We start from the raw sequence: 288,050 nt of genomic DNA on the forward strand, positions 1-288,050 counted from the left end.
TAGCTGAAAGGTCAAGGTCAGACTTGGAGGTCAAAGGCCAACAGGGCTTTTTTCCTGCCCGGTCTGTAACTCGACAATCCTTAAAGGGATTTTAATATTACTTGGCATTAGTGTTCCACATAATAAGATGCACGTCATATGCAACACCCAGACCCTTATCTCAAAGGTCAAGGTCACACTTGGACATCAAAGATCAATAGGGATTTTTTCCTGTATGGTCAATAACTCTGTCTTCCATGAATGGATTTTAATATTACTTGGCCCAAATGTTTTCAATAATGAGACTTGTCTTACACAGTACCGTCATCCCTCACTCAAAGGTCGAGGTCACAGTTGGAGGTCGAAGGTCAGTAGTTCTTTTTCTTTCTGGTCCATAAGGCTGTCATCCATTTACGGGTTTTAATATTATTTGACACAAATTTTCCACATAATGAGAAAGTGTGTCGTATGTGATACCCGGACCCCTAGCTCAAAGGTCAAGTTCACATTTGTAGGTCAAAAGTCAACATTGATCTTTTCCTGTCCAGGCTGTAAAATATTTTAGTAAGGTCATATGTCATATGGACCCAATTTAAAAAATGTTGGTGTATTTTCTACAGAATTATTTCCTTTTAATATGATGATTTCTTATATTTTTCCACCAGTTTTAAAACAAAATGCTATTGGTCAAAATTGAAATTAGGATTTTTTTTTATTTCACAGAAGTTATATACAATCAACAACTGTAGAATTTTGTTTATGCAACTTTTAATCCAAATGTGTTATAATGTATATGTCTAGTACAATAGTGTTTATACACCATTGTGAAATATAAAATCATTATGTAATACTGCGATAGAGAAAATTAGGGGACATTGTATTGCATGGCAATACTTCATTCACTTATTTTTAGCTCACCTGATCCAAAGGCTCATGGTGAGCTTTTCTGACCGGTCAATGTCCGTCGTCCGTTGTCAGTCGTCCGGCGTGTGTCCGTCAACATTTTCTAAAAAAAATCTTCTTCTTGAAAACCATTGGGCAGAATTACACCAAACTTCACAGGAGTGATCCTTCGGTGGCCCCCTTTCAAAATTATTCAAAGAATTGAATTCCATGCAGAACTCTGGTTGCCATGGCAACCGAAAGGAAAAACTTAAAAAAAATTCTTGTCCAAAACCGCAGGGCCTAGGGCTTTGATATCTGGTGTGTAGCATCATCTAGTGGTCCTCTACCAAGGTTTTCCAAATTATCCCCCTAGGGTCAAATATGGCCCCGCCCCGGGGGTCACATGGTTTATATAGACTTATATAGGGAAAACTTTGAAAATCTTCTTGTACAAAACCACATGGCCTAGGGCTTTGATATTTGGTATGTAGCATCATCTAGTGGTCCTCTACCAAGATTGTTCAAGTTATCCCCCTAGGGTCAAATATGGCCAAAGATTTCAAAGTAATCCCAAAAGAAGTTAACAATAGCAATAGAATGATGATACAAATTAAAAAAAAAAAAAAACTATAAAAATAACAAAATCCGCTAGTAAATTAGAATCGCTCTTGAAAAAAGTACCAAATAATACTGGTGCTCAGCGAATGAATACAGAGGCTTAGGCAATTAAGCAGTACAAATTAATGACACATGATAAAATTAAGGTGAAGAATTCTAGAAGACTGTGTATTTCATTCTTATCCTTTCCTACTTATCTTGTTCAAACTATGATGTATGTATTTAATCTGTACATGTATTACTGGGAATAAAATATGTTTAAACTAAAAAATTAAGGCTTAGGCAAGTTAAGCAGTCCAAATTAATGACACTCGAAAACATTAAGCTGCTTAATGATAACCTGAGAAAAAAGAAAAAAAGATGAGAAAGTGTTTTAAAATAACTTAAATTTTCAAAATGCAAAGCATGATGCATATTTTGTAATACCACCCATATTGAAGGCAATATTACACGAAAATGAGGTGGTGCCAGTGTTTACAGAGCGTGTTTTCATCATTTGATAGAAAGATTAACCCAGGAAGAGAAAGAAAGCCACCAAGCCCGCAACCCAAAACAAATAGATGACAAACACACAAAAATACTGTCTCATAACAAAGATTATGGAAGGGCATGGACTTAAAGCACTGTAAAGTATCCAAAGTTTACACATTTCAAAATTCCGAAGGTAGTCAGTCGCCTGTTGATAGAATTGTTATTACCGGTTAGATTGTAGGGAACAACAGAAAAGCGAACAAGCCGGCCGAAGAATCTAATTGCGATTTTGTTCTTAGATATTTAGTAAACTATAACTATACCCAAACTATACCCAATATAATCATGAATAATTGGCACTCAAACCAAACAGCTGCCAAATTACAAACAAATATTGTACAACTTAATTATTGTATGTGCATCTGTATTTGATAAAACTGCATGTAAATGTTTTAAGTTTCTTTCAGGTCCAATACCACTGGCAATGTCCACAAAATTTCTCCCCTTTCAACAGTTAAATGAAAAAGAATTACTATAATCACTCGCTATAAATTTTCAATAAAATCGCAACAGATCGTTCACATCATTGTGGGCAGTTTTCAGTAAAGCATTCAATATGAAAATGAAACCTTGACTACAGATATCGGTATATTTCTACGCATATGATAAATACCTTGTAACGCATGAGTTCAAGAACAATTCATTGACAATGCAGGACTTATTTAATATGAATCTTATACACGTCCATGATCAACTGGAAGGGAAAACTCTGTTTATTTGTGTGACACTTTCTGAAGTTTCAACAGAAATTGGTGATTGCTTTTGAATACGGTAACATAACGACGGTACTTAACACACTTACTGATAAAATCTAAGAGGTATTATCTCTTCAATATATAAACTATTGACTACTTACAGATAAAGACTCGTAAACTCCCTTGAAGGGTAAAAATAAATGAAAATAACAGCGGTGTGTAAACCCAGATACTGTGTATGTCATATAATCACATCGCTATTTCCGTTTTGGTTGTTCACTGTTTCTACACTGTGGAATTCGCCGCAGACTTTGTCGCCTTCTTAGGCACACACAGGACTGAGATAGATGGGAAAATGTCCAAGACTGCATCAAAAGTTCCAGTAAGTTTAACTAAAGATGGCGACCGGACAAAGTACAGAAAGGTTTTGACACAATATGCATTTGGATTAGTAGAGAAACAAATTTTTCAGTCTGCGGAAGAAGATGCTGATACGTACACTGCTGAGGACTTCCGTCACACTGTCACAACAGATACATGCTTTTCAACAACAGTACCTACTCCCATGCGACAGGTGGACAAAATCGTACTATCTGGATGGCATTGTTGATGAAAACCAAGAACTTGAGGTGACAACCAGTATAAATCATATGGGCAATATCCCCACTCGCGTCAAACACTCTGAAAGACCAAAATAGTTTAAGCAATTTCCGATTAAATTTTCATCGCTGCCCACGCTTTACATGCTATAGGTTTAATTGCGATTATTTCATGAATTGGCCATAAATTCAAATAAATCTTACATGTATTGAAAGGGGTTTCAGTTCCTCATTGATTTATGCCAAAATTATCAAATAATATCCAAAATTACGAATTTTCTGGTGATTGAAACCTACATAATGCACTGTATGCGATTAACGTTTACTATGTCTACAGTAGACTACACGTCAATATGCGCAAGCGATAAAACCAATAACTTTACATGACTGTGTACAGTGATTTATCTTCCATTATTTTGGTCCTTCAGAGTTTTGATGTTTAGATTGCCCGTCACAAATATCAAACAATCTGAACGTTGAATTATTTTGACTAAAAATAATCCATGCAACATAATTTGAACACAAGTTATACACACAAGTTTCAAAATTGGTACCCCTGTCTGCAATATTTTGTCCGCCATTGCAGTAACTGTTGTCACCTGATCAGGGTACTCTTTATTTGAAAACCAATAGGCGGTATAGAATCGTTATTTATTGACATTTTCTGAGAACTTGAACTTTCTAAGGTATGTTTTTTATGAATTTTATTGAAAATGGTTATGTTTATGATTAAAATAAATTCATAAATAGGTGATATTTTGATCTTGATTTTCAAAAATAACCACATGCTCTGAACTGTTGCAAGATGTCATCAGTTTCTCACGAGAGACTGTGCGAAATGTTGTGGTAAGATACTGGTTAGTTAACCAAATGGGGTTCCATCATAACTTAATGGACACGACCATCAGAAAATAAAAACAGCGTCAGTTAAGTTCTGGAGGAATCCCATTTGGTTAACTAACCAGTATCTAACCACAACATTTCGCATTGTAATATCACAAAAGGAATGTCAATCGATTTTCTTAATTTTTTTGAGATAGGGAAAAATGTGGTCTTGTTCTGTACCCGTGTGAGGTCGCACCGTTCCGTCCTGACCAAAATCTGGGTAAAAAATGTGTATCTTATACTCGTACATTGACTGTAATGCAATGACCAAGCACATTAGGGGAAGATCCCTATTGATTTTAGAGTCAGTTGCTTAAGGGTCAAGGTCACAGGGACAGTGTAACATGCATGTTGTACTACAGAAAAGTGGTCTCAATATTTCCCTATGACCAGTAATAAAGTTACAATATAAGCTATTTGTAGTTACAACAAAGAGAAGTAATTCTAGACTAGGGACCAAGTTCTTGCACTTGACACTGTGTCCTGAACATCAAAATCCCTCCATGCATGAAGAAGAAATGCTCCGGATAAATCATTCTTGTATCTGACCTTTGGCCTTTAAGTGTGACCTTCAGACCTTAGACCTAGGAACCTGGTTCTTGCGCATGACACTCCTTCTCATGGTGGTGAACATTTGTGCCAAGGTACATCAAAATCCCTCCATGCATGAAGAAGAAATGCTCCGTACAATATCATTATTGAATTTGACCATTGACCGCTAAGTGTGAGCTTTACCTTAGACCTAGGGACCTGGTTCTTGCGCACGACAGTCCATTACATGATGTTGAACATTTGTACCAAGTTACATCAGAATCCTTTTATGGATGAAGAAGATAGGTTCCGACAAAGTTTGTGGACACCATACCTGCCCGCCAGGGGCATTCCCATAATACATCACGTTTTTCAAACAGACGTATTAAAAATACCTGGGATAAAACTACAGAAGCCCGTTAGTGACAACTTTTTGCAGGAGCCTTGTAATTAGTAGAAAAACCTTGTTAACACTATAGATGCCACATTTTGTACATTATATAGTGACGGTCAGAATATTTGTCTTGATAGAATCTAGGTCAAGTTTGAAACTTGGTCATATGAGGTCCAGGATCTTAAGTCACTTAGAAAAGTCTTGTTAATACTCCGTGATATGGGTCATCAGTTTTAATCAGGTGAGCATAGTGGTGCCTTATTGGTTATCTTGTTCCTTTTTTTCTGAGACACAGTCAGCAACAGGAGGTAAGTTGATTACTGGTACCTCAGTCAGACCTCTTATTGTGACTGGTATCTGTTTGACATTTACCTCCCAGGAAATTTCATTACTGAGAAACTTGGTGATAATTGGAACAATAAAGTTAATTGCACTGTATAAAATTCCATTATCTCCTTGTTTTCCTAGAACAGTGAGATAAATTAGAGAAATGTGTTTTATCTAAAAACTCTGGGAAGCAAGTGTGCAACAGTATGCAAAAGTGTAGTTTTAATATTAGATATCCGTAATAAATTGTACACTTTGGTTAAAACTATTATATGCATTTCCATTTGAATGGAATGTACCACTTATTGAAAACTTGTCAAACAGGAAAACTTGTTGAACAGGTTATTTACTTAAAAATGAGGAAGTTTAATTTTAAAATTTAGATTCAAGTTTAGTTTATAAGATTATGCTAAGTTTTAATTAGGTCAGAGGTATATGGATTATGAGAACATAACCTTAGATAGGTAACTAGCTCTGGTATTTATATTATTATATATGCCAGGAGATCTGTACCAGGAACATATGTATTTTATAGTGAGAAAATTTCCCAAGGACCTACCTGTGATGTTATTCTATGATTTACAGCTGAAAATTCAACAGATTTTCCAGAAATGCTAAATAGGAAAATATTTCATGGTGTTGTGAATGGTTACTGTGGGAGTATTGAAGTTGTTTAGGATTCTGTGGTAATTGAGAAGGGGAAAAACAACAAGGAATTGGTGAGTAGTTTTTATTTCCAAATTTCATACTGGTGTAGAAGCAGTGACCTGGTGTTTCTTGTCCTTGCTGATCATGGAGTCATTCCTTGTTAATTAGCACCTAAAATGCCACATCAAGAAAAAAAAAGATGCCCGAGTCAGGTGTCGAACCCAGGCCACAGCAGCAACAAAAACTTTCCTGCCTTCTTTACCAATACATCACAGTTTACCTCGAGCAATGTTATAGCATTACAAACGCTTTTCAATTTTCAATGTAAAATTTAGTAAAACCTATAGTCTGTCAGTATAAATATACTAAGTATACTACATATATATTAAGTTTCAAAGCTTTCTTAAGAAATATAGCATTAATTTCCTGAGTTAAACTAGAAATTTTCTCACGTTTTTTTCGTTGTCGCACAATTTGGAGGCCAGAGCCTTTAACTTTAAGAAGATATGTACTGTGAAATAATTCAAATCTGTTGGCATGAAATTTCATGGTTATGGTCATGGAGGTATACATTTGAAAGATAAAATTTAGTTTATTCATTTGTTTGGATTTGGTATCATGGATTGACATAACCACAAAATGCAGGAAAATTAGTCCCCTACAAATAATCATGATTTCTCGGCATACCTTTTTTTAGCTCACCAGAGCACAAAGTGCTCAGGGTGAGCTATTGTGATCACTCACCGTCCGGCGTCCGTCCGTCGTCCGTCCGTCCATCGTCCGTCCGTCCGTCCACACTTTCCTTTAAACAACATCTCCTCCTAAACCAACAGGCCAATTTTGATGAAACTTCACAGGGATGTTCCTTGGATGGTCTTCTCTAAAAATTGTTCAAAGAATTGAATTCCATGCAGAACTCTGGTTGCCATGGCAACCGAAAGGAAAAACTTTAAAAATCTTCTTCTAAAAAACCAGAAGACCTAGAGCTTAGATATTTGGTGTGAAGCATTGCCTAGTGGACCTCTACCAAATTTGTTCAAATCATGACCCCGGGGTCAAAATTGACCCCGCCCCAGGGGTCACTTGATTTTACATAGAAAAATCTTAAAAAATCTTCTTCTCGAAAACCAGAAGCCCTAGACCTTAGATATTTGACGTGTAGCATTGCCTAGTGGACCTCTACTAAAGTTGTTCAAATCATGACCCCGGGGTCAAAATTGACCCCGCCCCAGGGGTCACTTGATTTTACATAGGAAAATCTTCAAAAAATTTCTAAAAATAAAGCAGAAGGCCTAGGTCTTAGATATTTCACATGTAGCATTGCCTAGTGGACCTCTACAAAATTTATTCAAATCAGACCCCCGGTATCCAAACTGACCCCGCCCCAGGGGTCACTTGATTTTACATAGGAAAACCTTAAAAAATCTTCTTCTCAAAAAGCAGAAGCCCTAGAGCTTAGATATTTGACATGTAGCATTGCCTAGTGGACCTCTACTAAAGTTATTCAAATCATGACCCCCGGGGTCAAAATTGACCCAGCCCTAGGGGTCGCTTGATTTTATATATGAAAATCTTCAAAAATTTTCTTAAAATAAACCAGAAGGCCTAGAGCTTAGATATTTCACATGTAGCATTGCCTAGTGGACCTCTACAACATTTATTCAAATCATGACCCCAGGATCAAAATTGACCCCGCCCCAGGGGTCACTTGATTTTACATAGGAAAATCTTAAAAAAATTTCTAAAAATAAACCAGAAGGCCTAGATCTTAGATATTTGACATGTAGCATTGCCTAGTAGACCTCTACAAAATTTCTTCAAATCATGACCCCCGGGGTCAAATTGGCCCCGCCCCATGGGGTTACTTGATTGTACATAGAAAAATCTTCAATATTTTCTAAAAATAAACCAGAAGGCCTAGAGCTTAGATATTCGACATGTAGCATTGCCTAGTGGACCTCTACAAAATTTGTTCAAATCTTGACCCCCTAGGGTCAAATTGACCCAACCCCAGGGGTTACTTTATTGTACATAGGGAAATCTTCATAATTTGCTTAAAATAAACCAGAAGGCCTAGATCTTAGATATTCGATATGTAACATTGCCTAGTCGACTTCTACAAACTTTGTTCAAATCATGACCCCTGGGGTAAAATTGGCCCCACCCCAGGGGTTACTTGATTGTACATCAGAAAATTTTCCAAAAAATTTCTAAAAATCATCAGTTTGACATTTGAAACATATTACTCTGGTGAGCGATCCAGGGTCATCATGACCCTCTTGTCTATCTTGTAGTCATCAACACTTTTACAAAACAATACCATTTCTGAAACATGCATACTTTGATTAGATCTCCAGTTACTATGCCACCCTTCAATGCAGGAGGGGTATATTGTTTTGCAGATGTCGGTGTATGTAGACCAATCTGTTTCCCGATGATACCTCAAGAACACTTAGGCCTAGGATCATGAAAGTTGATAGCAAGCTTGTTCATGACCAGCAGATGACCCATATTGATTTTGAGATTAGTAGGTCAAAGGTCAAGGTTACAGTGACCCGGAACAGTTAAACAGTTACCGGATGATAACTCAAGAACCCTTGGGCCTAGGATCATGAAAGTTTAAAAGATAGGTAAAGCATGACCAGCAGATGATCCCTATTGATTTTGAGACCAGTAGGTCAAAGGTCAAGGTCACAGTAACCCGGAACAAACTGTTTCTGGACAAAAACTTGAGAACGCTTGGGCCTATGATCATGAAAGTTGATAGAGAAGTTGGTCATGACCAGCAGAAGACCCCTATTGATTTTGAGGTCAGTAAGTCAAAGGTCAAAGTGACCCGGAACAGTTAAACGGTTTATAGATGATAACTTAAGAACACATGGGCCTAGGATCATAAAAGTTGATAGAGAGGTTAGTCATGACCAGCAGATGACCCCTATTGATTTTTAGGTCAGTAGGGCAAAGGTCAAGGTCACTGTGACCCGGAACAGTTAAATGGTTCCAGACAATAACTTGAGAATGCATGGGCCTAGGACCACGAAACTTAATAGGGAGGTTGATCATGACCAGCAGACATCCCCTATAGATTTTGAGGTCAATAGGTCAAAGGTCACATTGACACAGAACAGTAGAACTTTTGTGTACAGTGACCAAATCGTTTCTGTTCCTTGTGCAATTAATACTGAATGCATCAAGGGGGGCATTTGTGTTCTTCGAGCTCTTGTTTATGATGTCCTTTTGACATTCATTATAAGTGAATTGATGTTAATGATTTGGCACTTTCAGGCTTCCATAGGAATTATCATTTATCAACATTTCTGGTCATCAGGTGGACAGTTTATAAATATTTCTTGTTTTGTAATTTTGTGTTCAAGGTGAGCTATTTTGGTCATTGACAACAACATTTGCCTTTATAATGATTTGCCTTGTAAAAGGAATGACATGATTTTATTTCTTGTCCTTGCTGATGATGGTGGAGTCATTCCGTGTTAATTAGCACCTAAAATGCCACATCAAGAAAAAAAAAAGATGCCCCAGCAAGGTTTGTTTTACCAAAAGGGGATGGGGCCCAGGGTTAAGAGTAGAGGCCACAGTTGTGACCAAATCTTTATGAAACTTTCTCAGAATGTTTGTCTTGATGATCACTAGGCCAAGTTTGAAACTGGGTCATGTGGGGTCAAAAACCCGGTCAAATCAAAGGAAAAGCTTGTTATCACTGAGACCACATTTATGACCATATCTTCAAGAAACTTTGTCAGAATGTTTTATCTTGATAATCTTTAGGCTAAGTTCGAAATTTGGTCATGTGGGGTCAAAAACTATGCCAGGTTAGAATGTTTGTCTTGATGTTTGTATCTTAATCAGGTAGAGTCAAAAACTTAAGTTACCTGACCAAATCAAAGGAAAAGTTTGTAAAGGCCACATTTATGACCCTATCTTCATGAAACTTGGTCAGAATGTTTATCTTAATGATCTCTAGGTCAAGATCAAAACTGGGTCAGGTGGGATCAAAAACTAGGTCACTAGGCTAGTCCTAAGGAAAATGTAGAGGCCCCATTTGAAACTCCTGAGAATTGGTCAGAATGTTTTTTTGTGAGCTATATTACTCAGGTGAGCGATCCAAGCTTATCATGACCCTCTTGTTCATGCTTGTATTTACTGGTACTTTATATTATTTCATGCATGTATTTAATATTTTATTTTATAATTTCAGATTATGATAGTAATGGCATCATTATAATTATGCCCATACTGACTAGTGAGATATATTGCTTTTGTCTTCTCTATCTGTCCCTCAGTCTGTGAATCGCCACAAGTTGTGTAAATAAGCTGGTCCGATTTAGATAAAACTTCACAGCTATATTTGGTATGAAAAGTAGTGGTAAATAATTTTTTTAATCCCCTGCTACAAGTGGTGGGGGTTATAGCAATGGTCTCCATCCGTCTGTAACAATTATGTCCGTTCTATATAACTTAAACCCTTTGAAAGATTTTCATGAAACTTAGGTCAAAATGATCACCTCATCAAGACAATGTGCAGAACCTCATCAAGCTGATTTGCAGAAATCACGAGTCGGCCATGTTGACTCAAGGTCAAGGTCACAACTCAAGGTCAAAGGTTTGAGCCTTACATTTTGTATCCACTCTGTATCTCCTAAACCCCTTGAAGGATTTTTGGTCAAATGATCATCTTATCAAGATGATGTGCAGAACTCATGAGTCAGCCATGTCGGCTCAAGGTCAAGGTCACAACTCAAGGTCAAAGGTTGGAACCTTCCATTTTGTGTTCACTCTGTATCCCCTAAACCCCTTAAAGGAGTTTCATGAAACTTGGGCCAAATGATCATCTCATCAAGATGATGTGCAGAACTCATGAGTCAGCCATGTCGGCTCAAGGTCAAGGTCACAACTCAAGGTCAAAGGTTTGAGCCTTCCATTTTGTGTCCGCTCTGTATCTCCTAAACCCCTTGAGGGATTTTGATATGACCTTAATTATATTAATTCATAAGTTTGAGATATTCAATAACCGATCTACTTGCCCGAGTTTCATTGATGAATTGTATACTCATTATTCTTTTTATATTAAACTTATTTCTACGATCTCTCAGCATATGGCTTGGAACAATTTCATTGATGTTGTCATATACTGCGGTATGAACTATAAATTAAAGATATACTTAACAGTGTCAGTGCTTCCACCCAATACCGTCAACCCTTTCACTGTCCATAACCGGGGCGGGGGATATCCTTTCCGCAGCCTTAACGTACTAAAACATATAAGCGTCTGATGGCCCTTTCACACTTCCGTAGAAACAACATTTATTACACGAAACTTATTTTGAAAATATTTCTGAAATGTCTCGGTCTGCAGCTCTCAAATACGGTAATATGTTACATCTGAGGCATAAACTGACACTCTCAGACAACATCAAAAATGACATTTTGAGCAATTTGATGAGGTTCCAAAATTATCAATGTACCCTTGGTCCGTTACGGACCCCTGTGGGATTTGTGTTTATCCAGAGCTCATATATTTTTCCATAGATTAAAAGCTGACATGCTGTACTAAAGCCCAGGTAATTTCAATTCATATTCAATTCATAATAAAGTGCTGAAAATTGGCTCCCTAATAGCAAAAAAAAAAAAAAAAAAAAAGAAGTCAACGCGCATACATTTAGACGGGGTGACCCCTGCGTGTGACCCCTGACTATCTATGAATCAAAATGCGGGTTTCGTTTTCAAGTTTAGCATTTCTACTTTCATTTTATTTACTTCCGGAAATAGCTGAAGGTCGAGTGACGTCATTTTCTGTGTTGTCAAAAACATATATATGCCTGGCGAGATTGCATAAATATGTGCTGGCCGTCCTAAGGTTATTAGAGAAATCATTTTTTATCTAAAAATCAGTGCTTTTTCGACATTTTTTAACATGTCTGTACGAAAACTGACGTTTGAGACAAAAATGGCTAAACTAAAATGCATTTTAGGAAATCTGTATATCCTTTCCGCAGCCTTAACGTACTAAAACATATTAGCGTCTGATGGCCCTTTCACGCTTCCATAGAAACAACATTTATTACACGAAACTTATTTTGAAAATATTTCTGAAATGTCTCGGTCTGCAGCTCTCAAATACGGTAATATCTTACATCTGAGGCATAAACTGACACTCTCAGACAACATCAAAAATGACATTTTGAGCAATTTGATTAGGTTCCAAAATTATCAATGTACCCTTGGTCCGTTACGGACCCCTGTGGGATTTGTGTTTATCCAGAGCTCAAATATTTTTCCATAGATTAAAAGCTGACATGCTGTACTAAAGCCCAGTTAATTTCAATTCATAATAAAGTGCTGAAAATTGGCTTCCCAATAGAAAAAAAAAAAAAAAGAAGTCAACGCGCATACATTTAGACGGTGTGACCCCTGGGCGTGACCCCTGACTATCTACGAATCAAAATGCGGCTTTCGTTTTCAAGTTTAGAATTTCTACTTTCATTTTATTTACTTCCGGAAATAGCTGGAGGTCGAGTGACGTCATTTTCTGTGTTGTCAAAAACATATATATGCCTGGCGAGATTGCATAAATATGTGCTGGCCGTCCTAAGGTTATAGCTGTCTTTCAGACTGCCTTGTTTTGGTATGTTCTGATTGGGATTGTTGATTTCAAAGCCATGGCCTCTTTGAAAGTTTTTTATGAATAAAATTTATCTTGGCTACTACTCTTATACTATTAATGAGATTTTAATGAAAATTTATAGGAATGGTTGATACCAAGGGTAGTTGCTCATATTGGACTGTCTATCTGTCCGTCCATACAGCCCACATTAATGACCCAATTTAGTTCATACTCACACTCAACAATCCATGTGGCAAGACACACAGACTAGCCTATATATGGATGACATTGACCTTCATCTGTCTGTACCAGCCAGATTGCCTACAGCCCACTTCGTTCATACTAACACTAACAGTTGATGTGACAAGACCTACAAACTCACCTACATATAAATAACCTTGACCCTTATATGACCTTCAAATTTAAAATCTTAATAAACAACAATTTTGGTCCTACAGCCCATATAAATGACAGCATACTAGGTCCTGGTCAAAGGTCATGTATGTAAAATTTCATGTCTATATATTTCTAACCTCACTATTTACCTCAGTGAGATAATGTACAGAGTGCCGGTCTCATTGATGCAGGGTCAAGGTCATACTTAGAGGTCAAAGATCAGATAGACAATATATATGGGGTAATACAGATTGTTCCTTGTGCCTTGTATTAGAGTTCCTACAAACACTTTGGAGGAGACATATGGTTTTGTTTATGTATAAACATTTTAATTCTAACAAAGAGTCATAAACATTACAACAAATGAAGAGATATTGGCATTGTAAAGATATATTTTAACAAGCCCGAAGACATGCAACACATTTATATCTTTTTTATATGGGAGTGTATGATAAAATTCGTTTAAAATCATAGATAATCAAAGATAATTGGTAGAGGAAGCTGCCAGCTTATCGCTGGCAATGTTTACGTATCAAATTAGAACCATCAAAGTCAGGATAAACAACATGCTTACAGATAGATATCACATTTTACCTGGGGGGAAACCTACTACTTTTTTTTGCATCAACACTTGTTATGTAAGATGTATAAAAAATGGTTTCCAGCTTATGAAAAATACACTGAATGACAGAATTATTGAGTAGCGTGGGTACTATAAGTGATTGTGAACACTTTGATCATCCTTTCAATCTGCAAAAATATTTTTCTTGAAACAGCTCCTTGTATTACATACTCTACTCTAAAATATGTTTGCTGGGCTAAGATTGCTGTATTTGAAATTAGAAGAAAATAATTGCAATAAATGGAGAACTCGTTAAACATAAATAATGATTTTATGTATAATAGCACTTTCGTATGTATAATTTTTTTCGCAGTGACTATTGTAAAAATAAGTAAGATTCTTTCTAATTACATGCTGTTTAAAGAGTCCACCAAATCAAAAACATTAGAATATGCAAATAATACTGGTATTTGAACAAATGTATTGCTACATTTTTATTCAACTGATTTTGAGTAGTTCCCAACTAAAATCAGCAAGAACAGCAGTAGTTTTACAAATTAAGCTAGATAATAAATCTCCACCCTTGCCAAAACTCACTAATTCCCTGCCACTATGTAATAAATGAGGTAAAAAATATGTTGGTAAAACAAGATTATTATTTTAATTAAAAGATATTTCAGCATTAATGTGGAAGATTAGAAACCAAGGCGCTTTGTTGGTACAAAAAATGGTATGATAGAAATTTGGCAGCGGTATTTATGGGAACCGAATGCCAAATCACAGTTTTTTCGGCAGTGATTAGGTATAGAACAATTCCTATCACTATTTAACTTTGTTCTTTTTATGATTTATTACAGTGTGAGACTGTTAAGAAGGTATAATAAATGAAGAACTCTGTGAAAGGAAATCTATGTGTGGAGATTCACTGCTAGATACTGGATTGTTTTATAGGATTTTATGAAGGTAAGATTCATTGATAGCTGGCTGATTGTAATGATAAGTATTCTCAGTGCTTGACATGAAAATCAGAACAACTTGTCCTTGAATTTTATTAAGAGATTTTCTACTCATCTAAGCCTCTTTTTTGGCAAACTGCTAGGTTTCTCCAGACTGTAGTGAAACTGATACAGTTGAACTTCAATGGCTCGAACTCGGATCTTTCGAACACCTGGGATCGCTCGAACACTTCGTCTGGTCCCGAATTTATTCCTTTTTTATTCTAAATAGTTCTACCTCAGATCGCTCCAACTTCGAAAATTCGAACTCTCGAACTCATTTGGTGGTCCCCTTGGCTTAATTACAGTGATAATTACACCTATTCAGTCGAACAGACAATTTGTCGCCGGAATGGCTTGTGTTTACAAAGTTTTTCACACCTCTGCCTGACATTCTCCAAGCTTCCCCTTTAACCGGCGCGTGCGAAATTTTCATGCGCTTATGTAATTAGCATCGGTATACGACAAACAAATTAAACAAAGTGACTTTCGTTCACTGCAATGCTTTAATGGGCTTTGATTTATAGGAATAAAATTATTTAAAATAATTGAGCAGTGTCTGTCTTTATTTTTTTTTTCTGCATAAAATCTGGAGATCTGATGTTAACTTTCATACTACTTTGGGATGGCTGAACAACTTAATAATTTTAAAGGACCCGGAAACGGGGGGATAGCTAAGTCGGCTACTGGAAAGCAATATATTTGATAATATTTGTACTGAACTATGATTCATAAAGGTTTGTTATTCATGTCTTTCTATTTGATGCTGTCTTCACCGAAATTCTTATAATTATATTAGTGTTTTATCTGTGTTTTATTTTCGTATCTATGTCAAGTTTGAAAATAAATAATAAAGCATATTTCAGCGTTCATTTTTTATTTATGATCATATCATACACACATTTAGGTACAATATGACAATATATTACGATGTAAGGTTTGTAACACACCATGCCCTCGAATTCCCAAATTCAAAATGGCCGCCATTTGGATGGCTCGAACAACGGAAAACTCGAACTAATTTCCACGGGACCCTCGAGTTCGAGCCATCGAAGTTCGACTGTACTTGGTCATTTTCATTTTAATAGGTCAATACAACCTTTGGCTTAGATCTGTTTATAGAGAATTTCAGTTGACATGGACAGTTGACCACATGTAAAAGGTCAGGGTAAGAAGTTTACATAAAAAAATCAAATGAAGAGTATTTCATAACTGCTTTACTCCATGTGGGAAGGTTCTGTGAATAAATTTGCACAAATGTATTACACCAAGACAATGTATTACTGCTTCTTTGAACCATGCTTTGAACATGCATGTTGAAATTAAAGGTTGAAATAGGTACTATATGACTATTGTGTCTGTTCTATGTTGTTTTGACCACATGACAAATATTTTGGTTACTTGGCATAAAAGCTCCCATGCATTACTAGATGTGCAGAGCAAAATCGATAATCATTTTGATTCAAGGTAAAGATCATAAAAGTCTTGTAGATAGAATAACCCTTACATTGTACAACTATTTTGCTACAGAGTGCAACATTTAGGCATGTAGGGTCATACCTAAAGGTCAAAGATCGGATGGACATTTTGTATTGGGTCATACATATTGTATCTTTTAATTGAGTGAATTGCAGTTTTTGGAGAGACATGGTTTCTTATTTTAAACACAATGATCTAGTTGTAACTGTTGCAGGTATAATAGACAGCCAGATGAATAAATGTGAGATTCCAGAACCTTCTTCTCCAGTGGTTTGTGCACCAGTGTACTTCAGTGACCCTGAGGACAGAGGTCATGACCTTACAGCCAGTTCACTGAGGTAAGTTCTTTTGTCTGTGTTCAGACTGTATGTTTTGTTCATAGGAGATAACTACTGCGACTATTCAAATTTTATATAATTATGTCCCTTTTCTTCTCAAAACAGATAATCAGAGCCAAGAAAGAATGGTCAGAATATATAAAAGAGTACTGATTGAAAAAAAAATAAAAGAATATTGTCTAGTTGGTAGCCAGACTATAAGTTCTCCTTCAAGATAGGATATGTCTTTATGGCAGTAAGTTTATCCAGGAAATGTTATATTTTGTGGTTTTGCCATGAAAGGAGCATAGATATACTTATTGACTAAAATTATGGTCACATGCTCTGGAGCTGATGTGGCTGTTACACAAATTGTAACATTTAAGACAACGGAATTAGTTTGGACCACAGTACCACTGGGACATAGTAATTGGACATAATTTGGGTTTTGAAATATTGCATAGAAATTTGTCTGCGAAGGGAAAAAAAAAACATTATCAGGCAATAGGTTCAGGATGAGCTATAAGTATAGTTGGATACTCCAGCAACTGTTATTTCCTTTGGACAGACTTACTATACTGAACCTGATGCAAGTTTTAAGAAAATCTGGAGCATCAAAATTTACCTCATCATGACGCTATACAGAGCGCACAACTTAGGTCACTAGGTCCATTATCTACGTCACACTTTGGGGTCAGAGGTCAGGTAACTTATATATGTTGCTCTGTATCTTCATAATGACTGGAAGGATTTTTCGTTAAATTAGCATCAGCTCTTAACCTTATCTATTTGACAAACAGAGCACACAATCCAGGTCACTAGGTCTAAGGTCAAGGTCACAGAGGTCAAAGATCAGTTAGTATAGATATGTGCCCACTTTGTATCTTACAACCACTGGAAGGATTTTCATAAAACTAACATCAATTATTAACCTCATCAAGACAACATGCAGAGTGCAGCCTATATCACTAGGTTCAAGGTCAAGGGTACAAGTGAAGGTTAACAGTCATGGTCACAATGTTTTACTTTCCTTATATCAACGTGATGTATGTGGGTATTAATCACCATTTGGGATAGCTCCAATAATAATAATAATAACTGTTATTATCATTTTATTATTATATACATAAGAGCTGCCAGGACTAAGAAATGAAAATAACTTTCTGCAGTATCTCCTCATGGACTTGCAGATAGATTTTTACCAAACTTGGTCAGTTATTATGCATCCTTGCAGAAGCTTCTTACAGTATATATCTTAACTGGAAGCCATTTGATTAACACTGAGAGAAGTCTATACATAAAAGGCTCGGTGGAGCTAAAAATAGAAAGTCCATTATATAGCTATTTATTTAACGCAGGTGTCCGTCTGACCTTCTGTCTCTACATCCATCTGTCCATCTGCTCTGTAACTTTTGAACCCCTTAAAGAATTTTGAAGAAACATGACACAAATGTTAACTACATCAAGACGACATGCAGAGTGCATGTTTTGGATGGCTCTCTTCAAGGTCAAGGTCACACATAGGGGTCCAAGGTCATATGACTTTGTTTCGTGTCCGCTTTGTTACTCATGAACCCCTTGAAAGAATTACATAAAACTTGGCACAAATGTTCACCACATCGAGACGACGTGCAGGGCTTATGTTTCGGATGGCTTACTTCAAGGTCAAAGTCACACTTACGGGTCAAAGGTCATATAAAGGATTTCGAAGAAACTTGACACAAATGTTCACCACATTGAGAGGACATGCAGAGCACATGTTTTGGATGGCTCACTTCAAGGTCAGGGTCAAACTTAGGGGTCAAAGGTCATATGACTTTGTTTTGTGTCTGCTCTGTAACTTTTGAACTGCTTGAAGGATTTAAAAGAAACTAGGCACAAATGTTCACCACATTTAGATGACATGCAGAGCGCATGTTTCGTATGGCTGGCTTCAAGGTTAAGGTCACACTTAGGGGTCAAACTTCATATCTATGGATTATGGATGGATATTGAAGTATCTCAAACATTTACGATGACTAGACGTGTTGCATACAACACCTTCAACCCTAACTCACCCTTGGAAGTCATTATTCATTTTTCTTGTCCAGTCTATATCTTAAACTCCTGATGAAGATCTTTTGAAGACAGAAACTAGTAGAGTTTAGTGACAATAAAATCTATAAAACATTTGTGTACACACAACTTATATTTTTGTATACATTGATGGATATTCAATTAACTTGGCACAAACATTTACATAAATAATGACCATATGTCAAATTGAATACTTAGACCCCTATATCAAAGGCCTTACATACCCTGGTAAATAAAGGTTAAAGATGTTATGTAGGGTCATTCAGCCTATAACTTTTAAATACATAGAAGGATATTCAAATAACTTGGTACAATTTTTCGCCATATTAACCATAGGGATTTTAGGTGTGATCATTTACTGGTACTGGTGATAAACTCGGACAGAAAATGAGTTTTTTTTACCTGTACCGGAGGGAGGCATATAGTTTTGGAACCGTCTGTCGGTCTGTCCGCAATTTTCGTGTCCGGTCCATATCTTTGTCATCCATGGATGGATTTTCAAATAACTTGGCATGAATGTGTACCACAGTAAGACGACATGTCGCGCGCAAGACCCAGGTCCATAGCTTAAAGGTCAAGGTCACACTTAGACGTTAAAGGTCATTTTTCATGATAGTGCATTGATGGGCGTGTCCGGTCCATATCTTTGTCATCCATGGATGGATTTTCAAGTAACTACGCATAAATGTGTGGCACAGTAAGACGACATGTCGCGCGTAAGACCCAGGTCCGTAGCTCAAAAGTCTAGGTCACACTTAGACGTTAAAGGTCATATTTCATGATAGTGCAATGATGGGCGTGTCCGTTCCATATCTTTGTCATTCATGCATGGATATTAAAATAACTACGCATGAATGTGTGGCACAGTAAGACAACGTGTCGCATGTAAGACTCAGGTCCGTAGGTCAAAGGTCCTAAACTCTAACATCGGCCATAACTATTCATTCAAAGTGCCATCGGGGGGCATGTGTCATCCTATGGAGACAGCTCGTTATTTCTGCAAATTGTTATCAATAGTTGGTATCAAAATAAAGCTTTAATAGCTCTTACCGAATAATTGACATGATTTAAATCTATATTTAGCAAGCAAACTCGCAAGAAGTGAGGCCCTGAAAGGGGTATGTAAAATGGGGACTGTACTAATGTTGACTGATGATAAATTCAACTGCTTTGTCATTTAAAAAAAAAAATTCTCCATTATAGTATTATATTGAAATCTTCCTAAAAGTGATGCAACAGTCATTCCCGATCAAAAAATGAAAAGTGACCCAATGTCAGGCCTTCATATATTGACAGTGAGCATGTGCAATAAAAAATATCCTCTCTCCCAGTATTTTTGTGTAAATATTTTTTAAACAGACAAATGTAAGTTATTTATTTATACAGAATATTTACCAGTTTTATTTTTGTTTACACCAGTTGGTGTTGTAAGTGGTTGCTATTAGATGGCATGTTCAATTATATAAAAAAACCAATTGCAGTTGAATTATTTTGATTTTGTTTGTTTTGGGTTTAATGCCGTTTTTCGACAGTATTTCAATCATGTAATGGCGGGCAGTTAACCTAACCAGTGTTCCTGGATTCAGTACCAGTACAAACCTGTTCTCCGCAAGTAACTGCCAACTTCCCCACATGAATCAGAGGTGGAGGACTAATGATTTCAGACACAATGTCGTTTATCAAATAGTCACGGAGAACATATGCCCCGCCTGAGGATCGACCTCGCGACCCCGCGATCCATAGACCAACGCTCTTATCATTTTGAAGGTGGTCGACTTTATCACCTGTTGGAGTTTATCATCAGTACCAGTACTGATATTCATAAATTTTTCTTTTTCAGTCTCTAAAGTTGAGAATATGTGTTCAATTGTTGGGAGTGCCATTACAGGAATCTTTACTTTTTGTCACACAAGTTTTCCCTTAGTGTCTCTAGGTAACATTGAGTTCAGTCAAGGTCGCATATACACAGTGTAGATATAGCCCAAAGTGCCAAAACATGTCCTAAAGCCCTGCCCCCACCATTTGTGCTGCTTACAAATATTTGTGGACAGTTGGCAGACATGTTGCCTAAGTTTCCCTATAAATTTATCTTAACTGATGGAAACTTTCAAGTAATGAGCTTTCTTAAATATAGATTAAATAAGATTTCTGCATTATAGTAAATGCATTATTTTATCTTTACATCAAAATTACACTTGTCTAACCTTAACATAGTGAAACATGATTACAGGTGTAGATTTGTTGTTGTGCCAGGGGTATGTAAAATTTGTACTTGGTTAGCACAGTAATATTGTGCAAAACAAAGCAAAGTCATAGAGCTACATCTGGATCATTAGAAATACATTATTGTAACATAAATAGGTAAGATGGTAACAAGGGCACATAGTAATATGCAGTAACACATGTTAAATAAGTTGGAAAGAACCTGTCTTATCCCACAATGTTGAGATCAAATGAACACTTCTGTTAAAAGGAGTTGTTGGCCTTTTGAATAATGATGTGAGAATATGGTGTTGTTTCTAAACCACATCTGTAATGGCTTGTTTCATTTGAATTTCTTCAACATTAAAGGGACTGGTCTCCAGATTGTTTGACAACATATTTAAAAAAAAAAATTCAGATATCTTGAAATAAATGCTATATTTCTTAAGAAGACTTTAAAACTTAATTACTGACAAACTATATGTTATAAAAACACATGAAAATTAGTTATTTTTACTACTTTTTACGATAAAATCGAAAAGCGTTTGTAACTGCCTTGATTATAGGACGTATTGAACACTAAATCCTCCATAGCGTTATTGATAACGACAGCGGAAAAATTCTTCATTGCCATGCCAGTCTAGGTTTGATTCCCGACGTGGTCATCTTTTTTCCTTGATCTGGAATTTTTAAAAAAGTTTAGAAACAAAAACTCATATTCTAATGTTCATAATATGACCAAACTTCAATTTGAGAGAAAGATTTTTAGCCAAATCTGGAGGTCAGTGCCTTTAAAATCATACTGACACCTCCTGCATATTTAGAATTTCATTTATCTTGGCACAGGTAGTTGTAATAACATGTATGTGTGAGATGTAGAGAATCTTCAAGGTTGAAGTTGGGATTGGCCAAAAGGACTTGACTATTGCACTTATTGAAGTACAGGTGTCATTCAATGGTATCAGTTTGAACAATTTTAACATCATCAGCACTTACACACATACAAACATGTTGTCTTTTTTAACCACTAAATTGATATGGTATGTTTTGAACCTTCTTTCTCTAAAGGGCTAGAAGTAACTTTTTTTTTTTTTTAAACACAGGTCTTATTTTGATGTCAATATTGTTAAATTTCAGAAGTCAAGTATTTTATTGCAAGTTATTGCTATGTGCATTCCTCTTTATTATATACTAATTTATAAGCTCTGGTAAGTTTCAGTGGAATCTGAAACATTACAAGCTATTGTGACCGCTTGATGTCCGTTGTCCGTAGTGCGTCATCCGTCGTCAGTCGTCTGTCGTGCGTCGTGTGTCCGTCAACAATTTCTAAAAAAATCTTCTTCTTGAAAACCATTGGGCATAATTACACCAAACTTCACAGGAATGATCCTTGGATGGCCCCCTTTCAAAATTTTTCAAAGAATTGAATTCCATGCAGAACTCTGGTTGCCATGGCAACAGAAAGGAAAATTTTAAAAAAAAATCTTCTTGTCCAAAACCACAGAGTCTAGGGCTTTGATATCTGGTGTGTAGCATCATCTAGTGGCCGTCTACCAAAATTGTTCAAATTATATATCCTAGGGTCAAATATGGCCCCGCCCTGGGGGTCACATGGTTTATATAGACTTATATAGGGAAAACTTTGAAAATCTTCTTGTACAAAACCACATGGCCTAGGGCTTTGATATTTGGTGTGTAGCATCATCTAGTGGTCCTCTACCAAGATTGTTCAAATTATCCCCCTAGGGTCAAATATGGCCCCACCCCGGGGGTCACATGGTTTATATAGACTTACATAGGGAAAACTTGAAAATCTTCTTGTACAAAACCACATGGCCTAGGGCTTTGATATTTGGTATGTAGCATCATTAACGGTCCTCTACCAAGATTGTTCAAATTATCCCCCAAGAATCAACTATGGCCCCGCCCTGGGGGTCCCAAGTTTTACATAGACTTATATAGGAAAAAAAAGTTTAAAAATCTTCTTGTCTGAAACTACAACACTTAGACCTTTGATATTTTGTTTGTAGCATTGTCTTATGGTTCTCAACCAAAATTGTTCAAATTGTACCCCTTGGGTGAAAAGAGGCCCTGCCCTGGGGGTCCCAAATTTTATATAGACTTATATAAGAAAAAGCTTTAAAAATCTTCTTGTCTGAAACCATACGACCTAGGCTTTTGATATTTGGTAGGATGCATTGTCTAGTAGTCCTCTACCAAAATTGTTCAAAATATGTCCCTGTGGTTAAAAGAGACCCTGCGCTTGGGTCACTTAGTTATTATGTGAGTTATATAGGAAAAATACTTAAAAAATCATCTGATCCTATTTTCAAGACAGTTTAATTATAATTACCTGGTGATGTCACTTGACTGTGAACTTGACCTACTGACCTACTTTCTTGTTTTTTAAGATACAGCCTTGAAATTTTGATGACATACACAGTTTTGCACACCAATCATAAAACTGAATTTCATTGACCATGAATGTGACCTGCTGACTTTCTTAATATTTTATCATCAGTTTGACATTTGAAACATGTAGCTCATATTACTCAGGTGAGCGATCCAGGGTCATCATGACCCTCTTGTTACATATTGACATTTAAATTTCATATTGGGTGTGTGACATCATTTGTGATGTCAGTTTCAAGTATGTTGACACATTTAAAAGTTCTTTATAGATAATATTTTCAGTTTTACTCAGGCGTAAGAACAAATTTATACAATTTATATTATAATTATAAGTATAGATGCTAATGTAATAAAAAGATTATTAGGTTTGCATTGAGAAATGTGCACGTTATAGATAGAGTTTATGAAGTGAATTCTTCGTGAAAAGAAACTGATAGGAAGTGACAGACCGAGGTTTCTTTTTCTCGAAGAATTCTTATCGTGGACTCTATCTAACATAGTGTGAAATCTATGTTTGACCAATCAGAATTGCAAAGTCAGTTGTGTCGGATTCTCCGCCTACCTTAGACTAACAAAAATGTGTTGGCTTCCTTTGAAATACAATGAAGGGGCAGTCATTGGTACGCATGCGCATTCAGTTGACGCTCTTCAGCGTGTAGAGCTGTTCTTGGTACAGTCACATTGGTCTTAAGGAATAAGAAGCCACATTTTTAGCTCGACTATTCGAAGAATAGTCTAGCTATTCTACTCACCCTGGCGTCGGCGTCGGCATCACACCTTGGTTAAGTTTTTGCATGCAAGTACATACAGCCATCAATTAAAGGCATATAGCTTTGAAACTTATTTTATCTTTTTCTAGGTCAATTACCAACCTCTCTGGGTCAAGTCCCATAACTCTGACATGTTTTTTGAGCAAATTATGCCCCCTTTTGGACTTTGAAAATTTTGGTTAAAGTTTTACATGCAAGTTACTATCTCCAAAACTAATGCAGATATTGATTTGAAACTTCACATGTGTCTTCGGGGTTAGTAGCAAGTCCCATAACTCTGACCTTCATTTTGGCCAAATTATGCCCCCTTTTGGACTTAACAAATTCTGGTTAAAGTTTTCCGTGCAAGTACATACAGCTATTACTAAAAGGCATATAGATTTTAAACTTATTTTTTTCTTTTTCTAGATCAATTACTAACCTCACTGGATCAAGTCCCATAACTCTTACATGTATTTTGAGCAAATTATTCCCCTTTTTGGACTTAGAAAATCCTGGTTAAAGTTTTGCGTGCAATTACATATAGCAATTACTAAAAGGCATATAGATTTGAAACTTTTTTTTTCTTTTTCTAGATCAATTACCAACCTCACTGGGTCAAGTTCCGTAACTCTGGCATGTATTTTGGGCAAATTATGTCCCCTTTTGGACTTTGAAAATTCTGGTTAAAGTTTTACATGCGAGTTTCTATCTCCAAAACTAATGCAGATATTGAAATAAAACTTCACATGTGCCTTCGGGGTTATAAAACTAGTTGATAGCAGCAAGTCCCATAACTGATATGCATTTTGGTCAAATTATGCCCCCTTTTGAACTTAAAACTCTTTTAATATTTAACCTTTTTGGGTAATATTTTCCTGCTTCTGGGACAATATTTCGAATAGTCGAGCTTGGCTGTCTTACGGACAGCTCTTGTTAAAAAAATAGATCGCTCTGATTAGTCAAAATAGTATGTTGCACATTATGGAATAATATTGCCACTGTAGAACTCATTCATATTTCTCGATACAAATCTAATAGCCAATAAGTGGACCGTATTGTAAATTGGCTCAACCAAATATGTTATCCACTATAAATAAAGCCGTTATTCTACTGGTATCGGACGGTATCTGAACAGTACCGGTATCCGAATTCTCATAATTTCTCCTTTCATGTAACCCTTCATAAAGGGAGTACTATATGTTTTGGAAGGCTGTTTCACAAGCAAGCATCGAGCGAAATTTCTTTCATCAATGACAAGTGTTTACAGAGAAATTCTACCTTCTTTATAAAGCAATCAACTTTCTGTTTTGTTTACATCTGAGGGATTCCACATGACACGCATGCGCGGAAGACAAACCCATGTTTGTCCAATTGCAGGGAGGTAAATCCTGAGCTTATGATTTGCACTCCGTTGTAGAACTACTCTCCCTTTATAATTAGATAAAATATTAAGGAAATTATATTGCTATTGCATCACATGGGTATTCAGTAACAAGGTAGAGTGCTCGTTTCAGTTGTGAGTGGTCGTGTGTTCGAATCCCAGCCTCTGCTTAAACTTTTAAAAAAAAATTATTACTTTTTTTAAATCTATATAACACAGGACTTAAAAGCAATATAGAACTCCCGATATACCGGGGGAACAATGTATACAGTAATCAAATAAACTACTGTTTACAAGCTAGACAAATACACGATGTGAAAGATGCTTGTCAGAAGTGTTCCATAATATGATTGTACAGGTGCTGTACGGTACCGTACGAAACGGAACGGAATACAGCCACACCCTGTACGATTTATGGGAAAAAGTAGTAAAGGTTAATTACATAATTTAAAATCAAAATTACAAAAGATTTTCAGTCAAAACAATTTTAAAGCAGCTTAAAAAAACATTTATCAGAAACTGGTACTGTAGATAAACCAATTAACGTTAATTAGACTGCCCTTTCGGAGCCCCTGTTTTTGGACGCATGCACAGATAAGGCCGATATTGTTTACATCCTTGCAAAAAGTAATTTGTAGATTACTTTTGTAAACAATTTGTATTTAAAAATAAATATAATGAAAACTCATTTTTTATCGGAAACTGGTCTGAAACCAGTATGTCTTTAAAAATACTGGAGGTATTGTTTTGAAATTTAGGATAAGCTCAGAGCAATATGTTACAAATAAAATTTCAAACATTTAAAGAAAATCAAACTTTGCCATCATATAAATTTACTCATTTTACGGCTTCAGTTCTTTTTTGAAGAGTAAAAAAAAAAATACCCTAAAATGTACATGCAGGAAGAAAAATACATCAGATACATAATATCATCCTGGTCATATGCTGTTGAAAAATTGCTGTTATTTGGGTGATATTTTAACATTTCCTGGTGAAAAATCAAAATCTGCATCTCAAAAAATCTTATAGATTTTATTCACTTGTTTTCTAAAAACATGACTTTTCTGTGTATTTTTGTGACTTACAGAAATGGGATGTGGTAGCAAAATGACTTGATATAATTTGCTATCATGGAAATGTTTGGTATGTTGTTTAAAACGTGTTGTTCTAATTGTATGCCGAATTTCAACAACATATTTTCAGTAAAATTTAAGATTTTGGCTAAAATAGCAAGAGTGGATTAGCTTTTTTGTCCAGTATATAAGAACCTTTTAATTATAATGAATGTGTTTATAGCAGAATAACTCAATATTCTTGATGTTTAATAAATTTCTGAAGACTTGTCATCTCAGTCTGTTTGTTGGTGTTCTTACATGGAAAGCAGTTTGCAAAGGGAAGTAAATTGTTACCAGATAATTTTAGTTTTAACATGGTTGTCTCCCTTAACAAATATACTACTGTATACTATAGTAAATATCTTATTATTGAATTACATCAGATTGTAATTATTTGTAGATAGTATATTGCTACTATAGATAGCACACTGTTATGTACAACTGTAGTAAAAATCTTTTAGAAAACATTTTCCAGAGGAAATTTCCAGAATAGTTAATTAGTTGGCAATGGGATTAAATAAATAATGCATCTCTCTGACTTATTTATTGAAATTTATTTCGACATTTACTTCTGGTTCTTGGATGCTATTGATTCTTTAATTTGACACTGAAAAAAAAAAACATCTACACATTTTTGCCCATCAATTTCCCCCAATTTTTATGTAAATATACAGGTTACTATGGTAACTGATGGCTCCATTGATAAGCCTCCCAGCATGCAACAGTCAAAATTATCTCCACCTAACTTGTTTACCCTGACAAATCTGACTTTCTTTCTTCATGTGGTGTGAATTTATATTTTCTGTGCTTAAACCAGGGAATTACAATTGGAATTTGACATTTTTGAGTTGGTATAAAAGTTTTACCTTTTGTTTGTAGTTCTGTTTCATTGAGACTGTCATATTTTAGGTGTTTAGGGTTTGAATTCAGTCTTCTCAATGTTTTGTGTTTTTCAGAAGTGGTTTCTCACATTTGGTTTCTCTTTTTCCTATCTTGACACAATGTCATGTTGTATTTTGTCATATAGACACAGTAGTCAGATATGGAATATGGACCCTATCTGGTAGGGTACTGTCTGCTTTAGTGGGCCAGATTTGGAGGTAGATGGCAGAGTATTGTTTAAGGCTTTAGCTTACTTTGTCATGTTTGTTTTCTTCTTGTTTTCTGTACTTCATTATGGTTTGAACAAATTGCCAGCACTTGGCTACATAACTTGTTAGTAGGTTTAAATGCCAGAAAAGATCTCATGTTTGTTTTAATTACTTACTGAAAACTCATTTCGTATATCATGAAAGTCTGCGGTTATGCCAGGTTTCAGTATTTTGGAAAGCTATCTCACTGCAATTTAAACTTTTAGAAGAGAAACATAGATTTTCTTCAGATTGAAATAATCTCGCTAAATGCTGGCATCTTACCTAAACAAGATCATGTACTTAAGTCATATGAATGAGGATGTTTTGTAAAAGTTAAAGTAAGTACATTAAATTAAAAACTCAATTGGAAAGAAAAGGGAGATTTTATTGTATAAAAACTAGTTTTTGATTTTTATGATCAAAACCTTTCAGATATAACTGTCTTGATTTGAGAGTTTTTATTCCCAGCAGAGACCTGCTGTCTAGACTAACCCCATAAAAAATACAATTTATTAGGCAACTTCTTTTTTTTTTATATCTGTTTTTGATTTGATGCTTGCATGTTACAGTTTAATCTCCCTTAGTTATACCAATTTTTCTGGGAAAGCACCATGTGGGGCTGATTGTAATAGCTTTCTATTTTATTTCTGATGTTTTATTGATGCAGAAATTCTGTAATATTACATGAATTGTTGAGAACTGTAGGAAAATATCAAAATATGTACTTTTCACTAGTAAGAAAAACTATAAAATGGGTAAAATTCCATTTAAACATTTTGTTACATGCAAGTTCAAAATATCTTGTTGATGAATGGTTCCATCTTCTACCTCTTCACTCATGCTGTTCAACATGTGAAACTTTAATATAGATTTAAAATGTAGGGCTTTCTGACAAGTAAATCAACTTTTGTTTTAACAACCTTGGAGCCTAGTGGTAGAGCGCCTACTTTCAGTGCAGGAGTTCATAGGTTTGCTCTTTGGTAGTATCATACATGGTACTGTAAGCTTCCTCACTTGGTGCTCAACATGAAAGATGATTGTACTAGGACTGGTAAACCCGGTGTCAGTATACTGTAAGTAGAAATATTTGTGGGCTTCAAATTTTTGCGATATTCGCGGTGATCGGCAGTCAGCGAATTTATAATTACTGCGATTATTTCTGCAAAAATTTCTACTTATATGTCATATTTTCGCACAAATGCGAAAGATCTCAGTGTAGTCCGTAAAAGTATGCATGATACATTTATACATTTGCACATTCATTTTCCTTCGTTTATATAATGAATTAGTCTGGCTACCGACTAGATAATCTTTTTTTTTAGAAAAAATGATGCTTTTATATATTCTGACTTCATCAGTCTTGGCTCTGATTATCTAGTATGTTCTGAGAAGGGAAGGGACATAATTCTACAAAATTTGAATAGCCTCAGGAGTTATCTCCTATGAACAAAACATACGGTCTGAACACAGACTAATAATGAATATAAACAACTTGTTAGTTATTGTAATTTGTTAAATTATTGAAAAAACAAACATAAACAATTGTTGTTTCACTTCATGTCTTACCAAAACACTTGCAAAACATGCAAAAATAAAGAGTGTCAAACACAGCTTTCTTTCTAACAGCTGTGAAAGCATTTGCTATTCAGATACAATTTCTATTGTTGATTTAATTGGTTTTCAATTCAGTCCTTTTATAAACTGCCCAGGCATTTTTGTATGCATGTTTTTTGAATATGCTGACATTTGTTGACTATAATCAATACTCCTTTCACTGTTTGTATGTAGGTGGTAATTGAAACACAATTGTTATGTCTGTAAACAAAAGCGTATTTTGTTTACTATTTATCGTTATGTACCTATGACTAATTCTTGACATAGTCATGATTTGTCTCTATTTTATATCTTGAAGTTGCCTTCCTTGAGTGGATATTTTGCCCTGTGCGAATTTATGATTTAAAACCTATGTCTCCTCGAATTCAAAATTGCGCAAAAATATCTACGATGCCGAAAATGGACTGTTCCGTGAAAATTTGTCTCCGCGTATTCATATACACTTACAGTAATATGATTGTGTGGGGTATCATGTCACATGTCTATGGTGTGACTGAGTGGATATCATGTCACATGTCTATTACAGTCTATGGTGTGATTGAGCGAAGTATCATGTCACATGTCTGTAATGTGACTGAGTGGGGTATCATGACACATGTCTATGGTGTGACTATTAAGGCTGAGCATTGTGCTCACAGCATCATTTAATACTTGTTCAGTGCAGATCATGCTTGGAACACATCTTGGGATAGAGAAGTTCACATTCAATATTGATGTATTTTCTGTCAGTCCTTGTGGTTGAACATTGTTGCAGCGATCAGTGAATTATGTCAGAGTTTTACAAGCTCATCTCACAGTGTGAGTTCAAGGTCCTTCTCATTGTGAATGCAACATACTAATGTAACTCTATGAAAAAATTTATTTAAGGCTTTCAGACATCCCAACTTTTTCTGAATGCCAAGTGGGAGTTTTTGCTTTCCAAAGTGGGAGATTGAGGTGTTCAAGTGGGAGATTTTATACCGCGGTAATTATGTTAATGATAACGAAGCTTTTAACAAATCTAATGATAATATAAACTTATTTGCCGTTATAAAATCGCTAGTCTTAAAAAAAATTCACTTTTCTATATCTTATTATTCATGCATTTTTAATGTTTTGGAACAATAATACATGAAGCCTTCTTTGCAAAATTAAATAGTTATGGCACTTTAAGCACTATGTCTAAATTCAAAACTCCACTGAGAATTAAACCTGCACTTTAATTTCTTTTGTTGGAAAGAAGACTCCCCAGGTGAATTTTACATGACAAACAGTGCAGCTGTTAGAACTGTAAAAACAAAATGTATATAGCCAAAAGAATAAAAGTTCAAGCAACAGAAAATTTACTGTTTGATTCTCATCCCTGTGTACCAGTATTTAAAACCCCTCGCTCAAATACTTTTATTGATCAAAATCCTGTTATCCAAAATTGAATGTCCGGGTATTGTTACACTTTCATAGACATTTGCCTAAATCTCCAGTTAAAAGGATGTGTTTGACAAATTGTCATGATGCAAAGACAGTTTAACAGCATTTGATAGTAAGTGATATCAAAATTTACCATGACATTTCCTCTTATCAAAATGATTTTAAGAGAAATGTTTTTTAAAACCCAGCAGGTTGACTCGGCGACCATCTACTTTCGATTTCAAAAACTTACAGAAAAAGGTAAAGCCGGTATAATTTCTAATTTAAATTTGATTGAATTTAATTAGATATCTAATGTCTGGATTTTAATTACAATTGTGACACATTAATCAACACCTGGCTTTGTTAAATTGTGAAATAAACAATAATCAGCAAGGGTAGAATAAGGTGCGAAAATATCCGAAAGCTGTTGTTTATAGACTCGTCAGTAGTGATACAGTATCAGATAGGTGCTAAGAAGTGGATTATTTCATTATTTTTTTTGTTTTGTTGTTGTTTTTTAATCGGGAGATTGAGACTTCTGATCGGGGTGATTGGGTTTTACAACCAGAATCGGGAGAATCCCGATCGGATCGGGAGAGTTGGGATGTCTGGGCTTTGGAAATTTACATTTTGACATTGGAGTATTTTAATGTAACAGTTACTGTTTGTGGTAGATTTTTACGCAGTGAGTCTTTTGCTGAAGTACCCAGTGTTGTGACATGGTTAAAGTTTACTGGTAGTTTATTCTGGTCAAGTCTCTGCCTTGTTGATGATAAATTGCTGACACATTCTAATTTTTAGGATCAGTGTTTTTTCTATGTTGTTATGTTGACAATAACATGTGCTTGTTTAATGAAGGATTAATTAATAGATAAAGCTATCAGATATTCCTGTTGATTCCCAGATGCTGTGTCAGGCATGCAATGGTATGCATGCATGTACTTCTGCTTCATTGATTGATAACTGAGACCAGAGAGAAATATTGCTGATGCAGAATCAAATAAAACCAATGCATCACATTCAGCTGCTAAAAGCTTCTCTATCAACCAAAATAGATTTTAACCTTTACCCTGCTAAATTTCTAAAATGAAGTGGTCCATCATTCACTTTGGGCAATACCATTTATTAAATGAAGGGATGTTCACTGAAAATTTACTGACTGAATAGCAAACAGTGCAGACCATGATCCGTGCAGGCTGATCTTGGTCTGCACTGGTCGCAAAGGCAAAACCACTTGCGGCCAGCAGGCTAGCAGTTAATATTGATGATATATATATTCTGATGGTTTGTAATGAAGCAAGTTCTTGGTTCTAAGTTAAACATATAATATTTCTGATGATATTTGATCAATATTGAACATAAAATATACATTTTGTAGATCCCTGTTTCAGTAAAGTAACAGTCTGAGCAGCCTTCCATAAAAATCTGCTATACCAAGCTTGTTCAATATACAGATGTATATCTAGCAATCAGTTTGTGACCAGTATAGTCGCAAACGAGTTCACTTCCATGAGGGGTAGGTGGTCTACGAATGTGCACATCGCAAACTATATATCAAAATGTTTGTAAGAGTCTTAAGTTTCCAAAACTAGTTGATGCCAGAATGCAAGTGGTGGGCAAAGTGCTCAAATTCAAGATGGCCGCCAATATGGCTGCCGAAAATTAAAAATCATACAAAACATATTGACTGGACAATATATTTCAAATTTAAAGGCATCGTCCTGTCTTATACTAGTTTCTGTTGCAGAATAGATTAAAACATAGTTTATTTCATCTTTAACTAAATTGAAATATATTCTTACAAAATATGATGGATTTTGCATGCAAAATGATCAGAAAAAATCGTTGTTTTACATACATTATTTTAAAAATTCTACCACTTTTAATTGCTTGGTTATATTTTACAAGTTTTATGCTTTATTATGTTCAGAATTTCATAAACTATATCATAAGTATTTGACATGACAACTTTTAATTAAATCATTATCTGTTAATCCAACAATCAAGGGTTAAGCATAGTGGGTTGGGTAAATCTATGTACACTTACATATAATATGTGTAGTACTTTAAAAATTCATATTAGGTAAAGGTGCAGGTTTTTTACTGTGCATTTTTTTTTCTTTACGGAACAAATACGTGAATAATGAATAAAATGTGGCATATATACCGACAAAAATAAGACATAATTGGTGTGGGTAATCAGTAAATGATGAAAATATATCATTTTCACATTATGACAACACGGTTCGATCTTGAAGTAAACATATGTTTGCTAAAAGTAATTAAAACAGACTGAAATGTAAATTCGAAGATTAAAACAGCATTTAATGGAATATTTCTTTAGCAATTACATAAAATACTGATTTAAACTTATGAACAGCTTGCTAGTCATTTTCTTGTAAAAAGAGAATGTAAAAATGATTCTTCGACATTTTATGTTCAGTTGTAAGCTTATGAGGTATGATAATATCAGTAAAATATGCTCTGCAATGACATCTTTTTAAGATTTGAATAAATAACCTTTAGAATGTTATTAAATTCTTTAAAAAACAACAACAACAACAAAACAACATACATTGAACACATATTGATTGATACAAACTGACACAATATGATTTAAGTAATCTACATGTAAGTCATGGTTTTGAAATAGCAACATCTTAATTTCATTTATTTGTTATTTAAGAAAGCATTTGTTTTCTCATACTTTGTAGTATGGGGTAATTATAGCAGAACAAAATTTAGAAAAACTTAAATTGAAGAAGGTCTTTGAGAACATATGCATGAAGCTATCTAGGTACTTTTTAATGGGGTATCATTGTTTACGTCAAATACGCACAACTCATACATAAAATGTATTTGCGATTTAAAGTTTACTTGTAAGATGTAAGTTGTTTCTGTAGAAATAAAATGCTTGCTTATATCTATAGAAATGAGTTCATCTTTGGGATCGAACCTTATGGGTGGCGCGAGGGATCATACCACTTACCCGAATACAAATGAAATGAGTTCATCTTTGGTATCGCATCACGCGAATATTCAGAGAGGCCAATCCCCCGCCTCCCTTATGTCTGATCCAGCAATGCATACATCTTCGAACCTTACAGGTGGCGCGAGGGATCATACCCCTTACCCGAATACAAATGAAATGAGTTCATCATTGGTATCGCATCATGCGAATGTTCAGAGGGGCAAAGCCCCCGCCTCCCGTATGTCTGGTCCAGCAATACATACATCTTCGAACCTTACGGGTGGCACGAGTGATCATTCCCCTTATCCAAATACAAATGAAAAGAGTTCATCTTTGGTATCGCATCACGCGAATATCATGAGGGGCCGAGCCCCCGCCTCTCATATGTCTGAACCGACGGGTCAATCAGCATCGAACCTCTATGATGGCAAAGTGTGCCAGACTCCTGCTGCATATAAACCAGTTCTGACTATGGCATCAAGAGGTCCTGGGGGACAAGTACCTCCGTTGGTACAAATGCGCCCACATCGGTTTCCGTGCCAAGTATTATTAGTAGTGGCACCGGAGGACAAGTACTCTTTCGTGTGGTTCCGGGGAACGTGCTCGGCAACAGGGTACAATTGTACTAGCATCCAAGTATATGCCGCTATATCCTATGAGTGGGGTACTTGACCCTCATCATGGTACAGTTGTACCAGTTTTGGGTACGGTACACAATCTCAGGCTGAAATGTGGAATAGGCTGTGTCCGCCCGACATAAAACAGTCCACTTTGGTACAACCACCCAGTTATAAGGGAGAAGCAGGACTGCAGGGCCCTACAACTGGCTCAGATGTGCCAGGAACTGTGCCCGCACTACATCCTACAGGGGGCCCTTGGGATCAATCCTGACGGGGCCAGAATGCTATTGCTAGACCACCCTACCATATGGGTAGCACAGGCGATCACCCCCTATTGACACAAATGTACCCGCAACAGTTTATGCACGAAAACCCACAAGTGTCACTTGGAAAAATATCCGTCCCCCTGATCAAAACGCTCTGGTTCGACCACCCTAACCTATGGTTGACACAGTGGTTCAGGCCCCTAGAATTAGTACAGATGTGTCGGCTATGGCTCCTGTACCACATCTCACCGGTGGAACAAACGGTGGTTCTAACCTTTCCACATGGAGCTAGTGACCATGTTGTTGCACAAACACCCTACCCTATGAGTGGCACACTTAGTACAAATACACAAGCTCCCTCTCGCGTAGCGCATCCCAGGGGTGGTCATTTGTGTCAACCCCTGGCACCCGGAATGGGTTTCGTTGGGGTTCAATCCATTCCAACCAGTATAGCTTGGTCCAGGCTGGCCTCGATCCCAAATACTACAGTTGCTGCACTGCCATCTTACCATACGACTGCATCCTTTGCGCAAATGTCCGCCAATATATCTTTAGTGGCCTCGGCACCATACACTATGGCTGCTTCAATGCCACCTGATGCCGTGGCTACTCCCATGATCGGCACCCCACCTTATGCAAATATGCATGCTAGGGCACCATTCCAAGTGCCTGCCACAAGGTAACAGATCTTACCTAGGGTAAATGGGTAGATTGCGGCTCAGGTCATGTACCCTTGGGGAGGTTCTTGTCTGTTATATTCGTGGCTCCAGTCAATTTACCAACCAATGGATCCACCTTGAACCATGAAACCTGGGCCCCCCATCCCCAGTAATTCTGGTTTGCAAGACTATAATAGCTCGGGTGTGCGGTTTATGAACCAAAATGGGGTTGCCCTCGCACAGCCTTCTGCAAGACCAAAAGAAAATTCCAAAAAGAGACTTTAAACTGCCAAAACTGCCACCATTGGATGGCACCTCGTGTTGGCGAACCTTCCGTCATAAGTTTGAAACATATGCACGTTATAATAAGTGGGGGAAGAACAGAGCAAATATCATATAGAATTGAACTTTTCCGGAAAGGCGGGGGAGTTTTTCTCAAACTCAATCAGACGTAGGCATAACATCTCCTATGCAGAACTAATTATAGAATTGGAACGGATTTTTGAGGTTTTAACATCCCCACCCCTCCTCTCCCCACTGAAAGATATCTAGTCCAACTTCAGTCTGCTACACAATGCCCGGCTGACAGCCTTGACGACTGGTCAGATAGGGTGTTAGAATTGGCTGCTGAGGCATTTCCATCTGTTGACCAGGCATTGACAGAATCACAGGCTGTAACTGTTTTTGTTATGGAATGCGGGACGTAAGTGCAGCTGAACATGTCATCCATCTCAAACTAAATTCGGTAGGCTTGTGCTTAGAACGTGCTAACGAATTACAACAGTGCCATAATGCATTACAGGGCAGTCTGTCTCCGCATAAGGAATGTCCAAATATTCAGGCTACTAGGGAGTCAATTCCCAGACGTTCAGAGAGGCTTGCCTCCAGTACAGACTCAGGTAGTTCAAGTCCGACTATTAGTTTTAAAGTTGCTCCAACCCCAACGCAACATACCCTCTCAGAGTTACTAAACAGTATGATTAAAGTCCTGGAGACCGCTAGCAAAAGCCATCTCAATACCAAGGAAACGCTACTAAGTAGCGGACAGATTTGTTGAAAGCTATGTCTGAGCTTACCCCCAAAGTTGATCAATCATTGTCTCCCTCTCCGAATAGTCCCGGAAGAAATAAGTCTCGGGAAAACAGTCCGGGTAGATCAGGCAGTCCTAGTGGGGGAGGCTGCTTTAATTGGGGGGGGGGAAATCATTGGCTGAAGGATTGTACTTTGCCTAGATCTCCAGGGAGATGCTTTAATTGTCAGGGAGATCACATGAGAAGAGATTGCCCTGAACTGAAGGAGCAGAGTGATTCTCCGTCTGACCGGAGCGTCACTTTTCAAGAGTAAGCAATATTTCAAATAAGGTAGGGTTTCCTCCGTGATGATAACGGTAGGAGTCTTAGTTTTTATTCTTATATTTTGATGTACACAGGGGAGTACCCTTGTAAATTTTACATGATGTAGGTGAAATTTTACAACCGATCAATGTATTTGGTGTAGATGAAAGATTCATTAATTAGATATTTGTATATGAATATTTACATTTATAACCTATAACTGGTATGGATGTATATACCTATGTTCTGTTTCGTTTATTTTATAAATATCAAAAAAAAATATTACAGTTTACTCTATAAATCACAATGCAATTAAGTAATCAACATATGTAAGACTGTTATAACGCAAAGAAATCAAAAAGCTATATCAGAGTCTTCAAAGGTGTTGCTGCCGGTATAAAATATAAGTCATAGCAAGAACATTGCGGCAGCCATGTTGGTGGCCATTTTTTCAATAAATTTGATACGTTTCGTTTAAATATATATATCGTATTTTATACATTGTTTTGATAATGAAACTATAGTAGGATGTATACATAAGTGAAGATGATTATCAATTTATTTTTTTTATTTTACCTGTTATTAGATATATTCTATATTGAATTACCCCACCCACTTAAATATATATATTATTAATAATTTGAATGTATCCTTAACAAAATAATAATGTTATTACAATTTATTATTACTTGTTCAACACGGGATTGCATTGTGTAAGGAATAACAGTAAAGAAAGGAATACAAACAAAGTATATTGACCGTATGTTCAGGAAAATAGTATTCATCACAGTTTAGTCCATATAAAATTGGTATAAAATGTGTCAAAAAGTTGTATTTCATATCGATAAATGCATATAATTTTGCAGATTTATAACTTTCACATTTTTATGATAACTACAAATTAATTTACAACAGTTAAATTCTTTTATTTTGCAATTTTATGCATTGGGTATCATTTTCATGTATCAGCGGCCATGTTGGCGGCCATCTTGAATTTGAGGACTTTGGCCAGTGACTAGAAACTGGCATCAGGCAGTTCTGAAAACAACATATTCTGATGAATATTTTGGTATGCAGAAATTGATGTGCGCATTCATAGACCACCTACTACCAGTTTTAAGCTACTTATTTGGCCATATTTGCAGCATGACAGGTTCATCACTAGGGAACAGATGCTGTTGATAACTAAGAAATGAGGCATAATGAGAAGGATATTATACACTGGAGGTTTGATTGTAGGCTTGTTTTTCTAGCTCACACATACAGGACAAGTACATACACAACAAGTACATACAGGGCAATTACATACACAACAAGTACATACAGGGCAAGTACATACACAACAAGTACATACAGGGCAAGTACATACACAACAAGTACATACAGGGCAAGTACATACACAACAAGTACATACAGGGCAAGTACATACACAACAAGTACATACACAACAAGTACATACAGGGCAAGTACATACACAACAAATACATACAGGGCAATTACATACACAACAAGTACATACAGGGCAAGTACATACACAACAAGTACATACACAACAAGTACATACAGGGCAAGTACATACACAACAAGTACATACACAGCAAGTACATACAGGGTAAGTACATACACAACAAGTACATACACAACAAGTACATACACAACAAGTACATACAGGGCAATTACATACACAACAAGTACATACAGGGCAAGTACATACACAACAAGTACATACAGGACAAGTACATACACAGCAAGTCGTACAGGGCAAGAACATACACAGCAAGTACATACAGGACAAGTACATACACAACAAGTACATTCAGGGCAAGTACATACACGACAAGTACATACAGGGCAACTCACATTCAGGGCAAGTACATACACGACAAGTACATACAGGGCAACTCACATTCAGGGCAAGTACATACACGACAAGTACATACAGGGCAACTCGCATTCAGGGCAAGTACATACATGATAACTCGCATTCAGGGCAAGTACATACACGACAAGTACATACAGGGCAACTCGCATTCAGGGCAAGTACATACACGACAAGTACATACAGGGCAACTCGCATTCAGGGCAAGTACATACACGACAAGTACATACAGGGCAACTCGCATTCAGGGCAAGTACATACACGACAAGTACATACAGGGCAACTCGCATTCAGGGCAAGTACATACACGACAAGTACATACAGGGCAACTCGCATTCAGGGCAAGTACATACACGACAAGTACATACAGGCAACTCGCATTCAGGGCAAGTACATACACGACAAGTACATACAGGGCAACTCCATACATGCCATAATTTTTCCGGACCTTTCCGGGATTCTGAGTTAAAATTTCCGGGATTTTTACCCTTTGTCCGGGACATACACAGTGACATTAGTATTTGTCTGTTTCATCATAAATATCATAAAATTATATGCAGTTTCCGGAGATAAACATTGTTCCCTCACTTAGGAATAATTTGTTGCAAATGTCGTCTAGCTTTCTAAGGGAGGTAAATAGGGTAATTTACGTCTATAGTTCGGCACGTGAATTGGTTGCGTTCTCGAGGTGAACTGAATTGGGAGACTTGCTATATACAAAGAATTAACCTGGTCATCGTGATTTAGAATCCAGCTTAATTGGTATCTTTTTAAAGCTTAAAAGTTTACCTAATCATTAATAAAATGGAATCCGCAAAGGAATGAAATAAATCTTGTAGATAAAATCGATATAAAATATTTCGGGTTGGGTCAATTTTCAAGGATCGGCCAGCAAAGGCATTCAATAGTCAAAAGTTTAATTTAGAAGATTACAACCTTTTAAAATAATTATCGTTTAATTGACCGTTATCAGCCATTTCTTCCAATCAAGGCTACATGTATATAGCTTCACTGCCTACGTGCTAACAACAACGAGATTTTCGGCTATTGTTCCTAATATTAAATTATCATAAAACTGTTACTGATTGCATAATTTTGTCAATTCATAATCAGGGTCATCAAAATAGCTGACTGTAAATTAATCTGGGTCATCAAAAGATCGCAGTGCGCAATATGAGTGGTGATTGGAGCTAGCTTAATCAGCATGTGTCCCGCTCGAGGGCATGAAACTGATTATCGGATAATAAGGAATAAACAATGTGTCACCGGTGACTGTTTATTGTGTTTTATTCATGTAAAATTCAACAATTTATAGGCCAAAAAAAACTAGTTTTTTGGGGGGCTATTTTAGTTTTTCTGTATTTTTAATTTTACGGGACATTTCAACACTGTCTGGGACAGTGACAAGGGAATCCTGGTTCTCTGGGTTCAATGTATACCAGTGTAAATGAGCTTTCCTCTGTCTTCACAAGGGAAACCTTATGTATACCAGTGTGCCCGCCCGCTTAGCTCAGTAGGGAGAGCGTTGGTCTACAGATTGCGGGGTCGCGGGTTCGATCCCCGGGCGGGGCGTATGTTCTCGATGACGATTTGATAGAAGACATTGTGTCTGAAATCATTCGTCCTCCACCTCTGATAATTCATGTGGAGAAGTTGGCAGTTACTTGCGGAGAACAGGTTTGTACTGGTACAGAATCCAGGAACACTGGTTAGGTTAACTGCCCGCCGTTACATGACTGAAATACTTTTGAAAAACGGCGTTAAACCCAAAACAAACAAACAAATTATGTATACCAGTGTAAATGAGCTTTCCTCTGTCTTCACAAGGGAAACCTGGTTCCCTGGTTCAGTGTATACCAGTGTAAATGAGCTTTCCTCTGTCTTCACAAGGGAAACCTGGTTCCCTGGTTCAGTGTATAACAGTGTAAACGAGCTTTCCTCTGTCTTCACAAGGGAATCCTGGTTCTCTGGGTTCAGTGTATACCAGTGTAAATGAGCTTTCTTCTGTCTTCACAAGGGAAATGTGGTTCTCTGGGTTCACTGTATACCAGTGTAAATGAGCTATCCTCTGTCTTCGCAAGGGAAACCTGTTTCCCTGGGTTCAATATATACCAGTGTAAATGAGTTTTCCTCTGTCTTCAGAAGGGAAACCTGGTTCCCTGGTTCAGTGTATACCAGTGTAAATGAGCTTTCCTCTGTCTTCACAAGGGAAACCTGGTTCCCTGGGTTCAGTGTATACCAGTGTAAATGAGCTTTCCTCTGTCTTCACAATGGAAACCTGGTTTCCTGGGTTCAGTGTAAACCAGTGTAAATGAACTTTCCTCTGTCTTCAGAAGGGAAACCTTATGTATACCAGTGTAAATGAGCTTTCCACTGTCTTCACAAGGGAAACCTGGTTCCCTGGGTTCAGTGTATACCAGTGTAAATGAGCTTTCCTCTGTCTTCACAAGGAAAGCCTGGTCCCCTGGGTTCAGTGTATACCAGTGTAAATGAGCTATCTTCTGTCTTCACAAGGGAAACCTGGTTCCCTGGGTTCTGTGTATACCAGTGTAAATTAGCTTTCCTCTGTCTTCACAAGGGAAACCTGGTTCCCTGGGTTCAGTGTATACCAGTGTAAATGAACTTTCCTCTGTCTTCAGAAGGGAAACCTTATGTATACCAGTGTAAATGAGCTTTCCACTGTCTTCACAAGGGAAACCTGGTTCCCTGGGTTCAGTGTATACCAGTGTAAATGAGCTTTCCTCTGTCTTCACAAGGAAAGCCTGGTCCCCTGGGTTCAGTGTATACCAGTGTAAATGAGCTATCTTCTGTCTTCACAAGGGAAACCTGGTTCCCTGGGTTCTGTGTATACCAGTGTAAATTAGCTTTCCTCTGTCTTCACAAGGGAAACCTGGTTCCCTGGGTTCAGTGTAAACCAGTGTAAATGAACTTTCCTCTGTCTTCACAAGGGAAACCTGGTTCCCTGGGTTCAGTGTAAACCAGTGTAAATGAACTTTCCTCTGTCTTCACAAGGAAAGCCTGGTTCCCTGGGTTCAATGTATACCAAGGTAAACAAACTTTCCTCTATCTTCACAAGGGAAACCTGGTTCCCTTGGTTCGGAAACCTGGTTCCCTTGGTTCAGTGAATACCAGTTCTGTTTTCACAGTGTATACAAGTGTAAATGAACTTTCCTCTGTCTTCAGAAGGGAAACCTTATGTATACCAGTGTAAATGAGCTTTCCACTGTCTTCACAAGGGAAACCTGGTTCCCTGGGTTCAGTGTATACCAGTGTAAATGAGCTTTCCTCTGTCTTCACAAGGGAAACCTGGTTCCCTGGGTTCAGTGTATACCAGTGTAAATGAGCTACCCTCTGTCTTCGCAAGGGAAACCTGTTTCCCTGGGTTCAATATATACCAGTGTAAATGAGTTTTCCTCTGTCTTCAGAAGGGAAACCTGGTTCCCTGGTTCAGTGTATACCAGTGTAAATGAGCTTTCCTCTGTCTTCACAAGGAACTGTTCCCTGGTCAGTGTATACCAGTGAATGACTTCCTCTCTTCCAGGAACGTTCCCTGGGTTCAGTGTATACCAGTGTAAATGAACTTTCCTCTGTTTTCAGAAGGGAAACCTTATGTATACCAGTGTAAATGAGCTTTCCACTGTCTTCACAAGGGAAACCTGGTTCCCTGGGTTCAGTGTATACCAGTGTAAATGAGCTTTCCTCTGTCTTCACAAGGAAAGCCTGGTCCCCTGGGTTCAGTGTATACCAGTGTAAATGAGCTACCCTCTGTCTTCACAAGGGAAACCTGGTTCCCTGGGTTCTGTGTATACCAGTGTAAATTAGCTTTCCTCTGTCTTCACAAGGGAAACCTGGTTCCCTGGGTTCAGTGTATACCTGTAAATGACTTTCCTCTGTTTCGAAGGAAACCTTATGTATACAGTGTAAATGAGCTTTCCACTGTCTTACAAGGAAACTGGTTCCTGGTTCAGTGTTACAGTGTAAATGAATTCCTCTGTCTCACAGAAACTGTCCTGGGTTCAGTGTATACCAGTGTAAAGCTACCTCTGTCTCACAGGAACTGTTCCTGGGTCGTGATACATGTAAATACTTACCTGTCTTCACAAGGGAACCTGTCCTGGTCAGTGTATACCATGTAATGATTTCTTTTCCCATGTATTTCCCTGTCTTCACAGGAAAGCTGTTCCTGGTTCATGTATCCAAGGTAAACGAACTTTCCTCTATCTTCACTAGGGAAACCTGGTTCCCTTGGTTCAGTGAATACCAGTTCTGTTTTTACAGTGTATTCCAGTGTAAATGAACTTTCCTCTGTCTTCAGAAGGGAAACCTTATGTATACCAGTGTAAATGAGCTTTCCACTGTCTTCACAAGGGAAACCTGGTTCCCTGGCTTCAGTGTATACCAGTGTAAATGAGCTTTCCTCTGTCTTCACAAGGAAAGCCTGGTCCCCTGGGTTCAGTGTATACCAGTGTAAACGAACTTTCCTCTGTCTTCACAAGGGAAACCTGGTTCCCCTGGTTCAGTGAATACCAGTTCTGTTTTTACCAGTGTTCCCTGGGTTAAAGATGAGATTCCCTCTGAACTAGTTATTTTAACAGGCTCATTTAATTGAAGAGATTATTAAATATTTCTTGAAGAATTCTGTCTATAAAGCTGCCAGTGTTTTGTGTTGTCTGGGAAGCAGGTGAATTGGCAGAGATTAATTGATATGACTGATATATTTAGATTTTTATCCTCTTTAAGAATGAATCACTTTCTTATGTTTATATAAGAGGAAATCACCCAGTTTCTCAGAGCCTGTCTTTGTTTGGTGTTAGGGACATGGACAGGTGCATTAATCCTTTGATCTGTTTGATAAAAGTTCATATATTTAAATGAAAAGAGAGAACTAGGAAAATATGCAGTCACTCAGTTCTAACAAACAACAAGCAATGTGTATGCAAATATCCATCATAATTTCACTGAGATGTGTCTGCTAAATATTTAATATTTATAAAGAATGATTAAATTTGGCAAAAAAGCATTGCAGTAATTATTTGATGATCAAATAAATTTTATTTTAATATTTCATAATGAGAGTGATAAATTAAGGTAAATGGTTTATTATGATATTATGTTTTGCAGCCTCATTTGCATATCTCTCTAATATAATTACACCTTTAAAACAACAGCGATTTAAATGATGGGGCTATATACGGTATAAGGAAATTTTCCCATATAAGCACGTCCCCTTTTCCTATATATCATAGTAATAATATTATTGTACCCCCCGACAACAAAGTTGTAAGGGGGGGTATACTGGTTTCAGGTTGTCTGTCTGTCTGTCTGTCCGTCTGTCCGTAGACGCAATCTTGTGCGCACCATCTCTCCTTATCCCCTTGACAGAATTTAATGAAACTTCACACAAGTGATCAGTACCAACAGTAGTTGTGCATGGGGCATGTTAGGTTCTTTTAGAAAAAAAATTTGCAGAGTTATGGGACTTTGTTTTTTTGTTACTATACTATATACATAGACACAATCTTGTGCGCACCATCTCTCCTCATCCCCTTGACACAATTTAATGAAACTTCACACAAGTGATCAGTACCAACAGTAGTTGTGCATGGGGCATGTTAGGTTCTTTTAGAAAAAAAATTTGCAGAGTTATGGGACTTTGTTTTTTTGTTACTATACTATATACATAGACACAATCTTGTGCGCACCATCTCTCCTCATCCCCTTGACACAATTTAATGAAACTTCACACAAGTGATCAGTACCAACAGTAGTTGTGCATGGGGCATGTTAGGTTCTTTTAGAAAAAAAATTTGCAGAGTTATGGGACTTTGTTTTTTTGTTACTATACTGTATACATAGACACAATCTTGTGCACACCATCTCTCCTCATCCCCTTGACACAATTTAATGAAACTTCACACAAGTGATCAGTAACAACAGTAGTTGTGCATGGGGCATGTTAGGTTCTTTCAGAAAAAAAATTTGCAGAGTTATGGGACTTTGTTTTTTTTTGTTACTATACTATATACATAGACACAATCTTGTGCGCACCATATCTCCTCATCCCCTTGACACAATTTAATGAAACTTCACACAAGTGATCAGTACCAACAGTAGTTGTGCATGGTGCATGTTACATTCTTTTAGATAAATATTCTGCATAGTTATGGGACTTTGTTTTTTGTTACTATACTGTATACATACATTCTATATACATACAGTCCACATAATTATGCAATCTTGTGTGCGTCAAATTGCAATGTACTGTGTCAGTGCATGCGGGGGGTACATTCATCACCTTTAGTGATAGCTCTAGTTTTTTCAGTCATGGCGTACGTCATAAGTGAATTTCAGCATTATTTTGGTAAAAATTGTTAACACTCAGTAAAAAATAATAATTATATAAATTGGGCCCCTAAATTAAACAAAGTGCAGTGCCCCTGAGATGTTTATTGCAGGGAGTGGAGGGGATGGTGCTTGTGAAGTGGGCAACAGTAACTGCAGAATAAAATAAACCAATTAAATCAAAAATCGAAATGTTTGGCTGGCTTAATGGGTAAGATGCCATCTGCTGGACCTAGATCCTGTGGGATTCAACCCAGACTGACTGTGTCTCCATATAAATAAAAACCGTTAGGTCTAAGGTCAAAAATTGAGTTAGTCACAAAACTAAAACTCGTAATTGGTTGATTGTCAGCTTAATTTTCAAATGGACCAATGGCAAGACTGCATTTCGAGACTGGTCTTCAAACTCAATTTTATAATCCTAGAAACTCAGGATTTCTCAGACAAAATTCAAATCAACTTTAAGTATGCTTTTATCATCTTGTGTAATTGTTTTAAAATTCAGTTTTATGGAGAAATAAGGTGAAATTTATCAGTGTTCAATCAGAAGTTAAAGAATATGTAAATGTTGTGAAGTGTAATAATAGACTTAGAGAGCCTGTAAATGCTGAGATATTTCTACAGATTATTTGGCACCATGCTATCTTTGTGAATATTTTCTCTGATTTCTGTGATATGCAGACCTCATACTGCAGCAAGGCTGAGCATATTAGATCTATAGGTTTCCAGAAGACACTGATAATAGGCAAGGCTTAATATATTAGATCTATACTGCTACTGGGCAAGTTTGAGCATTTTAGAGATGTAGGTTCTCACAATCTTCATTCTGTAAGTAATTTCAAGTAAATGATATGCTTTTAAGATGTTTGTTACTCAGTTGTCCTGTGTCCACCTTGCACAACAATAGACAACAGTTTAAGTATTAATACATTTCTAGACAAGTCTTCATTGAACTTGCACAGAATCGTATATACAAGATCTTGGTCAGGTTCAGTAATTGCAAGATTGCACCAGTAATACCAGAGTGATGGCTCTTGATTAGTACAGAATAGTCGTATTGTTGACACATAGGGTCCACATTTCTTAAGCAGTCTTCATTAAACCTACATAGAATGTTTATGATAGCAGAGTCGAGCTATATTTAATGGGCTATTTTTCACCAAAGTTATGGGCCTTGAATTAGTAAGAATTGCCTCGGGTATTTCCAGCTTTATTTCTTGAGCAGTCTTCATGAAACTTAACATAAAATGCAAATAGCAACAAGATCTCTATGAATTTTGATAATGATCCAGTTACACAAGAGTTACTGCTCTTGAACTAGTCATAATTGTCACATCAAAATGGTATTAGAGGAATGGCTTTGCTTTGTAAAAATTGCTGTATTTTCTTTTTGTAGAATCCATAACTACACTAGAATTCCATGTGAGCAATTTTTTCTGCTGCTATGCGAAATATTTAAATTTGTTTCAGGTATTTCATTTATCTCATCTATCTCTCTATGGGGTTATTTATTGTCAAGTTAGTTGTTCTAAACTTCTAGAATCATGTATAACATTGCGGAATCTCCATGTGCATGTGTACATCCTTAGTTAAGTAGTGGATGTGTTTTTTCCCTTGACCTGATTAGAAAAACTTTTTGTTCACAGTATGGGGTGTAATGGTAACGACCAGTCTTCAAAATTTTATTCAGATTTTACTATAATGATGAGTAAGAAGATGATATGAAAATTTTACTGCTAAAACTGAAACATAAAGCAGCAGTACAGCTGTTTAATTACCTGAGGATTCGTGTGGTTTTGCTGTCTCTAGGTAAAGTTTGATCACAATCTGACAATTACCTCTTGTTGATAGAAAAGGATGCTTTTTAGTTCGACTTTTCGAAGCAAAAATGGAGCTAAAGCACTCGCCCCGGTGTTGGCGTCGCTGTTGATTAAAGTTTTTTATAAAGTCAAATATCTTTGTTACTTGTATCAGAGCTATTGACTTGAAACTTAAAATAATTATTTACTATCAAAGTCTACATCAGGAGAAACAATCCCCATAACTCTGAATTGAATTTTGATGGAGTTATGCCCCTTTTTTACTTAGAATTTTTGGTTAAAGTTTTTGATAAAGTCAAATATCTCTGGTACTATCAAAGCTATTGACCTAAAACTTAAAATAGTTATTTACTATCAAAGACTGCACCAGGAGAAACAAACCCCGTAACTCTGATTTGAATTTGACAGAGTTATGCCCCTTTTAAACTTAGAATTTTTGGGTAAAGTTTTTGATGAAGTCAAATATCTCTGTTATTACCAAGCTATTGACATGAAACTTAAAATAATTATTTACTATCAAAGTCTACCCCAGGAGAAACAAACCCCATAACTCCGATTTGAATTTTGACAGAGTTATGTCCCTGTTCAACTTTGATTTTTTGGTTAAAGTTTTATAAAGTTTTTACTGGCAAAGTTCTAATTCAGAGTCAAGCAATGAGAAAAGTCAAGCGTGCTGTCTTGCGGCTTTCATTTTGCAGTGCAAAAGGTACGGTAATATACCATATTTTTCCTAAATGATATTGACTACTATCTTGCTTCATAATACCTATGAAACATTTGTATTTTCGTATTTTTGATTTCATGGTTCCATCTTTTCATGAAAATAATTACCAATGAACAAACACAAAAATTTGAAATCCACAAATTTCCCTGAAAATAGCCGAACCCCAAAATTTCATGCCAACAAAAGTAAATGATTTCACAGTACATGGTGACTGGAAAGTAACTGATGGAAAGTAACAGAATAAGTCAGTTGTAGACTACAATACTTTATAACAGCAGAATTTTGAAATTTTGACAGTTAAGGAACATCATTTAGATTCCTATACTTTTTGATATTTTAGACATTTTTAATAACTGGCCGTTTACCAAAACTTCCATTAACGTTCCTTTTATAGCCTTAGATGGCCGCATCACCATTATAAAGTGTGATTTTGGAGTAATACCATGACCAGATTCTTATTGTGAAGATGTTATTGTTTACCAACCCTGCTCTAAGACAGAGAAGAAAAATAAATATCTATAGTGGGATGGATTTTATTTAGTGATGGTGTGCCAAAATTATAAGCTACTGTACAGTCCTTTAAACAAGCCAAAATAAAACTAACATTTTATGGTTTTGGATTAAATTGTCAAAAATCAGACAATAATTGTTATATAGTATAATACTGTCTTTCATTTCCAAAGTAAGAAACGAGAATGATTGATGAAGTACTAGTTAAGTAGTATGCACGGTATCACATTGTCCTAAGGTGTTTCTGTTAAATTATTTACAAGTTTCCTTGGGCAGAGTTTCAAATTATATTCATTTATTTGTGTGCTCTTCCAACAAAAGTTTCTGGCTAGTTAGTGTGTTTGGTAATTGGGAACCAATGCAGTTTTTCATTTGGCCTTGTTCTGCTTGTGTGTTCATTAGTCAAAGCCGACTGTTGGTAGACATAAGATAGGGAAAATTGTTTAATTGTTTTTTGATGGAATATACTGTAACTGGTATGGTATTACACATTGGATATCACCTACTGACACAAGCTGTTTTTGAAGAAGTTTCGCTTTCGGAATTATCTCTTATGGGCTGAATAAGAAAAAAACAACAAAACTTTTGTTGTTGTTTGTTGCAGATGTGGTTTGATCCGTATTTGCTTTGGTACATTAGATTATTGGTGATCATTTTCAAGTGGTTAAATATTGATTGTTTCATATTTTTTACCATTACTACAATTTTTGTTTATTAGAACAATTCTCAATTCACTGGTTTTTGCATGGAAGGTATGATATATACATACTCTATCTGTTCCATCAAGTGCAGAAAAAACGAGAACATAGAAACATAGAAACAGTTGGTAGCTAAGGAAAAAGCATGTTATGATTCTTACAGGAGTCTGAAGCAGTGGGACATTGTTCATCATTTACATGATTGAACATAAATAGGAGATAATTGTTACTGATGTGTCTACTGATTGTGAACTAGATCAATATAGACAAAGTTTTGTCAGTTACTGATGCATCTTGGGAAAGTGCTTAAAGAGTTCTGAACGGACAGGAAACTTAGTGCTGGAATTTTATTTGAAGGATTATAACAGCCTGAACTGATTTGTTTTATAGGAAATAAAATGTTTGAATGAATTTTGAAATAAATATTCAAATTCAGAAATATGCAAATTCTTATACTGACAAAAACACAAAAATCTGTTAGCAGAAGACAACACTTTTGACGATTCGGGGAAGAAACCTGTCAGATCCAGATGCCAGTGTATACTGGGCATTCCATAATATCGACTGAAACAGTAACTTGGATTTGATCGGATTTAATATTGTGAATAAATAAAAGAATCGTAAGTGTTGTAAAAGAAAATGTTTTGAAGACTTTTCGGAAAAGCAAGTATCTGGACGGAGAAGCAAGTATCTGGACGGATGAGTGAGAGTGTATACATTAGTAAGGAAAAACTGAACGCTATTTTATATAAGATAAAGTATAAGAAGATGGCGAGCTCACCTCGTTTGGATGGAGTGATGTCCTCCAGTATGTCGGCAGCATCTCCGCGTGTTGAAACTGTGATGTCGTCCAGTATGTCTGCAGCGATGGATAAACATAAAATTGCAGACCAGCGGAGATTGTGGGAAGATGACCTTGGTACTGTTAACGTGCCTTCCTTATATAACCGCATGAACTTTGCCACCGTGCCAAGAAAATCTGCAAACAAGAAAACATGGTAAGTGTGTATGACACCATTTGTATTAATTTCTTGTCTCACAGTGTTGTATAAGGGGATAGAGAGTGCATGTTTTAAAACTTTTCCACATAAAACTACATGATCACAAATGCAGGCATTCTCAAGATGATGAAGGACATTCATTTTATACAAAGGGCACTGTGACTTTGCTCATTGGTCTCCAGCCCACATAAAACTACATGATCACAAGTGCAAGCATTCTATATATTTAAGCTAGCCATGTAACATATACAAGGCATTCTTGTCAGTTTTTATTCTTGTCAGTTTTCTGGATAAATTGTGTTATGCCATCATTTTCAGTCAATAAAATGTACAGAACTACCTTTAAGTGACATACCTCCAGATCAACATGAAAAATTTCAAAAGTTGTGAAACATGATGTCAAGCAAAATACAATTGAAAGAGGACAAAATAACACGTTATGATTATTAGCACTAATTCTTTGACTGACAAGGAAAATGATAAGAATACAAATATGATAGATTTCTACTCTCTGTATAGGGACTTCCCTAACACTGAATTCAAATCCTTTGCCCCCGAGGCACACTGCTGTTGGTTTGTTGCCCCCGAGGGGAGGCACACTACTGTTGGTTTGTTGCCCCCTGAGGCACTGCTGTTGGTTTGTTGCTCCCCGAGGCACACTGCTGTTGGTTTGTTGCCCCCCGAGGCACACTGCTGTTAGTTTGTTGCCCCGGAGGGGAGGCACACTACTGTTGGTTTATTGCCCCCGAGGCACACTGCTGTTGGTTTGTAACCACAATTGGGAAGTCATCCGGCTGGCTTATGGAAGATCAGCAGCTCTGCACAGGTGCCCACCTGTGCCTGATTCAGTGATCGAAGGGGCATATAGAAGTTTGATCATACTGAAACTATGTCATAAAGGGAGGTCGGTGTGACATTATACCCAATGAAACAGACAAAAAAAAAATACAATGTCTTATTACTTTGTGAGTATCCTATTCTGCTGTATCACTCATGTGTTCATTTTTACTAACCTTTAGCCTGCCAAGTTACTGAAATCATTCAATTTGGGCAATACCGTTTATTATTTGAAGGGGTGTTCACTGAAAATTTACTGGCTGAATAGGGAACACTGCACGTCCATGCTGGCTGATCTTGGTCTGCACTGGTCGCATAGGCAGAATCACTTGCTGCCAGCAGGCTAAAGTTAAAAGGACTTGAATAAATCTGGGTTTAGATGTTGACAAGATGATTGCTCTTGGAATGAGGACCCCTTATGCAAGACTGGTATTTCATACCAATCTTTTGATCAAGAATTCTGAAAATGTCTTTTACTCCCACTTTATACAACTGGCAATGATAGCATGATAAGAAATTCTTGATGAAATATGTAATATGAATTTCAGAAATTCAAGAAATTGGCCTCTGAACCTGTATTTCTGTAGTTCTGATACTTGTTGAGTAGTGCATGTTTATACAAGCTATGACTCACCTGAGGAAAGATAAGAAAGTAACTGGTGCTGATAAGCTCAGCCAGGTGAATCATGTAATTAGCTGGCAGAGAAGAACAGTGCTTTCAGTAATTCCTCAGGTGAGTATTTAGATAAATAAACAGTTTTTCACAGTGTGTATCACTGAGAAATGTACTAATGACATCATTTAGACAAATTTCTGGAAATATGTTTATTCCAGAATATTTTCAGAGGAGTATTTCCATTTGGCTTTCATCTTGGAAATATGTCACTTATTTTGTGTTTGTTTGATTTAAGTTAATATTGTTTTTTTTCGTCAGTGTTTCAGATATGTAATGGATTTTTTTACCTGCATTTTGTATCACCTTTGCAAAAATAGAACCTGGTCAACTATGGTCACTTTATCTGATAATGACTACAGAATCTTTTAATTTTGCTTTAAGTCATTTCTTTTATATATTCTGACTGATGAGAAAAAATGGAAATAATCATACAAAATTTTACTAGCCTCAGGAATGATCTCTTATGAATGACACACAGACTAATGGTTTACTGTATTTGAACATTTTCAAACCGTAGTTTACCCATGGTCAGAAATAGTTTTGTTATTTGATCTCCATCAAGTCATGCATCAAACTCGAAACTCCTTTCATAACCTGAGGTTCAAACTTGAAACCCCCATGATAACCTGGGGATAAAAACTCCCAACACCTTGATAACATGAGGTTTAAACTTGAAACCCCAGTGATAACCTGGGGATAAAAACTCCCAACACCTTGATAACATGAGGTTCAAACTTGAAACCCCAGTGATAACCTGGGGATAAAAACTCCCAACACCTTGATAACATGAGGTTCAAACTTGAAACTCCCAACACCTTGATAACATGAGGTTTAAACTTGAAACCCCAGTGATAACCTGGGGATAAAAACTCCCAACACCTTGATAACATGAGGTTCAAATTTGAAACCCCAGTGATAACCTGGGGATAAAAACTCCCAACACCTTGATAACATGAGGTTCAAATTTGAAACCCCAATGATAACCTGGGGATAAAAACTCCCATCACCTGATAACATGAGGTTCAAATTTGAACCCGTGATACTGGGATAAAACTCCCAACACCTTGATAACATGAGGGTCAAATTTGAAACCCCAGTGATAACCTGGGGATAAAAACTCCCAACACCTTGATAACATGAGGTCAAATTTGAAACCCCAGTGATAACCTGGGGATAAAAACTCCCAACACCTTGATAACCTGAGGTTCAAACTTGAAACCCCAGTGATACCTGGGGATAAAACTCCAACCTGATAACTGAGCTTCAACTTGAAACACTATGTAACTGGGATAAAAACTCCCAACCTGATACCTTGTTCAACTGAAACGCTGATAACCTGGTAAACTCAACACTAACTGAGTCAAATTGAAACACTCATGATAACCTGGGGATAGAACTCCCAACACCTTAATAACCTTAGGTTCAAACTTGAAACCCCAGTGATAACCTGGGGATAAAAACTCCCAACACCTTGATAACATGAGGTTCAAACTTGAAACACTCATGATAACCTGGGGATAAAAACTCCCAACATCTTGATAACATGAGGTTCAAACTTGAAACACTCATGATAACCTGGGGATAAAAACTCCCAACACCTTGATAACCTTAGGTTCAAACTTGAAACATTCACGATAACCTGGGGATAAAAACTCCCAACACCTTGATAACATGAGGTTCAAACTTGAAACCCCAGTGATAACCTGGGGATAAAACTCCCAACACCTTGATAACCTGAGGTTCAAACTTGAAACACTCATGATAACCTGGGGATAAAAACTCCCAACACCTTGATAACATGAGGTCAAACTTGAAACCCCAGTGATAACCTGGGGATAAAAACTCCCAACACCTTGATAACCTGAGGTTCAAACTTGAAACACTCATGATAACCTGGGGATAAAACTCCCAACACCTTGATAACCTTAGGTTCAAACTTGGAAAACCCCATGATAACCTGGGGATAAAACTCCCAACACCTTGATAACATGAGGTTCAAACTTGAAACCCCCATGATAACCTGAGGATAAAAACTTTCAACACCTTGATAACCTGAGGTTCAAACTCGCAACCTGCTAGATAACCCTGGATTGAATCTTGCAACCCCCTTTATAACTTGGTGATGAAACTGGCAACCCACTGATACTCTATTGTACTGATCTGTTAGAGCTGCCTTTCACTTGGTTTCGAGTGTTTGTCCACATGTACAAAGCTGGCAATACAAAATCTCAGAGGGGCTTTTTGTCTGAAGATTTCATTAATTATGTATGTGATATTATTTATCGTTAATAATCGTTAATATGGGATCGTTTCAGTATGCAGTAAATTAAAGAGGTGCAACTCTTGCAAACATTATTGAAGCAACAATTGTAGGAGTTGTCTCTCTCTTATACACAGATGGATCCTGTCGGTATACATAACTCATATGACATTTGAATAATATCTTCTAAAACAGGAATCCTATATATCTCATGCTGGCTTCTGCAGAAAATTTGGTCCAACTGTTAAAAGTATTAAATATTGTTCTTAAAAGTATTAAATAGTGTTGCGACTGTCAGAATTTCAAGAGTTTTTTTTTTCTTTCTCCCAATAAATCATTTTATAGCCTACCTCAGACTGCAGAGACATTTTATACTAAAGTCAAGTAAAGATTTATTAGTGCTGGCTAGACAAAGCTACTGTTCAAGAATTCTTTGTGGCAGTTTTTCTCGACTGTATCCCTCATACTTCAGTCTTTCTGAGATATTGAGATTGATTTATGCAAAACTTTCTGTAATGTGGCTGATTTGTATTATTCAAATGAAAAAAAGAGAGGTAAAAGGCAGCTCTTGCAAATTATGTGTGACTACTGTAAATTATTTTATTTCACTGGCATATAATTTTTTGTGGTTTGGTTGGCCTATTTGGTCCATCCATGATTTGGTATTGTCAAAGGGAGACAAATCTCAGAAGATTGCTGTTATTGCTGATCTCCCATTAATTGTCACTTTGTTGTGAATGGCTAAATTTAGACTGGTGTCAGATATAATTGCACTGTGTTGTGTCCAGTTTTATCCTTTTGTGTGCAAAATTGCCAACATTTATATGTAAACATGGAATATGGACGAAGTTAAACATCCTAGACCTGGTCATGTTCATGTACGGAACAGGTATATAACTTTTATAGATCTGTTTAAAAAAGTTGTTAGAAAGATTTGAACTGTTTGTTTACATGGATGACAAGTATCGTAAACTTTATTGACATATTTTATATGCCATGTAAACTTGTTTTAGGTAATGTATAAAGTTATTGTTACTTTGTGTTATGATTAGGATTAAATGGTTTCTTTTCTTTAGGTGCTATACAGCATTTATTTTGTGTGAATCACCCCCAGGCACTTAGATATATCACTGACCCATCTGCACTTATATCATCTTGCTGTATTTAGTGAATTAAGATAAACATCTTAAATAGTTGTTGATAAGTCAACATGTTTTAATGATTTTGCCCATTGGGCAAGTTTCTTGGTTTTAGTTTAGCAGGGGCGTCGGAAGTGGGGCCGCAGGGGCCCCAATAATTTGCCCAAAAACGATTTTTTGTAAATTCATAAGTTGGAGTCGCAGGTCCGCGGACCCAATATTTTGTATAGTATATTAAATTTTGCTTCGCGTTAAACAATACACGCTGTCCAGATTAGTGTGTTACCGTGGTGACGGTGACACGATCGGGGGTGTTAATTGGAGTCATACACACGTGTCCGTGATTGGACTTAATTACGCATGAACAAATCAGCATGTTTTTAATTGGCATGTCTTTAGTCAATATAACGTTTAAGCTATACCTAGCCGCAAAGATCTAAGGTATTAACTTATAAAATTCAGAAAAATAATTATCATGTTTTTATTTAATGAAAGAGGTAAGTGTTAAGATTTATCATACCGCTAAGATGTAAGGAATTAATTACATAAATTGGTTTTACTCAAAAAATGATATTTCAAACAAAAATAAGAAATGAATGTAACATGAATGATTATTGTTCAATACATTAAATACAAAAAAAAAACATACATGCATTCTTTGTATTGCGTTATACATTATTAATTAAAAGAGTTTATTAAGCTTTATTTTGCTTATAGTCATGTAAATAGTAAGAAAATACTGGAGACTTGAGATGCGATTCAGTACCCTTAAATGCATCAGAACTCGCCATTTATGATCCTGTTTTAAAAAAAATTTCAGGGGGAGGTCCTTACCCCCCTTACGGGAGGGGGATGCCCCCTCCCGTACCTACCACCCCCCTCGTCCTCGCGGCCCCAATATCAAACACCTTCCGACGCCCCTGTTTAGCCAATACCAAAAAAAAAATATCATATTTCTTTGAGTAGTTTGAAATAACTGACCATTAACACTTTATTATGCTTTCTGAGTGCATAATTATTGACTGAAGTTGTTTAAATCCGGTTGTCAGCTAAAATTTTATAATTTTAGCGTAAGTTTAAATTTGTTGAAAGTATAAATTTGTTGAGCATAGCCGAGAGAATAATATGTACATAAGGATTATTGTATATATTTGTCTATTTTGTGCATTGACAAAATACAGGTTTGTAAAATTATCATTACCTGCCATTGCCTACCAAGATAGATTGGGGAAGCTACATGTCATTTTAAAACTTATCGTTTGGTTCAGGTTGTTGAAATATCTTAGTATCAACTGAATGCAAATATAAAATCACAAACAAATATTTAAAAAGTGGTTCTGATTTTAGCGACAATAACCAATGAATTGCTAGTGATGTGTTAATTATAATCACAAAGTTGACAAAACATGAATAAAAAGTCTTATCACAGTGACCCATAACACACCCTATAAACGACTGTATTCCCCCACTTCCTCTTGCGAGTGATCAAAACAATAAACAGACATGAAAAAGGTAAAAATTGTCTTCAAATTCATTATTTGACTTAACACTGTATGTGTATTTAAGTTAAACGATAAGTCTAACATAAATATGTGTATTTGGTGATGTAATAGATGAAACTGACAGGTAATGTTTAAAAAAATGTTGACTGATCACACTCATTGCATGAAAATTCACTCGACCAAGTCAAGAAACTGATGAATATCACGCCAAATTGATTTGTAATCCAATTATCCATGATGCTTTCTGTAATAAGTAGGCATACTTCATAAATATATGTAAATAAAATGTTTCGTTTCTGTTGCGCTTTTGAATGAAATTAATTTTCATCTAGTCGGTGAAAAACATTTACTGTATGCCGACTTGCCAATTTTGATATTTGATCTGAATGCGTATTTGCGGGCGATACTGTATTCCATCTTGCGAGTACAATAGGCGATTTATGTCCTTAAAAGGCGTAAATGAAATAAAAAAATATGCATACAAAATTGTTTCTTTTATCAGTCGTCATGTTTATAATGTCATTTAATGTGGAACCCCCATGCGATGCTTGTACTAATCCATTGTGGGTGGAGGTGGAGTGTCTGTGACTTGTTATCCTACTTAATTATACAATTAATTGAATGCTTCAGCGTCGTTTACATGCAAGTGTTCAGTGTTGGTTTTACTCACATATACTATCATAAAATACGAATTAGAAACTGAATGTATACACAGGGTCCCTATTATGTCTTGCAAGAAATTAATCGTCGATTCTCTATGGAAATCACACGAAGAAATGTTACCTTACGATTTCAACATATCGATGAGATGAGACAGGAGAGGGCTATAGGTTGACCCCCGTCTGTCTGTACGTCTGCAACAAAATGATCCTCTGATTTAAAAAACTAGATGCCTACTGGCAACATGTCGAGCCCGCCAGCTGTCAGAAGGACTGTGAGTTGCACAAGACACTCTCTGTCTCAAAAATGACGTAAGTTGTACCTCCTCTTTGTTTCAGTATGATCGGCAAATTCCAACATTTATATCGAAAGCTGCATGTTATTTTGTAAGTATAAATGTATGAGAAATGATTATCAAATCACAGTGGGTAGTCGTGGGTAGGCATTAGACATATTGCCATATTTATGACCGATACAGAGTTAACAGGCTTTTCCTTTGATTTTATCTGGTGACCTAGTTTTTGACCCCACTTGACTCAGATTTAAAGTCGCCTATAGATTATCAAGATTAATATTAGGTCTCATTACGATATTGTCATACATGTGACCTCTAGAGTGTTCACTTGCTTTTCCTTTGATTTGACTTGGTGTCCAAGTTTTTGACCCATCTGACCCAGATTTGAACTCGACCTAAATATCACCAAAAACACATTTTGAAAAATGTTTCATTAATAAATGGTCATAAATGTGGTCTCTAGAGTGTTAACTTGGTTTTCCTTTGATTTGACCTGGTGACCTAGTTTTTGAACCCAGATGACCCAATGTCGAACTAGTCCAAGATTTTATTGAGGGTAATACTCAGACTAAGTTACATTTAGATTGGACCAAACTGTGATCTTTAGACTGTTAACAACATTTTGCTTTGATTTGACCTAGTGACCTAGTTTTTGAGCTCAGATGATCCAATATCAAACTCGTCCAAGATGCTATTGAGGGTAACATTCTGACTAAGTTTCATTAAGATTGGACAAAAAGTATGACCTCTCAGCGTTAACAGTCAAATTGTTGGCAACGGACGACAATGACGGACACAGGGTAATCACAAAAGCTCACCTTGAACCTTGCTCAGGTGAGGTAATAAACCCTCATTTTTCCTCTAATGGAACTTCTGCTTGTAAAATGGGGACTTATTTCATTCGCAGAATGTATTTTCAGTAAAATGAGACAAGTTTCATATTAAAGTTCATGTGTTTATGGCAAATACAGTGCAACCTCTACAGAGCGGCCCTCTGTACAGCAAAAACCTCTTCACAACAGCATCATCAAAATTTCCCATAGCTGAAATTTAACCTCTGTAGAGTAACAACCTCTCGACAGAGGACAATATCTGCATCTCCCAAAGACAAAACTAAAATAGAGCTGTTTACTGCGCGACGCTGCCAAGCAAGCGATCCACAAAGGATTAGTGGGTTCAATCTGGCGCCGTTTCACTCCAAATCACCCTGTTTACTCTTAATATTTTCACACCTTATTAATTGCAGTCGCGATTTTATATTGGTTTCAATGGTTTGAAATTCTAGAAAATATAGTATTGTATGCGACACATCGTCGCATTACGGTCTCATTATAGTGAACATTTGTGCCAAGTTATTTCAAAATCCGTTAATGCATAAAGAAGTTATGGCACTGATATGAAAAACAGACCATGTTTCACCTTTAAGTGTCACTTTAAAAAGAAAAAAGAAAATAATAAGATGGGCATTAACTACATATGACCGAGGTTTGTATGTAAATTTTGAGAGAGGTAGGTGCAATAGCATCGAAGTAATTGCATGACAAAATATATGAGGACACATATAAAAACAGACCGAACAGACAGACCGCATGGTGACTGCTTTATACCACCCTCCTTCAAACATTGTTTGCGGGTTCTAAATATGAAGAAATACTACAGGAGCATAGGACATAGGAAACGCCGATATTTTATAAAGAAGTCACTCACAAACAGGCATACAGTCTTTTTACCAAACTCGCAAGCACTTGTACAGTAATTAAGCAAGCGTCCATACAGTCAGGAAATAACACCGACTCTTCTTTAATTTACGGTTATAAACAAATTGGAAAATTTATCAATGATTTTATTTTATTTTACTAAACCAGTATTGTTTCTTTATCCACGAAACAGTGCAATTTACATGTAAGTCATTCTTCGAGCAAGAAAATAAGTACTTTTGACGCCGACATTGTACAATTTCTGGACAAAATAAGTGATCAATCGAGTTTTTTTTACTATAATTCTACCTGTCATCAGACTAACACATTATATACAGAAACAAATCATGTTTAGCTCCCAATAAAATGTAAATATATATACCTTCAAAGCAAATCAGTTACTTTAAAATGCTGTTTTTCAACTTTTAGCTGTCAGTTTATTGTTTTGATCACTCGCAAGAGGAAGAGGGGGAATACAGTCGTTTATAGGGTGTGCATAAATAAGCTTACTTTAGTGTTATATAGAACAACTAGAGCAGAACATATAGATCTGTTTATGTCCCTCTTTCGAAGGAGTGGTATATTGTTTTGCAGATGTCGGTAGGTCGGTCTGTATGTAGACCAATCCGTTTCCAGATAATAACTCAAGAACACTTGGGCCTAGGACCATGAAAGTTGATAGGGAGGTTGGTCATAACCAGCAGATGATTCCTATTGGTTTTGAGGTCAGTAGGTCCAAGGTCAAGGTCACAGTGACCTGGAACAGTTAAATGGTTTCTGGATGATTACTCAAGAACGCTTGGGCCTAGGATCATGAAAGTTGATAGGGAGGTTAGTCATGACCAGCAGATGACCCCTATTGATTTTGAGGTCAGTATGTTAAAGTTCAAGGTCACAGTGACCCGGAACAGTTAAACGGTTTCCGGATGATAACTCTAGAATGCTTGGGCCTAGGATCATGAATTTTGATAGGGAGTTTAGTCATGAGCAGCAGATGGCCCCTATTGATTTTGAGGTCAGTAGGTCAAAGGTCAAGGTTACAGTGACTCGGAACAGTTAAATGATTTCTGGATGATAACTCAAGAATGCTTTGGCCTAGGATCACAGAAGTTGATAGGGAGGTTTATCATGACCAGCAGATGACCCCTATTGATTTTGAGGTCAGTAGGTCAAAGGTCAAGGTCACAGTCACCCAGAACAGTTAAACCATTTCTTGACGATAACTTGAGAATGTTTGGACCTAGGATCACAAAGCTTGATTTGGAAGTTGATCATATCAGCAGATAACCCCTATTGATTTTGAGGTCAGTAGCTCAAAGGTCGTTACAGTAACCCGGAACAGTTAAACGGTTTGCAGACGATAACTGAAGAACGCTTGGGCCTAGGATCATGAAAATTAATAGGGAGGTTGGTCATGACCAGCAGATGACCCCTATTGATTTTGAGACCAGAGGTCAAGGTCACAGTGACCCAGAACAGTTAAACCGTTTCTGGACGATAACTTGAAAATGAAAGGAATATGACAACTCCAAACTCAGTATTCCAGATCGAACTATGCATCACAGTATGTAGCTCATCCATTGTTTAGTTAAATCCATACATTACGGTCTCAGCTGCCTCTGTGGCACAAGTCTGATCCTGAACACTGTTAGCCAAAATGGTGACCTTTGAGGCATACTTGTAGAAAAAATGGCCTTTCCTGGGTATTAATTGTGAACAAAATCAATCAGAGAAGTACTGTAATTATTATAGTGCTGAAAATCTGGGGGGTGGGGGGGGGGGGGGGTGATGAACTTATTTTGGAAATTATTTTTTTTTTCTAAAAAAGAATTACAATTTAACCTTAGCTCTATCATTAAATCCAAAAGGTTAGCTGGTGATATGTCTTCTATATCTGATTTTCTTCAACATTAATACAAAATCTTAGCATTTTTATCTTATTTTGGATATGATTTGTATATCAGACATATATCTGATTTTCTTCATTATTAGCATTTTGGTCTTACTTTGGATATGATTGATATACATTCATGTATCATTAAATATGATCGGGCTATACTCAGTAATCACAGAAACACTGCTGCTGAGGTCTGTTACATTTTGAGGAGCATTTATTCCATGACATCTTCTTACATTGCTTGTTTTTATGCAAGGTGAACATTATCTCAGTATGGTGAAGCTTTTATCATACTTGTACTGAAATATTCTGTCTAAGTGATCCATAATCTTGCCACAAAGTCTTGTCAACTTATCTGATTTGTCCTCTACTTGACTGTTTCATTGTGAAAAGTTTTATTGATTTCTAGTTCTGTATGGAGCAAGGACAAAGAACAGCTGATGGTCCTCACTGAATTTATCATATTAAATAACAATTGGATGAAAAATATTGAAATCATTGACAGTGCAAAAAAAAAAAGAAATTTGAAAATGACAGGAAGCCTGTTAAGGAATAGAATATTCGTCATCTACAGTTTACTTAATTATAGTGAACACATTAAGGGTGATTGTTTCAGTGAACGATGTTAAGGGAGCCTGTTTTATAGTGAACACATTATGGGGGATGGTTTCAGTGAAAACATAAAGGGAGTGTTCTTGAAAATGTTTATTTGATTGATCATAAAGGGAGTGTTTCAGTGAACACATGAAGGGAGATTGTTTCAGTGAAATTATTAAAGGGGATTGTTTCAGTGAACACATTAAGGGAGCCTGTTTTATAGTGAACACATTATCGGGATGGTTTCAATGAACACATGAAGGGAGTGTTTCAGTCAACACATGAAGAGGAGGGGTTGTTTTAGTATAACACTAATGGGGGTTGTTTTAGATTAAGGGAGATTGTTTTTGTTACCACATTAAGGGAATTAAGTCCATTCTGAAGGGAAAGTATGATACAACAAAAACAAATAACAACAACAACAAGGTAGCTTAAATGTCATCAAAAAATTGAAATGTCAAATACAAAACTAGCATCAATCTCTTAATGTCATTAATAATTGACATGTTTTGACAGAGGTTAAATATACCACCGTAAACCAAAAACAATGCAAATGACCCAATTCATATGTCTTGTTCTCCGTCTTTCTCCACATATCATATATACAATAGCTGCACAATTATCCTTGTCACATTTGTTGTGGCTAAGTTTTCCGGTCATTAAATTTACATAATTATGCGACTGTACACAACATTTTATTGTCACCATCGGCCTTACTTGTCAATAAGGTTTTTATTGAGTCATTCGTGTCAATACAAACATGCTATAGATAGGGAGGATTAGTCTTGTATGCTGATCAAATATCTTTCAATACGATGTAACAGTCAGATTGATTGCTGTTCATGTTTAATCTGAACAGCATCAATACCTCTCCACATTTCCTTATTTGTCAATTTACCGCTGTAAGATGTGTTTTATATACACTAAGGAGGTGGATGTTATTCTGGCGCGTGTTTTTATTCCGTTCTAGATCTGTTTTTTCAGCTGTATATTTTAGTTACGTTGAAATTCTTACTGAGTTTTTCTTTTCACAAGACTGCGCCTTTCGATGCGGTGAGTTTGACTGTGTATCTTTAACTATTTATCCAAGTTCCCTTGAGTGCTAATGACAAGTGTTAGTTAAATAAAGTGGCAGTCGAAAACCTTGAGGACTTGCATATTGCGTGCTAGAGAATCATAATGATATAATATTATGCGGCAATTAAGCTGTGCAATGCCTGATTGTTATGGCATTTACTTGAATGCAGATTGGATAATTGAAGAATAAACCGTCTAATGATTCCGGCATTTTCTACAATACCCTATTTGTGATATGTTACTGTCTGTGTACACACCAGTTTGAAAATAGGAATTTTAGATGTTTTGGGATTACAGCATATAAGAAAGATGCAGAGGGCTTCAACAGGCAATAAGCTGGATAGTAAACTGCCGAGTTTTCATTCATTCAACGATACACTATGCAGGTAGTTATCTCCCCTTCTCTTATTGTCATGACTTTACATATAATTATTGTAGTAAAATATCTTTAATATGATGATATTGTATTTCACAAAAGTTTTTACTTCAGTTTTAGTTGTTGTAGATAAGTATTATGAGGACCAACTGCAAAAAGAGGTAAATGGAAATGCAATGGTTGTAGACTTAAAGAGTTGCAGTAGATGAACTGGTGTTTAACATTTGGACTTGGGTTACATTTTGTCCAGCATGAACAGAATTTCCTCTCAGTAACAGTGGATGGTCATTGGGTGTTACACTGGACATCTTCATGATATTCTCAATGTTACAATTGACATATTCATAGTATTTTGAATGTTACACTTGACATCTTCACGATATTCTCAATGTTACGCTGGACATATTTATGATATTTTGAATGTTACACTCGACATCTTCATGATATTCTCAATGTTACGCTGGACATATTTATGATATTTTGAATGTTACACTCGACATCTTCATGATATTCTCAATGTTATGCTGGACATATTTATGATATTCTAAATGTTACACTTGACATCTTCATAATATTCTCAATGTTACGCTGGACATATTCATGATATTCTGAATGTTATGCTGGACATATTTATGATATTCTAAATGTTACACTCGACATCTTCATGATATTCTCAATGTTACGCTGGACATATTCATGATATTCTAAATGTTACCCTGGACATCTTCTTGATATTCTGAATGTTAAACTCGACATCTTCATGATATTCTGAATGTTAAGCTGGACATATTCATGATACTCTAAATGTTACCCTGGACACCTTCTTGATATTCTGAATGTTAAACTCGACATCTTCACGATATTCTAAATGTTATGCTGGACATATTCATGATATTCTGAATGTTACGCTGGACATATTCATGATATTCTGAATGTTACTCTTGACATCTTCATGATATTTGCAGTGGACATACACTGAACTGAATTATAAACAGTGGACTAAGGGGAGGTATTGATTGCAATGGATGGCTTTAGTCACAATGGATGACATAAGAGGAATGAGTTACAATGGACACTGACTGAGTTAGCGAATTACAGTGGACTTAGACAGAGGTACGATATTCATTATATTGTTTAAGTATTGCAGACTGGGTTACTGTGAAAACAGACTGAGTTACAGTGGACTTCTGCTGAGGGGGGTAATGGACAGACTGTAACATCAGTAGACTTAGGCTGAGTGACAATTTACGTATACCATTACTGAATTTAGATATGTTTCCAACCAGACTGAATTACAGTGAAATGCAGACTGAATAATAAAGGACTCTGGGCATAAACTGGGAGACTGGATTACATTTGATGCACCAGACAATGCCACAACCAATGTAGACACAGTTACAATACAGGTAGTCTAAGTTACAACGTACTTGCTAGAAACTGAAATTGGATGTAAACCACTTGAAGTGAATAGAAAACTCCATGACAAAATGCAGTGAGAACAGGAGGGGAATAATTGATACTCATGCAAAATTCAGAGACAGCTGACATAATAAATTCGAAATTCTACTTGTCTGGTACCTTAATTGTTTTAAAGTTGTTTAGTGCTTGTGTTCATTATTAAGAAAACCAGCTAGAGGATTTTCAAGTATAACATGTACAGTTTTAAGTGCCTTGAAAGTTTACCTTGATTATTACATTATCATGAAATGGAAAACATATGTTTAACATTCATTCTTCATTAAATGTCCATTATTGTATTGTTTACAACGTTTTATGACAATCTGTACATATATTAATGTATTATTTCTATAATGAATTATAGTTTAATTTTACTCATACTTCAAGATTTTGCTTATAACACAGTAGCTTACAAGTATTTATTGCCATTCTACAGTGTATGCTTGGAAATATCTTGCAAAATTGAATTTTAATAGATATAAAATATCATATTTTATTGCCCCGTTTTCTACCTGATTATCACGAAACCTGGTCAGAATGTTTCTTTGTAAAATCTAAGTCGAAAGTGAAACTGGGTCATCTTGGATGAAAGAAAGAGGTCACTAGGTCAGATCCTAAAAAAGAACACCCTAGTGAACACTCAAGACTATTTCGCACGATAAATCTGGTCAGAATGTTTGTATGTACGAAATATTGTTTCAGATTTAAAACTGTGTCATCAATGGTAAAAAGATTTGGTCACTATAGTTAAATTATATAAACCTTTTTAACCCCATAAAGGCCCCATTTTCTTTTTGAGATACATGAAATATGGTCAGAATGTTTATGAAATCTATGACAGTACCTTAGTATATAAACTAGGTCACTAGGTCACATCATCATAAAGCATAATAAACTCTCTAGAAATTCATTTTTACAAGATCTTTCTCAAAACTTCTCTTGTTCCTGTAGTCATACAAGTGAACCAGGCCATCTTGGCTGTCTAATGTTCATTAATTAACGGCATGTTCTAATCTCTGGCCTGGCCTGGCCCGGCCTGGCCTGGCCCGATGAGCCCAATTTTCGACTAGGCCGGGCCAGGCCAGGCCAGGCCAGGCCAGGCCAGATTTTATTGTACATAGAGAAATGAATGGCATAAAATCTAAATATACAATTACAGTAGCAGGCAGTATTAACCTGCATTGTTTACTTGCTGCAGGTCAAACAAAATGAGAAACCAATCCTCTGGAGAATCATTAATTAGCCGTCATTCATCTTATTTGAAATACAGATTTGCACTGAAGAAAATGGTGTAACTAAATGATAAATACCCATTTTTTCTGTGATTAAATTATTTAAAGTCAACTTTAACATTTGGTTTTAAAACTAATGGCTAATTTCATTGATAAGTTTACCTGCTGCAATATAACTGAATATTTGCATGCAGTGAATGCATCTCTTTGGGAATTGAACTTACAGGTTGTGTCCCTACTATCCTTAGCTGACCTCTTAACTGTTCAGATGAACTTTTAATGTGTGTTTGGTTTAATTAAGCTGATGTTCAATTTATGGAAGAGTAATGAAAATAATATTCATCGTGGGACCTCTAACTCATTGTCAGGGTGTTGGCATTTCAAATTGTTGATATTTTTCTTGCACAAAAAATGATGGTGCATTGTGTTAATGTTATTTCTATTTAACGCTAAAAGATGCTCTTGAGCCTGTTTCACAAAACTGTAGGATTTTTTTCACATACTTAGATCAATATAAAACAGTCTTACAAAAATATTCAGTATTTGTATAACCTAAACTCCAAAATTTATTTATCGCTTCCCTGCATCATACTATCCCAGATCCTAGAACGGAGATAGCATTATTTTATAAATTGAAAGTTGTTGTCCGTTAAGATTGACAGGTGCTTCTCATTAATGTTCGCCAATATTTTCGGGCGTTTTCTTTATTTTACACCATATTTGTAACCTGAAAATACCTAAATTGACCAAAATAACATGCATAGTTTACCAATGGCACAGTGGCGTAGTGATAAGTTCTCCGACTTTCACGCATGTTACCGTGGGTTCGATTTCAATTCAGATTGTTTTCATTAAATCAATATAATGTCATTTTATTGATACTGTTTTTATTCTTACAACAATTTATGGTACTAACTTGTATGTAGAAGAATGTCAAATACTTGTGTATTTCTTTCAATAAATGAACAATAAATCACGATAAGTGACAATTTTCCTGCATTCTAAGTTTACAGATGAAATTAAAAAAAAAAAAAAGATAATGAAAATGGTCAAACAGGTGTCTCGAACTCACAGTCCCGAGATTGGTAGCTGAACGTTTTGTCAGCACAACTATATCTGCATGTACGTCCTGGCGGTAAAGAAATGTTTATATTTTATTTGGTTTTCAATATTTATATTTTTATTTATGTTTGGGCACCGAAAATTTATTTACGGAAGCATACGGAATATTCTTGAGTGGGAGTTCAATAATTTCGGACACTACTAAATAATCCTCAATACTATTATAGACAAAATAATAATAATTAGTTAGGTTATTCAACTGCGGGAAAACCAAGCCACCAGTCAAGAGTCAATTGAGGTGGAGATCCCCTGATAATAGTCGTAACAATTAATCAGGCATCACCTTTAAATTAGACTTAATAGTTATGTTAGCTACAGGCTTATTCCCAGATGTATAATTTTACAGAGTGGGAATTCAAAATGTATTTATATAATGTCTGAAATATCCAAACTTATTCCTCAATTAATAAGTTCCAAAAGTCAGATTTTAAAGATGCTATAGAAATCACTTTCACCTTATACAAAATTGAAATCTATGGCCTGGCCTGGCCTGGCCTGACCCGGCCCAGTCGAAAAATGGCCTCATCGGGCCAGGCCAGGCCAGGCCAGGCCGGGCCAGGCCAGGCCAGAGATTAGAACATGCCTTAATTAACACAGTATAGCCAGTGAAAATTGACATCCATTTTAACATGTAACCATGTCGCTCTTAATTAAGAGTGTTTGCATTAATGAAAATGATAACTTTTATCTAAAACTCTGTTACATGTATTGTTCACTGAACTGAAAATAAAATGTTCATTGAATCAAAAGCGCAATATGTTATTTTCATCAATATGCGGGTCCACGATTTATCATTACCAGCTAGGTGAGTCAACCAGCGGAGGATGACTCAAAAAAAGCAAATCAATAGAAAAGATATTTCCTGCCTGGTATAAAACTTGTTGAATTATTCTATTTTATGTGAGAGAAAGCTCTTAGATTATCAGCTTGCTTGTCTCAATCTGTCAATAATTAAATATTTGACATGGGCTTTTATTACTGGAAATTGAATTGTGATTGGAATATAAATGTATGATATGAAACATGCTGCTAGTAGTGATTGAATCATGTGAAAATCACCATGTATATGAAGCACATCTAAATAAAAGGTCTGAAAGTGAAATAATATGTAGATGAAATGCAGGGTGGCTTTAAAGCAAATTTAAGGACATTGAATTTTGAATTATTATTGTAGCTGTTGTATTTTATAAATTCCTTTAAGTTGATGATTAATATGACAGCTTTTAAGCTCATGAGCTATTAGTATAGTTGGTTGGTCCATCGTCCTGTGTGTGTCCTTTGTCATCATACGTTACCATCTCTGAAAGTACTGACAAAAATTGCACCAAGCGCTGTCAGTAATATTCTGGCTTCGGCCTGTCTTAAGTATATGCAAAAATGTAGAATTATGGCCCTTTCTTAATTTCACAAAATAGCCCATAGTGAAAAAATTTGGTGTGTTCAACTCCTCATACACAGTGGAAATAAGCTGACTACAAACTGGACAGGATATATTGCCAGTGTATAACTAGTGTATTGTCAATATCTGCTCTGAGTAAATTTATATCCAATGTACTGTCAGACAGATAGAAAATCCATACCACTGTGAGGTCAGATGCTACTTTTTAAAAAAAAACATCTTGTCGATTATATTCAGTGTGTTGCCATTTTGTAACCAGAAGTTGACAATACGCTGACTCAAGTGCCAGTTTATTGCCAGAAATGGAAATTGTTGTGCCAGTATCATACCATATTGTTGCCAGTTTGTTGTCAGTGAGGCCATCCAATAGCCAGTCTGTTTTACAGCTTCCGGCAAGTGTGTTGCCATTGTCATGCCAGAAGCAAGTTTTGTAAGGGAATGTTTTAAAGTATTTGTGAGTCATACCAAAATGGAAATCAAATGAAGTGACACCTTTTGGGCCAATCAGGTTGAATAGACTTTGATCTTGTACCTCCTCGTTTTTGTTGTTTTCAGATGTAATGCTGACTGGACTTTTTCACTTTTATTGAAACAAATTATGTCACTTTATTCATAATAAGTGTCAAAACAAGCCCACAAAAACATTTCATTACCTGTAAAAATGTTGGACTCAGTTTACAGTCGATTATTCAGTTTGCACAGTCATATTATTATTGTTGGAAAAAAAGATATGGGAAAAAAAATAACATTCAGTAATGGCTTTTATAGTGGAAATGAAGTTTGTCATTCATGTTACACTGACACTTTCTGAAAAGGTTGACACATGATTACAGGGCAATTTTTATTGTATTTATATGTGTTAGACAGTTAAAGGTTGCCTTTATCTTAGACATGGTCTGAGAAGCAGTGGGAAGTAATGGAGACTTGAGATACCATATATTTAATAGCATATGAGCCGTGTCATGAGAAAATCAACATAGTGGGTATGCGACCAGCATGGATCCAGACCAGCCTGCGCATCCGCGCAGTCTGGTCAGGCTCCATGCTGTTCGCTTTTAAAGCCTACTGGAATTGGAGAAACTGTTAGCGAACTGCGCGGATGCGCAGGCTGGTCTGGATCCTTGCTGGTCGCAAACCCACTATGTTGGTTTTCTCATGGCACGGCTCATATATTTGTTAAAAGAATGTACATGATGTATGATACATCACACCATTCAGTTACAGAATGAAAACATTACAGATCATAATATATATGTATGTATGGTTACATCACTTTTATTTTGACTTTTCGGAGATAATAATCCTCTAGGCCTCGGTGCTGTCAGCGTCACACCTTGGTTAAAAGTTTGCATTTAAGCTCATATCCCAGTAACTGCATGTATAATTTGTTTGAAACATCAGATGGTGCTCCCAGCCATCAAACCTAACTCTAGTGATCACTGAATCAAAATTGACTGTTTGTTTACAGTGATCACAAAACCTATCGTTATTGATAGATAAATGTCTTGTCACATATAAATAAGCAATAAAGAAGTTAGATGTAAAAATTGATTTTGTTACATTAAAAATCATTGTTCTAAAGGCTTTGATTTCATTTAGAGATGTCCCAGTGCCAGTTTTAGTTGCTGTTTTAGTTTGACACTATTAATATTAAGCCTGGGTGAAGAAAGCCAGAGGGGACAAAATCAGGTATGCTGAATCTCAGTAACAACCAGTCATAAAATGTACTTGCATCACCAAGTAAGGTTACCCTTACGAAAATGAAATATGGAAACAAGCTGGCATTAAGCTGCAAGGTAACTGTCAATGATCTGGTAACAGTCTGTCAAAAAAAAAAAGTAACTGGAAATAATCTGACTCCTACAGGGGAACAAACTTTCAAGAAAAAAAGTCCAGCTGAAAATAACATGGACACTATTTCCATATTGTTACCAGTTTCTGGGAATAACCTGCAAACTATATGACAATAAACTGGCTCATAACAATCAGCATGTAAGCACACTGACAATATTGTCAGCTTGTTTCCAGTGTCTGGAAGAAATCTGGCAGGAAAATGGCAAGAAACTGGAAATAAAAAACATAATTCCTATAATCAAATTGATATGGCAACACACTGGAATTGTAAACAAGAGCTGTTGGAGGACAGCAAATTATGCCTCAACAGCCTTGTCAATTGAATGAAGACAAAAGTCGGAAAAGGGGAATAATCTTGTAAAAATGCAAAACAGGATTATGGAACCTGCACAGTGCATATCAGCTTATGAAAGTGGACAAGTGTGTGAAGTTTCAATCCATTACCGTTAGTGAGTACTGAGATACCAGCTTACATACAAAAACTTAAGCAAAAAATGCTACATTGTATGTGGAAAAAGGGGCATAATTTTGAGAAAAAAAGATATGGGACCTGCTTAGTGCATGTCAGATTATGACTGAACAAGCGTGTAATTAGTTTCAATCCATTCCCATAAGTGAGTACTGAGATACCAGCTTATATACAAAACCTTAACCTTGTAAGTCGAAAAAAGGCCATAATTTTGTAAAAAAAAAAAACAACATACGGGCATGTCCAATAACTCTACTATTCTTTGAATAGTCGAGATAAAAATTACATAAGTGAAAATATTGTATGGATTTTCTGTCTGTCTGACAGTACAGTGGAAATAAATTTACTCAGAGCAGATTCTGACAATGCACTGGCTACACACTAGCAATACACTGACCCATCTTAGCAATTTTCACAGCAAAACAAATATTACATTTTCATCATTTTACAGTTATTTGTTTTAATTGTAACACAGATTCTGTCCGCAACAAGTATTTTTGCTAAACAGTAAAGAAATTTTAAAAGTCATGTATTTTCGCTACCCCGTAAAATTAAACTTGCAAATTTACCATAATCCCGGTCAAAGTTCCTTTGGTTTCAATATTATATTATTGATAAATCTTAATTGGTATTAAAATTGAGTCACAAGCAAATGAAGGTTTTAAGTCACATTAAAATTCATATTAAACATTAATAAAGATAAATAGAAAAAAATATATACTGACACTAAACTGGAAACAAACTTCCCATACACTGACAATGCTATGACAATACAATGGTAATAAAGACAATTTTCCTAGGGGGAAATAAATAAGATTATTACACTGAGTAGCAAGCGATATATTGGGATACTAGTCCATATTTAGCTCAGTAGGTAGAGTGTCGATCTACGGATCACGGGGTCGTGAGTTCGATCTTCAGACGGGGTTTATGTTCTCCGTGACTATTTGATAAACAACATTGTGTCTGAAATCATTAGTCCTCCACCTCTGATTCATGTGGGGAAGTTGGCAGTTACTTGCGGAGAACAGGTTTGTACTGGTACAGAATCCAGGAACACTGGTTAGGTTAACTGCCCCCTGTAACATGACTGAAATACTGTTGAAAAACAGCGTTAAACCCAAAACAAACAAACAAAACTAGTCCATCTGCCACACTTATGTATAAGTGCTCATAACTTTGTACTGCATAAAGGAATTTAGTTAAAACTTTAAATAATGATTCCAGTTTGCTAAAGTGTTTCTCTTGTCCATGTAAGAGAGCCTGGCTTGTTGTGACTGACTATACACTGACAATACAATGTCAACACACTGGCAATATGCCAGTGTGTTGTCAGAAAAATATTTCCAGTTGACTGGCTGTGCACTGACAATACAAGGACAACAAACTGGAAAGTCCAAAAAACCGCTTGTTGTCAGTTGTGTATCCAGTGTGTTGCCAGATTGACACTGCATACCAGTCTGTTGCGAGTTTGTTGTCAGTGTTTTATTTCCAGATACCTCTATATAATTTAGCTCCTTCAAATAATTTTATATGAAAAATCAAGGAAATTTTGTTAAAATGGCATTACAAACATCACTGACAACAAACTGTATATAAACTGACAGCAGACTGGAAGTTAAATTTTACAGCTGGTTTTCAGGTCTGGAAATAAACTGACAAGTACATGGACACATGATGGTTATTCAGTGGCAACACACTGGGTCAGTTTATTGTCAGCTCTGGAAATAGGCTGGCAAGTAACTGGATTTTAGAGTATTATTCACTGGAAACACACTGGACATAAACTGACCATACACTGACAAAAGGGAAGGTTTTTCATAAGGGTACTTTTGATGGAGTTTAATAAATATTATGGCCCTTTTTTACACAGAAAAGTGTCAAGAAATATCTCCGCAACAGCTATATGTGTTGGACTGAAACTTCACACAATTCTACACAATCCACTACCAAGTTAAATTACTCTTGGTAGACATCAGTTCATATAATGGCCTTATTACTATCTCAGTAACTACTTCTAATCTTTCTTATCAAACATACTTACATAGCCAAGTTGGAGAACTCTTGGTTGTAATTAATTCAAATTACAACCCTTATTTAACATAGAGAAAAAATTGTTTGAAGTTTTTCATGTTAATAAAATCTGGAAAGTAGATCCCTCGGAAGCACCGAGAACAAGGCAAATAGTGAAAATTGCAGACTCGGGTTTTATTGAGTCTAACATTGATACAACCCGCTCACTAAGCTCAGTAGGGAGAGGGCAGATCTACAGAGTGCGGGTTCATGAGTTCAATCCCTGGGCGAGGCGTATGTTCTCGGTGATGATTTGATAAAAGACTTTGTGTCTGACATCATTCGTCCTCCACTTCTGATCCATGTGGGGAAGTTGGCATTACTAGCGGAGAACAGGTTTGTACTGGTACAGGTAACAGTTATGTAACTGACTGTAACGGAGGTCTGAGACAGGACTAACTTTGTGCTAAAAGTTACAGTAAAATCAAAGTATTCTCTCTTGTAAAATCCATCTGCTTCCTGATTCTTGCAATTATATGTTTTTTTGTCCCTTGTGGAAGTTTCAAGCTGTCTCATGTACATTCTTTAATCAATTTAATGCAGCTGTTGTATTCAACTTGTTATTGATTGGAAAACCTTTTGGTACCTGAATGTCAGATGCTGCCTACATATTTCCTTATATGCTCATATACCGTCTAGTCACTTAGTTTGAAATTATGTAATTGGTTCCTGACATGGAGAAAAATCATTTGGAAGCAAGGCTAGATTTTAGACAGATTAAAAATGTTAACATGGAACCAGCCGGGCACCAGTATGCTGCATGTATAGCCGGGCACCAGTATGGAGCACATACCTGAAATAATGTTCAAACAAACAAATGCTGTTATTGTGTGAAGATGCCTTAAAATTCAACAACTATTAATAATAACAAGAGCTGTCAGTGGACAGCACGCTCGACTATTCTCAGTGCTTGTTAGTATAATATAAGCAATGAGTAAAACTTTAACATTACAATAAGCATATTCTAAGTCGAAAAGGGGCCATAATTCAGTCAAAATGCTTGATAGAGTTGCCTCCTCCTTTTTACAGACTGGGGTCATGATGGTAAACAAGTATGCAAAATTCATTATGAAAGCAATATCTCAATGGACTTTGAAAATATTTGGGGTGATACTCAAACTTTAACATTTATTCTAAGTCGAAAAGGGGCCATAATTCAGTCAAAATGCTTGATAGAGTTGCTTCCTCCTTTTTACAGACTGGGGTCATGATGGTAAACAAGTATGCAAAATATGAAAGCATATCTCAATGGATTTTGAAAATATTTGGGGTGATACTCAAACTTTAACATTTGTGTGACGCTCACGCTAATGCCGGGGCGAGTAGGATAGCTCCCCTATTCTTCGAATAGTCGAGCTAAAAACTAGTTTTCTATTTCTTCTTGAAAAGTTTTGTGGTATCTTAAAATCAATGATCACAACCTGGAAAAAATACAATATTAAATGTTTGCTGATTTCATAAATTTAATATCTTAATGAAGATTATTTTGTAAATAATGTTAAGCTTGAATTGTTTTCATACTGTACCTGGTTGACATATAGCTTATGTTTTGAATTATCACAATTTGAAAGGTTAATAGGGACTTCCAGTTTGTGTTCATGATGTTGTGGGAGTCAGTGGCTTGCTGTGATCTAGAGTGGTGACAGGTTTTTATAGCTTGGCAAACAGCTGTCAAACATAACTTGATCAACTGATAAAATCATGCTTCAGCTGATTGCTAAAATTCATTAAGTGGACGTAATTGAAAGTGAACAAAACTCATAATTGTTACTGAAAAAATAATTTAAAATGTGGGGAAAAATGTTGAAAAATATTTGTAGAATTTAAAAAAAAGTAAAATGTGTATCGATATGTGAAAAACAGTGAAAAATATTACTTACCGCAGCGCAACGTTTTACAATCAACTTTACATCTTACAAGAACAAAAGTGAAGTAAAACGTGAAATACCTGGCTGAAAAATACAGACATATTTGATCTTGACCTTTTGCTTCAAATGTATTAAATAAAGTTTAAAACCAGTGTTTTAGCACATTTAATAAAGATGCCACATTTAAGCATCTTTAAAGCAACTACAGCTGGTTAATTTAGATGTTAGACCCTTTAATACTTGAGAAAGTGCTTCACCAGTGACATTTTCTAATTTGCTCACCACAGGAGGTGGATGAACATTTCTTATGGCAGGTTCTGAAAACATATAGAACACTGAGATGAGAAGTTATGAATAGGTTTCTTATTGGGAAGGACTGAAGAAAAACAGATATGTTAGTTCCTGTATTTTTTTAAGCTTTTGCATTAAGCTCTTAGGCTCCACCAAATATTTACATTTAGATTTTAATCTTGGATATTTTATTAGTGTACAATGTATGATTGGTGACATTTTAATTTGTGTGATGGGACTTTGTATGTAAGATTGCTGAAAACAGTTGTTTCTATTATATCTGTTCACATCACCGTACACTGTGATAAAGTAACGGAAACTGAAAGTTACGCAGGCGGAAAATAGAAAATAATGTAAGGCTTGCAGGGTATTGGTTTGTCGATTTTTTTCGGACAAAAATTCTGAAACTTGGGAGGATATCAGTGAAAATAATGTGAAAATAATTGACAAAATGGATTTCATAAATATGATTTTGTTTTGTTAATAATGGATAAAGAAATCTTTTCAAAGATATTATCGTGTACTTTTACATTTACAATATTATTTATGATTACTGAGAAGATGTGATTTTTGTGAGAGTTGGGTAATAAATTCTCTTTGTAAAAGCAGTTTTCCGCATGATTTGGGACAGTTATTACTTATTTAAAAATATACTTTGTTCATTACTGGCAGATTGCAGTTTAATTGAATGTGAACAGAAGAGAAAATGATTTAAGAGGTTTGAAAAACACTAAAATAATCGAGAAAACAAAGATTGTTTTCTAAATGAAGAAAAGAAATAATTTTTCATAATTGAAGCTTTAATATTGCATTACAGCATGGAAGCAAGGAATAATGAAAAAGTAATTTTAGGAGAACAAGGTATAATAGTCTAAAAGTCTGTGTTTGTAATTGCAAAAGTGTATTTATGTGGTAGACATAATAAGGAGTTTCTAGCTGGTTATATACGAGTCAAAATATTGCACTTGGATATTTTGTTGTGAATGGTGCTAGATTCTGTAATTTCATGTGCTCGGATATCTCGTGCCATCAACTCGATGAGGCTCTGGAAGAAGAAGAAAATGTCCCAGACATACTGCAGGTATATTTGTGTATATTTGCTGATTTTTGTGGGGGTAGTAGAAGAATGAAGAGAGAATATAGTTAAAGAATTAAATATAAGCTAGAAATATCTTACTAAAGCAACATGACTATATTAAAAGCTTCCTGAGTTAAAGCTCAGTCAATTGGGGTCGTGGGTTCGAGCCCCACTGGGTCACGACCATGACTTCTCATACGACACCAGTACTGGTTTTTCCAGGAAGCGGACTTGAGAGTGGTTCCAATAAGCTTGAAGCTTTCATCACAATCAAACTAAAACAAGTTAGTAAAAACTAAAGCAATATATCGTCATCTCAGTGCAAGAAGTGGATAACTGCATTGACTTAAAGAAGCACTTATTCACTTTTTGCACTAAGGTGACGATATAGTGGGTAATATCCTATCAATGAGAATTGCTTATTGGCTAAACTCAGGAGAGTACTTACAAACACTTTTGTTTCTCCATGACTCGTATATTCATTTGTTTCAGAAAGAATCGCTAACAATTTTCAATGTTAATTAATTGTAACTTATGTGGCAAAATTTTGATGAAAAGTGTCATAGAGTAGTATTCTGGCATACAAAGTCTGTCGAAAATATTTCATTTTTCAGTCTGATGAAAGTGTTTAATCATTGTTTTGTAGTGTTTTTTAACAAAATGTCATATTTAAACTGTGGTAGAAAAATAGCAATTGCTGAATGTAAACCTGTTTAAATACTTTAAAAATAGTAATCAACTTACAAAAGGCACAAACATCTGTGTTACCACCATTTTTTTTTCCTCGGCTGAAAGTATTTTGTGGTTGTTTTGATATGAGTGTTGTATTATTTAACAAAATGTCATATTAAGTTAAAATGTGGTAGAAAAAATGCAGTTGTAGGATGAAAATCCTGTTAATCGTCTAAACTGAGCTTAAAAACATCCACAATCATTTGGCTTATCATAATATTTTGTAAGAACTGAAGTCAATTATAAAAGTTTGGTCAGTCAAAGGCCATAACTCTAATCACTTACAATGTGTTCAAAGCTAAAACACTAAAACACGATGTAATTTCCGATTGATAATGCACACGGACTGGTATATCTGCATGTAGACTTCGATCTTTTTGGTTTTGTGTCAAAGCATCAAATTGCATGGCATCATAATTATAAAAATTTACATATTTTAGTTTTACATCTGCATTTTGATCCACTTATATTAATTTGAAATGCATAATTTACAAATTTGATTACATCTTTCCCCAAGTGACTTAAATTTTCAACTAATGAAGTCAAGGGAAGAGTTCAGTTATAGTTAGATATTTTGCTATATTTAAAGTTCAGGCTCAAAATTTTTAGACTATTGCTGGGTGAAAAAATACGAATAAACCAAGGAAAAAGGTGCTTGTTTCTGCTAATCCAAGTGTCACCCTACCCTAAAAGTTTTATTGTAAAAAAAAGTAAAGTTGAACTGACTGAGCTTGTCAGATGCTTGAAACTAAATAGATCAAAGGGTCAATAAGTTAAACAAGTTTTAGAAATTATTTTTATATGCCCAGAGGGATGTATTATGTTATGAAGCCTGTGCCCGTCTGTCTGTTAGCAATTTGAAGGATTTCGAAGGAACTTGATACAAATGTTCACCACATCGAAACGAGGTGCAGAGCGCATGGTTCGGATGGCTGGCTTCAAGGTCAAGGTCACACTTAGGGGTTAAAGGCCGTATGACTTTGTTTCGAGTCCGCTATGTAACTCTTGAACTGCTTGAAGGATTTTAAAGAAACTTGGCACAAATGTTTAAGGTCAAGTTCACACTTAGGGGTCAAAGGTAATATGACTTTCTTTCTTGTGTATATTGCTCTGCATTGCAGTGCTCTTGATTTTATTTGGCAGATCCTTTTTTGTTCACTTACAATAATTTTTTATTGAATTACTTCTCTTTTATGTTACTATTTATTAGGGATGAGAACGAATACTGAAATCGATATTCGAATATTTGGAATGCCATATTCGAATATATTCGAATTTACGGTTTATTTCAATGGAAGCTTTAAATTCTTATTAAGTAACTGGCACAGTCATACACAATATATTCCGTTGTTTAAAACATGAATCATCATACGTAATAAGGCCTAAAAAATCCCTTCGGGAGTAGATTGCCCCGCTTGGCGGAGCTCTTGTTTGTCTTATGAAATGCATGGCTACTTCATCTGTCACATCCAGTACAGAACAGGATACAATAAAGAGATGAATTCTTAAAATTACTCACTCTGGAATAATCATATTTCATAGATGGTAATTAAGATTTGAATAAACAGCTTGCATAGGGACTGGAGCAAACTGTTCAGAGATGCACAAATATCAAATGTGCATATAAATTTATTTAATTTTGTTATTTAATACCATATCATAGTTAATTCAAATGTGTTTGTTTCTTATCTCAGAAATCTGAATACGTTGATGTTTTTCATAAAACATGAAATCACCCAGTCCATTTATTTTATGAAAGGATATTGTGCATGATTGCACTGTATGACATCTGGTGGCGGTTTTTGTTTCCATACTGTTACCAGTGGGTCAATAGAAATGTTAAAATTTTAATCCGTTTGGAATGGTTAAGATTATCTTGGGCTTTTCCTTTGATCTGGGATTATTTAAATAAATGGAATTGGTTAGATTAACTGGATTTACATTTTTCTTTGTTTACTTTTGTTAGTGTTGTAAATATTTTTCATGACCCAGTTATTTGATAACTCAGAACAAAGGCCTCATCCTGGTAGGAGCCTTACAGGACGTGATGTTGGTGTAAGCAACATGACCGCTGACCCGAGTAGTAACTTGTGGGTTCATGTCTGTTCAGAGGCAGAATTTTACTTTGCTGTTGCAAACCCTTTAAGAAGTATTTTCACGGAATTATTAGGTTCTAACAAAATTTTTACGGAAAGGTTTATGCAATTAAAGTGTAACATATAGCATTCGTGAAAGAAAGCATTTCTTCATACTAAGATTGGTCTTTATTACATCTTGAGTATTTAATAAACCATATTTTTAAAAAAGGATGTATAACAAGACAGTTTAATGCAGCACCCTGCAAATAGCATCATGTTTAATACTGTTTTAGGTCTAAGATTATCCAAGCTCTAATGTTAATGCATGTGAAGCATCTTGCTTGAAGATGAAAAAATAAAATGCATGGATTATCTGTGCATTAAGATATTACGGTACTGAGAATACTCCTGGAGAATGGTGCACAAACATTTTCATCTTTGAAAGTAACTTTTTGTCTGATTTTGATTGAAATGTATGTAGCATTAAAGTTCCATAATGCTTTAAAAATTGATGTGAGAAGTAGGAAGTCAGCTTAGTCCAAATACTGAATATACATAATTATTGGACATGAATTTACACCAATACTCAAGGGAGGTAATCAAAACAGTGAATTTAGTAATGCTTCCTGCTATGTTAACCAGTAAGCAAAGTTTTGAAAAGTAAATGAGAAAACAGTTATCGAAAGTAAGATTATATTAGGGATTAGTATATTTTATGTAAATTCTTAATAAAAAATTGTTGCAAACACATTTTGATATGGACATTAAAATTATGCTCATTTACTAATTATTTTCAATAATGGTAGAGCCAGCCAAGCCTTATTATCTTGAAATTGGAGATAGATGGACATTTTGTGAAGCTATTATTGAGAAATTATTAACTTCTACCCAGTTCTGCTTTTGAGACCTGTGAGTGCAGATCAAGATGAGCCTGCAGCCTGTTGGTCTGCACTGTTTGCTGTTTAGTCAGTAAATTTTCAGTGAACAACCCTTTGAATAATAAATGGTACTGCCCAAACCATAGGCCCCATCTAACGGTATCCTTATGGTATAGCATTATAAAGTAAGAAAAGAAAAGGTAGGACACTTCCGAAACACCAGATCTGGTTTGAAGCTAATATAGAACGGACGGTTCAAACGATACACTTAATTAATTGATATTACTGTAATAAACCTACGGCATAAGTTTAACCTTTATCACTAGTGTATTTTTAAAGAAATCAGCGATTTTCCACGAACTTCAGATTTCTACATCTTCCCTGCTTGTATACATCCGGTTTGCAAGGGAGTGAATTTGTAGTCCTTATTGCGGTGGTCAAAAATAAACCTTCGATATCGAAGGTATAAAATTTCGTGAAAATAAATTGAAAAATTTATATTCTGTACCGGCTTGGCCCGATATAATAATGTTGTGGCCACGCTTAGCAGCGCTCCTTAGTTCGTCTAACTGAATTGACATTTTTGTTTTTTATTGTTTGCTGCTATTTTTTTCATTCAGTTCTATTGAAGTAATGATGATGAAGGTATATAGCCGAGGTATATCGATTTTTCCCGGTATCTGTCAAACTATACCTATTAACCAATGAAATCGCTCAGGATATTCGCACCGTAGATCCGGAAACAGCAGAGCAAAGCAAATGTTGGACTCGATTCAAAATGTAAAACATGGATTTTATAGCTATAATAGGACTTATTTGAACATTTTTTGTTGTATATTTGTTAAAATTAATATTTCCAACTAATGTTTAAATTTTATTCTATTGAAATCGATCATATATTAGTGAATAAGAGAATATGGGTATTCGGAAGTGTCCTACCTTTTCTTTTTTCTTACTATATAAATGCTATACCATAAGGATATCGTTAGATGGGGCCTGTGGCCCAAACTGAATGATGGACCAGTCAGTTTTAGAAATTTAGAAGGGTAAAGGTTCAGAACTGTTTGTTACATCAAGAGCTGACATTTTGGTGTAGATTCACAAGTCAGACCTTAGGATTGCGTGTTTATAATTGCAGAGGTTAGGAGTTTGACCCACGGCTGAGGCAAATGTTTTGTATGATGAAGACAGTGTGTCTGAATTCATTTAAACTCCATCTCTGATCATTCATGTTAAGAAGTTGTCAGTTAATTAAGTCAATACTGGTACAGAAAGGAACAACAGTTAGGTTAACAAAACTGTGACAGTTGAATATTGTTATATTATTTTATATTTTAATAATTGGAATATGAATTGAAATTGATAATTATATAGTAACATGATTGTGTAATAAGAGGTCATCAAAGAAAGCTGAGCAGACCTTAGTTAATCAGAAATTATCAGAACTAATAGACCATTTCACGGCAAGCGTCTAAGTATTGGAAAAGTCTTGATCGGTAGACGCATTCTAAGCGAGAATTCTCGAGACGCAACGAGATTTGAAAAACTGGGGGCTCTTCAGTTATTTATCGATTTTTGCAACAAAGTTTCCTGATGTATAAATCGGTGAAAAAGGTTTTCACTTCAGTGGTTTTTTGATTCGGCTGATATTGACATAGGAAAACTGAGTAAAAATATGGTTATGATTTTGTCAGCATTTGACCGTATTCATATCGAACACTCAGATAAAACCTTCCACCGTTTTTATCAGTATGTGTATTTCTTTTTTTTATCAAATTTGAATAACGTGAATATTATGCAAAAATTTAGAACCCGTGTCACCGCTAAGAGTCTGTTTTAAAGAAGCACTAACAAAAGGCAAAAAAAAAAAAAAAGGCCAAAAAAAGCCCCAAAAACAATGGACTTTCGCGTTTAAACAATTATACGCTTACTTCATTTTCTTATTTTAATCATTATATTTAATTGCTTTTTGTTTCATACATAAAATAATACAAGCGTATCATTTTTACACAGAACAAAATGAAACAACAACAACAACAAAAAAAAAAAACAATTGGGTCAGGCTACAAGTTATTTCAAATGATCGGTATATAAGTCCTTCCCACAATTTAACATTCATCTTTTTAAATGAACATTTTAAACCATTGTTAACAAATACGTGCAATTCAGATTTTAAAATAATTCCAGTTTTGAAACTTCAAATACAAATGACTCTTAAAATTAGTCTTTGTTTCATTCATCCAGTCAAAAATTACCCCCGCCCGGAACACTGGTTGGATCGTTCGCCCGTCAGTCGAGCGATCACATGTTTAGTGTCTGGTACGGCCACTCTATCCGTAAATATTATTTATCAATGGGACAAGTTTAAGTTACTGTGGAAATAGTTTAATGCTTGCAAACAAATAAATAAATAACATGTTGAAGAAAACGGTTGTATAACCCTAAACAAACAATAATTATTCCCTTATAAGTTGGTCGAAATATGCACAATCAAAACGACACGAAGTTAATGTCAGACGTAAAAATTTACGGACATGAAATAAATAGATTATTGTACTTATCCATTTGATGTCCATTATTTGTGTTGGGTTTACGCCGTTTCTCAACAACCTTGTCACGGCGATTTGCTTACACAACCTGTTTTTATACTTTCTAACCAGTAGGTACTCTCCGTAAGAAATTTACATCTTTCCTACTTCATGCAGTGCTGTAGGAAGTCGGGCCCGAACTAACATCTCCAGATTCCGGAGAAAACTGCATTTAGTTATTTATGAAACAGCTGAAACGGGCTTAAACTTCATACGAACAAAAAAAAACCCAAAAAAAACCCACTATTTAATAACGCTACAAGCCGTAAAATAAAGGCTGCAAATAAATTAATAAATTCCACAAACAGACAATATGAACTTAGTTGGAAAATGCGGGAAAAAGACATGTTTAAAGTTCCTTAAACTACCTAATTTTCTTAGCACTGTAGCGGGAAAATGAACCCGGTAGTCAAGGAGTTTTGTTATCTTATTCTGTTCAAAAACATCTCGGGATCATTTTCAGAAAATTTCTAAAAATCTATGGAAGAGAGAACGAGCAGTAAAATGTGTAATAAAAAGTGTCATTTTTTCATTACGCTTTTTTGTGTGTCCAACATGCATTCAGGCATACAAGTGTGACAATAAAAATCGGAAAGAAATCGGAGAATTGCTAACAAAGTCGAAGTACGCTTAAAATGAAATTTTTGTTGTTGTTTGTATTTTTCCCTAAATCTCGCGTGAAAAGGATGGTAGGGGAAAATTGAAGACATTACAGCGAAAACAAAGTTGGAGACCCCGCATTTTATCTCTCATTTTACAGTAAAATAAATTTGTATTATGAGCTTAGTTTTTTTTTAATTCTATGGAATGGTTTTTACACATTACTTAGTCATTCCGTTCGAAAATGATAATTTCGTAGAAAGATTTTGGCATAGTCTTTGCATAAAGTCCTTCGGCGAATAGTCGGAGTACATATTTGAAAATTACATTACCGTATAGATTTCAACGGTCCTGTTATAATAAATGAAATGAATTTCTTTTTGATTGAAATGGGCGCCCGAAACTAAATTAATCGCTGTAAAAACTGCAACGTCAAAACTATTTAGGCTAAAACGTGATTTTTCGACGCCATTTGTGTAAAAAGTGTGCATTTGACCTTTTCAATAATTGTACATAGGGTGAAGATCAGCTTTTGCTCTTAATTAAACAAGTTATTAAGGACGCAACTTGTGTTTGAAATTCCCGCTCATTACACCTGTCAATAAACTACACACGCAGTGGTTGGTCAGCTATCGTAAGACATTGAAGTAAAGCGTTCAGCTATACAGACTATTTCGTTGTTTATTCTCAACGTAGTTCGATCCAAAAATGAAGAAAACTGTCTCAAACTTAACACGCTGTACATAACCTATCTATCTATCTATCTATCTCTATCTATCTCTTAGCCCCCAGTTTTTGTCTTATCGTTTAATCACGTTAATTCACGGATTAACGGTAATCAGTTTGCGCATGCGCATATACTTCGTGAAATGGTCTATTGATAAGGGCTCTAGACTGGACCTACTAGGGAGTTTTTGGTAGATGAAAGAATATAGCATGTATGTGTTAGGTAAGATTGTCTGCCAACTGGAAAGAAGGAAAAGAGCGGGGAAAATCCCTGAGTGAGTGCTTAGTGGGTGAGATGACTGATAGGCCATTATGGATGCTGATTGGATGAGAAGAGATATGATGGCAGTAAAGAGGTGTGGCATGTTGGAATTAGGGGAGAGAGGGCCGAGGAATGGGAGATCAGTGAGTTAGGTTTTGAGAGAGTTTAAAGTTAGGTTTTGAAAGACAGAAGTTAAGTTTTGATAGATTGAGAGTTATTTAGGAATATACTGTAAGAAATTAATGAAGTGGTTAAATGAACAAGAAATAGAAAGATTGATAATAATATATTGTATTTTGGAATATAATTTATGAACATTAGTAAGAATCAAAATAAATAGAAATTGGAGTTTATACGAGCTTGTGTATTATTTATTAATATTAATTCCCCGAAACAAAGATAATTAATAACAAAGTTTACAAACACCTGACTGGTATACTTTAGAAAAACATTAAACAGACAAAACATTACCCACAACAACTGGTCTTAATTTCAACGGGTTAACATTTCAATAAAAACCATGGCATTTTTAAAATTCCCTTTTTCATGTAATAACAGTCCATAAGTAAGATGTTTTTCAATAAATCTTTCCTTGAAACTCTGAAATGGAACCACAGACTGGAGATATCAGGCACCCCTGATGTTTTGAATACAAACAAAAATCAAGGAAAAGTGAAATAGGTGTATATTAATTGATAAGGATCTGGTGTTTGAAGTTTGATGGGAATCAGCTGACTGCCATTGATCACAAAGTTTGATAGCAGTCAGCCTCATTATACCTGCCTTTGATTGCCGCATTATACCTTAATTGATTTGTATTGTAAGTTGGATAATGTTGGTGCCCTAAATGTTTATGCTGCTGTGAAAAATATGGCTCAAACAGGCTGCTTCAAATGATGAATTTTAAGTCATTTTAAAAAGCAAAAGTTTACTTTTTCACATATTTTTAGCTCACCTGAGCACAAAGTGCTCGGGGTGAGCTATTGTGATCGCTCACCGTCCGGCGTCCGTCCGTCCGTCCGTCCGTCGTCCGTCCGTCGTCCGTCCGTCCGTCCGTCCACACTTTCCTTTAAACAACATCTCCTCATAAACCACTAAGCCAATTTCATCCAAACTTCACAGGAATGTTCCTTGGGTGAAGCTCTACAAAAATTGTTCAAAGAATTGAATTCCATGCAGAACTCTGGTTGCCATGGCAACCGAAAGGAAAAACTTCAAAAATCTTCTTCTCAAAAACCAGAAGCCCTAGAGCTTAGATATTTGGTGTGAAGCATTGCCTAGTGGACCTCTACCAAGTTTGTTCAAATCATGACCCCGGGGTCAAAATTCACCCCGCCCCAGGGGTCACTTGATTTTACATAGGAAAATCTTAAAAAATCTTCTTCTCAAAAACCAGAAGCCCTAGAGCTTAGATATTTCACATATAGCATTGCTTAGTGGACCTCTACAAAAGGGTTGTTCAAGTCATGAACCCTGGGGTCAAAAATTGACCCCGCCCCAGGGGTCACCTTGATTTTACATAGGAAAATCTTCAAAAATTTTTCTAAAAATAAACCAGAAGGCCTAGAGCTTCGATATTTGACATGTAGCATTGCCTAGTGGACCTCTACAAAATTTGTTCAAATCATGACCCCCGGGGTCAAATTGACCCCGCCCCAGGGGTCACTTGATTTTACATAGGAAAATCTTCAAAAAATTTCTAAAAATAAACCAGAAGGCCTAGAGCTTCGATATTTCACATGTAGCATTGCCTAGTGGACCTCTACAAAATTTGTTCAAATCATGACCCCTGGGGTCAAAATTGACCCCGCCCCAGGTCACTTGATTTTACATAGGAAAATCTTCAAAAATTTTCAGAAAATAAACCAGAAAGCCTATATCTTAGATATTTCACATGTAGCATTGCCTAGTAGACTTCTACAAAATTTTGTTCAAATCATGACCCCTGGGGTCAAATTGACCCCGCCCCAGGGTTACTTGATTGTACATCGGAAAATCTTCCAAAAAAATATTTTGAAATAATTTCACACAAATGGTTCTTGTGTGAACCTCAGCCAAGATTGTTCAAATTATTTTGATTCCTCAAAAAACATGGCGGACAGAGAGCGTGGTCTATTTTCCCTATATGTCTATAGTGGAAACTTTAAAAATCTTCTTGTATGAAACTGTTGACCGGTTTTTAAAATAATTTCACCCAAATGGTCCTTGTGTGACCGTCTACCAAGATTATTCAGTTTTTTCCGATTTGTCAAAAAACATGGCTGTCAGTGGTCATTTTTACTTTTAGTATATAATGGAAATTTTAAAAATCTATTGATAAAATAGCTGGCTTGATTTTGAAATAATTTCACATAAATGGTCCTTGTGTGACTCTCTACCTTTACTGTTCAAATTATTTTGATTCGTCAAAAAACATGGCCACTAGAGGACATGGTCACTTTTTCCCTATATGTATATAGTGGAAACTTTAAAATCTTCTTGTATGAAACTACTGACCCGATTTTAAAATTATTTCACACAAATGGTCCTTGGGTGACCGTTCTACCAAAACTGTTCAATTTTTTCTGATTCGTCAAAAAACATGGCCGCTAAGGTCAGTGGTCATTTTTCCCTATATGTATATAATGGAAACTTTAAAAATCTTCTTGTATGAAACTGCTGGCCTGATTTTAAATAATTTCACACAAATGGCCCTTGTGCGACCCTCTACCAAGAATATGATTTATTAGCAACTCTGTTTTACTTTAATTTCCCTGACTACATGTAATTGATAGATGCCAAGTGAGTTAATATAGGCACAAAAGTCTGCAAATGTGTTAGAGGTCACAGTTTTCAATGGATCTTTAAACTTTTTGATGTCTTTTTGTCATTGCATTTTATTTCTTCTATTTTTTTTTCAGAGGGCATTCTGTTATACAAGGAGTTCTATAATAATATGAAATTATGCGTACTTGAGATTTCGTAGTGTACCAGGTGAAGTGCCATGGGTGACATGTTAAAACTATTGATGTCCACTTTTTCTTTTTATGACTGAGAATTTGAAGCAATAACTTTTTGCTTCTTTTATTTTACAACATAGTAATCTTTTAAAAATGTATCACAATTAAAGTGCTATCACTGTCACCCATGTATGAGAAAACCTCTTCCTGGAATTTAACTGCCTGGCTGATCACAGTGTCTGCTTTTATTTCCTTTTCAGATACTACTTTAACTATCTATAAATATTTTAGAAGATTAAAGAATAGAAATGATAATGATAATTAATTAGATATTTAAATTTTTAGAAGATTAAAGAATAGAAGTGCTAATGATAATTAATTAGATATTTAAATAATTAAAATAATGTGGGGAAGTTGGCAGTTACTTGCGGAGAACAGGTTAGTACTGGTATAAGAATCCAGGAACACTGTTAGTTAACTGACCGCTGTTACATAACTGAAATACTGTTGAAAAACGGCGTTAAACCCAAAACAAATAAATTAAAATAATATAAATACATATGTAAATCAGTCAAAAGTTTATTTGTTTTTGCAATTATATCTAGTTTATTTTTATTATGATTCCATTAAATACCATATTTTTCTTTTTTCTTTTCTAGGCTTACATGAATTATATCAAGGATTATATTCCAACAAACAATAAACTATAAATATTTGTGTTATTGATAGTGACAAGTGAAAAACTTGTGGATTAATAGTGGTGGCATAACAATAGTGTGGATTTAGTGTGGATTTTATAGTCATGACTGGATTTTGTAGTGATACACTAGTAGGAGATGCCTAGGGGGAAGAAACTGGAGAAGAGCACGGGCAAGGAAGGCAGTGATTCGGAAAATGATGAGAAAAATGGGCGCCTGTTAACTCAGATGGGGGTGGAGCCCGCCCCATTAGTCCTTTATTTGATAAAAGGATCATCTGAGTGCATTGATAATGACTGGAATTTTTGATTGATATTGAGATTGATAATGAGCTGGAATTTTTGATTGATAATGAGACTTGTACTGAGCCTGAAATTCTGATTGATAATGAGACTTGTAACTGAGCCTGAAATTCTGATTGAATGAGACTTGTTCTGAGCCTGAAATTTGTTCACTAAATAGAGTTGAAAATGTGGATCAAATTTTACTAGATCCTGTCATTTGACAGTAGAAAATGTTGCATCAGTGAATAAAAATGAAACTCTGTATTATGCTCATGCTGTTAAATCTATGAATGAAAGTAGTAGGTCAGTAATATTTGGTTCTTACCATCAAGGTGATGTCAGATTTCTGTTGATTCAAGAGGAAGTCAGTGTACTATTAATGCATTGTGTGCTTTAATTTATGCACAGTATTCTAATTTTTCATCAAGAGAGTTATTAGATGATGTGCTTAATACAGGTGATCAGATATATAAAAGTGTTTTAAACACCTTGAAACGTCTTGAAAATTTAGACACAGATTGCTGGTCTAGACGAAATTCCAGATAAAGTAAACGTTCTATCAAGGCTTGTTTGGGGTTGAAAAGGCAGACATTATATCAGAGATTGCTGTTGAACAGTTCGGCAGTTCTGCTTTACCTTTTTTAAACACCAGTCTTTACATACAGCATTTCAAAATGTACAACATGTTTTGGTGATGATTGGAGCAATTTGTTCAGCAGTTTTTGTCAAAGATGACTTGTTCTGGCTTTTTGATTCTCATTCACATGGTAAAGATGGGTTGTCTAGTCCTGATGGTAAATGTATGTTGATGTCATTTATCTGCCTGGATGATCTTGTTACCTTTATGTATGCTATGTATAGTAGCATGAAGATTGATCTGTCTTGTCAGTATGAAATTTTGCCATTGCGATTAGCTGTCTCGGGTGGGGAAAGTAGTAATGCCTCAGATCTATTAGCAAAATACTTTGAAGATCAAGAGATAAAAAGAGATCATAAAATGAGTAAGCAAAAAGCAGTCTTATGCAGAACTCGGGGAACAAGAAGATTGGATTGTTGTAAGACATAAAAAGAAAGATAGGAAAGAGTACTTTAAGAAATTTAAACAAGCTAAAAGAACTAATCCAGAGTTTAAAGAAAAAGAAAGAGAAATCCAAGCAGCTTCAAAAAGAAAAGCTAGAACTGAAACACAGTTCAAAGATAAGGAAAAAGACATGCAGAAAATTTCAAAACAAAAAGCAAGATCCGACATAGATTTCAGAAGTAAAGAAAAAGAAATGCAAAAAACTTCAAAACAAAAAGCAAGATCTGACATAGATTTCATAAGTAAAGAAAAAGAAATGCAGAAAACTTCAAAACAGAAAGCAAGAGCTTTAGGTTACGCAAACAAAGAAAGAGAATCAAAACAAAAAGCTAGAGTTGATGTAGAGTTCAAAAATAAGGAAAAAGCAATACAGAAAACTTCAAAGCAAAAAGCTAGAGTTGATGTAGAGTTCAAAAATAAGGAAAAAGCAATACAGAAAACTTCAAAACAGAAAGCAAGAGCTTTAGGTTACGCAAACAAAGAAAGAGAATCAAAACAAAAAAGCAGAGTTGATGTAGAGTTCAAAAATAAGGAAAAAGCAATGCAGAAAACTTCAAAGCAAAAAGCTAGAGTTGATGTAGAGTTCAAAAATAAGGAAAAAGCAATGCAGAAAACTTCAAAGCAAAAAGCTAGAGCTGATGATGAGTTCAAAAATAAGGAAAAAGCAATGCAGAAAACTTCAAAGCAAAAAGCTAGAGCTGATGTAGAGTTCAAAAATAAGGAAAAAGCAATACAGAAAACTTCAAAACAAAAAGCAAGAGCTGATGAAGAGTTCAGAAGTAAGGAAATCCTTGTTCAGAGAGCCTCAAAAAGAAGTGCTAGAATGAAACCTTATGTGCTAGAAAAAGAAAGGATAACAAAACTAATATCTCGTTCACATGCTAGGACAAAAGAAAGATACTTACTTAATGATAAACCAGAAAGCTGAAAAGCGAAAGAAGCCTGATTTTAGGCAAACTGAGAACATTGCTGCTAACGAACAAAGCAAGGAAAGTGACATTGACAGTTGCATCTCACTATTCATGAAAGCATAAAAGTTGGACCTCAGTTTATCTGCACTTGTTGTAAGCAGACCTGGTTTAACAAAGTGTTTGCAATATTAGCAGCATTAAACGGTTATGATTCACAGCTTTTGACTGGACATTGTCTATTGATGGTTTTAGAGATGGATATGTACAACTTGTAAAACCAGTCTTTTAAAAAAAAAGTTCCAAAGTTATCTGTAAAGAATGGTATGAGTTGGCCTGAAAAACCGAATGAGCTTCATTTGCATCCATTGGAAGAAAGATTAATTTCTTTACGTATACCATTCATGCAGATCAAGAGTTGCCAAGGGGTCGTCAGTATTCTGTGAAAGGGAATGTTGTCAATGTTCCTGTTGATATTCAACCTGTTGTAAATGCACTTCCAAGACCATTTGATGAAAATGTAACAGTAGCTGTTAAATTGAAAAAGAAATTGTCATACAAATCCTGGGGCGTTTTCAGAGAATGTGCGGCCATTACGTGTTTTAGTAGCATTGCACTGGCTTAAGAGAAATAGTGACTTCTACAAAAACTCAACAGTGCTAATAGATGAAGAATGGGCTGCACATGTAACAAAAGACTGCGAAGATACAGTGCAAGAATTTTTTTCATCTGATATTACAACACCTGACAGTTTTACAAAAAAAGACAAAAATGTTATGTCTGCTTTTCAAGGTGAAAGTCTAGAAAATTCAACTTATGATTCAGATGCAGAAAGAAACACACAAGAAAATGTAGGAAACATAGACACTCTTCTTGATGATTGCAGATATTGAGAATAGAAACAATACATTTACCTTTGCTCCAGGAGAAGGTCAGCGACCTCTTAGTATATATCAAGATACAGATTCAGAATTTTTATGTTTCCCAACCATATTTTGTGGACAAAGGAGAACTGACAATGCAAAGATTAATCCCTGTAAGCTATAGTGATATTGCTAAATGGGAACTGAGAAGCAGTGATAGACGAGCAGCCAATAGTGTACCAAATATATTTTTTAAATTGAAAAAAAATCAAATGAAGCAACTAAATGACAAAGTTAATCTTGCTGTTAGAAGAGGTAATTTTTGAAAAAAAAATTGACAGCAGTTCAGGCTAGAAATTCAGACACATGGATGACAGGGTACAAAAAGATCAAGGATATTACATTTTCAAACAGCTTAAAATTCTCCATCATATTTAGAAACAAGAAAAAAAGATATCTTTGCAATGATACGACAACTCGGTTTGCCAACTTGGGTTTTCATGTCACTTTCATCTGCAGATACAAGATGGTCAGATTTATTGAATATGTTATCAAATCTTAATGATGGCATTGAATATTCTGAAGAGCAGATAAACAGCTTGACGTGGGAACAGAAAATAAAGCTGATTCAAAAAGACCCTGTAACATGTTCTCGATATTTTGAGCATAGGGTTCAGCAATTTATAAAAATTGTTTTGAAAAGTTCTCACAATTGCCTTGGTTGTATGACAGACTATTTCTATCGAGTTGAATTTCAACAGAGAGGTTCTCCACAATTCATATGATAGCTTGGGTGGAAGATGCTCCCAAATATAACAGTAGTTCCAATGAAGAAATAACTGCATATGTTGACAAGTATTTGAAATGCTGTTCAGATGAAATACACTTACAAGATTTGATTCAGTTACAAATTCATAAACATTCAAGGACCTGTCACAAAAAGGAGGATAAAATTTGTCGATTTGGTTACCCTTCCACCATTAAATCAGACAATGGTTCTAGAGCCACTTGAGTCAGATGTTGACAAGTACAAGAAAATGTACAAAAGGTACAAAAGAAAATGAATTCTGAAAAGATGGGTTTAGATATGTCGTATGAACAGTTTTTAACTGAATTTTTGGAAATGACAGAGGAAGACTATATTAAGTGCATACGAAGTTCTTTAAAAGCATCTAAAGTATTTCTAGAAAGGACACCTAAAGATATTCGTGTAAATTTGTACAACGAGGCAGTCTTAAGAGCCTGGAAAGCAAATATTGATATTCAGTTTGTATTAGACCCATATGCTTGTGCAATGTAAAATTGTATCTTATATTAGTAAATCACAGAGGGAATGAGTACATTATTGCATGCTGCTGCAAAGGAGGCCAGAAATGGAAATTTAGATATAAAGAGACAGGTTCGACACATTGGAATGTATTTTCAAATAGTGTTTGAGGTTAGTGCCCAAGAAGCAGCTTACTTAGTACTTCAAATGCCTTTGACTAGGAGCACAAGAGATGTAGTATTTATTAACACGTCACAACCAAACCAGCGAATACAGGTTCTCAAGACAAAAGTGTATTGGACAACTGCCAGATTCTTCAACAGATATTGTAGCTGACAACATCATCAGAAGGTATCAAGAAGACCAACGTGTCGCGAAAACTGGTGTCTTGCGATTATGTATCACAGTTAGAAGTTGTCCCATCCAAATGATGATGATACTCCTCCTACTGACCAAGATGTGAATGACGATGATAACATGGTTGAACATGAAGTATTCAATGATGACCAAACTCTCTTGGTACTGAAAAATGTATCAAAATTAGAAAGAGACAAAACCACAAAGTTTATACGTTATGTTCGATTTAATCTCAAATCAGATGAAGATAATCATTTTCGAGAAAAACTTCTTTTGTTTCTGCCATGGAGAAATGAAATGACAGATTTGGGCAGCTAACTATGAAACTTATAAGGAGCATTATGAAGCAAAAAAGCATCAAATTGACAGCAAGTGCAAAATGTATGAACACCATGTTGAGGAGCTAGAAATGGCTCGGGGAAACTGCAGAAAATGACTTTGATGCGTATGATGAAATAGCCCCAGAAACACAACAAGTTGAAGCAGAAACAGCTGAGGAAGAGTCAGTTGAATCTGAGACATTTGTTTATTTCAATCCTGATAGAGCTAATGAGCAGAGAGAATATGATATTGGTATTGAACTAGGAAGCTGTGCTTCATCTGCTACAATTGATGTAAATGAAAATGTGATGCCAGATGAACACTACAGAGAACTTTTGAGATGTTTGAATAAAACAAAGACACTTCTTCACCATGTTATACATTGGGTAAAAACAAAGATGTGCCATTGTATGCTTTTTGACTGGAGGAGCAGGTGTTGTAAAAGTGTAGTAATAAAGGCTTTGTATCAGACCTTGTACAGATATTTTAATCTCAGAGAAGGTGAAAATGCAGATGAGAAAAGGGTACTGTTGTGTGCGTATACTGGTAAAGCAGCTTACAACATCAATGGTTCAACAATATCGACAGCTTTCCATCAAAAATTTAAGCAAAAGGAACAAACTTTAAATTGTGACAAGCTCAACACATTTAGGTCAAAGTATAGAAACCTTTCAGTTGTCATTATAGATGAGATATCAATGGTTGCAATTCAATGCTAAGTTTATTGACCAAAGACTTCAAGAACTGACTGGCACAAGAATACCTTTTGGTGGTAAAAGCATCATAGCTGTAGGTGACTTGTACCAGTTAAAGCCAGTTGCAGGATCTTGGATATTTCAAGACCTTACACATGATGCATCTGCTTTAGCAACTAATTTCTGGCAAGATCACTTTTCCATGTTTGAGTTGACTGAGATCATGCGACAAAGAATGACAATGAATTTGCAGAGCTGTTAAAACAGGTTACGTCACAATAAAATGACAGACCATGACAAAGAACAGATCCAACAATGTCAGGTTGATCCAAACTCGGTAACATACCCACAGAATGCACCCCATATATTTGCAGAAAATTGCTTTATGCAAGCATTTAATGACAAAATCATCAAAAACATTAATTCTCAAAAAGTTGAAATTTCTTGTCATGACTCAGTTGTAGGAGCAAACATACACAGGATAGACAAAATGATATTTTGAAAAGATTACCAAGAGATGCCTGTAGTACGATGGGTTTGCACTACTCTTTTATAGTAGTGGTTGGCATGATATATGACTTGACTGTTAATATTGATACAGAAGATGGCTAACTAATGGTGCCTCTTGTGTAGTTAAATATATAGAATACAAGCAAGCTGAAACAAATAGACCCAGTATTATATGGTAAACTTTGACAACAAACGAATAGGCAATGAAAGACGAAAAAAATATCACAATAGAGGTTTTTATCATCACTTAATTGATGACAGTTGGACTCCCATATTTGACATAGAGCCGAACATTTCCACTGAGACAAACACAATTCAGAGAATACAGTTTCCATTACAACCGTCTGCAGGTAAAACTGTTCACAGAGCTCAGGGAACCACTCTTGACCAAGTTGTTATAGATTTGTCACAACGTAAACCAAGAAAAATCCACATTCCATTATGTAGCTTTAAGCAGAGTGAGATCTATTAAAAATCTCCATATTTTGAACTTCAATGAACAGGCATTGTCTTTGGATGAACGTGTAGAAGTAGAAATGGAAGACTTTATTCTAAAGCAAATCTTCAACTCTGTTATGTCCCACTTGACACAGTCAATTCTGATCAACATTTAAAATAGTCTATAACAATTGTAGATCATTGCACAGACATTTTGAAGATGTAGCAGTAGAGCAGAATATCATGTCGACACATGTGAATTGGACTTGCTGAAACAAGATTAGTCCGAAGAGATGAAAATTCAGACTATTCAATAAATGGGTTTCAGCTAATAAGAAATGACCAAAACCAAACAAAACAGAACATCAGACCGTCTCATGGTTTAGCCTTGTATGTTAAAAATGATATCACAGTTTCTAAATGCCATTGCTATAGTACAACGAATTTTGAGTGGATAGTCGTAGATGTAAAACATATGCTAATGCAAATGCAAATTGTGATGCTGTACAAATCACCCGGTCTTTCTTTTCATAGTCTTGTTTTTAACTATTGAAAAACAGCTTTTGAGCACCTTGACTCAGATAAACCATTAGTTATCATGGAGATTTCAATATAGATTTTTTCACAAAATGACAGTCTGAAACGATTTATGATCGAAAGATTATGTTGCCAACAAATGATCATGAACCACAACCGATCACGGGTCAACAATAGATCTGGTATTTGCAATTTTAGTGGCAGTGTTGGAACTGAGAAACATACTGGTCAGATCACAAACTTGTTTACTTTTATACATAACAGTTTTTGCATTATCATTGGAACTAGTCACAAAACTGAATTAAAATCACTTAACAATTTCACCCTCCTGGTATGATGAATGCCAACCTCTCCATATAGAGGTTGGGATTCATAGTGGTTTAACTTTGTTTTAGGGTGGCCACTTGTTACATTTTTTTTGCAATATAATTATATGTCTTTGGTCTTATTATAAACATTTTGACAAAGTTTTCCATTTTTTTAAGTTTTAGATAATTTTTATTGCTGTTGTATTTGTCTTAAGTGTAAAACAGCTTTGATGTAATATCTAAGTTTTAAACATACTTGAAATGATAGCAGAGGAACTTTTAAGTTGTTGCATATAGCATAGTAAAGGTTATTATTATAGTAAAATGCATGTGTTTTATGTAATTACATTCTTTTGTATTTGAAAACGTGGTAGGAATTACTCACCTTTGTGTATTTAGTTACTACTTTTCATATGAAATACTAGATACAATCATAGAAATTTTGCTTAGCATGTGGTCGTGTTGATCAAATGTTTTCAGATTCTCGACACATCTTTGGCATCATGGGATGACCTCACATAAGCTCTTAATTTTGTACTTCTGCTTGTGAATCACATAACATTTTGCTAACAATTTTACATCTAAACTGGCTGAAAAAAAACATACTTTTTTCTTGTATAACTTAACAGTTAGCCCAATACCTGTTCTCCGATTTACCAGTCTAGTATGGTAAACCTGTCAACCTGAGTTGCTGAGATTCGTTCGTCTGAAATGGCTTTGAAATGTATAGTTTTGCCTTATTGAATTTCCAAATTTCTCTAAGAGGGTCCCGAACCCCACCTGTACTTTCACTCCAATTATGCAGACAAACAAGTAGGGTGTATGCCCACATTTTAACCTGATTTGCTCAGATTTTTTTGTCGGAGATGGCTTTAATGCACCATTTCATCTTGTATAATTTCACGGTGAGGACCCCGAACCCCTATCTCTATTTCTGCGCGGGTAATGTGTATATTTCAACCCGATTCTGTTGGATTTTTTTGGTCAAAAATGTGTTAAATTAAAATGCACCATTTTGTCTTTTATATTTTGAAAGTTTCCTGGGGAGGATCTCGAAAACCCATTTTTACCTGTATTCAAATTATGCAGTCGAATAGTGCATACTTTTTAACCTTATTTGCTCATACTTTTTTTAAGATGGCTTAAAATGCACAGCTTTGTCTTGTATAATTTCTAAATTTCTCACCCAACTCTCGACGTGTACTCCAATTATGCTGGCTAGTAGTTTGTACATTTTACTCTGATGTGCTCAGATTTTTGTCTAAATTGCTTAAAATGCACAGCTTTGTATTGTATAGTGTCAAAAATTTTCAAGGAGGACCACCCCAGATCTCAGCTTGTACTCCAATTTATTGCAGGCAAGTTGTATGTGTGTTTTGTTCAGATTTTTTTTATCTGAAATAACTTAAAATGCACCATTTTGACTTGTAGAATTCCAAATTTTTTCTCAGGATTGGCCCCTGTAACCATGCCTTAATATATGTCACAACTCCATTATGCTTTTTATAGTGAAGAAAAAATGTTCAAATTAATTAATGACTTGTACAGTCGTAGTTTGTACCTATGCCAATATATGCAACACTCTTTCCAGAAAAAATTCTGCCTCGGTGTTTTTTTCAGTTCCGGTTACGGCAATGATTTTAAATCTTTTTTGAGTACACTTCATTAATAATAATTTAGAATCATGTATATATCAAATTTTCTGTTGTCCCCTTTCATGTTTTGTTGTTAGTTATGTTTAATAGTTTTAAAAATGTTTTTGTTGTTAGTTGCTTTTATCATATTAAGACACTGACTTTATATTATTGCTCAAATGTTCATATTAATAACAGACAACCCAGCTGCAATAAGAATGAATAGGTGTATGGAAAAAATATAGATTTTAATCAGTCTGCTTCTGTTACAAAATTTCTTGGCTGCTGCACTTGTTTACGGTAGTTCTGCACATTTGATAAACTGGAAGTTATAGCATAACAACTAAAATGTAGAATAAAGCCTGGATCATTTATGAATTAATAGCATTCTGTGACTAAATTTATTTCAATGGCACTGTTACTATCTTTCTAAAGTTGAAATATGATATTAAAACATCTGAAACATTTAATAATTCAAAATTAAAATTAACATGAATGTGCGGTTCACTTTAATCATGGTCATATATCTCAAAAATAAGCACATGGACCTATACATTTTATTTCACCACATTATAGATCATATTTTTATAACAGAAGTTTCATTAAAATCTACATTGTAGAAAAATTTCTATTCGTGAAAATGTTATGAAAGTTAAGATTTTCCTGTAGACACCATTATGAAAAATTTGTTGGTCAATCCGAATGTGCAGAACTACCTTAGAAATATTATTATTGTCATAAAAACTTGTCATGCTGTCTTAGAACATACAATTAAATACATAATACAACTTTTGTCAAACAATGCTAATATTAAGTAAAATACTAACATTCAACAATGGTTTAGAACCTTCATTTTATAGAAACATAATGACAAGCCATCACAAAAACATTAAAAGTGAGATACACAAAAATTGTTGTTATTATTAAGTTAAATGTGTTTAACTGGTCATCTACAAACAGTAACTAGTATATGATAAAATTTAATGTCTTTGGTATGTAGCATCATGTAGTGGGCCCAACTAAACTCAGGTGAGCGATATAGGGCCATCATGGCCCTCTTGTTTAGGATTGGCGAAGTTTCTGAAAACTAAATTTTGCTTAAATACTAATTTGATGCAAATCATAAATGACTTTCAAAATTCAGACAGAGTGAAGGGAGGTAATCAGAAAATATTAATTAGATTAATTTCAACTGCATGAAATTCAGATCATTTCAAACCTGGAATTCAGCTGAAAACTCAGTGCTAGGGTAAGCTGTCACACTAATATAAATGACACCTGTCTGTAACAAAGTAACTGACCATGCCATCACAGTCTTAGCCCTGGCGGTAAGTTAAATTGCTGTAGCCCTGCTCATTCTGCATGACTGTTATAAGATGGGAACCAGTTTTAACCCTGCCCTCAAAGCAGAGTTAGTAGATTCCATTCGACATGAGTTACTTGTAACCCTAGTCCTTCAGTGAAAATACAAGGGCACACTGGCCATAGCTTTATCAGATCAAGTGGTTCCAACGTTGTTTGAGCGGTGAATTTTACGCCGATCAGATGGAGAAATATGGCCGATACTACAAATTTCCGGTATTGTAAGCATGATTTAAAGTAATTTCTACCCGTTAAATAACGAATCAAATGAAACCGATGGGTGCACCTGGAGCGCAAATGTGTCTATATTTTAGCACATGTGTCTATTTAGCTGAGGTTTGTGCCGTTTATTCAAACACTTCTGTACAGTCCGGCGGGGGAAGAAGATTTTTGACAGTTTTTGACAATATCGCCTCGAATATAGTGTTTATCGGAAGCAAGTAACTGTTAAAACACTTTTTATGTAAAGGACTACCTCTTAAAACAAAGCGTGTGTATTTTCATAGAATTATTCAGGGTTGTTTCTGAACAATCGCCCGTAAACCTAATGCAACGCCGTTTCGAGTGGGTCGCTATGCAACGCAATCAAGTGGATACCGTTCTGTGTCTTACTTGCGAAGTCTTATCCGTCTTAAAAACAGTCATTAAAGCCTAACAATGATTAAATTTAGTGACTTTTATATCATTATAATGATCCCGTCGTTTCTAATATCTTGTACTGATTATATTAATACATTTTAATGCTCGCTTAACATTTAACATATTTTTGCGGACTTGTCAAAAACATCAACACAAAAACATAAAGCAAGGGTGAACATCGAACAATATCATTAAGTAAGTAATAGTAATAGTTCGTAAAAAACAAGAACCAGTTCAAGGACATTTATCTCCTCCACGAATGGTACTGAACAGCATGCCAAAAGCGGGTGGACTCTTTATGAGGATTGTTCAAATATGAATGCATCTGAGCACATAAAATGTATCCTTGACAGATTTCAATGAAAATTTTAATTGATCCCCTGGAAGTATTCACCTTCAACAGATTTGCAAAATTTCAGTCTTCTAATCAAATCCTTGAAGCCTTTTTCGTAGTGTTTTCTAGGTATACTATGAAGACACTGGAATATTGCAGAACCGAGGTGTTTGCGCTGCACAAAGTTTCGACCAGAAAGGTATTTTTGCGCCTTGGGAACAAAAAGAAGTCACACGGGGCAGGGACAGGCGAATAAGGAGGGTGATGAAGGAAGCACAACAACCTTTTCCTGCTTCAGAAAGTCTTGTAAAATAGACGCCTTGTGCGATGACGCGTTTTCATGTAGCAATCTGACATTAGCCAAACCAGTTGCGGGTCTTCGAGTTTTGAAATATTTCTTTAGTTTTCGAAGAACTTTAGTCTTGTTAAACATCGAATTTACGGATTTGCATTTAGGTACAGCAACCTGAATGACAGGACCCCGAGTTGTGAAGAATATGGCATACATTACCTTCTTGACACTCATGGTCCGCTTTGCAATGCATGATCTTTTGCCAGACTTTGTTGCCCATACTTTGTTCTGAATCTTTCGTTCGGGCTCAAAAAAGTGAACCAATGTCTCGTCACCAGTGACAACATTTGCGAAAGATCGTGCATTGTAATTTGGAAACTGTTTAAGCAACAAGTTTGCGCATTGCACGTGTGCCTTTTTCTGCTCATCTGCCAACAGATGGGGAATCCATCTAGCACAGATCTTTCTCATTTTCAAATTACGTTTCAGAATTGTATGAGCTGCTCTTATGAGATGCCAACCATACTAGCTATTTGTCTAGCGGTGTATCTTGCATCAGTAGCAACTGTTTCTTTCACTCTAGCAACCATCTTGGCAGACGTTGCTGTTTTCGGTTGACGGCCATGTGGTTCATCTTCTGTTGAAACTAACCAACATTTAAATTTCTTAAACAAACGGATAACTGTCGAAAAATATATTTCATTATGCCCATAAACAGAACATATATCATCAAGAATGTCTTTACACCCTATGCCAAGAACACAACGGTTCTTAATACAGGACCGTACGGCGTACGCTGACCTTCTTCCAACAATTTTTGTATTAGTATACACGAGTAGGCAATGTTAGCGAGCGATAGACACAGCTAAAGTGAACGGATTTTAATAGGTGTGGTATCAATGTATAAATGAACAAATAAAATACAGACACCAATGAAAGAAAATAAACGGACTAGCAATACTAAGAGAGACGTGTTACACTTGTACTATTTAACTGTTTCCAACAAAACTGTTTTTTTCATTGGTGTCTGTATTTCATTTGTATTTTGATTTTTAAACGGCGACCGTAGAGTTTTATTACATCGTTTCTGTTTTATGGAGGACAAATAAAATCTTGCCTTTTCCCTGGCCAATTTTAACGGTCTTTGTGATTTATCTCTCTGAAAATAAATGAACGTTTCACCAGGAATATGAATGAAAATATATACAAACAACTGATCAATACTTTAATCATGGACCAAACATTATTTATTTTGTATGAACAGCTTAAATGCACAACAAATCAGTAATAAAATCGCAATGTATTGGTTTTAAGGGACTAAAAGTAACCAACTGTAACTATACTGATTTAAAGAGTTTGGCGTGCTGTTCAGTACCATTGGTGGAGGAGAAAAATATCCGTGAACTGGTTCTTATTTTTACGAACTAATACTATTATTTACTTAATGATATTGTTCGATGTTCATCCTTGCTTTATGTTTATGTGTTGATGTTTTTTGACAATGTCCGCAAAAATATGTTGAATGTTAAGCGAGCATAAAAATGTAAAAGTACAATATATTAGAAATGGCGGGATCAATATGATGATATAAAACTATCCAAATTAATTTATTCATTGTTAGGCTTTGAAAATAATGACTTTTTTCAAGACGGATAAGACTTCGCAAGTAAGACACAGAACGGTATCCACTTGATTGCGTTGCATAGCGACCCACTCGAAACGGCGTTGCATTAGGTTTTCGGCTGATTGTTCAGAAACAACCCTGAATAATTCTATGAAAATACATACACTTTGTTTTAAGAGGTAGCCCTTTACATAAAAAGTGTTTTAAAAGTTACTTGCTCCCGAAAAACACTAAATTTGAGGCGATATTGTCAAAAACTGTCAAAAATCTTCTTCCCCCGCCGGACTGTACAGAAGTGTTTGAATAAACGGCACAAATCTCAGCTAAATAGACACACGTGCTAAAATATAGACACATTTGTGCTCCAGGTGCACCCATCGTTTTCATTTGATTCGTTATTTAACGGGTAGAAATTCCTTTAAATCATATTTACAATTCCGGAAAATTGTAGTATCGGCCATATTTCTCCATCTGATCGGCGTAAAGTTCACCGTTCAAACAACGTTGGAACCACTTGATCTGATAAAGCTATGGCCAGTGTGAAGGGAGGTAACACATTTATTTAACATCCACAATTGCCTGTCTTGATTGAATAAAAACATTAAACTATATTGAATCTTAGCTAGATAGATAGATAACTTTTAATTCCTCCAATACTGAAGAGCACAACATATGTACATGAAACAAATAGGATCATATATGTACAGACACAGAACAACAAATACATTAAGACATGATATGACAATCACCATTAAGACCATTATAGAATGCTACATCACAATAAGATGTTTTACATACCATTAATGACCAAGTGACCTAACACGTATGTAAAAAGTGTCGAGTTAAAGTTATATTTTTGACATCAATACTTACATATGATATTTTGTTTCAGAAGACAAATAAACTAAGATCATATCAGACACATCTGGCGTAAGAACATTACAGGTATCCTATCACAGCTGCCTTTACATACTAGAGTCGATACAGTAATTTGATACTCTATATGATACAATATTACTTACAAAAACTGATACAATATTACTTACAAGCATACACAGCAATACATACAGTAATTATTCACTAGCCAACCTATCTGAGACTTGGAACGAAACCGAAAGTCAAGTCAAAATTTAATTGACCGAGAGATGTAATTTTATACTGTTTACACTGAGAAAAAAAAGAAAATAAAACAACAACAATGAACTAAGACTTTTACCAAAATCTTCACTCGAAACGAAAAAGTAAGAATATGGAAAAGTCTTTTACATAATTCTACTTACTGCATGTTCTTAAAATGTTTTTTTTTTTGTTCATATGGAGAACTAGCATTGTAAGAATACTAAATATTATACGACCTTTGATAGGTGATGAACAGTCGTTCGCACAATAAAGCAATCGTTAATACAGTTCCTTAAGCAACCATGTATAAAATCATTTATCAAATTTAAATGTCTATTTCATCATACGTAACAGGAGTTTGGCAGCATTATAATACTTTAAGCTGTACCCGTCTGATTCAGCGGACATTTTGATATAAAACCAGCATTGTTCCTTAGGACGCAATGAAAATGTTTGTGCAAATTTTGCGACACCTTGTTGCGTTATGACAGTATCCCAGAGTTCCAATTGAAAGGGGCTGTTCTTTGCACAGTAGCAAATTAAATGTACTGTGAGGTCTTCTGTTAGATATCCACACTTGTGACATTTCTGAGCAAACGGTCTAGAGAAGTATTTTCCAATTAAGTCCATAAGAAAGGTACACATAAACAATAACTTAGGATTCCTTTTAGCAATCAACCACAACATACACGGGCGTTCAAACATTATCAACCATTGGCAAGTAATATCAGAAATACTGTCCTGGATATGCGTTACTCGTTGAGCAGTTTCAAATCGTAATACAGCATTTTCAAAATAGTTTTCCAAGAGTATTTGGAAGGGAAACAAGATGATCTCATATATTCTTCCAGGAAACTCTCTAAACCATACTTTTGAAGAAGTCTGTATGCCTCTGGGATGAAACCGTGTCTTTGTGTATCAAAATTTACAAATCTTATCAATCTTTGCATGAAAATCTGTTTGGCTAAATACCTGCTCGGGAGATTGCACAGTAGACCGAGAAACTGGAGCTTTTTATAATCAACAGTAGTCTCAATAGGGTTCAAGTTTATGGCACTTAAGCAAAATTCAGTATTAGTATTTGGTCTAAGTCGTTGCATTGAATTCACACAAAATCTGTGAGCTCTCTCCAAAGATAACATGTCAGTTACTGAATATGTATTCCACAGTTCGCATCCATATAGAGCCTTTGGTAGAACGACTGAATTATATATGGTTCTTAAAGTAATAGGGTTTATGGATAGGGTATTAACTCCATCATTTGAAACACTTAAGTAGGTTCCTCTAATCTTCACACATGCCTGGTTAATAGATGTTTTTGATGACATGAATTTGTCGCATATAACACCGAGATGAGTATAGTGTTCAGCTTCTGGAATTTGTTCACTTCCGAGCATAAATCTTCTAGCTGTAACAGAATTAGTATTTTCGTTAAAGACAATAACTGCACACTTGCTGGCATTATAACAAAAGCGCCACCGTTTCGAATATCTGTCACATATACTCAACATTTCATCCAGTCCTTGCTTCGAGAAAGATATTAAAACCATGTCATCTGCCACTGTGGGTGAACAGACATTCATGCCATGTATACACATTCCATTACCACTGCTTTCGAGTTGTTGTATGAGTTCATCAATGAAGATTAAATAGAGCAGTGGCGAACTTTTTCCACCTTGAGGCGTGCCTTGTAACACTTGAAATTTGTTTGATAATAGACCATTGTATCTTACGCGGATGGATGCATTTTTGTAAAGTTCTTTAGGGTTGTATGGTCTATATTTAACTGTATTAATTTGTAAAATAGTCCCTCATGCCATACATTGTCAAATGCCTTCCTTCCATCAAGGTAACATACATAAAGCTGTGAAGAATTTTCTCTAGAAAAATAGACACATTCACGCAACACAAAAGAAGTCATCATGCAGCCTAATTTTTCTTGAAAGCCGCCTTGTTGTATACTTAATTGATCAGTTAACATGTCTTTACATCTTGACAAAAGCACCATTTCAAATACTTTCAGTATTACAGATGATAAAGTTATAGCACGATAGTTGTTCGGGTCATCTTTCCTCTTTTTACCTCCTTTATGTAATGTAATAATTATTCCTTTTTTTAAACTATCTGGAATGTATCCATGCCGCAGCATGTACGTAAAAACATTGGCTAAAATACCAGAAACTATACTATTTGCACATATCAGATATTCATATGTAACACCGTCTTCTCCACCTGCTTTACCAGTTGGTAACGTCTTAATTATATCCTCGACGACTTCCGGTAAGACACTTACGTGACGGTCTGTTCTTAAACGACTGAAAGTTTCATTCACGCTATCCATAACAGTTTCTTTCCATACCTCATCAAACGTTTCGGAATCCAAGGGAGAATATAGAGACTTAAAATAAATGCCCCACTGTTTTGTTTAACTCTTTTCGATCTCGAATAACTTCATTTTGAAATTTTATACCGGAACCCATTTTTGACCGAGATTTTCTTTTCCTCGAATTAATCATTTTCCAAAACTGTACCGAATCGACTTCAGCCGTTTTATCTAGTTCTTCATCCTGTAAGGCCAAGAAATTATAAACCTGACTTCTATGCATTTGTCTGAATATGCGCTTTGCAGTCTTATAATTAGCATAACTAATATTTGTTTCATCACGCGGCCTTCCTTCACGACACCATGCGTTACGTAAAGACACCATTTTCTTGTGATAGTTAGATAACTCTTCAGTCCAGTAAGGTTTCAGAAATGATTTAAACTTTTTAATTGGGAGAACAGCTTTTGCACTGTTCAATAATTTTACCGTGATTGTAGAAATTGCATTGTCAATTTCGCTCTTCCCTAAACATTGCCATTCAATGTTTGTCAATTCATTGTCGCACAGTAGCATATTCTGATACTGCTCCAAATCATTATAAGTTGCCCTTTTCCAATTAATGTTAACATAAGTATTTGAATTACTGCAAAAAATAGGCTCAATAAATAGCTGTATGGATAATAAAATAGGCCTGTGCCTCGAGACATTTAAACAATGGTCATCCACAATTTCGCAACTTAAAATCAAGTCTAACATTTCTACAGGTAAACAAATGTGATCAATCAATGATTTAAAGGGATTGTCATATGAAACATATGAATATCTAGCACCAATACATGAAGTCATAGTATTGACCGCTTTTAAGTCACAATCCAATAAAAAGTTTATCAAGAGCATATCCCCATTACTAAGGCAATCATTGTCACATTTTGAGTTAAATATGATGTCCAGCATTCAGTAATAGATGCATTTAAGTAGATCAAGAGTTATATGTGTACACTTCACACAAGTAAAATAAATTACATTATGTCATATAATCATTGTATGTCCTTGAAAGATTATGTTATATATAAGGCATTAAAAACAGTGATATCCTGTTTAAGTTGCTCAGGTTGGATTCTGGTTGTATTGTTGACATGTTCTGGTATATATATTGGATTGAAATAAAACATTTATGGGTAAGTGAACATTTGATGGATTTTCACAAAACTTTGTACAATATTGATCATGAGTTCAAGTTTCTTAAATTTAAAACAAAGTTTTCTTCATTTTAAATTCTCCTCTCACTTCATTTAGAGTGAAAAATCACTTTCAATTTGCAAGTGTATGATTTTACTCTTGGTTGTTTTTTACAGACTTGTCTCATATACTTTATATTTATCCTTTAGGGAAAATTGTTAGACAGAAATTATCCATTAGGATGAAACTGTCAGATTTTCATGGGACAGTTTAAATTAGTTTATGAGAAAAAGAAGGAGGGGTTGAAGTGATAAGGCTGACATTATCAGCATGTCATGTTGAGAACCTGCTGCTGTTCTAATGTTACATTATATAAGATAATGCTCAAATTGTGATCTTTTGCAGAAAATTGCTGTGAAATCAAATATGAATGCAGGGTTGAAACTTGGAAACATTGTCAGTAATCATATCATTACATTTTTCAAGTCATGATTCTGAAAACTGATATAGAAAAACTTTTTTTATATTTTGACTACTATTCATTTTCTGGAGATAAGGTTTTGTGGTTCTTTAGTGTGGAGATAATAAGTTGCAGACAATAAAGGAGTGTTGTATTAAAGTGGAGAGTTTCCCAGAGGTGGCATATTCTGAGAAATGCTTGGTTGCTCTAAGAAAATTATCGGTTGTGTAAGATTTTCCAGATGTTTTGTAAATATGATTTTTTTAGTAGTTTCAAGTCCATTTCCCATGATTACAAGTGCACTGTGAAATTATTTATGTTAACCTGTCTGGCGTTTGAAGTGAAGGAAGGATGAAAGAAGCATAACAACTGCTTGCTCCTTCTCTTTGACAGAATTATGGTGATGTAAATACTTGTTTATGGAGTAAAGAATAAAATTATCTTGAACCAAAGTTACTCTGTCATTAAAGAATACTTATAAAAATGTAAAAGAATCAGGGTAAATGAGCTGTCATCAGTAAGATATTCATCTTTTGAGAAAAAAGGCACATTAAAGAGAAGTGTTTTCAGTGTTTTATTTTTTTTCTGTCATTCAATGAAGTCTTGTCATTTTGTTTGCTTTTACTCTTCAGACTTTGAATAGTTCAGTTTATTGATGACAGCGTTCCTGTAACAAGCTATATTACAATCAGCCATGCTACCTGCCTTTCTCCTCTCCTCTTAGTTGTCTTGCTCACTTGCTATAGCTAGCTCCTCCTTGTCATTAAAATAATTAACTTTTTACTTGTTTCTGCATTCTATATATCTGACACAACCAGTCTTCTGGTGACAGAATTTTTCTAACAGAGATTTCTGACTATAGTTCTATGTGTTAAATATCACCTCATTGTTATTACATAAAGTTCCCTAAGTAATTCCTTACTTACTAATTTGTTCTCTATATCTGGTGACAGCTGATTTTCTTCCATACTAGTTACAAATGTATTTCGGTCAGTGTTACATTTCTTTCATTACTTTTTCTTGGTATTTCATGACCTAGCTAATGTCTTTCCTTACTTGTTGGCATTTCAGCCTGTGTATTAGTACACCTAGCTTGTTTTACTTGTTGGTATTTCAGTCTATGTTACATCTAGCTTATTCCTTTCCCTACAGTTGCTTGTATTTTATTATCTGTATCATCTGTCCTGGCTTCAGATCCCCTTTCCTTACTTGCTGATATTTTGGTCCATGTACACTATTAGTTCCTTTAGCTCATTTCCCCAACTTGTTCATACTTTTTTACCAGTATCAGCTGACCTAGCTGAGTTTCTTCCTTTCTTTCTAGTATTTGAGTCCCTGTACTAGTTCATCTAGCTCAGTTTCCTTACTTGTTTTTGGTATTTCAGTCTATGTATTAGCTCACTTAGCTGACTTTCCTTCCTTTCTCGACATTGGTATTTTATTCTCTACATGTATATCAGCTGACCTAGTCACTTAATCCCTTCCTTACTTCTTTATGTAGGTGTTGTGTTCTCCAAAATAGCTGACTTAGTGACTCCTTTACTTTGTTATTGATATTTTGATCTTTCAAGTCACTGAACTGACTGATTCTCTGTCATATAAATTTTGTTGTTGGTATTTTGTTCCATATATCAGCTGACCTACTAGTTTCTTTCTTGTTTACTCAGTCATGTTTAATTTAGATCCTGCTTATAAATTCTGTGAATTTGTTTGTGTGATTGTCTTTTACATTTGAAAAACAAATGTAATGAAGTATTAGTGGTCAGGAAGAGTGTTTGTGTTTGTGGTACAAGAAGTTTAAATGAATTATCTCTCAGTAATGCTTAATAACACTTTGCTCAGCCACCCAAAATGACCAGACAATATATCAGCCGAGCTGGTCTTGATTTTACTGATAGTTGTGAAAGTCAGAGGTCAGACAAAAATGATATATACAATGGTATGTAATTGAGAAAGTTGCAAAAATAGATAATTTTCGATGTTGTTGAATAGATCATCTTCAACGTGTAAAATGGTGCCAGACTGACAGAAGTGTTGCTGTCTGATTTTTCTCTCGATTTCCAGAATTTGGCACAAAGTTGTACTCTTCTTGCTATAGAGCCCTCTTTCATTTCATAAATATATAGATATTTACATTACAAATATTTTCATTTGTGGAATGTGATTCAAACCATAAGGCTGAAGTACATTTTCAGCAAATTATTTCATCAAGGAAGTTTTTTTTTCAGGAGTAAAGCATATCTTGATATATATAACAAGATGTATCTACGTGATTTTTAGACTTGGGTCACTGTTTGAAAAGAAAGTTGGACATTTCGTTTATTGTTCAAAGGTGAATAAAAGGAAAAATGGCCTTATGAATAATATATCTGAAAGCGTCATCAGGGATGTAACATTCATTGAACATTCATGTTTTATTGCTGTGGACATGCTTTTAATGTGTTATGTTGTGTTGTTTAAGGTACCTGGTTCACCACACGTATGCGGCTAACACATTTAACAACACAAAGATGGAGGACATTGGTGACGCGTTCCATTCGATGAACCATGCGGAACGCATGATGAAAAAGATGGAAGAATATGTGAGAAAACATTCTCTGTGTGATGTTGTATTAGTTGCCGGGCAACGACGTATTCCTGCTCACAGACTAGTGCTCAGTGCTGCATCGGACTACTTTGCAGCAATGTTTACAAATGATGTGCGTGAAGCGTCAATGGAAGAAGTGAAAATAAAAGAAGTAGATCCTGATGCATTAGCTGCTGTTGTTAACTTTGCTTACACAGGTGAGGTTTATATATATTTCACATTCTAAAGAAATGTTTTTCTGTTTAGTCTGTGGACGACAGATGAACTTTAAAATCTGTATTTTGATCAGACTGAGTAGTTTATTTTGTTATAAGAAACATGTAAATAGTGGCATACTTCGCTTATACAGGTGAACTAAGCAGCAAATTTCTATTTTTCTAATGTAGCCCTAAACCAAACTCTGGCAGTCTTTACTCTGTGAGAGTGTTTTTGGCTGATAAAACTAGTATCAGTCAGTTTTCTGGCAGTTGATAATACCAAGTTCCATTTCACCTTGCTGGCAGCTAACACTGTCTGTAACTAAATCACTGCTGTTTGACACATCACTTCACCTTTCAGTTCGTCCGTAAACTGTCATATTTGTACTTTTGTTCAGTTATTCATTATTTTGAAATTTTTTGTCAGTGAAGTTAATTTATTGCAAAAAAAGGAAAAGAAAACATAGGAAGTTGTTAGGTAGAAATTGATTTGGCTGAATCACTTTGCAGTTACTAAGGACTGTCCTATTCTAAATATGCAATAAGGGATGGGTGTTTTGTTACTTTAGGGGCTCACATTACATCCTTAGTGAACAAATGCGGTATATGTACGTGCACAAATATATTGTAAGTCTAGGTATTTGTAAATAAGATTTAAGTAAGGGTGTGTTCACAAGTGGCAATATGAAAAAGTATATTTGGGCACCTTACAAGTAGAATAGATAACTTTATTATGAGAAAATGGTTTTGCAAAGGGTATTGGATGTATACTCTGTCTTGGAGCAGTATTTCTTTGTACAAAATTTGATTTTAATATTTGATGAAGTGCCCTATTTGTTGGTGGTACAATGACGCAAGTGCGTTAACAGGTGTTGATGAGGGGAAACTTTAATAATGTTACCAGTTGTATATAGAGTAATTTTACCAGCTTTTCTCTCGAAATTGGTTCAGAACGCTTTATTGGTTACAAAATATTTTTGTTAGGAGAGAATAGAATATTTCTAGAAGTTGTTTTGATACAAATTAAAGGGGATTTGTTTGATAATGAGTTATTTGCAGGCTGATGGGGACACAGCATTCCATTTTTTTGCCGTCAAAAATTTTTTTTTGGGGGGGGGGGGGGGGGGGGTTAGTGTTTGAAATTAAGCTAAAATGCAGTTCAAATTTAAAGAATGATGATATATTAGACATTTTGATTAATGAATTTGTACTTGTGCATTTTTGCTTTTCCTCCATGAAAAGCCATATTGTAACATTTTTCACTGCTTTATGATGAATAAGTCTGCTGCAAAATGAAACTGTATGATTGTGTAAGTCAACTGCTGTACTTTTAAATTAGAGGTAATTGTACAGTGCATACATGCTTGGAGTAATGTCTACTGCACCTTAAAGCTAATTGTGGCATTTTGCCATGCATTATGGAATAGGTTTCTGTTGTACCCTGTATTTGGACATTTTCACTGAGTTATCATGTATTTGTCCCTTCCTGAACGTTTTAGTTAATTGGAGTATATTTTATTGCATTGTCATGAGTAAGTCCAAGAAATTCAGGGCTTTATTATTTACGGCATTATGATAAATAGGTATGTCCCAATAATATCAAAATAATTTAGGAATTTTTCACTACATCCTGGTGAATATATCTATCCCTTTAACTTCCAGGTATTTGGGGCATTTTCAATTAATTGTGAGACACTAGTTTAGGGACATTTTATTACATTATGATGAAATAGTGTCTGTCCCAAGTGTATAGTGGACGCAACTTGACCCCGATGGTTGACCTTTGTATAATAATACATAATGAGGCATAACCTATTATTGAAAAGGTGTGTACGTAAAACGCTGTATACAAACTCATCCCATTTAAATATACACAGCCTACCTAACCACCCCTTATTTCTACAATGAAATAATCGATATGAATAATCAGCCTAAGGTCAACCATCGCGCTCAAGTTGCGACTACTATAAGATGCTTAGGACATTTTCACTACAATACATGCAGAATGAATACCATAGATACCTGTGCATAATGCGCATTTGTGTAGAATATGCACCCCCAATTTTTTGGTCAATTTTATAGCAGATTGAAAACGAAAGTAGGGTTTACTTTGATATCAGTAATAAAGATGTGATCAAAAAGATCGGTAATTATCAGCAATTAGTGGCTTGTCAGTTTTGTTGCTCACAGTTTGATCTCTGTGTATAATACAGACCCACGATTTGGGGGGTGGTCCCTGGGATCAAAAAAATTGTACATTAAACTGCCTGGTTTTCTAAATGAATCTGTTTTTGTTGTTCCACATTCTCATCCACATCAAGAGCATTAAACAATTCAGTGAAAGCTCTAGTTGCCTCAGACATGTCCTATATCAATAATGGTACTTTAAAATAGTGGAACACATTTTCTCCTCTGTTAGCTCTTGTTTATTTTCAGAATATCCAAGCATTGTTTTTTCATGAAAATGAGCCTTATGTATAATGTTCAAGCAGACAGTTTGCAGTTCAAATGGGGAATATTAATTTTTTTAATTAGATACTTTTAATGAACTAATGATATTCCTTTGTAATGTGCACTGTGTATAAAGGAGTCTTGGGAATATTTAAGGTTTTTCTGTTGTGTATCTGAACATTATATTGCAATAACTAGATGGAAAATGTAAATAGTAATAGTTAAGGAGTACATGGTTTATTCCCAAATGGTCATATTTATTTCATGTCATCAGCAAACTTGTATGCATCATGCATTTTTCATGAGTTTGACTAGAAGAGAAAAAAAAGTGGCCACTAAACAATGGAATAACAGACTTTCAATTAATTTAAAAGAGATCAATACTCAATAGTGGGACAATAGACTTCATTCAGATGTGAATCACGTGTACCAGCTCTTGCCTGGTAGCTGTCTGGATCTGTGACATGAGGGTTTTGTACTAGGATATTAAATAATAGGTTTACTGTCAATTATGAAATGAAATGCAGTACCTGAAAATAGAAAAAATGAAATAATTACAAAAAGCTTTTCCACTGATGGCCCATGTCTTGAATTGATCAAATAGAATATGATATGTTTTAGTGGCATGACTGACATTTAATTTCAATTAACAATCATCATCAAAAGGTTTTCATTACTGTTTCCATTAACAGTTGAAAACTGAACACCTTGTGCTTGATGTTTTATGCATTTTAATTTTCTCATCAAGGTAAGAGCAGTGCTGATAAAGCAAAATTTAACACAACAGTCAAACTTGTGAAAGAACACCATTTTTGATTAAAAAACTAGAGGTATCACAACTAAGACCCACATATAAGACACACATATAAGTCACTGGTCCATAGTTTGTGCAATTGACCTGTTGTGTATAATAGATTATCATACTTCCTGAAAACTGAGAAAAAAAGCTTTAAAATTTGTTCCTGATGTCAGGTTACAAAACACCTAATTGAATGGCTGACCAGCCAGTAGTCAAAATTGCTAGCCCTCAGTCTGACCAAGGGTTAATAGTTTTGGTTATTGACCAGCACGTCCTTCTGTAAACCAATCAGTAGTAAAAACTATTAGCTGTTACTGCCAATTTCAGAATAGCTCGCCATTTCAGTGTTTGCATCATACACTTGTAGTCACTGACTGATACCGATTTTCTTATCGTGAGTGGCTAATTTTGTAACCGTCATTTACATTAACTCCGCCCAAGTCGCGAGTCAAGTTATTTGGGTTTTCCCATTAATTTGTCTTAACACATAAATTGTCAGTCATACAATGTAATATTTATGGTTTTTAAAACTTGATGATATTACAGTTTAAGCCGTATCTCAGAATCAGTTTCAAATCAAACATTTTTTACAATCTGTGACTGATTACAATTACGTAAAACTGTCCCGATTAGTGTCGCATTACCTAAAAGTACTTAATTTTTCTGTCACCGATGATAACAATCATTAATCCATTATAGCCTCACTACAAAATGCAAATTAAGTCAGCGCATAAAGTTTATACATGTAAAATTACACATGTGTTTTTACCACTTGGTCAGAGATCTAAGTTTACAATATAAAATCATAGCCCGATTGGCATCACTTTTTATGTCAAAAAAGTAAAATATTTAATTTAAACATAAACTCCCTGTTTAAATACGTTACTTAAGCTATAAAGGCAATAAACAGTTCTGTGAGATTATGATTCTACCAAATATTGGCTTGAATTAACTGAAATATAGCCGTGGTACATGGGAAGAACCTCTGCAAGAAACGTCCAAATTTCTCAGATAAAGAGATATGATCGGTAGCAAAGCTCGAACCCATGCCCTCCCCACCCACCCAATTGACCAAATCAGAGATTACAGTGATTTCAAGTTAGCGACTAACCACTTGACTACGGGGATAGTCACATGATGGATGGATACTACAATTCCTTCTTAGAAATCACACGGGCACATTATTGAAATTTAAAGCAGAAGTCGCATTGACTTAGGGCGCGAGTTAAACTAACAGCTTATTTTACATCTATTTTTCTTTTTGACTAAAATGTTCATGAAAACACATACTACATGGTTTCTGTATGCAGTAAAAATTTTAAACGGATTTCTATGAAAACTGTATAATTTTGATATGGAAGACTTTTCCAACGAAATTTCAATCGATGACAATCCTTTGTTTTAATTTTTACACATCACGCGTATATATACAGAACTTAAGTGTCTCAAAAGTGGACTTGTTTGAGAAAAATATCGTTAAAAGTATTCTATCTTTAATTTCATTTAAAATTGTGATAGTAAAATTTTGAATTGAAAAAGACTTTATTCACCGTTAATTCCCTGTCAAAAATACTAGAATTTTAAAAACGACCGTACCATTTGAAAATATGCAGTTAATCAGAGTCACATGTGCTTTTGAAAGTTTAAAATCATAACTATAGTTTTTCCTATCATATCTTGTCCAACTTCGACAATTCAAGGCTTGGCGTCGAACTTGAAAAATCGACTACATGTAGCATTTAGACACCAGACCCAGATAGACGCATAATTATACTAGTAGTGACCTCATCACATTGGGATTTTTTCCCACATTCGGATTACATCTCTTCATATGTAGCTTTTTTACCATGTAGGAAAGGAAATACGTATTAGTTTTAAAAAAATAATTGAGCCGCACCATGAGAAAACCAAAAAAAGTGCGTTTGCGACCAGCATGAATCCAGATAACCTGCGCAAACGGGGCACTCTGCTCATGATTCTTACTGTTCGCTAATAGTTACTCTAATTGCAATTGGCGTTGAAAGCAAACAGTATAGATCCTGACCAGACTACAGACGCACTATGTTGGTATTCTCGTGTCGCGGCTCATATTTTTTGTGTAAGTAAATGTGTCCGTTGTCATTTTTAACAATGAGATTTAATAATGAAAAGGTTCTTCCCTGACATTTTTAAATTTTACGGATTGTATATATTTCAATATAAATTAACGGATATCTAAGCTTGTGAAATGTAATATTTAAATTTTCTACGTCGGTGTTTTTTGGGAGTGACTGATGAGCCCTGTTAGGCTAAGTTTCGTAATTGTATATTCAAAACAGTCTTGATTTGCTGGGCCTTTTTTGTGTTTCATGGTTCTCAACAACATGTATTAAAAAAGAACATATTATATTTTTCCAGAATACTTGCACAAAAATGAACTTCCTTTTTAAAAACTATACTGTTATCTTCGTTCAAATTAATTAGATATTGAAATTTATCATCTAAACTAACTTTAGAGCCCTTTAGAAACACTAAAGGGTCCCCGGACCCCCCACAGTCACCACTCTTGCGAGTTGGCTCGACTTTCACTCACCTTTATGAAACAAAGGGAATCTTTCCTACCATTAGCAATTTATTTAAAGGTACTCTTTATGGGTTGGATATTGAAAGTATTCTTAAAAACCAGGTGGTTGAAAGAATCAGTCAAAAAATTTACCTTGCTAATTGCAACCTGTTTTGAAAGTAAACAGTTCGATTGTAAAAGGTAAACCTGCACATTATCAAAGTTTAAAATTAAAGTCATTTTTACAAATTTTGAAGTGTCTTTTTAAAAGAACTGGGAAAACAAATGATGAATTGTTTATGTTGGACTATATAAGGAGAGTTGTCAATTCTACAATTTCGAACTTGAACTGTGCTTATCATTATTATACATTTGGAATGAACATTAAAATGTTACACATGATTAGTTTAAAAGACACTAGACTAGTTTTTAAAGACAAAAATTTTTAAAAAAACTTTGTTTTTTGAAAAAGTGACACGCTACAGGTATAATTGTAAAGAAAAAATGTTAAAGATAATACACAATACGAACTGTCCCTATCAATACACACGGGGTACCCTCCGAATGTTTTTGGTTTGAAAGAATCGAACTAAGAAATAATAAGTTTGTTGATTTTTTTTAGAGTACATCAGTGTCAATCCTCAGACAGTTCAAAATTTTAATTTAAAAAATTTTAAGTGTATATGCTGTGGCGTGTCATGCACAGTATGTATCATTATGCGGGATTATTTGAAATAAATTCCCGCAATTTTTTACTTTTGTCCCAAACCCGGGAGAAAAAAAAAACATTGCTCCAACCAACCCTTTACATCTTTTTTTTTTTGTACTTTTTAAACCACTGCGATCAATAAAATACACTTTTGGGCGAGCAAACTACACCATGACCCCTCCACTGATAACTAAGTGACAGCTCGTCATTTACACAGTTTTGAGTAAACGCCCATTCGGCGAGTTTTTTCTGAAATTGGCAGAAGTTTACGTCTGAAAAAAAAAATATAGTACATTTGGACCGTATGGGTAAGAAAAATACAGCTTTACGTCTCCTTTGTCATTTTTAATTTGTTTGAGAACAATGTATCAGACTGAAAGCTATTGAAAGCACCCTTTGTACATCATCTTTCATCAATTGACCCTTTAAAAAAAAAAATTGCTTTAAAAAATTTCGTTTAAAAAATGAAAATAATCCAATTTTTTTTGTTTAAATGTTATTTCATAACTTGAATAAAAATTTTTTCACCGAAATCTTGCATACTTTTTTCACATAACTGAATAGTCCTAGAAGTTTTATCTGTCACTGGCTTCATTTTTCCCCAAGTAGGACAAAATTTTTTTTGGATAAATATTCCCTTTTTCAGCATAAAAAAAAAGTATGAAATTAACCCTTTATTAATTGAGGACCCAGTATTAATTTTTTCAACTGAAGTGATATCAATGCAAACCATCCTAATATTTTACAAAAAAAGAAAAAAGGGAAAACTCCGGGTCCCAACACGACAAAAACGAAAAGTGCGGGCTCGGTTTGATTGACCTGTTCATGAGGGTTTTGTGGAAAGGGATGCTACCGTCCACGCCCCTACCCCGGGTTGAGCAAATCAACTTTTACACATCTAAAATACAAAAAGAAATTTAAGACATTCGCAATGTATTCAAACGGCGGTGAATAAAAAGACCTTTTGACATGATTCCATCATTACCTCTTTTAAACTGCCCGGAAGCCAATTATTAACAAAAAAATAATACCTGTGAAATTTTGTCCCGCAAAATACAGTCCTGGGTTTTAGTTGAATTTCCTGGGTTAAAATCATTTCCTACCAAAAAGTTTTGTATTATTTGGGGGTCTGTGCTATTTATTTAAAGAAGAAAGAAAAAAAGAAGACGTGGGGAAAAACTGCCAGGAAGCCAATTATTAAAAAAAAAAATATTACCGTGAAAGTTTTTCACCGCAAAATACAGATCCGGTTTGAGTTTAATTTCCGGGGTTAAAAAACATTTGCTACCAAAATGTTGTATTTTTTGGTGTCTTGCTATTTGGGATAAAACCCCTTTTTTTTGTGTATTAAAACCGAGAAGCCCCGGGATTTTTTGTGACCGAGACCGAAGGCCCAAAATAACCAAAAAAAAATTTACAAAAACTTACAAAAACTCATAAACGAATGACAAAAAATGTTGGTAACCTCCATATATGTCAAAATTTAAAAAATTTTGAGTGTTAGGTTTTTTTTTTTTCAGCGACAAAAAACATATAAATTTCTAAATTTTTTTCATATTAATAGGTTTTTGTTTTTAACAAATAAAAAAATTTTTGGGGTGACAGTATAAAACTTTTTTGTTCTGTTTTATCATATACTTATTGCTAAAAAAGAATTTGTTTTCATTTAAAAATAATGATAACTACACACCCATATGGCGGAAAATTCAGTCTTATTTTTTTTCTAGGGGTTTTTGACGTCAATTCCGGGGGTCCGTCGCCCCGTTGTCGTCTGTCTCTGTCTCCGCGTCGTCAAAAATTTGCTTTTAGCATAGAGGCGATTTTTCAATTTAAACTTCAGAATATTGGTCAAAAAGAAAACCTTGAGAAAACTAGGCCGAGTTCGAAATGGGGCATCTCGGGCAAAAAATAGGTCACAGGTCAAAAACAAAGAAAAACCTTCTGATCATAGAGGCTGTATTTTTCTTAATCTTCATGAATTTTGGGGCAGAATGAAAACCTTGATGAAATCTAAGCGAGTTTTGAAAAAGGGGCATCTCGGGTCAAAACTAGGGCATAGGCAAATCAAAAAAACCTTGGTATGCGATAGAGGGGGTATTTTTTTAATTAATCTTTATGAATATTGGTCAGAATGATAACCTTGATGAAATCTAGGCCGAGTTCGAAAATGGGTCATCTCGGGTCAAAAACTAGGTCACTAGGTCAAATCAAAGAAAAACCTTGTGTATGCGATAGAGGCTGTATTTTTCAATTTTTCTTCATGAATATTGGTCAGAATGATAACCTTGATGAAATCTAGGCCGAGTTCGAAAATGGGTCATCTCGGATCAAAAACTAGGTCACTAGGTCAAATTAAAGAAAAACCTTGTGTATGCGATAGAGGCTGTATTTTTCAATTGATCTTCATGAATTTTGGTCAGAATGATTGCCTTGATGAAATCTAGGCCGAGTTCGAAAATGGGTCATCTCGGGTCAAAAACTAGGTCACTAGGTCAAATCAAAGAAAAACCTTGTGTATGCGATAGAGGTGGTATTTTTCAATTGATCTTCATGAATTTTGGTCAGAATGATTATTTTGATAAAATCTAGGCCGAGTTCGAAAATGGGTCATCTGGGTTCAAAAACTAGGTCACTAGGTCATATCACGTAAAAACCTTGTGTATGCGATAGAGGCTGTATTTTTCAATTGATCTTCATGAATTTTGGTCAGAATGATTGCCTTGATGAAATTTAGACCAAGTTCGAAAATGGGTCATCTCGGGTCAAAAACTAGGTCACTAGGTCAAATCAAAGAAAAACCTTGTGTATGCAATAGAGGCTGTATTTTTCAACTGATCTTCATGAAATTTAGCCAGAATGATTACCTTGATAAAATCTAGGCTGATTTCGAAAATGGGTCATCTGGGATCAAAAACTAGGTCACTAGGTCAAATCGAAGAAAAACATTGTGTATGCAATAGAGGATGTATTTTTCAATTGATCTTCATGAAATTTGATCAGAGTGATTGCCTTGATGAAAACTAGGTCGGTTTTGAATATGGGTTATCTGAGGTCAAAAACTAGGTCACTAGGTCAAATTAAAGAAAAATCTTGTGTATGAGATAGAGACTGTTTTTTTCAGTTGATATTTATGAAATTTGGTCAGGTTGATTGCCTAAATGAAATCTAGGTCGAATTTGAATATGGGTCATCTGAGGTCAAAAACTAGGTCACTTGGTCAAATCAAAGAAAAAACTTCTGTATGTGATAGAGGCTGTATTTTTCAGTTGATCTTCATGAATTTTGGTCAGAATGATTGCCTTGATAAAATCTAGGTCGAGTTTGAACATGGGTCATCTAGGGTCAAAAACTAGGTCATATATAAGAAAATGCTTGTTTTATCGCAAGAGACCAATTTTTTGGTCCAATCTTAATGAAAATTGGTCAGAATATTTGTTTCCATGAAATCACTAGGTCAAACATGTTTTACACTGTTATGGAGTGTTTCTTAGGTGAGCGACCTAGGGCCATCTTGGCCCTCTTGTTTTATTGAATGACAAACATTTTTATACCATTACAGTATCCAAACTTGATTAAGCTATACAAGTTTGGCTCAACTTGCATTTCTCAATAATTTTTACTAGATGCTGTTTTTAATTTTCTTGTATCTGAAATCAAAGGTGAAATTGTCTCTATCTACTGGTGGTATACATGCTTGATAAAATGTACCATACTATGGGGTTTTGCAAGACAGAGAAAAATTTACTGCACTATTCATCTTCAAATGGTGTCAAAGTCACTGGGCAGGGTTACAGAAACATTGATGTTGTACACTCGAGATAAGATGTTTCATGTGTCCAAGATAAGATATCGTGCGCACAAGATAAGATGTTGAGCGCTTGAAATAAGATGTTGTGCGCTTGAGATAATTTGTCGTGGGCTTAAGATAAGATGTAGAGCCCTCTCAAGATGTCAATTACGCTCAAGATAAGATGTTGTGTGCTTGAGATAAGATGTGTTTAGGTACTCTAGATATGATATCATGTGCACGAGATAATTTAATATTAAAAAAACACAACAATAAATGCATATCCTAAACATACCACCGTAAGAGATATCATGTGGTGTGGGAGATATATTGATCTACTGCTATCTGTGTGTGTGTCCATGTGTGTGTGTGTGTGTCTGTCACAAATCTTGTCTGCGCTCTAAGTTGAACAGTTCTCATCCAATCTTCACTAAACTTTAACAAAATGTGTTTACCAGTAAGTCCACGGCCAAGTTCGATAACAAGACAAATCGCCCCAGGCACTTCAGAATTATGGCCCTTGAATTACCAAAAGTTGGCCTTTTTACTCTTGTCTGCACTCTAAGTTGAACAGTTCTCATCCGATCTTCACCAGACTTTTACAAAATATGTTTACCAATAAGTCCTCAGCCAAGTTCGATAACGAATCAAATGGTCCCAGGCATTTCAGAATTATGACCCTTGAAATACTGAAAATCGCTCTGTACACACTTTTCCGCATTCTAGGTCGAACATTTCTCATCCAATCTTCACCAAACTTGAACAAAATGGGTTTGCCAGTAAGTCCTTGGCCAGGTTCAATAACTAGCCAAATCGGCACAGGCACTTTAGAATTATGGCTCTTGAATTACGGAAGATCACTCTGTACACAGATGTCAGTGATACATATTGGTGCATGATTGACTCAGATACATATCTTACTAAGGCCTATTTCATAGTGTTTTTGGAGATAATTTTAATAAGATTGAAATAAATGTTTCTCAAAGCTGCAGTTTCTTAACTGGTAGGGGACTCTGTACTTCCTTTGCTTACTTTAAATTTCTTGTCCCAACATGACTTCCTACTTTTGATACACAGAAGTATCAATGGTCTGGAAGTTTTGGAAGCCTGAGAGCCATAGATTATGTTTTTACATGGTTTAAGTTTTATTGTTCCATTATTAATATATTAAAGCACATGTTCAGAGCTCCAGTAAAATGATAGTTGTCTTTAATGACCTTCCGGGCATGTATTCTACATGATTTCCAGATGTAATTGTGTCTTAAAACCAGCAATTTGAGATATTGATGGGATATAATCTTAGGTATTTTATGTGAAAACTTCTGTTTCTGGTTAAAGTTCAAATACTAGCTGCCATAATCCACAAAACATAAAATGGGATTCATTGATGCTACAGTATCATTTGGAACAATCATTTTTCCGTTATTTGATTACTTATAATTTGTCTATATGTCTTACAGTAAGGAAGCCTGTACTTAGGGTAATACCGCCAAATACAAGTACAGGCAAGGCTAACAAAAAGAAATGAAAATGACAATTCCTTCTTTTTTCACAATCCAAAATTGTAAAGTTTGAAATTTGTTTCTATTTCTGTTATATAGATTCCAGTAAAATGTATCAATATTTCATCGTCTGAAAGGACACCTGAAATATGATCTCAAGTGAAAATATACATGACAAAAAGGCAATTGACTTTCTAAATGAGAATTTGCCTGAAGCAGTAAGAAAATTGTTCATAGTTTCTCGACAGCTCCCAATATTACATATTAATATTTATCAGACAGCTCACAAAGCAGTTCATAGTCTGTGAATTTATGATTGCAAAAAGCACCTACTGGCAATAGAAAATTCCCGGAGACTCAGAGAACTAAGTAATTTCAAGCTCTCACCTTTTAACGGATAATTAAGCCAATTTCTTGCAGAGGGTCTCACAACCCTCCTACTTCATTACTTACAGCTGGTTTGGGATGAAGAGAAAAAAATCTGAATAAAAAATGGATGAATTTTATCAGTATGTTTTTATGACTAAAAGCATATGTTAGTTTATAGCATGATGTGAGCACAAGTTTCAAGGTTATAGAACATGTACCTGTATCAAAGACATTTGTTTGAAATATGTAGAGATAGCTGGAGGTTTTTCGGAGTTACCTTAGTACTGCCATATACCAGGATTTTCCCCAGAAGATGAAAATATGCTGCAATCATAAACTCATGAAAAACTGTTATTAGTATGGCACAAAGCAAAATTGAGCAGATCAAAGAAAAGCATTTTAAAGTCTGGTCTAACACAGTTCCTAGATGATGTTACTGTAATTAAAGCAGTTATGTTTTGGCATAATAATTTCTTTTGTTCTTATTGTAAGTCTTTCCCTTTTCCCTTTTCAGGCTCAATAGAACTCCGGGAAGACACAGTCGAGAATCTGCTGTCAACAGCATGTATGTTACAACTGTCGGAAGTGGTTGAGGCATGCTGTAACTTTCTCATGAAACAACTTCATCCATCAAACTGTATCGGTATTCGACAGTTTGCTGATGCTCAGGGATGCTCCGACCTTTACAAAGTTGCCAATAACTATGTAATGGTAAGTTTTACCAACAACTGACTGGCAACATGCTTGCCTTCAGTAGTTTCATTAAAATTATTCTGTTATCCAAAAAAGAATGTTTTAATTACAGTGTTGAAAAGCATTTCTTTTGAAAGATTTTCAAATCATAGATTCAGATCAATCAAGTAATCTGAAATCTTCAATTTAATGAATAGGGCAAAATATTCCAATTCTCTACTTATGTCAAAACATAATTATAAAAATTTGATGGTGTTTGATAGTCGCTCAGTATAATACCCAAATAACAAATAGTAAATGAGTTAGATTAGTTTGTTTTTTTCAGGCAGTTGTTCAAACTTGGGCAGTGTCATAATATCTTAAAGTATGATATCACAGAAAGGAGATTATGTCGAATTATTCATGGTCTCATTTGCATATGTTATTTATGAAGCATATTTTAATCAAATGCAATAGGGACTTTTATGTAAACAAGTGTAAGTTTTGAAGTGACCTCGAATCAAAGGATCATATTTTATCACTTTCACTTGATATGACACAATACATTGATATGTTTGTGTAGGGCTTAAAATAAAGTTATTTGGTTGTTAGTAACTTACAAAATAATATCTTGATAAATACTCAAGACCAGCTTAGCGTGTGAACAGTTATGATGATACACAAAGATACTTTTTATTTATTTATTTTTTTTTTTCACCACCAAATTTCAAGAGGTAATGTCTCAGCTTTGAAACCCAGGAAAAATCTTCTCGTGGCCTAATATTGATTTATTAAACTTTTACTCCTCGTTTTCATGTTGAATTTTTGCGTACATGTATTTTATAACATCTATTTATTGTACTAGAAGTAAAAAAAAATCATGTGTTATCAAAAAAGGAATAAATTACTTTGTCTGTATTGAAGGATGTGGTGTTACATGTATAAGATTTTTCAGTAGTAATTTCAAATTGATGATATTTGTTTAGGAAAGGTTTGGAGAAGTGATGAACACCCAAGAATTTCTCATCCTGCCTCCCGATGAGGTTGCCAAGCTTCTAGCCAGTGACGATCTCAATATCCAGAGCGAGGAGATAATTTACTCAGCGTTAGTCATGTGGATCAACCATGATATCAACAATCGCAAGAAATACCTCGCTAAACTTATGTCGCATATCAGACTTCCACTCATGTCTCCACAGGTAAGCACAATGTTTCCAGCCAGTCATTTTGTAAGCTAGCCAACCAATTCATCCATTCTTAACCATTAGCTTGCTGGCGGCATGTGTAGGCTGATCATCATCCGTGCTGTTTTGCTATTCAGTCAGTAAATTTTCAGTGAACACCCTTTCAAATAATAAATGGCACTTAGTGATAACCGCTACTCTGCAAGATTTTGACAATTTCTTCACATGTTCACATGTTACAAGATGTGGAGTACAAGATTAACTTACAGTGCACGCATTTATACAATTGCTAACATTAGGAAGTCATAGGAAGAAATATATTTTATTGCACAATTTTTATGGCTATTTGTTTGATAAAAGCATTTGATTTACTGACCTAGAGCCATTTTAATTATATCAGAAAGTTCCACTAAGAATTTCCATTTTTAGCTCGACTATTCGAAGAATAGTCTAGCTATTCTACTCACCCTGGCGTCGGCGTCAGCGTCGGCGTCGGCGTCACACCTTGGTTAAGTTTTTGCATGCAAGTACATACAGCCATCAATTAAAGGCATATAGCTTTGAAACTTATTTTTTCTTTTTCTAGGTCAATTACCAACCTCTCTGGGTCAAGTCCCATAACTCTGACATGTATTTGGAGCAAATTATGCCCCCTTTTGGACTTAGAAAATTTTGGTTAAAGTTTTACATGCAAGTTACTATCTCCAAAACTAATGCAGATATTGAATTGAAACTTCACATGTGTCTTCGGGGTTATAAAACTAGTTGATAGCAGCAAGTCCCATAACTCTGACCTTCATTTTGGCCAAATTATGCCCCCTTTTGGACTTAGAAAATTCTGGTTAAAGTTTTGCGTGCAAGTACATACAGCTATTTCTAAAAGGCATACAGATTTGAAACTTAATTTTTCTTTTTCTAGATCAATTACCAACCTCACTGGGTCAAGTCCCATAACTCTGACTTGTATTTTGAGCAAATTATGCCCCCTTTTAGACTTAGAAAATTTTGGTTAATGTTTTACATACAAGTTATTATCTCCAAAACTAATGCAGATATTGAATTGAAACTTCACATGTGCCTTCGGGGTTATAAAACTAGTTGATAGCAGCAAGTCCTATAACTCTGACCTTCATTTTGGCCAAATTATGCCCCCTTGTGGACTTAGAAAATTCTGGTTAAAGTTTTGCGTGCAAGTACATACAGCTATTTCTAAAAGGCATACAGATTTGAAACTTAATTTTTCTTTTTCTAGATCAATTACCAACCTCACTGGGTCAAGTCCCATAACTCTGACATGTATTTTGAGCAAATTATGCCCCCTTTTAGACTTAGAAAATTTTGGTTAATGTTTTACATGCAAGTTATTATCTCCAAAACTAATGCAGATATTGAATTGAAACTTCACATGTGTCTTCGGGGTTATAAAACTAGTTGATAGCAGCAAGTCCCATAACTCTGACCTTCATTTTGGCCAAATTATGCCCCCTTTTGGACTTAGCAAATTCTGGTTAAAGTTTTGCGTGCAAGTACATACAGCTATTACTAAAAGGCATATAGATTTGAAACTTATTTTTTCTTTTTCTAGATCAATTACTATCCTCACTGGATCAAGTCCCATAACTCTGGCATGTATTTTGAGCAAATTATGCCCCTTTTTGGACTTAGAAAATTCTGGTTAAAGTTTTACATGCAAGTTTCTATCTCCAAAACTAATGCAGATATTGAATTGAAACTTCACATGTGCCTTCGGGGTTATAAAACTAGTTGATAGCAGCAAGTCCCATAACTGATATGCATTTTGGTCAAATTATTCCCCCTTTTGAACTTAAAACTCTTTGATATTTAACCTTTTTGGGTAATATTTTCCTGCTTCTGGGACAATATTTCGAATAGTCGAGCTTGGCTGTCTTACGGACAGCTCTTGTTTATGTTGTGGATGAAAATGAACTACCTTGGTATTCCTTGTCTCTAAAGGTTCAAGTTTAATTTTTAGTTTAGAAAAAGTGTTATTTTATGAAAAGTATATAATGCATTGTTATATTATGTTACCAATGATAATATAAAAGAAATGTCTTAAGTTGCACTTTGAAAAGCCATTTCATTATTCTGTTTAAGGGTGTAAATTTCACAGCTTTAATCAGAAAATCAGTTTTATTGACCATAAAAGCATAAGGTCAGTAAGTAAAGGCTTGTTAACGCTTGCCTTTCAGTTTCTTTCAAATATCAGATGACTGAATGCCACAGTAAAATAATTACCATGTAACTGTACGTCTTGTTAGTTTTTGCTATGGATCCATAGAAGGTTTATATCTGGTGACTACCACTCATATAAATGAAACCCAGCAAACTTACACACTCTCTTATACTTTTGTATAAATACATGTGGGAAAGTTGAAGACAGTTAGAATCTGTAACATTTTGTTAATGGTATCATATTTAAAAAAATTGCATTAAAGGCATCAGAATTTGAAGAACTCTTTTCTTAGTCCATGAAACATCTCACTTTCCCTAAGATTGCGCAAATACTTCCATCATTACAGTTTTTTTCTCTCCAAAGAATAAAAAAAAAAAAATTGTTCAGTTTGTTGGCCTCTTTCAGCCCACATAATCCCTTCCTGCTCATTACTCAGTATAAATCTGTCAATAATCAGACTGGAAGCTGGTAATCTGAATTTTCCTTTTCTGTAAAATGTCATTCACAGGAAGCCCTCTTAATTCTGAAATCAGAATCAGGGTCTATCAACAATTTGTGTACAATTTTGTTCAGGCTCCAAGCAACACACTGTTAATACTTAAAAAGAAAGTTCATTATCATTGTCTTTCTACAACATTGTATATTAATAATGTCAAAATAACAGTGGTTGTGTCATAGCCTAGTGGTGAAAAGCCACTGTTTACATATCATTTGCCCTTATGTGATCTGTCACTTGAGGGCTTGTTGAAGGTCATTTATGATGTTGCTGATTTGTACCTAAAATGAGAGTCTTCCCTCACCATTAACAATGGTCGTTGCCATATGACCTGGATCTTCTCTCCACCATTGAAGCTGATTATGACCATACAACCTTGGTCTTCCCTCCACCATTAAAGCTGGTAGTTGCCATATGACTTGGGTCTTCCCTCCACCATTAAAGCTGGTAGTTGCCATATGACTTGGGTCTTCCCTCCACCATTAAAGCTGGTAGTTGCCATATGACTTGGGTCTTCCCTCCACCATTAAAGCTGGTAGTTGCCATATGAGCTTTGTTTTCCATCAACTATTAAAGCTGCTAGTTGCCATATGACATAGGTCCTCCCTCCACCATTGAAGCTGGTAGTAGCCATAATTTATGATTTTGGTCTTCTCTCCACCATTAAAGCTGTTAGTGGCCATATGACCATGGGCTTTCCTTTACCATCAAAGCTGGTCACCGTATGACCTTGGTCTTCCCTCTACCATTAAAGCTGGTTGTTGCCATATCATACAGTCATATTGTTTGATATTTTTCCTTTCTTTTCTTGTAAGCTTTGATATATAATGCCAGAACCACTTTTAATGGGCAAATCATAAACAGAACATGCTGATTCATTAATATTTGATGAGACAGGTGCTATTTTGGATTAATTCTATGAGTATTTTGTCTTCAGCTAATTGAAAACGCTATAAATAATCTTATGTTTTTGTCATTAAGTTATAATATAATTGTAGAAATATCAGAACATTATGTGACTTCAGAGCAGTATCTTACAGATCTTCAGTCAACTTAGAATATTTTAAAGAAATTTTTATCCACACCACCTGTACTATTCAGTGTCCCAATTGCTTATGAAATTGGAAGTAGACTTTTCTCTGAAATTGCAACTTGTTTAAATATTAAATCACCACTCAGTGTAGGTCAGACCCAATATGTTTTGTTCAAAGATCTGGAGATAACTCCTGAGGCTGTTCAAAATTTGTACGATTATGTCCCTTTTCTTCTCCAAACAAAGATAACCAGAGCCAAGAAAGATCAAGTCAGAATATATAAGTGAAATGGTAAAGAGAATAAAAAAAATATTATTTAGTTGGTAGCAAGATTACTGTCCAGTTTTTGTGAAATAAAGTCAGTTAATGAAAAAGTCTGTCTCAGTATTAACTCTTTAAGACCTGCCAGCTTAGCTCAGATCTAAGGATTGCAGAGTTTGATCCTAGGCATATCTCCATGAAGATTTGATAAAAGACAGTGTGTCTGAAATCATATTAACCCTTAGCCTGCTGCAGGCGAATTTAACAGCCTTTGCAAACAGCTTGGAACCAGATCAGACGCCGATTAAAATCGGCGTCTGATCAGGTTCCAAGCTGTTTGCTACTCTGACAATATTTCTTCCAGTTTTGGAGCAAATTGAATGAACTTTACAATTTTAGCAGACGACATTTCCAGCAGACGACAGTTTATCTAGCATGCTAAAGGTTAACTGTCTGTTGCTGTGTAAGTGAAAAAAATGTTGGAAAAAAACATGGTGAAACCTAGAATAAACAAACAAATTAGCTCTTAAAATCAATGGTCAGATATTCCTATATTGATTTTGCTTCATCTGTCAGCCAGGATGGACAGGCTGCTGCTGTTAATAGAATTTAGACAAACTTAGTGGGAAGGTTCATTGCAAAATGAGGTTATAGATGTCTGCAGTAATTCTGGTTGACTGAATTTTTGTAGATTTTGATTTTAAAAATAGAAACTTAAATAGATTTGATTTTAACTGCATAGTTGTTTTGCTTTCTTAATAGTTCTGAAGGTTTTCATCAGATCACTTCAAATTAAAACTGAAAAACTCTCTCTATCTTGAAAGAAGGAACTGACAAGATTTTTTCTGGTGAAATTCATATGGCAGAATCTCTTTTGCAGAATAATGACAAATATTTCTTGTCTATATGATTCTGATTTAATGACAAGACTAAACATAATGGTTGGATGAGTACTGAATACATAGCATATAAAAAACAACAACTAGGTGTCTGTTAGGTCTCGCATCATCAGCTCAAGATTTATGATTCATTACAAACTAGAATATATAGGAGACCTTCCTAGGAGATTTCTTAATATTCTGTGATTATAGACAAACTGACAGTGCAGTGAGAAACTGTATCTTGTAACATATCTATCATTCTCCCTTGATAGACCTATAATAAAAAGCACCCTGCTACTACTAACCAGTTGTTATTGTGAGGAAATGAGATTTCCTCAAATTAATTGACAGAAAGCATTGTTTTAATGTGATCAAGAGGAAATTTTCAGGGCTGGATCAATAGTAATGGGATAATGCCCTGGTGATATAGCCATATATTGCCCGAAATCTCTGCTTATTGTGTCTCCCATGAGGCCATGTTGCTTTCTTACACTAAATAGTTCCAAATATGTAAGAAATATACAGAAAATTTCATTATTGTTTGTCAAATTTTCATAATAAAATGCATATAATTCTCACTTCAATACCAGTGTAGTGGATAAATTGCAGAGATGTGATGTTGGACTGGAATTGTTTCATTTCATTTTATGCCCTTATATGTGCAGTGGAGTAGTTATATCCCTTTCACCATCCAGATTTTTCCTTCTTTCAAAATCTTTAGCATACATAGAGGATATTCGTTTGTTTCAGCATAAGATTGAAATGTCTTCATGAGTGAGTACCAGATGCAATATTTTCACGATCCATGAGTGAAATTGTAAGATATGGTGTTCATGTGTGAAAGATACTTTTGATCATAGTAGATGTAAAACAAACAAATCTTCTTCTGACTAAATTTACTAAATTTTATAGTTTCTTACCAGTGAAAAAAATATTTGATATTTTTCGCTGTGAAAATACCAGATATATTTCACTCTAGCTTTTTGATAATATTTTGATAATTCACTGAAAAAACATGTAATATAATTATGTGTAAACTTAGTGTTTAAGACCTTTCAAAAGTATGTAATATATACAATTTCTAAGATACTATTTAACTTACTAAATTTCTATAAAACGTTACATGCCACAGAATATCTTCATGATATCAGGAACCAGTATAATAGTTATTATTTATCTGACTTTGAAAAATGTGTATCAAGGTCATATTGTATCAAACAAAACAATAGCAAGTCTCTCTCTGTTTGTTACAATATGTGACATATAAAATTCCTCTTTTTGGTCAAGTATGTTTTTCCTGTTGTTGAGATAGGTCATTAAAAGTATGGCGTGAAATTTGTTGTATTTGTTTACAATGTAAGGATCACATGAGAAAAAAGGGTATAGTGTTACTGAAAGGTCTCGGATTTCTAAGTTGTTTATGTTTTTCCACTATTATAACCGATATATATTTATGACTTCAAGCATAACAATTAAATTTTTAGTACATGATACTTTTTGTAAACAGCATCTTATACACAATTTATCCTTTAACTGGCACAGAAACAGAAAGCAGCCAAAACTTCCTTTTTGTATTAATGTGCATTACAAGAGTTGTTGATGTAAGATGTGTTCACTGGTTTACTGAAAGTCCATTATACATTTGACTCCCAGTGTTAATATAAGTACAGTGCTATTGGTAAACAAGGTGGTAAGTCTGGAACTGTATAATTATTATAATTAAATGTAAAAGTTCAACAAGAGTCAGAATGAACTGACATTTAATATATCCTACATTTTCTGTTTAACAGTTTATCGCAGACCATGTTGAGACAAATCCCCTGTTCAAAGACAACAAAGACTGTCAGGGCCTGATAATGGAGGCCTTAAAGTACCATTTACTACCCGAGAGACGATCATCATTCCAGAGTCCAAGGACCAAACCCCGCAAATCCACCGTCGGGATGATGTTTGCTGTTGGTGGTATGGATAGTAATAAAGGTTAGTCATAAGAAAGTCAGTATTGAAATAGTGTGACTCATTATGTATATATTTTTAATGTTTTTATGTAACAATGTGACTGGTGGAGTCAGTATTTGTAGTGTGTTGTATCAGTTATGACATTACTTGACAATAACATTCATTCGGTGTTAATGTAATAAGGTGATTAATTTGCATTGTTTCTTACATCAATATTGTAAAATTGTGCATATTCTCAGCTGCAGAACTTGTGTATACAAACCTAAAACATCAGTGAAGCTTTAGTGATTGGGAGAACAGAAGCCAAAATAAGGATATAGTCATCATGAGAATTATCGCACCCTTCAGAAAATGTAAACATTTAAAAAAACGGCAAAGCCAAAGACATTTTGTAATGTTACAGTCATTGTAACACTGCCTTACGACTATTAGGAGATGTGACATCAATATCATTTCTATGAAATTAATTCCCTCTGTATTGTTGGTTAAATGTATTCTTCTTAGAATGCTGAAGACTGAAGTTGGAAAGTGGCCTAGCACATTGTTAATGTCAGATGTTAAGGAAAGAAGTGGAATATTCACAATGGCTGAATGACTAGTGTCTTTTATAGGGCAACATCTTTAAGGCATCTTCAGTGTAATAAGAAACATGTATAGACTAGTTTAACGTGTTAAATATGTTTTCATATATAGGTAGTGCTCTTATTTTCACTAATGATTTTTTTGATACAGGGCCATCAACAATTGAGAAATATGATTTACGGACCAATACTTGGACACAGGTAGCTAACATGAATGGTCGACGACTTCAGTTTGGTGTGGCGGTACTTGAGAACAAACTGTTTATCGTTGGAGGCCGAGAGGGACTGAAGACCTTAAACACTGTAGAATGTTATGATCTGAGAAAGAAAACATGGACTCTCATGCCGCCTATGTCAACACACAGACATGGATTGGGTAATTTATTTTTTCTTTAAAATAGAAATCAGTCAATAGTAATTAGAGATAATTTCAGTGATTTTCTGTCCACAGAACATTATTTTCTCAGATTATAGTAGTGCAGTACAAAGACTGTGGATTAAATCTTGTAAACAGCTAAAACAGCGGTTCCCTGGAAATGTTGGAAGACAATAATGCATTTTATTTATAGTCTGTTATAGAGATAAACAGCATTTATTCTAGTATGTGTTTTGTCTGCGTTTATCAAATTAGAATGAGAACATTGTTTGACAGTTTATTTGCTGTGGAAATTGTTTCACTGAAAATTGTGAAGAATGATTAAGGCGAATGCGGTAGATAAATAATGACTGCTGGGAAGAAAGTATATTGGCATTCAAAACATTCTGTTTACCAGAATTTAATGTAATATACTGTTTTAACTAATTATTGAATATGAAGTTTAATACAGTAGTATTTATTTAATCTGACATTCATTGTTTAACTATGATTGTAATATTGTACACAATGTGAGATGAATTTTGTATATCATCTGAAACAAATGAAGTGGATACCTAACTTGAGAAAATCAAGATCAGTTTGAACAAATCAGGCTTGATACGGAAAAACAGGACCAGATAGGGATCTAAGCATTTTGGTTGGTTCAATTAAGGGGGTCAGTATGGAGCTGTATAAAACAAATATCATGAATCAAATTATTTCATATTGGCTTTATTATTTGTTTTCTGGCAGTCATATTGGCCTTAGGTCAGAACACATAATGAGGTCTGTGTGAAATCATTTGATTAATAACACATTGTTCAGTAAATTGATATCAGCATGCTGTCATGTAAATCATTACATTTTGTGATGTCTTTTTGCTCATATGTATTATGTGATGGCAGGTGCATCTGTCTGTCCGTCTGTCTGTCCATCATATTTTGTGTCCGCAGCATAACTCAATAATCATTCACGGTATCAACTTTAAACTTGGCGTAATAGAAGGTGGCAATGAGATAATATGCAGAGCGCATGAAGCAGGTTGGTAGGTCAAAGTTCAAGGTCACTAATGGAGCTCAAAATTCAAATTCTCTTATTTCGTGTCAGGAGGATAACTTAAGAACTATTTAAGGTATTAATATCAAACTTGGCATATTGATAGGTGGTGATGAAATAATGTGCAGAGGGCATGAATCGGGTTGGTAGGTCAAAGGTCAAAGTCACAAATGGAGCTCAAAGTTCAAGTTTGTCCTTCATATTTTGTGTGAGGAGTATAACTTAAAACCATTGAAGGTAATGACTTCAAGCATGGAAGTAGGTGCTAATGAGACAATGTGCAAAATATGTGAACTGGGTCTGTAGGTGAAAGGTTAAGGTCACAGCAAGGTCAAATCTATCTGTCATATTTTGTGTCCATTCAAGGTATTAACTTCAGACTCTTTCAATTTTACTGCTTCCAGGGATCGCATTTAGCAGTCGCCAACTCGCAAAATTCGAGTAAGAATAAAAAAATGCAAGTAGGAAATCATGGCACTCGATTATTTTCGTGATCATGTTCGAAAATCGACAAATCCATTGCTCTTCAAAAACTTCTTCAGGGTAGTTACCGATGATCATATGACCACTTGTAGATGCATGTCGCTTTATACAAATGTAATTATCGGATATCTAAGTAAGCGTCTAGACTATATTTGTTTTAATTTTGGTCAGTAATTCACAACTGCGAAAATGGAAAGAAAATAACAAGTTTCTTTGTGCGAAAAGGCCCGTGGAGACCGAAAATGCTAGCAACACCATGGGCAGTGACCTGAAATAACCTTAAACTTCCAAGTCTAGCCAAAAATCCAAAGAATCTTTGAGTACACTGACTCTTTCTTCCGAAACCAGAAAGTCCCGGCCTGATCCAACCGTGAAAAACTGGGAAATGGAGCTGAACATAAAACTTCTATATGAAACCAAACAACTTAATAGATAGGAGCATAGGAAATGAGTGTCTGAATTGGGATAAATTTAAACTGTGCTATTCTCATTTCTATGGCTTAATTGAAAACTACCTCATTTTAATAAATTACAAACTTTTTTTCATTTAGCCCAAATGAGCTTAAAGTTCTAGAGCATTTTGCAAAAATCACTCATATTTTTTTTACAGAAGACTATTTCAGTGTAAATAAAATAAATATATATGATATATTCTAGGTGTTGGAGTGTTGGAGGGCCCTATGTATGCAGTCGGGGGCCACGATGGTTGGTCATACCTGAACACTGTAGAGAGGTGGGACCCGCAGGCTAAACAGTGGAGTTATGTGGCCCCTATGTCAACACCAAGAAGTACAGTGGGAGTGGCTGTTCTGTTTGGAAAGTAGGTGAAATAGTAAAGTGGTTAGGTGAAAAAACTCTTTGAATATCGGTGTTTGATTGTATCTAACAAGGTTATTCAGGTTTATAATAAAATCCTACTTTCTGCAGATATTTTTAGCTCACCAGAGCCAAAGGCTCAGGGTGAGCGATTAGGATGGGTCACTGTCCGGCATCCGTCGTCCGTCCGTAAACTTTTTACTTTAAATGACATCTCCTCATAAACCGCTAGGCCAATTTCATCCAAACTTCACAGGAATGTTCCTTGGGTGAAGCTCTACAAAAATTGTTCAAAGAATTGAATTCCATGCAGAACTCGAAAAACTTTAAAAAATCTTCTTCTCAAAAACCAGAAGCCCTAGAGCTTAGATATTTGGTGTGAAGCATTGCCTAGTGGACCTCTACCAAGTTTGTTCAAATCATGACCCCCGGGGTCAAAATTGATCCCGCCCCAGGGGTCACTTGATTTTACATAGGAAAATCTTTAAAAATCTTCTTCTCAAAAACCAGAAACCCTAGAGCTTAGATATTTGTCATGTAGCATTGCCTAATGGACCTCTACTAAAGTTGTTCAAATCATGACCCCGGGGTCAAAATTGTCCCCGCCCCAGGGGTCACTTGATTTTACATAGGAAAATCTTCAAAAAATTTCTAAAAATAAACCAGAAGGCCTAGAGCTTAGATATTTGACATGTAGCATTGCCTAGTGGACCTCTACAAAATTTGTTCAAATCATGACCCCCGGGGTCAAAATTGACCCCGCCCCAAGGGTCACTTGATTTTACATAGGAAAATCTTCAAAAATTTTCTAAAAATAAACCAGAAGGCCTAGATCTTAGATATTTGACATGTAGCATTGCCTAGTAGACTTCTACAAAATTTGTTCAAATCATGACCCCCGGGGTCAAAATTGACCCTGCCCCATGGGGTTTCTTGATTGTACATAGAAAAATCTTCAAAATTTTCTAAAAATAAACCAGAAGGTTGGAGCTTAGATATTTGACATGTAGCATTGCCTAGTGGACTTCTACAAAATTTGTTCAAAGCATGACCCCTCCCCAGGGGTCACTTGATTTTACATAGGAAAATCTTCAAAAAAATTCTAAAAATAAACCAGAAGGCCTAGAGCTTAGATATTTCACATGAAGCATTGCCTAATGGACCTCTACTAAAGTTATCCAAATCATGACCCCGCCCCAGGGGTCACTTGATTTTAACATAGGAAAATCTCCAAAAAAATTCTAAAAATAAACCAGAAGGCCTAGAGCTTAGATATTTGACATGTAGCATTGCCTAGTGGACCTCTACAAAATTTGTTCAAATCATGAGCCCGGGGTCAAAATTGACCCTGCCCCAGGGGTCACTTGATTTTACATAGGAAAATCTTCAAAAATTTTCTAAAGATAAACCAGAAGGCCTAGATCTTAGATATTTGACATGTGGCATTTCCTAGTAGACTTCTACAAAATTTGTTCAGATCATGACCCCCAGGGTCAAATTGACCCTGCCCCATGGGTTACTTGATTGTACATAGAAAAATCTTCAAAATTTTCTAAAAAAAAAACAGAAGGCCTAGAGCTTAGATATTTGACATGAAGCATTGCCTAGGGGACCTCTACAAAAGTTGTTCAAATCTTGACCCCCAGGGTCAAATTGACCCAGCCCCATGGGTTACTTGGTTGTGCATAGGGAAATCTTCATAAATTTGCTAAAAATAAACCAGAAGGCCTAGATCTTAGATATTTGATATGTAACATTGCCTAGTAGACTGCTACAAACTTTGTCCAAATCATGACCCTTGGGGTAAAAGTGCCCCCACCCCCCCACACCCACACCCCCTCAGGGGTTACTTGATTGTATATAGGAAAATCTTCCAAAAAATTTCTAAAAATCATCATTTTGACATTTGAAACATGTAGCTCATATAACTCTGGTGAGCGATCCAGGGTCATCATGACCCTCTTGTTTGTTTTTAATGTTCACATAATTACGCTAAATTAAAGGCATAAGCTAGATTGTCTGTATAAGAGATGGGCGAAATTTTTCCCAATATTAGAATTTCTTCAAACTTTCCAAAAATGCCATTTCCAAGGGCAGATAACTCTTTTTCAGAAGTCACTGTGTATGTCCCGGGCAAAGGGTAAAAATCCCGGATATTTTAACTCAGAATCCCGGCAATGTCCTAAAAAATTACGGCATGTATGAAGAAACAAACTATTAATTTCTATATCTTATTTGTAAAGTCGTTTGGTGGAGCTTATGGCTTTTTTGATAGAGGGTGAGTCAGGAGACAGTTAGACAATCGTTAAATGATGATTGTGTTGCAAACAGCTGCTAGATTGTTTCTGTCCAAAAACTTTGCAAGATAAATGGCCTGTACTTAGACAAATTTAAACCCGTCCCAAGAAATTTAAGAGTTATGGCATGTGAAAGTAGAAATTCTTGAGTGTCTAGCCTGCAGATGTAAATACCGTATGTTACAAAACATATTATGACAGAAGCTGTTTGTTTCAGTAACTTTGTCAATGCAAAAATGTAACAAGTTTTCCTAAAATATGTGTTTTGAAGGACATAGCATGATAATGTGAATACAGATGATTTCCATGTTGAGTAGGAGCGAAATCTTAGTTTTAGATAATGAACATTCAAAGTTAATGTATCTTGTAAGGCTGTTTTGAACAAAGGAATAATTCTAACACTTTTAAAATTTTCTTCTATATAAACAAAGAAGGATTTTACTGTGTATTATCAATTTAAACACATTTCGCAAAATGACCTACTTTTGGCTATTCCAGTTTACTTCGTCCATTTACGCCTAAAAAAGGATCCCAGATTAGTTTCCCTTCCTGGTGTAATTTGAACATGTTAGAATGGTAATAGATTTTAGTTTGGCATGCTTTGTTGGCAAGTAAAACACTGTTTTGAGTTCATATGCGTAGTAATCTAATCATGAAGACTGAATCTATTTCCCAAGTATGTTGTGATAATTTTAGAAAGGTTTGAGACTTAGTTAAACTGCTCTGTCACATTTTATGTCCTTAATGACAATTTCTAACACTTGATCTGCCACAGACTCATTAAAAGTAAAATATGAAATACATTATCATAATTATGCATTAGGTTATAGTGAGATTAATGGTACTCTGATACATGAAACAGAGTGTTTATAAACACATATATATGGGGCCTCTGTGGCCAAGTGGTTAAGGTCGCTGACTTCAAATCACTTGCCCCTCATGGATGTGGGTTCGAGCCTCACTTGGGGTGTTGAATTCTTCATGTGAGGATGCCATCCAGCTGGCTTACGGAAGGTTGGTGGTTCTACCCAGGTGCCCACATGTGATGGTAATAATGCACGGAGGGGCACCTTGGGTCTTCCTCCACCATAAAAGCTGGAATTTTATGACCTATAATTGTGTTGGTGCGATGTTAAACCCAACAAAATAGATAAATAAATACACATTATGTATGTGTATAAATACAGTGACACCATTACAGTACAATTTTCAGGCATGGTAAAACATTGCAATTAGTCTGAAGCCTGCTGGGAAGAGTTAATTAGCAGTTAATACCTGCTGATAGAAGTGAAACATGCTTTTAACCGTCTATCTGCACTGTTCACCGTGGTTAGATGATGGGGGTAATTAACTGAAAGTTCTCCATTACTGTGATAAAATTGTTGTGCAATAGACATAAAAATCTACAGTCTATTGTGGTGCTGCCAAAACTTTTTAATTAATACTCTTTCCTGCCTTTTATATTCAGGTTTTGCAGGAATTGTCTGTGATGTTTTTATTTGTTTGTTTCGAGAACAAACTTTTCGTTAATGCAATTTGGCTGATGAGTTAGTCGCTTGGGAAAATATTTGTTAGAAATTTCGCAGAGAAATAATTTTCAGGCAGATTTGACACGTAGTGTTCAATAGAATAGCATGATATCAAAAATAATTGTTTCTCTTTAAATGTTGATGGTGAAATAAAACCTTTTATGAGAGGCTTTTCTGTAATGGGTACAAGTTTCCTCTTACATCAGCATTGAACATTTGTCTTGAACTGAGAAAAGCAGTTTTAGATATCGCTTTGTCTCAATTTCATTAAGTTTGTTTTACTATAAAGAAGATAACAACTGTTGTCAGTATGGCTAATTTTTGTAGGATATTGTATATTTACATTTATACTTGGAGCTTGTCTGTTACTCAGTGGAAAGACAACAGACTAAAAACCAATCTCCTACTCTCAGTTTTAAATGTGCTGTTTTAAATGCTTTACAGCTTACTTGTAAAATGCACAAGGATAGTTTATCTTCTGTGTAATATATTGTTCTCCACAATCTAAAATGACTACCATTCTTCTAAAAGTGTGGCCTAGCCTGTATAACTGGTGTAGACTATAAAGTTAACAATTTACCTTGCAGGCTGTATGCTGTGGGAGGCAGAGATGGTTCATCTTGTCTCAAGTCTGTTGAGTGTTTTGATCCTCACACTAATAAATGGATGCCATGTACACCAATGTCTAAAAGACGTGGAGGTGTGGGTGTTACTACATGTAATGGGTTCCTGTATGCAGTAGGGGGCCATGAAGCCCCAGCGACCAATCCTACATGTTGTAGATTTGACTGTGCTGAAAGGTTAGTAATCTTACTATGTTTATTTATTATGCAAACTGTTACTGTGAACTCCCTATTAAACATAGGGTACTAACTTTTGTGGATTTCATATTTGCTTCATTCCTCAAAATAAAATTCAAACAATAGTATGAAATTTTGATCTTTTAATCCATAAAATGTGGAATCCAAAAATTGATGTCCCCCAAATATTGTCATTTTAGCCGAAACCACAAAATTTTATTCCCATGGAATAAAATGATTTCAAACTTAGTGGAGGGGCCTCTTTGGTCTATGTGGGTTTGAGTTCTGCTCAGGTTGTGATGTGAGGAAATCTTTCAGCTGGCTTGCAGGTCAGAGGTTCTACCCAGGTGCTGGCATGTGCCTGGAGGGGACTTTGGTGTCTTCCAACAAAATATAGAGCAGAAATTCATCATCTTACCAAAATTTAAACTCGGCAAAACACGATTAACTTCTGCTGAACCAAATAACAAAATAGCATTGTTCTCCCTTGTATTTGCCAATAGATCATTCTTAATTAAATAAAACTTCAAGAAGCTTTTAAACAATTAAATGTTTACTTATCATGATTAGCTTATCCTTGAATCCATTGATTGTGCTCTAGAGAACACTATCTGATAGCTAATGCACAATCTCTTCATTTCAGAAACAACAATTCAAAATTTGTTATTGAAGCATTTTCAAAGAATTCCAAAGATGCATACTTGTAAAGTTAACACATATCTAAACGTTCTGATGTATCTTGTGAATTTAATATCCTCTCACCATTGAAGTATCAAAGAAATGTAATGAGAACTTTGTTTTGTGAAAGATATTAGGCAAAGTGTTTTTATCACTTATCTGCACTGATAACTGTTGTTCATAGTGATAAAGTGCTAAAGTAGGCACTGGAATAGGTATGTTCACAAAGGAATCCAGTGTATTCAAATCTGAAGGATTTATTGATGAAATTGATAGAGGAAATGTTTGTACTTCAAGTTTGCTTTGAACACTGTAGTTAGCTGAATAATGCAGATCTGGGAGAAAAACAAAACTGACTCTAATTTGCCGTCACTGTTAGAAAATGCTGAAACAAGTAGTCAGGTCTTTGGAAATCGTATATTTATACATCTTAATAATGCCACTGACATTTTATGACTCAGATTTAAATGGTTATGCCCCTAAGAGAAAAAGCAGGGTATATTGTTTTGTTCATGTTCTTCTGTCAGTTGGTAGACTATAAGTATCTTGCATGCCTGCCTGTGTATTAAAGACAAGGTTTTCCCTATCCAACGGACTTTGGAATGAAAAACAGAATGGTAACAAGATTTTTTATCCATGCTGTCTGGAGGTTTGAGAAAACAGCTGTCATTTACAGATAGACATGTAAGATCATTTTTCTTGCCTTTCATGTTCGATCACAATAACAAATAATTAGATTTGGGTATTTCCTGGTAGAGTCTATGATGTCATATTAGTGTAAGTATTATGTGACATCACTGAAGTGCACACTTATTTAGACAAGTTTTTATGCCCCCAAAGGGAGGCATATTAGTTTTCAACTGTCCGTCCGTTCATTAGTTCGTTCGTTCGTCACAATGTTAACTTTTTGCATGAAGGCACTTTACTCGTGAACCACTGCACCTAGGACCTTCAAACTTCACATGCTGATAGTTCTTATTGAGTACACGACCCCTACTGACTTTGGGGTCACCAGGTCAAAGGTCAAGGCGCTGCGGGGACATTTGTCACCATTAGTGACAGCTCTTGTTTCCTTATAAAGACAAGTATATCTGTCCTAGGCAAATGTATATTTTCCCTGTTAGGCAGGCATGGGATATTATATGCCTGCCTGTATAAGACAGGCTTTTCCCTACCTGAGGGATAGTGTGGAATGAAAAGTCAAGTGTGAGTTGAGTATGACCCCTATTATTTTGGAGTAAGTATGTCAGAGAATAGTAATCTTGAGGCTGAAAATTGTTTCTGACCAGTAACTGGAGAACACTGAACTTCATAGGATGATTGCCTGTGGTCAGTAGTAGAGCTCTGTTGTTTTAGGGGTCTGTACATCAATTGTCAAGGAAAGAACATAGTAGCCTCAAAGCTGAAATCTGTACCTTAACAGTAACTGGAAAATTCATGGACCTACAACATACAAACTTAATAGGATGGCTCTGTTTGTTTGTGTAGTCATTAGGTGAAAGGTCAAGGTCACAATTTACTTGAGACTGAGGATTACAGATCGTGTTAAATCTATCAGGTCATAGTAGGGGCATTTGTTTTTCAAAAAGCTCTTAATAAAGAACATGTTGCTACAAACTTAGGATTTCAAAACTGTGTTGAGAAACAATCATCTGATTTGTAGCAGATTCTTAATTCTGTACTTCTTGTTTCAGAAGTTACCATTCCTCTGTTCCATTTTGAACAAAGAGTTTAATTTTTGTTTTCAGATATGACCCTAAAACTGACCAGTGGACCATGATATCACCCATAAGTGCCCCAAGAGATGCTGTGGGTATGTGTCTGTTAGGGGACAGACTCTACGCTGTAGGAGGGTATGACGGACAACATTACTTGAAAGACGTGGAAGCGTATGATCCTATAAATAACGAATGGACCAAGGTACTGTATATATTGTACAGTGGTAGTGTTATATTTTATAAGCAGTTGTAATTCTAAAACTGCTGGCATTTTGATATCATATCACAATAGAAATCATATAGTTCATGGAATAATCCTTACCCGAATTTCTATTGGAGTTGTATACTGGGTCATTAATCTGTTGGGAACAAAATGCTGTAGGAACTGATTGTCCTTATTTACTTGGTTTCAATTCTAGGTATGAAATGGCAAGCAAATACACTTCCTGTGAACTTTATACTTGAAATTTGAAATCCTCAGATTTACTGGATATGTCCCAAAGACACAGCCATATTCACCGAAACCACATAATTTTATGACAGTCAAATAAAATGAGTTCACACTGAGTACTGCTGTTTTTATATATGATTAACTCTGTGTGTTTTTTTTCATGTATTTTCAGGCAGCTCCGTTGAGTACAGGGAGAGCAGGTGCTTACGTAGTACATGTGCCGCACAGTTGACAAAAACCACGCTGGTCACTCTCGTCTCTGAGGAAGTGGCCATCCGGATTCTTCAAACGTAAATCCAAATTGAATTCCAGTCCCTCAACTACCTGGATATAGACTTGTAATCAGATGTAATCAACGTACATCCACCACTAACACATTGTATTTGTTCAGAATATTAACCAGTCAGTGAAATATTTTTCTCAGAATGTGTACCAGTCTGTGAATATTTTTACACTTTGAAGCATTCTGTTTATTTTCTGACTGTTTTTAGCTCACCTGTCACAAAGTGACAAGGTGAGCTTTTGTGATCGTGCGGTGTCCGTCGTCCGTCCGTGCGTCCGTAAACTTTTGCTTGTGACCACTCTAGAGGTCACATTTTTCATGGGATCTTTATGAAAGTTGGTCAGAATGTTCATCTTGATGATATCTAGGTCAAGTTCGAAACTGGGTCACGTGCCATCAAAAACTAGGTCAGTAGGTCTAAAAATAGAAAAACCTTGTGACCTCTCTAGAGGCCATATATTTCACAAGATCTTCATGAAAATTGGTCAGAATGTTCACCTTGATGATATCTAGGTCAAGTTCGAAACTGGGTCACGTGGGGTCAAAAACTAGGTCAGTAGGTCTAAAAATAGAAAAACCTTGTGACCTCTCTAGAGGCCATATTTTTCATGAGATCTTCATGAATATTGGTCAGAATGTTTATCTTGATGATATCTAGGTCAGGTTCGAAACTGGGTCACGTAGGGTCAAAAACTAGGTCATTAGGTCTAAAAATAGAAAAACCTTGTGACCTCTCTAGAGGCCATATTTCTCAATGCATCTTCATGAAAATTGGTCAGAATGTTCATCTAGATGATATCTAGGTCAAGTTCGAAACTGGGTCACGTGGGGTTAAAAACTAGGTCAGTAGATCTAAAAATAGAAAAACCTTGTGACCTCTCTAGAGGCCATATTTTTCATGAGATCTTCATGAATATTGGTCAGAATGTTCACCTTGATGATATCTAGGTCAAGTTCGAAACTGGGTCATGTGGGGTCAAAAACTAGGTCAGTAGATCTAAAAATAGAAAAACCTTGTGACCTCTCTAGTGGCCATATTTCTCAATGGATCTTCATGAAAATTGGTGAGAATGTTCACCTTGATGATATCTAGGTCAAGTTCGAAACTGGGTCATGTGCGGTCAAAAACTAGGTCAGTAGGTCTAAAAATAGGAAAACCTTGTGACCTCTCTAGAGGCGATATTTTTCAGTGGATCTTCATGAAAATTGGTCAGAATGTTTACCTTGAAGATATCTAGGTCAAGTTCGAAACTGGTTCACGTGGGGTTAAAAACTAGGTCAGTAGATCTAAAAATAGAAAAACCTTGTGACCTCTCTAGAGGCCATATTTTTCATGAGATCTTCATGAATATTGGTCAGAATGTTCATCTTGATGATATCTAAGTCAGATTCAAAACTGGGTCACGTGGGGTCAAAAACTAGGTCAGTAGGTCTAAAAATAGAAAAAACCTTGTGACCTCTCTAGAGGCCATATTTCTCAATGGATCTTCATGAAAATTGGTGAGAATGTTCAGCTTGATGATATTTAGGTCAGGTTCGTAACTGGGTCATGTGCGGTCAAAAACTAGGTCAGTAGGTCGAAAAATAGAAGAACCTTGTGACCTCTCTAGAGGCCATATTTTTCACGAGATCTTCATGAAAATTGGTGAGAATGTTCACCTTGATGATATCTAGGTCAAGTTTAAAAGTGGGTCACGTGCCTTCAAAAACTAGGTCATTAGGTCAAATAATAGAAAAACCTTGTGACCTCTCTAGAGGCCATGTTTTTCAATGGATCTTCATGAAAATTGGTCAGAATTTTTTATCTTGATGATATCTAGGTCACATGTGCTCAAAAACTAGGTCACTATGTCAAATAATAGAAATAACGATGTCATACTCAGTTGAACACTGGGTCATGTGGAGATAGGTGAGCGATTCAGGACCATCATGGTCCTCTTGTTTGTCGGTAACAGCAGATATTGACAGTATGTGCTAGGAAGTACAAAGATGTTATGTGCAATCAAACTTTTCAATTTGAGGAGAAGGCAGAAAGAATCCAGTATGTCTTTCTTGACTGAGGTGAAAAATTCGAGATGTTTTTTCACTAGGTTTTGTGCTGATCAAGAAAAGATATAGACATTGTTTGAAGAGTCAGCTTGCAGTACATTGATATTGCTTTGTTCAGCTGAGAATTTGACATTTATATGAACGAGATGATTGTCAGAGTAAGAATGTATTTGTGATTTTAGAGAGAAAATGAGAGTTAATAGTAAAAGTTGCAATAAGTTGCAATATATTTTATATTTGTGACAACTTGCCATGTTATAGATGCTGGGTAAAGGGAGGTAAATCATCTTAGCACAAGATTACCGCAACTGTGATTTCTGTAATGAACTGAACTTTACAATTTTATAGTTGTTGTGTGAAAAAAAATTGAGAAAGTGTTCAGTAAGTGATCAGTATATGGTTGAATCCATAAAGTGGATTCATTGATTGTGTTTATTTATGAAAGAATATGCCATGTTTAAAGTAGTATAACATATTCAAATTGATTTAAGATGTTCTAACCTGAATGGAAGGTATATTTCTCTCATTTTGATAATCGTTTTGCATTTGTAAATTTTGAGTAGAACAAATTTAAATCTAGAATTTGTGTAGAAATAAGACCAGGGCTTGGCAAATTGTTTCAGAGCAATGTGTCCTGCAGGACAAACTACTCAGAATTTTCACTCATTCTGCCGAAACTTGTACTCGTACTGTAATTCACTAAGGAAAAATTATTTTATGAAAAACTATAGTGTCTTATTTTAAAGTCTGGTGATAACAGTACATACAAGAATCTTGTTTTGGACTATGTAGTGTCTAGCAAAAACAATCATAATGGTATACTGTAATAGAATAGGACGTATTCAAGAGTTGTGAACAATAAATTAGGGCATGTTTTCTATTTTTAGATACTTCAGCTTCAGGTCGGTTTTCATTAAATGTATTATCTTTTGGTCAAAATTGCTTTTGTCCTGCAGGGCGAGAACTACAACAAGTTCCATTAGCTTGGAGCCAATTTCTACTCAAGGACAAGTGGAATCGTCAAGCTCTGATGACCAAAGTCTCTGTTCACATTTATTATTTAAAGTGCAATTTACATGAAGGGTTTTCTTACAGTTTGACAGGCTTTGTTAGTAGGGGACCAAAAATAACATTTAAATGCCTTTTTGACTTTGTATTCTTCTTCATTTACCATTGAAAATATTTTTCTGATTAACAATGCCCTGCACCTTTGGATTGATAGAACTGCTGCAGTGAAAGACTGTCTACCTTTACAATATGAATAAAATTTGCATTTTTTCTATTTTATGTCCAAAGTAAAATATAAAATACAAATTTTTGATGCATTTGGATATATATACTTTGTTCCTAATTAATTTTGTTGGAAGTTTTTTAATGCTGTTTACCTTTTGTGTATACTTAGCTTTTTTTGAAATTAATTATTCAAAGGAAACAGTTATCTTTGATGTGTAAAAACTGGATAGTGTAACATATGATAATGTTTTATGGCTTTTTTTTTTTGCATAGTACCCTGTATTCTTTGATGGAGAATGATTGTTTGACAGGGATAATCTGAAAGTTTATTGGAAGATTGAATTGGTGAATATTCTGACCTATTGTCAGCAGTGATACTGGAGACCAAAAATGTTGATACCTTTTTGCAGTCTGTATATTGAAAAGAATTCAGCATGCATGTGAGATATGGTTCATGTTGTTTAAAATCACAGCCGCACAATATCAGAAAAAGTTAGTATAGTTTTAAAATGTTCTGTTTCCAATTAGTATAGAACTTTATGAGGGCATTTTATTTTCATGTTGTTTGAAGCCAATGGTTGTAAATATAACTTCTTCCAGTATGTATTGTACCTTTTCTGTATGTCTTACATTATTATGCTATGTTTCGTATGATAAAATTATGTCACACTTTAGTACAAGTACATCATATTTTGCATCTTCATGTCATGTCATACATTATTACCATTGTATCATATATTGCATGATGATGCCATGTCACAAACTATTACTGATACGACATTGTGTATTATTATACTTATTTCTTTTCATAATGACAAACAATTTACTCAGATAGAGAATTTCCATTAGATTATACTATCAAAAGCATCACTTTGTAAATGAATGACAGAATTGGGTATACTAGAGACATGATAAAAACATTGAATTTTATGAAGGTGCCTATTCTGCAGATCAGATATTACTATATCCATACAGAGATCAGAGATACAAGGAACTAACAACAGTTCATGTTCATAACCTTACATATATCAGAGTGACTCTAAATCATACATTACATCATGATGTCATATCTTGTTAAATCTCTACACATCATATCTTACAATATTGAAATGTTACATATATTTTCTAACATCATTTCTGAACAACGAATTTATCTACTTATAAAATGTCTCAAATTCTTTTGTACAAAGTTCTCTATTTTGTAAACAATTTCTGTTGAAAAGTGTTATGAAATATAAACAGATGTAACTTTGTGATGAATGAAATTGTCATATCAAGTAGTATCATTTGTGATTCTTATTCTAGAACTTTAGTAATGGAGCCATAACGAGACATAACTTGAGAAAACAAGAAAGTCAGCTTTCAGATTGTCTTCCATATTGTTAACCCTGTGTTGCTAAGCATGTCAAACAGTTAATATGTTGATGAAATATTCGACTAGATCTTTAGAATACCAGAGTCTTTCCCTCCCCTACTAGACATACATACATTTCAGAAAAAGAGTCCCATAGATGTAATAATACATAGCAAATGATATTTTTATATGTAATTTGTCCCTCCTCTTTATGTTTGAGTCTGATACTTGACTGTAAGGGTGCAAACAGTAAACTTGGGATAGATTTGCAGTAGGTTCTCAAAAGAAGTCTGAAGATCATTGAAAGGCAAAAAGTTGAAATGAAAGTCTTCCAACACTTGAGATGCTGAATGTTGTAGTGCCTTTTTATGTATATCTTACAAGCTGCCATGGTTACAGGTTTTATCTTACCAGTTGCCATGGCTGTAGTTTTTGTCTTATTACTTGTCATGGTTACTGGTTTTGTTAACCTGTTGTCATGGTAACAGGTTGTGTCTTACAAGTTGCCATGGTTACAGGTTTTGTCTTGATTAAAAGTTTGTCTTACCAGCTGCCCTGATCACAGGCTTTATCTTACAGTAACTCATGGTATAATACTGATTTCATCTTACCAATTGCCAATTTGCCATAGTTACAAATTTTATCTAATAGTAGCAATTGTACCCAACTGCTATGGTTACATATTTTGTCTAACAAGTTAACATGGCTACATTTTGTAATGTCAGTTGCCATGGTTACAGATTTTGTCTAACAAGTTACCATGGTTACAGATTTTGTCTTACTAGTAGCCATGGTTACAAGTTTGTCTTACCAGTTCAGTAAATAATAGTTTGATAATATTCTGTACATGTTCTGCTAAAATGCTGTTTTGTGTTTTAAATGATGCTGTGTGTTTCCCATTATAGTAACATATATCTAACCTTCAAAGAGAAATGGAAGCTTTACAACTGACTGGATCACTCAGCTAGTGGGTACAGCCAAAAGCACATAGTGACTTTCAGCAAGGATGTCTATATGCTAGAAAAGAATACTAACTGTTTCAGATATTTGCAACCCTTTCTACATGTAACCTTCAAGTTGTTGGATTCAGTAATAAAACAGTTGTTGCCTTTTACATTTGGTCAGTATGAGGATATATCAACCTGGGGATGTGTTACACCCTTTGTCAATATAACTTTTCCCAGGTTGATAAATCCACTTGTTGACCTTGCTGAAAAGCAAGAATTGTTTAGTGTTTGAATAATAGATGTCTGGAAAAAATTATACTAGGTATCAAATATCTAGGTATTCTTTTAGCAGAGAATTTTTTTTTATTATTGTGCTGTTCAAACAGGATAAGTTTATCTTTATATTTGTTCACATTTTATATCAACTAAAATTTCAGTAAGAAAAATAAGACAAACAAACATTTAACATTGAGAAAAATTTACTTGCTGCATCATTTCTTTATAACCGCTTTGGTATTGAACCTCCACACATATTTTCAGGGCTACATTTCATCATCTCTATTTATTTAATATGTATATCTTGTTACAGTGCGACAATATATCTTGTTATTATGTGACACTTTATCTTGTTATTGTGTGACCAATATATTTTGTTACACTATGACAATATGTCTTGTTGCATTATGACACTATCTTGTTACTGTGTGACAATATATCTTGTTACTGTGTGACAACTGAAAATGTGATTAACTGAAATTTTCATTAACAAATCTTACTTTGTTTTAGTAACTTCCTGCCAGTTTGTTCTGTATAAATGTGTAAATTCCCTAGTCACTATTTTAAACATCTACAGTCAAAACTGTCTTATATAAGTGCTGTCATTTTTCTAATTTATCCCAAATAAAAAATCTTTTTTATGTAAATTAAGTGGGTTGTGTATGTTTGTTTTGTAATGTTAACACATATAAAGTTCTTTTTATTTGCCAAGAATGAAGGTCCAGTTTTGTATGAAATGATTTTTGCATAATCACCCGCCATTTGTAAAAATGTGCTATATGTAAGTTCTCTTTTTGTGTTCCAAAGTTCTTTACATCTTTGATGATATGTATATAAAGCAAACTAGAAAATGAAAAATAAAAATAAAACCATTGAGAATGTGTTTTTTATGCTTTTCACATACAATAAGAATGTGTTCTTCCCCATAGAAGGCAGAGGGATATAGTTTGTGTCTTTCTGTCTTTCTGAAACCATATCTCAGACGTTGTTGGAAGGATTTCAATAAAACATGGTAGAAATGTTAACTGATATACGGCAGTGCAGCTCTGCAAGTTTCATTTAGATTAGTTGAGGAAGACAAGATTTATGGCCCATTGCAATTATATATTTAATGCATATATAGTGTTTTTATTCGATTTATATTATATATTTATATTATACAGAAATAGTCAATTTTCTGTCTGTCCAGAGTTATATCTCAAACATGGTTGGAAGGATTTCAATGGAACATAATACATGTAGAAATATTAGATGCTATGGGGCAATGCGGCCCTGCAAGTTTAATTGAGATTGGATGAGGAAGACAAGATTTGTGGCCCTTTGCAGTTATATAATCTAAAATTATTAACTGGGATAAGAGTCCTGTGTGTAGGTACTTTACACCTTGCATGCTAAAGAACCAGGAAATCATCTGTAATTGGAGCGTCTTCTGTATCTTGCACTATCCTCCTACTAATATCACTAAGTTGTTTGGAGGAGTCCCATATGGATTACCAGTGGCGACAATAAATAAGCATACAAAGACGCTGTGAATAAATGTCATTGAAATTATGGGTAACAGACTGCAGGATGGTAGCCTTGTTTGTTTTAACACCATCTACTTTGAAGAAAGTATTAAAAATTTCATAGAAAAAAAGGTGGATCACAGTCTTATATTTATTGCTGGGTTTGTCTGTCTGTGCCCTGAAGTACTTAAAATTGTCCATTTTTTCTACAATTTTCAAGGGATTTGGCTAAAGCAGAACTTTATAAAGTGAACTTGAGCATGTTGTCTGGACATAGATGTACTTTGTCAAGTTTAGGAGGAACATTTATATATATGGTTCTTTGAAATTTTACAAAATGCAGGCTCTCCAGCCGTTCCTAGTTTTTCATTTTTCCTAGTTTTTTTTTCTAAAATGCTCCTAGTATTCCTAGTCTTTCATTTGTAGCATTATGTCTGAAAGTTTTGATTTTGTGTTTTAAATGTGTTTTGAAGATTTTCTTGCAAAAAACAATGTAGAGATGTTCAGCTGACTTGCCTGTGCTACTGGCAGTAGTGGTTTGGTGTCACTGATACATTTCATTTGGACTATGCTTAAGTGATGCCAAACAGGAACTGCAGAAGCAAATTTACAGTCAACTGAACACTTGTATGTATGGTAATTGGATAGAAAAAAGAACAGAAGCAAGGTAACACTTTATCTGTAATTAAAACCTCCTAGTTTTTGTCTCAGTATTCCTAGGTTTTCCTAGTTTTCTGTGTGAAAAATTCCTAGTTTTTAATCCCCCGCCACGAATGGTGGGGGTTATAGGAATGGTCTCTGGCCGTCCGTCCTTCCGTCCGTAACACTTTTGTCCGTTCCATATCTACTAAACCCCTAGAAGGATTTTCATGAAACTTTAGTCAAATGATCACCTCATCAAGACGATGTGCAGAACTCATAAGTCAGCTCAAGGTCAAGGTCACAACTCAAGGTCAAGGTTTAAGCTTTCCGTTTCGTGTCCTCTCTGTATCCCGTAAACCCCTTGAAGGAATTTTATAAAACTTTAGTCAAATGATCACCTCATCAAGACAATGTGCAGTACTTATGAGTCAGTCATGCCGGCTCAAGGTCAAGGTCACAACTTAGGGTCTAATAGGCCTAGAACTGGAAGGTGAAACCCTCCCCCCCTCTAGGGATTTTTGTAGACCCCATTATTTTTGAAGCCCCTTGTATGTAGATCATATTTCTGAATTCTGCCATCTGGCAAGCGGGTTCTCTATGAGTTACAGCCTGTTACTTACGTTACCTTAACAATTATATAATAAATGATAAAACTGGAATATGGGGATTTATATGGCAGAAACAACCAAAATCATCAGCAAATGGGTTTAGTAATATGCAGAATAGGATGTTGTCAATGTTCCGGCTTAGTTTTGTTCTCTAAATTGATCAATTCATTTTGTAATTTATGTTACCATTCTGTTTTATAAAAATACTCATATCAATTAATTCAATAGGTTTAATTATCAGAAAATATCAGATATGTCTAAAGTATAGTATTTTCAGATACACATTACATTAGTATTTAAGAATTTTTCGTTCAACAGTTTTCAGAACAAGTATGTTACCATTATTATATACGTTACTAAAATTCACGATATATTATTTTCATTTCTCAGTCAATATATTGTTTTTGTAATCCTAATAATGATGTTCAAACTTAGATAATGCGAGTATCTTATCAAGTTCAAACTAGTTTGATATAAAAATACATATAGCCCAGCACTGACATTGTAACCTACGTTACGATACGTTACTGGATGTGTATTTTAGTAATTGAAAAATACATGCTTACAATCGCTTATCTGTTTAACCAAATAAATTCACATAAATCAAATTTGTGAAACAATTAAGTTGCGGGGTTCAGTCACCTAAGTCATCATAGTCACTGTCTATTTCGTATATGGTGTCAACTATATTGGTCATATCTACTTCTTCATAGTCATCATCAGAGTCACATGTTGCTGATGCATCACAAATAATTTCAGCTAGTTACTGAAGTACTATATTATCGGTACACCAGTCATATTCCAACAAATTTTCTGATCCAAAATTCTATCCACTTTCATCTACTTGAATTAATTCACACGTGTTTAGTGCATTCTATGACAATTGGCACTGTGGAAATAGACCAATGTCCATACCATTATATGTACTCGGGACATTGCCAGCATGTGCTTGATACTTTGCGAGAAACATGTCATACATAAGTTTGTTGATGCTATTGTATTCTTCAATCCATAGATTGCACAGGCAATATTTTCGATGCTGTTAAAGTGGTCATCAGATCAGTGATGTTTTGTAATGTTGCAACATACACCTGGTTTTTCTCTACTGATTTGAGTGGTTACTTTCCCTGTGCGAACAAAAGCACCGGTTATGTCGACCAGTCAGATGGTGTATTGCAGGCAAAATTGAGCAGATTCTTTCTCCTTTGCTTATTTAGATGTTGTGAGCATTTAAATGGCATCTCTTATTGCCTGGTCTAGTGTAAAATAAAACAGTACTTTGTGTTTTTGAAGATATCACCAATAACACAAATGCATCTGTATCTGGGGATCTAACTTTGATTGAGCTTGAACTTTGTTCCCATCTTCACTTGTGAGTAAATAACACTTTTCACCATTGACAAAATACAGTTGTCTTCTCTTCATCTTTGGTGCATAGGAATCGCATTTTCAATGTTCGAAAATTTGATTGATCACTGTGTTTTATTTTCACTATTTGACATGAATGCTTTTTTATCACGAGGACTGTGTCGGTTACAAAATCGACTCAAGTTGTCTTAGGTAGTTGACTGAACACAACTTCGGCTATGTCTTGGAATGTTGCAGGGATGGTTACTAAGCTTTGCAGCAGGGTGTTACTGTCAATCAACAAAACAATGTCATCATTTTGGACGGCTGTAGCCTCTACATAGTGAAGTAGTTTTGACTTGTCTGTTTTCTTTGGCATTCCAGTCGCAGTAGCTATAATGGCCAGGTGACAGATCCTACAGGAAAAAAGTGTCAATTCTAAATCTATGTTGTGCTGAACAGCCAAAAGTACCAACTGTTCATATACGTTACGTTCTGCTCTTACCTGTAGTATTTTGTTTTGAGAATTGATTACTTTCCTTTTAACTTCAGCCGTGGAAAATGTTATAAGTTTTCTTCTCTTAATGTGGTCTTGGAAAGGAACTGAATTTTCAATCAGTCTTCTTTTGATAATCCATCCATTGTCTTTACACCTATTTGAGTTGAAGGTAATGAGCGACTTCTGCTTTTGCAGGAATACCAGACGGCACACAGTAAATTTCATCTTTGTTGGGTTTTTTTCAGCCTGGAATGGGTTTGTGAAGGATTCTATGCCATTATAACCCCGTTAACTTCCTCTCCACTCTATCTGAGCAGGTTATACTTCTTTGTGATTGTACATGTCTTTTCTATATATGTCTGCATTCGTAAGTGTTGCCTCAACATACCTTGCTCTGTAATGACGAATCACGCACCAGTAGAAATATGCAGCATAGTTTCTACTGAAACCAAGTATGTCAACCTCAGACTTTTCATGTCTGTTAATTGTCTGCTCTGTAGTAATATCTACAACATTTCTCAGTGCCGGTACAGAAGACCTAGATATACGAAAATCATTACTTTGGAGTAGCTCCTCTGCACCTGGATCAATATTCATCAATGTCAACAGGTAAACGAGGAGGTAGCGAGCAAGATTATTGTGGTCAAATGCGAAGAACAAAGAGCACAGTTTGTACAGAGATGCTATATGTAACTCAAGAGAATTAATGCATTGATGGGCAACAATATCATATGAAGTAGGTCTACATGCATTGACCAAAATTGAGCAGTTTGGCCAATTTTTACCTTTTCTGATTTCTGATTTGAACTGCTCATGTCTGTTGAAATACTCTTCAAAGTCAGGAGAGTTACTATTTCAAACACATTTTCTTTGCATGGACTTTCAGTCTGTTTCTGTTATATTAGTGCCTTCCGCAATGCTTTCCTTACGAGGTTTTGTTCCTTCAGACTTGCATAGAAGCAAACACTTAGGAGCTTCCATTACAGTCCTGTGTTCATTAAGGGTATGGTTGCAGCGTTTACCTGGTAATACTTTATCAAGTGAACCACAAGAATAAATTCCTGATTCTATTACAAGTTCTGCAAGACCATTGCCCTTCATCAATTTTCCTATAGGCCCAAATATAGAGCAGATTGTGTGAAACACACCTATTCTAACAATTATGTTATCAAATCCATCTTTAGACTGCAGAACCAAAGAATATACATTCTTAGCAACAGCCGAGTCACATGTCACTATACTATATTTCTAACCAACTTCATTACTTGCATCTACTGATGTATTTAACATATGCTGGACTGTAGCATTATCATTGATTGAATAATTCGAAGGTGCCATATATATGAAGCAAGTTGGAGCACCCACTCTTTGCAAATCAGTTCACACATTTATTTATTTATTTCATTTTATTTCATTTCATCTCATTTCATTTTCAGCTCAATGAAATCAGTTTCATTTCACATGAAAAATGATTTTTTGTTAATCTTGATAGTAACTTCAGTTTGAAGCAAATTATATACAATTTATCTAATGTTGTATACAATTTATCAATCTATGTGTAATTTTCGTTACACAGATTTATGATTTGTGATATATTTATGTTTTAATATATATAATACATATTTATGAAATTTGTACATGTTACATATCTGTTTAAAAAAATATTTTACCACATCCCAAATAGTTTTCGACTTTTTAAAACAAATAATTATTATACATTTGAAACTCATATTGTCAACATTATATTATTTTTATCTTCTTTAGTGTACATTACCGCTTACTTTTTCTTAATAATTAGAAATATTTTACAACCAGTATAATAATTGCAAGTTCTTAGCTGTTATAACCACAGCTTCTTTTTATAACACTTTTGACATAGACACTTAAAATAATGGGGATGGGGGGTTATTGTCAGCTCAAGGTCTATAAGGTTTGAGCCTTCCATTTTGTGTCCGCTCTGTATCTCCTAAACCCCTTGAAGGATTATCATCAAACTTGGGGTCAAATGATCACCTCATCAAGGCAATGTGCAGGACACATGAATCAGCCATGTTGGCTCAAGGTCAAGGTCACAACTCAGGGTCAAAGGTTTGAGCCTTCCATTTTGTGTCCACTCTGTATATCACCTAAATCCCTTAAAACATTTTCATCAAACTTGGGCTAAGTGATCACCTCATCAAAAACTCATGAGTCAGTCATGTCAACTCAAGGTCAAGGTCACAATTCAAGGTCAAAGGTTTGAGCTCTGTATCTCCTAAACCCCTTGAAGGATTTTATCAAACTTGGGGTCAAATGATCACCTCATCAAGGCAATGTGCAGAACTCATGAATCAGCCATGTTGGCTCAAGGTCAAGGTCACAACTCAGGGTCAAAGGTTTGTGCGTTCCATTTTGTGTCTGCTCTGTATCTCCTTATCCCCATGAAGGATTCATATGAAATCTGGGTCGAATGATCACCTATCCAAGACGATGTGCAGCACTCATGAGTCAGCCATGCCAGCTCAAGGTCAAGGTCACAACTTAGATTCAAAGGTTTGAGTCTTCCATTTTGTGTCCACTCTGTATCTCCTAATTTTTTAAACCCCTTAAAAAATTTTCATCAAACTTTGGCCAAGTGATCACCTCATCAAGAGCTCATGAGTCAGCCATGTCAACTCAAGGTCAAGGTCACAACTCAAGGTCAAAGGTTTGAGCTTTGTAGATTCAAAGGTTTGAGCCTTCCATTCTGTGTCCATTCTGTATCTCCTAAACCCCTTAAAAAAATTTCATCAAACTTGGGCCAAGTGATCACCTCATCAAGAACTCATGAGTCAGCCATGTCAACTCAAGGTCAAGGTCACTCATGAGTCAGCCATGCAGGCTCAAGATCAAGGTCACAGCTTAGATTCAAAGGTTTGAGCCTTCCATTTTGTGTCCGCTCTGTATCTCCTAAACCCCTTGAAGGATTTTCATCAAACTTGGGTCAAATGATCACCTCATCAAGGCAATGTGCAGAACCCATGAATCAGCCATGTTGGCTCAAGGTCAAGGTCATAACTCGGGGTCAAAGGTTGAAGCATTCCATTTTGTGTCTGCTCTATATCTCCTTATCCCCATGAAGGATTCATATGAAACCTGGGTCAAATGATCACCTATCCAAGATGTTGTGCAGAACTTATGAGTCAGTCATGCCGGCTCAAGGTCAAGGTCACAACTTAGGGTCTAAAGTTTGAGCCTTCCATTTTGTGTCCACTCTGTATCTCCTAAACCCCTTGAAGGATTTTCATCAAACTTGGGTCAAATGATCACCTCATCAAGAATTCATGAGTCAGCAATGTCAATTCAAGGTCAATGTCACAACTCAGGGTCAAAGGTTTGAGCGTTCCATTTTGTGTCCGCTCTGTATCTCCTTATCCCAATGAAGGATTCATATAAAATCTGGATCAAATGATCACCTATCCAAGACGATGTGCAGCACTCATGAGTCAGCCATGCAGGCTCAAGGTCAAGGTCACAACTTAGATTCAAATGTTTGAGCCTTCCATTTTGTGTCCACTCTGTATCTCCTAAACCCCTTAAAAAATTTTCATCAAACTTGGGCCAAGTGATCCCCTCATCAAGAACTCATGAGTCAGTCATGTCAACTCAAGGTCAAAGTCACAACTCAAGGTCAAAGGTTTGAGCTCTGTATCTCCTATACCACATGAAGGATTTTCATGAATCTTGGGTCAAATGATCATCTCATCAAGATGATGTGCAGAATTCATGAGTCAGCCATGTCAGTTCAAGGTCAAGGTCACAGCTCAAGGTCAAAGGTTTACCCTATCAATATCCATAACAGTGGCGGGCGATTTAGCTGCCTTTCAGACTGCCTTGTTTCAAATGTATTGCTGGAGAGCCTGAAAATGCTGTGTAATGCTCAATACTAATGACAGATTTATCTTGGTTGCTTCTCTTTCAATTATAAAGTTTTCTGACCACTATAAATTGAAGCTGCATATATTGTCAGGACATACATGTTCTATTCTAATTAAATGACTAATGGCCCTTTTGGTGATTACCATAATGCATTGCCTTTGAGCAATCAAAGCTGTTTCAATTAACTTCTCTAACATTCTTCATACACACATACATCTTAGGATAGCTATATACTGAACAAGTAAGAACCATAACTGTATGTCTTTTGAGTAATTATTTATTATCTCACCCTGTATACATATTTTTAGAGACATATATCAATTAAGCCTGTCTTAACCAACTTAATAAAGGTTGTTGATGAAAGCAAATTACTTCTAAAGGCCGTCATAGTTATAAATAGAAAAATCTAAGGGTAACATTTGCTTGTTACTTAAAAAGTGATACTAAAGGTAATGGGAAAAACAAACGAGCAACTATTGATAAAAAAATAACAAAGTTTATTATGAAAAGTAACAATTCAAATACCTTGAAAATGCTAACTTAGCCATAAAGTCCAATTTAATATGCAAGAATAGTCCAAATCCTGTCCTGGTAAAATTTAAATCCTATCAGTGATAATTCCAATTCATCTAAAGAATATAAATCTTCACCTCAAAAGCAACTGTTTGAATATTAATCCACAATGTTAAAACTGGTAATATTTTGTTACTGAGAAATACAGGAAAGTTTTTCAATTTGATCTTAAAGGTTCTTTCATGTCTAATCAGACAGCTTCCTATTTAAAGCATCGTAGAATGTTTCAGCACTTTCGTGAATAACAAAGAAATTAGAAAGAAGATCTAGAAAAATCCAGGATAACTCAGACTTTAAAATAATGTAAACACTCTGTTTATCAGTATTTGTGATAGAACATTCTGGAACACCATAGAATGTAAATAACTTACTGACACACATGATGTCTCAAAACTAGGCCAGGCTTTACAGTAAACAATGAGTCATCAATATAAAATGCTAATAAAGTAAAGCATTAGGGGGAATGGCATGCACATTATTATTAAATTAAACATTAAACAACTTTTCTTGAACTGCTTCTTAGGACTTTACCAAACTTGGTCTGTAACATCTCACTTAGGTAACGGTATAGTGTTAAAATAGAAAGAAATGTTTAAACAACTTCTCCGGTGAACTTTATGATAGATTTTTACCAAATGTCATCTGTACCATCCTTGTATGGACATCTCTTAGGCTTGTTCAAATGACTGTACTTGCATTAACATTTTTTTGAGGCTGCTTAAATGATGGCTCCATCAACATATATTGTTTGTAGCATCCTTGTATAGATTGCTCTAAAGTTTGTTGTTCTTGAAAAAAATGGTTCTGTTTGACCCTTTTTGAATGACTTCTTCTCTTGAACCACTTTATAGATTTTCATCAAACTTGGTCTCTGTAGCATGTTTTTCTGAAGAGCATGCCCTGGACTTTCTAACACTGAAATCTGCAACCCATTATTTCCCTTATATAATCTGCCCTTCATTTGTTTAATTTGAATTGTTATTTAGAAGTAATGTCGTTTAATATGACAAAGTGAGCCAAGAACTTTCGAGAGCCTAATATGGACTCATATTCGTCTGACACTCTAGAAAAAAAAGTTTTTAAGTAAGTACTATATTTCGCCCCCAGCAACTCGTACCAAACAATATGGCGGCGGTTGTCAGATTTTTGTTGATGAAATATTAAAAACAGTTTATTTCTGCTGTCTGATACACGCTTTTGCTGAATCACTTGTCTTACAAAGAGACGAAAAAGGTAAGATCTTAAACTCCATTTAAATCCATAGTATTATCTCGTTTGCTTGTTTTACAACCATCAAAATCCAGGTGCTCGTTTTCCGTCATATAAATTCGCGATTATATATATCGCATCTACGTCCTCTACAGATTTCTGTACAGTCAATACTGATTATATGTTTAACTTAGTATTATGATATGTGATTTTTCTTTTGTTTCCATCCGTTGTTTAGTGCACTCAAGAGTCTCACGATGGCATTTACAGTACTCTGTTACAGAAATCTGTAAAAATTATCTAATAATTTCCAAAATTATGAATTTTCTCGTGATTTTAACCAAAGTATGTAATTACATGATTAATGTTTACTGCGTCTTCACACGTAACATAGCAATATGCGTGAGCAATAAAAACCAGTAACTTTACATGAAGTTGTACTGTGATTTATCCTCCATTATTTTGGTCCTTCAAAGTTTTGACGGTAAGATTGCTTGTCACAAATATAAATCAGTCTGACCTGAAAATAAACCTTGAAGTAGAAACTACTGAGGTCAGTGTCGGCTGCATGTTTCATAACTGTTCTTCTGATGATCATAGTGGAAAAGTTAAATGTTGATATGTAGGCTTTATCATTTAAAATGTGGCATCTACATCAATGTGCAAACTTTGTAATTCTGTCACTCATGACTATTATATGATGCCTTTCAAGAACAAATATGTATATAGTGCGTTTAAATCGACCTGGTGGGGCGTAGTTTCAGTCCATTCTTGTGCAGGGTATGTAGTATATTCGGCAAATTGATTTCATATTCATTGATCATCTACCGTACATTGTACCGTATTTTGGTGTGTATAGGTCGCGGTAATGTATAGTCCGCATCTAATTTTTGCTCTGGAAATGGTCGGAAAATTTAAGTTCTAGCGTATTAGTCGCAGTTAAGTTTCGTAATTTTTCTCCAGCAATGTTTAATATTTACCGGCAAAAAAGTTATGGCGGCGGCCATATTGATGCCGCGGACTGAATTATTATCAGAACCTGATTGGTGGAAATCGGACAGTGTTATTTTCGATCCCAACCGTTTCGTACCAACAGTAGTATCGGTAACAGACCCCTTACAGAAGAAAAAGGCCTGCTGCGTACTCTTGCTGTGTACATACAGCGTATATGATGCGTACATGATGTGTACTGAAATCAATAGTACGCAGGATATACACCGCACATACACCGATAGTACGTTTGTAGTACACTTTTGACATGCAAATGAGCTCTGCCGCGTACTACTTGCTGCGTACATGCTGTGGACTACATAGTACACAGGATGTACGCTGGAGGAATTTAGTATGCGGGAAATAGTACGCAGCATGTACGCGGCACATACACTTTTCACATGCAAATGAGCCTGCGGTGTACTACCCCTGCGGCGTACATGCTGTGTACTCCTGCGGCGTACATGCTGTGTACTTCTGGCCCGAGTCCTGCGGCGTACATGCTGTGTACTCCTGCTGCATACATGCTGTGTACTCTTGTGGCGAAACTGCTGTGATAATGTAAATTCCTTACCCCACCAACTTTCGTATGCAAATGCTGATCATTTGGACAGAAAAAAACAGAAAAAAGATAAGTGACATGCATCAATAAGTATTTACCCTTACCAAAATAATGTAGATTGATGTTATCAAATAAATTAGTATGCTTTTCTCCATCCACATTTCAATGAAATAAATCAATTTTTGTAGCATGTAATTTGGTAAACATTTGAAGAAAATGGCGTAACTGCATCAAGGGGAAACAACTTTAATGCAACTAAATATAAATTAAGTGTTATGATTTATTATAGATGATGTGTGCGTAGTATGTATTTATTTTGATTAAAATCCATCTGAGAACAATCTAGGACTGGAATCATATAAGCATTTATACACTTTTACGTCCGTAAAAAGTAGCGCACCAAAAAATTTTGGATTGATTTTTTCCAATGGTGCGAGCGCAATTAGCCAAAAACGTTCTGAAAATATACGAGCAGCAAATCCGATGAACAACTTTTTAATTTGGTGAGGCCTTAATGAGTTAACATAATGAGCATTAAAGCCTTTATAAAACATGATAGAATGGTGTTTTGCTTAAGAGTATTCAAATAACAGTGAGAGCTATTAATTGTTCTGATTCGGGCGCTGTTGAGGCATTATCTTGGTAATTATTTCATGTATTACAAAATGTAATGCAACAAAGTTCAAATAAGGCTTTACAATTATCCAATTTAGAAAGCTCCAGGATTAATTCAAAATGAAAAAGAATATATTTTTACACTGCATGCAAGGTGCAGCTCAGAAATCACTAAGATGTAAGCTTCACAAATGAACATTGCAAATAGTTTGGCAAATTTTCATTGTTCAGAATACCAGTAATCTGAACTATTCTATGCTATTAAGATAAAAGTTACACGGAAATCAAGTTCTTGCTTCCAAAAAAAAAAAATGTACAAATCCTTCCTGCATGAAGTGTACTTCAGACTTTTACCTAAAAAAATTCAAAGTATAAACACCAAAAGAAAATGAACAAGTCCCTCCCGCATATATGAAGTTTACTTCAGACTTTAACTTATAAAAAAAACTAAGTATAGATGCCAAAAGAAATTGTACAAGTCTTTCCCGCGTATATGAAGTGTACTGCACAAATTTCAAAGTATCTGCGGTGTACATGCAGTGTACTATTTTCTTGTACAAGTCCCTCCTGCGTACATGCAGTGTACTCCTTAAATTTTCAGAGTCTGTGCTGCGTACTTGAAGTGTACTAGTGACCTCCTGCGTACATGCTGTGTACTCGTCGAAATAGTATGCGGCATGTACGCGGCATGCGGTGTATGTAAAATGTACTCCTCTGGCGTACTACTGTGTTTGCGGCATATACACAGCAAATACCCAGCATGTACGCCACAGAGGCTTGCTTCTGTAAGGGACTACATCAAAGAAAAGCGGCTTTTTGACACTAATTGGCAGCAGACGGTTTGCGTTTACATTCTGTAATTATGCAAGTTTAAATGTGAATTGTTTGCACAGCAATTATAACACCTTTCCGCGTCATGTAATTAACCGCGTTCTTTTGATTCTGAGATTAACAAAATATCTCTTTTTGGATTTTTTTCTTTTATTTAAAAATCAAAAGTAAAAAATTATCTTTTAAGTTTTTTAATACGCTAAGAATTAGTATAAACAATGTTTGGAATGGATGACGGATCTGTCCAGACTTTATCCAACCCGGAGTACATGTCAGTGGCGTCCAGTAAAACGAAAGTAGAAACAAACGTAATTGAAATTGCAAAAACATCTTTGAATTAAAGTAATTCGTAATTTTAATAGTCTGTATGGGTTATTTACGATATATTTTATTGAAAGTAACCGCTATTGGTTGAAAGGCCGCCGATATTGATATTTTTTATCCATTTTGTTCGTTTGTGACAGATGCACGTAATTTTGCGAGAGCTACGGTCAGAAAATTGGCCCGAAAAAAAACTCTGCTGGCAATGTTCTGTCGTATAGGTCGCAGGAACTTTTTCAGGCAGCAAAATGGGTAGAAAAAGTGCGACCTATACACACCAAAATACGGTAACCAATGTAGCGTTAAACTTTAGTCTTTAGTTACGGAATTGAATTAAACAGTTATGTTGCTTTACCTATTTTGTTTGTTTTTTGAAATTACCACTTTTTGCATAAGTCCCGCCAGGTCGAATAAAATGCACAATAGAAAACAAACAGAAAGCTTAGTAAGAAATAGTTACAGACATGGCTGTGCAATAGAAACAAATGAAAAATAGAAAAGTTTGCCAGTTACTGTACCACTCAGTGACGTACTGTACCTGTGGTCCCTCTGGGTTGCATGTACTAACAGGGACAAGTTTCTGCATGCATGGCAAAAAAAAATCTTATTATAATTATATGAGATACAGCATCTGAGAAAAATCCTCCTCAGAGTAACCAAGTTGACAACTTCCTCTCAAAGGATGTTAAAGAGGGAGCATCAGAGATGGTGGCTGGCAGAGAGTTTCTTGTTGGTATTGTGTGTAAAAGCAGCTCCAAACACATTTTTTGATAGTTTTTTTCTCACTGAACATGTGCATTCTTTTTGAGTCAGTATTTAGAAACATTTGTCTGTTGGGGATCAATTAATTCATGCAACTTATACTTCAAAATAGTTTCTATCACTTGAGGTCCTAATAATGATACATTAAATGGTTCCTTTCAGTTGAGATCCTAATAATGATGCAATAATGATATGCCTTTTATTTTCAGTTTAACCACTAAATATGGGTAGTAAAGAGTTGCAGCCAAGCCTCCGTGATGAGAGGAGAACTTTCCGCTATGGAACAAACCGCATGGTTGAGATAAGTTTGCGACATGAGCTAGATGATATGGCCAAAAAATCATTGGATGAAATTATAGTGAAAAAAGAATTAGAACAGCTAAGACCTATTGATAATGAAGAATTTACATCTAGGTAAATAAAGTCATATATTTAAGCTGTCAGGGAATTTTTACTTTGTTTCTTTATAAATTTTGCAATTACAGTATTGTTTAAAGTCCGAAGCTTATCTTGAAATATCTCCCAAAGATCATGATGCTGGTTTATCAATGTTGTGAAATGTATATTGATGTGAAATATACATTTTTATTAACAGGATAACATATATATATAATCTGAATTTCAGGAGATTGAGACCAGCATTTGCTCCAAGAAGATTAAGAAAGAAGATGAAATTACAGCCTGTGTTCCATGATGAACTGTTAAAACTAAAACCTAAGGTTAGCATGTAAATGTATTTACACCCATCATATTTGTTATTTACAGTCTATTTATTAGCTTTTATATTGACTTATGTATTTTTTTTAAAGTTCAACTTTATCATTTGTGATATGCATAGTCCTAGTAACAGTAAAATCAATTATCTTCCTGGGGAAGAAATTTTTGTGGATTCTAAAGTTTCTTTTACCTATAAAATACAATTACTGTATAATACTTTATATTATCTTAAAAACATGACACGTCAGTTCCTACAAATTAACAAGTTGTGTCTAGATTCTGAGATTTTATACTGATGAAAATAAATGATTTCACAATAATTATGGTTTACAATGTAAGGGTTTTTTTTTTAATTCTAATTATGGTAAAGACCATATTTAAGGGGAGGCTTTTTTTGTCATGGTGCAATATTCCCTGTGTTCGCCATTAAATAAATCATATTTAGAAATACTGGTAAACTTGAAAGTCTTTGCTTGAATTAGTTCCGTAAAGGGAAAATCTAAACTAATATAACAATCAAATGAATTATTTGAAACTGTGCTGGTGAAATTGCCAGTTTTGGAATATAAATATTGGCAAAACTTTGTAGCATCAAATTCAGTTCTCTCCTTTCCTTGAGCAATGCTCTATATATACATTTGTCAGGACTTTTCTTTGAAGCAATGTTCCATATATACATGTGTTAGATTTTCTCTGTAAAAAATGCTCCATATACATCAGTTGTTCTTCTAAAAATGCTTATGTGTCACGGCTTTTGCTCTGAAACAATGGTACATTTACATGTTTCAGAACGTTTTCTCTAAAAAATGCTACATATAGATGTGTCAGGACCACTCATCTGAAGCAATACTACATATATACATGTGTCAGGATTTTACATTTGAAACACCCTTCATATTCATGTGTCAAGACGTTCCCTCTGAAACAGTGTTTCTTGCAAAACAATGCTCAATATACAGTATGTCTGGACTTTTCACATGAAACAATGCTATATATAAATGTGTTAGGACTTTTCCTGTGAAACAATGCTTCATGTTAATGTTCAAGGACTTTTGCTCTGAAACAGTGCTTCATATACATTTGTAAGGACTTTCCTGCCAAAGATTTATCATGATTTTTTTTTGAAACTGTTACAATACTTCATATACATTTGTCTAGACATTTTAGTATGCGTTAGGGTGAATTAATTTGAGAAAGCAGGTTTTTTTATAGTGGGTATATTGTTGCAATTCTAGGCACCACAGTTTATGCTGATACCAAATATTCCACCATACAATCCCCTTGATAAGTTTGGAATGCCGAAAGAGTTTTCAGATGACAAGATCCGAACCTACCCGTATGCCAGAGAAAATACCATCACCACTGAAGGTTTTATTTGATAAATTCTTTGATACTTTAACCATTTGTAGTACATTCTGTGACTTTGCACTATAATTCTTTGATGTCAGTGTTTGATAGTGACTGAAATTCATAGAATGTTTCATTTCAACAGTGAATGAAAAATCAGTACTTAACATTGTAACAATTTAGAAAAATATATGTACATGTATTGCATTTTTTTTTATGCCCCCAAAGGTGGGCATATTAAAATCGCACTGTCCGTCTGTCCGTCCGTGTGTCCGGTATTCTTGTCCGGGCTGTAACTCTTCCATTCATAAAGGGATTTTGAAATAACTTGGCATAAATGTTCACCATAATGAGACGAAGTGTCATGCGCAAGACCCAGACCCCTAGCTCCAAGGTCAAGGTCACAGAGGTCAAACTCTGCCATCCATGAAGGGATTTTGAAAGAACATGGCTTAAATGTTTACCATAATAAGACGACGTGTCATGCGCAAGACCCAGACCCCTAACTCAAAGGTCAAGGTCACACAAGTCAAAGGTTAACAGGGTATGTTTTGTGTCCGGTCCATAACTCTGCCATTCATTAAGGCATTTTGAAATTACTTGGCATAAATGTTAACCATAATGAGACGACATGTCATGATTAAGACCCAGACCCCTAGCTCCAAGGTCAAGGTCACGCTTAGAGGTCAAAGGTTAACATGGTCTGTTTCTTGTCTGGTCCATAACTCTGCCATTGATGAAGGGATTTTGAAATTACTAGGCACAAATGTTCCCTATAATGAGATTAGGTGTCATGTGCAAGACTCAGACCCCTAGCTCTAAGGTCAAGGTCACACTTACAAGTCAAAGGTGTTTCTTGTCTGGTCCATAACTCTGCCATTTATCAAGGGATTTGAAAATAATTTGACACAAATGTTAAGCATATTGAGAAGATGTGTCACACTTATGACCGAGGCCTCTTAGGTCAAGGCCACAAAATGATATGTGATTTTTTGCGAATACAACTGTGGCATTCTTGGGCCTACTTCGGGGGCTTTTGTCACCAATAGTGACAGCTCTTGTTGTTATACAGGTACTCATATTCTTAAAAGAAATGTAGTTTGAATGTGACTAAAAGGAAATGTTAAAATAGTTAAACAATGCATTAAAGTAAAATGTTTTATATATATTCTACAGTGATGCAGAAGGTGAAGATCTCTTCCATGGGCGTGTTGCCTGTTAGAAAGAGGTATTAGATTTTGTTTCACAATACAAAATTGAATTTGGGGACCTGTCTAATAGGGCAGCTTTACCATTGTTGAGTTTTTATTAGATTGTGCTCAAAACCATCCATTGAGATGGTGGGATTTTCAGACTGGATTTAACTTTGGGAGACTTGTCTTCAAGTTCAGTTATTTATGTAAGCAGGTATCTCAGTAACCACATGAGGCACGGATTAAAACTTCACACACTTCTGTAATGAATTAATTTGCAGTGCACAGATTCCATTACTCTATTGTGCTTTTTTTACAAAATGATGTCTCTTGTTCTACTTAGCAATGTTTAGTTAATTTTTTATATGTAAATTGGTTATCTCAAAACCTTTCTCAACTTTAATGCTCATTCAAATAATTTCCTTTAGTAACATATCTCTGTTTTCGTAATTTCAGTACTGATATATCTGGTTTGAAAGTGATCATGGAGGGACAGCCTGTGACACAGTGCAGAGATGTTGAATTTGATGAAATGCAGGAGGTATAGTTTTACTTAATGTCTCTTAAATTTACCTGATGCTGATTTGTTTCAAACTATTTGCAAGGAAGTTATCCAGTGTGCTTACAGAGTGTTATATTGGTTTAACTCAGTTACTTGCACTTGTCAGAAAGGGTAAACAAGTCTAGATACTTCTACCTCCAACATAACTAGAATTTTTCCAAATGACATATGCTGCCAGTTGGACTTTTGAAACCAACCCCCCCACCCCCAACCCCCTTCCCGAAAAAAAAAACAACTTCATTTCATGAGATCAGAACATTGTGCTTATATTGGCAGTACATGTTACTGAATGGCCCTGTTAAACAGGACTTTCTAGTTATTTATATTTTTTAGATGTGCAATTTTTGCCTTTTCTTATAATCTCTTACAATGATGGTATTTTTCTAGTAATTAGTATACACAATTAGATTCTAATTTCAGAATCACAAATGAAGGAGATAGATTTAATAAAGTTGCAGTTTAACTGATATATAAATGGAGTATTGCAATTTGCTAAAATATAATTCCATGCTTTTAGGCAAACCAGATTGCAGAAGAGAGAGCAGAAACTCCCGGTACACCAGATGAAATGGACATTGAGCCAGAGCTTACTGACAGACCAGAGACACCAAAGAAGAAACCAGCGATCATAGGTTCAGAGGGGACATCGGTTAAAGTGTCTCTAGCTGTACGACCACCTGCCCAACCTCATCCTTCAACACTGAAGAGAAAGTATAGGCGAGGTAAAGGTCATTGGTATCAGAGTAATCAAAGTAACTCTGTTAAAGTGAATATATATTTTGTAGCAGTAATTTTTAACTGAAACTGTGTCTGTATTACCGGTATCTCTCGTAAAGTAAAAACAGCTGATATATATTTGTCTCCACAAGTAACTGACAACACAGGTAGAGAGAACTGACCCCTTGCATATTGTCTTATGTCAAACTGTCACAGTACGAATTTGCTTGGTCATTGGAATAAGGGTTTTCAGACTAATGTATTTGAAGTGTTATGAGATCTTTTTGAATCAAAAGTAATTGTATTGAAGTGTAGAAAGTATTATTCCATATTACTCGACATAAAATAAGAACATGTACCATTCTTTGTATTTTATTTATCTCATTGTTATACTGTTAAATGTTTTAAGATCATATAACACATTATGACGAACAAATGACTTAAAATACTTGATTTCTAACTTAATATATTCTACATCTGCTAAGGTAAATGCATCAATAGATCTGAGAAAACATTGAAAAGTTAAGTTGGCATGTTTTTGGGCCGCCTATCTTCAAGCGAGAGGAGACCAGGCGCAAGCTTTAGACACACGCGATGCGATACCCCTAAAAACCGCAGACGGCACCCAGCACAACGGACCAAAACCCGAATGTTCCAGCAGACCCAGCTCCCCCGGGCTCCGCCCAAAACGATGCCACGAAGCAAGTCAAGAGCTGCTACCAAACACTCAGTGCTAGAAAGCTGTCTGATATATGTCTGTGCTAAAACAAGAACGACAATATTGGCATTATTGTCCACGAAAACGGCACGCGTTAAATATTCATGAGACAGCCCAATTCTTCAGCTAGTAAAACTAAAATACGGCTGACCGGCCTACCACACAAAACAGCGACTGATGAAACCCCGACACCTTCACCTTGCAAGAAGCAACGCAACATAGGCACCACACAACATTATATGAAAGCATTACAGACAACGGAATGCAACCAGGGCCTCCCATACCATTGTGATGCATTACAGACACTTCATATCGCAAGAAACAACGCAACATGGGCTTTAAACCAACACTATAGGAAGCACTACGGACAAGGGAATGCAACTTGGGCCTCACCAGTACCATAGTGATATTCAGACACAACCTAGGTTTCGCCAATACTGTAATTATTCACTATAAAGCTTCACTACGCAAAAAAGCAAAGCAACCTAGGCATCACCAGAACCTATAGTGGTGCACTACAACCACCTCACAAGCAAGCAATGCAACGCAAGCAATCTAGGACTCGCCAGTACTATAAGGACGAAATCCTAGTGACCCGAAGCAACTTCAGGTTTCAACCACCTTAAATGCAAGGTGCATCTTTGCAATGAACAACCTTTGGTGCACTGTTTAAGACAATAATGCCCTTGTGATAGGCCCGAAAAAGGGCAAACATAGTTTCATCAAACTGATGGACGGTGTCCAAACTGACAGACGCCCAACGCTTATTACACTGAACTGTTCCGAATAAAATTCATCACACCAAACGCATAGATATATCTCTAGTTCGGCCATCAACCGTATAAATCGCCACAAAACAAACCCCCAACCGGTTATTGTTTAGCAATCTAATTAACTCGATCTCTCGCCTGATCCCCTCAATTCAACATTATTTGAGCGACAGTCCATAACTTTTTAAGGTATAATTACCGATTCATAAAATTACATAACACAAAAATAACTGCCGTGAGCCTTATCTTTTATCAGAAGCTAAGATTTTAATGAAAATACCTAAGCTAAAGTAATACACAAGTTCATTAATTTCTTTTCCTATATATTCTTTTACAGAAAATGTCTTAAACATTAATTTAAATTTCCGATATCCTAAAAAAGCACACAGTTCCAGTTAAAACATTCTAACGAATGCTGTTATTTATCAACACAATACACCTGAATTCCATAATGGGGAACTATCCAAATTTAATTCAAAAGGAAGTATCTACGGTACTTTGAATTTCCCTTCGCTTGGCTTCTATCACAAACATTCATTCGTAACTTCTTGAGTAGATTATAATTGGGATATCGGAGACTTCACAGTGAAACGTTGCACTAACAGCTCACTGACATCTTAAATAAATGCCATATAAGAAATGGGTACCCTGAAAGTATAATACAAAAGCAGCAAATCTGACACAAATTTCTCCAAAATGTCAGGTCTTTCACCAAAAACTAAGTTAACCATAAAAATTATTTGCATAGGAACTTTGGGGGTTTGGGCGGGAGGGTAAGTTTATCTTTACTGAACGACTGTAGAAGAACAGTAGATTCTGTCAGTCAGTGTATAATAACGGTCTATTCGCCCTTTCAGACGCAATGTGAGAAATCTGCACGGGCTTTTGCTTTATATCGAACAACTGGCTGTGTTCTCGGCTCGCTGAACATGCACATCAGTACTGTATTGATAAAACGAGAACCAGTTCAACTGAATAATAAAGGCCGATTAATCCCGAATCCTTAGCAACTAACAAACATTTTAATCTCGAGGAATAAATGAAATTATTTTAAAAAAATAATTTTTATATTATTCTATATTACTCGAAAAAAAAATAAAACATGTACCATTCTTTGAAATTTTATTTATCTCATTGTTATACTGTTAATTTTTAAGATCATATAACACATTATGACGAACAAATGACTTAAAATACTTGATTTCTAACTTAATAATTCTACATCTGCTAAGGTAAATCATCAATAGATCTGGAAAACATTGAAAAGTTAAGTTGGCATGTTTTTTGGCCGCTCTATCTTCAAGCGAGGGGAGACCAGGCGCAAGCATGAGACAACACGCGATGCGATGACCCCAAAAACCGCAGACGGCACCCAGCAAAACGGCCCACACCCGAATGTATGACAGCAGACCTCAGCTCACCACGGCTCCGCACCAAAACGATGCCACGAAGCAAGTCAAGAGCTGCTACCAAACACTCGGTGCTAGAAAGCTGTTTAACAAACACCATGCGTCCCGTCTCCTCTCGATTAATTGATTTTTTTCCGCCACAATAAATTTTGCAAAAATTTATCCCCAAAAATCAACACAAAGAAAAATTAGACATTTACAATTTTCTATTAAAGCATCTCTGTGACCGCGGCAAATCTCAAGAAAAATGCAATGAATCCGCGCGAAAGAAATTATAGCGAACGCATAAAATATAGGTAAACATTCAATCCACCGGCCACCAATCCTGGAGTCGAAAATATCATGCGGTTTTAAACCGAAAGATACTGTAATATTTCTAATACGAATGATCATTACGTACAGGACAAACTAATTAAGCTATTGATGCACTTATCCCTAATAGCATAAATCTGAACCACATTTTACCGGAAAAAAGGGTTTCTGTGGCATAACACATTATTGGTGATTTGGTTTAACCGTAAAAATCTTGGGGAAACTAGATCTTAACAAAATAATTCGATGTCAGGTTATTTGTGACGTCAGAAAATTCTGAATCACAGTAAGTAGTCATGAAAATTATTTTTTTTATTTGCCTGTATACATGGTAAAAGTACATACATGTTTTTAAATCACCAAAAATTTGTAATTTCGGATATTGCTTAATATTTTACCTAAATCAATAAAGAATTGTTTTCAACATTTGGCACACACAAGTTTTATTTGAATTTGTGTCCAAATTGTGAAATAATTGTCATTAATTTAAACCCCTAGTATGGGAAAGCGTCGGTAGCGATGAATATTTTTCTCAGAAATTGCTTGAACTATTTGGTCTTTTGAATGTTTGCTCGGGGATATTTCCCATAAGAAAATAGAATCTTAATTTTCATAGAATCGCGTTAAATTAACTGAAATATGGGAGCTCACTGGTTTCGTTTTGTATTTTCAACAAAATAAAATCCTTTTCTGATTTGTCTTAGAATCTGTTAAACGATAACCAAATACGTCCGTAAAGACAGGTCAGCCTCTTCTCTAAATACTGGATCCCACCGACGCTTGAATTTTACCCGTACACTTAATTAATCTGAATAGGTGGGATGCCAAAAGGCTAATGTGAAAACAACTGTAAACATCCTTTTTTCGTAGTTATAATAAATCTGCATAAAACGGTTTTTTATCTACCGCCGCAAGAATGAATTTGATTCCGTATGACAACCCTGTAATAGATTACTTAAAACACTCTCATATAAAACTAATGAAAAATAATGCTCGTAAGTTGATTTAAAATTTGATGAGGACCCTTTCACTAAACCATACGTCTGAATAAACTGATGACTATTCACTAAGTATAGTCTTACTCTACCGGTTATAGGCTAATTGTCGAAATATTTCAAATGCTTTTAAAAGCAGTGCTACACATTATCAGAGAATCGGGAGAGATTTCCGACCAATAAAATAAAATGTGTATTTTATACTTCTTTGTTCTAAATAAAGAATGTCTTGAACTTTTCAATTCGAAGGCGATCGAAGCAGGCCATTTCAAATGCATTAAAACGACCAGGCACGTGATTGGTTTTGAATAAAAGATTATATGAAGGCCACCAAACATAATCGCCACTGAAATTGATTTCTTTATTCGACAAGTCGTATCCCAGATAAATGGGAATAATATAATAGTTCTAGAACAAATTTTATCGGAAGTTGCCACATTTATGCCACGTGTCAGGCAACGTTGCCCTGACACCAATGACCCTTTTAAACCAAAAACCTTCACCCCAAGCTTTGCAGAAAAAAACAACTGTTTACCCTGATTGGTAATCCAAAAATAGTCCTGAAAAAACGGGTATACCGACTGTAATATCGCAAGAATCCTAGTATTGTTAAATCTAAACAAATCTCAACCCTTATGTGGTGATAGGGTTCTAAATCCAACAGAATGAGTCGGATGAAGCAGAGACGAAACAATCCACATACATCTGCAGTCCTGAATAAAAATTATTCTGTGAAACAATCGATGTTGGTTTTTTTTTTTTTTTTTTTTTTTTTTTTTTTTTTTTTTTTTTTTTTTTTTTTTTCAATTTACTTTCTGAAGTGTAGTGGTCAGAATTCGGACCACCATCTGAAGGTCTACAAATCAAGCTCTGAACCCCAAAATTTCCATCATTATTGCCTTTGTTCTTTCGGTTGGGCCAACTGCTATCAAATCCTTAAAATACTTTTAAAGCGCAAAACCACCTCCAGTAAATCGTCTAGATAGTTCTGCTGTTTGGGCCCGATTTCATGTTTGATTTCAACACAAAATTCTTAAATGCCCACCACGACCTAGTAACCTTTTTTTTTTTTTAACCACGGGAAAATTCATGAAAATCATTCTTAAATTACAAATAATATACAGCCCTGATGGATAATTAAGGCCTTCCTAAAATAAATGAGTTTTACAGCTTCATATGTAAAACTTATTCAATCAATCTCTTATCATCATAAAAAGCATAGCATAGAATGACTACTTTACACTGAAGAAACCAAATGTGTTCGAATTTAATCTTTTAAAACACTAATTTCTGTACATATTTATTACATTGATTAGATATAGTATTAAGTCATTAAACACCTTGTTTTGGCCTAATCTATGTCACCGTCACTGTTACTAAATACTTGTATATTTCAATCTTTTCATGCAAATCAAAGTAAAACTACCGTCATGGAAATACAAAAGAATACAGGTATTTTGTGGCGTATCTTAAATCCTAGCAAATTTTTCAATGGTATCGATTCCTCCAAAGGAAGTGTTGATCAAATAAAAAATTTCTGTGTCAGTCCAGTGTTTGTGTTAGCAAGAAGACTATTAAACGTACTAAACGGTATGCGTTTTTCGTTTTTTTATGACACGTCCCTTGACCTAGATCTTGACCTATTTTAGAAATTTAACAGCTTTTATTTTAGGGCGAATAGTCTACTTTGACCGGTGAATTTGCTAAGTTAACTATATCGATATTTTTTTTTTTTTTGAGCTCTGAGACGAAATTTCATTTGAACTTCATCTCCGGCGCGACCCCAATCTTTACCCCTAAAATGTCTCTGAAATGTTCTACTTGCAAATTATCCCGGATGTGGGTTTTGATACTTCACTGAAAAGTTATACTGACTGCAGGGCACTCCCGAATGTGGAGCGAAGTATGTGCTATATATAGAATATTTGAATATTAACGGAGTAATTGCACATGCAGTGCGTGTACTCGCCCGAACCTTTCCGCTGCGTCATTAACCTGCACACTCGCCACCACAAGTCTGTTATGTTTTTTAAAACCGGAATTTGGGCGATATCACCCGACGCAAACTGAAACTGCCCACCTGCACACGCCATGCTAAAACTTGTACATGTAACAAAGCATTTCTGAACTTTATCACTGATTGGTTAGATATGTCGCTGCATAAATAATGAACGCTTTCGACCACTGCATATAGAATTAATCTTGCCCGAGTGTTTTCAGCCTCGGTAGACAGTCTAAAATGTCTTTCTTACAAAAAACGTTTTGATAACTAAATGCCCCCTTTGACCGGCAATAATGCCAAATTGATATATTCATCTCTGAAATCTGTTTTAAGGGAGGAAAGCAGATGTGCCGCCAGTAAGACACTGGTAAGACTAACAGAAGGTATTATTTAATTTGCGCATCTTCCCACAGACTGTAACTTTTTGTTCAATATTAGACATGCTGACCATACAGACGAGCCTAGTATAAATGACCTATACACTTACATCGCCACACCCTCCTTGAAATTTTACCTCTAACCATGACATAGTCTTGTGAAATACCCGAACCATGTAAAAATACTTAAAAATCAATAATATTATTAATACACCCACCAGCATGATTTTGTAACTGTCTGTTTCTTCCTTCTCGATATCGTTTGCACAATTACCGGTCCCTCATGCTCCAAGGTCATGTGGAGGTATCTGATTCTGCACCTCGTTCCTGGCCGGCCTATTGTTTCTCTCCTCTCGTCCTATGGTGATATTCCTGTTGTTGACGATTTTGCTCTTACATTTTGCCTGTGACCTTCGTCCTTCCTTTTCCCCGGGCCCTTTGTCGTTTAGGTCTAACACGTTCATGCGGCATCTCAATTTAAGATTACTTTAAGTTTATCTTTACTGAACGACATGTAGAAGAACAGTAGATTCTGTCAGTCAGTGTATAATAACGGTCTATTCGCCCTTTCAGACGCAATGTGAGAAATCTGCACGGGCTTTTTGCTTTTATATCGAACAACTGGCTGTGTCCTCGGCTCGCTGACATGCACACATACTGTATTGATAAAACGAGAACCAGTTCAACTGAATAAAAAAGGGCCGATTAATCCCGAATCCTTAGCAACAACAAACATTTTAAGTCTCGAGGAAAAAATGAAATTATTTTAAAGAAATAATTATATTTTTTTATCTTACAGAAGGAGCCACGGAGTATGGCCTCCTCATTGAAGAGTACAGAGATTTTATTACCTGGTAAAGAAGTGTATCGTAAATATGATACAGCTATCGAGGATTTAGACGGTGATCTGGAGAATGTTCAGACTGCCATGGGAACACAGGACCAGAAGGAAGTTCAAATACCGACTGCGGGCGAGGATGGCAGGAAGAGCGGTGCTATGTCAGAAGCTGTACGTACATTCTTTTGAAGCGTAAAGACAGTTCTGTCAAATTATAACATTGTTAAATATTAATTTTTTTTTATGTATCAAAAATAATAAGCAAATTTAAAGCTTGATTTGAATAAAACTTGAAACGTACTAAGACCTTACTTCAGGTTCTCCCCTGTCCTCAGACAGCTTTATTCAAAGCATCATAGAAGGTTCCAGCACTTTCATGTATCACCAAGAATAAAAAAAAGATTCTTGAAAAAATCCAGAATAATCCAGACTTTAAGATAATATAAACATCTTGTTGATAATTCCTTCTAGAAAACCACAGAATACAAGATGCCTCAAAACTAGGAGAGGTTTTACAGTAAACAAAGAGTCATCAATATAAAAAAATTGATAAAATAAAGCATAATGGTGAATGACATATACATAACAGTATACTGTGATAACTGAACAAAAATAGAGTACCTTTTGAGGTATAAGTTTAAATTTCAGACTTAAAACATTGATGAATACAGCCCCTGTATGTTTGTATAACATGGAGTGTAAAACAAATGATTGCCTAGCACTTGACTGTGAATATGTGAAGCAAGAAATGTTTTAAACTTAAATATTATTTGGAAAAAATATCATATGATTTGGTACAGGCACAGTCAGTGGTTGATATGTTAGAGGAAGCAAGGAAAATTGTCTCCCCTGGAGCAGAACCAGTTCATAAGATGAGAAAATCTCCACGGAAACGAGAGGTGAAGAAAGATGCAAAGAAAGCTAAAGGTTTGTACTTCTCTATCTTCATTGAATCAGTTAGTACTCCAATGGTAAGAGCATTGCAGATTTCTCAGAATACTGTTGTTGTTCTTTGAAAACCTTGTATGTTTGTTTTGACACAGACATTTTCATTTATTCAACACAGGTACTTTGTTTTACAATCTGCAAAAAACTAGAACCAATAACCAACGGGAAAGTTGCAATTTAATAACATGAAAATATATCAGATTTTCATTTTCTCATATCTTGTTTTGAAACTACATAGAAAGGAAATTGCTTACTTATTTCTTTGCTTTTCATGAAAAGTGACCATAACTGACAGTTAAGGTATTTGAGGAACATTAACGATATGGAGTTAGTAGCCCATTTACTAACAAAAGAAAATAAGAAAAGAAATACCACTGTAATACTCAGTCACTTGTCATCTTACAAACTGGTACTTTTGTTTAGGTCCATTTTTATTCTTTTATTCACCCGAAAGTATGTATTATGTTATACCCCTGGTGTCTGTCCTTTAGCAATTTCGTGTCTGCAATTTTGTGTCTGCTCTGTAACTCTTGAACCCCTTGAAGGATTTCAAAGAAACTTGACACAGATGTTCACCACACCGAGACAACGTGCAGAGCGCATGTTTTGGATGTCTTGCTTCAAGGTCAAGGTCACATTTAGGGGTCAAAGGTCATATCAGTTTGTCTTGTGTCCGCTCTGTAACTCTTGAACTGCTTGAAGGATTTCAAAGAAGCTTGACACAAATGTTTACCACACTGAGACAACGTGCAGAGCGCATGTTTCGGATGACTCGCTTTAAGGTCAAGGTCACACTTAGGGGTCAAAGGTCATATATGACTTTGCTTTGTGTATATTGCTCTGCATTGCAGTGCTCTTGTTTTTATTAGGCAGATCCCTTTTTTGTTCACTTACAATAAAATCTTTTTGAATTACTTCCCTTCTTTGTTACTATAATTAGCTTATTTTGAAACTTTTTTATTATTGGCTGTAGGGAGAAACCAAAACCATTTTTCTGTGGTACAACATAAGTGGTACCTCCAGTTTTTAGCTCGACTTTTTGGAGAAAAAGTAGAGCTATTGCACTCACCCCGGTGTCGGCATCGGCATCGCTGTTGGTTAAAGTTTTTTATAAAGTCAAACATCTCTGTTACTATCAAAGCTATTGACTTGAAACTTAAAATAGTTATTTACTATCAAAGTCTACACCAGGAGAAATAATCCCCATAAGTCTGATTTGAATTTTAACAGAGTTATGCCCCTTTTTAACTTAGAATTTTTGGTTAAAGTTTTTGATTAAGTCAATATCTCTGTTACTATCAAAGCTATTGACTTGAAACTTAAATTAGTTATCTACTATCAAACTCTACACCAGGAGAAACAATCCCTATAACTCTGATTTGAATTTTGATGGAGTGATGCTCCTTTTTGATTTAGAATTTTTTGTTAAAGTTTCTGATAAAGTCAGATATCTCTGTTACTATCAAAGCTATTGACTTGAAACTTAAAACAGTTATTAACTATCATAGTGAAAACTTGGAGAAACAATCCCCATAACTTTGCTTTGAATGTTGTCAGAGTTATGCCCCTTTTTAACTTAGAGTGTTTGTTTAAAAATTTATAAAGGTTTACTGGCAAAGCTCTAATTTTGAGTCAAGCACTGAGAAAAGTTGAGCACGCTGTCTTATGGACAGCTCTTGTTAGGTGTTTTTTTGACATACCTGTACCTGGTAAGGATTTTTTGTGGACTTAGAATTTTTTTTTTGAATTTCTTCCCTTTGTTGTTCCTGTCATTTGGGCTTCAACAGTCAAGTTCTTTCAATTTTGCTCCCATCCTCTGATGTAACCGTTCGGGCGTATATTGCCCCACTTGGCGGCGCTCTTGTTCTTGAATACTATAGATTAGTAAGAAGACCAAGTACCATAAGTTTTCTTGCCTTTTGCCTTGTGCCAAATACTTACAAATGAGCATTGGCATCCACACCAAGTGCTTTTGTTTTGAAATCAGTGTAGTCATAATGTACAGAACTGAAGCCTAGCATCTGTGCAGTTAGTGTATAAGTTATACATTACAGGTATAGCAAGAAATCAAGCCTTGCAAACTTGTTCCGCTTTGAATATACATAAAATGTTAACACTACACTGTACTTTGTCTGTTGTTGCTATATAAAGTGATTACAAATGTTGCAGGAGAGAAGGGCAAAGGGAAGAAAGATGAAGAAGGGAAGGAAGGAGGTCAGCGGACAGAGAGGACCGTAGATGAAATTATAGCATCATTGCGGAGTCAGTCAAGAACGGGACAGTATGTACAGTTTGTTTGTGTCTATTTTCTGTTGTGTCTAGGTAACTTTCTCAAAGATTTGATGATCATCTAAATATGAAATGTTTCTTGCAAATAAATTTAACTTGAAACATTGAACTGCCACAGTTCTTTCTTTTTGAAATGCTGTATTTCAACTGTTCTTCTTATGGTTGATTCTATTTTTGAAATGTATAAGAAACTCTTGACAGTTTATAAACTGTATGCAATTTCTTTGCTATTTGATAAAGTTTGACATTATGAACCACTAAGTCTGAGCAAACATTGTTGCTTTCATTAACAAAAAACCAAAACAAACTAACTGCTTGACTGTTTATTCAATTTGATGTTTTTTATTACAGTGCACAGCAGTAAGTAATGTCACACAAACATTTTTACATTGCATGATACATATTTTTATCCTGGCCATTGCCACATATGGTATCAAGAGAAAATCCAACCCACCCACCATACTAAATGCCCCAACTCACCATACACAGTTCTCCCTTCCTAACGTAAAAAGTACACCCACAAAGATTTTCCTTGTTAATCTTAAAGGAAGTAGACAGAATGTTCCCTTCATTCACCAACAATTTGTGCTAAATTTTAAATAATTAATTGCATTTATGTGTAACAGAGAATGCTTGTTTGGTACTTTAAAAACATTTTATCCATAATTCTAACACGACCAGCAAATAACCTACATACATGTAGAGCAAAATCTATCTCAGGTTATTCTGCAATAACCCACGCACGTGCAATGATGTCATCTGATCCAGGTGCGTAGCATGGTTGTAAAAAGTAGTTAACATTTTTTCTAACAGTGTTGATACTAGTATGTCGTGTTAGAATCAAAATAACAAGTTCCCAGGTGTGATTTATTGTAGAATAACCCGAGTTTTTTGTTCTTATGCAAAACAATATATCACTCGGGCTTCATGATTTATTTTTACGCATAAGAACTCGAAACAAGGGTAATTCTACAATAAACCATGATTGGGAACTTATTATTTTTTAAATGTAGTTGAACTTTGTTTGCTCGAACTCGGACCGGCAAAATTTGTGTAAGTTATCAATAGTTTGAGCCATCAAACAAAATGCTGTATATAGCGATTTTTCCTGGATCTGATGATGAGTTTGAGCGAAAGAAGGTGTTCAAATTATCTGAGTTAGAGCAGACAAAGTTTGACTGTAATTGAAAGCTCAGTGAAGATATTGGGCTGTCTGTGCTTTAAAATTAACAGAGGAAAATCTTTTTTTTGCACATCATGTTCACAGAATAGATAGGGCAGTGTATTTGATTTTTTTATGGTCACTAAGATATATAACCAGCAACAACATTATTATGTACAAATTATTCAATTGAATCATGAAAATTAATTAGCATTATGATAGAAGCCAAGTTCAAAGTATGAATCAAGTTGTTGACAGTTATTATCCTTCTTTCTCATTACATTTTACTTCCAATAACTTGAAAATAATTAAATGCTTTGAGTCCAAGGGATACAAAATTGCCAGTATCAATTTAGCCAGCCCTAACATTGCCAACATAACATAAAAATAATAAGTTCTATTGATATTATGGCCTTGTCAGAGGAAACATACAATAATAAATGCTGAATTTAAAAACAACGTAATCACAACGATTTGATGTGAAAAGTAATAACATAATTGCAAAATCTATAGCTAAACAGCTTTAAAGATCATTATTTAGGTCAATAAAAGCTGCTCATTAACCTTTCTCCCCAATAGTTAATCTCCCCTTATCAGTCTAATTTAATAACGAGAAACCAATATTTTTTAGAAGCTACGGGGAAGACAAGGCAACTAGGCGTGCTAAATTATAATATAACCAACATTGATGCCGATGTGCGAAAGTTTCCTTGTCGAGTAAGCAGAAGAACAAAATAGATTAATAAACACAGGACAGTGTCTGCTCGAGAGATTCACTTTTCGGGGAAAAGGTAGTAATATCTTACGTTAGTTACACCTTCTCTGGAGAATGGTAGAGTAATATCTTACGGACCACATGAGCTTTCCGGAGATGCGAGTCATCAATGCTCGGGGTCGAGGGTGTTTCACTTATTAAGCATTTTGCTTAAATGGTAGTTATACCTTACGTTATTACACCCAATGCCTAGGGTAGTTTCTAGGGGTTCATATTATCAACTACAGAGATTGAAAAAATGTACTTCATTATAATGGCTTTAGTTAAAACACAATAAAAATGCTAGAATTTGATACATAGTGTCAATTCTGAAATTTGATTCCGTGACTATTTGTAAAATTAACAGAAACAAAATCTAATAGCTTAACTACATAAGGATTGGGTTCAATTCAAATTTATATAAGACAGCTGTTTTAAGTCCTGCTGGCTTCTTTGAAATATTACGAACCACCTGTCAACTGTATGAGAAAGTCCCTATTTGGAACTCAAGTAAAAATGTTTTGGAAGCACAATGGTTCAAGTTTGACTAGTTTTAGTGAACATAAATAATTATAAACTTGTGTAGATTTTTTGGAAGCAGTTTTGTGAGAATAATGATTGCCATCAAGATTATATAAAAACAACGTTAAGGAAGCTAGTACTTGTTAGTTAGTTAGTTACACTCTTTTTCTGGAGAATGGTAGGGTATATATCTTACGTTAGTTACACTCTTTCTCTGGAGAATGGTAGGGTATATATCTTACGTTAGTTACACTCTTTCTCTGGAGAATGGTAGGGTATATATCTTACGTTAGTTACACTCTTTCTCTGGAGAATGGTAGGGTATATATCTTACGTTAGTTACACTTTCTCTGGAGAATGGTAGGGTATATATCTTACGTTAGTTACACTTTCTCTGGAGAATGGTAGGGTATATATCTTACGTTAGTTACACCTTCTCTGGGGAAAAGGTAGGATATAATCTTACTTAGTTACACTTTCTCTGGGGAATGGTAGGGTTATATCTACGTTAGTTACACTCTTTTTTTGGAGAATTTTACACTCTTTCTCTGGAAATGGGAGGTATATACTTACGTTAGTTACACTCTTTCTCTGGAGAATGGTAGGGTATATATCTTACGTTAGTTAAACTCTTTCTCTGGAGAATGGTAGGGTATATATCTTACGTTAGTTACACTTTCTCTGGAGAATGGTAGAGTATATATCTTACGTGTGTTTCATTTATTTCAACTACAGAGATTTGTAGAAAAAATGTACTTCATTTAAAAATGTTTAGACATTTGGAATGAAGGCCAATATTTTTTCAAGTGTTGTCTAAGAATTTGATACCTGAGTGCTCAGATTGTTTTAAAATTTGATTTCACTTACTTTTTTTAAGATTTTGAACAGAACAAAATACAACATAGACTTTTAAACTACATACATGGATTGCTATGAATTCAGAACTTTATATAAACAGCTGTTTTAATAGTAAATGTTGAGTTTTATATTTCTTCTTTTTGAAATATTATTTTTCTTTGAGCAGCCTGTAAACTGTATGTGGAAAGTAATATTTTGTTGATAGTGTCAGAGTTAAAGGAATCTGTTTTGGAAGAAATATGTTTCTTAAAGAGATTAGAAACCAGTATTTTTAGTGATCTGATTCAGATTATAAATTGTGGTAGTTTTAGGAAAAAGCAGTTTTGTGAGAATAATTGAAACCATCACAGTTATAACATGTTTACTGTCTTTCCTTTTAACTGCATGCATGTTAAACCCTATTGTTTTCTTAAGATATTATTTATTAGAGTCAATCTTAGTTACAAATGTAATTGCTTCATTGGCAAAAAATATTTATCTAAAATTTTTGATGACACACAGTGGCCTACAGTGATGCCTTAAGAGAAATATAATGATAGAATATTTAGGGACATTTCTTTCAATTTTTTAAAAAAAAAGAAAAATATTTTAAATAGTATCATTGATCAGTGAAAGTTAAAAAGATTTATATATGATGCCAATATAATTATGCAGGCTTTATTTTAGTACCACACAGATACTTGTTATTGCTTAATTGCTTATTTTTAAAGCATAAATGAAATGTTTCCACAGTGTATAGATTTTCATTGCTGACTGTTTGTGTTGTATTTCAGGCAGTCTGAGGCTGATCGTAAGATTGCAGAGATCATGGAAAGGGTCATGTCAAGGTCAAGTGGGGCCAGTAAGTTTTCTATGTTGTTGTACATTAGTTATATGAAGAAAAGTTAGTGTAAGGAGCAATCATAATTGAAGTCATTATTTTAGGGAACCAGCACGGTCTCTGAAGTTTTGCACAGTTTTTTTCACCCATCTAATTGGGAATGGTTCTCAGTCCAAAATGTTGGCCAGATATGATGACATGGCAAAAATTGAAGAGTTTGTCTACATAATGTGACCAGCATGATGTATTCAATTGTAATTACGTCTTAGACTTTTTTGTCTGCAATTACCTTTTCACCTTCTGAATTAGGGATTTTCAGAACTGGAGCTGAAAAACTCTTTCTGCAGCTTGGAATGTGGCCATTTGCAAGACAGCATTATGAAGGAAAAAATGCCCTGCTTTGTCAGACCAGAAATTTTAATAACACAATTGTTATGACCAAAACATTTATTATGAAAATATTCCTATAAATATTTTGAAAAATATGGCTAACAATTTGATTCAGTATTTTGCCTAGGTTTTGTATGACAATCAAATATTCAAACCTGTGACAAATATATATATGAGATAGCAATTACTGAGAATAGGAAAATGATGTCCTCGTCACTTCCCACTGGGGAAGACGTATTGTTTTTGCCTTGTCCATCTGTCCATTCATCCATCACAATTCATTTCTGATCAGATAACTGGAGAACAATTTCACCTTGAACCTTCAAACGTCATAGGATAGGGCTTTTAGAGTAGATGACCCATAATGGGGCCTGAACATGGAAATCCGTTTCCATTCAATTACTGCTTGAGAACCACTTGACCCGGAATGTTGAAACTTCATACAATGAATGAACATGCAAAGTAGATGACCCTAATGAATTCTGGATCACATGATCAAAGGTCAAGGTCACAGGGGCCAGAACATGGAAAACCATTTTTGATCAATAACTGGAGAACCATTTGACCCAGAATGTTGAAACTTCATAGTGTGATAGGGCTTACAGAGTAGATGACCCCTATTGTTTTTTGGATCACACTATCAAAGGTGAATGTCACAGGGTCCTGAACATGGAAAACTGTTTCCAATTAATTACTTGAGAACCACTTGACTCAAAATGTTGAAACTTTATAGGATGGTTGGACATACAGAGTAGATGAGACCTATTGATCTAGGAGCCATTCTTTTAGAGGTCAAGGTCACAGGGGCCAGAACATGGAAAAACCATTTCTGATCCATAACTCAAGAACCACTTGACTCAGAATGTTGAAACTTCTTGGGATGATTTGAAATGCAAAGTAGATGATCCCAATTGCATTTCAGTCGCTAACCATTGGTGTCTTTTAGACTTTTGCTCTTGTCCCTTATTGATTTCTGGCCTATAACTACTATGCTTAGGGGGAGACATGTGCTTTTCTAGAAAAGCACCTTCCAGTTACAAGATATTATTATGTTTTATTTTCATGACAAGAACATGTCAGTCTTGTTATAAACATAGTCATTATGAACCTTTCAAATTGTCATTATGCAGTATAACCTGAGCTTTTCACACTACATTTTTTTTCTCCAAATTTCAGCCGGTGAGGAAAATTTAGAGGAAAGACCAGGTATGAAAAATTTGCTAAATATTTCTTTTGTCTGATCTCAGTTTTTTGTTTGCAGTATTGGGAGGAAGTGAACATTATATTATTATATATATATATGTTAACTGCACTTTATTTTATGCTTAATTTGGCACATTTATCACAAATTTTAAAATACACCATTTTGTTAAACTTGGCAAATATATATTCAAATTGATGTGATCTTTAACAAAGGTTCATTCCCACTTTCATATTTGCAGATGGACTATTATTTTTAGACACAGTTTCAGTATCTTTTACAGATAGAAAGGTTTACAGATATTGTTTGACCCATCTGAATGCTGTTAAATATTTCTTGTTCCTTCAATTTAAATGAAATATGTTCTGATCGACACCTTACAAACGCATGATGTTTTGTACATGAGTTAACGTCCTTTTCCTCAGTAAGTGGAGCCAAAGTGTCATGAGAATTTTCTCTTGGTATGCTCTCTATTTTGTTTTGATAGTCTAGGAATATCTGGCTTGACTGGAGGGTAATTGTTTAGGAGGTGGCAGGACTCTGCTGAGTAACTGCCAAAACTGTCATCCAAGCCAGATATTTCCACCTGTATCTGCAACTAGTGAGAGTCCTTTCTTTGTTTACTGTATTTAATATTCTGTATGAAAGAAATCATGTCTGAAGTATTTCATCCTATAATTTATGTGTGGAAGTTGTACATGTAGAGAACAAGGAAGTATGGTATGAAACACAAGTAGGTTATCAGACCACCTGTATATAGGTGTAATATTGTCACAGAACTGTATTATGTTTGATAATGTTCTAATTTACAGGCTTACTGCAGTTCCGGGGTAAACTTATATTTTAGATTCAAGCCAGACACACTGTTAAAATGTCCAATTTTAGGTCTAATATGAATCTTTCTCATCTGACAGATTTTTCTTACCTTTACGTAGTCTGGTATTCTTGAAATTTTGTAAAACCAGAAAATATTTATAGTGGTAATAGTAAGGTAAAAATTCAGTTTTAAGTTGAAGTTCTCATCTAGAGTAAATTTATTTCCTTCTCAAAATATGAAACATTTGACATTTTTAAGTAGTTTCTGTAAAATCAGACAGTTTAAAAATTTTGTGCATTTGTATCTTTATACTGAATTAAGAAAATCTACAACCTAGACCTATATAATGCACTCTTATATTATATCTGGTTTTACAACAATTTCATGGTACAATATTTACATGGTATCACAAGTTTTAGATATTTTGTTTACTGTTTTTCACATTTGTAGTAGTTGCAAGTGAGATTTTAGCTACTGTAAATTCAGTTGAAACTCTTTTATCTCGAACATTCTATCTATCTCAAAATTTTTCAACTCCAAGAAAAATTCTTTGTTAACCCTTCCCTTACAGAAGCAAGCCTCTGTGGCGTACATGCTGGGTATTTGCTGTGTATATGCCGCAAACACAGTAGTACGCCAGAGGAGTACATTTTACATACACCGCATGCCGCGTACATGCCGCAAACTATTTCGACGAGTACACAGCATGTACGCAGGAGGTCACTAGTACACTTCAAGTACGCAGCACAGACTCTGAAAATTTAAGGAGTACACTGCATGTACGCAGGAGGGACTTGTACAAGAAAATAGTACACTGCATGTACACCGCAGATACTTTGAAATTTGTGCAGTACACTTCATATACGCGGGAAAGACTTGTACAATTTCTTTTGGCATCTATACTTAGTTTTTTTTATAAGTTAAAGTCTGAAGTAAACTTCATATATGCGGGAGGGACTTGTTCATTTTCTTTGGTGTTTATACTTTGAATTTTTTTAGGTAAAAGTCTGAAGTACACTTCATGCAGGAAGGATTTGTACATTTTTTTTTTTTTGGAAGCAAGAACTTGATTTCGTTGTAACTTTTATCTTAATAGCATAGAATAGTTCAGATTACTGGTATTCTGAACAATGAAAATTTGCCAAACTATTTGCAATGTTCATTTGTGAAGCTTTACATCTTAGTGATTTCTGAGCTGCACCTTGCATGCAGTGTAAAAATATATTCTTTTTCATTTGAATTAATCCTGGAGCTTTCTAAATTGGATAATTGTAAAGCCTTATTTGAACTTTGTTGCATTACATTTTGTAATACTGAAATAATTACCAAGATAATGCCTCAACAGCGCCCGAATCAGAACAATTAATAGCTCTCACTGTTATTTGAATACTCTTAAGCAAACACCATTTATCATGTTTTATAAAGGCTTTAATGCTCATTATGTTAACTCATTAAGGCCTCACCAAATTAAAAAGTTGTTCATCGGATTTGCTGCTCGTATATTTTCAGAACGTTTTTGGCTAATTGCGCTCGCACATTGGAAAAAATCAATCCAAAATTTTTTGGTGCGCTACTTTTTCGACGTAAAAGTGTATAAATGCTTATATGATTCCAGTCCTAGATTGTTCTCAGATGGATTTTAATCAAAATAATACATACTACGCACACATCATCTATAATAAATCATAACACTTAATTTATATTTAGTTGCATTAAGTTGTTTTCCCCTTGATGCAGTTACGCCATTTTCTTCAAATGTTTACCAAATTACATGCTACAAAAATTGATTTATTTCATTGAAATGTGGATGGAGAAAAGCATACTAATTTATTTGATAACATCAATCTACATTATTTTGGTAAGGGTAAATACTTATTGATGCATGTCACTTATCTTTTTTCTGTTTTTTTCTGTCCAAATGATCAGCATTTGCATACGAAAGTTGGTGGGGTAAGGAATTTACATTATCACAGCAGTTTCGCCACAAGAGTACACAGCATGTATGCAGCAGGAGTACACAGCATGTACGCCGCAGGACTCGGGCCAGGAGTACACAGCATGTACGCGCAGGAGTACACAGCATGTACGCCGCAGGGTTAGTACACCGCAGGTCATTTGCATTGTGAAAAGTGTATGTGCCGCGTACATGCTGCGTACTATTTCCCGCATACTAAATTCCTCCAGCGTACATCCTGTGTACTATGTAGTCCACAGCATGTACGCAGCAAGTAGTACGCGGCAGAGCTCATTTGCATGTCAAAAGTGTACTACAAACGTACTATCGGTGTATGTGCGGTGTATATCCTGCGTACTATTGATTTCAGTACACATCATGTACGCATCATATACGCTGTATGTACACAGCAAGAGTACGCAGCAGGCCTTTTTCTTCTGTAAGGGTTTCCCACATGGATACGTTTATCACCGTATCTATCGATTACCGAACAGAAACGTATTGACCCGAGTCTATCGGTTCCCCGATAGAAACGTATTATACCGATTAACGGCCATTTGAACAGAATCGTTTTATCCCGTGTCTCATAATCAATCGCTTTATTTCGTTCTTTTCCTAAAGAAACAAATTCCGGATGTTTACTAACTCAAAATTATGGATTTCGTCATCATTATTTACGTACAAGATCATGTGGTACTATTTAAATTTATCGAGTACATTGCAAAGAAAGACACGGGGTTTTTTCTACATGTGCACGACGCTACGTCATGGAAAATTACTGAGAAAACTGCTTGCAACTGCCGGTTCGAGGGCTTTCCTCGTTCTAAAAATAACAACCATTTAACATCAAAGTATTTTTAAATGTGTTAGGTCATGAAGGTCAGCGTGATACATGCGATTTCCCCTAAACAACAATTTTGTGTATACGATGGCTTGGAATTTATGGCCTTACATAACGGGAAGTGTTAATCAAAACGAAGGACCGCGGCTTTCAAATTATTTTATGACACCCCAAGAGTTAATTGCTGCGGAAGTCACCCGTGATGTACCGACGTTTGATCATCAAAATATTACGTAATATTATCTTAAAATTTTTAATTTTTAGCACAAGAATACTGTAGTCGGTTACGAGTCTCGATCTCAGCGATCTTTTTTGCACTTTCAGAAATTTATGATCCGTTATTTTTGTAGTGTTATTCAGTTTGATGGTTGTTTTTTATATAATACTTACCGATTCGATTCGGAAGATAAGTCAATTAACTATAAATCAAACTTTCAAACATCAAATGAAATTGTATATGAATTTCAATGTGAAAGTAATCCAAAACAGAATTTATGCCTAAAAATATATATTCCCGTACTTTAACACTTTATATCTTCGAAACTCAAAGAGAAACTACAATAAATTTTGTATCATCGGAAAGAGAATTTAAATTGCTACAAACTTTATATTGACAAAAATAATGTCAAACATACAGAAAATATTAAAATAATGACATTTTTAACATAAGTGTGTGTAATCACAAAATAATGCCAACACCTCTGTTCAGATAAGACAGTCACCTTTATCAGCCATATACCGATTATTGATTATTGATTATCACTTATCAGTGTTATGTAAAAGAGGTTACTTTGGCTTCTGTTCTGTGTGGTAAAGGGTTAATGTATGGCTTTTTCATTCAGTTTAAGTTAAATTTGACATTCTGAGACTTTAGTTGTGCCAATGTAAGTTGTCCCTTCATCCAAACTTCTGTGTAATTGCATCTTGATTTTTTAACAAATTTCAGGTTTTATTTACAGTAAAGTGGCAATATTCTTTGGCCATTATATTATTATTTATCCTGTCACTTGCAGTATTTTCAACCCGATATCAGGGTGCCATATATCTTTCTTGATATACCGTCAGTTGATCATGTGACCAGTGATATACGGTCAGTTGATCATGTGACCTTATGATCGATATTGTTGTCATAAGAAATTTTGCGACGAAACCATCATCATTGTGTTGGAAATGTCCGAACTAAGAAAATGAGTGGTCAAATAATGAGTTTTTATTCAAAAACGAAGAAGTTATTGCGATTTTGCCGGTAATCACGTCATTATATATGTGACGTCATTACAAATATGACGTCATTAAAGCGGTTGTCGCACACTTATTTTTGTAAAATAAATTGCCAAATATCGGAAAATGAAGTAATGACAAGATAAATAGAATAATAGGTTAGTGCCTAAGATGGAGAAAGTTTATCTGGCTCGGCTCCAGACGTTATCAGGTTCGCCTTCGGCTCACCCGATAACCTCCTCCACCTCGCCAGGTAAACTTTTTCATCTACAGCACTAACCTATTATTCTCTATTTATTTAACAAAAAAATTGTTCCATAAATAAAGAAATTCTGAAAATGTATATAAAATGTTAATGCCATATATTTGTAAATAGATATGAGGCACGCTGTGACAACATTTTAGGCCAAAACACCATCAGAATTAACAATTTAAGTTGATTTTCGGTAACCTGAAGGAAAATACTTGACCTCTAGAAATAAGAGATACAGAGTTTCAACTGCAGTCACATGAGGTGGGCATGACTTGTCAAGGATAATCTCATTTATCTCACTTTCTCCAAGTTTGCATGAGATAGCTAGTTTCAAGTGATTTTATACAGGAAGTACAAGTCAAGTCCACTTCTATTTAGTGTTTAGGAAAAATCACAGATAAATGCTAAAGAGGATTTTTTTACATATCATATTTTAGGTTGGGTGGGAAATTCATTACATGTTACACAGTAATAGATCATAACAGTCTTCAATCAGTCCTGGAATAATATTTCAAGATGTATCATTTTACCTTACAAGAAATGTAACAGATATTGAAGTTTACTGCTGAAAAACTTTGCTAGCTCCCTGTGTATGATAATATATACAAGCCATACAGTTTAACCTGTATTAGCAGTTACCTGTATTAGGGAGCTTTCCCTCTTTTAGCGACATAAAGGACAGGACGTGTGAAGTAACCACCACCATTTTATGCCTATGTCTGTTGCTTTTATAAAAGGAAGCAAGATGATTTTGTACAGAATTTGAATCTTTGAAAGAATATTGTTAAATGCAAGCTGAGCACAGGGTGTCAAAAATAGTAAGTGTGTAAGCACATTATTTTATCTAAGGCATTGGAAGGTTTTGATCAGAGCTTACTAGGCTTACAGAATTTAGTTTTTGATTCACATTGTTCATGTAACAAGGTTTTCACCTTTTGTTTTTCCTCATTGAGATGAAAGTATAATGACGTTCTAAAGATTGTTTATGGGTGAGAACTGGAAGGTTAAAGTGAGCTTTTAGTATAGGTGTTTGTTTCAGCGTCTGTCATCAACAGTTACACTAGTTAACATATTAAAGGTCACTGTTTAAATCCATTCTTGATGACTCACACCTTTTTTTAAGGTTTGTTTATGTAACTGACCAATCGGAACTGACAAAGCCTTACTTTAATATTTCCAGTAATTTCCCTTTTTGAATTGGTGGTCTTTGACCTTATGACATCTAGGGCAAGATCAAAATTTGATCACCTGGGACCTAAAACTAAATCACTAGGTCAGCTCATAGGAAAAACAGAGGCCATATTTTGCATCTAATCTAAATGACACTTTGTCAGAATTTTTGTCTTTATGAAATCTAGGTCAAGTTTAAACACTGGGTCATCTGGGATCATCGCATGGTCACTAGGTCATGTCATTGAAAGACCTTGATATTATTTCATAGGCCATATTTTCGGGCTGATCACATGAATATTGATCAGTATGTTTATCTTTATGAAATCCAAGTCACATTTGATCTGGGAAATGAGTCCAAAAAAAATCTTACCAGGTCAAATAATAGAATAACACTGTAAACACACTTTAGATACCATATTTTACTTGATCTTCTTGAAACTTGGTCAGAATATTTGTATTAATGAAATCAAGGTCAAATTTGAGACTGGATCATTTCAGATAAAAAAAACTAGGTCACTAGGTCCAACAATGATTTGTTAATACTTTAGTGGAAGCATTTTCTAACTGATTTGGGTGAAACTTAGCCAGAATCTGTGTCTTTACAATATCTTAAGGATGAGTTAAGGATGAGACTGGATTATCTGGGTTCCAAAATATGTCATATGGTTAAATCATAGGCAAAACTTGCTATCACAATAGTGGAAACATTTTCTATCTTTGTCACATGGAATCTGGACAGAATGTTTGTCTTAATGAAGTCAATGGCTATTGTGAAACCGGGTCACATTGGCTTAAAATCTGGGTCACCATGTAAAATAATACAAAACATTGACGTTATAAATCACATTTTTAAGGAATCTTTAAGAAACTTTTCTTGCCCATCTAGTTTTATACTAAACACAATTGTTACATGCCTTGATGCAGTTTGTCATGAAATACATCAGAGTTCAAACAGTCATGGTTAGATGAGCAACTTGAACTAGCATGGACCTCTTGTTTTATTTTAGAGAGTTTTTATGTTGTTTTCATTTTTAGCTCGTCTGATTTTTTAAAAAAAATCAACAAGGTATTGTCATCACTTAATCGTCGGCGTTAGTTAAAAATTTTGTTTAGCACCTTTTTTTCAAAAACCATAATAAGAGCTACAGCTTTGAAACTTTGCACACTTGTCTGTCATCATTAGTTGACTGTGTAGGCCAAGAACCATAACTCTGATCTGCATTTTATCAGAATTTATGGCCCTTTTTATACTGAGAAAATTGAGTTTCTTGGTTAATTTTTTTGTTTAGGTCCACCTTTTCTCAAAACACAATAAGAGCTACAGCTTTGGAGCTTTGCACAATGTTTATCATCATTTGGTGACTATGTACCTGTTACACTGAATAAGTGAATTGGACCTTAGTATTAAGAGCTCTTTCTATGATTAAAACAAACATATTGCAGCAGCACAGGCATATTGCTTTGTTAAGGATTAAAGGAAAAGAAGAAAATATGTCATCATCATTGAATATGATCTTAAGATATCAAAATATTATAATTAACAAAATATTGGAAACCATTTCAGATACAGCAAAGGATGGTAAATCTGGTACTACCTTGACCCCACTCACCAGGGGCAGTGCCTCTGCCCCTCAGACTAGGGGCAGTGACACTGGCAAATCCATGTCTGTCTCCACCCCTCTAACCCGAGGCAGTGAGCCATCCTCATACCAGCCTTCCCCAAGCCCTGGGGCAGAGTCTGTCAAGTCAGGTCAGACAGAGTAGTTGCCCTTTAATCTGTTTTCTGCTAAACATGATGTTAAATCTGTTTTCTGCTAAACATGATGCTAAATCTGTTTTCTGCTAAATGTATTGCTAATGCTTGACTGCTGGTGTATAACTCTGTTCTAACATGAGAAATGTTTGAAATTTGAAGATGATACTCGAGTGTTTTAACACTTTTTGCTCTTGCTTTCTTTGATGAAATAGTTTTACTAAAATATTCTAAAAGTAACTGTTATATTTGTGATGGTACATGTAAATAGGTCAGTACCACTGATGATGTAATGTTTGCAGATATTTTAAGTGAAAAATAAAGATCTGTAACCTTCTTAACACATCAGTCATAAGAGAGCAAGGAGAATTGGGGCTATGAATATGTTTAGAGTTTGCCATTATATCATGCATACTCAGGATTTCAATGTTTACTTCTCTTTTCTGCAGTATTTTCTGTATGTTTAATCTTTATCTTATTATTAATGGACTAAAACATTTTATTATTTTTAGCTGGACTTTTCAAAGAATAGTCCAAGCTATTCTATTCACCATGGCGTCAGTGTCAGCATCACACCTTAGTTATAGTTTTGTATGCAAGTATGTATAGCTGTCATTTAAAGGCATATAGCTTTGAAACATACTTTGTCTTTTTTCTAGGTCAATTACCAACCTGACTGGGTCAAGTCCCATAACTTTGGACATGTATTTTGGGCAAATTGTATGCCCACCTTTGGACTTAGAAAATCCAAGTTACAGTTTTGCATGCAAGTCACTTTCTCCAAAACTAATGCAGATATTGAATTGAAACGTCACATAATTATGTCTTTGGGGTTATAAAACTAGTTGGTAGCATCAAGTCTCATATCTCTGACATTGTATTTTGCAAAATGATGTCTCTTTTTGAACTTAAAAAAATGTCTGGTTTAAATTTTGCATGCAAGTTACTATCTCCATAACTAATGTAGATACTGGATTGAAACTCTATAGATATTTTAACATTTAGGGTAATCTTCCTGCTTCTGGGACAACAATTTGAATAGTCGAGTATTGGCTTTCTTACGGACAGCTCTTGTTTCTTTCATCTAAGACCTGAGTAGGCGCAGAATCTACCCCATTTTAATACCTATAGCTAATTAAAGATACTTATTCTACATCTTATCTCTTTTAAAATACATTTCTAATGAATAAATTTGTCTCTCCAAAGTCTTTCATCATTTTGTCTTACTAGACAAATGTCCTAGTAGATCAGCCTGTCCATACTCATAACCTCTGTATAACAACCAAATTTCAGGATTTCAGTCAGTGACAGTGTCTCTGTACAGAGGTTGTGTTGTGTCAGTATTAGTAATTGATAATTTCATTCCTACTTTCTGTCATTTTTAGTATTTTCTCTGATTAATGAGACAGTGGGTGCTGCAAAAAGCCAATGGTGGATGCATTAAGCAATAAATAAATTTCTTACAATTAATTAAATTTTAAATATTTGGCAGCTTCAGTTAGAGAGCACCTTAGATCAGAGATAATATGGTTCATGTTTGTATCAAGAAAGAATAGTGCATGTATGTTTTGATGTGGATAACCAGGAAATACCCTTGTAGCATAAATGCTAGAGTTTGATTGAGACTTTGCTAAATCCCAGTATTATACAGATTTTTTTCTAATTGAATTATGTGATCATTGATGAACTTATGAATTACAACTGTTTTACCCTTTCATGTTAAGCAAAATATTTTGTTTATAAATAACATTAATATCAACAAATGTTACAATTTTAAAAGAAAAATGTTTTATGTTTAAATGTACTTCTGAAATAATGAAAATACTTGAACATATGGCAGGTCATACTATACAGTCTATAAAAAATGACAGTTAGAAAAAAACTTTAACAAAACTGTGGACACTTTGGTTTGCGTAGAGTTCACATGTTTGTTATCTGATTTTTATTATGTTATCAAATGGGTATCTTGAGTTTAGAAAAAGTCAGTATACATCTTTTCATTACACGTACATCATTGTATTTAAGAAATAGGTGCCCCAAAGAAAATGAAACATTTTGAAATTTGTATGTTTTAAATATTGGCTTTATATCAAGATGATATTTTGATTTTAGCAGTAGATATTCATAAACTAGGACAAAATTTTGTCCTGAATTGATTGAAAATTTCAAAGTATATTACTGTATTTTAAACTCAGAACATAAATGTTTTGAAGGCCATGGCATTGTGTGTTGAAAATTAACATATAGATATATATTTTACAGAAAAGAAAGATGGTGAACTTCAGGAAGCTATACAGGAGGAAGATGAAGAGAAACAAACAGATGGTATGACATTATTATATCTACAACATGAGATTATTATTTCTCATACTGGTTATATGACATTATCATATCTCAAACATGACATTGTCATATATCTCAAACATGTTATGTGATACTGGCTGGCGACCACAAAATCCGGATGATCACCAAACCGGACAGTCCAGTAAATGGTTTATTTCGGTCTTAAACCTTGCTTATCTGTTTACGATCAAATGGACTCTTGACTTCAACAACACAGCGAAGTACAACTGTTAAATTTAAGTAATTTACAAGAAAGGCTACATTTCATTTCGTCTGCACTCAGAAGCATGTTTACATGTTGGGGGAAGTCGGAAGTGACGCGATGCGCATGCGCAGTATTTCCGTGTCAGAGGTCCCAGCATTAAATCTAAAGGCCCCATGCAAATTTGAGGTAAGCAGACGAGACGTTTAGTAAACACTTAAACCTGGGAAATACAGCTTTGATAATTTAGTGCATGATTTTAATATACCCTAAAATACATTTTCATATCAAAGTATCCACTTCGAAAAATGAAATTTTAAAAGATTTAGTCGGGAGAGATATAATCAAATTACCGATTCAAGAGAGGTAATTCATACAATGCTATGAATCAGACACTGCACAACTACTTTTCCTTGGTTGAAATTAAGTTTAAATCAGTGTTGAACATAAATTGAAAATCAATTAAGTGACAACTCGCTGTCCAGAAACATGGTACTGTTAGACCTAAAAACAACGTGATTTGGTGGCCTCTTTGTTCGGACCTCAAAAAAGTACTTGACCTTATTTTAGAAGTATACAAAATTAGCTTTAGTTGGGAGGAGAACCTAGCTTTGTTCATGTGAAATTTTAACCACTAGATTTATCTATTTCCCGAGTTATCATGAAAAATATTCCAAGTGTCCAGTTGTAGGATGCTAGCCAGTATAGTTAGAATGACTTCATATCTCATTTTGAGGGAGGATAATGTAGCTGGAACATTGGTAATAAATAAAGTTGTTTCAACTTCTTTTAATATCTATATTTATATATATTGTTAGACATTTTTATATTTCACACAGGTTATGTCTCATATTGGTTGCATGACATTTTCATATGTAACACTGTTTGAAATTAACGTATCACATAATGAAATGACAGTGGTATCCTATCTCACATAGGTGGTATAGTGCTATCATATTGACAGTGTATAAATTTAGATAAATTTAGTGATAAAATACTTCTACCTGTTTTGCAGAACAAGATAAGAAAGATGCTGAGAAATATTTAGAAGAGAGAATGGTAAGACTTCATCATTTTGGTTGTTTATTCATTTATTTTACATTGGAAGATGATTAACTGAACAACACATTTTACAATGCGTAACACATTCTATACACGATAAAGTGATACAAGAATGTTTATTTTCTCAGAAGATTTCATTGATGTAGTATTAACACAAAATTGCCATAAACAGTCAAAAACATATATAATCAAAACCAGGTAGTGGAATGCCACTGACATGAGCATTGATGGTTTGAGCCCCTTGGCTCGCTCTCTCTGGAAACTCAGGTTGACTCAAGCATTTTGTTCATACCAATGTGACCGCAGGTGATTGGTGTTTTTTTAGCTCACCTGTTACAAAGTGACAAGGTGACCTTTTGTGATCGCACGGCGTCTGTCCGTCAGTGCGTGCGTGCGTCCGTAAACTTTTGCTTGTGACCACTCTAGAGGTCACATTTTTTGTGGGATCTTTATGAAAGTTGGTCAGAATGTTCATCTTGATATCTAGGTCAACTTCGAAACTGGGTCACGTGCGGTCAAAAACTAGGTCAGTAGGTCTAAAAATAGAAAAACCTTGTGACCTCTCTAGAGGCCACATATTTCATGAGATCTTCATGAAAATTGGTCAGAATGTTCACCTTGATGATATCTAGGTCAAGTTAGAAACTGGGTCACGTGCCCTCAGAAACTAGGTCAGTAGGTCAAATAATAGAAAAACCTTGTGACCTCTCTAGAGGCCATATCTTTCATGGGATCTGTATGAAAATTGGTCTGAATGTTCATCTTGATGATATCTAGGTCAAGTTCGAAAATGGGTCACGTGCCATCAGAAACTAGGTCAGTAGGTCAAATAATAGAAAAACCTTGTGACCTCTCTAAAGGCCATATTTGTCATGGGATCTGTATGAAAGTTGGTCTGAATGTTCATCTTGATGATATCTAGGTCAGGTTCGAAACAGGGTCATGTGCAATCAAAAACTAGGTCAGTAGGTCTAAAAATAGAAAAACCTTGTGACCTCTCTAGAGGCCATACTTGTGAATGGATCTCCATAAAAATTGGTCAATGTTCATCTTGATGATATCTAGGTCAAGTTCGAAAGTGGGTCACCTGCCATCAAAAAGTAGGTCAGTAGGTCAAATAATGAAAAAACATTGTGACCTCTCTAGAGGCCATATTTTTCATGGGATCTGTATGAAAATTGGTCTGTATGTTTATCTTGAAGATATATAGGTCAAGTTCAAAACTGGGTCAACTGCGATCAAAAACTAGGTCAGTAGGTCTTGAAATAGAAAAACCTTGTGACCTCTCTAGAGGCCATACCCTTGAATGGATCTTCATGAAAATTGGTTAGAATGTTCACCTTTATGATTTCTAGATCAAGTTTGAAACTGGGTCATGTGCCATAAAAAACTAGGTCAGTAGGTGAAATAATAAAAAAACCTTGTGACCTCTCTAGAGGCCATCCTTTTTATGGGATCTGTATGAAAGTTGGTCTGAATGTTCATCTTGATGATATCTAGGTCAAGTTTGAAACTGGGTCAACTGCGGTCAAAAACTAGGTCAGTAGGTCTAGAATTATTAAATTTTTTTGACCTCTCTAGAGGCCATATTTTTCAATGGATCTTCATGAAAATTGAATGTTCACCTTGATGATATCTAGGTCAGTTTCGAAACTAGGTCACATGTGGTCAAAAACTAGGCCAGTAGGTATAAAAATAGAAAAACCTTGTGGCCTCTCTAGAGGGCATATTTTTCATGAGATCTTCATGAAAATCAGTGAGAATGTTCACCTTGATATCTAGGTAAAGTTCAAAACAGGGTCACATACCTTCGAAAACTAGATCAATAGGTCAAATAATAGAAAAACCTTGTGACCTCTCTAGAGACTATATTTTTCCTATGGATCTTCATGAAAATTGGTCAGAATTTTTATCTTGATAATATCTAGGTCAAGTTTGAAACCGGGTCACATGAGCTCAAAAACTAGGTCACTATGTCAAATAATAGAAAAAACGACGTCATACTCAAAACTGGGTCATGTGGGAAGATATGAGCGATTCAGGACCAACATGGTCCTCTTGTCTATGAGATATAATCAGATATTGAAGTTGCATTAAATCATTTGACACTTGCAGCAGACGACAGATCCGAACATTCCACCAGTGCCTCCGTCCACTGCCCAGAGACCTCCGGAGGTCGAGCGTCTCCTTGGTCTAGGTGAACCAGACTCTGATGAAGAGAAAGAAGAGGTCATAGACATACAGAAGGTTCAATTTAATATCTTTTCACATATAAACTGCCATTCTTGCATAAAAACTACTTTTTTCACTGGATCCGCCCATGTACAAACGGGAGAAAAATCGTGTGCAAACAAGGCAATTCACGTGCTGTTAATACATGATTTTTATTTTAAAAATGCTTTGCCAGGGGCGTATGTATGTATTTCTGCGCAGACTGATATTTGGCATCTGCATCTTGTTTCTTCCATAATAACCTCTTCTTGTAGCATTATAGATACAATGTAATCCATTGTATGTTTAGCTGTATCAGTTTCCAACCCCAAACGTACTGCCCCCATCAATGTACGCACTAGCTTCTCTTAGAGTTTACTCCCTTTACAAAGCATCTGTTCAGTTATTTTAAATAACTGTGAATAAATAAGTATCGCGTGTAACTTGTACTATTGCCCGTTTTTAGGTATTATATTAATGATTTTTGTTTGCATCAGTCGGTTTGTTTTTACCTGATTGTTCGCAGAATTCATATAATAAACCTCGAAAGCTAGTCACAAGCTTCGTACTCATCCGTACTCTGTCTGTTCGTACTCAAAATAATTCGAATGTAAAGTTGTTATTCTTAAAATAATTGTGTTCCTGTTTATCAAATTTTTAAGTTGTATGCAAATTTATGTGTAATGTAACGTTTGTAATAACTAAAAATAAAAATAAGATGCTCAAAAACCTTCAAATCACGCTTTTAGTAGTGTTGTTGTTATGTGTGCCCCGGTTATGGATATTTAAAACATGTTTACCGTTTCCAAGAACAACAAGAATGGTAAATAAAAAATGTTCCGGAATCGTCAAGTCATCACATATGAAAACAATGCATTTAGTCGTCCTGTAATGTTTTTTATGCAAGAATAGCGACAATACACGTTTGTTTTGTGTATTAACGCCTGCAGAAGCCCTTGGGATATGTTTGTGACCTCGACCTTCGGTCTCGGTCACAAACAATCCCGCGGGCTTCTGCAGATGTTAATACACAAAAAAATGTGTATTATCCCTACATAATACATTGGTCAATTGGTATGTCTCATGGTTTAAGTCAAAATATAGCTATACTTAAAATTGTTACAAATTATTGATAAATACTTTAAAAGCTTACCTTTAGATGGGACAGACACATTATGTTATTGACCTGTTTATTACAGCATGTTTGTGTACAATGTTAATCCTAGCACAACAAAATGTAACTTGTATTTTTTCTGTGTCCATTATTGAATCAGTCTGATGATCTCAAACATTAGAATGACCACCTTAGGTTGGTAAGTTCTTTCCATGTCTGACATGCAAGCAGTTCTTCAGTTATTTCTTACCTATATACAACCTCTAATTGGACATTTAGGCTTGGGAAGATTTTCAACAACCAGATGTCCGACATGAAGATCTGGTTGGCGTGACTGGTACAGCGGCTGTTCTTGAGGGTCGCCACCCACCTCTACCTGGGTTCAAAACCCCTGTTGCACCTGTACATTCAAACACTACATCCTTCCTGTCGGCATGGAAACCAGTGTCAGAGAAACGTAAACATGAAGGTGAAAGCGAAGCAGAAACACGACCCTCTAAGAGTGTACATCACTTCTGTACTGCAACTACAGAATACCAACTTCCAGAACAGTTTGTAAACATTGGGAGAAAGTATCATACACCCAGCAGATTTGAGTTTGCCATGCCAGATCAGAAATTCAGGGTAAATACTTAAAGCAGAATGCTTTTTTCATAATGATGTAATATATTGAGCTTCCTGTTTGGTTTGCCTGTTCTGTAGCAAGTTTTTTTCTTGATTTCTCTGTAGATTTTAGACACCATTAAAATAATACAACTTTCTTGATAAATTTATTTTGGTGATAAGAATTTCTAAACATTAAAATATCTTTAACATGTGTTATTTCTGTAATTTATCAGTATGCAAGTTTTATAAAGTTACTAAGGCCCATATGTAAGACTGGTTTCCAAATATGTTTGCCTCGTAAAATAAAGTCATTATTATTATTATTATTATTATTGTTACTAAATTCTGTAAAAAAATTATGTTGTACTGAGTAACACTTTTTGAGTCTGATGTATTTTATAAGTTCTGTTTATAAACAGTTTGGTAGTAGAGGCCCGAGTGCTATGGAGGAGAGGCCTCCTTTACAGAGTGCACAATCTGGAGCAACAGACACAGGGGACTCGGAACAGCGCCGGATCTCTGCCGCAGCAAGACGAGTGTTACAGAGGGTGGAAGAAGAGGGTGAGGGAGATAATACAATGGAGACTTGGCAGCAGAGGGCAGAGGAAGTGGTATGAATACATTTCATTAAAAATAATAAAATTGTAGGCTACTCTGTGGAACTTAAACCAAGCATCATAATATGTTCACATTTTTATGCAGTTTAGAAGTGGTGTTAGAGGGGCAATAAGTAGAGGTTTGTCAGTAATGGCTGTGGGTTAGCAGAGATATGCTAAAGTAACAAAATATACTCACTAATAATTTTGTTACAACATAGGAAAGAACTGAAAATACATTTCTGTGATGTTAAGTATACTACAATAATGTCCTTGCAACTGCATATTTTTTTAACTTTTAAAAGGTAAATGCTAGGGATGATCCAAAAATGAACTTTCTGAGATTTTTTTTTTATTGGCTTAGGATCTTGATTATTGTTGTATGATTCAAATAGAAGCCCTTACAGTATCACATTTTTGCAGGTTGATTATAATCAGTAAAAATGTAGTCTTTACCCTTTTCAAGATTTGTTTAAAGTGTAACTGCATCATAAAAATTTTCAGTTTGAAGCACCACAGTTCACAGTAGAAGGAGCTGGAATTTCAACACAGTACAATGAATCACGTCTCTACTGGACCCCAGCCCCACCAAAACTAGATGTGGCTCCAGCCAAGGTCAAGGACATTTTATTTCCTGAATACCAGGTAAGAGTGTGAGAAGCTAACAATATTACATAATTTTAACATTTATATTGAAGAGAATTTCAGAGGTCAAGGTCCAGCTTTATAAAGCAGACTTTTGATACCAGTCATGGACCTGAATCAGTATCAAGATTGTTTCAAGACATATTTGAGTATTTACAAGGCCCCTTGCTTTGGCCAGAAAGATGTACTTTACCAAAAAATACAGTTTTATAATCTTAAAGGTATAATATATTAATCTAATTTGAAAGACTGTGTTTCTTGTAGGGCATACATGCCATATGCTTGTTACTCAAGGACAGAGGTCAGACAGGCCATATGTGTGTTACTCTTGTGTTACAGATAGTTCAGTCTTACACAGATTTCTGCAAAGTGTTTTATTTAGGTTTAAGGCTATGTTTGACTGTTCACTGATTGTTATATAGAGACCGACAGTTGGTGCAGAGTCCCAGGAGATGCAAGATATGATGGAGGAATCCTCAAGCAGTGAGGAGGAGGAGGAGGAAATGGAGATAACAGAGGAGGATAGAGAACAGATGGAACAGCTTGAGAGGTGAGTGGAACATAAAAATCTGTGGTTTAAGGTAAAAAGTAAATCACGATTTACACTCCTTGGTAAATATTTTCTACCTGATATGAATAAATACTGGTCAGAATATTTGCTATCATAAAATGTCTGTACTTGAAATTACTATCTGAAGTTTTCCGAGTAATCTGGTGTCAAACACTATGTCACAAGGTAAAATCCTACATATCACATTTTCAACTGGATCCTGGCTTGTCCAAATAGAACTTTATAATGCATGAATGGATATTCAAATAACATTGGCACGGGCAACAAGAAAGTACAAGACAGAAAGTTGGAACACAGATATCCCATGGACAGATATCTAGTTTAGATAATTGTTAATTTTTATTGTAATTTTAGATAGGAATAGTTACATTTCCTAAAGTTTAAAATCTTACAATTTTGGAAATGAAATAGAGAGTTCATGGTTTATTCAAGAATTTGGCTGATAGAATCTACATTGTTAAGTCCAAATATAGGGGAAGCTTACGCTTTTCTGTAATGAATTGGAATTGCATGGTTTAATACCAGAATTTGTTTAGAGGATCTCTGTTTAGAATTGGAAATGAACAGAGAGCTTCAGATTTGCTACTACCGTTATGATTTTTTTTATCGTAATGTAGAGTTAATATTTTTTGGGAATCATAAATGAGTGAATGATTTAATGATTTACTGTATGATATAATGCTGACACAGTTCCTACTGGAATTCATAACTGGAAGTTTTTATGATTTATTTGATGATAATATAAAGATAATATTTCGAATGAAATATTTTATAATTCACTTCAGGATAATGTTAAGACGTCACAAGTCTATGGAGGATTTGACTGACTTAATGATAGCAACTCGACAGAGAGATGAGGACATCAGAGATGGCAAGCTGTTTCCGTATGAAGATAGGATAGTGATAGAAACAGAGAAAGATGAAAAGCCTCAAGGTACTTTGTAAAGAGTTTTGGTTATAAATTCCTGTTTATTATCCAATAATTTACTTGTTTATTGCAGAGGTATTTGGGTATACATATGTTTTTTTTTAGCTCGACTATTCGAAGAATAAGTAGAGCTATCCTACTCACCACGGCGTCGGCGTCGGCGTCGGCGTCACACCCTGGTTAAGTTTTTCGTACCAGTCCACATTTTGACAAAGTCTTTTGAGATAAAGCTTTGAAACTTTCAACACTTGTTTACCATCACCATGTCCAGTTATAGGCAAGAGTACATAACTCTGTCAAGCATTTTGACTGAATTATGGCCCCTTTTGACTTAGAAATCTTGGTTAAGTTTTTCGTACCAGTTCAGATTTTGACAAAGTCTTTTGAGATAAAGCTTTGAAACTTTCAACACTTGTTTACCATCACCATGTCCAGTTGTAGGCAAGAGTACATAACTCCATCAAGCATTTTGACTGAATTATGGCCCCTTTTTGACTTAGAAATCTTGGTTAAGTTTTTCGTACCAGTCCACATTTTGACAAAGTATTTTGAGATAAAGCTTTGAAACTTTCAACACTTGTTTACCATCACAATATCCAGTTGTAGGCAAGAGTACATAACTCCATCAAGCATTTTGACTGAATTATGGCCCCTTTTGACTTAGAAATCTTGGTTATGTTTTTCGTACCAGTTTATATTTTGTGTAAAGTGTTTGACATATGGCTTTGAAACTTTTATATCTTGTTCAGTATAATAGTCTCTATCAATAGGCAAGAGTACGTAACTCTCTCCTCTTTTTTGGCTGAATTATGGCCCTTTTTGAACTTGGAAACTGGTTCTGTTTTGTATATGTCCATGTTTTGTCAAGACTATTTGACATATTAAAGATTAATATTTTAGATTAATCTAGTTTATTCTGGCTACAATTTCTTTCTGGAAGGGTAGTTTCATATATACGGAAGTAATATATAATTCCAAGCGACGCTTAGATCGATTCCATGGATACACTCGCGATATTTCACGGGATAGAAACTGGTATAAAAAGTCATGTGACCGCCACGTTGTCGCGCACAACTGATTTTGTAGAGGTCGAAGTAACATAAAATAAGCGAGTTGGTAGCAATGCCGGGTAGTGGGAGAGGAAAACGGCTAAATTTGAGACGCAGACCCGGGACGATGGCACAGGAGGGAACAGGACAGGGAGAAACGAGACAAGGCCTAAGAAAACGGCCCAGAGCGGATACAATAGAGTCCACCAGTAGTGGAGCCGGTCGGGAGATACGCCGACAACCTGCCATGGATGACGGAACAGACCCAGATTCAGGTAATCTAATTGATTTTGAACAAATTATTCGGGCATCACAAATACTGCATGATATTCAAAATAGAGAACATGTTACTGCTGAGAAGCCTAGCGGGCATGATAGCGCTAACTCGTCAGAAAACACTACGACCGTCAGTGCCAGGTCGAATTCGAACCGAAGCTTTATCAGCAGTGAGCAAGCGTATAATGGTGACGAAACGTACATGAGGTCGGTAGTGGACCTAACATCAAACTCTGATAATCTGTTGTTAAAAGTTATAACGTCACACGCTTAGCTCAAGATGATATTGCTCTACACGTTCCCTCCAGCCTAAAACAAAAAATTTGTAAAGGCGAATTTGTGAATTTATCTTTACTCTTGAAGGGTGCGGTGGATCTTGCCGATTTTACTGCCGGTATACTTTAAGGTTATCAAATAACGGCACGATAGACTGCCGTCCAAACGAATGTAGAGATGATATCGGCTCATTAGAACGCTGGACAGATTTTTTCATTATATACATGTAAATTTACTTAACAGCTCATCCAAATAAAATCCATGAGCTTTTACAGTACCTTTTTGTAATCCGTGAATGTGCGTCGCGTCACGGTGAAAAGTTTTGGAAAGTGTACCGTCGTCGTGGGCTATAATCAACCATGATCTTTGGATAAGATGTATGTCACTCGGAAATGAAATTTCAAAACAGTTCACGGTTGCACAAAACCGGCAAATATTTGTTTACCTTTCAATAAAGGAACATGCAGTTGGCAAAATTGTAAGTTCAAGCATGTCTGTTACCACTGCGGTCGTTCTCATACAATTCTTGACTGCAATATAAGTTCAAAACCCCAAACCGCGCAACATAAGTCACCGAACGCAAATTCCGGAGACCATGCATATTTTGGTAATTCCTTTCGGGGTCGTGGCCAGCGTGGCTATCCTAGCAATCACGGAAGTGCAAAAAAAAAAAAAAAAAAAAAAAAAAAAAAAAAAAAAAAAAAATTGAGAATGAACCTGTAGTGCAAGAAAAAACACGTCAGCTTAGCTAATTCATCAGTAAAAATCCAATATAATTGTTTATTTCGTAAAAGTAATTAATTTGATGTAATAGTTAATTTTCGAGGGAAGGGCCGTTTACTAATGTTGGCAGAACTTGTGGTCCGACCCTATTGCTATAATTCAATCAATTGTTAATATCCATATGTTGCTGTAATGATATAAATACATGTATTATAAGCAATAAAATATGTTTAAACTAATAAAAATCCAAGCGTTAGAATTTTGGCTGAGAAAATATAAATCCTTTGATGCTAACATCTTTTTGAATGATTTTAAATAGGGATTCAGAATAATTTCACAGGCCCTCGTCAAGCTCGTACGTCAAAAAGTCTTAAATCCATTTATCAATTATCGGAAGTGGCTCAACGTTAAATTCAAAAAAAAAAAAAAAAAAATTGATGCTGGCCGAGTTGGTGGCCTATTTGATAGCATTTCTTTTAAAAACATTCAAATTACACCAACTGGTATTATTCCCAAGAAAACACCTAGCGAATATAGGTTAATCCACCACTTGTCATATCCAGAAGGCCACTCCACAAATGATGTCATTGACCCAAAATTATGTTCCGTTAAATACACAGAGTCCGATGAAGCGATTCAAATGATTCAAGATTTAGAGATTCAACTGTTATCTTTTCAAAATGGACATGAAAAACGCGTTCAGGTTGCTACCTATTCATCCTGACAATTACGAGCTATTAGAGTTCAAGTTCAAGGACAAAATATATTCTTGTAAAGCTTTACCATTTGGCTGCAGTATTTCTCTGAGTCTTTTTGATTTTTTTTTTTTGTATACTTTTTTAGAATTTTGTGTTAAAACAAGAACGCAGTCAAGTCACATGATTCATTATCTTGAAGACTTTTTAGGTGGTGAAAATAAGGAAACGTTTGGAAAGCAGTCACGCAGGTATTTCAGTCAATCATACAACAGTTAGGTGTGCCGCTCGCCGACGAGAAGACCGAAAGCCCAACTCAAGTAATCTTAGCTTTAGAATTAGATTCTCAAAAAATGGAAGTTCGAATCCCGTTCACAAAAATTACTGAAGTAGTTCAAAAAACTGAAATCATTCTGTCCAAAAAGTTAGTAACATTAAAAGAAATACAGTCCTTAATTGGGTCATTAAATTTCTGTTGCCGCGCTATCGCCGTCGGTAGACCATTTTGGGCGGATAAACTCCACTTGCGGCATAAAACAATCTTACAATCATGTCCGGGTGAATAAGGGGATCAAACTGGATCTAAAATGTGGTTACAGTTCTTTAAACAATGTAATGGAATATCAGTATTTCACGATAGGTTTTGGGTATCTAATGATGAGCAATTTCACACAGACAGTGAAATACATAGGCAACAATATACATCATCAAACGTATACTATTCTGCACATTAACATAACGTTATTTTAAACAAAGTTTGGATGCTAAATACTTTTTTGGACGTCACAAGATCGTATAAATTATACCCATAACCCACCCCTCCCCCAAAAAAGAAATCTGGTTGTAACACAATATCCTTTAATGAAGTACGTCCATTATAGATTTCAAATCAAAAATGGAAATAAACCGTAAAATATTATCAGTATAGTAGCTTTAACGTTATGATAATTCAGTTTTTCGACGAGTCTTCGGCATAATTTAGATCTACTTTACCTAAATAATTTTAAAAGTAAATAACATCAATGACCTCGAAATCAAACTATAAATAACTCTCCGCAATGTACACGTACTCTTGATTCCATTACACGCTATGCTAAACAGGAAAGAGAACCAAATGCATCTAATTTTAGATCCACGCATGCGTAGACACTGACACGTGCAGATTTGACAGATCGCGCGAGTTAGAGGGAGATAACTACTGATACAAAATAAATGCATACTGATAACTAAAATTTGTTACGGCTTATCGGTTGCCGACATCTCCGCTTGTTCGTACTTTATTTATAAATGGTCCCGTGTGTTCGGGATGAATACAACTTACTCGTGAAAATAAATGTACGAAAAACAAAGAAAAATGGAAATACAAGCAGATTTAAGTAAGAATTTTGGGGAAATAAAAATATTAAGAAATCTAATGTTATTTTTATTTTGTGGCGGAAAATTCTTATGCTTGGAGGCGATCGAGGGTATCAGATAGGAACAGGGGCATTAAATAAAATAATTAAAATCTCTTTTGCATACACATGAGTCTCCAAGCCTGTCAGAGCTGTTAACTTTGAAGGCATTGGCCTCATGTGGCTAAAACATTATAGTTTTTTGGGACTAGGTTTTGGTTTAAGAACTGGCCAGAGCGAAAAGGGCTAGCCGTTCTTATAGTAACTCCCCCATTTTTATAGGAATATTTCGTAGTAGGTTTAGTAGGAATTACACAACGTTGCGCCAGTGGTTCTATATTGGTACCAGTGGGGTACCTGGTGTTATTATGGTACCATTGGGGTACCTGGTGTTATTATGGTACCATTGGGGTACCTGGTGTTATTTTGGTACCATAGGGGTACCTGGTGTTATTATGGTACTAACGGAGTACCTGGTTCTATTACGGTACCAACGGGGTACCTGGTATTATTTCATAGCACGAGAGGAGCGTGCTTGGTAAGTATAAATAATCGGGGGTGCAACGGGGATTGGTTTTCTTCATTATATGCCCTTGGTTGTCTCCATGCATGAGAATTTTTCAGTTTCAACAGCTGTTAACTATTGAAACTACTGCGGACATGACCATTTTGCTCCATTTTATTCTGAATTGAATATACTATGCTTAAATTAGAATGATGTTTTGGTTTACATGATATTATAATTTATTAAATGGAAAAAACTTATCACGGGTTTGTAGTTTTATGAAATTGAGTCCTAGAATAATAAAGATTAATATTTTAGATTAATCTAGTTTATTCTGGCTACAATTTCTTTCTGGAAGGGTAGTTTCATATATACGGAAGTAATATATAATTCCAAGCGACGCTTAGATCGATTCCATGGATACACTCGCGATATTTCACGGGATAGAAACTGGTATAAAAAGTCATGTGACCGCCACGTTGTCGCGCACAACTGATTTTGTAGAGGTCGAAGTAACATAAACCCACCCACCGCACCCTCGAGATTTAATATTAATTTGGTTAAACCCAGGATTTATTTTTACCTTGTGTTAATAAAGATTGTCATAATTATTCTGTCGCCCAGTTTGCTTATATATTTCAGTTCATTGTTTAACGGGCAGGAAGCACACAAATGAGACATGTAAGCTATCGCACCAATTACCAATACAGCTGAACTGCTGCAGAATTGTGGTTAACCAAATATGGAACAATACAGAACTGAAAATATATCTTGTCTGAATAAACATTACAGTATCAGTTCAGTGTGGTGTGAAAGCCAGCCTTTTAGGTTTATGTGTACAAGTTTTCTACAGGGTTGAAGTAGAACAAACATTAACTCTAGCAATTTATGTGTAGCTTCATGTGTACTATATTATAGTAATACCGTAAAAAATCATATTTGTTGATCCATGCTAAATACATGTCTTTTGATATTACTGATGCATGTTATATGATTTAATCATTACTTTTTCATTCAACTTCTCATTATCTTCTTTTCCTTTCTTTGTCATGTCTGCGGAAAATTCTTATGCTTGGAGGCGATCGAGGGTATCAGATAGGAACAGGGGCATTAAATAAAATAATTAAAATCTCTTTTGCATACACATGAGTCTCCAAGCCTGTCAGAGCTGTTAACTTTGAAGGCATTGGCCTCATGTGGCTAAAACATTATAGTTTTTTGGGACTAGGTTTTGGTTTAAGAACTGGCCAGAGCGAAAAGGGCTAGCCGTTCTTATAGTAACTCCCCCATTTTTATAGGAATATTTCGTAGTAGGTTTAGTAGGAATTACACAACGTTGCGCCAGTGGTTCTATATTGGTACCAGTGGGGTACCTGGTGTTATTATGGTACCATTGGGGTACCTGGTGTTATTATGGTACCATTGGGGTACCTGGTGTTATTTTGGTACCATAGGGGTACCTGGTGTTATTATGGTACTAACGGAGTACCTGGTTCTATTACGGTACCAACGGGGTACCTGGTATTATTTCATAGCACGAGAGGAGCGTGCTTGGTAAGTATAAATAATCGGGGGCGCAACGGGGATTGGTTTTCTTCATTATATGCCCTTGGTTGTCTCCATGCATGAGAATTTTTCAGTTTCAACAGCTGTTAACTATTGAAACTACTGCGGACATGACCATTTTGCTCCATTTTATTCTGAATTGAATATACTATGCTTAAATTAGAATGATGTTTTGGTTTACATGATATTATAATTTATTAAATGGAAAAAACTTATCACGGGTTTGTAGTTTTATGAAATTGAGTCCTAGAATAAGTCTTTTAAACTTTAAACACTTGTTTATCATTATGATTTCCATCTCTAGGCAAGAGTACATAACTCTGACAACTATTTTGACTGAATTATGGCCCTTTTTGGACTTTCAAATTTGTTCAGTTTTTCTTACAAGTCAGCGTTTTGTCAAAACTATTTGAACTGTGGCTTTGAAACTTTTAACACTAGTTTATCAACATGATTTCCATCTGTAGGCAAGAGTACATAACTCTGTCAACTATTTTGACTGAATTATGGCCCCTTTTGGACTTGGAAATTAGTTAAATTTTTCATATAAGTCCATGTTTTGCCTAACATATAACTTAACATATTTGCCATCATGGTCACACATTGCCATTTAGTGCAAGACTAATCGAAATCCACAAATACAGGAACATTTTTTGTTTAATCCATTTTTTTGTTTAGTCTGAAAATCTATGGAAATATTTTGACCCCATTCTTCAATCAATTCTTCGAATAGTCGAGCGCGCTGTCATCCGACAGCTCTTGTTTTTTTTTATGCCCCCGAAGGGAGGCATATAGTTTTTGAACCGTCTGTCTGTCGGTCTGTCAGTCTGTCGGTCTGTCCGCAATTTTCGTGTCTGGTCCATATCTTTGTCATCGATGGATGGATTTTCAAATAACTTGGCATGAATGTGTACCACAGTAAGACGACGTGTCGCGCGCAAGACCCAGGTCCGTAGCTCAAAGGTCAAGGTCACACTTAGACATCAAAGGATAGTGCATTGATGGGCGTGTCCGGTCCATATCTTTGTCATGGATGGATGGATTTTCAAATAACTTGGCATGAATGTGTACCACAGTAAGACGACGTGTCGCGCGCAAGACCCAGGTCCGTAGCTCAAAGGTCAAGGTCACACTTAGACGTTAAAGGATAGTGCATTGATGGGCGTGTCCCGTCCATATCTTTGTCATGGATGGATGGATTTTCAAATAACTTGGCATGAATGTGTACCACAGTAAGACGACGTGTCAAGCGCAAGACCCAGGTCTGTAGCTCAAAGGTCAAGGTCACACTTAGATGTTAAAGGATAATGCATTGATGGGCGTGACCCGTCCATATCTTTGTCATCGATGGATGGATTTTCAAATAACTTGGCATGAATGTGTACCACAGTAAGACAACATGTCACACGCAAGACCCAGGTCCGTAGCTCAAAGGTCAAGGTCACACTTAGACGTTAAAGGTCATTTTTCATGATAGTGCATTGATGGGCGTGTCCGGTCCATATCTTTGTCATTCATGCATGGATTTTAAAATAACTATGCATGAATGTGTGACACAGTAAGACGCACAAGACCCAGCTCCGTAGGTCAAAGGTCCTAAACTCTAACATCGGCCATAACTATTCATTCAAAGTGCCATCGGGGGCATGTGTCATCCTATGGAGACAGCTCTTGTTTCTGCTGAAATTTCTATCATTGTTGTAATTTACCATGCAAACACTATGATGACTGCCTGATAACACTTGCCTGAGGGCAGAAAGGCCTCTGCAAGCCTCGCCCCCTTTTAGGCCATATTGACCTTGCCTGATAAAATTGATCAAAAGAAAAGACTGTAGGTTGTTATTCTCTATTATAAGACAATCAATAATTAACCCTTACCCTGCTAAATTTTTATAGTGGACTTGTCCATCTTTCAATTTGGACAGTACCATAAACTGTTAAAAGGGGTGCTTACCAGAACGATACAGACTGAACGGTGAACATTGCAGACCATCATCAGATTGCACGGCTGTGCAGGTTGATCTTGGTCTGCATTGGTTGCAAAGGCAGAATCACTTGCTGCCAGCATGCTAAGGGTTAATGAACATCTTCATCTGTTTCGAAATGCTGCTTTATTTCAGTTCTGGAAGAGCATGAATCTAGTTTTGCCAAGGTCACGGGACCAGTACTGGACTCTGATCTTTTCCCAACCTTTGTACCATGGAGGTTAGTCATTTTTTTTAGAGAATAAACAACTTTTAAGTGTCAACTTTTTAGCTCACCTGTCACAAAGTGACAAGGTGAGCTTTTGTGATCGCGCGGTGTCCGTCGTCCGTCCGTCAGTGCGTGCGTGCGTGCGTAAACTTTTGCTTGTGACCACTCTAGAGGTCACATTTTTCATGGGATCTTTATGAAAATGGGTCAGAATGTTCACGTTGATGATATCTAGGTCAAGTTTGAAACTGGGTCACGTGCCATCAAAAACTAGGTCAGTAGGTCTAAAAATAGAAAAACCTTGTGACCTCTCTAGAAGCCATATATTTCACAAGATCTTCATGAAAATTGGTCAGAATGTTTACCTTGATGATATCTAGGTCCAGTTCGAAACTGGGTCACATGCCATCAAAAACTAGGTCAGTAGGTCTAAAAATAGAAAAACCTTGTGACCTCTCTAGAGGCCATATATTTCAAAAGATCTTCATGAAAATTGGTCAGAATGTTCACCTTGATGATATCTACGTCAAGTTCAAAACTGGGTCATGTGTCTTCAAAAAGTAGGTCAGTAGGTCAAATAAAAGAAAAACCTTTTGACCTCTCTAAAGGCCATATTTTTCATGGGATCTGTATGAAATTTGGTCTGAATGTTCATCTTGATGATATCTAGGTCAAGTTCGAAACTGGGTCATGTGCGATCAAAAACTAGGTCAGTAGGTCTAAAAATAGAAAAACCTTGTGACCTCTCTAGAGGCCATATATTTCATGAGACCTTCATGAAAATTGGTCAGAATGTTCACGTTGATGATATCTAGGTCAAGTTCGAAAGTGGGTCACGTGCCATCAAAAACTAGGTCAGTAGGTCAAATAATAGAAAAACCTTGTGACCTCTCTAGAGGCCATATTTTTCATGGGATCTGTATGAAAGTTAGTCTGAATGTTCATCTTGATGATGTCTAGGTCAAGTTCGAAACTGGGTCACTTGCCTTCTAAAACTAGGTCAGTAGGTCAAGTAATAGAAAAACCTTGTGACCTCTCTAGAGGCCATATTTTTCATGGGATCTGTATGAAAGTTGGTCTGAATGTTCATCTTGATGATATCTAGGTCAAGTTCGAAACTGGGTCACTTGCCTTCTAAAACTAGGTCAGTAGGTCAAATAATAGAAAAACCTTGTGACCTCTCTAAAGGCCATATTTTTCATGGGATCTGTATGAAAATTGGTCTGAATGTTCATCTTGATGATATCTAGGTCAAGTTTGAAACAGGGTCATGTGCGGTCAAAAACTAGGTCAGTAGGTCAAATAATAGAAAAACCTTGTGACCTCTCTAGAGGCCATATTTTTCATGGGATCTGTATAAAAGTTGGTCTGAATATTCATCTTGATGATATCTGGGTCAAGTTCGAAAGTAAGTCACGTGCCCTCAAAAACTAGGTCAGTAGGTCAAATAATAGAAAAACCTTGTGACCTCTCTAAAGGCCATATTTTTCATGGGATCTGTATGAAAATTGGTCTGAATGTTTATCTTGATGATATCTAGGTCAAGTTTGAAACAGGGTCACGTGCGGTCAAAAACTAGGTCAGTAGGTCTAAAAATAGAAAAACCTTGTGACCTCTCTAGAGGCCATACTTGTGTATGGATCTCCATAAAAATTGGTCAGAATGTTCATCTTAATGATATCTAGGTCAAGTTCGAAACTGGGTCACGTGCCATAAAAAACTAGCTTAATAGGTCAAATAATAGAAAAATTTTGTGACCTCTCTAGAGACCATATTTTACAATTGATCTTCATGAAAATTGGTCAGAATTTTTATCTTGATAATATCTAGGTCAAGTTCAAAACTGGGTCACATGAGCTCAAAAACTAGGTCACTATGTCAAATAATAGAAAAAAGGACGTCATACTCAAAACTGGGTCATGTGGGAAGAGGTGAGCGATTCAGGACCATCATGGTCCTCTTGTTTATACTTAATTTTTCACATTTTTACATCTTAAATAATGACTATTTGATTCCACACAAGGGAACTGAGACTTAGTGTATTGCATTAGGCCAAGTCTATATCAGAAAAGCCATTGGTGATAGTGGTAGTTAGTTTTTGCTCTTCAAACAGTCTTATGTCACATCTACCAATGGATCCTCTTACATATTTTAGTAAAATTATCACAACAGCAGTCTTTATGTACTGTGTGGCAGTGATAAATGGCCTCCCTGTACTTTGACTCAGTGTTGTTATATTTTCGGGTCATTTGGATGTTGGGAGTTCATTCTGTGTATATGTACAGCAGAATTCCTCTTAAGCCAGTGCTAGGAGATGTTAGGGGTGTTGCACATTCCTTTATCTGTCATGGACAGACTCAATCAAACCAGGTTTGCTATTATTTTATCCAGTGGTATTCTTTGCTTCCAAAAGATCTAAAAATTATGAAGAATAATAAATGACTGCTTGTGTTGTATGTAATCAGGAGATCGAGTTCTGCTCCAGACCTGAATGATGAGGAAGACGACACGTTGATGGTGTCGCAGGATTACAACATGGCTATGGAGGAAATTCAGAGACAGAAACGTAACATTCGGGAATGGAAGATCCAGCAGAAACTAGAGCAACAACAACAACAACAGATGATTGAACAACCAGACTTCGTGGAGGAGGAAGAAACTATAGAACAGTTACAGGTAGATTTTAATATTTCTTTTAAAATTAACCACTTGACCAGAAACTTAAAACACATGTCAGACATATCTGAAAACAACCTGCATCTTATTTTCATGTATATTCTGAGAGACAGAAAATTTGTCTAAGAATACAATGTCACTCGATGTCCGGCGTCTGTCTGTCATCTGTCTGTCTGTCCTCTGTCAACATTTAGCTTGTGTATGTGATAGAGGCTGTATTTTTCAACTGATCTTCATGGAATTTGGTCAGAATGATTGCCTTGATGAAATCTAGGCCAAGTTCGAAAATGGGTCATCTGGGGTGAAAAACTAGGTCACTAGGTCAGATTAAAGAAAAACCTTGTGTATGCAATAGAGGCCGTATTTTTCAATTAGTCTTCATGAATTTTGGTCAGAATTATTACCTTGATGAATTCTAGGCCAAGTTTGAAAATGGGTCATCTGAGATCAAAAACTGAGTCACTAGGTCAAATCAAAGAAAAACCTTGTGTATGCGATAGAGGCTGTATTTTTCAATTGATCTTCATGAATTTTGGCAGAATGATTACCTTGATGAAATCTAGGCCGAGTTCGAAAATGGGTCATCTGGGGTTAAAAACTAGGTCACTAGGCCAAATCAAAAAAATCCTTGTGTATGCGATAGAGGCTGTATTTTTCAATTGATCTTCATGAACTTTGGTCAGAATGATTGCCTTCATGAAATCTAGGGCAAGTTTGAAAATGGGTCATCTGGGATCAAAAACTAGGACACTAAGCCAAATCAAAGAAAAACCTTGTGTATGTGATAGAGGCTGTATTTTTCAATTGATCTTCATGAAATTTGGTCGGAATGATTGCCTTGATGAAACCTAGGTCGACTTTGAATATGGGTTATCTGGGGTCAAAACGTAGGTCACTAGGTCAAATCAAAGAAAAACATTGTGTATGCGATAGAGGCTGTATTTTTCAATTGATCTTCATTAAATTTTGTCGGAATGATTGCCTTGATGAAATCTAGGTCGAGTTTGAATATGGGTTATCTGGGGTCAAAAACTAGGTCACTATGTCAAATCAAAGAAAAACCTTGTGTATGTGATAAAGGCTGTATTTTTCAATTAATCTTCATGAAATTTGGTTGGAATGATTGCCTTGATGAAATCTAGGTCGACTTTGAATATGGGTTATCTGGGGTCAAAAAGTAGGTCACTAGGTCAAATCAAAGAAAAACCTTGTGTATGCGATAGAGGCTGTATTTTTCAATTGATCTTCATTAAATTTTGTCAGAATGATTGCCTTGATAAAATCTAGGTCAAGTTTGAATATGGGTCATCTGGGGTCAAAAAGTAGGTCACTAGGTTATATCTAAGAAAAATCTTGTTTAAACTCAAGATACCACAATTTTAGTCCAATCTTAATGAAAATTGACCAAAATATTTGTTTCCATGAAATCACTAGGTTAAACATGTTTACACTGTTATAGTGTGTTTCTTAGGTGAGCGAAGTAGGGCCATCTTGGCCCTCTTGTTTTTTCCTCACTTTATCATTCTTTTATCTTGTCTAAATTAAGTTATGTCTTTGATTTCAGAGGGTTGACCCACAGGAATACAGGGCAGACATCCTGAAAATTCATTCATCACCCAAACATGGTAACACTGTTTCCTGTTTCTATTGTAACAGCATGTAGAACTCAAATTAATTTTAGCTCATTTGTAAAGGTGGGTTTTGCAACATCTAATTAGCCCACTGTTTTTGTCCTTATCAACTGTTTCCTTTAAATAGTTTGACACAGGAACAACTTGATGGATCTCAGCCATATATGTTTTGTATCATCCTTGCATGGACCTCTTTAGAATGTGTTTGATGCACCCTTGGGTCCACCAGAGCTTAACATTGTAGTCAACATGGTCCTGACGTTCAACATATTCTCTGCTTTTTTATTGTAATTAAATATAATAAGGATATACCGTACCTATTTTAAGGACATTCCTTTAATTTCTATCACACAGACATATTACACTAGATTTCTCTTGTTCAACTTGTGACACTGAATTCAAAGATGTGAAAACAAGTAAAAGAGCTGGCCCTTTTAAGGTGTAACATCCATAACGATGTTGAAAATATCCTCTTGTCTTAGCCTACCAATTTTTCTTTCACTTAATTGTATGTTTAAACTTAAATAAGTACTATGTATACAAGAATATAGAAAGAATTTTTTTCGTGATTGTTTGATATAAATTACAAGAATTTCTGTTGGCAAGTGAGGTGAGAGAGTAATATGAGGTAAACAGTAGCCAAGAAATAGGACAAAAACCCTGATGTTCTCTATGATTTCAGATGAGCCTACTCCAGCAGAGCAGGCCCTGGCTGCAGGAAGGGCTTATGTTATTTTGCCCAAAAAGTAAGACTGCTTAGTTTAAACAGTATTTAGTTTAACACAGTTGCTATACAGAATTAAATGATTTCACAATATCCATGCTGCTGAAATTTTGCTGAGTCATCTTGACCTACCAACTGAAGATTCCTGCTAAGTTTCACATCAGTCTATGCATATTTGGCTGCCAGAGCAAAATGATAATTTAGCATTTAAAAGTCTTAAGTTTCAGGCTTTGATAATGATGAATATGGGGCCCAATGTTTTCTGTTTGGCTGTGATGAACAGTACAAATACAATTTTATGAACGATTTTAGTCCCTGGAACATAGGCGTGGCACAAACAGAGGCTTTACATTGGTTCAGGTGGTACAAATCTTCCTCTCAGATACATGTTACATGTTTATTGTATTGTTAACAATTATAACACTGGTTTCTGTTGTTTTGTTTTGGACATGTTCTTGTGTTTTACACCTGATTGCATAATTTGAACAGAACATTTTTATGTTCTATGTTTTAATTTTAATCGAAATGTTTAGTATTTTAGATAATGATATTGTGTTTTGAACTGTCTTGGGGTTAACCATGTTTTTGGCAGGATATTGTATGATATTATTGTGGTTATTAGATATGATTTAGAATGGAACATTTAGCATGTTTTTGAACAGTTCTTCAGGGTACTTGACATTACTAGGTTTCATTTTTTTGTTAACCACAAGCTTCTCTTTGTATGGCTGAAGGTCAGGCTGATTGAGAGTAGATTTAAAACCTTAAAATCATGTAAAGTGTCTGTAGGTTTTTTGGAAATGTTTGTTTGGATGAAGTGTTATGAAACAAGAATGTAAACACTCAACAAACTGTTGAGAATATAGTAAAGACATGAATCTTGTCTTCATAGTTTAGTAGATTCATGCCTTATGATTTTATTGCTATACCTACATAATACATATCAGTTCAAATGAAGCACTGGTGTTGGTGGGGGGGGGATGTACTATTTCAAAGTGATCTCTTGTTGTCTTATATTTAAATTTTTCATGTTTTTGTTTTGTATACATTTTAGAATATGTAGAAAAATAAGTCATAAATTTTTTTTGGGCATTAAGATATTTATTTCTATATAAGGACTTTTCATATCGTGTTGTATCAATTAGAACATTTTATTTGTACGTTATGTAACAGAAAGAAGAAAAAAGTGAAGTCCAGTATTACAATGGCAAGGCTGGATGAAATAGAGAACTTCTTGAAGAAACCGCCACGACGTTTAGCACGGTGTGAGTCAATGATCAGGATACCAAAGCCAATAGAGAAAGAATTACGTGTACCAAGGTAAGTGGTAGGAGTATAAATATCTGTGTTGATAGAAAATCCTACAACAAAACACCAATCATACAAAGCTGCACTGAAGTGCTTAAAATGCTCAGCTTACCCAGGGGTTTGAGCGAACCAGACAGAGAAAATATAAAGAAAATATCAGGGGAAACACATGATTACTCAAGTCCAGCCTGGTGCTTGAGCCATTGATGCTAGAGGGAGCGGTGTTTCACTGTATTACATTTATCATGATACGAGATGCAATTACCATTTGAGACTTAGATACTATTTATATAAAAATACTTAAACATTTTTAACAATGTTTGTCTATCATCAGAATAAGAAAAAAAGATTTTAAATCCAACATGGTTGTGGTTCTACTGTAAAATTCTAATGAAAAAGATAACATTGTGTTTGTTTGTTCCAAAATAAGCTGATACCTTATAAAACCATTTGTTAAAGGAAACATTTTCAGCTGAATCTGATAAAAATGACAAGTTCAGAAAATAACGCAGAGATACCAGTTTTCTTTGTTTTCACTGTATTACACCATTTAAAGAGAAGTAAATCTGTCCATTTTTTCAGTCGTATAAGAGAAGGTACAAGAAGAAGTATGCCAGATATCTTCAACTTTGAGGAGTACGGTAGAAGAAAGGGACTCAAGTAAGGATATTTAGAAAAAAGAGCTATGTACACTCGGTCAAAATTTGGTACTGGTAAACCTAGGCAGATTTGGTACAAGATAGAATATCAAAAGGCTCTTACCAATATCAACTTATGGCTCAACATGGCCATTTAATAGATTTTCAGTTGGGTACCTTTTCTGTAGTTTTTAAGGAAACTCCTATGCTGTAGAATTAAGTGGAAACAAGTATTTTGAAGTGAAGAGAACTACAGATACTGCTGTTGAATTGTGTTACTATGTTTGATGCATGCCTTTGATCTTCTGTTATATATGGTAGACAATGTCAGATTGAATTTAATGCCCCTCCCTTATCCCATTCAAAGAAGAAAGGGAGTAGTTATCCCTCACGTCTGTCTATCCATCCATCAGCAGACCATTTAGTTTCCAGTTGATATAACTAGAGAATGCATGGAAATCTACAGCTGTCTGTGGGTCAAAGGTCAAGGTCATAGTGGTATCAATACTGAAAACAGTTTTTGGTCACTTATTGGAGAATGCTTGGGCCTAGAATCATTTATTGTTGACAGTAAATGACCTCTGTCATTAGGTCAAGGTAACACGAAACTCAGTTGAAATTTAAGTTCCCAGTTAACAACTAGAGAGAATTGCCTGTTGTTCGGGTCCTTGGTCTAGGTCAAATTGACCTCAATATTGAAAATGTTTTTGTATCAGTAAATGGAGAATGCTTGGGCGTAAGATCATCAGTACTCCTGGGAGGAGTGCCTGTGGTCAGTATGACTTACATTGTTTTGGAGTCAAGTAGGTCAGAGGTCAAGGTCTCATTGATCTCAAAACTGAAATCAGTTGCTAACCAGTAATTGAAGAATGCTCAAGCCTGTGATGGTCAATGTGGACGATTGTCTGTGGTCAGTAGAGGAGTTGATCTTGTTCTTGAGGTCATTTTTAGGATAAAGGTCACATAGGCTTTGTAGGATCTTCAACATTTCTGTAAAAAGGTTCTGATTTAAATTTCTCATTAAAACCTCTGACAAAATGTAAAAGATTTGGAAAAATGTTTGCTGATATTCAGCTTCTTCATTACTATAGCTTTTTGAAAACAAAATTACATGAAACCAAACAGGACAATGTAAAGAGTGTTAAATTTGTTATATTCTAGAAAAGATGATGACACCCGTGAGTGGGTACGTGACATTTGGAATAATTGGTTTGACGAGGTTTTCCCACCAACACCGGAAGATTCTGAGTATGAGGAGGAGGAAGAATTAACAGAAGAACAAATAGCTGAAAGAGAAGAAGAAGAAAAGAAAAAGAAGAGGTTCTTATATATATAGTTGAACATTGCTGACTAAAATTGATTTACAGTAATTTGATTGAATAGGGTAAAAGAAGTTTGAAATATACTAACTAATTCAACATGTTTAAACAAGTTACTGTTAGCTGCAAATTAGATTGAGTTCAGTTCACTAATTTTCATCTTGACTTCTTGAATTTTTTCAAGTAGTAGAGCTGTTGTTGTCCTCCTTACATCAGCATCCACATCTGTGTGACCAAACATTTTTCATGTAACCAGGTTTCTTAGGAATTACTTGATTAAGTGTTTTCATATTCTCTGCATGTTTTTTGCATCATTGGATGACTTCACATGGCAAGTTTCGTAACTCTTTTTTAGCAAAATTATGTCCCTTTTTCAACTTAGGAAATTTTGCTAAGCTTTTGTATGTAAGCTAGTATTAGGTTGAAGGGCTTAATGGATAGACCAGTGGTTTGCCAGAATTTCAGTCTTGGCAAGCAGCCAATTAGTTTTTGAGTCGGCTAAACGCTTTCAAGCGTTTGACGAGTCCTTGCTATCGCCCGATTTCTCATTCTTAAATGGCCTCACAGCACAGCGAAGTCATGTAGTTCCATTAGATTGTCTCTAATTTCAAAGAGTTCATTGATCGAATGAAGTTCATTTATGTCAATCCTATTTGCTATGACCAATATACGATGTAATCTGTCATATTTATGACTTGTAATTGTGCAATACTCGAATAAAGCCACGTATTTTCTTCCACGGTAACTCATTAAGCATAAACACGCATAACGATTCTGCGGGATTTGGTAATACATTTGCCAATATGATTATGGTGACGAATTTTATGCCCTTTTGTCACAAAATAGCAAATATGATGTTCACAAATTCAAATAAAAACTGCATATTAACTTATTAGCCAAGTTATCCATTTGTTACCCTGTCCGTTTCAAAAAATAATCTTTAAAATCATTGCACAAATAACAAATTTATTGCGCTGTGCATTTTATAAATTGCGCAGGGTTACCAAGCTTGCGTAACATCCAGCGAAAGACAAAATATAGTTCCAGAACATACTGCTAGTATTTTATTGGGTGGGTACCTCTGAAAGCATTGGAATGTCTCTTATCAAAGAGTTTACCACATCGTTGAAATTAAATTATGATAGCTTCATTTTAAATGACCCGAATAAGATATGTGCAGTACGTTAATTCTTCCGCGTGACCTGTTTATAACAACGCTTCTACGACTTTGCGTGGGTTGAATTTTTGCAGTCAGTAAACGGATAAATTATCGGAAGAAGAAGCTCTTACTGGTTTGTTTAGTCAGTACTGATATTAAAAATGATTTTATTTCTTATTTTTCGAGAAATAAACAAATCGGCGAAACATTAAATTGTATTTTCTTGTAGTTTTTGAAATCGAAAGTAGATCGTCTGTGTTTGGCTGCTTTGACGAAACGAAACAACTTTTTTATGAAAAGATTTAAATAAGAGGTAATTTAACCGTAAACTTCAATGTCAGATACTGCCAATTGCTGCTAAATGGCTTCGTATCATCACAATTTGTAAAACATATTGTTGAAACTGGAGAAAAGTGTAATCGTATCCGGATATATTTTGGGTAAATATCGAGCTGTGTTATGAAATTTTAACATTCAAGTAACATACATGATAGATATTATTGTAACAGAAATGATTCTAGAATTTATTTTTATAACACCTACATATAATCTATATCAGAATATTCTAGTCCTGAGGCATGATCTGAAAGTAAAAAGATGAAGTGACAGTCATACTTTGGATATTGTAATACTAGAAAGAATCTAAATATTTAGAAATTGAAACATAAGATTTTCAGTTAAAATCGCACCAAAGGCTGTATCAAGGGTCTACATATTCAAAAATTTCTTGTGGTAATACCCCAAACCCTACCCTGCAGGAGGGGGTATCCTCCCATACCCTTCCCCCATATTGCCACTTTACAGTTTGATACATTTGCCCTTTTACCACCTGCCACAATGCCCATTTCAAAATCTGACTGCAATTTAAAGCGGAAAGAAACACCCCTCCCAACACCCACCCTGCTACCGACCACGTAAAAATGGCTCAAACATTTTTCTGCCCAGTCTGGGCCTGTCTGTCTACATGAATCAAAATGGATAATTGAAAGTGCATGGACTTCGGGATTACAGACATGATTTTTAAGGGGTTAACAGGTTTGAAATAGAATAAATGATAGTTTTAACTAAAAAAGAACTGCATTTATTAATATCGGTTACACTATATATTGACACTCGGCAACATTTACATACATGTATCTCTAAATGCAAAAGTAAGTATACTTTAAATTGACATCACTTATAATATGATTGAACAATATATAACATATGACAAGGCTATCGCCAGGCCCATTATAATATCTGTAAAATATCAGTTCTTTCGTCCATCCGTTACAAATTGTATGTGGCAATCCGCACTGTAAAATTTTAATATATAAATTGTCATATTCAAATTTTATCATGTGCGGATATATACCAGCCGATAATTGCCTCTTTTGGCAATGCCGGAGGCAAATGTTTACTGGAAAAATATATATAGTCATGGGCAGTATCTTAGTGTCAGCTGTCAAATTGTAGTTTGTACTTTCAACATTTTTATTTCTGCGAACCACTCTTCAGTTTTAGAGAAATATATTGGGTTTAAATACTTGTATAATGTCAATCAAAGTTTTACTAGGCATCGACCGAATGTTCATTTCGTTTATTGTAACAAAATCTCTCTTTAGTTGGGGAAAAAAACTAAAAACAAACTGAAACTGGTAGACTATACTGTCAGTACATCAATCATTAACCGACTCAGGCCCTTCAGGCCTTTGATTAAAGTTCCTACTGTAGACACTTATATTGTGGAAAATAATCAACTTACTACTTGCAGGAACAATTCAATGTCAAGCTCAGTGCCGGTGGGTATGGAATATATAGAACCTTTGACAGAGTCTGATGAAACGTTGGAAGTACACCAGGTAATCTTTAACTGTCATTTTTAAATTTTTATGCCTTTGTTGTAGTATTTGTGACATATTGTGTTACACTTTCTATGTTTGTATGTTCTGACTATTTTGTGTGGCCAAAAAGTTTGTCCTGTCATGTGGAATTTTGGAATAACTTGCCACAGTTGACCATCATAATGGATTTTGTGTTGCATTGAAGAACCAAGTTGCCAACATTAAGGTCAAAGTTAATACGGTGCGAAACTGATTTCCTAACTGTGTGATAGGATGTAATTGACATCTGAAAAAGCAATACAAGTATTGACCAAGATGTTTTTTCTGGTGTAGATCACATCACACAGCTGAATTGTTGTTAATCCCCCGCCACAAGTGGTGATGGGGTTATAGGAATGGTCTCCATCCTTCCTTCCGTCCTTCCATCTGTCTGTCTGTAACATTTCGTGTACGCTCTGTATCTAAACCCCTTGAAGGATTTTCATGAAACTTGGGTCAAATGATCACCTCATCAAGTCGATGGCCAGAACTCATGAGTCAGCCATGTTGACTCACGGTCAAGGTCACAAATCAAGGTCAAAGGTTTGAGCCTTCCATTTTGTGTCTGCTCTGTATCTCCAAAACCGCTTGAAGGATAATCATGAAATTTGGGTCAAATGATCACCTCATCAAGACGATGTGCAGAACTGATGAGTCAGCCATGTCGACTCAAGGACAAGGTCACAACTCTGGGTCAAATGTTTGAGCCTTCCATTTTGTGTCTGCTCTGTATCTCCTAAACCCCTTGAAGGAAGTTCAAGAAACTTGGGTCAAATGATCACCTCATCAAGATGATATGCAGAACTCACAAATCAGCCATATCAGCTTAAGGCCAAGGTCACAACTCAGGGACAAATGTTTGAGCCTTCCATTTTGTGTCCGCTCTGTATCTCGTAAACCCCCAGAAGGATTTTCATGAAACTGTATTCAATTGATCACCTCAACAAGACGATGTGCAGAATTCATGAGTCAGCCATGTTGGCTCAAGGTCAAGGTCACAACTCAAGGTCAAAGGTTTGAGCCTTCTATTTTATGTCTGCTCTGTATCTCCTAAACCCCTTGAAGGATTTAAATCTGACTTGGCTGTAATATTCCCCTTATCCAGACAATGTGCATAATTCAAAATTCACTATCAAGGTCACATCTCGAATGTTTAATGCTTCTTCCCAATACCATCAACCCTTTCGCTATTCATAACAGTGGCGGGGGATATGTCTGCCTTTCAGACTGCCTTGTTGTACCCCCCCCCCGACAACAAAGTTGTAAGGCGGGGTATACTGGTTTCAGGTTGTCTGTCTGTCTGTCCGTCCGTCTGTCCGTCCGTAGACACAATTTTGTGCGTACCATCTCTCCTCATTCCCTTGACACAATTTAATGAAACTTCACACAAGTGATCAGTAACAACAGTAGTTGTGCATAGGGCATGTTAGGTTCTTTCAGAAAAAAAACTTGCAGAGTTATGGGACTTTGTTTTTTGTTACTATACTATATACATAGACACAATCTTGTGCGCACCATCTCTCCTCATCCACTTGACACAATTTAATGAAACTTAACACAAATGATCAGTAACAACAGTAGTTGTGCATGGGGCATGTTAGGTTCTTTCAGAAAAAAAACTTGCAGAGTTATGGGACTTTCTTTTTTGTTACTATACTATATACATAGACACAATCTTGTGCACACCATCCCTCCTCATCCACTTGACACAATTTAATGAAACTTCACACAAGTGATCAGTAACAACAGTAGTTGTGCATGGGGCGTGTTAGGTTCTTTCAGCGACAAAAATTGCAGAGTTATGGGGCTTTGTTTCTTGTTAACATACTATGTACATACAGTCTGCATATGCAGTCTTATGCGTGCCTAATCTCCTAAACCCTTGCACACAATTTGATGAAACTTCACACAAGTGATCAGTACCAACCCTAGTTGTGCATGGTGCATGTTACGTTCTTTTAGATAAATATTATGCATAGTTATGGGACCTTGTTTTTTGTTACTATACTGTATACATACAGTCTATATACATACAGTCCACATAATTATGCAATCTTGTGTGCATCAAATTGCAATGTACTGTGTCAGTGCATGCGGGGGGTACATTCATCACCTTTAGTGATAGCTCTATGAAGTAAAAAGGAATAAATATTTGTTTGCCAGTTTGACTGGCTATTTTAAGTGATAGTGCATAAATACAATGTCATGCAAATCAAAGCATAAACTGTTTAATATTTAGTGCAAATTTTGGCAAGTTTTAAGAAACTTTGCATTTTTATCATTCTTATGCACACCTTTTCACTACTGACAACAGCATGTAGTAATTAAAGCAATTCTGGTCATTCAGAATACTGTTTTATAGTTTATAATATCTGTTTCATGTACTGGATGTGAGAGAAATATGCTAATGTGGTGTAATATTTATCATAGCCACTCACTTTTCATGTTTAGACAAACATATAAGATGCTTTAACCATTTTCATTGAGGAAATGTGATAAAAATATATATGGTGAAACACTGATTGGTCAAGCATCACTGGCTTGAGCAATAATCATGGTTCTTGGCCATTTTCTTCTATTTTCTGTGCTTTGATGGCTCCAAACTCTCAGTAATTCGAGCCTGTTGCTCATCGCTTTCCTGCTTTGAGTGATTGGAGTTTCTGTATGAAAAATTTGAACACAGTTAATTTCTTGATTATTTACACTGTTTTGAATTGATTATTGTCAAGAGGAATTATATTTTTACAGTTTCCTAGTAACATGGTGACTATTATGTTCATACATTTGTATATTTAGAATATCTCTGGAAAGGGTTGATATCCTTTGGGCAATATCCTAACTTTAACAGCTGATTTGTACTAACTTTACATATTAATTTTATCCTTTCTTTTACTTTTGAAATTACATTAAGCAGATTGGCAACTTGTTTTATAGTAAAAAAAAAAAGTATTGAAGGACAAATAGGGGAAGACATAGGAATACATGTTTTCTAAAATATTTCTGTTTACCCTCCTGACTGCAATATATAGATCTTAATAGATAATCTTTTTGTTGCTATTTTTTCACTCAAAATCTTGGGCAACTTTAGCATTTCGCTTTTCACATTGCAACCTCAAGTAATCTTTGTTTAACTGCACACATTAATTGTAAGTGTTCTGTCTGATGTCCAAGGACAATTTGAAAATGTGGAAAACACAGTTAATTTGTTCTTGCAAGGATAGGTCTACATTTGTCTCTACAGGATAGCTGTAGATGTGTTTGAGCATTAACCCTGTTATAAGGGCAACATTCCAGTCTTCATGCTTAAAAACACTTACTTTAGTATTTAGCCTGAAGCACCTCTTCTTTCAATGACATAGATAACTCATTTAGGTGTAGGTATTTAATTATTTTTCTTAGTTGTTTCTCTTTTATGTAGCATAAGTTTGGTAGGTACAACCTTACAGCGATGCAGTTATAGGTCATATGGTGATCATGGTTGAAAAATGAAATATCCCAGGTGCCCCTCGTACCATTATTGCCAACATTATTTCAGACACGGGTTGGCACCTGGATAGAACCACCCACCCTCCTATAGCCAGCTGGATGGCTTCCTTACAAGTACACAATGTAGTTTATATGGGTTTGTGGTAGACTTCTTGTGGGGGAAATTCTTGGTTATAGAAAGTTTCTTACAGTTGGGTAATTATTATATTAGTTTCAGTCTGTGGACTTATGACAGTTCTCCTGTCATGCATAATTTAAGGATAGCTCTTTTCAAATATGGGGTGGGAGTAGTGCTTTTTGTTGAAAAACTTTTCATAAATTTTGTGTAGATTAAGCATAAATAAATACATATAATGCTGTTTGCTATGATAAATTGTCAATAAAACTTTTGTTTCCTTTTAAAAATATATTGTAAGAATTCAGAGAAAAAGCTGACAATTTTTTTTAATCAAAAGTCTTAATGTTTATATGTTTAAAAAAGATCAACATTCCAGTGCTTGGCTGCATTGGTAATTTTCTTTCGGTACAGACATGAGGTATGGTTGTAGAATTGTGAAAATTTCATTCTCCATTGTTTGCAGATTATCATGGAGGAGATAGAGAAATTGACAGGTGAAATGAACAAAATGAAGAAACCAAAGGCATTTGACTTCAGCAGACGAGGAGCTTTATATAGGAAGGTAGGAAAACTGTATTTATTTGTAAATTAATTGTCTTGTTATTTATTCTCTGACTCAAGGTAAGCTGGTGTGGTTGTCCCATTTTTGTTATGCATCATTATCAACAGTTCCACTGTTAACACTCTAGAAGGCATAATGGTTTAATAAATCTTGATCAGTCTGATTTAAAAAATATTAAGTCAATAGGTTCATAACAGAAAAACCTTGTTCATACTCTAGAAGCCACATTTTCTGCTTGACTGTCATGTGAATTAGTCAGAATGTTGTCTTTATGAAATCTAGGTCAAGTTCAAAAAGAGGTTGTCTGAGGTCAGAAAACTAGTTCACCAGATAAGATTGTTAACAGTGTAGAGATCACCATTTCTGCCTAATCTTCATGAAACGTGGTTAGAATATATGTATAAATTTTAAAATTTATTGGTCATCTTGGGTCTAAAATTGGGTCAGTATGTTCAGTTATAGCACTCTGTGAGCCACATTTTCTACCTTATCATCTTGAACCATGGTCAGAATGTTTGTATAAGGTCAGGTTTGTAAGTTCTTAGGTTTAAACTAGGTCAGTAGATTAAATCTTTTAGTGGTTGTAGGTGTATAAGGCCACTTCCAACAGCCTTGCTGTTGGGTTAACCCTTTAGCGACATAGTTAGAGTGTCTGCCTACAGATCACGAGTTCCAGGGTTCGATCCTCAGAAGAGACTGGGGTATTTTACTACAATGGTGATGAGGATGTTTGACGGATTCATGCATTTGGATGAGGCTAGAAACTGATAGGAGGTTCAGTTGATGCCTCGAGCTAGAAACTGATAGGAGATTCAGTTGATGCCTCAGGCTAGAAACTGATAGGAGGTTCAGTTGATGCCTCGAGCTAGAAACTGATAGGAGGTTCAGTTGATGCCTCAGGCTAGAAACTGATAGGAGGTTCAGTTGATGCCTCGAGCTAGAAACTGATAGGAGGTTCAGTTGATGCCTCAGGCTAGAAACTGATAAGAGGTTCAATTGATGCCTCAGGCTAGAAACTGATAGGAGGTTCAGTTGATGCCTCGGGCTAGAAACTGATAGGAGGTTCAGTTGATGCCTCGAGCTAGAAACTGATAGGAGGTTCAGTTGATGCCTCAGGTTAGAAACTGATAGGAGGTTCATTCGATGCCTCAGGCTAGAAACTGATAGAAGGTTCAGTTGATGCCTCGAGCTAGAAACTGATAGGAGGTTCAGTTGATGCCTCGGGCTAGAAACTGATAGGAGGTTCAGTTGATGCCTGGTTCTTCAATGTTAGAGAGGTGAGGAGTGTAGTGGTTGAAGTATATAAGGCCACTTCCAACAGCCTTGCTGTTAGGTTAACCCTTTAGCAATGTGGTTAGAGTGTCCGCCTACAGGTCATGAGATCCAGGCTTCGATCCTCGGTATAGACTGGGTTATTTTACTACAATCTTAAAAAAATATTGTTTACACTTTATACTTGATCATCTAAGTCAAATTTTAAATTAAGTTGTGTAAGGTTGAAACTTTAAGCTAGATCATGAGGTCAAATAACAGAAAAAACCTTACTAACACACTTGGGGCCACATTTTATACTTGATCTTCATGAAACCTTATGTCTGAATATTTGCTGTTAAAAAGTCAGTTCAAAATCAGGTCATCTTTTGTAAAAAAAACTAGGTCAGTAGGTCAAGCAATAGAAAAGCTAAGCAAATGCTCTCCAGGTTTCAGTTTTGATCTGATTTACATGAAACTTGATTAAAATGTTTGTCTAACTAAAATTTATGTCAGATTTGACACTGGGTCACTTCCAAGAGGTAAAAAAATAGGTCAGGTGAATGATAGAAGGCCTTCTTGGCCCTCGTGTTATAAAGTAACATAATGAAAATGTTAAAAGACTTTGGTAGGAGGGCAGTTCTGGTCTTCACAGACATCAGGCTGATGTTTTAAAACATTTTAATTCTTTTAGAATGTAATATTTTATCACTTACTAGAAAACACAAACACCTTAAACAAGTTCATACTGAATTTCTGTAAGACAAATCCCATCATGCACATACTAAGATATTATAAAAAAAAATACTTTTGTCTTTCTACTAAGCTTAGATTTTTTACTCACTGGTTTTATAAACTCACACTGATATTTACTGACTTAACATATTCACTTTGTAACTTGATTTTTTGTTGTCCTCAAACTGCAGTCTTGATTTCTTTTCCAGATTGGCTATCTGAAGGCTGCAGAGGATGATTTAGGAAGGTAAGAAATTCCATCATAACATTAAAAGAATACATGATTTTTTTTATAGATAATTGTATATATTTATTATAGACTTTTTTGTATATAGATAATACAAGTCTTTTACGGTCAGAAAGATAGGAAAATAATTATCTTTGTTCACCTTGCTGTTTTGGGAGCTACATGGTTTGACATGTTGCCGCTAGATGCATACTCGCACAAACATCTACTATACATGTAAGATAGGAAGAAAATGTCCACTAGTTCTGTGTGTTTTATCTCTTTTTCTTTTTGACACATCTGTTTCTTGATACCACTACTACAGATGACAAATACATGGAATGAAAAGATGTTCTACCATTTCTGTTTGTTTGTTTGTAGATGTTTTTCAGAGCTATTTGCATGCCTACAATGCAGAATAGCAAAGACAGGTGTTGTCAATTCTAAGGAGAAAGAAAAAACTTTCTATCTGATCTGTTGTTTTCAGAGCTATACAACTAGAACCATTGTTACTGGATGCTTACTGGCACAGACATCTATTGTACATTCTACAAGATAGGAAAAAAGAAGCACTGGATGACCTCACATTTTTACTGAAACACACAAAGAGTCATGCAGGGGCATATAGATCTATGTAAGAACTTTTTATATGCCTGTAAAATGGGACTTGTTAAGTGATCACCTGCAGCGGCTAGCGTGTCCAGTAATGTTGTCTGCTCACTGACTTTTGCTTTTTGGTGTTCACCAAACTTGGTTACAATGTTTATGGGCATAATAACTCTGCCAAATTCAATAAGTTAGAGTATTCTAGAGACTCTGGAGTTACTGCCTTTCAGTATCTGAAAATAGCAAAAAGTGACAGTGTCAGCTTGTTAACTTGAGTAGTTCTTATCCGGTGTTTTCACCACTCTTAGTCACAATGTTTATGGGCATAACATCTCAGTCAGATTTGATAACCAGCTGGATACTCCCAATCACTCTTGAGTTATGGTCCTTGAATTACTTAAATACAATCACCACTTATTAACTTCAGCAGTTGTTATCCATTTTTCATCCAAGTCTGCCAGATTGTTCATGGGCGTATTACCTTTGCTAAGTTTATTAACTAGGTGGCTGATCTTTGTTGCTGTAGAGTTGTGGCCTTTCAGTTAGTTTAAATTGAGAAAACTGACAACAGTTACTGCTCTGCTCTGCCCAGTAAGTAGAGTATTTTAAAAGTCAGAGGTAATTTGCCATGATTGACATATATTGTTAAGGTTTACTACTCTTCTTTGTCATATTTATATCACTGAGATTAAATGCCGATTTTAATAACAATATAACAGTCTTAAACTGTCAGATTTTATGTCAAGATGTTATGAAAGATTTCTTTACATTGATAAATTAAGACTGTGCATGGTTTCTAGCTAATTCCTCTTGCTGGAAGCTTAAACAAATTTGCAGGTAAACATGACTTTGGTTAAGTGTGATGGTTTGTATGCAATTACCTTGTTAAAGCTCCCCAGTGGTGTATTTCCAATGAGTGTTTCCAGGCAGTGCACCACTGTTTGTTTTGTCCATTGATTATCCTTCATGTATATATTTTTGTGTATATATCTATTGTTTACACATTCATTCATACACTGCTGTAAGGTTTTTCATTCTTGGAAAGTGATTATGTTGTTGTTTGAAATACTGATTGGTAATCAACCCTTGCAATGAATCATTGCAACATTATTTTGATAGAACTGAAACATTTATGTTGACTTCTTGACATTCTTATCACAAATATTGAAAAGATATTGACATAAGAAATCTACTTAATTACACTTTAAAAGTGTGAGATTTTATGAAAATTTTAACGTTTGTATTTTTTTTTGTATTATATTACAGGGCTGAAATATATAAGAAGCAAGATGACATCACCATGGCAATTGTGAACTACACCCAGGCAATAAAACTCAATCCACGTGATCATGAGGCATATTTTGCACGTGCAGAGTGTTACGAGAAACGTGGTGACATGCTGCTGGCCCTGGAGGACTACTCATCATGTACAAAAATCAAGCCAACCAGAACTGATGCTATCCTGAAACATGGAATGTACTACTTTGAAAACAAGTAAGATAATATGTTTGTTTTGAATAAGGGTGTAAATACTTTACCTGTTATCCAGTAGAAAAATTTTGGTAAATTGATAACATCTGTTTTTCATTTTCATTAAAATGTACCCATATACATAGTATTTAAGAGTCCAACATGTCCATCCATAATTTGTGTCCACTTTATATCTTGTATATAACATTCTTATACTGGGAAGATTTACAAGAAACAAGATGATGTGCAGAGCACACAACCAAGGTCATTTAATCCAAGGTCAAAGGTCAAATAGGTTAACTTAATGACTGCTCCATATGATCTAAATCACTTGATGGGCTTTCATATAACTAGCATCAATTGTTTACCTAAGAAAGACAACATGCAGAAAACATGACCCAGGTCATTAAGTCCAAGGTTACATTTAGAGGTCACAGATCTGTGTCCACTCCATATCTTCAGAACGACTGGAAGGATTTTTTTGTAAAACTAGTAACAGTTGTTAACCTCCTCCAGTTAATATGAAGAATGGGTAACCAAGGTGACTAGGTTCCAGGGTCAAGATTACACTTGAAAGTCAAAGGCCAGTAAGCTGTTAGGTCTATATCTTTTTTGTGTGTGTAAACACTGGAAAGTTGTTTTTTTGAGTCGGCTAAACGATGAAATCGTTTTGACGAGTCCTTGCTATCCAGCGATTCTCTAAGTCTAAATGGACCAAATAACACAGTGAAAGGATGTAGTTCCATTAGATTTCTCAAACTTCAAACAGTTCACTGCATGAATGAAGTTAAGTTGTGTCAATTCCCTTTGCTATGACCAATATACGATGTAATCTGTCATATTTATGACTTGTAATTGTGCAATACTCGAATGTAACTCATTAAGCATAAATGTGCATTTTAAGAATTGCGCAGGCTTACAAAGCTTGGGTAACATCCAGCGAAAGACAAAAAATAGTTCCACAGGGCTCCAGATAAGATGCGTATTAGCGTAAATTACGTATAGAAATAATGCAAATACGCATGTCTAATAATTTCTAAGCGTATAAAAACGTATATAAAATTACAGAAACGCACACAATGCTTTTTTAAAAATAAAATCTGAATCATATGGATGCGTTAGGTAACATAGCCGATCAGCCTTAATTCTCCCACATTGAACGTAAACACGCATCGTATGATTTCTATAAACTTTGCGTGGGTTGAATTTTGCAGTCAGTAAACGGATAAATTATCGGAAGAAGAAGCTCTTACTGGTTTGTTTAGTTACTACTGATATTAAAAATGATTTTAATTCTTACTTTTCGAGAAATAAACAAATCGGCGAAACATTAAATTGTATTTTCTTGTAGTTTTTGAAATCGAAAGTAGATCGTCTATGTTTGGCTGCTTTCAGGAAACGAAACAACTTTTTTATGAAAAAAATTAAATAAGAGGTAATTTAACCGTAAACTTCAATGTCAGATACTGCCAACTGCTGCTAAATGTCTTCGTATCATCACAATTTGTAAAATATATATTGTTAAAACTGGAGAAAAGTGTAATCATATCCGGATATAATATTTTGGGTAAATATCGAGCTGTGTTATGAAATTTTAAGAAAAAAACTAAAAACAAACTGAAACTGGTAGACTATACTGTCAGTACATCAATCATTAGCCGACTCAGGCCATTCAGGCCTTTGATTTATAAAACTAGCTTCAATTGTTAGCCTGACTGAGATTTCATGCAGAGTGCACAACCCAAGTCACTAGGTCCAAGGTCAAGGTCACATCTGAAGGTCAGAGGTCGTAATCACATCATTTTACTTTCCTTGTTTTAAGTATTGTGCGTTGGGGTAAAATTCACCATAGTGATAGCTCTAGATAAAGATATTGAAATTCCTAAAGTAAGTGTCGTCAAAGTGCTCCCTGATAATTTGTCAGTTTATAAAGTTGTTAAGCAATGTAATGCCTAATTTGCTACTCATCAGTAATTCTTTGAAAATTTTAAGACTTCACACCCCCAGTTAGAATCAATTAATGAAACACATACCATTTCTAGAAAAATCTTTATAGTATTACTTACAGAACAAGCCCATTACATATTCATTGTGGTAGTTGATAAGCTAACATTTTGAGTTTATTAATGCATTAAACAGAGAGTAATTTAAAGTTTTCAGTATATCTCTTCCTTTGTTGATTATCTTAAATAACCTGAACAAAATAATGATACTGTGAAATCATTAATATTCGAGGGGACCTTATTTTCATAGATTTTGTTGTTAGGTCAATCCATGTGAACAAGTAAAGGGGTAATTCATTTTCAAATTCACCAATTGATTGGCTAAAGCCATTAAGTTTCATGCTTACAAAATTAAATGATTTCACATTGTTTGCTACATTTTTGCATGAATATTTTTTTGTATATTTTGTGCAGGAGCTGGGGAAATGCCATCAATGATTTCACTGATTTACTACGTGTAGATCCTTTGAATGCCTCAGCCCGAGTACTGCGAGGACGTGCCTACGCTGCCATGGGACAGTGGAGCCCTTCTGTAGAAGACCTGTCAGCAGCAATACACCTGGACCCAAACCACTGGGAGGCGTTCTACCATAGAGCGTGTATACTTAGAAAGTATGTATACAGAACTATGATATTATTTGATTGTAAAAATGATGGAATTATGAAGGAAATTGTAATTTATAGGAAGATACTTTTCCAATGTCTCTTTGATTTATATTAATCTCTCATCCAGGATTTTCCTATGTTTTGATTTCAGTGTCAGTGTTAAAGTTCTCATAAGCATGTTTGTCTCAATGCTAGTTCTAAAGATATCTGATATATTTCTATCTCAGTGCTAGTCCTAAAAATATCTGATGTGTTAAAGTTCTCATAAGCATATTTGTCTCAGTGCTAGTCCTAAAGATATCTGATATGTTTCTGTCTTAGTGCTAGTCCTAAAGATATCTGATATGTTTCTATCTCAGTGCTAGTCCTAAAGATATCTGATATGTTTCTGTCTTAGTGCTAGTCCTAAAGATATCTGATATGTTTACATCTCAGTGCTAGTCCTAAAGATATCTGATATGTTTCTGTCTTAGTGCTAGTCCTAAAGATATCTGATATGTTTACATCTCAGTGCTAGTTCTAAATATATCTGAAATGTTTCTTCTCAGTGATAGTGGTGATTCTATCTCAATGACAGTCCTAAAGATATCTGATGTGCTTCTATCTCAATGGGATTTCCAAAGATGTCTAAATAGTCACTGTCTGTATTTTGTTATCCTTACCAAAGATAACTTAAATGTTTCCATTTATTTTCTGGAATGTTTCTACTTGATGCTAGAGCTAAAAGTTTCTGAAATGTTACATAGTGCTAGCCCTAAAATACCTTAAATGTATCTATCTCAGTGTATGTATTTGTATATCTTACATGTTTCATTTTTTCTCCAAGCTGTACAGTACTTTTCTGTTTATATCGTAAATGCTAAGTTTTTAATGCTAGCTCTGTATATGTCTTCTAAGCTAGCTCCACAGTTCTCTAAAGATCTTTAAGGATAACTACCCGTAATAGGCCTCAATTTCACCAAAATCGTACATACAACTTGATAATGTAAGCTTTGAAAATGTCAAACGATAGAAATAAGGTGCATATTGACAAGTTATATACATATGTAGTGACAGAAGTTCTCAGAAATTTCGTTTAGATTACCTCCCCTGATAATTTCGGTTTTTCATGAGTTATCTCCCCTGAAAACTAGAAAAAGATAATTTTCTCCTTTTCCCTATGGGGAATTTTAGATTTCTTTTTGATATTTGTATCAGAATCATATAATGCAGCTTTCTACAGCAAAATTTTCTCGAAACTCAAGTTCAGGTTCTTATAATCAAAGAATGATATATTTCCCATAGGCATCAATGTTAACTTTTATACTGATTATCTCCCCCAAAAAATGATAAAATTTGAAAAATCTCTCGATGAAAAGTTTTAAATTTTGAATGTCTTTAAAGTGACCAAATTTCATTTAAATATTACCATCCAGTTACAAGATATGAAATATGGCTATTATACCATGTTATCCTTAAAATATTTCTATTTCAGAGCTCATCCAAAGCGTGCCTTACATGATTTCAGTGTATCACTGTTGATAAATGACACTGATGAAAATATTGGGTCATATCTTCATAGAGGAATCCTCTACAATGCAATGGGAAAGTAAGAATATATTTTTATTTTGCTGTTCTTTTGTACGAGAGTAGGATTCTTGGCAGTGCCAACGGGAAGTAGAATATCTTTATTTCTGTCTTCCTGTTTGAGAGATGAAAACATGTTTATTTCTGGGAAGAATACTAGGCAGTGCCACTGGGAAATATGATATAAGGAAGGAAAATTCTATAATGTTGCAGCTCAATGGTAGTCTGAATGCCATATATTCTGAAGGCCTAGCAGTCTGATGGTGGGCTAGTCCAAAGACCTACAAGTCAGAAAACCAGAAATTGAATATAATGACTCTTACCCTAAATTTATGATATTTGGTTTCAATTTCATGTTGACTGTCTTATTGGGGGAAACTTCAGACTGGCAGTCCTTTACAATGAGGGGGCTTCAGACTGCTATGAATATGGACTTTAGGATGTGTATACCTTAAGATTAGAGACCCTTCAGCCTGATATAGCTTTAGATTACTGGAGTGGGTGTGGTGGGGGTGGGGGGAATCTGCTATGAATATGGATTTTGGGACTAGTAGGCATGAGTATAAGTAATCCTTCAGTCTGATGTAGCTCAAGTTACTGGAGGGGTCTGCTGTGAATGTGGACTTTGGGATTGGTAGACCTGAAAAATAGTGATCCTTTGAACAGACTATTGACTGGATATGAGGTCAGTGCTGACTTTAGGACTTACAGAACTGCAGACTTGAGGGCCTTGAACTTGTACACTTTAGTTTGTTTGGCCTTTGGACCAGCTGGCAGTCAGCTTCTACAGTAAAGTGGGAAAGTAGAATTAATTTGTCTTTTTGCCCCCCACACCTCCCCACCCATCCATCCTGAAATTAAAGACTACCATTGACCCCAATAATAATGTAACTCACTTCAGCCTGACCTGTTTCTGCTGAAAAAAAGTCATTTTGGCTAACACTCAGAAATCTACTTTGCTCAAGGCTAAATTTTGCCATCAGATCGATCAGTCAAAAATGGATGCTGATTGGACACTGACTTAGGGAGGACTTAGAGTATGTCCTTCCACCTGTCTGTCTGAATCAGTGTTGTGCATATCTCTAAAAGTGTTTGACCCAGAGTCATTTTACCTCACAGGATTGTCATTTACCATGTGAAGTTGTGCAAGCAGTGTTTTGATAGGGATCTCACACAGCCTGGCCAGAGTCATGGCCCTTGATTTAGTAGAAAATAGGTGTAAAAAGAGTTTAAAGTCTGTGTCACATGTCTCTCAAAAAGGTTATGAAACATTACAGGAATATTTCTGAGCATGCAAAGTTTTGCTCCTGGGATTTTGTTTAGGGTTTCTCTCTGTCAAACTAGAGTAATGGCCTTTGAATGAGTCAAGAGTATGCATAAATGGCATACATGTTTGCTTCACATGTGTCTCAAAGAGAATTTGACTTAAGAGTCATAAAACATGAGTGGATTGTTACATAGCTTGTGAAGTTGTGCATGTGGTGTTCTGTTTAGGATTTCACATAGCCAGACTAGAGCAATGGTCCTTGACTTAGTGAAAAGCATACAATCATTTAGTGTTTTAAATTTTGTGTTGCATATATCCAAAAAAAGACATTGCACTTAGTGTCAAGAAAACACGTAGGAATATTATTCAGCATGTGAATTCGTGGACCGGAGCATTTTTTTTTTTTTAATTCACTTTGCAAGAGCAGAGCTATCTATGTCCTTAACTTAGTTAAAAATATGCATAAACTACATAAAGGTTTGTGTCCCATGTATCACAAAATGTATTTTACCTAGAGTCAAAAACAGAGGATTGTTATATACTGTGAAATCATTAATATTCGTGGGGGACTAATTTTCGTGGATTTCGTGGTTGAGTCAATCCACGAAATTTAATTCCAATGAACAAGTAAAATTCGCATTCCTTTTATGTTCAAAAGTTGAAATCCACGAATTCATATCCCCACGAAATTGCCGGTTTGACCCAAACCACGAAATTTAATGATTTCACAGTATAGCATGTGAAGTTGAGCAACTGGTGTTCTGTTTGGGATTTCACTCAGCCACATAGCTAGACCAGAGTTATGGTCCTTGGCTTAGTGAAAAATACACAAAGTGCTTAAAAGTTTGTGTTGCATATATCTTTAAAAATATTTCAAATAGAGCCATGAAACTATGTACAGTGACAGGAAGAGGTGCACATGTGTCCAATAGACAGACAACTGGTTTTTAAATTGAGACAGACATACACTTGTTATGCAGAAAAGTTTGAACAAGAGTGTTTGCTGTTTTGTATGATGATATGATATGATATTCTACTGGTTTGAATTTAGTTGGTTTTAAATGAGATTGAGACATTTCATTTACTGCAGTATGGTTTCTTATAATTTGCAGAATCATTTAAACACTGGCGACACCTGCAAGTGCAATATTTCCATACCCTTGGGTCAGTTAGAATGCTCCAAATTATAAGAAAGAGGGACATAATATATTCTTGAAGGCTGTATACTATGACTTTCAGTTGATTTGAAAACAAAAAAAGATGACTTAATTTTATACACAAAAAATTATCTGTTTTCTATCAAATTGTAATGTGGAAATAATATAAAAACTCTGATATAATGTATACCCTAATGGAGAACAGACAAAATGCCTTTGTTTTAGATGTCACTTCCTATCTTTTAATTTTGATGGCACAAATTGTGTAATTTAATTTATGGGGACATAATGAGAATTCGTAGATTTCAACTTTTATAAATTTGATATTCATGATGAACATAATCCCTTTATCTATGAAAGTTTTCACAATAATAGCCTGTCCTAAGTAAGTTTTATGATGATTAAATGAGTTGATTCATTTTTACAACAATTAAATCATCACCTCCATGCAAAAACTGGCTAAGTCCTTCTTTTTCTCAATGTACTCTATTCACTTTATGTGCTGAGGTGACATTATGCACCATCTGTATAATATAATATCATTTCCCATTAAGTCATTTCTGTTTTGTGAGTATTTTATCTTTAAGTTTTAACACTTTAAAAAGATAAATCAGGGAATTACTCTGTCTAAATAAATAAACTGATAAGACATGTGGACCACTAGAGTTTTCAAATTATACACTTAATTGATAGCTTGCCAGTCTGTAGTCAAAACTGTTGACCTTTTGTCCTTCGGACCCTGGCAAGCCACGCAATAGGTGTTTCATTACATGAATTTTTATATTTTAAAATTAGAAAAATTTAATGTTGAACTATAGACCAGTCAATATCACAAACTATGAACCTTTCATTTATAGTAGTTATTTAATAATTCCTAATAGCAAACAGAATAAATTTTTAATGCAGTGCCACGATTTTAGGGTGAAAACTAGGCAGAATTATGTATTGTTAATATACAATTTATTTCATGAGATCCTGTTTTGTTTTCTGACATTTTGTAATACATCTTGGCTTATTAAAAATTTATGTTGCCTCCAGTGAGGTTTGAACTCACGACCCCTGGTTTACGAGACCAGTGCTCTACCACTGAGCTATAGAGGCATATGTGCAAAACTATTTAGTAGTTAAACTTAATACTAAATCAACACAGCTATTGAACAGAGATAAGAAATAATCCAATAATGGACATGTCACAGCTGGTTAGGGATTATAATATTGCGTTAAATGTTCTGTATTTTTCATGGTAAGTGTATAGCCTCCATAGCTCAGTGGTTAGAGCACTGGTCTTGTAAACCAGGGGTCGTGAGTTCGATCCTCACTGGGGGCTTGCTTTGCATCCATTTTTTCCTGAAACCTAATAAGGTCTGTATAAGATATTATAATTATCATGCTATTGGCAAAATAAATAATTGAGTTTTATTATATTTCTTCATGTTTGCCGATGTTATGAATTAAGAATATGAATTCACATTGCCTTAACAGTATTGCCCGCTGGACAAAGTCAGCAGTTCCTTGAAAGGTCACAAATATTTTGTTATTTTGTTGTGATTAGGCCTACCATAACTTTGAACCTCAGTGTTATACAAATCTTTAAATCTTTAGAAGGAATTGCTCCAGGAAGGTTTTAACCCTTATCATACTGGACACCATTGATTCTGCCTTTGCCACCAGTGTAGAACATGATCAGCTTGCACTTCCATGCAGTCTGATCATCTGCACTGTTCTCCATTCAATCAGTATATTTTTGGTAATACCCCTTTTAACAGTTGATGGTGCTGCCCAAATTGAAAGATGGACGACAAGTTCATTATAGAAATTTGATAGGGTAAGGGTTAATAATGTGTCTAATAAATAAGCATATCAATGGTAGATTTTCTGTGCTACTGGAAATGTGACTGTTGCTTCTAAAACTTGAATTCTTCCATTATTATGGCTATATGACCTTAACATATGCTTCATAATTAACTTGAAACAGTTCTCTTTAAATATTGTCCTTTAAGCCTGGTTGTCAAAGTAAAACAGGATACAGAAAAATAATGCTCTGGGATATTGTTTTATCACCATTATTCATATAGTGCTGTAGAAAGCAATTTAAAAAAAACTATTTTGCCTCCAGTGAGGTTTGAACTCACGACCCCTGGTTTACGAGACCAGTGCTCTACCACTGAGCTATAGAGGCTTTCATACTGTGTTTACAAGGAGATATTAACATGTTGAACTGGCCTTTTGAATTTGAATGGCAATAAGCCAGTGTGACATATGTTAACTGATTGTTATCTGATATTTCTATAAATATTTAATAAATATGTCAGAAGTATGTAGAAGCCTCCATAGCTCAGTGGTTAGAGCACTGGTCTTGTAAACCAGGGGTCGTGAGTTCGATCCTCACTGGGGGCTTATCAAACCCTCTTTTTAAAAAAAACATATATTTCTTTTAATGAAAGAAAACAAAGTGAAATTTAGATTTTCATGTTGAAGATGTAAACCAAGTTTCATTTGAATTGGATGGAAACTGTTGGAGACAGTAGAGTACACAAGGTAGTGTGACACTGACTGGCAGAATGTCAGACTGAATATTAAAATAACTTTCATAGTTGTTCCTCACAATAGATTGTCCATATCCATAAGGTGAGGGTCCTTGTTTTAATTATGTCTCCCACACCACTGTGGTGGGAGACATATTGATTTACTCCTGTCTCTGTGTGTGTCCTTGTGTCTGTCTGTCACAAATCTTGTCCGCGCTCTAAGTCGAACAGTTCTCATCTGATCTTCATCAAACTTGAAGACAATAAGTATAATGGCCCTTGAATTACTGAAAATACTGATGCCAGTGATACAGGTCTTGGTGCATGGTTGACTGATATACATAATGGAGAAGAAATGCCTTAATTTAATCTAGATTACCGGTATTAGGAAATTGTGGGAGACATGCGCTTTACTAAAAAGCAGCTCTAGTTTAAGCTTGGTTTTGATTTCAGTATAATTTTTCAGAGAATTGTTGATACATGTACATGTATGCTTTTGTTGACCTTGAGTATAATAGATTTATATCCTTTCAGACCAGAAGATGCTATTCCAGATTTTGAGAGTGTTTTAAAGTTGAACAAAGACAATGCATGTTCGCACGTAAATCTCGGGCTTATCATGATGAACCATTATGATAACTATCACAGGTAAGCATTAGCAAAATATGCACATATAGACATGTTTAATATAGCTAATTAGGCTTGAATCTCATACACAATACTAAGTTGTTATGTACTATTCTTAAAGCTAGGAGAGTGTCGACCATTTTTAGCTTGACTATACGAAGTATATGGAGAGCTATCCTACTCACCCCGGTGTCGGCTTCTTCCGCGTCCCCACCTTGGTTAAAGTTTTTTTACACTTTCTGTTTTTTCTCCTTATCTCTGTAGTTACTTGATGGATTTGCTTTAAACTTAAATTCTAACACGATCCGCAGCAGCTGCTATATAAACATATAGCGAATTCGCCTATACATGAATCTACGATAAAATATAGCTCTTCCATTCCGCCCTACGATTGTAACATGACTGTGAGATTCTACTCTGCTTCCATTATATACAGTATAATACCGACTAAATATTCGATTTTTCAGTGCTAGTAGTAATAAAAAGTACATCAAATTTTCTGAAACAAACAATTTCTAACTGATGAATTTATTTGTTGATATTTTTACCGTAAGAAAATGTTTCAGCCCGGTAAGTTTCAACTTCAACACCAGTGCATCTATGTCTGGTCGTGTGTGTAGTGTACAATTCCTGCGTTGTCGCTAGGCACCACAAATGTCAACTAGATTCTACTTTGACAGTAAATAAATCATAATTCATGTTCCAATCTTCCAGACTCGAGTGTTTACGTGTTTATATGCCGCCGCAATGTCCTAGCGTGTATGTTTCAGTGCCATCATGTAGGTGACGTGTACTATTTTTAGAAACTGCATATATAAACTCTGCATTAAGTATTTATCTCTGATTTCTATATCCGACCTTAGATGTTATTAAAAATAACATTTTCACGGCAATAACTACTTAATAATTTAATTAAAATTTATTGAATATCGGAAAATTCCGTTTGATGTAACGCTTTCCATTCGTGGGGAGGTTTTTATAATAGCATATGGCCAACCGAATGACATATCGCGCTAAAATGTAGTGCTGTAAAATGCGAAGAATTTGCATGGTTAGAATCGAAATAATAAATATGTTCCAATAATTTTATCAGTTGATAAAATATGGGCAGGAGTTCGGATGCGTAATAATTAAATCACGAGTGCGTAGCACGAGTGATTTAATATTCGCGTCCGAACTGATAAAATATAGGCACATATTTATTATTTCTTAAATAGTTATTCCTCATCATCACCCACATCTTCTATCTCAATTATTGCTAAATGGATTTGGTTCAAACTGAAGGTAGTTGTTCCACATCATCTCCCACATCATATGACACAAGGTCCATAACTCTGGTAACAATATTTAATGAATTATCCCCCACTTTTACTTAGAATTTCAGGTTAAAGTTTTAATGCACATTCACTCTATCTCAGTTATTACTAATTGGATTTGATTCAAACTTAAAATAGTTGTTCAACATCATCACTCACATCATATGACATAAGAGCCATAACTCTTGCACCAATATTCTATAAATTATCTCCCCTTTTCACTTAGAATTTCGGGTTAAAGTTTTGATGCACTTTCATTCTATCTCAGTTATTACTGAATGGATTTGATTCAAACTTAAAATAGTTGTTCTGCCTTATCACCCATATCATATGACACAAGGTGCATAACTCTGGTACCAATTTTTCATGAATTATGCCCCCATATACTTAGAATTTAAGGTTAATTTTGATGCATTTTCACTATATCTTAGTTATTACTAAATGGATTTGATTCAAACATGAAGTAGTTGTTCCACATCATCACCCACATCATATGACACAAGGTGCATAACTCTTGCTCCAATATTTTATGAATTATGCCCCCTTTTTGCTTAGAATTATACTTATTTAGTGTTTTGATACACTTTATCTTTATCTCTCTTATTACTTAATATTTTTGACAGAGACTCAAGCTATTGTGCAAAATTTTTATCCACCATTGGATATATTAAACACTCCAGTGACAGCTCCAGCTTCCTCAGATGTGCCCAGTTTCACTATACAGCATCAAAATAGTCGAGCGCTCTGTCTCCTGTGACAGCTCTTGTTTGTTTTTATTAGAAAGGAGAGTCAGTCTGCCAGTAAATACTGAAGAAAAAGCAAGAGACTGCCAGTGTGTCATAAGTTAAATTCCCACTGGAGGCAATTGTTCACTGTGTCAGTAAGACAAGAGACAATATTTTCCGAAGTCATTTCTCCTTTACTTCTGATTCATGTGGGGAAACTGTCTGTTAGAAGTGGAGCTTATAAAAAGTAAGGATCAGGGACTCTTGAGCAGGTTTCCTGACCTATTACTGTTCAACTCCCACATTAAACCTGTATAAACATAAAGAAAACAAAAATAGTGAAAGTGTACTTAACTTTATTGTCATTACTATATCAGTATGATTCTGGCTGAAGTAAGATGTATGCTTTTATTGTTCAATTTTCTGTAGAGCCATCAAGAGGTTTACCTCTGCCATCAAGGTGGACCCCACCTATGTGAGGGCATATGTGTGTAGAGGGGAAGCATATCACAAAATACATGAGGTAAGACAAAGCTAGCCATTGTAGAAATAATTGAAAAATATGAAAGTTATTGTGATGCGTAAACAGTTTATGATATGATATTTATAATTAATTAAAAGGTATAAAATTTGTTCTGTGAAATGAATATGGATGCTTTTCTAGGAAAACATATTACTTTCCATAAAGACTAACTTAAGATGTGCTTGTTAAGAAGATGGTCACCATATACTAGCAAACTTCTTTCAGGGATGTTTTTCCCATATTAATCATTTATCATGGTCACCAACAGTATCATAACAACCTATAATGCATGTGTATAACATGGTTTTCCCAACCTAAATGTCAGTGGAGAATGAGAAACTTCTTCAGGCAGTCACGAGGATTGTTAAAGACCTGCTCCAGTCCTACCTTTTAACCTTAAATTGTCACTGAAAAAGCATGAAAATCCCGACTATGAACAGTGATGCGTGTCAAAATAGAGTCTATTTTATATAAAATTCTATATAAAATACCTGTGGTTTTGCGTGTTAAAGTGTGGCGCATTACCTATTGTAATCATGGGTTGCATACACACAGTAGAATTTGAAAAGCCGCGGAGCAGGGCTTTAAAACTGTATCAGACAGGCATATAAGATCATTTTCTTTCCTACCATTGCAACATTTTCAAAATGAGTGTAAATCAAAATGGTGCATGCAGTTCAGATTTTGATACTGTGAAGTCACAATGTGCCTTTGAAGGTTGTCTTTTTACAAGGGAAAAAGATAAGGTGATCTACTACCTGAACAACCTTTTCTTTCCCTGCTAGATAGGTAAAAATTTTTACCTCACTTCATGAGGGATGGAGGACCATTGTAGCCACATCAAATAGTGTATACCTTTCTCCAAAAACACAAATATACCTGTAAGAATCTAAATTTGTTGATAATATGATTGAGATTAACATGAATAGTTGCACTATTTTGTTTTTTGATAATTTTGTTTCATGTTTTTCAGTTGAAGTTAGCATTGAGAGATTTTACAAGAGCGATACATCTACGACCAGATGTACATCACTATTACATGTACAGGGTAAGATTATCCTTAATTACAATTACTTTTTATACACCCGTCTCTGAAAGAGCGGGGCATATTATGTAAACACCCGTGTCGGGCAGGTGGGCGTCCAGCGTCCAATGCATGTCCGCTATCTAAGTCTAACATTTTTCATCCGATCTTCACCAAACTTGCTGACAATGTTTGTGGGCATAATATCTCAGCCAAGTTCTATAACCGCCCAAATCGCTCCAGGCACTCTTGAATTACTTGAAATCTGCAAAATTAGTCTTGTCCATTCAAACAGTTTTGATCCGATTGTCAATTTCATCCCACATGGAACCTCACAAATACCTTGATTCCTTCTTACTTTTTTAAGGGGTTAACAAGGCATACAACATCAACATTATTACCTTTATGATACATAACTGAATATTTAGACTGGCGTATTTTGTGACAGTGTGGCACTCTTGTTAACAAACAGTTGGAATTACTTTTAACTATTTTAGATGCAACACTGATTTTACATACATTAAATATAGAGCAATACATGAAATACAAATACATGTAAATCTTAATTACTTTGAATGGAAGTTTCATTTCTTTGCATAATAATACAAGTCTATTACAGAATTAATGAATTCACAAAATTTATTAATATTGCTGTGTTAAAAAAGAAACATTCAAATTTGTTTTAAAAACAACTTGTGACTGGAGACCTCACTGCCATTAGTTTTATTTCCATCTTAAACATTTATGATACTGGTATACTGTAACCTGTATATAAAGACCACCTGCAAGCACAGACCATGTATTTGTTCCCGCAAGCCTGGTCTTTGTACTGAGGGTATGACTGTCGTATTTACATAGACTCTCCTTGCTATACTGGATACAATGCAGGCTGAGAGTTAGATTGTTAGCAGATACTAGGGAGACTGTAAGTTCATACTTACACAGGTACATGTTTGATTTCCATCTTGATGTCAGTAAGACCTAAGGTGTCATAATTTGCCACAATTAAGATTGTAGCCAACAGCTCAGTTAAATTTATAGGGCCTTTTTTAGCAGACATTTATTATTGTGTATAGGGATTTACTACAGGTACGCATACACATGAAATGATAACCTATGTTTTAACATGAAATAACTTTATCATTTCAGGGACAGCTTCTGCTTGAACTCGGCCATCTCGACCTTGCTGCTTTCTGTGTTAGGTATGTTTCTGTGTTGTCTTGTAGAAATATTTGTTGACAGAGTAAACAGTGAATTTGGCATGTAAATTGTTGTAGATTTTGAATTTACATATTGTTGATTTCACATAGATATATTTTTACAAGAAAAAAGCAACAAATGATTGTTACCTTTTTCCTGCAGACATGCATCAGAGATAGGTAGTGAGGTGTCATCCATGGGACAGCGCCCTACCCAACAAGCTGTGGTCCACTCTTTCCTCAAAAACTATGACAAGGTAATATATTGTTTGCTTTCTGTTTTAATGAAAAGCAAGTACATTTATATTAAGATCTGAAAACAGTTTTTAGCTCATCTGATGTTTAGCTCACCTGAGCACGAAGTGCTCAAAGGTGAGCTTTTGTGATTGCCCTTTGTCCGTCGTCCATCGTCCATCCATCGTCCGCCCATCGTCCGTTGGTCGTCGTCAACAATTTGACTGTTAACACTAGAGGTCACAATTTTGGCCCAGTCTTAATGAAACTTGGTCAGAATGTTACTCTCAATGAAATCTTGGATAAGTTCCATATTGGGTCATCTGGGGTCAAAAACTAGGTCACCAGATCAAATCAAAGGAAAAGCTTGTTAACACTCTAGAGGTCACAGTTTTGGCTCAATCTTAATGAAATTTAGTCAGAATGTTACCCTCAATAAAGTCTTGGATGAATTTGATATTGGGTCAACTGGGGTCAAAAACAAGGTCACTAGGTCAAATCAAAGGAAAAACTTGTTAACACTGTAGAGGCCACATTTATGACTGTATCTTCATGAAACTTGGTCAGAATGTTAAGCTTGATGATCTCAAGGTCCAGTTTGAATCTGGGTCATGTAAGATCAAAAACTAGGTCACCAGGTCAAATCAGAGGAAAAGCTAGTTAACACAGTAGAGGCCACATTTATGTCTGTATCTTCATGAAACTTAGAATGTTAAGCTTGATGATCTCAAGGTCCAGTTTGAATCTGGGTCATGTAAGATCAAAAACTAGGTCACCAGGTCAAATCAAAGGAAAAGCTAGTTAACACAGTAGAAGCCACATTTATGACCATATCTTAATGAAACTTGATCAGGATGTTAATCTTGATGATCTATAGGTCCTGTTTGATTCCGGGTCAGATGGGGTAAAAAACTAGGTCACTAGGTCAAATAAAAGGAAAAGCTTGTTAACACTCTAGAGGCCACTTTTATGACTGTATCTTCTTGAAACTTAGTCAGAATGTTAATCTTGATGATCTTTAGGTCAGATTTGAATCTGGGTCATGTAGGGTCAAAAACTAGGTCACTGGGTCAAATCGAAGGAAAAGCTTGTTAACACTCTAGAGGCCACATTTATGTCTGTATCTGCATGAAACTTAGTCAGAATGTTAATCTTGATGATCTTTAGGTCAGGTTTGAATCTGGGTCATGTGGGGTCAAAAACTAGGTCACCGGGTCAAATCAAAGGAAAAGCTAGTTAACACTTTAGAGGCCACATTTATGACCATATCTTAATGAAACTTGGTCAGAATGTTAATCTTGATGATCTTTAGGTCAATAGGTCAGGTGAGCGATACAGGGCCTTCATGGCCCTCTTGTTTTAAAAAATCTACGAGGTATTGTTGTCACTTGATCGTCAAAGTTGGCGTTGGTTAAAGTTTTTGTTTAGATCCACCTTTTCTTAGAAACTATAAGAGCTACAGCTTTGAAACTTTGCACACTTGTTTATCATCATTACATGACTATGTAGGCCAAGAACCATAACTCTAACCTGCACTTTATCAGAATTATGGCCCTTTCTGTATTTAGAAATTCTAAACTGAATTTCTTTTCGTGTATACTGTCCAGTACTTGCAGACAGGCGATGACACTCGTAGGCGGTGCTCTTGTTATAGTTTATGGTTCAGTGTTGATATATTTGATTCCATGTCAGATGCAAGAATGAAACTTAAGCATATGTTTTGTAAATTTGTGCAAAAACCTCTGTTGTAGTTTAAAGAGGTTTTGAAACATCAATTTCTAAAAAGAAAGTTTTCTTAACAGGTTTTCCAGTTAGATTGGCAGTGTCATTGGACAGACTGGTGAATGGGCAGTGTCAAACTCACCTTGTCCCCTCAATAACATCAGTTTGGCTTGAGATATTGAAATGAAATTTGTACTATAGGAAGACCAAGATTTCAATTGCATATTGGGCCAGTGGGATCAAGGTCAAGGTCACTGATACTCAAAAGAAAATGGTCTCCACTCAATATTTTTAGTTTGGAATGACATCTTGAAGTGAAACTTTGCTGATAGGCAGCTTATTAAAAACACTAGTTTGGGATTGCATATTGGGCCTGTGGTGTCAAGATCACAGTCAACATTACTAAATTTTGCTGCATTAGCTTTAGCTTTCTTCGAGCACTATAAGGATCTTATATGACTGCCTGCGTAAGACAGGGTTTTCCCAAACCTGAGTGGTTGAGTAGCAAGGTTTTTTATCCACAGTGTCCTGATGGCTTACTCAGTCATATAAGACCATTTTTCTTGCCTACCATTGATATCATTGCAATATTTTCAAAGATATTGCTCATACACTACGACATCAAATTATGACATAAACATGCCCAGGTGTAACTTATCTTTTCCCTAGGGGAAAAGATCAGGCAGGTGATCTCCTAAAATTTTGTCTTTCCCCCATTACTTGGGCAAGAAATATTGCTCTCCACAGCAATGCTCTTGTTAACATATTCTCTGGTATTGAAATTGTTCTTTAATTTTTTGTTTTAATGTAAATGATATACATTCATCTTGCATCTAATTGAAGTATTTTGAAGGTAATGAAAATTAGACATGTTTTATACTTGCTTATTTTAGAGAGGCACCGATTATGATAAGGTATTTTAGAGTATGTCTATATACATGAAGCACACAGTGATTCTGCACCAAATATATATAAGACAACTTGAACAAGACTTCATTTCTCAGGTCATACTTTCTATACACATCACTTTTTGAATATAACATAATCATTAAGGTATAGTAAATGTAGGATAGATGTTTCTTCAGATTTTTTAGTACAGGGTTGTGTAAAATGGAAGGTTTGACCTGAGAAATAAGAATGAATTTAACATTATTGCTAGTTTTAACCTGTAGATTTTAGAGCGGAATTTTACAACATTAAAGAATAAGTAATGAAAATAACCTTAGTCATATTTAGCTGCTGTATGAAGTCATATACCATCAGTTTTCAACATTATGGAACAAGCGCCTGTTAAAAAAAAAACCAACTGTTTAAAGCCAAATGATAAACTTATGTAGAAAGCATGAAACAAAAATACTTAAATATACACTGTTTAATGTAGATTTACTTCATCTTTGTGATATAACAGATGTTATGAACACAGACATTAAGCAGTTTGAATGCTGTATCATATTGGATTTTGTTAATACTTGGTGTTTTTAGCTCCCCTGTCACAAAGTGACAAGGTGAGCTTTTGTGATCGCGCAGTGTCCGTCGTCCGTGCTTGCGTGCGTCCGTAAACTTTTGCTTGTGACCACTCTAGAGGTCACATTTTTTGTGGGATCTTTATGAAAGTTGGTAAGAATGTTCATCTTGATGATATCTAGGTCAAGTTCGAAACTGAGTCACGTGCCGTCAAAAACTAGGTCAGTAGGTCTAAAAATAGAAAAACCTTGTGACCTCTCTAGAGGCCATATATTTCATGAGATCTTCATGAAAATTGGTCAGAATGTTCACCTTGATGATATCTAGGTCAAATTCGAAACTGGGTTACGTGCCATCAAAAACTAGGTCAGTAGGTCTAAAAATAGAAAAACCTTGTGACCTCTCTAGAGGCCATATATTTCACAAGATACTCATGAAAATTGGTCAGAACGTTTACCTTGATGATATCTAGGTCAAGTTCAAAACTGGGTCACATGCCTTCAAAAACTAGGTCAGTAGTTCAAATAATAGAAAAACCTTGTGACTTCTCTAAAGGCCATATTTTTCATGGGATCTGTATGAAAGTTGGTCTGAATGTTCATCTTGATGATATTTAGGTCAAGTTCGAACTGGGTCACGTGCAATCAAAAACTAGGTCAGTAGGTCTAAAAATAGAAAAACCTTGTGACCTCTCTAGAGGCCATATATTTCATGAGATCTTCATGAAAATTGGTCAGACTGTTCACCTTGATGATATCTAGGTCAGATTTGAAAGAGGGTCACGTGCCTTCAAAAACTAGGTCAGTAGGTCAAATAATAGAAAAACCTTGTGACCTCTCTAGAGGCCATATTTTTCATGGGATGTGTATGAAAGTTTGTCTGAATGTTCATCTTGATGATATCTAGATCAAGTTCGAAAATGGGTAACGTGCCATCAAAAACTAGGTCAGTAGGTCAAATAATAGAAAAACCTTGTGACATCTCTAAAGGCGATATTTTTCATGGGATCTGTATGAAAGTTGGTCTGAATTTTCATCTTGATGATATCTAGGTCAAGTTCGAAACAGGGTCATGTGCGGTCAAAAACTAGGTCAGTAGGTCTAAAAACAGAAAAACTTTGTGACCTCTCTAGAGGCCATACTTGTGAATGGATCTCCATAAAAATTGGTCAGAATGTTGATCTTGATGATATCTAGGTCAAGTTTGAAAGTGGGTCACGTGCCTTCAAAAAACTAGGTCAGTAGATCAGATAATGAAAAAACGTTGTGACCTCTCTAGAGGCCATATTTTTCATGGGATCTGTATGAAAGTTGGTCTGAATGTTTATCTTGATGATATATAGGTCAAGTTTGAAACTGGGTCAACTGCGATCAAAAACTAGGTCAGTAGGTCTTGAAATAGAAAAACCTTGTGACCTCTGTAGAGACCATACCCTTGAATGGATCTTCATGAAAATTGGTCAGAATGTTCACCTTGATGATATCTAGGTCAAGTTTGAAACTGGGTCACATGCCCTAAAAAACTAGGTCAGTAGGTCAAATAATAAAAAAACCTTGTGACCTCTCTAGAGGCCATACTTTTTATGGGATCTGTATGAAAGTTGGTCTGAATGTTCATCTTGATAATATCTAGATCAAGTTTGAAACTGGGTCAACTGCGGTCAAAAACTAGGTCAGTAGGTCTAAAATTAGAAAAATCTTTTGACCTCTCTAGAGGCCATATTTTTCAATGGATCTTCATGAAAATTGATCTGAATGTTCACCTTGATGATATCTAGGTCAGTTTCGAAACTGGGTCACGTGCGGTCAAAAACTAGGCCAGTAGGTATAAAATTAGAAAAACCTTGTGACCTCTCTAGAGGCCATATTTTTCATGGGATCTTCATGAAAATTAGTGAGATTGTTCACCTTGATGATATCTAGATAAAGTTCAAAACAGGGTCACATACCTTCGAAAACTAGGTCAATAGTATAATAGAAAAACCTTGTGACCTCTCTAGAGACCATATTTTACAATGGATCTTCATGAAAATTGGTCAGAATTTTTATCTTGATAATATCTAGGTCAAGTTCAAAACTGGGTCACATGAGCTCAAAAACTAGGTCACTATGTTAAATAATAGAAAAAACGACGTCATACTCAAAACTGGGTCATGTGGGAAGAGGTGAGCGATTCAGGACCATCATGGTCCTCTTGTTTTTAGAATTTTAGTGAAACATATTAGAGAATTTACTCTAACTGGTCATTAACATCTTCATTTTTAAAACAATCTGTATCATATTTATACAGAATGTGTACACTTGTAAATTCAGTGTCAAGACAAAGTACTGATTGGGCTTGAACTGGAACTGTCTGGCATAAGTGACATCTCACCTTTATTTACTTTGAACAATATGTTAGAAGTTTATGTTATATATTGTAGGCTATAGATGCGTTACAGACAGCATCGCGTTCCAATCCCACAGCATCCATGTACATGTTGTTAGGTAAAACACAGATAAAGGCAAAGAAATTTGAAAATGCCATCACAAGCTTCCAGCTGGCACTCTCTGTTTATGTAAGTATTTATCATTTAATAAAAAAGTGAAATCAGTTATATTTTGGGGGACAAATTTTTGTTTTATCTGCAAAAGATGAAATTCATTAATTCATATCCCCATGAAATAACTTTTTAGGCCAAGAAAACAAAATTGTCAGGCGGCAAAATGAACTGATTGTACATTTTACAAATCTAAACTGTATGAATGTATTTTCTCTTCGTTGTCATTGAGAAATATACCAGGGTAAAAAGCTGTTATTTAATTTCCAAAATATGCATAGATTTGTGGAATTTTCAATATAAATCACTAAAAATATTTCAAATACTGCATGTTTTAATTGTCTTCATTAAATGTATAGTCTTCAACTTTGATATTGTAGCTGTTTTGAATATCAAATTATTGATTGTTTTACAACAGAAAAAGATGGTAATGTTTAATGCACTTGTACCTGGTGTAAAATACACTTTATTGATACTTGATAGGAAGCAATGAAAAACAGTTGAGATTCAATATGTCATATTAATTCAGACATTTTTTGAGAATTATGAGATAAAAATGCCAAATACTCAGTATGACTTTAAAACAACATTGACTAAGTAAGAAGTTTGGAATATAGGGCAATATCTAGTGTGGACAAAATCTTCCCTGCTTAATTTTACTATGGGGGACAAAACGCCCCCTTTGATTTTGTTAAATAAAATCTTTAAAGGGGAATATTCAACTTTTGACAATGTATGTATTTAGTTTAATGGAAAAATATAAACTGGTTAAAAAAATAATGAAAACAAGACTATAAGGATCTTACATGCCTGCCTGTGTAAGACAGGGTTTTCCCTTCCTGAGGGACAGTGTGGAATGGAAAACTGAGCGTTAGCGAGGTTTTTTATCCATGCTGTCCCGAGGGTAGGGAAAACAGCTGTCTTACACAGGCAGACATGTTAGATCATTTTTCTTGCCTATCATGTTCAAAATAGATGGTGGAGACAAATAAGTTTGGGTATTTCCTGACATTATTTATATAGTTTATGACGTCACAATGGTGCCGGTACTATGTGACGTCACTTTAGTGCACACTATTTTAGACAAGGTTTTTCCCTAGGGAAAGACAGGAATATCTATCCCCGGCGTGTGCTCGGATAAATGTATACTTTCCCCGCTAGGTAGGCAAGAATACAAACAGAAAAGTTATGGCAGTTTAAATATTGTCAGTATATTAATGAACAGCAGCCATTTTGGGCACTGTTGATGTCAGTCCATCTTGCCTTATATAGGCTTTACCAAATATAGTATTGATGGAAAACTATGTTATATACAATTTAACACAGAGGTTAAATTTAAGTTGTACACTTTTACACACAAGCTAAGGCTCATATTATATTATGGCCTTCAAAATATGATTCTCTTAGTTGTTATTCCGTGATTTACCATACTTGGTAATGCCTATATAAGGGAAGAATGATGGTGTCACCATGCCCAAAATGGCTGCTATTTCATTACAAATATAGTATTCAAATGCCAACATCTTTTTCGTTTGTAGTCCAATGTTCAAACTTTTTTGGTCAGTGTTAATGTTTCACCTAGCTTTTTCTGATAAGAAATGTTGCTAATTGTTGCATATTCCCCTTTAAACATTTGAAAATCAACATAATTTTTAAGAGATGACACTTTCTAAGGTGATGATTATCCATTACAAAATAAATTGAATAAATTGAAAATTAGTTTTAAACCATGAGATTTTATCTGCCTTGGTCAGACTGAGCAAGGGGATTTTGTTTAAGGGATGGGGTTAGGGGTGGGGAAAATTTGTCTTTAGACTAAGAATAAACTTAAGATATTGACTTTCAGCTGTGTTTCAACTGTGTACAGAACCTTTCACAAGTTTGTGAACTATATTTGATTTAATATTTGAAATGCACCTATCTCTTCATCGTACACTTAAAAGGAGAATACATATTTTCTTCAAGTTTTTGTATAGAAAATATGTTTATAAACTTTTGGAAGGAAAGTGTACATGTTTTAGGTCTTGTGTAGGAATATTTATGTATTTTAAGGTACATGTATAAATCTATTTATTTTTACATAATAAAATTTTGGAATGAATTCATCAGTTTTACACACTACACAATGGTATTGGTGTCATAGTGTTTTCTTTTTTATTGTTTCAAGTTTGAAATGGACAACGGTTGTTGATATATAATCAAAATGGTTTGAAACAGATACCTAGTTTACAGCCAACAATCAAGAACAAATATATATTTAGTAGGAGAGATCGTGTTTGTATACAAATCCGTTTTGTTTTCTATTTTTAGAACTGATAAGACAGTGATTGGGTGGGCAGACACCGAACATCCATGTTTTTTTAGCTCACCTGTCACATAGTGACAAGGTGAGCTTTTGTGATCACCCGTCGTCAGTCTGTCTGTGCGTGTGTCAACAATTTCTTGTCTGCACGATAGTGGTTTCATTTCTGATTTTATTTTAACCAAACTTGCACACAACTTCTATCACCATCAGATCTCGGTTCCTTTCTTGAACTGGCCAGTTCCCATTATGGGTTCAAGAGTTATGGCCCCTGAAAGGGCCAAAATTAGCTATTTTGACCTTGTCTGCACAGTAGCAGCTTTATTTATGATTTGATTTTTACCAAACTGGCACACAACTTGTATCACCATAAGATCTCGATTCCTTTCTTGAACTGACCAGATCCCATTATGGGTTCCAGAGTTATGGCCCCTGAAAGGGCCAAAATTAGCTATTTTGACCTTGTCTGCTCAGTAGCAGCTTTATTTATGATTTGATTTTTACCAAACTGGCACACAACTTGTATCACCATAAGATCTTGGTTCCTTTCTTGAACTGGCCAGATTCCATTATGGGTTCCAGAGTTATGGCCCCAGAAAGGGCCAAAATTAGCTATTTTGACCTTGTCTGCACAAAAGCAGCTTCATTTGTGATTTGATTTTAACCAAACTGGCACACAACTTGTATCACCATAAGATCTTGGTTCCTTTCTTGAACTGGCAAGATTCCTTTATGGGTTCCAGAGTTATGGCCCCTGAAAGGACCAGAATTAGCTATTTTGACCTTGTCTGCACAATAGCAGCTTCATTTATGATTTGAATTTAATTAAACTTGCACAAAACTTGTGTCACCATAAGATCTTGATTCCTTAATTGAACCAGCCAGATCCCCTAATGGTTTCCAGAGTTATGACCCCTGAAAGGGCCAAAATTAGCTATTTTGATGTTGTCTGCACAATAGCAGCTTCATTTATGATTCGATTTTAACCAAACTTGCACACAACTAATATCACCACAAGATCTTGGTTCCTTTCTTTAACTGGCTAGATTTCTTCATGGGTTCCAGAGTTATGGCCCCTTAAAGGTCCAAAATTGGCTATTTTGACTTTTGCAGCCATATAGAGACCTCATTTATGGTTTTATTTGATACAAACTTCCAAAATAACTTCAACAACAATAATTTTTGGATTCCATGACAAATCAGATCCAAGCGTAGGTTCAGAGTTATTTTATATCAGATTACTTCCCCAGATTGTAATCAAAATGGATTTATATCAGTAAGTGCTTATAGTACTTATTTGAAATTTCATTATTGTCATTAGTTGGTCTGAGCCAATCAGGGTAGATAACTATGGACTGATTTTATGTCAAATTACCTCCCTTTATTTCAAATTAAAATGGGTATATCTCCGTAACTAATGAAGATACTGATCTGAAATTTCATTTATGTCAACAGATTTATTTTGCAGATCCTTCTTTTGTTAACTTACAATCATTTTTTTTTTTAATTAATTCCCTTTTACGTTACTAAAAATGGCTTGTTTTTAGTAACTTTTTTATGAAAGTTGGTCTGAATGTTCATCTTGATGATATCTAGGTCAAGTTTGAAACTGGGTCAACTGCGGTCAAAAACTAGGTCAGTAGATCTAAAATTATTAAAATCTTTTGACCTCTCTAGAGGCCATATTTTTCAATGGATCTTCATGAAAATTGATCTGAATGTTCACCTTGATGATATCTAGATCATTTTCGAAACTTGGTCACATGCGGTCAAAAACTAGGCCAGTAGGTATAAAAATAGAAAAACCTTGTGACCTCTCTAGAGGCCATATTTTTCATGAGATCTTCATGAAAATTAGTGAGAATGTTCACCTTGATGATATCTAGGTAAAGTTCAAAACAGGGTCACATACCTTCGAAAACTAGGTCAGTAGGTCAAATAATAGAAAAACCTTGTGACCTCTCTTAGAGACCATATTTTTCAATGGATCTTCATGAAAATTGGTCAGAATTTTTATCTTGATAATATCTAGGTCAAGTTCAAAACTGGGTCACATGAGCTCAAAAACTAGGTCACTATGTCAAATAATAGAAAAAAACGACGTCATACTCAAAACTTGGTCATGTGGGAAGAGGTGAGCGATTCAGGATCATCATGGTCCTCTTGTTTGTAAACAGTGATGTTTTTCTAACAGCCTAAACTTTCTTAAAACACATTATATCAATATTTTTTTGATCAATGGAAAGGTTATGAAACAAGCAATTTATTAATTGCTTTTAATTATTATTTCAAAATAAAGTGGATTAATTATGAACGCTTAACTTACAGTGTTTTTCTAAAAGTTTTGAACATCACTATGCCGCTATTAAAATTATTTGTTATTTAAAATGGTTATTCATTTAAAAAAGATATTTGAATACTAAAATATAAACATTGTATCCATATATTAATTCTATATTTACATAGATACAATGAAGTAGTGCCACAGTTTGTAATATGAATTTCCGTCAAATGTGTCTTTAATTATGTTATATTAATCTAAATTTGTAAATAAACTTTGATACTGACAAAAAAAAAAAAATGAACATTGTAAGAATTTCAAAACTTTTTGAATTTTGAAAATCCATAAATGAGCGAAAAATTTATTAAAAATCAAATATTCTGATCCCTTGCACAAACAATTTAAACCATTTGTTTTGCCCACCACCAGATAAACAAATGTTAATGCATGATGTCATAGCGATCTCTCCTGTAATTATGTCTCTCTTCGAAGAAGGAGGGGTATGTTGTTTTGCAGATGTAGACCCATTGGTTTCCGGATGATAACTGAAGAACGCTTCAGCTTAGGATCATGAAAGTTTATAGCGAGATTGGTCATGACCATCAGATGACCCCTATTGATTTTGAAGTCAGCAGGTTAAAGGTCAAGGTCACTGACCTGAAACAGTTTAACGGTTTCCGGATAATAACTCAAGAACTCTTGGGCCTAGGATCATGAAAGTTGATAGGGAGATTAATCATGACCAACAAATGACCCGTAATGATTTTGAGGCCAGTAGGTCAAAGGTCAAGATCACGGTGACCCGGAACAGTTGAACCGTTTCTGGACGATAACTTATGAACGCTTGGGCCTAGGATCATGAAACTTAATAGGGAAGTTGATCATGACCAGCAGATGACACTATTGATTTTGAGGTCAGTAGGTCAAAGGTCAAGGTCACAGTGACCTGGAACAGTTTAAGATCACATTTGATATGGAGGTCTCTTATGACTGGTAAATGACGTATAATTATTGATTTGAGGTCAGTACGTCAAATGTCTAGTGCACAGTGACCAAATAATTTCTGTTCCTTGTGCAGTTACTGAATGCATCAAGGGGGGCATTTGGTTTATGAGTTGCATTATAAGTGAAAGTTTTTCTGGAAGTATCAGTAAATCTTGGTTTGCAAGTGATGAAAATTCCAAAAAGCATGGCACACATATAAATAGATCTACTGTGTAAATAACAATATTAAAGCTGTGTAATTAAAATTAAGTAACCTGTTCATAGCTGCTGTTGTATACCTTACTATAGATAGTGACAGTCTAACAGATCTGTATTAAAATTAGAAGAATGACAGTTGATTTGCTCAAAGTGATATTGCACAGTTTGCCGATTAATTTGTAATTGGCAAACTTACGGTCCATGAGGGAATGTTATGCATTCTGACATTCATGTTATATGGCAATTTATTTAATATTTTATTAGCTCACCTGTCACAAAGTGACAAGGTGAGCTTTTGTGATCACATGGCGTCCGTCGTTCCTGTGTGCGTCCGTGCGTGCGTCCGTAAACTTTTGCTTGTGACCACTCTAGAGGTGATATTTTTCATGGGATCTGTATGAAAGTTGGTCTGAATGTTCATCTTGATGATATCTAGATCAAGTTCGAAACTGGGTCAAGTGCAGTCCAAAACTAGGTCAGTAGGTCTAAAAATAGAAAAACCTTGTGACCTCTCTAGAGGCCATACTTTCCAACAGATGACAATTGGTCAGAATGTTCACCTTGATGAAATCTAGGTCAAATTTGAAACTGGGTCACTAGCCTTCAAAAACTATGTCAGTAGGTCAAATAATAAAATAACCTTGTGACCTCTCTAGAGGCCATATTTTTCATGGGATTTGTATGAAAGTTGTAAGTAAAAGTTTAGTAAGTTCAAAACTGGGTCAGCTGCGGTCAAAAACTAGGTCAGTAGGTTCAAAATAGAAAAACCTTTTGATCTCCCTAGAGGCCATATTTTTCAATGGATCTTCATGAAAATTGGTCAGAATGTTCATCTTGATGATATCTAGTTACAGTTTGAAACTGGGTCACGTACAATCAAAAACTAGGTCAGTAGGTCTAAAAATAGAAAAAACTTGTGACCTCTCTAGAGGCCATATTTTTCATGAGATTTTCATGAAAATTGGTGAGAATGTTCACCTTGATGATATCTAGATCAAGTTTAGAACTGGGTCACATGCCTTCAAAAACTAGGTCATTAGGTCAAATAATAGAAAAACCTGGTGACCTCTCTAGAGGCCATATTTTTTCAATGGATCTTCATGAAAATTGGTCAGAATTTTTATCTTGATGATATCTAGGTCAAGTTCAAAACTGGGTCACATGAGCTCAAAAACTAGGTCACTATGTCAAATAATAGAAAAAACGACGTCATACTCAGTTCAAAACTTGGTCATGTGGGGACAGGTGAGCAATTCAGGACCATCATGGTCCTCTTGTTTTAAAAATGGTCAGTAAATAATTGTGGTGTACCTTCATACCTAGTTTTGCAATTCTTTGGGTAATTTTTCCACTAGGTGTATTGTCTATGGCCACTATTATCTTAATTGTATGACTTGAACATAGTATGCAAAGGCATGTTAGACTAGAGCTGGCATCATCTATAGCCACGTTTATCTATAATGCTTGTCTAATTGACAGTGTTTAGCTTTACCCAGGGATACTTTATATCATCTGTAGACCTGAATTCCGTTAAGATTTTTGGCAGTTTTTGGGACTGGTAAAAAGATAGTTATTGTAGTCTAGCAAATGCTGAAAATTCTGTGTAGTTTTGTTTAAATTTGTGCCGAAATGGTTTTACAATAGCCCAAACTGAACACAAAGTACTTTGCAACTATAATGAGGATGTAAATAAACCCAGTTCTGTCAGTTGAATAGTATTTAATTGTTTTTAATGCCTTGTTGTAATGTATTTCCTTTTTGCAGCAGGTGATAGTTTCTTACATGATTGTAGTTGATACTGGGCCTTCATTTAATTTGTTTTTGATGAGAAACTGTTTCAAACATCAACAAAATGGAACCATTTTGACAACTATTTAGTCTACAGTATCAGATAATTACTTCCATAAGTTATTATTAACAAACAAGAAATGAATAAAAGTATCAATTCTGACTGAGTTTTGGTGAAAGTTATGTGTGAAGTAAAGGTTTCCAGCAATAAACAAGAATTCATATAGAAATCACATGGTTTAGTGAGATTTCACTCTATGTTCTTAATATGAGACTTTCAGATTTTTTTAATTGTATAGATATATCATCAATTAAACCTGTAATTGTTTAAAGGCTGAGGAATATAGATATCAGCAATCAGTAAGCAATATTTGTTTAGGTAACATCCACCCTGCTTCTGAAATTTGGGGTTTTCAGGCTGACTGTTGTAGCTATCTAACCAATAACATTTGATTCTGGGACAAAGTATGTATTAGCTTTGTTATAATAGTTATAATAAGAGTTTTAACTGGTTAGGCCACACAAACTTACGTAATATTTCCTGGAAATTCATCAAAAAAAAAAAAAAAGGTATGAATGAAATGAAAAAAATTATTTCAGTTTTGACTTGAAACTTGACATTTTACATGAAGTTAGCAATTTTAAAAAATATTTTTATAGCAATTTGATGAGATGTATCAAAATGATAATCACTTAGAATCATCATCTCAACTGTTGAATATAGTATGGTTATTCTTAGAAAGTTTATTATGAAAGAAAAGACTGCATACAGTTTAAATGTGAGTTGTGTATACATCCTTGTTGAAATATGGCGACTACAGTTGTAAAATAGTCCATGCTGTTTCAACATGCAAAAGCTTCAACAAATTTACAATAAAAGTTGTCACTTTGAGTAGGAAAACCAAACATTTTTTTAAGGGGAAAATGCATATCCAGAAGTTGATCTTATAATGAAAACTATTGTCTTGCCATTTAAAATGCTGAAAGAATATTTCTAATTGGACCAATTTTGGAAAAAAAAAGATATGGCTGGCTGAAATCTAAGAAAATGAAAAGCCAAGCAAGCAGCCATTTTCTTGGTGTTTTATAACATCATTTTCACACAGCTGAATTTTTTATTTAGCATTTAAATACCCTTTTAAATAGAATAATTGTACCCCCCGACAACAAAGTTGTCAGGGGGGGGTGTATACTGGTTTCAGGTTGTCTGTCTGTCTGTCTGTCCGTCCGTAGACACAATCTTGTGCGCACCATCTCTCCTCATCCCCTTGACACAATTTAATGAAACTTCACACAAGTGATCAGTAACAACAGTAGTTGTGCATGGGGCATGTTAGGTTCTTTCAGAAAAAAAAATTGCAGAGTTATGGGACTTTGTTTTTTGTTACTATACTATATACATAGACACAATCTTGTGTGCACCATCTCTCCTCATCCCCTTCACACAGTTTAATGAAACTTCACACAAGTGATCAGTAACAACAGTAGTTGTGCATGGGACATGTTAGGTTCTTTCAGAAAAAAAAATTGCAGAGTTATGGACTTTGTTTTTTGTTACTATACTATATACATAGACACAATCGTGTGCGCACCATCTCTCCTCATCCCCTTGACACAATTTAATGAAACTTCACACAAGTGATCAGTAACAACAGTAGTTGTGCATGGGGCATGTTAGGTTCTTTCAACGACAAAAATTGCAGAGTTATGGGACTTTGTTTCTTGTTAACATACTATGTACATACAGTCTGCATATGCAATCTTGTGCGCGCCTAATCTTCCGAACCCTTGCACACAATTTAATGAAACTTCACACAAGTAATCAGTACCAACCCTAGTTGCGCATGGTGCATGTTACGTTCTTTTAGATAAATATTTTGCATAGTTATGGGACTCTGTGTTTTGTTACTATACTGTATACATACAGTCTATATACATACAGTCCACATAATTATGCAATCTTGTGTGCGTCAAATTGCAATGTACTGTGTCAGTGCGTACGGGGGGGTACGTTCATCACCTTTAGTGATAGCTCTAGTTTTCTATAGTTTCTTGAGTTGATAATAAGCATGATAATGTCTTTCATCGTAGCTTGAGAAAGAAGAAATATTGTAGTTTAGAATTATGGAAATACAGTTCAAATAAAAAAAAAATAAATTCACCATTTTGTTTTATGTTGCCGTGGAAACAAAATGGCTGCTATTTTGATCAAATATTGGGATGTTCATTACAGTCTAGTTGTAAGTCAATTATGAAAATAAGACAGAATGACTTTAAGGCTATAATTGAACCATTGTCAGAATAGCAGATTATTTAGCAAACATTAGGGCATTAGCATGATGGGATGCTCTTCTAAATAACATAAAGAAAAACACAGTATATTTACAAAGAAAAGTAAATAAGTATAAATTCACTTTTTATTAAATTAAATTATTTAAATTTGCCGGTTCTTTTTTTTTGTCGGTTTTGGACCGATTTTTGACTTTTCAGACTGATTCGTGAAGTGAAAAAACGAAAAAAATCGGTCCCGCAAAAATGGAGAAAAGTATAAATTTCGGTCTGAAATCTCAATACACGATCACCTGCCAAGCAGAAAATTGTTGGTCGCACCCTCAGATAATCAATAAACGTGTCAAACGGTCTGATTGTCACCTTGATAATCGGTCCGTAATTAGCACGTGACGCAATCAGTGCACGCGCGGCACATCCTTTAATGTTTGCAGACAGCCGACTGCAATGTATTAAACATTTTTGACTGGTTTCCAAATGTTTCTGACTGGATCCAAATCCTTTCGACGGGGATCCACTTCTTTTATTTAGAATCCGACGGGTTTATTTCAAAAGGCTATGTTTGATCACGGGTAAAAAACAAATGGTCACTGCATTTAATGAGACATCACACGGGAAACCGATATAAATAATTTTTGAGTCAGCTAAACGATGAAATCGTTTTGACGAGTCCTTGCTATCCAGCGTTTCTCTAAGTCTAGATGGACCAAATAACACAGTGAAGGGATGTAGTTCCATTAGATTTCTCAAACTTCAAACAGTTCACTGCATGAATGAAGTTAAGTTGTGTGAATTCCCTTTGCTATGACCAATATACGATGTAATCTGTCATATTTATGACTTGTAATTGTGCAGTACTCGAATGTAACTCATTAAGCATAAATGTGCATTTTATGAATTGCGCAGGCTTACAAAGCTTGCGTAACATCAAGCGAAAGACAAAAAATAGTTCCACAGGGCTCCAGATAAGATGCGTATTAGCGTAAATTACGTATAGAAATAATGCAAATACGCATGGTTAATAATTTCTAAGCGTATAAAAACGTATATAAAATTACAGAAATGCACACAATGCTTTTTTAAAAACAAAATCTGAATCGTCTGGATGCGTTAGGTAACATAGCCGATCCCGATCAGCCTTAATTCTCCCACATTGAACGTATACACGCATCGTATGATTTCTATAAACTTTGCGTGGGTTTCTACACACACACATGAATTTTGCAGTCAGTAAACGGATAAATTATCAGAAGAAGAAGCTCTTACTGGTTTGTTTAGTTACTACAGATATTAAAAATGATTTTAATTCTTATTTTTCGAGAAATAAACAAATCGGCGAAACATTAAATTGTATTTTCTTGTAGTTTTTGAAATCGAAAGTAGATCGTCTGTGTTTGGCTGCTTTCACGAAACGAAACAACTTTTTTATGAAAAGATTTAAATAAGAGGTAATTTATCAGTAAACTTCAATGTCTGATACTGCCAATTGCTGCTAAATGTCTTCATATCATCACAATTTGTAAAATATATTGTTGAAAATGGAGAAAAGTGTAATCGTATCCGGATATAATATTTTGGGTAAATATCGAGCTGTGTTATGAAATTTTAACATTCATGTAACATACATGATAGATATTATTGTAACAGAAATGATTCTAGAATTTATTTTTATTACACCTACATATAATCTATGTCAGACTGGTATTCTAGTCCTGAGGCATGATCTGAAAGTAAAAAGATGAAGTAACAGTTATACTTTGGATATTGTAATACTAGAAAGAATCTAGATCGTAACCTTTCTGGAATTTTGACTGGTTTGGATAATTTGCTTACGATTCAGGTTCGCAAAAAAATGAAACCGTCACCCATTCTGCTTTTCATGATGACACATGGCTTGATTTTTGCAGTCAGTAAGCGGATAAATTATCCCGAGAAAGAGCTCTTACTGATTTGTTTAATTACTACTGATTTTAAAAATGATTTTATTTCTTATTTTTCGAGAAATAAACAAATCGGCAAAACATTAAATTGTATTTTCTTGTAGTTTTTGAAATCGAAAGTAGATCGTCTATGTTAGAGTGCTTTGACGAAACGAAACAATTTTTTTTATGAAATGATTTAAATAATTTCACCGTAAACTTCAATGTCAGATACTGCCAATTGCTGCTAAACTGTCTTTATATCATCACAATTTGTAAAACATATTGTTGAAACTGGAGATTTTGGCGGTATAAAAGAAAGTGTAATCATATCCGGATATAATATTTTGGGTAAATATCGAGCTGTGTTATGAAATTTAAACATTAAAGTAACAGACATGATAGATATTATTGTAACAGAAATGATTCTAGAATTTATTTTTATAATACATACATAGAATCAATATCAGACTTATATTCTAGTGCTGAGGCATGACCTGAAAGTAAAAATATGAAGTGACAGTCATTCATACTTTGAATATTGTAATACTAAAAAGAATCTAGAGGTAATATTTAGAAATTAAAACATAAAATTTTCAGTTAGAAATCGCACCAAAGGCTGTATCAAGGGTCTACATTTTCAAAATTTCCTTGTGGTGATACCCCAAACCCTAATTGCAGGAGGGGGTATCCTCCCACACCCTCCCCCCATATTGCCACTTTACAGTTTGATACATTTGCCCTTTTACCACCTGCCACAATGCCCATTTCAAAATCTGACTGCAGTTCAAAGCGGGAAGGAACACCCCTCCCCAAACCCACCCTGCTACCGACCACGTAAAAATGGCTCAAACATTTTTTCAGCCCAGTCTGGGCCTGTCTGTCTACATGAATCAAAACGGATAATTGAAAGTACATAGACTTGGGGACTACTGACATGGTTTTGAAGGGGTTAACAGGTCTGAAATAGAATATATGATGGTTTTAACTAAAAAAGAACTGCATTTATTAATATTGGTTATCTTTTCCGAAATTGGTAGCTACTCCGAGTAACTTCTCTTAGTTTCGAATGCGCAATTTTCCTGTCAGTGTAAACATTCATGACACTATATATTGACACTCAGCAACATTTACATATCTTTAAACGCAAAAGTAAGTATACTTTAAATTCACATCCCTTATAATATGATTGAACAATACCTAGCGTGTGACACGCTTATTGCCAGGCCCCTTATCTGTAAAATATCTGAACAGTTCTTTCGTCCATCCGTTACAAATTGTATGTGGCAATCCGCGCTATAAATTTCAATATATAAATTTTCGTATTCAAATTTTATCATGTGCGAATATATACCAGCCGATAATTGCCTGTTTTGGTAATGCCAGAGGCAAATGTTTACTGGAAAATTATTTATAGTCATGGGCAGTATCTTAGTGTCACCTGTCAAATTGTAGTTTGTACTTTCAACATTTTTATTTTTGCGAACCACTCTTCAATTTTAGAGAAATATATTGGGTTTAAATACTTGTATAATGTCAATCAAAGTTTTACTAGGCATCGATTGAATGTCCATTTCATCTATTGTAACAAAATCTCTGTTCAGTTGGGGAAAAAAACTAAAACCAAACTGAAACTGGTAGACTATACTACCAGTACATAAATCATTAGCCGACTCTCAGGCCCTTCAGGCCTTTGATTATAATTATTTGATTTATAAAAATTACATGATACATTTGTTGGGGCTCCAGTTGAAACAAGTGCAGAAAATCGTCTTTGCAACCCGACTGTACAAAAAAAAAAAGAAAGAAAAAAAATGGACTGACAAACACGAATGATAACTCATAAAGAAAACCGGAGTGGCGCTGTTTATCAAATCGGTCTTTTAAAAAACGTTTCAAAACGAAATTTTGTTTACATGAGAAGAGAACATATAACTTAATAAAATGTAGTTGCTTATTGAAGTACAACGCCAGTGAAATGAAAGGTACTGGGACAATACGGACCATGGGACAATACGGACCAGACAACCCGGAGCACGTTTCAGAACGAACTGAGCTGTATTTTGTAAAGTTCTAGGCCACTATTTTGTACCAGATACATGTTTTTAAAGTTTCAGAATGACTAATAATGTCTATTACTAACATTGCTCATTTTTATTAAAGTTAACTTACAGGCTCATTTTATAGACGACCCGGACCATATTATGGACGACACGGACCATATACTATGGACTACCCGGACCAAAGTTTTTGGTCAACTCGTACCATGTTTAGAAACTTAATTTGGTTGGTTTAGAAATATAACTATATTCTTATAACATTAATAACGTCATTAACAAAGGTGATAATGAGATAATTAGGATATGTAAATGACCGAGGAAATAGATTTTTCTACTCTTATTTTATTTATTTATTTTTTTGTAAAATACAAAATGTAGATCTATTATATTTATGTTTAATTAAGTGAAAAGAATATTGTTTGCCGATTGTGTTAGTGAAATTGTTTTGTTTTGCATAAAAGCTGTGATAATGTCAATGCCTGATGACAGTTCAATTTAGTTTACAGTTTGTCATTAATCAAAATTGTCCTAAGTAAGAAAATGATTGCCGGCAGTTCTATTGATCTTAAACAGTCATCAAATATTATTGATGATCTTTAATTACACGATTGATAGTTTAAATTAAATTATTTAAATTCATTTATTTCAGATTTAAAAGTAATGAAAATAGCTTAAATCACTTTGCTTCGTAAAAAACCTAACCAATAGTATTTAAGGGTTATATTTATCTGTTATCTTAATTTGAAATAGTTATTTGTGACTGAAAAAGAAAACGATGCAAAGTTTTTATTTAAAGATTTATTAATAGTTCAAGCAGCACATAATACAACATAACAATATATTACCGTATTTCACCTAAGTCTTGGGACACCCTAAATCTTGGGACACCCCTAAAATGTGGAAAAATAATTATTTTTCTTGACCCTAAGTTTTTGGACATGTATTTTCTCAGCGTATTTTTCGTCCCTAAGTGTTGGGACTAAGGTTTGTACTGATTTAAGATGTAACCCAAATACCGTTATTATACATTGTATGGTGTTGTATCGATCAAAATATCAAATAATTATAAGAACCAAAGACTATTTTTTTTAACATTTTCGTGTCGTGTTTTTACTAGTAAAGTGTTTTTTTACCATACCAGTTAAAGTGTTGTATTTTTTTTTGCTGCAGCCAGGAAGTCCATTTTCCGTTACTTGTTTATTTTTATTTACCACTGACTGGAATTTACCCGCGAATCGTACAGATATCAAAACGCCATGCCGGTAATTTTCCATTCCACGAGCACGTGCGAGGTAACGTAATGTCTAACTTACAACGCCGTTACTTTTGTTCATCGACACGTATACAAAAAACGCGCGTCACGCATTCATTTTTTGATTTTATCGCTTCAGATTTTCAACACCGATTGAGAAGTAATATAGTTTGAATTCTATAACGATTTTAAAAAGGTATCGACAGAAATGTTGGCAAAATTCTATAAAAACGGTCGAATTTTCATAAAATTACTTGCAAAATTTCAAACAGCGCGATCCTAAATACTTATTTCTTTCTAAAAGTAAATAAATGATACAAACTATGGGCATAAAATTCAGACTTTTGACCAGAAAGTACAAAAAACAGAATAGAAAAATCTTAAATAATGAAAAGGGGACAGCAATTTAAAAATATGAAGTAAAACGATTTTTGGCAAACAGATTTCTGTTACGTGAACTCGTGAACGTAAATAGAAAATGCGGTTAAAAAACAAAAACAATACTGATGTTGTTGCGTATTTTTAATAAGTTTTGAATGAATCTTTGTACATGTACATGTATTTTTTGACACGACACTTTATAATAAGATATTCTTCTCAAAGCATTTTGTAATCTCCTTGAGGGCAAATAGGTCACAGAGGTAAGATATCCGCTATTATAGTTTGACACGTTTACCTGTCAGTTTTTACGGGATATTGCACATTCGCTTTAACAAATTAAAAAGAAGCTTTTTTTATTGATTGTTACAACACTAGATCTACTTCTCACCGAGGCGGTACGATCAAATAGTGATGTGCAACATGGCGCGAAAACATGACGTAATGCCATGAAAATCTCGGGGAAACTATACCGCTTTGATCTCCACTTCTAATGTCATGATACCGACACACTTCTTTTAGCTCTTTGAGGGGGTGTTAACTGATAATGAAAACAAGGCCAATTACTTTGTTTATCAACAGAATAATTACCGATAATCGTTGTTGTTTTTTTTCCGCTTTCAACACGGGTGGGTGGGGGATGTTACCCGATGACGATTATTGTGTCCATATTTTTGGGACACTTTTCAAAATAATTATTTTTCGGGAAATAAGTCTTGGGACAGTGAAAAAAATAATTATTTTATGCTGTCCCAAGACTTAGGTAAAATACGGTACATTATATAATACATGAACAAATATAAATAATCCATTCACTTTTTCCCTTAATACACGGCAAAAGAAAACTCACGTCAAGTAACACTGCAGCCGATAAAGAGTGCTTAATACACTTAATATCACATGAAGTATATCTTATCTTTAATGTAATGTGTAATAAAATCTTCTAGATCAGTTTCATTAAAACTATATCTTATCTAAATGGTTTACATTCAAACTGCAAATAAGCAATATCACCGATTTCACTAAAATAGTTTAGACACACTTTTAAACAGGTCCATACATAGATGCACACGCATCTAAAAGGCTGCACGTTGACCGTTCATTTCTTGAGTATTCAGCCCACAAAGTCATTAACTTTTCCTGCGTGGTAAGACTTGCCTTCTTTTGGTGGCGTCGTAACTTGTTTTCCCTCACCAACTTCACTTGAATGGGAATGTCCTTCGATTCTCTGAAGAGAAGGTCTACCAGCAGGTAGAATGGAAGGTTGCCCTTATAAGCACGGCGGTTGAGACGAGCATGCCAACCCTCTACGTCGTTGTTCGTTCGTATCGACCTCGCAAACACAGACCACGACGCCACTGGCCACAAATCGCTGTTAATCCACGTTGATTGTACATACTCAAAGAACGCGTTGAGCCGCTCATCGTTGCTTTTCTCTCGATGCTTGTTAAATGCTGCTGGGATGTCCTCGGCAGGCAGCAGTGGTTAAGCGAAGGTCTTTCTGAGTAGGCGGTAGACGGCATCACGCTCAGTATAGGCAGTCTGTAAAATAGAAGGAATATCTTTATATAGTAAAATGTCATGTGATTTCTATTCATTACAATAAGTTAATATAATATGGTTTATTTAATGAATTGCGGTACACTTGAAAATGAAAAAGAGAAATAGTTAAATATTTATGAATATGAATACTATCCGAATACTTGTTTGTTTTATAATACTTCCGTTATATTGAATCACATGTTTCAGAAAGAAACAAAGTAAATTTGTGGTTTCTCGCCACATCATATATCATTACTTCAATGTTATATCAAATATTGCGATCTTATTTCTTTCAATGCCAATTAATAATTTCAAATGCTTGACATAATTACCTGCAATCCACTATCTCGCACCTTTCTGAACAGTGCCTGGCCGAAATGGAACGCACATCCTTTGATTTCAGGTTCTTCAAGTTTACTGACAATGAATATTGCTCACATATATATTATTATAATTATGGTCCGGGTCGTCCTAAAACATGGTCCGGGTCGTCCTAGAACACGGTCCGGGTTGTCCCCAGTATGGTCCGGGTTGTCCCAAAAATGGTCCGGGTTGTCTGGTCCGGGTTGTCCCATGGTCCGTATTGTCCCTAATGCAAATGAAATATCCGTGGCAAACCGGCGTGACAAAATGGTACTACACATGCGGGAAATTCGATCTCACCGTTCACATAACGTACACATTCAGTCCGCGGCAGAGTATTCTTAAAATACTGAGGATGTATAGCAGAGAATATGTGTCGTGTAATTCAATTTGACGCATTGTATTTTATAAAATTCCGTCAAAGAATGAGGAAACATGACAAATACGGTACCGAAGTCACGTGCGTTGGCTTTTAGACTAGTTAGGTACACGGTGTATGCCTCGATAATTTTATCCTTGCAAGTACTCTCGGAAAAACATCGAAATTTAAACAAAGTAACGGTCACACATAACACTGAATAACTGTCTTCATTGTATGGTAACTCGCGTTGACCGGTAACTCAGTTTTAATGCATGACATGCTTATTATCACGTTTTACAAATATGGTATATTGGTAATGCGGTGGGTGGGGTAGCGCCGATGTCAGGATTTTCGGACCGATTGAGTTCTCAAAATTTCCGGAGCCCTGCTTTTTATATTGATTGCTTTGAAAATATTTACAGAAGCTATGATAAAGATTAAAGAGTTGTTTTGTTATAACCACACTTATATTGTTCTTAGGAACCAAAGGCCAAAAAAAGCAGCACCTTTGTTTATGGAAAAGAGATACCAATATTATTGCAACAGGTTGTAGCTTAGACAGGTTACAGGGGACATTATGTTTTATGGTTAAACTGTTTTGTTCATTATCTTGGAAACAGATGTTTTCTTTTCAATAGTTCCTTTTTTGTTAAAGCATTTATTTTACTTTTTTATTAGATTTTGACAGTTGTTGAAATGGTTTTTTATTGTATAATTCAGGTGTTTGTGCATCTATCTGTCCTGTAACTTAGACATATATAGCGCAGTCTCTACTTTGATTGGAAGAAATGTTTACCTTAGTAAGACTGCATGTGACACGCAAGGGCAAGACCCCTATCTTAAAGTCAAGGTCACACTTTGTGTCAAATGTCATGTCTGACCAACTCCAAACTGTAACTTGAACATACATGGATCAGTCTTTGTAATTATCAGATATGCTTGCCTCATTGAGATGGTGAGTCTTGAACAAGACCTAGTCCCTTATCTCAAAGGTCAAGGGTCAAGGGGGTCATGTCTGATTGGTTTGGAATATATTTTGACAAGTATGGAGCCATCTTTGAACTCATTAACACAATTGTTTCCCCTAAAGAAATATGTCCAGCACTATCACAAAGGCCAAGGTCACACTTGGGGATCAAAGGTTGTGTCTGATCTTCTCTGAACAGAAATTTTGACATTCATGAAACAATGTTTAAAACTGGTGGAAATGATTGCCTCACTGAAATAGAATTTGACACAAAACTAAGCATCTAAGGTTAAGGTCATTCTTGTTAGTAGTGTCAGAGAAAAGAGCAAACATATTTGATTCAGTGCAAATTGGAACATTCCGTACAATGGTCATCCATTAGACAATAATTTGACATGCAAGGTTCGATTTCAAAATAATTTGACACAAATGATAAGCATGGATAGATGATGTGTCATGCGCAAAACCATTTCACTAGCTCAAAGGTCAAGGTCACAGTCCTTGGTTGAAATTAGCCAATTTTCACTAAATTTTCTGGTTTTCCTACAATATTTTTTTTTTATAAATAAATAGGGCCAAAGGTCCTTCTTTTAGTTTGTGAGCAGTACTATGCCTGTGATCTTTCTCATGTTGTGGGGACATGTGTGTCTGTGACACATTTCTAGTTAAAAAGTTCTTCTGTTATGCTGTGTAGTTTGTTTTGAAAAGAAATAACAACCCTGATGTTTGGTTTAGAAATTATACTATGCCTCTGTGGCTGAGTTTTTATACATTGACCTATTGTATGAAAATATTCTGTCAAATACGTGGCCACTTTGTTTTAACACATTAAGGTTGTTTGTAAAATCAAGTTAAGGGATGTGTTGCCATTATCAGTTTGGCAGCATAATAAAGAAATATTTTGAAGGTTCTATATATCTGTCCATGCGGGTGGATGGTCTTTTCCCATGATGAAATCTCTGATAACATCTTTCCACCAAACAATTTATCAAATTTATGAGGCCATGCTTAGGTCTCCTTTATTTTTCAACATAACCATACAGCATCCATCTTGTATAGAACCTTTTATGAATAAATATAGCCACCACCGCTGTAGGTAGAATGAAATGCATTTATAGTCGAAAATGCTAGATAACCAGTACCTGACTTTAAGAGATTGTGATTTACTAAAGCGTATATAAGGTAAAATGTAAAAATTTCTTCCAGTCTTTGACAAGCTCATTCACTTAAGCTATGTGACCTTAAAAATGTTAATGTTTTTTACGTCAATTTTTCATTTTTTTATACTATGTTATGTTCTTTAAAGACAATTCTGTTGTATGAATAAACCTTAGAAGTGGGAAGCATAAAAATTGTTTTAAATTCAGATAATGCTTGCTTCAACTACTGCTTCTGGGACATGCTGGGGTGAAGGTCATACCTGGTGCTTGCTGCACAAACTAATCTAGATTATTGCTAAACTGTTGTTTACACTATGTTATAGTTTAGTGTTAAGGGATTTATTTGTTTAGTTTAGTATTGTATGCTAAGAAAAAAAGCTTTTTTTTTCTTCCTAAATGCCATGTATGTAATGAGTTAAATAAATTTTATTATAAAGACATCATTCTGCCTAATTTACTTCTATCTCAAAAGTAAGCACTGACAGGCATACATTTTATAAGGTGATGAGTTTTTCGTGTATGTTGCTGTAAAGTAAAAAAACAACAACAAAAAAACACTTTCTTCTTAATGAGTATTTTGAAAAAATAGAGCTTTAAAGCTTCCAGCTAATTGAGAAATAAGTCTTTCCGTGTTCTGTTATGAAGTATTTGCTTTGAGGCTGTGGTATGGTCAATGTGGGTTAAATACGTACAGAGTATTTTTGTTATAATTTCCGTCATTACGTTTTGTTGAATAAAGAAAAGAATGAAAGTTTGAAATTATTATCCAAGAGTTTTATAGTTACTTAATTATTATAAAGATACTCCCTGTTATACTAATGCATATATATTTCAAGCTGCAGATATAATTATATGAATTATAATGATAATGATAATAATTTATTTTGTGTTTTTAAAGTTTCCTTTTCTTTGTACAGAAACCATGGAAGGCACGAGATCCTTGGCCACAGGAGGCAGCCGATGCCCATTACCTGATTGGTCAGTGTAGCATGGAGCTGAGAAATTACCTCGATGCCCTTAATGCATTCACAGATGCCATCAAACTGAATTCTTCCATGGCAGAGGTAACAGGAATGATATAAAGTCACTTTTATCCATATTTCCCTGGCACCAGGGCTCATCAGAATTTAGACTAAGATTTAAAGTCACTGAAAGAATTTTAAAATGCTTCATACCCGATGAAAACTTGGAGACCTTTGTGTAACTGCAGGTCACATCTTCAAACAAGGTTTCGTAAAAAAGGCATAGTCTGTTCATGCAAAAAGAGCAAATTTAAAATTTTAGCATTTTGATAGGAAAGTCATAATTTCAGACTTAAAGTTTTAATAAATGTCAGTGGTTTCCCAATTTGTAGTCTGTGTTTAGTTGGATATCGTAATTTAAGTGAAGTAATACACTAAAGTAAGTGAATTCACTGATGTGCCTGTTCTGTGTATAAGTAAGTGTCCTCTACAAGGTGGACTGAGGCCCAACCTGGTCTCAGAGGTGACTGACAGACACCTCCAGTTGACTAGTATTTAGTAAATGGTCATGAATGTCTTGTAGGTCTGTCCTTACGTACCTTAAAACATTCTCAGATCAGCACATTTTTGTACAGTCAAACTTCGTTCCCTCGGACTTGGATCATTCGAGCACTGCCTCTAAATCGAATGCATCTTCAGGTCCCGGCAAAGTCCCTGTATAATGTATATTGTTCGATGGCTCGAACTACGGATAACTTCAACAATTTTTGCCTGTTCCGTGAAGTTCAAGTGAACAAAGTTTGACTGTAGGTCTTTCACTTAAAACACATAAGGAAAGGAACTAAAGTGTAAAATCTGCTATTTACTCCAACTGATTGAAGATGTTTGTGTTCTGTAGGCACTGTATCAGAGAGGTATGGCACGGATGAAACTGAAGATGTCTAAAGGTATACAGGATTTCAACAGGGCCTTGGCAATCAATCCAACGATATTCCAGGCGTACCTGTCACGTGCCTGTTACTATGGAACTAAAGGCAACTATACAAAGGCAATCCTCAACTGTAATGAGGCAATCAAACTCCAGCCAAACAGTGTCAGAGCTTATCTTTATAGGTAATATATATACAGCTAAACACCGCTTGCTCGAGGTTGCAAGGGGATGAGCAAAATGCTCGAGTTATCCATGGTTTCGATTGACCCAAACATGACCAACATACAAAGAAAAATGAAGTTTATTTTACCAGTTGTCATTTGCAGACCATTTGCAGAGGAAACGGTGATGCGTTATAGTAACACACTCATGACATTTTTAAAAAATGTATTACAAACGTTAGATCTGTGATAGACGTTTCACTATGTAATTTGTAAATGGCACATGTGGAGAGACAACTAAGACTTTTTATTTTTTTATTAGCTCACCTGTCACAAAGTGACAAGGTGAGCTTTTGTGATCGCGCGGTGTCCGTCGTCCGTCCGTGCGTCTGTCCGTGCGTGCGTCCGTCCGTAAACTTTTGCTTGTGAACACTCTAGAGGTCACATTTTTCATGGGATCTTTATGAAAGTTGGTCAGAATGTTCATCTTGATGATATCTAGGTCAAGTTCTAAACTGGGTCACGTGCCTTCAAAAACTAGGTCAGTAGGTCTAAAAATAGAAAAACCTTGTGACCTCTCTAGAGGCCATATATTTCACAAGATCTTCATAAAACTTGGTCAGAATGTTCACCTTGATAATATCTAGGTCAAGTTTGAAACTGGGTCACGTGCCGTCAAAAACTAGGTCAGTAGGTCTAAAAATAGAAAAACCTTGTGACCTCTCTAGAGGCCATATATTTCACAAGATCTTCATGAAAATTAGTGAGAACGTTCACCTTGATAATATCTAGGTCAAGTTCAAAACTGGGTCATGTGTGGTCAAAAACTAGGTCAGTAGGTCAAATAATAGAAAAACCATGTGACCTCTCTAGAGGCCATATTTTTCATGGGATCTGTATGAAAATTGGTCTGAATGTTCATCTTGATGATATCTAGGTCAAGTTTGAAATGCCATCAAAAACTAGGTCAGTAGGCCAAATAATAGAAAAACCTTGTGACCTCTCTAGAGGCCATATTTTTCATGGGATATGTATGAAAGTTGGTCTGAATGTTCATCTTGATGATATCTAGGTCAAGTTCGAAACTGGGTCATGTGCGGTCAAAAACTAGGTCAGTAGGTCTAAAAATAGAAAAACCTTGTGACCTCTAGAGGCCATATATTTCATGAGATCTTCATGAAAATTGGTCAGAATGTTCACCTTGATGATATCTAGGCCAAGTTCGAAAGTGGGTCATGTGTGGTCAAAAACTAGGTCAGTAGGTCAAATAATAGAAAAACCTTGTGACCTCTCTAAAGGCCATATTTTTCATGGGATCTGTATGAAAATTGGTCTGAATGTTCATCTTGATGATATCTAGGTCAAGTTTGAAAGTGGGTCACGTGCCATCAAAACTAGGTCAGTAGGTCAAATAATAGAAAAACCTTGTGACCTCTCTAAAGGCCATATTTTTCATGGGATCTGTATGAAAATTGGTCTGATTGTTCATCTTGATGATATCTAGGTCCAGTTTGAAACAGGGTCATGTGCGGTCAAAAACTAGGCCATTAGGTCTAAAAATAGAAAAACCTTGTGACCTCTCTAGAGACCATACTTGTGAATGGATCTCCATAAAAATTGGTCAGAATGTTCATCTTGATGATATCTAGGTCAAGTTTGAAACTGGGTCACATGCCATAAAAAACTAGGTCAGTAGGTCAAATAATAAAAAAACCTTGTGACCTCTCTAGAGGCCATACTTTTCATGGGATCTGTATGAAAGTTGGTCTGAATGTTCATCTTGATGATATCTAAGTCAAATTTGAAACTTGGTCAACTGCGGTCAAAAACTAGGTCAGTAGGTCTAAAATTATTAAAATCTTTTGACCTCTCTAGAGACCATATTTTTCAATGGATCTTCATGAAAATTGGTCAGAATTTTTATCTTGATAATATCTAGGTCAAGTTCAAAACTGGGTCACATGAGCTCAAAAACTAGGTCACTATGTCAGATAATAGAAAAAATGACGTCATACTCAAAACTGGGTCATATGGGAAGAGGTGAGCGATTCAGGACCATCATGGTCCTCTTGTTCAAATTTGTCAACTCTAATTTGCAATTTTCTTCTCCAAATTAAGATTTTATGATTATTGTCTCAATTTTATGAAAAGGCTATATTATTTCCTTTATTTGCATGCAAACAACTGCTGATTAAAATATTAAGATCTCGATCCCGCAGAAAGATGTAATAAGTAATAACATTCTTGCTTTAATCTAAAACAAACAGTAATTGATCAATATTTGATCACTAAAACTTTTCTTCAACCTTTCATCAATAATTAATCTCATTATAAGATCGAATACTGACAAACAAACATTTAAGATAGTCGGGGAATAGACCACGCAATTATCACGGCGTGCGAAAATTTTAAATTAACCGATACATTCTGACCGCCGAAGGTGTGAACAATTTTGACACCTCTGCTAGAGTTTGCCAGAAGCAACAAAGAGTCAGTTAATACACAGGGACCAGGTGTCATGCTTGAGCAATCGAGTTATCAGTGCTCGACCCAGCCATGGTGATTTCACATAGAAAAAAAGAAGGAAATCGGCCGGGACCGCATGAACTGCTCGAGCGAGCCCGGGTGCTCGAATCATCAATGCTCAAGCGAGCGGTGTTTCACTGCATATTTTCAGAAAAAAAATCTTTTTGTATTATTTTCATTTTAATGCTTCAAAAAAGTTGAAAAATATATTATAACCTTTTTAATATTGAAATAATGTTTGCCATCGCTTAGTTGTTAGATCTAGTTAGAAATTTTGTTACCTATTGAATGTAAGTTATAAACAGAACAGTTTATAATGTAATACATTATATTAAATAGATTAAAAGATTCAGAGCATCTAGAAAATTGAATAAATGAAAGGTTTTGTACTGCTCTAAGATATGGGTATCATGGATTACCTGATATATTTCTTATTCTATATGTTAGAGGGGCATTGAAGTACCATATCAAGGCTTACGAGCTGGCGATCAGAGATCTGTCCAAGGCAGCAAGTATAGACAGTACATGTGCACTAGCGTACTTCAACAGAGCTGTATGCTACCAGGAGAATAGGGACTATCAAAAGGTAACAAATACATGTTATTAGAGTAACCCCTAACTCTTTTAAAATGCTAAGGTATCTTAAATATGTGCTGTTGCAACTGCCACTAAGTCAAGAAAATGCTAAGGAGTTTTTAATGCACATTAGCAATACCACTTAATCTTGAAAATGCTAAGATATCTGAAATACCCATTAGTAATACTACCAAGTCTAGAAAATGCTAAAGTATCATAAATGTTATTATGGAATCGATCCTACCAATTTTCGCCACAAAGCAACAAAAATCGGGAACAATCCCTCTACGGTAGCATGTGATATACCAAATGAGGTATATACTATCGAATTAAAAAATGTGTACTTCTGGCACATGCACAGAGCGTCTGAATTCAGATTTTTTGGAAGAATACGCTTTTTCCTCGTGCATAATAAGCGTCCACATAACTTGTCCGAACTGCAACGTCTTGCACATCAATACAAATATAGATATAATATGGTATATATACACGTAGTGTGCACTTGTAAATAAAAGCACCTAGTGAACACAGTTCATATAAATAAATATACCTCTTTGGAGGGTGTGCCTATCCAAGAGGCGAAAATTACCTGTAATACAATACAATACCATATAGCGGGTTAATTCTGTGGGTTTTTATTTCTGCTAAATCTGTGGGTCGAACAATCAGTAATTTATGTCAATATTGGGGTCGAATCTGGTTGGGTACAAAATGATAGTTAAGTTTACTATTGCACCGTTTCCGGTTTATTTTTGTTGTACTTTCAAAAACGAAACTAAGCATGAAATAGCTAAAAAATAGTAAAATATGAGTCAGAAAAGAAGTTGCCGATACAACACTAACTGGGAAAGGAATGAACAGTACAAAGCATGGTTAAAGCCTTTCAAGTCGGATAACAGGAAAGCCTTATGCACCGTCTGTGACAAACTTATCGATCTGTCAAATATGGGCGAAACTGCAATAAAATCGCACATGAAAGGTGGAAAACACGTTGCAAGCATTGAACTCCATGATAAAACGACAAAAACATGTGACACATTAAAATCTTTTTTCAAACCTGTGGAAACAAAAGGCGAGAAAACTATCGTGTCTGATATGTGTATTCCGCCACCCACTCAGGAACAATGTCCAAGACAAAGTGCCAGTGGGATAGACTCCTTTGTGTCTAAGGAGGATGTAACAAGGGCTGAAATATTATGGACACTGAAACTAATAACATCACATCAATCATACAAATCTGCATTTATTTCGAGTTTCGTATGTTTGGATTGCGTCATGGAAAACCAGGCAATGTCATGGAAAAGTCATGGAATTCTTGTATCCAAGATCTGTATGAACTCTGGAATTAAAAAATGTGTCCTTCCGTGCTGTCATTATACTGTTCTTTTCAAATGTTATGGGATGAGTTGAAGACGGATCGATTCCTGATTGAGGCAGTGCCTTATTTCATATTAGAGTTACAACTAATTATGAAAATGCCAAGGTACTGTTAAAATTTGAAATATAGCAAAGGGAAAGTTTAGCATGTTGAAGTTCTAAATCGCAAAACTATGATGAATATGAACCTAAATGTGGTTACACTTTAGCATACTTATGTATGCAATATATTTTATTGTGCAAATTAATGTTATAGGATAACAGGGATATTGTTATTTCATTTGAATATGTGATCAAGTGTAGTTAAACTGTAGCACAACAAATTATTAATGTTTTACTTGATTTTGTGGTAAGTGATTGTGGTCTACTTTCAGGCTCTCACAGACTATGGGATTGTCCTACTTCTTGGTGATTCACTCAAACTGAAGGTTAGTTTCTGTTTTAAATGACTAAAGAACAAGCAAGTATTACACTTGCTGAACAAGCACACAGTCATCTGATTAAGAATTTCTTGTACCAAAGAATTGCAAAGAATGAATTTAATTGATTCCTGAAAGGAATTCATGTGCCCCTTCATTGAGGGATATAAAGTTACTGTTGTTAAAATTACTGAAAAAAGACAGCCCAGATTTTAGCATTTGCATGAAGAGGATTGGCTTCGTTGTGACTTTCCTTATACTGTGACATCTTCACGAGGGATTAATTTTTGTAAATCTTGTTGTTGCATCAGTGAAATTAAAATTGAAACAAACAAATAAAATTCTCATTTCTTTTATCTTCATAGGTGGAAGTCCACAAATTTATACCAGAGAAATAGCCCTTTGAGTCAAAACCACGAAAATGTTTTCACAGTGTACAGTTACAGTATAGTGTATATGCTGTAAGTTGAAAACTTTTCTCATTTCAGCTGTAAGCAGTTATTAATGGATATATTGGTTATTGTTTTACAATAGGTGCTGATTAACCGAGGATTACTGTATTTTGAGAAGCGTGATTACACGAATGCCCTGTATGATTTCAAGATGTCGGCCAACATGAATCCCAACGATCACAAGATCCTTCATACACTAGGCCTCTGCTATCACAAGTAAGTTAATATAAAATCAATATTACATATCATTTAAAAACTATTCTTAGTTTCAACGGAACCTAAAACGTCAATATTTTTCCATATTGATGTTCAAGTTTCATATCAGGTATGTGATTTATGAACTCAGTTTCATGCATCTCGTCGCATTAAAAAATTCTTTAGCGACGTCATTTTCAGTTTTACTCAGGCTTAAGAACAATTTTATCATTTATATAATTATTTTAAGTAATAAAAAGATTATTAGATCTGGATCGAGAGAAATATGCACTTGTTCTTTCACTGACTAATATTGCAATATTTCAGCTGCGGAACTCATACATATTTCTCAATACAAATCTAATAATCTATAAAAATAATCTATCCAGAATTATTATCATTAAAGTAAAGTGTTACAATATTTTATTCATAACTTTCTTAGTGGACTGGCATAATAGATAATGCTGGAGAAAGCAGGGTACTACAAGGAAATTAATAATATACATGTATATGAAAAATTCACTTTTCCTATAATGAGCGTCAGTGTGTTTAGTATGTGCACTACAAAAGCACTCCAGTGTCATCCATTTGATATTCACTTCTTCAACCCTCAAAACTGGCTTAGTTACTTAAATGATAGGAGTTTTGTGTATGTTACAATTTTGCCAGTTCTTTGGACAGTTACTCATATTAAGCTGCAGGTAAGAATAGTTTTAAAAGAAATCTTGTTTACCCTCACATTAGGACAATTACCACCATCAGCTTGGCACAGATACATATATTTCTACCTTTCTTTAGGCGTAGACAACCACATATACCGGTATGCTCAGTGCTCCTCAATTTAGGACAGTCCCCTGTACTGCAATGTCCCCTTATCTATGCTGCATTTCCTCTTCAGATTAGGACAGTCAATCAGGCTCCAATATCCACTCAGTTTAGGACAGTTACCTATGTTCCAATGTTCTCTCAGGTTAGGACATTCACCTAGACTGCAATGTCCCCTTAGAATAGGACAGTCACCTTGGCTGCTATGTCCCCTTAGAATAGGATAGTCACCTACACTGCAATGTCTGACAGTCACCTATAGTACATTTTTCCCTCAGATTAGGACATTCACCTTCTCTACAATGTTCCCACAGATTAGGACAGTCACCTATGCTGAAATGTTCCCTCAGATTAGGACATTCACCTAGTCTACAAAGTTCCCTCAGATTAGGACATTCACCTAGTCTACAAAGTTCCCTCTGATTAGGACATTCACCTAGTCTACAATGTTCCCTCAGATTAGGACATTCACCTAGTCTGCAAAGTTCCCTCAGATTAGGACATTCACCTAGTCTGCAAAGTTCCCTCAGATTAGGACATTCACCTAGTCTGCAAAGTTCCCTCAGATTAGGACATTCACCTAGTCTACAATGTTCCCTCAGATTAGGACATTCACCTAGTCTACAATGTTCCCTCAGATTAGGACAGTCAACTAATCTACAAAGTTCCCTCAGATTAGGACATTCACCTTATCTACAATGTTCCCTCAGATTAGGACAGTCCTTGTCTACAATGTTCCCTCAGATTAGGGGAGTCACATACTGTGAAATCATTTTTATTTGCGTAGGACGAATTTTCGCGTATTTCGCACTAGGACAGATGCGTGGATTTAAGACCGCGCTATTATTTTTTAATTATATTTTTTCATTTCTAAAATTGAAAATGCGCGATGTTAAAGCCCGCACGAAACAGTCCTTTTTCATGTTTTCGTGAAATTTTATGTCAGCGAATTTAAATGATTTCACAGTATGTTGCAGTGTTCCCTCAGATTAGGACAGTCACCTATGCTGCAGTGTTCCTCAGATTAGGACAGTCATCTAGTCTACAATGCCCCCATAGGCTAGGACAGTCACTTAGGCTGCAATGTCTCCTTGGACTAGGACAGTCACATAGGTGGCTGCAGTGTCCCCTTAGGCAAGGACAGTTACACTGTGTTCCAGTGTCCACTCAGATTAAAGCAGTTACTCATATCACTAACCTTTCTCAGGTTTGAGTGGTCACCTACCTAGTAAGAAAGGTTATAAGGATCTTACATGCCTGTATGTATGACGGGGTTTTCCTTACCTGAGGAACAGTGTGGAATTAAAAACCCAGCGTCAGCGAGGTTTTTAGCTCATCTGATTTTTTGAAAAAAAAAATGATGAGTTATTTTCATCACTTGATCGGCGTCAGCGTTGCCTGGTTAAGTTTTATGTTTAGGTCAGCTTTTCTCCTAAACTGTGAAAGGTATTGCTTTGAAACTTGCAACACTTGTTCACCATCAATAGCTGACCCTGTACAGCAAGAAACATAACTCCATCCTGCTTTTTGCAAGAACTATGGCCCCTTTTGGACTTAGAGAATATCAGATTTCTTGGTTAAGTTTTATGTTTAGGTCAACTTTACTCCTAAACTATCAAAGCTATTGCTTTAAAACTTGCAACACTTGTTCGCCATCATAAGCTGACTCTGTACATCAAGAAACATAACTCCATCCTGCTTTTTGCAAGAATTATGGCCCCTTTTGGACTTAGAGAATATCAGATTTCTTGGTTAAGTTTTATGTTTAGGTCAACTTTACTCCTAAACTATCAAAGCTATTGCTTTAAAACTTGCAACACTTGTTCGCCATCATAAGCTGACTCTGTACATCAAGAAACATAACTCCATCCTGCTTTTTGCAAAATTATGGCCCCTTTTGGACTTAGAGAATATCAGATTTCTTGGTTAAGTTTTATGTTTAGGTCAACTTTACTCCTAAACTATCAAAGCTATTGCTTTAAAACTTGCAACACTTGTTCGCCATCATAAGCTGACTCTGTACATCAAGAAACATAACTCCATCCTGCTTTTTGCAAGAATTATGGCCCCTTTTGGACTTAGAGAATATCAGATTTCTTGGTTAAGTTTTATGTTTTAGTCAACTTTACTCCTAAACTATCACAGCTATTGCTTAAAAAATTGCAACACTTGTTCACCATCATAAGCTGACTCTGTACATCAAGAAACATAACTCCATCCTGCTTTTTGCAAGAATAATGGCCCCTTTTGGACTTAGAGAATATCAGATTTCTTGGTTAAGTTTTATGTTTAGGTCAACTTTACTCCTAAACTATCAAAGCTATTGCTTTAAAACTTGCAACACTTGTTCGCCATCATAAGCTGACTCTGTACATCAAGAAACATAACTCCATCCTGCTTTTTGCAAGAATTATGGCCCCTTTTGGACTTAGAGAATATCAGATTTCTTGGTTAAGTTTATGTTTAGGTCAACTTTACTCCTAAACTATCAAAGCTATTGCTTTAAAACTTGCAACACTTGTTCGCCATCATAAGCTGACTCTGTACATCAAGAAACATAACTCCATCCTGCTTTTTGCAAGAATTATGGCCCCTTTTGGACTTAGAGAATATCAGATTTCTTGGTTAAGTTTTATGTTTAGGTCAACTTTACTCCTAAACTATCAAAGCTATTGCTTTAAAACTTGCAACACTTGTTCGCCATCATAAGCTGACTCTGTACATCAAGAAACATAACTCCATCCTGCTTTTTGCAAGAATTATGGCCCTTTTTGGACTTAGAGAATATCAGATTTCTTGGTTAAGTTTTATGTTTAGGTCAACTTTACTCCTAAACTATCACAGCTATTGCTTAAAAAATTGCAACACTTGTTCACCATCATAAGCTGACTCTGTACATCAAGAAACATAACTCCATCCTGCTTTTTGCAAGAATTATGGCCCCTTTTGGACTTAGAGAATATCAGATTTCTTGGTTAAGTTTTATGTTTAGGTCAACTTTACTCCTAAACTATCAAAGCTATTGCTTTAAAACTTGCAACACTTGTTCGCCATCATAAGCTGACTCTGTACATCAAGAAACATAACTCCATCCAGCTTTTTGCAAGAATTATGGCCCCTTTTGGACTTAGAGAATATCAGATTTCTTGGTTAAGTTTTATGTTTAGGTCAACTTTACTCCTAAACTATCAAAGCTATTGCTTTAAAACTTGCAACACTTGTTCGCCATCATAAGCTGACTCTGTACATCAAGAAACATAACTCCATCCTGCTTTTTGCAAGAATTATGGCCCCTTTTGGACTTAGAGAATATCAGATTTCTTGGTTAAGTTTTATGTTTAGGTCAACTTTACTCCTAAACTATCAAATGCTATTGCTTTAAAACTTGCAACACTTGTTCGCCATCATAAGCTGACTCTGTACATCAAGAAACATAACTCCATCCTTGCTTTTTGCAAGAATTATGGCCCCTTTTGGACTTAGAGAATATCAGATTTCTTGGTTAAGTTTTATGTTTAGGTCAGCTTTACTCCTAAACTATCAAAGCTATTGCTTTAAAACTTGCAACACTTGTTCGCCATCATAAGCTGACTCTGTACTCAAGAAACATAACTCCATCCTGCTTTTTGCAAGAATTATGGCTTTTTTTTTACTTAGAAAATCATGTGTAGAACAATTTTTTCTATTATACCAAAAAATCAGATGAGCGTCAGCACCCGCAAGGTGGTGCTCTTGTTTATACAAGCTGTCCCAACGGTTGGGAGAACAGCTGTCTAACACAAGTGGACATGTTACATCATTTTTTCCTGCGTATCACGTTCAAAATAGATGGTGTTGTCAAATAGATCTGGATATATCCTGGCATTATTTATATGTTTATATTGTCATAATAGTGCCAGTACTATGTTACATCACCTAAGTTAACACTTTATTAGACAAGGGTTTACCCTTGGGAAAGACGGGAATATCTATCCCTGGTGCATGCTTGGACAAATCTATACTTTCCTCACTAGGTGGGTAAAATTACCTATGCTCAGATGTCCCAATTTGTTGATACAGTTACATATATTACTGCATTTTCTCAAGTTAAGATATTTATGTGTGTATTGCTGTCTTTCCTCAAATTAGGACATTTAGTTTTATATTGCTATTTTTCCTCAGGTTAGGGCATTGTTACTTGTGTATCGCTATGTTACCTTAAGTTAGGGCACTTACTTTTATATTGCTGTCTTTCCTCAGGCTGTGACTGTTACTTATGTTTGTATCTCCACTTTAGGTTAGGACGGCTCCAAGAGGCAGTTAAAACATTCACAATGTGTGTCAAGAGCCAGCCCTTCTTCCTGGATGGTATAATAGCAAGAGGAAATGTCTACATGGACTACGGACATGAGAAGGGCCTTAGATATGCAATGTAAGTACACTTAATATACATAACATCCAGAAATGCTTCAGTGATACCGACAATTTATCTGAATGAAAACATCAGGAGTTTTCTTTAACCTGTAGATTCATGATCCATAGTTTTCTTCATATTATTGCTATTTCCTACAAAGCTTTTTTTGTAATATTTGATTTTATCATTTTCAGGCGTGATTATGAGCGAGTGTTACGTTTTGACCCAATGAATCTGCCAGCACGTGTAAATCTAGCGTACACATTACAAGTGTCAGGTCACTTCATGCAAGCGTGGAGACAATTCACAACTGCAATAGATCTGAAACCTAGTACGTTCACTTTGACATCTTTTTTAGACATTTTCAAACTCTGTAAGCTTAGAATATTTTGCACAGCCCAAAGAGAATTTTTTTTTTTGATCTATGGTCTAGTTGGTGGCTAGGTGTGTCAAAATGTGCATGTAAGCAGCAAGAAAAATATCCAATCAAATCCACTGATGCTATTATTTGTATCTCTCAATTTCTGCATTAGATCATGGTCTGCACTGTAGTTTCAACCGTCCGTGTTCACTTGAACTTTAGTTCCTATGGATTGCACAATTGGTTCCAAGTGAAAATCTGCTCAACTTGCAAGTAAGATCAGTTTGCTCAGATTAAGGTGAAAAATACAGTGTAACACTACAGTGGTGACAATCTCAGAAGATGCCATCACTGATTTTTCTAAGAGGCAACTTGCTCAGTAAGAACTTTCATTACAAGCAAGTAAAGAAATATAAATTAAACTTACAAAAATTGAAAGCATCATATGACAGCAGGATTTAAAAATGTATTTCTTTATGTGTTTCTTGTTGTTGTATAGATTACAAGCCAGCATTAGAGGGTCGGTCAATAATTAACCTCCAGATGAGTGATACGTTTGCCTCCTACCAGGACATCAACACTGCCATCAAAGTGAACCCCACAGCAGAGCTTCTCACAAACAGAGGAGTCATACATCAGGTTCAAAACTCTGTTTCAGTTTTTAATGCATTTAAGCACAAAGTACATAGGATGAGCTGTTATGATCACTCATCTTTTATCTGTCATTCACACTTTTCTTCAAACAACATTTCATTTGAAACCATTTCATGCAAGTTGGTTGTCTCAAAATTTATGTTGAATACATTACAACTGTTCTACAATTCAAATATTTTCTGGAGAAGTAGAATTTGTACCTGAACATCTAGTTGGGGCTGGTTATATCTCTGTTATTTACCTTGCTGCAACAGATGAAACTACAACTACTGACTCATGTTTGTAAAGTACACATTTACTTTTTGTATGATTACAGTTTATGGACGACCGTGTAAATGCTATGCGTGACTACCAGGCAGCTATTGAACTTGATGAGACCTATTCCCTGGCGTACTTCAATGCTGGAAATGTGTACTTCCACAGTAGACAGTTCTCACAGGTAATCTAATAAATTCTGCAACAATTCTACAATACAAACAGTAAAAGAGTTGACATTCTGCCTTCTCTACTGCAGAACCCTTATAAACTGAACATTCCCTTTACTACAGGGGAAATTGGTTGGGAGAAGTCTATAGTAATTTCTGATGAATTAAATACTGCTCACTCTAGCATCAGTAACTCGAGCATTTAGGCTCACTTGGGCAATTCATGTTGTGCTCATCCGTTTTCCATTCATTTTTTATGTTTAAATGGCCTTAACACTGTGTAACTCTACATTCTTCTCATCCTTTTGTGATCTCCCGTGATCAATGTTTCACTGTAAGTCACTGAAATAAAGGAAGTATGAGTGACATGGTCAAAAGCATGCTAAATACCTACAGTACACTTCTTTTGCCACCCACCCAAGAAGTGGAAACCAGGAAAGAATACTAAAACACATATTTTTGATTACAGTCAACTGAGAGGTGGTGGGTGGGGATGATTTTAGAATCTGAAAATATGGTTGATTTTACTATTCAGATGCATTGTTTGTCTGTAGCTGATACTGCACTGCCCAAGAAAATAAAAACAAGTTCTTCAAAGTAGTGAAACTACAGAAAATATGTTTCACATTAATGAAAAAATAAATCATGTGGTTGAAATGTAAAGACTGAAGATACATATTTTATTACTTTATTTGTATTTCTTAGTATTTCATTAGAAAGTATAAAATGAGAAAGTAATGTTATGGTCATGCAAATGATATATGCATTAGTTGGAAAAAAAAGAAATATTTTAAAAATCAGTAAAAGATAACTCTGTTAAGTTTGTTTCTCTGTTGCTTTCAGGCACTGGAATATTTTACAAAGACAGTCCAGTATAACCCACAGGATGAGTCTGCCATCCTGAACAGAGCTATCACTAGAGTAAGTTTATGTACTTATATAATTATCAACTTCTGCTTTACCTTAATTGTTCTGTCCTTACATGAGACAAAATAAGCACAAGCAGGTGTTTTCTGTGGATTTGCAAGACAACATTATATACATACATTATATCTGTAGTTGAGAGGAATGCAGTAAATGGCAATCCAGACTGATTTCAATAAAATGATAATGATAATGAAGACTTTTTAAGAAAGGAGAACAGTTGGCCATTGACTATGTTGTATCTGGCCCTCCATATATACAAGTATGTAATATTTACAAACGTAAATGTAATCAGAATAAATAATAGGGAATCCAATTCCTTACAGAATATCTATATCATGGTAAGTTTCAGTAGATAATGCAAAGTTCATGGATATATTTACAACGACACAAACTTTACAACCTATGTCAGTGCCTTTGCACATTTTTAGCAAATCCATCACACTGAAACCTACCTTTAGTAATTATGTCTCCCACCACACAGTGGTGTGGGGGACATATTGATTTACTCCAGTCTGTGTGTCTGTCTGTCTGTCACAAAGCTTGTCTGCTCTCTAAGTCGAACATTTCTCATCTGATCTTCACCAAACTTGAACAAAATGTGTTTGACAATAAGACCTCGGCCAAGTTCGATAACTAGCCAAATCCGCCTAGGCTTTTTTGAATTATTGCCCTTGAATTACTGATTGAGTCCACTCGTCCAAGCCGTCTAACTGGGTCCATTCATCTAAGCCATCTTGAGAAACTAGACATTTTTCGTAGGGGCAGTTGTGGGAGACATGCGCTTTTCTCAAGAGCATCTCTAGTTACAAAGGTTTCAGTCACTATCAAGTTTTAGCCCTGTAAATGTTTGCATCTTTCACGAAGATTAGGAAGTTAATCACTTGCAAAATATATGTATGTTGTGTATCATTGCAGGTCTCATACATTTACTTTTGCTTTCAATGTGGATTTTCCAGGGTTAATCTAAGACTGCACTCAGTTTTGTCTACTTCCATTTCTAGGTAATGTTGAAGGATTCCAAGGGAGCACTGGAAGATTTCAGAGCTGCCATCAAGTTGAGCCCTTACTCCGCCCACATGTACATGAACAGGGGTAATCTGTATGCCTCAACACAACAGTTTGAAATGGCAGAAAAAGACTTCACTAAAGGTAACATTGGTTGTTTTATCTTTGATGTGCTATATGTGACAGGTAGACGGTGATAAGTATTGGGTGAAAATCTAACCTTATTTTTTATCACATAGATCAATATAAAAAAATATAGGACTTTGATTTAATTTTTCATGATAGTAAAGATTACAGAAATGATACTGCCAGATTTAAAGTTAATTTGCATCTGACTTGCATGTTGTATGTTTGTAAGATTACAAAGCACACTTTTGAATGGCTATTACGAGTGAATTACAGTTGACATCGTATTTGCGACCACCTCTATTAAGCGATTTTTGTATTAAACGACCAGTCAAAATCCCTCCCGAATGTTTTCAGTATATAAATTCATTCCATTAAACGACTAGCGACCACATTAATGTAGTCCCGACAGGTAAAATATTCGACAAAAGTATCTATTAAGCGACCGGGTACCAAACTTCTACCGGGCATTTCTTCATCTGTGTAATTAGCAACTACATTTTGCACGTGAATGAATGCAATTAACCTTCATACCAGTCAAACTGACAAACAATCTAGCCATAATTTTCACGGTTTGTGGACTTGGAAAAGTGTTCACAATGTTAAAACAGATTTTGAAACCATACATGTATGTTCATAATAAATATAGTTACATTAACAGTTAAAGATAACTTTCCTTTTCATCTGTCTGAAATTCATTTAGAGACCATTCCATTAAGAGACCACTTTTTAGCAGTCCCTTAGGTGGTCTCTTAATACAGTGTCGACTGTATATATAAAAAAGCTTATGTGGTGCTGATTTAATCTATAACACTTATTATGAATCTTTAAGTTGCCAGATTGTACAAGAGCTTCATGTACACAAAAGAAGAACAGTAACATCCTTAAAATATCTAAATAGTTTTTATTATCATAGCAACTTTAAACTTTTAAAGTAACAAGAGAATTTTAATATTTCTTCAACTTTTAAAGTAAAGAATTTTAATGCTTCTTCACTTTTGTTGTCATTAAGACAGTCATTTTAATTACAATATTCGTACATGTTTGTTCCTTCAGTTCAATGAGAAGTATTGAATTTTGCCCTCATGTTTTTAGCTTTAGAACTAAATCCTGATGACCCTCTGGTGCTGAAACGTAGAGCTGATGTGCGTGGAAAACTTGGCAAGAAAACAGAGGCAGTATCCGACTACAGACAAGCTATAGAACTCCAGGGCAGAATTAGATATCTCAAGACTGGAAAATGATTGGAAAAAAAACATCTGTCTGGGATGTTAAACCCATAAATATGTGCATAAAGATGAAAGACAATTGAATGTGTTATTTCAACAGCTTTATTTCTGTAAAAATTATACCTGAGGACAGTAGATACTTAAAACTTAAGTCACATACTTACAGAATCTGTTTCATCAAAGAATTAATAACAACCGAGTATTAACAGTAACTTATGTAAGTTGAAATTTCAGTGTAACTTGAGCTTTTGTTATGTCATCAAATTAGAGTTTCAGATATGATGTACACATGCTTTATTTATAAATCTTTGGTTTAATCAATAGATATTGCTTAAAATCATATGCTACTTGTTAACACAAGTACTGTTAACCTAGAAATGTTTGCGGATACTATGTTTCGCGTTTCAGAACGTTGACATTTTCGCGGATATAAAAATTCGCGGAATCATATCCATCGCGAATCCGGCGAAAGTGAAGTCGCAAGTGAACGTATTTAGTATGCTAAGGTAATAGTTGCATACTTGCATTTATTGTATTTTCGAAAACGTTCAGTATTTTGTACCATTTCATTATAAATGTACCCCAATCCTTTTCATCCATATCAACGGTTATACACACAACCGATTATTGACAGTCAGTTAATTACTGTTATTACACTATCATTTATTTCCATGTAAAGCAGTATCTTTTGTTAGGAGATTAAACAACACTTAGCAGAAACAGACACAATATTTTACTAACAAATAATACATGTGTATATCGCATTGGCTGCTGACTACAAATTGCATTACATGTCGTTTGATAGATGCATATTTTTTTCTGCTTTTTATCCCCTGTTTGCCTGGCAGATCAATATTGAAAAGGCTGTTACATCATAGAGAAATAACTTGTCAATCAATTGAGTTAATGTGGATTTGTGCTCTCATTTTATACAATTATGGTACTAGAATTTTAGCTATTAATATCCAGGTATATGTAAGTACAGAACCATTTTATAGCGATCTATTTAAGCTGAAGCTAGAACCTTTCGCGTTTTTGTTAGATCAGAGTTTTTCGCGGCTATTTAATTTCACGGAAACATACTACCCACGAAAGGCGCTAATTTAAAAAGCGCGAAAACATTTCTAGGTTTACAGTATTGAAATGTGGAAAACAGAATTTATATTTAAAGTAATTATAAAGCAAGGTGTTTCAGCCTTATGGTATACTCCATATTGTGTTAAACCTTCAGAGTTAATGCTGATTTTTGTTCTAATTCAAAACTTTAATACAATATGATAAAAGATAATCACAGTTATATAGATATGCATTTTTATGTTATATAGTGTAAAATCATTATTATTTATGTACTACCGGTACTTATTTCCATGAATTTTATAACTGTTAAATCAATACACGAAATTAAATCCCAGCTAACAATTAAACTTGCAGTTTATTGAGTCTTTAAAATGTGAATTCATGGATTCACATGCCCACTAAATGGGCCTTTGGGCAAAAATGAAGAAATTTTATACCAACACTATGAAACGTTTTCAAAGTATGTAATAAGTATTTCAATTTTGTAATGCTGCAGTATTGTTTTTGTATTTATTTATATATTATGAACATTTGTGATAGACTTGTGATTTACACTATGTACTGCATACACTGTGATAGGGTTAGAGAATTCATTCTCTGGTTTTTGTTTACACAGTTTTATTGTTTGATTCTAGTTTATTGTCATTTTTATAGAAAATAAAAGGCATTTATTTATTTATATGGTGGTTTTTTCTTCACTTAAATATATAGACACTTGAGTGATATACAAGTCCATAGTTTATGGCTAGAAAAGTTCAGAGTCAGAATTTGGAGCAAAACTTGTAGAACTAATATTGCAACAGTCTAAAAAAAAAAAGTAAAAGAATTTATGAAAGCAGTCGCAAGACAAATGTTCTTGAAAAGTTTCAGCTAAGCTGGCATTTTTAGCTCGACTTTTCAAAGACTTGTCTAGCTATTCTACTCACCCTGGCGTTGGTGCTAGCGTCACACCTTGGTTAAAGTTTTGCGTGCAAGTACATATGGCTACCATTTAAAGGCAAATAGCTTTGAGCCTTTTTTTTATTTTTCTTTGTCAATGCCCAACCTCACTGGGTCAAGTCCCATAACTTTGACTTGTATTTTGGTCAAATTATGTCCCTTTGGACCTGGTTAAAGTTTTGCTTGCAAGTTACTGTCTCCAAAACTAATGCAGATATTGAATTGAAACTTCACATGTGTCTTTGAGGTTATTAAACTAGGAGATAGCATCAAGTTCCGTAACTGGCATGCATTTTTGCCAAATTATGCCCCCTTTTGGACTTAGAAAATCTTGGTTAAAGTTTTG

The 288,050-nt window shown here is 35.3% G+C and overlaps 2 protein-coding genes and 4 non-coding genes across 13 annotated transcripts; 4 read left to right on the forward strand and 2 right to left on the reverse strand.

The window, feature by feature from the left end:
• The first annotated feature begins 5,952 nt into the window (after positions 1-5,952).
• On the forward strand, positions 5,953-146,661 carry LOC123556384 (kelch-like protein 5). 8 transcript variants are annotated; one of them, XM_053542608.1, is made up of 12 exons: positions 5,953-6,163; positions 14,527-14,632; positions 16,358-16,481; positions 107,714-108,036; positions 120,710-120,906; positions 121,854-122,066; positions 128,708-128,897; positions 129,609-129,833; positions 132,009-132,171; positions 136,581-136,793; positions 139,220-139,391; positions 139,813-146,661. In XM_053542608.1, the coding sequence occupies exons 3-12, from the start codon at positions 16,375-16,377 to the stop codon at positions 139,870-139,872; spliced, it is 1,863 nt and encodes a 620-aa protein (XP_053398583.1). In that variant the 5' UTR covers positions 5,953-6,163; positions 14,527-14,632; positions 16,358-16,374; the 3' UTR covers positions 139,873-146,661. The 8 variants fall into 8 exon arrangements, with proteins under 8 accessions (XP_053398583.1, XP_053398581.1, XP_053398586.1 ...); XM_053542613.1 differs by lacking the exons at positions 5,953-6,163; positions 14,527-14,632; positions 16,358-16,481 and adding exons at positions 61,716-62,381; positions 63,337-63,484; XM_053542606.1 differs by lacking the exons at positions 5,953-6,163; positions 14,527-14,632; positions 16,358-16,481 and adding an exon at positions 48,403-49,355.
• Positions 146,662-155,467: 8,806 nt separating this feature from the next.
• LOC123558090 (uncharacterized) lies at positions 155,468-287,444 on the forward strand. Its single transcript, XM_053544424.1, is given in 56 exon segments — positions 155,468-156,086; positions 160,353-160,557; positions 160,769-160,862; positions 162,096-162,228; positions 163,384-163,435; positions 163,857-163,941; positions 164,480-164,697; positions 171,219-171,252; positions 172,062-172,271; positions 172,901-173,027; positions 175,218-175,329; positions 179,407-179,474; positions 181,020-181,049; positions 188,868-189,053; positions 191,319-191,381; positions 192,617-192,660; positions 194,779-194,910; positions 196,268-196,612; positions 197,014-197,205; positions 197,695-197,835; positions 198,100-198,251; positions 198,254-198,385; positions 199,192-199,340; positions 207,939-208,023; positions 210,477-210,687; positions 212,252-212,312; positions 213,001-213,064; positions 214,216-214,362; positions 214,933-215,010; positions 216,150-216,308; positions 219,220-219,307; positions 223,396-223,494; positions 225,690-225,727; positions 226,194-226,340; positions 227,579-227,806; positions 230,200-230,397; positions 231,866-231,979; positions 237,441-237,554; positions 240,004-240,097; positions 241,071-241,145; positions 242,271-242,323; positions 242,484-242,577; positions 248,163-248,297; positions 266,498-266,563; positions 269,062-269,208; positions 270,005-270,219; positions 273,172-273,310; positions 275,052-275,105; positions 275,631-275,764; positions 280,845-280,979; positions 281,156-281,292; positions 281,822-281,961; positions 282,293-282,415; positions 283,245-283,322; positions 284,330-284,477; positions 285,555-287,444. Coding segments are annotated over 55 exon segments (6,837 nt in total). The 5' UTR covers positions 155,468-156,086; positions 160,353-160,366; the 3' UTR covers positions 285,704-287,444.
• Trnat-cgu (transfer RNA threonine (anticodon CGU)) lies at positions 235,411-235,482 on the reverse strand. The gene has a single exon. It is a non-coding gene; the product is annotated as a tRNA-Thr (tRNA).
• Trnat-ugu (transfer RNA threonine (anticodon UGU)) lies at positions 235,636-235,708 on the forward strand. The gene has a single exon. It is a non-coding gene; the product is annotated as a tRNA-Thr (tRNA).
• Trnat-cgu (transfer RNA threonine (anticodon CGU)) lies at positions 236,489-236,560 on the reverse strand. Its single transcript has one exon. It is a non-coding gene; the product is annotated as a tRNA-Thr (tRNA).
• Positions 236,706-236,778, forward strand: Trnat-ugu (transfer RNA threonine (anticodon UGU)). The gene has a single exon. It is a non-coding gene; the product is annotated as a tRNA-Thr (tRNA).
• Positions 287,445-288,050: the final 606 nt, after the last annotated feature.

This window comes from Mercenaria mercenaria, chromosome 5 (assembly GCF_021730395.1).
Source record: "Mercenaria mercenaria strain notata chromosome 5, MADL_Memer_1, whole genome shotgun sequence".
Lineage (NCBI taxonomy): Eukaryota > Metazoa > Mollusca > Bivalvia > Venerida > Veneridae > Mercenaria > Mercenaria mercenaria.

Coding starts and splice junctions, on each gene's coding strand:
- LOC123556384 (XM_053542606.1), top strand. CDS start 49,057: ATGAGTGAGAGTGTATACATTAGTAAGGAAAAACTGAACGCTATTTTA. Junction 122,067..128,707: donor TTCCACTCATGTCTCCACAG/GTAAGCACAATG, acceptor TCTGTTTAACAG/TTTATCGCAGACCATGTTGA. Junction 129,834..132,008: donor AACACACAGACATGGATTGG/GTAATTTATTTT, acceptor GATATATTCTAG/GTGTTGGAGTGTTGGAGGGC.